The sequence below is a fragment of the Fringilla coelebs genome, assembly GCF_963513975.1.
Source record: "Fringilla coelebs genome assembly, chromosome: 19".
NCBI classification, from domain to species: Eukaryota; Metazoa; Chordata; class Aves; order Passeriformes; family Fringillidae; genus Fringilla; species Fringilla coelebs.
This window is the reverse complement of record NC_140045.1, coordinates 8514316-8798938: the sequence shown is the minus strand read 5'-3', so window position 1 is coordinate 8798938 and position 284623 is coordinate 8514316. Positions and strand designations below refer to the sequence as shown.

General features: G+C 45.7%; 6 protein-coding genes across 11 annotated transcripts; 4 read left to right on the top strand and 2 right to left on the bottom strand.

The window, feature by feature from the left end:
- Window positions 1-48110: 48110 nt before the first annotated feature.
- Window positions 48111-145628, top strand: CACNA1G (calcium voltage-gated channel subunit alpha1 G; the record flags this gene model as incomplete). Of its 2 annotated transcripts, XM_084218306.1 has the most annotated exons (37): window positions 48111-48218; window positions 48705-48838; window positions 58381-58478; window positions 60466-60625; window positions 62419-62710; window positions 63212-63304; window positions 64898-65708; window positions 67222-67586; window positions 81847-81998; window positions 82513-82698; window positions 83781-83895; window positions 84587-84742; window positions 88922-88990; window positions 91745-91838; window positions 92402-92589; window positions 92719-93165; window positions 98652-98752; window positions 99905-100028; window positions 102898-102966; window positions 103847-104031; window positions 110327-110453; window positions 113125-113250; window positions 113841-113930; window positions 114496-114688; window positions 117165-117215; window positions 123030-123181; window positions 125533-125642; window positions 126673-126806; window positions 127988-128058; window positions 128337-128415; window positions 128494-128615; window positions 128868-129212; window positions 131478-131618; window positions 134722-134856; window positions 137983-138172; window positions 140650-140819; window positions 144774-145628. In XM_084218306.1, exons 1-37 carry the CDS (start codon window positions 48126-48128, stop codon window positions 145626-145628), a joined length of 7023 nt encoding a protein of 2340 aa, XP_084074432.1. In that variant the 5' UTR covers window positions 48111-48125. The 2 variants fall into 2 exon arrangements, with proteins under 2 accessions (XP_084074432.1, XP_084074433.1); XM_084218307.1 differs by lacking the exon at window positions 117165-117215.
- A 12376-nt stretch (window positions 145629-158004) lies between these two features.
- On the top strand, window positions 158005-206194 carry ABCC3 (ATP binding cassette subfamily C member 3). Its single transcript, XM_084218385.1, has 31 exons — window positions 158005-158087; window positions 171085-171261; window positions 172105-172230; window positions 173127-173264; window positions 174985-175110; window positions 175922-175983; window positions 177147-177278; window positions 181323-181541; window positions 183842-184019; window positions 184771-184932; window positions 185932-186024; window positions 187351-187554; window positions 188772-188918; window positions 189313-189400; window positions 190195-190261; window positions 191398-191524; window positions 191834-192010; window positions 193479-193646; window positions 194364-194547; window positions 195419-195524; window positions 196205-196358; window positions 197769-197976; window positions 198765-199075; window positions 199791-199990; window positions 200089-200215; window positions 201192-201293; window positions 202251-202397; window positions 203339-203497; window positions 203865-204031; window positions 204992-205186; window positions 205824-206194. The coding sequence occupies exons 1-31, from the start codon at window positions 158058-158060 to the stop codon at window positions 205930-205932; spliced, it is 4590 nt and encodes a 1529-aa protein (XP_084074511.1). The 5' UTR covers window positions 158005-158057; the 3' UTR covers window positions 205933-206194.
- Window positions 206195-208153: 1959 nt separating this feature from the next.
- Window positions 208154-215596, bottom strand: ANKRD40 (ankyrin repeat domain 40; the record flags this gene model as incomplete). The annotated part of the gene is made up of 5 exons (XM_084218764.1): window positions 208154-209213; window positions 210415-210596; window positions 211373-211849; window positions 212819-212967; window positions 215445-215596. The coding sequence occupies 5 exons, from the start codon at window positions 215594-215596 to the stop codon at window positions 209073-209075; spliced, it is 1101 nt and encodes a 366-aa protein (XP_084074890.1). The 3' UTR covers window positions 208154-209072.
- A 2238-nt stretch (window positions 215597-217834) lies between these two features.
- Window positions 217835-237414, top strand: LUC7L3 (LUC7 like 3 pre-mRNA splicing factor). Of its 4 annotated transcripts, none has more exons than XM_084218608.1 (12): window positions 217835-218031; window positions 224467-224533; window positions 225279-225318; window positions 225577-225721; window positions 226716-226790; window positions 226881-226985; window positions 228847-229008; window positions 229414-229697; window positions 230237-230397; window positions 235265-235405; window positions 235511-235616; window positions 236033-237414. In XM_084218608.1, the coding sequence occupies exons 1-12, from the start codon at window positions 217933-217935 to the stop codon at window positions 236055-236057; spliced, it is 1410 nt and encodes a 469-aa protein (XP_084074734.1). In that variant the 5' UTR covers window positions 217835-217932; the 3' UTR covers window positions 236058-237414. The 4 variants fall into 4 exon arrangements, with proteins under 4 accessions (XP_084074734.1, XP_084074735.1, XP_084074733.1 ...); XM_084218609.1 differs by having other exon boundaries at window positions 236937-237413; XM_084218607.1 differs by having other exon boundaries at window positions 235511-237414.
- A 1224-nt stretch (window positions 237415-238638) lies between these two features.
- LOC311161276 (ankyrin repeat domain-containing protein 40-like) lies at window positions 238639-246950 on the bottom strand. 2 transcript variants are annotated; one of them, XR_014616632.1, is made up of 6 exons: window positions 245508-246950; window positions 244815-244963; window positions 242844-243326; window positions 242175-242350; window positions 241254-241469; window positions 238639-239878 (listed from the first exon to the last, which is right to left on the bottom strand). XR_014616632.1 is itself a non-coding variant. In XM_084218714.1 (5 exons), exons 1-5 carry the CDS (start codon window positions 245639-245641, stop codon window positions 241326-241328), a joined length of 1086 nt encoding a protein of 361 aa, XP_084074840.1. In that variant the 5' UTR covers window positions 245642-246950; the 3' UTR covers window positions 238639-241325. The 2 variants fall into 2 exon arrangements, 1 of the variants encoding a protein (XP_084074840.1); XM_084218714.1 differs by having other exon boundaries at window positions 238639-241469.
- A 14743-nt stretch (window positions 246951-261693) lies between these two features.
- Window positions 261694-265553, top strand: WFIKKN2 (WAP, follistatin/kazal, immunoglobulin, kunitz and netrin domain containing 2; the record flags this gene model as incomplete). Its single annotated transcript, XM_084218640.1, has 2 exons — window positions 261694-261894; window positions 264042-265553. The coding sequence occupies 2 exons, from the start codon at window positions 261694-261696 to the stop codon at window positions 265551-265553; spliced, it is 1713 nt and encodes a 570-aa protein (XP_084074766.1).
- Between the last annotated feature and the right edge of the window lie 19070 nt (window positions 265554-284623).

The window sequence follows — 284623 nt, the reverse complement described above, 5'->3', positions numbered from 1 at the left end:
CTAATTAGAAGGCTAGGACTGTGCATGTGAGGTGACTGTGACCTCGTTAGTTCCTTAGACTGTATTGAAATTTCTACTCATTTACATCCCAAATCCTTAAATGTGCAGCTGTGATCTCTGGGGTCACTTCTTGCTGCTTTCCATCCTTCTCATCACGGCTCTGGGCTGGAGCTCTGTTCCCTGTCCCTGACAGATCACTCTGCTTCTGTCTGGAAGCTGAGCCCCCCTCAAACAAACCCCATTGTTTGAGGAAGACAAATTCCTGGTCTAGCCTGGGCACAAGGGAAGGGCTCCCTGGGGAGATGCTATGGGCTGGAGCAGTGCTGGGAAGGACTCCCACCCTGAGACAGGGGTGGGCAGATGAACATCCTGGCTGGGCTGTGCCAGGCTCTGGGTTCACATCCATCCGAGATCCACAACCAAGATCACTCTTCCCCTAGCAAGAACACCTTTTTAGTTTAGTACTAGCTTGTGCCAAACTCCTGTTAGGCTGGTGGCGCAGGCTTGATTCTCCTTCACTTTAAATATGGGCTTGACAGACTGTATATCCTCTTCCTTTTTTCCTGTCCTAGTTGAAGGGAGAATGCTATTGGAGATGGGAAGGTTTGCATCGTCTCTCCTGTGTGATGTTGGATCCCTTTATAGGGCAGGTATCTTCTAAAGCAAAATGCTTTCAATTCTCACGGTAAGCATAATTCTTGAAAATGTATGCAATAAACAAAACGAGCCAAATGTAATTAAAATGAAGACAGCATATAATCTGCTAACCCACTTAGAGGCTCAAAGCTTCAGCTTTAAAAAAATGTTTGCTCCAAATCCATTTAAATAAACAGACCGACACACAAAGGCTCTCTGTACATTATTGGGATACAAAGAGAGTCGGATCAAAAGCAGCTGTGACCAGGCTGTACATATGTAGTGAGGAAATTGCTTGATCTAAGACTGCACCTTGTACATGCAAATGTGTTTGTGGACCTTCCCGGGTACTGCATTTGTACCACAGCCGAGCTGGTGGGCCGTGCTCTGCCGGGGAGCAAGGGTTGGTGCGTGCCCCACTGTGGGAGGGAGGGCTGGCTGGGGGCTCAGGGAGCTCTTGGCGTGCTCATGTGCTTTGGCTGTGGCAGGGAGAAGCCAAAGACAGCCAAGCTCTGCCCCTTCTGTGCACACACTGCATCCAGAGGAGGGAATTGCTCAGAAACCTGTAGAAAAAATGGGAGTCCCTGTCCTTAGCACCCATGTCATGGGCTCTCCGCTCACCTGGTGTCACACATGCCACGTGCTGTCACATCAGGGTCCCTCTGGGCTTGCAGGAGGGTCTCCTGGCCCTGCACAGAGGGCTGTGGGATTTGAATCTCCTCTGCCTGGACACTGTCGCTCACAGCTCTGCAGCAGAGCCTGGCTGGCCTTGAAGTTTTGCCAATAGAAATGTGATTTGTCTCGGGTTGGACGGCACAGACTGTGAATCCAAGATCAAGTGTGCTCTCAGGCCAGCAGGATTTGGCCAAGAGAAGGCATTTTGGGTCAGACAGGAGCATCTGCCAGTTGTTCTTGCAGGTGTTTTTGGACTAGCTGGAGCTCTTGGGAAGGACATGCTCATATTTATTAAAATCCGAAGGAGCAGCTACTGTGGAAGAGTGAGAAAGTTGTTTCTAAAGTGGAAAAAAAGCACAGTCCTGGCTCACCCTGGGGATGTCAAAATACCGGGTGGTGGCAGAAAATCCTTTACTCGGGTCCCGCTGAAGGAAGGTCTGACTCGGCAATGGCCGGGAGTGCCCAGCGGGCCGTGCCCCTCGTTGGGGGCCGCGTGTCCCCCGCCTGTCCCCCGGGGCGCTGGTGGCGTAGTCCCCCGTCGTCGGGGCCAGCTCCCGCCGCTGCCGGGACTCGCACCGGCAGAGGGAGCTCCGGCCGCGTCCTCCGAGCAGGGGGGCCGGGGGACCGGCTGCTCCCATGGTTGGGGGGTGACGTGTCCCCCTCCCCTCCTCGGGGCCGAGCCTCTCTGCGAGCTGATGGCCGGGCTCGTGTACCCAGTCAGCCCGGGGGCGACCGGCTCGGGACGGGGGGACCACTCTCGAGCAGCCGGAGACTGGGAAGGTGGGGAAGACCGGGCTGTGACCCACATGCACCGAGCCCAGTAGCACGGCCTCCGCTCTCAGGCGGCAGGAAAGGGGCAGGAGGCAATCCCTGGGGACCCGCAGCAGGGCGAGGATCTCGTGCAAGGCTCAGGCAGCCCTCGGGAAGGCTCCGTACCGGCTCCTGCAGTCCTCTCGGCACTTTGGCCCTGCCGGCCTTGCTCTCCTGGCGCTCTTCTCTCCCGCAGGAGAGACCGGGCGGGGCGGTCTATTCCCGCCGCATCTCTCCCTCTTGCCTCCCCCCGGCACCCCCTCTCCCCGCGCTGCAGTGTCCCACCGGGGGTTGCCTCCGCCTAACGCGGCGTGCGGTTTTCTCGCTCTTCCCTGCCCCCAGCGCTCGGCGCTTCGTCTCCCCGTTGTCCCCCCGCCCCCCCGCAGGGCAGGGGCTGCCCGGCCCCGGTGCCCGGGCGGGTGCGCCCCGTCCAGCCCCGCCGGGGACCGCGCTGCCCGTCCAGCTGTGCCCCCGGACGGACACGCGCGGCAGCCAATGGGGAGGCGCTGGGGGGCCGCGGGCGAGCCCCCATTGGCGGCGGGGGGAGGAGGAGCCGGGACTTGAAGTTGGAGTGAGGGATCCAGCTGTGCGGAGCGCTCGGCTCGGCGCGGCCGCCGCGGGAGCATCCTCCGCCGCCGCCCGTCCCCGGCGCGCCGGGCAGCATCCCATCGCCCCGGGCAGATGTTGGGGAGAAGAGGGGACAGGCAGAGCCGCTAAGGGCGGGCCGCCCCCCGGGTGGGGGCCAGCACCGGCAGCGGGGGCCGCCCCGCCGCCGCCTCCCTGCCCGCGGCTCGGGCGGCTCGGGCCCCCGAAGGCACGGCGAGGAGGAGCTACGGAGCCCGCAGACAGCAGGGCAGGACGAGGGGGGCGGCCTGGCCCCGGCGCGGGGAGAGGCAGCGGCTCGCCCGGCCATGCCACCCCGGCGCTGAAGCTGCCCCGCCGCATCCCCCAGCCCCCCTACCCCGCCATGGCCGCGCCACTCTAGGCGTCCCACCGGCTCGCCCCGCGTCGCCCCGGCTCCCCCGGGGCCGCCGGCCGGAGGATGGACGAAGATGGACCGCGAGCGGCCGAGGAGGATCCGGAGCCGGGCAGAGCCAAGACTTTCATCCGCCTTAATGACCTGTCCGGAGCCGGGGGCCACCCGGGGCCGGGGGACAGGGAGGCGGGCAGCGGCGACTCGGAGGCGGAGGCGCTGCCCTACCCGGCGCTGGCCCCCGTCGTCTTTTTCTACCTGAGCCAGGAGAGCCGGCCGCGGAGCTGGTGCCTCCGGTTGGTCTGTAACCCGTATCCTTTGCAGGTGTTCGGCGGCGAGGTAAGCCCCACGGGGCCCCCACGCCCCCGGAGCGGCCGGCAGGGCGGGGAACACCTCCTGTCTGGAGCCCGCCGGATGATGGGGAAGGAGCCGGGGTTTGGGAGGATCCGTCACCCGCCGTCCCCGGGGTAGCGGGCGGCACCCGGCGACGCTCCCCCCCTCCCCGTTGCTCGCCCGGGAACTTTTCCGGGCTGTTGCAGGGGCTCCCCGGTCCTTGTCGTGGCGCGGGGCTCCCCTCCTGTGGGGCTCCCCTCCCTCGGCCGCTCCGCCGCGATGCCGCGGCTCCCGCGGGCTTCGGCGCTCCGTTCCACAGGGACTCGGAGTGGGAGCTGCTGGGGACCATCTCCTCCGGCGGTCGACTGTCTCTGGTCCAGCTCTCCTGACACACTGAGGGACCCTAACCCCGGTGTCTTCCCTTGTGTATCGGTTTTTCCTTCTTGACCCCGTTTCTTGCCCATTTTAGGCTCCCTGGTCCTTTCCCTGAGGTTTTGCGAGACGGGTGCAGTCTGGAGGGAGGCGTAGGTTTTGGGGGGTTGGTTTGCTGCCCAGGTCTAGGGTCCCTAAATAATTCAGGGAAATAATTCAGGGTGCTTGAGGCCCGTCGAAGGGCCCATTCTCGGCAGTCCCCCGGGGGATGCTCCTTGCTTGGACGGGTTGGGGCAGGGTGGGGGTCATGGTCCCGGGCGGGCATTGGCCAAGGACAGCTGTTTGTCACATCCTAGGGTGAGCCACGACCCCCCAAAGGCTTCTGATCTCCTTCCAAGCTCCCTGTCTGCTCTGGAACAGGCCGAGCCGCTTTAGTCAAGTTTAAGCTTTCAAAGCGGGGAGGGGGGGAAGAAACAGAGGAGACAATAGCAAAATTTCTTTTTCCAGTCTTGGTCTTTAAAGCTTCCTTTTGGAGTTGAGTTGCAACCAGCACATGGCTTCTGCATGGCTTCTAGCATTCTGAGTATTTTACCATCCCCAAATTCCAATTTAATTTATTATATGTAGAAACAAAACCCCCAAATGAAATCAAGTGAAGCGATGTGGCTTCCAGCCGGGGCTGGTGCAGGAGAGGCAGCCGCGTCCCGGGAAGTCCCCGTGTCCGTGCTGGGCTGCCGGCGCAAGAGGCAGGCGAGTAGCCTGGGCAGCAGCCCCACATCTGGAGGGGGAGAGGCTGTGCAGCATCGCGGAGGACATGTTACATGGTACAGAGGACCCTGTACCAGTCCTTCTCCACTCCTGGTATGCAGGAACTGTTAAGGATTACATCTCAGCTGAGGTTGGTGTGCTTGGTGAGGGTCTGCTGGAGTTGTGAATATTGTTTTACTTGAGCTTCAGCAAAGATTTCTCTGATAAACAGGCTGCCTTCTCTCCTAAAATGTCCCCCAGGAGAGAAAAATCCAAGATTTCTCTTCCCAGTCATGAATACTCTCAGCAGCTTCTCGACAGATCTCTTTCAGACCAGCTAAGCAGTTCAAACTGCCTTTATTTAAACATCTTAGGAAATCTCACAACTTTGTGAAGCCTTCTGTTTTGGAAAGAAATATTAACGACAGGCTGCAAGGCTGTGTTCTTGTTGCCTACTATGACTAATAATATTTATGATTGCTGGTTTAAATATGTTTCCAAGTATTTATGGGGTTTTAAAAATTTAAAAAAAAAATTTAATTTTTGACATGAAATTTTGAATCTGATGTTAACACCTGCATGTTTTAGTGTTTTCAGTAAAGTCCCCCACCCCAGTAATGGCTTAAAATGTGTTTTCTCCTCTGTGGCTGCAAAAACAAGCTGATTAACTTTCGTCCTTGGAAAATCAGTGGTATTGTGGGCACCTGCAAACACCACTGTGAGTCAGGGATGAGCATTAAGTGCAGTCCCACTAGCTGGGATTTTGGTCACCAATTTTTCACTTGTTACTGACAGAGAAAGGATCTTGCTGGGAGTCCTGGGGCCAGAAGGGTGATGCTGTGGATCTTTGAGTCATGTGGCTGCATGCAGCTGTTTGTTTTCAGGGTCACTGACCCAGAACTGGGGGAGTTTATTTTAAAACAACACACACACACACGAAAAAAAAAAAAAAAAGCAGTTCAGAGTTCAAGTTCAGCCTTCAGATGAGAGGAACACAGTAGCTACTTTGGTACCTGCACTGTGTCCCATCACTCACTGTGTTGTTCTGCAGAGCATTGCCTTGCTCATCCCTTTGCCTTTCTGCCACTCCAGTGCTGGAGCTGAGCTTTGCTCTTGTTTATATTTATTACTTTTATTCTTTTTTTCTTTAGTGTGGTGGCCCTTCTCAGGCTGTAACCTTCTAGGAATTGTGCCTTAGTGTTAAAACCATGTAATCATATTGCTGGAAAGTCTTTGTTGCCACCAGCTGCCCTGCAGAGGAGTGACAGTGCTTTGGCTGAGTGGGTGGTGAATCCTGCCCCGGCTCTGGGGAATTTGGAGCTTTCACTGCCTTCTGCCACTCTCTCAGGTGGATTTTACCTTTCTGCATTGGCTCCTGCAGAAACAGGATGGGAGGACTCCGGTTTGAGCTGTGCTTGTGGAGATGCAGAGCCTGGGGCTTTTCCAGGCAGATTTGTGGTGTTCTAATCTGACTGATAAAATTTACTGTTGATGGGGCATCAGGAGGAGGTGCAGGACCCACTCTTGCCCAGGAAGGACAGTTTGTACCCCCGAAGTGCATCTGGAACTCCTGGGATTCTGCTCTATAGCCCTGTCCAGGCAGTTAGTGTGACTGTGGTACCTGAGGCCGGGTTAGGGGAGGGTGATGGTTGAGGTGCTGAGTATCCAGCAGGGATGCAAAGTCCTGTTGATGTGGTTTTTGGGGGTTTTCTGCCATGTTTCTGTCTAGAGCATTCTCTGCTTGGACCAGGAAGTTTTTCTCTTGCTGTCTGGAGCATAGATGTGGGGTACTGTGTTGCTCTCCCGCTCCTCCTCTCCCTTAGGGCTACAAAGAGGTCATGAAGTTTGTCCTGATCCAGAAATTTTCTAGAGCCTGAAACCTTGGGATTTTTACCTCTAAACATGTACCAGATGGCCAACCTGTCTTCTCCTCCACTGCATTGTAGTCTTTGAGTGAAAACCTCTTGGGAATCATGAGGACCTGAGGGGTCCAGCCTGGATGATAGCCTGCAAATTCCTGGTGGCTCCGGGGTGGAAGGTTCTTCCCTGGGTGAGAACTGCCTGGGTCAACAAGGAAGAAGCAGCAGGAACAACTTCAGTGGTCACAGTGCTGGACCCACAGGCTCAGAGACGGGAAGGGCTCTGGCACATGCAGGGTGTCCTGGTGTGTGTGCTGGCAAGGCTGTGAGAGGAGAAGCAGGAGTCTCTGAGGGGGAGAAAAAACGAGGCAAGCTGGTTACTTGACTTTCACTTGTAAAATGAAAGCACCATGAATGATGGGAAGATGAAAGGCTGTATCAGGGTCTGTGCCAGGCTGCTCCTCTGATCAGAGACAAGAAACGAGGCTATTTCTTGAGAGTTGAGGAGTGATTGAAGAGCGGGGATGGAGAAAGTGGGGAGGATGCTACCACTTGGCATTAAGAGCTCTGAATAGAGAAATAACAGTGTAACTGAAAGGGCCTGTGATATCTATTGTAGTACTGGAAACTGCCTCATCCCCCACGCCTGCCTGCCTGCAGAGCGCTGCTGCCTGGAAAGCAGCATGCAGCAATGGGGCGCTGCAAAAACCTGCTGGAAGGTGCCACGCCTGGGGAGACATACCCACATTGGCTGAAATCCTGGTTTTGTCCTCCTGGTTTGGAGGGTGAAGGGCAGCTCTGCAAATTCCCTCCCAGGGAAAGGGAGGTTTGGTGGCACCAGGAGGAGTGCTCCCATCCTGCCTGGCTGCTCTGCGGCACAGTCCCTGGGACGTGGGGTTTGGGAATGGCTTTGGCAGAGAAACATATCTTGATCCGGTCACAGAAACCAGCCCTGCCTTCTGTCAGCAATAAAACAGAGAGGACTCTTCCAGCAGCTGCCTCACATGGCTCTGCTCACTCCCCAATAGGAAGAGGTGACCAAAGCTGGGTCCTGGGGAGGACTGATTGTCCCCAGCTCCTGTTGGAAGTTGCAGATACCCAGACACTTCCAGGAATGGGTCTGGAATCCCCATGGCTTCATGCCAAGGTGTAGGTGAGATCTGCACCAGGCTGGCTCACAGGATGGCTGGAGCTGCTGTGCTAGAGCTCGGTTCTCCATGGAAGGCAGCGCTGGCCCCATTGAGAGCACAGTCAGCCCCTGCTGAGCTCGCCCTGTGCCCTGGTCTGTGCTGGAACCGCTTTGTGCTGGTCTGGCTGGATCCAGCTCTTCAGGGAGGGACATGCCTGTGTGTCCGACTGCGCCAGAGCCAGGACCCTCCTGCCTGGTGGGGGTGAGACCTGAGGCTGCTCAGCTGTGCTGTGGTTTGGGCTCCCCAGCCCCAGCAGTGCCCCCCAGTACCCCTTCTCATGGGAATGCCTGTGGTGAGGGCAGTGGGCAAGTGGAGCCCCTGTCACATTGTGGGAGATTGGGGTGTCCTCACTCCCTCCTCAGCCATGTCAGCTCATGGGGAGAGCCAGACACTGCTTATGCTGCTCTTTGAAGAGATCAGTGTGATGCAGGGCTAAATTAATTTTTTTTTTGTTGTTATCAAAAGGGTGTGTTTTTTGGGGCAAGTGCGCGTGGTGTCCTTACACTTCTATACATCTGTTCCAGCCTTGCTTCTGAGTTTAACAAAGCAAAATGCTTTCATTTGTCAGGTCAGACCTGAAATGGATCTTGTTTTCATTTAAAAACCCCACAAAGGAACAAGAACCCATTTGCTTCATCTCTGTCTGATCCATCCCAGGGCACCTGAGCTTGTTTCTCTCCCCTGACCCAGTTCAGCCGCTGATGCCTCCCACCCCTCCCTAGACAGATGGAATTTTCCCCACTGTTGCTGAGCCTCTACTCTCTCTGTGCCCCTTCCTTGGCTCCTGGGGAGAAGAGAAACCTGGCTTGTCTGGCTGATGCCCGACCAAGGGGTCTCCCACAGCCCCTTGGCCCTCCTGGCTGGGACGGAGCCTCCTGGTGCTACCAGGGCAGGTGCTGGTGCCTCCCTGGGCTCATTCCAGCTCCTGTGTGATGATCTCAACCCATCACCTTTTAGCAAGGGCAGCACAGAGGTGCTGTGGTTATTTCCCTCCTCCCAGGAGACAAATAACTGCAAATCCTCTTCCCTGCTGTTCACAAACCTTTTGGAAGCTCAGCGGGAGCAGCAGGCGGTGTTCACTTCCCAGAGCTGGGTGCAGTGGCCAGCGTTCCTCTAATCCCTGCCTCCCTGGAAGAGCCAGGAGCAGTTTGATCCTAATCTAGGTGACACCTCATCTCACCAGCGATCTCTGGACCCGTCCATCGCCCAGCTGTGCCGGCAGCCAGGCGCTTCCTTTGCTCCCTGCGTGTGTGTATGTTTTTTAAGGAGATTCTTCTGCGAATTCCCCCTTCCAGGCTGTTGTGTCACATCTGGAAGTTTGTGTAGGAGTTTATCCAAGTGCTGGAGTACAGTGCAGCTTTTTCTCATTTAAAAATCATAGGCTGGCATTTTGAAGCGGGCTGGGGTGGGGTGGGGGGGAGGGAAGGGGAGAGGGAAGTTGTCTGCCAAAAAGGAGACTGGAGCAGAGGAATCGTAATGACTTCCAGAAGTTTTCTTTCTTCCTTTCTTGCTTCCCCTCCCTCTCTCCCGGCTCACAGACAAAAGGCTCGGCCTCATGCAGTTCGTGGTTATGTCATCCCGGCGCGGGGAGCCCCGGCCGGGAGGGGTGGCCCCATCCTGCCTGGGGACCCCGCGTGCTCGGGGACAGCTCCGCTTCGGCTCCTTGTAGGAAATCCGGAACGCTTGCTCCCCTGTGGGGTGGGGGAGCGTCTCTGGAGACTTGCTTGGGATCAGTTCACAGAATATTCTGAGCTGGAAGGACACGCAGGGATCATCGAGTCCAGCTCTTAAGTGAATGGCCCGTATGGGGTTGCTTTTCATCTGGGGCCAGGAGCCGGGGCAGGGTGGCTGGGAGGAGATCGCAGCTCTCCCCCAGCCCCCCATGCCCAGGACAGGAGGGGCAGACATGGGGTTGGACCACCCCAGCCGCCGCTCATCCTTGGGGCTGACGTGTCTCCTATGACTCCCTGCTCTCAATTTGATCGGCTTTTGTGTTCTCTGCTCTGTTCAGTAATGCAGGCTGTTGGAGCCAGTCTGCAAATGCCCAGGATTTTATGATACACAGAAAATTTTCTGCTTTCTTCTCCCTCTGCACCCCCTGCAGAAGCTTTGGCATTGTGCTGAAAAATTCTGCTTTCTCATTTTTTATTTTAAACTCTCTTTCATTCCCCCCGTCCCCCGCCCCCCCCCCCCCCCATTCTGAAAAGACCAAGTTTCAGATTACCCCAAGTTCCTTGCCCAGGTTTTACTCAACTCTCCTTTTTTTTTCTACTGTTTTGCTGGAAGGGAGCAAAACCTTAGGCCAAAATGAACCTCCCTGATGGCTTTTTCACTTGGATCATGAAATCATTTTCCCTTGGCAGAGGACCCATGGGGAGCCTTTGCCCCCGGCAGCTTTGCTGGGTGGGAGTAAAGTATGAGGGAACGGGGCCGTCCATGGGGGAGTGCGGAAGGAGCATCCAGAGTCAGGTTAGGAGGGCTTTGAAGCTTCACTGTGGTTTGGAGACAGTTGAATTTCCTAGTTAACTAGGAGGCTTAAGTGTTTCTGGGTTTGTTACGAGGCCAGATCATGGCTTTCCCTTCCTCTGTGCCTTGGCCCTCTGCTGAGCAACCTAGACGTGAAATGTTCTCTTTGGATGGTGAGGCATGCCGAGGTTTCCCCCAACCCGGGTTCATTTGGCTTTGGCTTTCTTCAGCCTTGGCCTCTCACCAGAGAATCTGCCCTGGTGCTAAGAAATAAAACAAAAAAACCAAACCAAAACAACAACAAAAAAGCTCCAGAAAACCAACCAACCAACCAACCAACCAACCAACCCAAAAAACCCAAAACAACACACACACCACACACAAAAAAAACCAAAAACAAACCAAAACCCAAAAAAACAAAAAAAAGGAGGAAATTCACATGGTTTTATATAACAGAGTGAGTAACGACTGGTCGTGCTTTGGGATGCTCTCACATCTGCTTCCTACCAAAGCCTCAGCTAAGAAGCTTCGAGCAGATGGAAAAAACACATTTTTCAGCCTGAATATTTGCTGAGAGAAGCTTTGAGGCTTGCTCTCTGTGCTGGCTGCGGTGGTGCTGGTTAGTGCCTTACGGGAAAGGGGCTCTTGGGGTGCCAGGAACAGCATCCCGAGCCTGAGGTGCGGCACAGCCGGGCAGGTCCTGGCGGGCGCTGCAGCCGTGCACACGTGCGTGGGACTGGGATGTGCCCGTGACTCAGCCCCAAACCGTGACTTGGTTTAGTCACAAGTGGATGGAAATTGTCCATTGGTTTGGCTTCTGAGCCTGAAATGTTGTTTTGGTTGGGATTTTTAGCATGTTTCCTAGGCGCAAGGCACTGGCGGCTGTTTGGTGTTGGGGTTTTCTTGTCACTCGTGTCATTCCAGTTTTCTCTCTCTCCCTGCCAGGATGCAAAATCCAAGAGTGAGAGCAGAAGAGGGCTGAAAATGGGAACAAAATGCTAAACAGGTGATGATTGAGAGCTGGGAGCTTGGCACAGACTAGCCTATAAAGAAAAGGGGATTTATTCACTGTAATCCAGGTGCTAGCCCCACACTTACTGGGTTTCTAGCGCAAAGCATCCTTACATTTATCTCTAATTTGGTTCTTTTCCAAGGGGTTTCTCCCAGTGCATCCGCTGAACCAGCTTCGAGATGCTCCCTAACCTTGGGGGCTGAAGGCAAACCCACAGCCAGCAGCAGTGGAGCTGGGCAATCTCACAGAGATTCACCCACTTGGCTGTCCAACCACCCCCGGGGGGTTTTATGCCTCCAGGATTTCCTGTGATTCATACCTTAATCAGGTCAGGTTTCAAAGTCCCTCCTCCTGCATTATTGATGGCCTCTGTGCTCCCTCTGGAGATGCTGGTGGCCAGAGCAGCCCAGCCCTCCCCTGCCCAGATGGCGAAGAGAGCTTGTTGATGATTTGTTAATTCAAATAGAGAGTGCTTGTTAACCCGTGGCGAGGCTGAAGCTGTCTTCTGGAGGGCAGGGCTCACCCCCATGCCTGTGACTCCTGCTACCAAAACATTTATTTGGTGTTAAGTTGCCAGCCATGCTATGAAAGTGAAGATGTTAATCATGAGTGAGGTTCATTTTTAACTCTGAGTTGAGACTAGTCTTGGGAAGAGCCCTACTCTGGGAAGGGGAGAAGGTGGTGGGAGCTATGCTGTGGGTGGATGTGCAACTCCCAGGGTCAGGTTGTATGGATCCTGCGGAAGGGAGAAAATGTCTCTGCTCCTTCTTGGCTACAGGGTCTGTAGGAATCAAATGTTCCTTCTGCTGTGGGTGAATGAGGCTTCTAATTGTGTTTGATGGGCTGCTCTTTAACCAGTCTCCTCCACATCAGTGCTAGCTGCTAATAACATGAATCCCAGATCTGGGCTGGTAGTCCCTGTGCCTGTTTGGATGCAAAATGTCTTTAATTTGGGAACCATCATGTCTAGATAGCCTGGCTGTAGCAATTCTACCTTAATGGGAGAAAAGAATCTCCAGTAAGAATGATAAATAAAGGAGCCCTCTGATGCTTCATTGAATTAATGTTTATCCAGGCAGATAGGGAGGAAAGGAATTAAATTAATATCTGACTTGTAACTGCTACTGTATGTGATTATTGACTTATCTTGCTTTGGAGGGCCATAAATATGTCTCAGGATATACCCCTGAGACCATAATCTGCTCAGGATGACTGTGTAGGTCTGTCTCTGATGTTCCTTCAGAGATTCACCCTGACTTCTAGGGTCAAAAATCCAAATTCCTCTGACAAAGGACCTAGCCATGTGCAGAGGAGAATGTGTTTGCACTATATGGGAAGCATACAGCATAATTCTTGAAGGTTTCTGCCTTGTATAGTTTGCTTTATTGTTTGTGATCCATGGCTGGCTCAGCATTGGAGGGTGTGGAGCCTGATTCAACTCAGAGGAGGGGTGCAGGTGAAGCTTCTTGGCTCTGGAATTGCGATGGATCACAGCTGGAGTCTCATACTCTTATCCACTGCCTTTCCCCCTGTCCCTCTGTCCCCTTAGGCAGTTGTTTGGGGATTAAGGATAGCTTGGGGAGATAAGATGGCCCTCTCAGCCTGCCCCCCAGTAGCCCTGGCCCAGGGCTTTGGGTATCCATGAGCCTGGGGAGAGGGTGAGCTCTTCCCTTTCAGCCCTCGATGCTGCGTGGATGCTTCTGTTGATGATCCACTGGATGTGAGCTGACCCCAGGCACCCGAAACCATGCTGGCCATGGGGGTGGCACAGGGCAATTCACAGCTCAGTGTGCTCAGTGTCCTGGGGCTTTGTATGCACCTGTGCACCCATACATGTGTGGTGCACACAGGGCCAGCAGCTTGGGAAACAGATGGACGGTGGCAGCATGGGCCAAGCTGACCTGTTATGTTCCCCTCGTGAAGCTGAGCTGGAGCATCCCTGTGTGGCTGGGCTGTGGCAGGATGTCCTTCCTCTAGCTGAGGTGGGTGTTTCCACCTCTTGGGCTCTGTTTTATGTAGGGGATAACTCTCTGCCTGTGTGAGTCCCCTTTCAGCAGTGTGTGTTCACCCCATTCTCTGGCACAGCCAGTGTTAGTGCAGGAGTCTCCAAGCTGTGAATGGTGCTCTGAGCCCCCAAATCTCCTCTTCTTCCCACCCATTGCCTCAGGCCCTGCTGCCTGGTGGTGAGGGTATTTTTCAGGATGCTTCTGTTTTTTCCTTCCATCCTGTCCCTTAGGATGGTGCACATCCTGCCCCACAGCAACCCTGTCCATACATCAACATGCTGTTCCCATGGGAGCAATTTCACCTGCTGCAGGCAAATCACAGCCCCTTCCTCAGAAACTGCTCATGGCAGCAGTACAGGGGAATCCGGTCTTTTTCCAGGAAAAGAAGAGCAGAGGAGCCCAAGGCCAGCACGGGGCATGCACAGTGAGGGTGGAGACACCTCAGCCTTCATCTCAGTAAATGGGCTGTGGCTCCTCCAGCAGCGGATGTTCAGCTGGGCTCTGGGCTTGGCTTTGTGCTGGGCTTTGTTTTCTCTTGTCTTGTAGCCCCATGAATTTGGGCTGTCTCAGCTCTGGGAGCTCAGAGGGTTGAGCCAGTGGGGGTCAATCTACAGATCTTGTGGTGAACCAGGGGGTGAAAGGAAAGTGCTTTGCAGTGCCTCCCCCCTGCCTCCTTTTCCTCGGTCTCCCTCTCATCTACCAAACACCTTGATTTTTTCACCTCTGGTTTGGGTGGTTTTTTTACTATTTCCTGGAATTTGCATGGAGGGCAGGCTGGAGGTTGGGGGTGTGTGTGTGTGCACTAAATCTGTTCAAGGAGTTGTGATCTCTGCATTTCATTTTGCAGTTCAGCTGGAAAGATCTCGTTTCCAAATACACCCACACACAGGCACAGCAAGAGAGGAGAGCGCAGGGGAGGGAGGGAGCTACTCAAGGGGGATGGGGCAGCATGGGCAGGGCTGGGGGCCATGGCATGGGCACTGGGAGCCTTGGCAAATCTGACTAGGAATGGTCCATAGCCTTTATCTGAGGGCAGGAAATGCCTCTGCCCTGTATCTCAAGGCCATGCAGAGGCTCAGTGGCCCTGTGGATGCCTGGCTGCTTTAGCCCAGAGCAAAAAGGGGCTGAGAGGAGCAAAGGTCCCTGAGCATAGCTTCTGCCCGAGCCTGGCAGTGGCTTTAGTCCAGAGCTGCTGCTTTAGTCCAGAGTAAAAAGGGGCTGAGAGGAGCAAAGGTCCCTGAGCATAGCTTCTGCCCGAGCCTGGCAGTGGCCCTGAGAGCATCTGGGGGGGCTCCAGGGCAGTTTTAGAATTGCCCACAGTGTGTGTGTGGGTACATACACGTCCCCACCACGGGCTGAGCAGAGCCCAGGACATGGCTGCACCATGGTGAGACCTGCTTTTGCAATGGAAGAAGAGCAAAGGCACAGAAAGAAGTCACAAAGCTCCTTTCCCAGTGACCTTCAAGCCAAAATGATCTTGTTTCCAAAGATGAGCCAGTGCTGGAGTGATTCCTTTAGTCTGTAACTCCCCATCCACACTATCTCCCGCCAGGGCCCTCCTTGCCAGCTGGGTCCTGACTCCAGCTCTTGGGCTTTGGAGGAGCTGGTGGGAGATGCATCCTGCATCTCCCGGTGCTGTTAGGGATGGGGTTAGTGGAAAGCAAATGAACCTTCATCCTGGTGGGCATCTAAATGTGCAGCAGAGGGTAAAAGTGAGGAGCTGAACAGACTTGGTTTTGGTAGAAGGTTTTGGAGAGACACCTCAGTCTGCCTAAGCTGGAAGCTGACAGTAACCTTGCCTCTATGTCAGCATGCCAGGGCAACATGGGGACAGTTACCTGAGCCCCCAAGTCTGGGTCCTTCCCTGACTTCAGGGCTTTGGAGCAGCTTGGGGTGCTGGGACGTTGCCACAGGTACCTGCACTCCCACCCAGTTTCCCCTCAGGCCCCTTGGGTGGATGCTGGTGGCATGTCTCAAGCTCAGCCCCCGCACACTGAGTCCTTCCATCACCCCTTCAGGTCAGTGTGTGATTTTTTCCGTCGCTCTGAAGCGGCTGAGCTCATACAACAATATTCCCTGGGCCAACACCGCTCCTTTTTGAAGTTCCTTGTTTTGGTGTTCCTCAAGCTCTGTTTCCTCAGGCATGAAATACAACACCCCTTGGCACTGGAGGCTTTCCCCGATGCTGTGGCTTTGGTTATCCCCCACATCCTGCTGCCAGGTGAAACCACTGCCCTGTCCCTGAGCTGCTGCTGGTGGATGCCATCACCTCCCTAACTCATCCCAAGGCTTAAAAGGTGGTAAAATGAGATCCTCTGGCCACCCTGGCATGCCGCAGCGTGCTGCCAGTGGAAAGGCAGCCACTGGAGTGTGCTTGGGGCCATGTTTGTTTTAGCCAGGGGCCACAACTGGAGCCAGGGCTCTGCCAAGCAGTGAAAATGCCAGAGCAGTGAGTTTATCCCACGATGTTTGATTTGTGGTCACGGTGGAAGCTGGGTCAGGAGTGACAGTGGAGGATGCAGCAGAAAAGAGCAGTTTCAAGACAGTCGCAAAAACATTTCATGCTGCTTAAAGTCGGGATTTTCTCCTTTGTTTTTCCTCCCCTGCTGCTGGCGCGCTGGCGGTGAGGTGAAGTTTATGGGAGAAATAGCGCGGTTCTGGGAAATATTTTGCATCGCTTGTATTGTTGAATTTTTCTTTTTCTGGCAGCAGATGAAGGAAATGGGAACACAAACAGTTTTGCTGGTGGGGTATTGGTCCAGAATCAGCCTGGGCAGCAGGAGGCTGCTTTGCTGGGGACAGAAGATACTCGAAAGCGGACGGGGTTTTCATTGTTTTCATTCCTCTCCCTTTCTGTCCCTGTGCTCAGCTGGCTCTTAGGATGCTGCTAAACGAGGGGTGAACACATCTTGCTGTTAAGGCAAGGATGTGCGTTGATGCTCTTGGCCTCCCGTGTGTTTTCACTGATTAAAATCTTAAATTCTTCCATTTTTTAACAAGATTTTGGGTTTCTGTGCCAAGCTGGAGAGTCTCTATGGCAACTGCTACAGGCAACTTTTTTCTGTAACCCTTTTTGGATTTTTTTGGAAGACGGGGGGAAGAGGATGAGTGTCTGGTGCTGAAGCACCAATACCTACTTGAATACCCCAAATATTTGGGGTGGTGAGTGCTGGGAGAGCAATGGAATAGAAATAACAGAATTGCTTCATGCCCAGGAAGCCAAGTACCTGGGCCCTCACTGGACCCCTCACCCCTCTGCTAATTATAGTGGTTTTTGACTGTGGGGAGTGCAGAGTCCCATCCACCCCCACCTCCATCCCACCCCAAGGCCAGGGGCTTCCCACTTGGGCCTGTCATTTCTGGAGGCATTTAGAGCCATTCTTGGAGTGTGATTGCAGCAACATTTCAAGGCACAATTAAAACCTGAGCCTTTTAGGAAAAGTTGCAGCATATAATAGAAAGGAAACCAGCTGGGCTAGATTAAAGCATAATAGGTTTTGGGAGTAATTTTTAGAATCCTATACTGTAGGCCTTTCTAGAAAGATACTATACAATTTAATAACATGTTATATTCCTATATGTGATATTTAAATCATCCTATAGTATTGTGTAGGAGGAATCTAATTTTCCACTACAGGGTAATATACCTTTCTATAGGTTTTTGGCTGTGGGGTTTTTTTTGGGTTTTTTTTTTTTTTTGGTCCATTGGAGTTAAATGAAAAAATTACATCCTTCCTAGAAAAATCAAACAGAATGATGAGAAAATAATACCCTTAATTTATTTAATAGAGCATGTGAGTATTTTCTATAAGGGTTTATATAGCTGAATAAAAACCCATTTAAGGCCTGTTGGGGAGGTGATTTGAGGTAGGATGGAGATGTGTTCAGATGCTGTCCTGGTCAAGCAGTGTGAGGGCTTTGAAATGGAGCCTCTGGGACTGTCTAAATGGGGAAAAATTAAAAATAAATAAAACCTAGGACTTTTTTGCATCTCTATTTCCACTCCTGTGATGCAGTTATAGAGATGATGGTGTGGCGGGTGCTGGGCGGTGGCATGAACTGCTGGAGCAGGGTGAGACTGAGGGCTGGATCTTGTGTCAGGGCTGGAGAAAGGAGCAAGGAGCTCTCCAAGCTTGGAATAATGGGCTTTGGAAATAGCATGCAGGGGCTATGCCACCCTGTGTGGCTGCTTGCAGCAGGCTGAGGGAGGCAGGAGGGTGGTCCACAGCAGGGCAGACAATGCTCTTGTCTGCATTTTGCAGCACTGCCTTGTCTGTAAGGGCTGAGTTCTGTGGTGGTTTTGCCTGGTGACACATGGATTTGGCCATACCAAATCCACCATACAAAGTGGGGCAAAGATTCTCTGTGCTGTGCTGGTGGGCAGGTGTGACAGGCGTGACAGGGTTCAGTGGGCAGATGGCAACTGGGCCCTTCTGTGTGCTCACCCTGCTTTGTGGGGTCTTTGTCAGCTGGAAACACACCAGTAAAAGCCTGTGCTGGGATGCTCTGCTCACTTATGGAGAAGACACCCCATGAGCTGGGGCACATGTGGTTCTCCATGGAAAAGTGCAGGACTGGGCTCCCTCTTCAGCTTAGCTTGGAGCTGCCCATCGCTGTGGTATCAGAGACCTGACCCCACTGGGATCCTAGGGATGGCTGCTGCCATCCCAGGGAGAGAGAGAAGGGAAAGGTGGTAGCCTTGGTCCTTCCAGATCCCCAGAGGACAAGTGCCTTTTAATAGCCATAGCAACTAATAAGCCCTGCGTGGTGACAGCCCTGCTGTCTCCATGGAAACGGACCGAGTATCACATAGCAACATGTGCCTCATGTACCCATAGAAACGGCCCAGTAGCTTTTTAGCATCCTCTGTTAGATCTCTGCTCTGAGAGAGCAGAGTGGTGGGGGGGTTTATCCCGAGGTGAACCCACTGCTGCAGGGAGGTGGGGCTGGGGTGCAGCTGGGGAGGAGGGTCCCAGGGGCTGCAGGAAACCAGGGGCTGTATGGGAATCAGGCACGTAAGGTGCCCTGTCAGCAGGCCAGTAGGGTGCTCCCAGGCTGATGCAGATTTAGAAGGTGTTTGCTACCCAGTTTTTACCTTCCTCATGACAGCAGCGGGACTCGGGGGGAGGGGAGGGTGGTGTGCAAAATAATTTGAATTTGAATCTGTTGGGCTTTGCTTTACTGAAGGAGAAGAAATATAACAAATGCTCAGGGCCGGAGGGCTGGAAACACCACAGGCAGAATGATGTCACAGTAGGATACTCTCAGCTGGGTTTTCTTTGTGGTTTCTGGAGTCACCTCAGCCTCAAGCTGGGGTTTTCCAAGCCACCAAAATGAGGTGTAGAGGTTGGGAGTGCCCCTCCTCTGTGGGCAGCACTCAGCAAGGGGGAGGCAGCAGGACACACACTGTCTCTACATGCAGCCTCTGCCATTTCTTGCTCAGCAGCTCATTAACCAGCCTGAGGTGTTACAGGTTAATTAGGATTTGTAGCTGGAGAGTGTGAAGGGTTTGCTGTGGTCACACCGTGCTAAGGTTCATGTAAAACACTGTGGATGTCAAGTTGCCTACACATGCTGGGTGCAGCAATTGCTCTGAAGCGCTGTAGCAAATGCAGCCTTCCCCAAATTTATCCACTAAGGGGCTGAAAATTTTAGGACTTCATTTATTTGGAGCTGTTGGAGCATTTCTTGCAAATGCATTTCTTCCCCCATTGTCGCAATGTGTTTTTAATGGGAAGTCTGCATGGACCCTTAGGAGTATCCCTGGTTTCTGTAAACATTCATGTAAATAAATGTGATGGGTTTGTGGCTTTGAGAAGGTTGACAGGTTTGGTGTTTTTAAGGCTGTGAGCTGTTTAATTTTTTCTTTTTTTTTTTCTTTTTTTTTTCTTTTTTTTTCTTTTTTTTTTTTTTTTGGTTAACTTTCAGACCTACCTATTGTCTCTTATTTATTTTTTTTTCTCACAGCTTTTGTTTGGTCTGTGGGGGCCTGAGAGACACCTTTAGGTAACACCTGCAGCAGTGTCCAAATCCCACTGTTCTTTTGGGGAATGGGAGCTCTGACTTTGCTCAAGTGTGTTTTGAGTGGGACTAGGGAACTTGGAAACTTTTGGAATTTACCCTGTGGTTTGTGTGGTATGGGAAGATAAATGTGAGTCAAGAGCAGGTGCTGTGGGGGAGGTATTTGCTGTGGCAAAATGTGGGATTGTGGGTCCATCCTGGTCAAACATGAAACTGATGCCATGATGGATGAACATTAAAACTGGAAAATCTGTGCTGAGGCTCTTCTGACTGTTGGGTCTGGCAGCAAATAGACACCTCTGTGGTTGTGCTGTGCCCTGATTGATCTCGGGCCTCCATTCAAGCAGCAGAAAGCTGGTTGAATAAACAAATAAACAGGGAATTGCAATAAAGTTTGCCACTATAGGGCTTCTTACCCCAACAAGTATTAGTTTCTGGGATGGGAGTTACCCCTGGGTTCAGCAGGTACCCCCCTGCCAGCACTGGGCAGGAGTTGCCCCCTCTGGCTCGCTGGTGCTCGTCCTGCTGCGTGCCGGAGGCTCAGTGATAACGGCATCAGCGCTGCCCTCAGAGGAAGGTTGCAGCCTGCTCAGCAAGGTTTAATTAAATCTGAAATCCCGGCTGTTTTCTCCTGGGCTTTGGCTTGGGATGCCACGGGTAGGGAATCAGTGAAAGGAAATAAAGATAATTAGAGCAACTTCAAGGGCTGTTGCACTCCCGGTGAGTGGGGGGCTGCAGGCTGGGTGGGCTGCAGAGAGACTGAGCTGTGGGGCTCCTCTGAGACATGCATGGCATGGATGGGATCATTCCCAGGGAAAGACTGAGCTACCCCTCCAGCTGAGAGCTGTCCAAATCAGGGATTTCTTCAAACCCAGAGCTCAGAGTTGGCGGTGGCATCTCCAAAACCCCCTAAATGACTGGGCAGCTCTGAGCCAGCAGCAAACATCCCCTGCAGTAGGTGCCTTCCCCCCCCCCCCCCCCCTTTTTTTTGAGGACCTGCTTATTAAAGCTGTGAAGAGCCTGGCTATAAATGAGATACAAATGTACACTTAACACCACATCTCCCTGAGGCCAGTGTAGATATTCTGGTATTTAAACTAGCAGAGCCAAGGGGAAGGAGACAGCAAAGGCGAAAAAAAAGAGGAAAAAAGGAAAAGTACCTCTATTTGAGGTCAGTATTTGAACAGTGAAGATCAATTAATTCTCCTGAATCAATAGGTCTGGGTGACTGAAATAACACATCCCCACCAAGGGCTGGTACAGGCTGAGAGCTGGCCTGGAGTGAGCTGCTGCTGTGGTGGAGGTTTCAGTGTTGGCAGAGACTTTGCTGTTGACAGAGGTTTTGGTGTTGGCACAGTTGTTGCTGTTGGCAGCCCTGAAGGATGCTGAAGCTGGTGGTTGGCTGTCGAGGGCATTGGTGGGCAGCTTCCTCTGCCTTCAGAACCTGTGAAAATCTACTTATATCCCCAAGCCATGGTCCCTTACCCACTACACTTCCATAACCAATTCTTCAGGCTAGAGTAGATTAAACTGAGGAGGTGGGGAAGATTCTCAGCCAGGAAAGGTGGGGTGCAGCCAAGGTGCTAAGCAGTGCTTTCCCTCTAGGTCCCCATCAGGATGGATGGGAACTGTAGACATCCCTCCCCTCACTATTTGGCCAGGTGAGCCTCTCCAGGGTGGTGGCTCAGCAAATGTCCAGCATTCCCAGACGCACATTTTTATTCTCCTTTATTGCTCTTCCAAGAAAACCCGTTCCCTTTTTTTTTTTTTTTTTTTTTTTTAAATGTGTGTGTGTGTAGAGGAGATTATCACGTTAGCGTTAAATACCCTGAGGGAAGGTGGGGAGGGCGGGTTGCTTTTCCTAGTCTATCTCCCGAGGACAGCCGGGCTGAGCAGCAGCACGTGCTTGTGGAATGTGGCACCCATGGGTGCAGCCGTGCTGGGCAACACAGTGTGGAGGCAGCCAATGCCTTCCCGGGGAGTCTGCACCCCCAGCAGGCAGGAGAGCACAGCAGGGAGGGGGAAAAAAAATCCGTGTTGTTATATTTTATACACGAATTTTATACACTGAACTGATGCATATGGCAGATGAGATGATTTGCCTCCAGGCACACAGGAAAAGCGACATGAGGCAGGATCTTTTTGGCAATCCTGCATCTTAAACGTGAGATGAAATCTTCTGGGATGGGAAGGCACTGGAGAAGCTGTGGTTTGGGTCCTCTTGAGGCCACACTGTCCCTGTACCACGAAGCTTGGTGAGGCTGCAGCTCGCCCTAACAGTGCTGCTTTCTTCCCCCATCCTTTCAGAGGAGGGGAGAAAGTCGCTGCTATTCCGACTGTCTCGCTCCGTTTTCAGGTTAGGAATCCAGGACGCTCTCAGGTTTGCCGGAGGAAGGTGAGGGAAAGGCTGCAAAACCTGGTTGTGCTCAGGAGATTATTTATGGCCGGGTTCGGTGCCACGTTTGATGCTTTTTGCTGCCTCGTTCCCACCTCCCACGGCCCCTCTCTGCAGCTGGGCTGGAGGAGGGGGAAGGGGAAAATGCCTTTGTCAGCCCCCAGGGGGTTTGATCCTGCTTGGCCAGAGGGGGAGATGAGAACGTCAGGTCTCTGCAGGTGCTGAAACAGCGGGTCTCACCAGGCATCTCACCTGGCCTGGCTGGAGGAGCACAAGGCACAAGAGGCTGGTGTTAGTGTCCCCGTGCCAGCTTCCTGCAAGGTGACACAGATCCTGGGGACCCCCCAGCCCCTCCCGCTGTCGCCGCCGAGAACGCGTGGGCAGACGGGATGAATGAGCGGTGCCTTCGGAGACGCTTGCGGCAGGTGCTAACGAGCGTGGCTTGAAATACCTCATCACCTTTAAATAGGTGGGGTTTACTGTGTGTATGAAACGGTAGAAAAACTGCCTGTTTGCTGGCCGAGCGTGTCAGTGGGAGCTTCCTCCTCTTCCTTCTGCCGTGTCGCCGCCTGCAGTGCCCTGTGAGCAGCACGAGGCTGAGGATGCTGCAGGTTGCGAGGCCATCGGACACCAGGGCGGGTGCAGGATGCATCCATCCCCTGGACCGCTCCGGGTGCAGCAGCACGGGCAGGCTGCGGGGCTGGAGGGGTTCAGGGCTGCAGTGCTGGTGTAATTGTGCTCCAGCTGTGTCCCTGGGAGTCAAACAGAGCTCCTGGAAGTGCCCGTCTCCGAGCCGCTGTCCTTGGCTGTTCTTTCCCTTCATGCTGGTAGGGAGTCAGTGAAACCAGCACCGACACAACGAATTTAGAATGGGCACAAGCAGCACCTTTTTTTTTTTTGCCTCCAGCGGCATCCATCCTGAGCTGCAGATGAAGAGTGTGATTTGTTTTCAAGCTTTTCTAGCAATTTCTGGTGTGTTCCCACGACTCCAGCTGCCGGGACAGCCGGGGAAGCAGCTGGCTGGGCGAGCTGGCAACGCCGGGCGCTCCTCGCTCCTCGTGGCTGGCCCACGCCTGCCCAAATAAAAGCTGGGGAGAACACGGAGCTTGCAGGCTGCTGCTGGAGGTGCAGAGAGTGCTTTAGCAAACTGGCATGATCTAAAATCACCGAGGCAGGCTCCCTGCTGGGAAAGCTGCTCGCAGGGTGCTGTGTGCCCCATTTCCTCAGCAGCTCCTTGCTGCTGGAGAGGCTGATGGCACGGCATTTACCATGGATGGAGGGGCACCAGCGTTGGGTCGGGGCAGCTGTCACTGGGTGGGCTGTGGAGACCCCCCGCACGCATGTTTTTGGAGAGTGCAGAGTGAATACTGTCATTTTGCATTATGTCCCAGCATGCTGCCGCACAGGCGCTGCCGACGCTGCCTTGCACCCACTGCCGGCAACCTGAGCCCGGAGCAGGCGCCGGCCAAACCCGAGCGGCTTCGCCAGCCGCACTCTGTGGAGCAGCTCCTTTGAATAAGAAATTGTTGCGTAACCTCTAACGAGCCTCCTCTCTTGTTTGCAGCCACTTGCCTCTCTCCCCTCTTCATTAAGCTGGCGCGCAATTCCCACTGGGTTTGCTTTCCAAGGAGGGCTGCTGAGTGGATAACGGGGCTGGGGCTGCTGCTCAGCATGTCGTCTGCCCCGGCTTTGAGTGGTTTTTTAGCGCTGGGTCAGTCGTGGGGCTGGGGACAGGAACACCTGAGAATGAGCCCAAGGCATCGTGAGCGTCACTGCTGCCCTGGGTGCGGGATGAGGCGGCTGCTGCTCCAGCACTGCCGGCCTGAGCTGCTGCTCACCCACTGAAAATACGCAGAGGCGCTGCTGCCTGGAATGAGGAAAAAGCTGAAATATTTTTCTTGGAGAGAGGAGGGAACCAGGACGGGAGGGCAGGGAGGCACTGCAGCATGCCGGCAGCAGCCAGAGGGGACGGCTTCTCTCTGCCGTGACCCCCAGGGCCGGGCACGGTCCTGTTGGCTGGAGCTCGCTCTTGCTGACACACACCATTGGCAGCAGCCGCCTGAACTGGTTATGCTGTGGGGAAACCCGAGAGGCTTTGGCTTTGCTGGAAATGAAATGAGGAGAGGGCAGGGGGCCCCGTTGGCAGGGAGGGTCTGGCTTTCCTGCTTGGGGCTGAGGGAACAAAAGAGGAACCCGCAGTGACATTTCAAGTGTTGCACAACTTGGCACAATTGACAGTCGGTCGGTTTTCTCATGCTGTTCCCTCTGTGCATGGCCTTCTTCTTCCCTAGCCCTAGCTCTCCCCTTCCTCTCTAGGGGAGCAGCTGGTGCTGGAAGCTCCTCCCGGATGATGGCTCCAGGGAGGATGTGCCTTATGAGTCCCTTTGCCACCCAGGGAGGGGAAGACGTGTGATGGAAACTCCTGACAAGGAGGCTGATGTTCCTGCTTTGCCTCCTGGGGGTTACAGAGGGACAGTGCTGAGCCCCATGGGGTGCTTGCTCCTGCCTGGAGGTGGTAGCAGGGAGAGTGGGACATCCCTGGGGTGGTCCCTTTGGGATAGAGCCAGCCCTGTGATCCCACTTCTGTGGGGTGGATATTGGGTGGCTCTGTGTCCCCCATGCTGCTGTCATGGTCCTCCCAAAGGTCCCTGCAGCTCAGCTGGGGGAGCCCCATGAAAGCAGCCCTGCCGTGGGTGGGTGGCTCTGCTAGCTTGTCCCTCTGTTGCAGTCCTGCTGGAATGCCTCCCTGCCTACAAGCAGCATAAGGGGTTGGGATCTCATGGGATCCAGCTCTGTACTGGCAAATCCTGGGGACTTGGGATTACAGGGGGCTCAGGAAGTCCTGAAGTCTGTCCTATCCCCATCAGCAATGTGGAAATTGCAGGGAGAGTGTCATTCCGAACCAGTGAAGTGGAATGAGTGTTTGGGAACTGGCAGCTTTCTGGCTTTTCTCCCACCACTCACAACCTTTCTCTTGCTCACACAGACAATTTTTGTATTTTACTTCTTAAAATACATATACATGTATATAAATACTGTATCTTGGCAGCTGCTGTTGCTCAGCACCTGCTATTTCCCCGGGAAAATGGGGATTTGGTAATGGTACAGCCTCCCTGGTCCCTGGGGCCTTGTAAACCTGGCAGTTGTTTATGGCACCACGCAGCAGCATTCTCGCTGCTGCTCTGCTCTCCACCTCTGAGCATCTCCCTGGTTGGACCCTGCTACAGAGGGATGGGTTCCTCAGGGGTCACCTTCCCCTGCTCCCAACTTGGAGTTTGCTGGGGGCTCTTTGTGGTGGTTGGGTTGTTTGAAGATGCAGGGCAGAGCTGGTCCTGGCTCAGTCCTGGAGCATCCCCTTCCTGAGTTTACCCCAGTATGTGCCTGAGAATGGAGCTGCAGCTTTGGGTTTAGATTTTAATGACTTGCTGGTTTCTAATAAAAATGACCTGGGTGGACTCATGGTCTGTCCACTGACTGACCAAGGGCACTGCTCTGGGTTTCAGTAATGGTGGGGCAAAGGCGTTGTGTGGCCCTTCACAGGGGTTTTGCAGTTTGTCCCCACACCATCCATGCTCAACCTTTTGCTTTGGAATGGGAACCCTCATCCTCCTGCCAGCACCTGTGGAGCTGGGGCAGCCTCTGCCACGGCCATGTGTCTCTTTGCTGCTGTGGTGGAGACACAAAACATCACCATCTTCCTCCTCTTCCTCTTCATCACTGCTGGAGTGAAAGGCTCATGGGGATGCTGGACCCTGATGATGAGATCCTGCCCTTTACTCCCTGCTGCTGGATTCCCATCATGGCCCCACAGAGGGAAAACCTAGCCTGGGGAGGGGATGTCTGTGGGGTTTTATAACCCTGAGAATGAGTCCCAGAGCCGTCCCTGCCTCCCTGGGGAGCAGGGTCATGTCATTGCTCAGGAAACCACTCCCTGGGAGCGACAGCTTGTTAAAGAGGGAAAGAAACCCAAGGGGGCTGGGTTGGCATGGGGCTGGGAGTTGGTGCACAGGAAGGCTGGTAGTGGATGTGCTTCCTGCGCGCTCCCCGCTGCTCTCAACACACGCTCAAGGTTTTTCCCCAGGTGTTCAGGTGTGGGACCACAGTGTTTAGGGGGATTTCATTGCTCATGGGGGACAGCAAACCTGCTCTGTACCTGCAGAGTCTTGGGCGGGCGCAGTCACATTGTTCACTCACACGTGGGGTGGCTTTGGTTTGACGGACTCTGAAAAGTGATGAGTGTGGGTTGATGGGCTGATCCAGGAGAGGACAGACTGTGGGGTGATGGGGGATGTGAGACCCAGATTCCACTGACTCCCCTTGAACAAGGCTGGAGGTTAAGGTCTGAAGGGTACCTTGGGGGATATACAGTAAATTGATTCTGCGCGTCACCAGTGGGCATGACCCCACTTTTGAGGGAACAGAGACAGGCAGTGTGACAGCAGGTATGGCCCTGGGGGCTGAGTGCAGAGGCAGAGTGCTCTGCCCACCCTGGCCATCCCTTCACTGACACTACACTGCCAGTCATCCAAACTAGCTGTGCCCTTAGCTGTCACCCATCATGAGAACATGTGTGTGGTCCCCAGCACTTGCCGCATCTCCCGGCATGACATCCCAGCCTCTGTTGTTTCCCACTCACTTCCCACCAGGGTGAAAACTGTCCAAATACGGGCCCTGCCTGGAAGCATTTAGCAGCAAATGCCTCACCTGGGTCCCGGTGTCCTGCTGGGGTCCCTGCCTCTTGCCCGGTCCCTGCTGCAAGCTCAGCACCTACTCAGGGGAAGGAAAACCAGGCGAATAATTCACCCTGAATTATTCAGCTCGGTAATTTATTAGCTGGACAGACGTCACTGCATTCCTTCCCTGGGCTGCCCACCAGCAGATCCCAACCTTCTGAAAGCGGAGAGCATTCCTTCCCCTGCCGTTTCCGCTGGCTCGCTCTGTTTATTTGCAAATCGCCCATTTGCGTGTGTTACTTGGATCCCTCTGATTGCGGCTGCCTTTGATTTGGGCACGTAGCTCGCTCCGGGGGTGGCTGACCCCCGGCAGGGTGGGATGCTGCTCTGAGAACCGGGGCTTTGCCATGAGCAGCTGCAATCTTTTTTAGTTCATCATTTTTTTTCTGCAGCCGATCCCTGATTTTTCTCACCGCTGCTGCTCCCGCAGATGGGAGGATCCCGTGGGAAGCAAGGGAAGAGCAGGCAGAAGTGGAAAAAGGGAAGAATGGAGTGCAGGCTTCTGTCTGGCTCTCCCTGCCTGGTTTTAGTAGTGGTTGCTGCTCTCCTGTTCTCAGTGCTGTGGGATCGGGCAGGCAGTGCTGGAGGTGCGCTTTTCCAGACTGAGTGCTCTACAAACCTCCCTCTCGGTCCAGCTGTGCTGCCCTGGGGTGCAAACCACCCCAGGGACCCCATTGTTGATTCCTTTTCCCAGCCTTGAGTTCAGGTCCATCCTCTCCAGTGCCTGGGGGATTTGCTCAAGTGACTTCCTAGAGAAAGACCAAGGCCAGCTGGGGTCCTGTTCCGCTTTGCCCCACTTGGGTACAATACCTGGGAAGTGCACAGATTCTGGACCTGTCCTCTGAGTTTTTTTGGGCTGCATTGTAGGGCAGAGTCCCTGATGCAAATCTGGTGTGCAAGACAGGGGCTGCAGACTGAGAAGGGGGGTCCAGCAGAAGCAATAACCCAGGAGGATGCTGCATCCCAGCCCTCAGGATTGAGGCCATCTTTAAAAATCCCTTCTCAGAGCACAGGTGTTTGTAGAGAGGAGCAGCCTCTTCCACCCCGTGGGAAGTGCAAGCTGTCCTGACACCTCCAAAGGCATCCCTGGGAACAGAGTGTGGAAGGAAAAGGTGCCAGAGGGAGGGAAAACCCCCATGAAAGCTGGGAGTGAAGCAGTCAAGCTACTTCCTGAGCCCTGGCATGGGGCACTACCCTGTGGCAGGGAAGGAAGGGCTGGAAGAGAATGTGATCACTGAGGGGGTTGTTATCCAACAGCACCTCATCTGACTCTCATCTTCTCTGTGCAAGAAAACATCTGGAAGGAATGGGAGATTGTTCCCCCTGCCAGGATGGCTCTGGGATATGCATCTGGGATTGGCAGTGGGAGTCTGTCTTCCATAAGCATTTCCCTGGAAGCTCTTAGCATTAGCCATCACCCTGGTGCAAAGAGGAGGTGCAGGGCAGAGCCCTTGGTCCCTGTAGGGTTTTAGGGCAGGTGTCCCTGGGCAGAGGGTCCTGGTGTGACTGTGCTGGGCTTTGGCAAGTGAATGGCAATGGCTCTAATTGTGCCTGAATTCCTCTGAACCACAAGTGAAATCTGCAGAAATACAGAAAGTAAACAGCTCGGGGCCGAAATTCCCAGTGCTTTAGGGAACCTTCCAGTAGGAAAAGTTTCTGAGCTGCTAACAAAAGGTCTGCCTCTCCTCCAGCCGGCCTGTGTGAAGACCCCCTGGAATGGGAGGGATGCAGCCGCAGTGCCATGGGGACTGTGCTGAGGGCTGGACTGACTTAATGCCTTGGAGCAGCTTGAATATTTTCTTCTTGTTGTTGGATTTTTGTTGTTGTTGTTTTGGTTTGCTGTGGTTTTTTTTTTTTTTTTCTTTTTTATTATTCCTTTGCTGCTTGTGTCTGCCAAACAGGGAGGTTTTAATCTCCTTCTTGCAGACTGCGAGAGCAATTGCCAGGATGCCGGAGTGACCTTTGTTGCACAAATAGGAAAGATGGCAGTGGGAACCAGCCCCTCATTGCAGCCTCCCTGGCCTACCCTGCCCTGGGGAGCTCTGCTCTTCCCCAGCTGCAGGTGCTAGAGGGGCAAGAGGCTCTGGCAAGGAGGTGAGTAGCCCTTGCCTATCCCTCCCTGCATGCTGGCAGAAAGACTCGGTGCCCTAAGTGTGTCCCCTGGAGTGGGTGGGGCTGTCCCCAGGGGTGAGCATCTCTCACGGTCCCCCCATCCTCCCTTCTCACTGGTCTGGTGCTCAGTCCCTGGGTCACACTGACCCTGAGGAGTTCTGGTCAGGGCTGTGACAGTGACATGGAGACCTGTGAATCTCAGGGGCTTTACTGCACCCAAACAGCTCCATGTCAGCTCCATCCCCATGGAGCTGGGTGGCTGACTGGATGCTGGACCTGAAAAGGTGGTAAATTTGGAGGAGAAAAACCAAGTTTTGCACATGAGTCCATTGAGAGGTTTTTGGGATGCTCTCCATGGGAGAAGCCTGACTTCCCTGGGAAACATCCCCTCACTGGACCCACTCTCCAACCCACCCACAGATAATTCCCAGTGACACCTTCCCCTCCTGCTAGGGATGGTCTCAGCTCCTCCTGACCCTGCAGCTCCATGGGGCAGCTCTGGTTCCCTTGGCCTCTCCCTGCAGGTCAGGCCTTTCTCTGGCTCTCCTCCAAGCCTTTGGATCAGCTCTTGGAAAACTAAAGCCATAAAGTTTGCCCCAGCTGGAGTAGGAACCCACAGCGGCTGGCCTGGGAGGCAAGCACTGGACCCGGTGGTTATTTATAATGCAGCAGTGAGGTTAAAAATAACAGAAATTTGAGCTCAGGAAGTTGTTTTGGAGGATAAGAAACTTTTACTTTGGTATTCAGATGCCATGTCTAGTGTTGGCCATCCTCTGTCCCTGATGTCTCCATGCTGTGTCCCTTGGGGGTCTGCAGTCCCTTCCTTCTTCCCAATGCATAGAGTCCTGTTTTGTGTCTTCAGGAATCATCTCTATTCCCAAAGCCAGTGGGGGCACTGTGGGAAGCCCCAAAACTGTGCTGTGCCAAGTGGTGGTACAGGGGTGAGCTGCCTGGGGCATCCTGCTCAGGGGTCCTGGTGGCTGTGGGGAGAGGACAGTGTGTGGTCACAGCTCCTGTACGTCTCCCCTGGTCATGGTTATTGTCACTTCAGCTGTTTATTCCCCTGGGGTCAGAGGGGTTCCCACCCCCTGCTCCCAACCTCTCCACTGCCAGCTAGGCTCATCTTGAGCCACTGGCTGCCCCATTCCGGGCAGTTGGAGCCCTTTCAAAGCCTTCCTAGGGGTCTTCTCTGGCATTCCTAGCTCATGTCACTGCCAGTCATGGATAGGATGCAGGCTGGGAGTCAGATACTCCCCTTCATGTTCCTGGCATCCTTGCACAAGGAGAGCCAAAGGGTTTTGCCACCTAAAGCCTGAAGCTGGTTGGTGACACACTGTCGCCCATGACCCCCCTTCCAGCCCACTTCTGGCTGAGACACCAAACCTTCCCAAACCCCTGTGCAGTCACATTTCTTGGCAGTGATGTTTTATTTTGCTTCAGCTCAAACCTTTTCCCTGTTGACACAGTGCCAGTTTTGCTCCAGATTGCTGGGCTGAGCAGGGGTGACCTTTCCCATGTTTGCTGTCTGGGCTTAGGATCCATCTGTGCTCTGCTGCCCCAGTGCAACCAGTGGGCCATGGGGAGCACCCGGCAGGAGTAGCTCCCTGGCAGGGCCAGTGCCACTTCCCCTTTTCATGTCTGTGCTCCTTGGACCCAGCTGTGTCTTGTTTTCCTGATGCAGAGCCGTGTGGGGAGCAAGGCTCCCCCTGTACCTGTGCCTCAGAGCCGAGGAGTGTGTCCCCAACCAGACTCTCGATAGGGGGGGAATTTCCCAGTGAAGGACTAGATGTAAAGGGCTGATCTATCCCATCTCTGCATCACTACCAGCAATACAACCCTTTATTAGCAGGGGAAAAAAACCCCTTTTCTGCAGGAGGGAACTTCAAAAGTTAATCTCAGGATCACATCCTCTGTGGGAGGGTGCCTGTCCCCAGCCTCGGACCCAGGGTATGAGGGTACACCCAGTCCTGCCCACCTGAGTGAGGAGAGTATCCTCTCTCTGGCCTGGGACCTACCACAGGTTATTTCATCAGGGTGCACATTTTGGGGACTGGAGCCAGCAGCCACACAGCCACTTTGGCAGCATTTCTAGCTGAGAAGAACAAGGCAGGGATGGAAACTGGAGATGAGCTGGAGGCTCCATTTGTGACAGCAGTTCCTGTGGGATTCATGTGGACTCGCCTGTCTGGTTCTGGATAGCAGAAGCAATGTGTTAAACCCTGTGGGGCTGTCCCAGAGCATCACCAGCCCCTTTCTTCCCACTAAGTCCAAACAGCACACGAGGCCAAACTTTGCCATTTGTGATTTGTGAGGAAGAGAACTCACTAATGTTACTTTTTGGCAAAGTCTTGCTGAGAACTCCTCGAGGGTGAAATGAAACGGGGTCACAGAAGGGTTTAATTCAGTACGTTGTCCTTCAAGGGAAGGAAAAGTCAGACAAGAAGTTTTAAACATTTTATAAAAATATCCACATGTGCTCAGCACAAAACTCACCGTCTTTACCTAATTTAGAAAATGACTTTATATGGAGAAAGATTTAACACTGCTCCACGGAGGGGAAGAATAATGAATACGTCTGCACCAAATCGCGCTGTCATCTGAAGATCTCCAAGTGCTTTTGAAAGGGTTGGAGAGAAATAATTGTTCTTCTCTTCCCTGGTTTTAGAAACTGAGGCATGGGATGAGAAAGCCTGAAAAGTGCAACTTTCCTGGCTGATTTTAGCTATTTGAAGTCCAGACCTAAGTACCTAAATAAATGACCTGATTTTAATAGACAGCTGGTCAAGTCTCCAGGGTGAAACCTGGAACGAGTCAGGCTCCATAGGTCTGCAAAGGGGGCCTGGGTCTGGAAAGGGAGCCTCCCCCCCTTAATTTCACACTGTCACCACAAGCCTTGCTCAGATTTAGGATAAGATGAAGGTAATGAGAAGGAATCTATCTGATTTCTTTGAACTTAAGAGAAAAATAGAGAATTTCTGTTTGGAGGAGCCTTGTTGTAGCCATGTGAGTTCAGATCCCTCGGTGTCTCTTGGGGACAGAGTCTGGATCCCTCTGGGTCTGAGAAACAAAAGCAATCCATGCTTTTCAGCCCTGTTATCACACCCCAACCTCTGAAATTTATTTAGTAATAAATAGTGCAGATATTGAAGGAAAAGAAGGAACTGAGTGAAGGACCTGCACTACCCTGAGCAGCTGAACTGCTCCTGGTGTGGGGTGTTGGATAGGGATGCAGTGTATAGACCATTTTCCACCTCTGCAGTGGTGGTGGGGCCAAGGCTGCTGGTCTCAGCTCCAATCCTGCTCCCGCTGCCCAAATATAACCCAAAATCCCTTGAAAGGAAATGTGATCTCTCTTTCCCAGCTGAGCAGTCTGCTGGGTCTCCAGGGTCAATCTCACCAGGAATGAGCAGCGAAATTCTTGCAGAAGTGGAGCTTTGAATTAGGTGGGCTTAGCTGGGATTCTAAAGCTGAGCAAATTGAACCTAAGGACAAATGGGGGCTGGTGAGTTGTGCTGGGATGTGCAACCGGTTCCCAAAATGCCTGTCCAAGCTGGGAAGATGCTTCCCATGGCTTGTCCTGCAGGGACAGTGGAGATCCTTGGGGAGATGCTGGCTGGGTGGTGATGTGAGAAGAGGGCAAAATTCCTGTCTTTGTGTTTTGCGTCCTTGGACAGCCTTGACCTCACTTGTGTGCAAGACCAAATTATAATTTAATTATGTGTGTACAACACCAATTTGTTCTGTGTTGATCAAGGTCTTGTCTTCTGAGTGAGAATTGTAATAAATATTTCCTGTGACCAAGGGCTGGTCCCAGTCCCAGCATCTTCATCTTGTCCTCTGCATGCTACAGCTTGCTTTATTTTCATTCTGTCCTCCTGCAAAATCACCTCTCTCTGAAGAGGGATAGCTGGGTTGGTCATGTTCAGAACTGTCAGGTGCCCCTGAGATTCCTCCATCCCAAATCTGCATTGCCTCAGGATGGAGCTCACAGTGTGACAGGCAGGGCCTAAGCAAGAATCTGGCTCCTCTGGTCATTGCTGGTGCTGGCAGATTCCTGCCTGATTGCCCCTGCCAGAGCCCTGGGGACCCATGATGCAAGAATATCTTCCCTCAGCAGGAGCAAGGCATTGGGCACCCAGCAGCACTGGCAGGGGAAAGGCACATAGACTTTGGCATTTTGCTTTCTACTTGCTCTCTGATGGCCCCATGCCTGATTTTTTGCTCCCTCCCCATTTTGTTCAGTCTGGACATGATCCTTTGGGCTGCAGGACTGTGGGCATTGCCAGCAGGGCTGCCTGGCTCTCTTGGTGCTCAGTGAGAAGCAACTCCACTTACAGGTGGCCACTCTTGTGGGAAACCCACCTGCCTTTGCTTTCTTGTAATTTAGAGATATCTCCCACTCAGAGTGCCTGAAATGCACCTCCTGGCCTGCTGGCACTGAGGGCAGGAGGAACTGTGGCTGTGGCCCAGATGAAATGGGAAAGACCAGATCAGGGAAAAATGAATTAGTACATACAGAAGTCCCCTTGATCGGGACAGTAGCCTCTAATCCGGCTCAGTTCTCCTTATTTACAGTTGCCGAGAGGGAAGGCAGGAGAAAAGCAGCCTGGCAAGATACACAGAGCTGATCTCCTTCCCCCCAGCTGCTGTGCTCTCACTAATGTATTTGCTGGCAGCGCTCGCTGTCCCCGAAGCATTTTGGGCTTGGTCAGAACAACTGTTCACAGCCAAAACAGAAGTGTCAGAGCAGGCACAGGACTGGGAACGGCTGGGAGTTGATTGGAGCCCCCAGCCCCTCCAGACAGGATGCCTGGGGGGAAATGAAGTGCTGAACCCTTCTGTGTCCTCTCCTCAGCTAGCAAAGATGGAGATGCAGCAGGAAAACCTCGCAACCCCTGACTGCAGCAGAGACCCTCAGCACCTACAGGGTGTTTCTGCTGAGGGAAGGGATTGGGCACTGGGGCAGTTCTCCCAGGCCGTACTGCTTGAAAATACTCCCTGAGAAGCCCCAGGGCTGCTTTTCTTTAGCTCAGGACTCAGTAAGATGAGTAGAGACATCTGAGAGCGCTGCCCTGTACCGGGACACGAAGGACAGAGTCCTGAGGGAATCGATTTGGTTGCACTTTGCAGTGTCGCAGAGGAGATCAAAATCTCCTCCAAAATCTCTTACACTGTAAAATGAGGCATTTGATACTCCAGGCTGCAAGCACGTGCTTCTCTCCTGAGCACCTCTGGACCACAGCTGCGCTGGGACAGCAGCATTCCAGTGCCCGCTGCGGAACATTCCAGTATTTTTAGGATGGCCTGGTGTGATCACTGCGCTTGTTACAGGCAAAAACAATGAGAATTTTATGAGGTGTAAATGTATTGTGCCTGAAAGCATCCCTGTCCTGCTCAGCTCCATACATGCACATACTTCTTCTGCACCTCCTCTCCTCAGCCAAAGTATCTTGTCTCCTTGCAGGCTCAGAGGAAAGATAAATATTAGCACTTCTACATGCTCTGATGTGAGTTTCTGTCTGTGTTGCTGTTGTTGTGGTTAAAAAACACTTTTTCTGGCTGCAAAATTCATCAGGGTCCAGTCTCCAGGGTTCAGAGGGAAACCAGAGCAGCTGTTAATGAGGGAGCAGTAATATCTAGAGCTCATTTCAAAGCAATAATGGGATTAGAAAGGAGACAAACATACATTGGTCCCGTGCTTGATGGCTTTATTTTCAGCTTTTTTGTGCCTTTTCACTTTATTTGTTGGAACATCCATTTTGCATTAGACAGCAGATGATGAAATCACATGGGATCACAGAGAGGTACCAGCAATGGGCCGAGATGGGGAAGTTTGAGCTTTCTTGGCCATTTCAGAGAGTTTTCACCGCACAGAGCAGGAGTTAGAAGTGCACAGGGAGCAGGAGCCGACAATGAGGCTGTGATGGAGAGGGAGATAGGACAGCAAAGGGCAGGAGCTGGAGACTGCAGCCCCTTTAGTGAGGCTTGTAATATCTTATTAATGGAAGAGAAACTGCAATTTTTATTTTGTGGAAATTCTTTTGTTCCACATTAAATTTTAAAGCACTTTGCTCCCATTATAGTGTCCTGCCAGAGCATGCTGCTGGCTGGGAGGAGCTGCCCTTTGAAAGGTTTTGGGAGAGCCCATGTTTGTGTCCAGGCTGGGGGAGCAGGGCCGGGGTACAGGGTCCTTTCCTGGGGCTGTCACCCCAAACCCAACCCTCCTGTCACACCCGCTGAGTGTCATCCAGAGTCTGGGGTGGGGTGTGGAAGGTGCCAGGGGTGGGCTGTGGTGAGCTGTGTGCCCTTGGTAGGCGCAGGGGCTGGAGGAGGGCTTGCCTACACCCCGAGCTCTTTTTCATTAACTCCATGTGCAGGGACATGCGGATCCTGGAATGGGAACAAGGCACCCTTATTTCCCAATAAGCTTGTCCACACATGGAGTAAATCAATAGCAGCTCATCAGGAGCTTTGTGCTGGCTGGAGATGCTACCTAAGGATGAGTCACATCCAGAGAAGGGGGCAATATAAAAAGAAAAGTGAAAAGAAACCTGAGGTTTGAGTCCAGACCTGGACTCAGGAATGCCCATTGCGTTGCTGGTGTGCCAAACCAAAGGGCCAGCTTTGTACTGTGTCCTCCCCCCTGCCTGCTAATCCTTGTAGGGGGGTGGAACAGAATTTTTCACCTTGATCTCATGATTATATGCTGGGCTGTGAGTGCCTGAATATCAGGACTCTTTGTGGCTTTTAGCTGGTTATGGGTCAGTCCCCACTGAGCTCCAAAGCAAGTGGTGCTGGCCTTGGGCTCCCAGTGAGAAGGCAATTGAATGGACTGGGACTGAACAGCTCCAAGGATATTTTGAAACCATAGCTCATCCTTGTTGCTTTTCCTCAGTCAAAGTGAGCAAGGCTTGGATGATGTGCAGGAGATTGGGAACCTGTGGAGTTGTGTACATTTTTCATGAAGCTTTTTGGGGATCAAAAGCATTAGAAATCATTTGGTTTAAGGTTCCTGAAGTGACCAAATGCCTTGAGTGAGGCTTATCCAGAGCAGCCTGAGGCTGTTCCAGGACACAGCAGTGTGCAGGGCCAGATCCAGCTGCAGAAGTAGGGTCTAGTAAAGGTTTTGGAAAGGAAAGGATGAATTGCTTCTTACTGGGAGCTGAGTGCCAAGAATGTTTCTCACCTCTGTCCCAGCCCAGCAGTTGCTGATGGTGAGGGTCAGGACATCTGCACCAAAGGTGCCCAGTCCCCCTTGGCAGGATAAAGACCCCAAAGTGACAATTTCCACCCAAACGTTCTCAAACCAACCTCGCTCCCAGTTATCTCAGTGAAGATGAGCTGTGGAAGAGATGTTGTAATGGAGCCTTTGCAGCTGCCAGGGTCTCTCCACCTGATTTCTCTCCAACGTCAAGAAGCTCTCAGGGCAGTGGGCACCCAGCAGGTGCCAGAGCTTATTCTTCAGGAATGAATGAATGGAATAAATCAATTTTAAATGCCAGGTTTTGATACAGGTGACAGGCTTTAGGAGGTGGCAGTGGTGCAGTCCCTGGTCTCCCTTTGTAGAGGTTTGACTCTGTCACAGCACACTGTCAGGGCTGTCAGCACAGGAGGAGCCATTGGGGTCAGAACTGGTCCCTGGCTGCTGCCAGAGCCCTTTCAAGGCATTACATATCATGTGCCATCCTCTTGCTGAGCTCCCTGGCTATTGTTAGCTGCTGTTGAAGCTGACACTAATTAAAGAGGGTATTTTGTGTTTAATAAATTCCTACTTGAGTCATGCCAGCAGGAGGGCACTGGCCAGATACCTGCCAGTGTCACTGCGGGGTAGCAGCCCTGGAATGGTTCTCCCTTAGAGTCTCCTGCACCCCTCAGCCCTGTGGGTGCTACCCCACAGGGGTGCATATCCTTGCACCCTGGCAGGCTTGTCTACCTGATCTTTGGGAAGAAAAGTCCCCTCCCTGTGGTAGCATCACCTTGGAATACCCAGAGGGGTCTTCAAATCCTGGGAGCAGGATGAGCGTCCCTGGTGCTATGTCCCATCTTGCCCCCTTTCCTGCCACCCCAGGCAGCCAGCCCTGTGCTCACCCTGCTCCCTGTCTGTTCCCACTTCCCATCTTTGCAAGGAGACACCAACGCGCTGTCAGGAAGCATCAAACTGCTGCAATGCCCCAAACCCCCGGGAAGCTCTGGAGCACTGCCTGCGTTTGATTGCTGGGAAGGTGGGAAGCTGCCCCCGCTGCCAGCCAGGTTTCATCCTTCTCCTTCGCTTTCCTTGCCTGGAGGGGAGGTTGGAGTGGTCTGTTTCCCCTGGGAATACCAGAATCACCCTTGGAATACCACTAGCAGCAAGCAGGATGGAATTGCAGGAGTAGAGGACATGGTTGACTCTGTGCCCCTCTCTAGCAGCTGTCCTTGCCTGGGCAGAGGAAACCAGGGGCAGTGCCATCCCTGCAAGCAGATTCCATAGGACATACCTTAACTTTTGCAAAATAGCCGCTTTTGTAATTTTTCTAAGACTTCAGATATTTCATTTAACATCCATCATGCAAACCCTGCAGTGGAGCCCCTGCTGCTTTTCGTGCACCATCCCTCCACATCTACCTTTGTTTTTTGGGCAGTGGGGTGTGCCATGTATAGGACATCACATCTGAGTGCAGGCCAAGGTTTGGGCTGGAGCAGGTGGGGTGAATCCTGCTTTTAAGCTGGTCTTGTCCTGTCTGCCTTGGCTGCAGCTGTGTGAGTGCATGAGACTGGGAGGTGTTTTGGGGTGGCCTCCCCTTTGTCCACACAAGTGCCACAGCAGAGCTTGGCTCCCGTACTGAGCACCATCCCAATCCTATTCTCCTGTTTCTTCCTTCCTCTACTACCTCCCTCCTTCTTCTCTGCAAGCAAGATGCTAATCCATGAGTTCCTGCCATGGATTTGCCTGCAGGGTTCAGTTAGACCAAACACCCAACTCTGCTGAGCCCCTGCTCCAGCTCCTGCTGCCACAGTGGCTCAGCCCTGGGGAGAGCAGCTTCCTGCTCCTGCTTGTTCCACATAAATCTGGGATGGATTTTAGTCACTGTGGGACTTTGACATGCTGTCAAGGATTTTTCCGTTCCCGCAGGCAAGTGTTCCTTGTAGACACCTCAAAAACTGAGTCAGGTGCACCAGCATCTCCCAGTGAAGTCACAGCCTGGCTGCAGCCTCTTCCATGCAGGGACAAGGCAGGGATTGTGGGCTGGGGTAGCCTTGACCTCCACTTCCCCACCTGCAGAATTCCCTCCTTGCTACTCTGTTGTGAAAGCTCTGTGTTGCTTTCACTGGAAACAGATTTTTTTTTTTTTTATTGATTGTAGACTTCAAAACCCAAAGTGTGTAAGATGGTTCCAGTCTAATTAGTACTTAACCTGCAACAAAATATTGTATTTTACATTGATTTTTTTTTTTAAGAAAGGAAACATTGGCTCAGTTTCTAAATGAAACACTTTAGCAGGCCATTTGGAAAATCATCATCATGTTCAGACTTTGTAAACATAATTTCTTCAATATTCTTTTTCCCACAACTTGCAGCCGGGTAAGAAAAGATACACAGAAATTGGTGGGTGGTTTGAGTCGCCCCAAAGCTGTATTTCTCCAGCAACACTCTGAATGGAAAGTTGTACCCGGCACTGGCTAATGCCAACCAGTCAGCGGGAAGGGCTTGGTTCTCCCCTGGTCGTGCACAGCTCCCAGAGCAAGGTTCCCTCGAAGGACGCTCTCCCTCAGCCACCCCTCCAATCCCAGCAAGTCAGGCCCTGCCCTCAGAAACTCCTGGAGACCCCCAGGCCAGTGTCCCCCGATCAGGGCAGCAGTGAAGGGGAAAGGAGAAGGTGTGGGGACATGGGCTCTGTGTCCCCAGCTCTGCTTTAAGCCATTTGGACCCTTCAGAAGTGATAAGGGGCCCTCCAGCCCTTCTGCCCTGGCTTGTTCATAGGCTTAAAATGATTCTGGGTTTGTCCTTGGATTTGTCCTCTGAGCTTTTTGTAAGGCTTGGCCAGGTTTCCTTAGGGACTTTGAGCTTGTACCCTTTTGCAATCAAAATACTGTGCTGGGGACATGGAGGGCACAGCTGCAGCAGATGTGGCCAAGAGCTGGATGCTTTTGGCTTCTCTTGGAGCCGCTGCAGCCAGGACTCTGCCTCTCCTCCTGTCTCCTGTTTTCCTCCCTCAAGCCTATTTGGGGAGTGCAAATGGACAAACCCCAAAGCCTGAGCTTCAATAGGGGCCTTGGAAGATGTTTGCCTCAGTGCAGTGGACACGTTTCTCTCCTTGGTGAAAGAGGATGGGTGGAAGGTGCTGTGGAATGTCCTCATTCCTATTTGTCTTTTGGGACTTGGCGATGACTCTGTGGGTCTGGCAGTGTGGGGTTTTCTGGTGAGGGCTGTGCTGTGCTTCAGATGCTCTGCCTCTCTAGGAGGGCTCCCTCCTGGGATCCTGCCCTGTGCCATGGTTTCCCTGTCTGTCACAGTCTGTGCATGAGCACCCCTTGCCCAGTGTCTCTGGATGAATGGGAATGGGCTGAGTGGAAGGCCAGGGCAGGGTAGAAACAGGTCATGCATCTGGGATGGAAATGGGGTTGTTTGTTTAGCTTGCTCACTAAGAGCTCTTCCTCTGAAGTTTCCCCTGGCCCTCAGTCAGTAGAGGGAATTCCCTTTCCCTCTGCCCAAGATCCAGCTGATATTGCTGCAGGGAACATGCAGACCAGCTATAATTGCTGTCTCTCCCCATGTTCACCAGGTTTTGTGGTCCTCACTTGGTGCCATCCTCCTTTCCACTTGTCTGGTTGACTAGGGATGTGCTGGATTATCATCAGAGGTGGTGGTGATCCTGCAGACCTGTCCCATCTTCTGCGCTGCCCCAATGACATTCTCTGCCCTGGATGAATCTTTCATGCACTTACTTTGTGTATATTTAATAGCCTGGGATTTGGTCTCAGCTCATGTGGGAGTTTGGTGGCTCAGAGGGCTGCATCCTCCGGTGGGATGTGGGTGGGGGTGGAAGAGTGGTCCCCAGGGGAGAGGTCTGTGGAGGGAGGCAGAGAGCCTGTTTCACCTGTGATAGGCGGGGTGCCAATCTTCACAGGGAATACTTTGATTTCACAAGGAATATTTTGGCTCTGCAGGTGTGGGCACGCACAGAGTTTTCCTGGCCAAAGAGGGTTGGTGGGAGCAGACAGTGAGCTTGTCAGGGATGGTGAGGGAAGCAGAGGAGCTGCCAGGACAATTAGCACAGGCTTGTTCTCCCCAGCACATCCCTGCGATGTAATCAGCCTGTCAGTTCCCTGGCTTTATTAATACATTGATATTTGGAGGTCTTGGCTTTGTGCAGTGTGGTGCCTGCCAGCCAAGCCTCTGCGGGAAGTGGGGGTTCAAGGTGGCATGTCTCTGGGCATGGCAATGCCTCATTCTGGAACCCATTCAGGTTTCTTCCTTGGGGACTGATGGCAGAGGAGGAGGAGGAGGAGGAGAGACATTCCCTCCATCTGTGCGCTGCCCTAGGAAGGGATTTAAATCACAGGTTTGCAAAAAAGAGGAAATGTGCCTATTTGCTCAGGCTTTGAAGCCTGCAGGAGTCTCCTGACAATGATGCCCTTCCAGCTTCAGGCAGGTCTGGCTCGGAGGGGGTCTCCTTCCCTGGCCATGGAGCCAGGCACTGTCAGCTAGGGCCTCCATCCTGGGGCTGGGGCAGCAGCAAGGATCAGGCTGTGCTTTGGCAGCTCCCAGTGAGTGCAGGCAGGAGAGTTTCTGTTCCCAGGGTCAGCACCCTGGATCTCATCTAACCTCTGTGCCAGCAGCAGAGAGTGAGAGATGCTCTTGAAGGAAATACATCCATATTAAAATATAAATAATAAACATAGATTAAAAAAAATATATATATATGCTTAGGTCTAGTTTATCCTCATCCATCTTTCCATGAGTCTAGGAACTCCTCTTCCCTGTCCTGTCATTCCTTCCCCCTCCAGCATGAACTTGTCTGACCACCACAACCTCCTCGGCACGGCAGCCCTGATGCCACATGTGTGGCCATGCAGAGCCATCCCTTCAATTCCTTCATTTCACCAACTGTTACATAAATCTGCTTTTATACTGAACTTGTGGACGTCACTGGAGCTCTGTCCATACCCATAACATCACTGTTTCCATGGGAACCAGCGTACTTCCAAGGGGGAAAAAGTGGAAGGAGACTAAAAAAGGACAAAAAAGGAACAAAATAAGACAAATATGTGACATATCCCAACTATGTGTCGGTGTAGGATGTTACAAAGATTTCACTGCAACTTGTTTAGGCAGCCTTGCATAACAGTTTTTGTCTTGAGTGTAGCAGCAAGCAGAATCAGGGATGGCAGAAACTTTGTAGTATCCCAAATATCCAGGTCCACTAGTGAGGAAGAGATGCCTCTGGCAGCTCTGCATGAGGTGCTGCTCTGTGTAAGCAGCAGGAGAAGATGCATCTGCACGTGCTGCAGCATTTCCCTGGGTTTCCATGGGTTTTCCTCTGTCCTGGAGTGTGGCTGGGGCTGTGCATTTTGAGGAGGTGGCACTGCTGGGTGTTGTGGATGTGTCCTGGAGAGCAACTGGCGCCACCGAGATTTAGGGGCAGGTGCTATTAAGAGACATTTACAGTGAGTGAGTTAAAATATATATATCTGGGGGTTTAGTGTCCATCCACTGTGCACTTTATAAGGCATGGTGGGGGAAAAGGTCTTAAATAAATTATTGAGCCTCAGCAATAGCATTAGCATATTGAGAGTATTTTAACTGGTAGCCCCTGACTCCCTGTGGAAGACCTGGCCATTAGGAAGGATTTTACTGTTCATGACAACATCTTTGTTAATGCCATATGTGAGCTGCTGGGAGGGAGCTCATCCCCTGGCTCTGTCACAGGAGGTGATGGCTGGAGCAGAGGCTGAGCTGGGAGCTGGGAGGGACAGGTCTGGGTAGAGGATGGGGACGTGCTCCCACCTCTGCAGCCCCATTCTGGTGAGATGAATGGGAGGAGTGCCTGTCCCTGAGCCACCCAAATGTTAGCTGAAGGTGCCAAACTGACGAGAGGGGGAGTTTGGGGGGAAGTTGAAGCTTCTGTGGAGCTTGGTTTGGGCAAGCGAGGCCTCACCTTCTTCTCTTCTGCCCTTCTCTCCTGGAGATGCAGGGCACTGGGAGTTGGGGTATCAGCATATGGCTTTGGCTGGTGAACTCCATGGGGCTCCCACCTGACCCATCCTGCTGGACCAGGGCTGGGGCCATGCACTGACCCTTTGCACCAGTTCCTTTTGGGCTGTTTTGGTCACTGATCTTGGTGCTGAGGTAGGCATGAGGAGGATGGAAGGACTGGGATGAGAAGCCAGAATAAATCTAGCCTAAAGTGTTCCTGCTTGATATTTTATTACTATATCTTATATCTTATATTATACATATAAATATATATAATATAAAATGTACAATATATAATATATATTATATATGATATATTTTATTATATTATATTTATTTCACTAAAGCACCCATCCTTGCAGATGCTGGTCCCAGAGCCAGGCTGCCAGCAGCCGAGCCCTCCCAGCTCAGGAGTTAATTGCAACTGGTATGTAGGGCTTTTCTTAAAAGCTCCAGCTCCTGAAGTTTGGTGATTATGCAAGTCACTCAGCTTGCAGGATTTTTTTTATCTTCTTTTTTTTTTTTTCTCTCTTTAAGCAATTAGATTTTAAACCCTTCTGGTTGCTGGAAAAAAAGCCCTTAGAGTAGAAATCTAAAAGGTTACCAGGAAACAATACCGAAACTGTAAGACAAATAAGAACCTCATCAGGGTTTCAAATTTTTATTTTTTTTTTACCAAACAACCTTTTTTGTCACTCCTCATCCCCTCTAAATATGGCATCATTCTTTGCCTCATCACTCGGGTGGCTGAACAGGGCTTCCCCACACTGCTGAGCAAATCCTACCTCTTCCTTCAGAGGTGGCTGCATCTCACAGGCAGAGGAGCGCATCTCTGCCTGCAGCTGACAGTGCTGATTCTAAGCCCTTGGGAGAAGAATGATGATTGCTCCCTGAAATCCCCCTTTTCCTCCACTTTTGGGCTTTACAGTCTCTTTTATGTGTCACGGGGCCACTGGGAACTCTGTAGTCTCACCAGGATGGGAGCAGAGTGCTGCCTTTCATGGCAGAGGGAAGCAGCCAGCAGTGCATCCCTTTGAACATGTGCAAGCTGAAATGAATTAGAGATGACATTTCCAAAAACACTGCCATGAATAATCACCCTGTTTTGGTTTCCCAGGTTTAATGGTGAAGCTGCATGAATTAAAAGAACCTCCTGTGTCTGTCTGCACTGGGAGGGAAAAGGTTTTGAAGAGCTGCAGAGCAGTGATGAGGCAGGGATGCTCCTGCCTGGCTTTTTCCCAGCTCAGAGCCTGTGGATGGGGGTATGCCAGGCTCAGTGGGGTCATGCCAGCTCCTGGCAGTGTGTCCTCAGCCTGCCAGCTGCAGTGACCCGGGATGGGGCAGACTGCCACACGGTGGAAACGGAAACACTCTCTGAGCAGTGCTTGAACTTTTAAACCCCTTTGTGCAGCCCCACTGGAGGAGCCTCATAGCTTTGCTTTCCAGGAATGCCCTGGCGATGGGACTTGCCTGGCACAAATCCCTGCAGACCACAGAGCAGAAGGCAAGTGCTCCATCACACGTGTGCCATGAGCATGCCGGGGCTGCCTTGCCTGCAGTGGCTTTTCCATCCTGCCAGGGAAAAGTAGGCCTACTGCTGCTGTGGTGCTGTGATGCTGCAGGAAAGGCTCTAAGCCCTGCAGCATCTTCCCTGCTTCAGCCTGAGTGACAGGTGGGAGCAAGCCTGGAAAAGCATCTGGGAGGGCAAAGCTGTAGGGTAGAGACCACATTACAATGACACTGGGAGCAGATCCCTGCTGGTGCTTGGCTGCAGGTCCGGGAAGTGGATTCACTGGGTAGAGATACTTTGAGAGCACCCCTGGCTGCATCCGCAGAAGTGGAAACGCTTTCTGCAAATGCTAAAAGCAAAATACAGAGGCTGGTCTTGCTTTGGAAGGAATGTGGTAGGAAAAAGAAAAATCTAATTAAATGTCCAGCACTGTGATGGGAATCCTATAACCTTTAACTGGGCATGACATGAAGAGCCTTTTCCTGTTGGCTTGGTGCAGTGAGAGGCAAAGCTAGGAAGGGGTTATTATTTCCATCTGTGAGGCAGATTAATTCTGAGAACTTTTAACTTCCCTTGCAAACGGCCTAAATTAATGTTTTAGGATTTTAGTCCCTGCCTTCTCCCACCCCCCCAAAGGCCAGGCCCTGGAAGTGCCATTATGCTTCTGTCAAAGGGGCTATTTCTGGAATTGATGATATGAATGAAGCCTAAAACTCCACTCTCATTAACGTCTGCAGCTTATCCCGGTGTCACTCCTAAGCTGGTGGGACTTGGTGACACTGCAGGGGAAGGCTGTCATTTCAACCCAATTTTCATATCACATTTGCACAAAAATTTCCAGGCCTTGCCAGCGCTTTCCACACATTTGTCAAATCCCAGCCGCTGTCCCAGTGAGTGAGGGCTTCTCCTGGCACAGAAATGATGGCTGTGGGTGCTGATGGAAGACTTGGTCCTGGATGTGATCTCTGTGTCAAAACAACGACTCCTTGCCCTAAAAAACCGACAGCAAAGAGAGCCCAGTGTCACCTGTCTGGATCCAGGGGGTTTTATGCATTGCTGTGGTTGAGTTTCATTGCGTGGTACAAACCTGCAGCCCCCCTTGCCCACGGAGCCCTGCTCCCATCACACTGCTTGTTCTTGGGGTGGGGGGCTGAGGGCTGTCCCACCCCCTTCTCAGAAATGGCAGCACATGTCCTTGGAGCTGCTGCTTCGCTGGAGAGTGGGAAGATGGGTCAGGAAGGGAGAGAGAGGGTTGCAGGGAAGGAGGAGAGGGGGAATGGTGGGAGCTACCTGGGAATAGCAAAGCATCAAGGGAAGAAATAAACATTAATCCCACAGAAGAGTGTGTCCCTGTAGAGCATCACCAAATGCTCCCCTCTGTACTTGGCTCAGTCAGTGGCACTTCCCCAGGGAAAGGGAGCCCAATCTCTGGGCACAGAGGTGCCTGCTCTCCTCACCCTCAAGCCAAAGATCCCACCAGGACCAGTGGAAGTGCTCCAGCTCCTTGGAAAGACTCCAGGATGCAGCTGGACAGATGCTCCAGCTCCTTGGAAAGACTCCAGGATGCAGCTGGACAGAGCATCTCACCTGGTTACTGCTGCCCTTGGATAACAGATGCCGATTTAATTCACTCACTGGTGAATTTGATCCAAACTTCTGCAACCAAATCATAGCAAGCATAATGCAATATCTGTCTCTTTTAATTCTATTAGGCTGGGTAGTGTTGGCTAATTGAATCTGGGACTCTTGCCTCTTAATTACAAAAGGTCAGATGCTGTGAATCGTGGGCAGGTGGCACTGGGAGCACCGGTGGTTGGAAGGGGCTCAGGGCTCTTGCTCTGTGAAAGGGCTCCTTTGGTAACAAGTGAGTGACTTCTGGACATTTTCCTTCTTTTTTTCTTTTGTTCTCTCTATCTTATGAATTTTAAGAGTCAGGTTACAACAGAAGTGTTACTGCAAATTTCTGTGTGTCAGAAACAGATTTTTTTTTAGTTGAAAAGAATCTGTGAGGATTTTGGCTGCCTGCCTTGAGCACGCTGATGGTAAAAATGTGGATTTTTAAGAATACGCTGGGATGAGCAAGTGGCCCTTAAAAGTGGTGACTTTCTGACACCCGTCGGGTGGGGTGGATGGGCTGATCACCTGGTGTGTGGTCATGAACCCCATTATTAATCCTTTTTCTTTTAAATATCAGCTCTGCTTGGTGTGAGGAGGGGGCAGGACCCTGAAGGCCGGCTCTGTTCCCAGTAAATATTTACCTCATGCAGCGAGGGCTGTGGGCTCAGCGCGACACTGGGTGGTGGCAATGCCACCTCTGCCCCTGCTTTCAAGTATTCTCCTCCTCACCTGAACTGCTGGCTAGGCACCAACACTGTCTCTGATGCTTCCCCAAAGCTGCTTTGCCCCTTTCCTGCCTGCCCTGCAGCAGTGAAAGGCATTCAAAAAAGCACCTTCTGCTTTTGCTAATTGAAGAGTTTCCCTTTGTCAGCCTCTCGGCTCAAAGAGGGTCGGTACAAAGCCATAGCCAGCAGCACTTTGTGTGCCTCTGAAAATCCCATTAGCAGAAGAAAGAGTTTGAATTTTCATTCAGCTGGAAAAAAAAGAGGGTGAAAAAATAACACCCCCCCCAACCTTCTGATCTATCAGCTGCACATTAACATACTGCCCTCGGCACTGCTGGGGTGCCTGTCCCGGGAATATTTAATCAGGGTGAAGTGTTATATTGGACTGAAATGCATGTGCTCCAGGGAGAAATGTGCTGATCAATGGTCTGCAGTTAAATTTGGGGTAAAAAACTCTGCCCTCAGCAAATAAACGCCCTCAGCAAATAAACACCCCTCCCACTCCCTGGGTCCCCCTCCCTCTCCAGGCTGTTTTCCTGCCTGCAGATGTTTGTTCCTGCAAGACAAGTTGGGGTGTGGGGAGGGCAACCCTGAGAGGGGAGGACAGGATAGGATGGGGGGACCTTCACCATAGCCATGGTGGGCAGCATGGGGAAGGCCATGGCTGTGCCTGGGGCAGCATGTCTTTGGGCAGGTAGGGGCTGCTGCCTGTACTGTGGGGACCCTCTTGGGGGTACAGATGTGGTGCTGGTCCCCAAATCTCCCTGCTGGCCACAGCTGGTGACCTATGTGAGGCAGGTTGTGGCAATTTGAGGGGCTGCACTCTCCTGGCTTCCCTCCACCTGCAATCAGTCACTGGTACCAGTGCCAGCACTCTAGTGAGTATTGAGGGGCTTCAGAGGCATGATGCAGACTGTGGCATGCCAGGAAAGGACAGGGTCTTTGGTGCCATCCAGTGCTCTTCCATTTTAGCCTTTGCTCATCCCTTTGTGCCAGACATGGGGCTGTGGTGGGCTTGGCTCTGCTCAGCTGCCCTGGGTGAGCATTAGGGCTGTGCTGGGTCTTGGACAGGGAGAAGGTGGGATCAGAGTGGCTCCAAGCTGATGCGCACCATAGTTGTGTGCCTGTCTCTGCTTGCCCAGGAGTTTGCAGTCCCCAGCCAGCATCAGCAGCTGCCTACTGGGGCAAAAGCACCCCCAGCTGGGATGGAGTGTATGGAGGAGATCCACATCCAGCTCTTGTCCACTGCCACGGAAGAATTTGAATGGATCTTTGACTGTCCAGGGACTTTTCCATCTGTCTCTGCAGGTTCTGACACAACCAACCCAGCTGTCCTGGGTCATCCTCGCTTCCCTGCTGCGTATCTTCACAGTCTATGTGCTGACATTCCTTCTGTCACCCCTTTGGGATCATACAGGGTGTTTTTTAATTCTTTATGTTCCCAAGGGCTTTGCAGCTCCTTGGTGGCAGAGCCCTGGACATGGCTGGCTCTGCTGGGGGATCTTCCCACCCCCCCAAGCTGGGGATTCCCTTCAGTAGCTGCCCCTTCTTCTGGCTGCCCTCCATGCCTGCCCCCACAGGAATATATTTAGGCTAAATATCCTAGCCCATAGCCCCACCCTGACAGTTGGAATGTCTATCCCAATATCCTGTAAACATTTCTCCCGATTAAAAGATCCAGATTGTTGACAACCAAACTGTGACTCACCCCATGTGGTTTTCCAGGAATTCGCCCAGGATGGGTGGCGGGAGCTGCCAGCCCCAGGCCTGTGTGCCCGGTGGAGAGGCACCTGCTGATTCATCCTCACCTTCCACTTCCCCAGGCAGATAACGCTACAGCACGGGCTCCTCAACACCACCCGCTGCTGTGTCGCAGTGAAAACTCCCGTCTGACAAGGGCCATGCTTATTTTCCTGGAGCAGAGAAGCTGCTGCTGGCACTCAGGCAGGAGCATGGCCCTGCTGTCTGTGGGTTCTGGCAGTCGAGAGGGTGTTTTTCATGCTAGGCTGGGATAACCCCAGCACCACACTGAACCAGTGCCTGGATTTCCCATCTCTGTGCTCCTGGAAATGCCCCCAGAAGTATGCAGGAATTGGTGCCAGGTTTGAACCATCCCTATGGGGATGTGCTGCAGCAGCACACTCTATTCTGCCCCAAAAGTGCATCCAACATCTGTCCCAGCAGCTCAGGTCCTTAAAAATTGCCCTGAGAGGCAGGAGACAGGATAGGGAATGGGCTCTGCTGGCCGTCACTTAAAGGCTTTTACGCTGTTCATTAATGGTTTTGGCAGTCTTGATTTGGACTGGGAATGAAAGTTTAAGCAGTGGCTTTGAGGAAACACCCCTGGGGTAAGCTGAGACATGGTTAATAGAAATTGTAATGTTAAAGTGCTTTTCTGTAAAACGCTAGGAGAGGAAATTAATGGTGTGGGGAGTTTTAGTTTTTTTCTAAAAGTTGATTTCACTCATTTAATTAAATGTTTTAATCCATCACATCAGCACTCAGCACTCTTGCCATGCAACTTCCATTTTAGAGTGGTTTTCACGTCAGCTGTAGCCACTGATGGCATCATGGGGAGAACACATGCAGGTATCTCAACATGTAAACTCAGAGAGCACCTAATGTAGGGAAGCTGGTCTGCTCCTGGCCTTAAAGACCAGGAAAAGCTTTCCAATTCAGATGTTGCCTCTCCTGGATGCACCTCTGGGTCTGTTGCCTCCTTGACGAGTGTGTGCAGATGGTTTGAGAGGGTCAGCATGCTGGTGATTCTGCTCAACTGTGTGACGCTGGGCATGTTCCACCCCTGCGAGGATATCGCCTGCGACTCGCCCCGCTGCAGGATCCTCCAGGTACAGCCCCAGCGCTGCTGGAAGCTCAACAGCAGCCTCAGGTTGATGTGGAGAGGGAAGGACTGAGCTGGCTCCAGCCACAGTGGCGTGGTTTCCCAGGATGTCAGGTCCTGCCCGCACTGTCCATCCTGTGAGCACTTGGAAAATGCTGGTTTTGGTGCTCGGAGAACATGCAGTGCCATCAGGCAAAGCCCCTGCCAGCCCCAGTCTAGCTAAGCCTTTCTTGGAGTGCTTGGGGAAGGCCAACCATCTAGTGGTCAGTGAAAGCAGAGCCCAAAATACACTTGTCCCATTATCCCGGCACTATGGGTGCTGCTGGACCACCCGAGCTGGGCCCTGGACCACAGGGCTGCTCTCAGCACAGCTTCTTCCCAGGGATTTAGCTTTTAGAGACGCAAGAGGAGACCTTGCTGGACTCAGGCTTCTAATTCCCTCCCTTGGTGCAAGTGTGCAAGAGCATCCCTCCTCCCTTCCTTTCTTTTGCAGAGCTTTGATGACTTCATCTTTGCCTTCTTTGCTGTGGAAATGATCATCAAAATGATCGCACTGGGGATTTTTGGGAAGAAATGCTACCTGGGAGACACATGGAACCGCCTGGACTTCTTCATCGTCATTGCAGGGTAGGTCTGGGGAGGCAGGTCCCCTTCTTCCTGTTGTTATTTATAGCTCTGCTCAGCAAGCACTGGATTTGGGGGAGCAGCTGGTTTGCAGCAGTGAAGGCTGGGGGCTGGCTGGTTGTCCATCCCAGTTTCCCAGCAGGGATCACTCCTGAGCTGCAGCTGCCTCTCTGGTGCTCTCAGTAGCTTGAGGGAGAGCTGATGCTCAGTACACAGGCAGAATGGGGCAGGGTGACAAAAGTTGTTTGTGGTGGATTTTGGCTAGCCTGGGGCTCCTTTGCTGGGTACTGTGCTTGGCTCTCCTCCCTCCAGCCCACCAAAGGTTTCAGTTTCCGTGGTTAGAGTGGGCAGCCAGGAGCATGGAGGGCTGTGCCAGGAAGGATCATTCACTGAAATGTGCACGATTGTCCTCGTTATTATACCTTTTTTTCTTGAGGGAAAGTGATGAAGTTCGCCTATCTGAGGGTTTTCCTTTCAGAGGCACCTGGTTTGAATTAAAGGCTCTTCCAGCATCTGGGAGTCTCCTGGCAGAGGCTGGAAATACACATGGAAAGTCCTTGGCCACTGGCCACTGAGCTGAGTTTCTTTGATACACAAATTTCTTGCTGGCCCTCTCCTCCCCTCCCTGCCCCAAGACCCCCAAGACTTTTGGGAAAACTGTTGGGTTTTGCCTCTTTTGATAGAACCAGGGATCAAATTTACTAGATTTTGGAAAGAAGCAGAGGCCCCTCCCAGCTTGTTTGCCTGGCATGGGTTTGTGTCCCAAAGAAGGGGCAACAGCCCCTTCCTGTTTGGTCCAAGAAGGGACAACACCTTAATGAGTTTTGCTTTTGGTCCATTGCTGACCTCACAGGGACATGGCCCATGCCTCTGCTCGTCAGCTGAGAGAAGTAAAATGGAGGTGCCAGTCTCTTAGTTCATCTTTGGCTTAAAGAATTCCTTGTTGCAGAGGTGAAAAGGTTCAGTGAGCTTCAGACTCAAGAGCTGTATTTGTCCCCAAAAACCTGTCTTCTGCAAGAAGCCACAATCTCCTACTTTCCAGCCCCACCAGCCTCTGGCTGCTCAGTTTAGGAGAAGACTCAGAGTTTCCTTCTGAAATGTCTGAGCAATGTTAGGGACAGCAGTGATGGGATGTTGGACAAGAGGGAACCACAGGTCCAATCAGGTCTGGTAAGGTTGTGGACATCAGCAGCACATCCAAGGGCTGGAGCTTGCTAAGCCACCTTTATTTCTTCTCGTTTATTATGTCTTATAGTGGAATTAATTGTGAGGAAGAGCCCAACTCAAGTAAGGCCTGACATCCCATCCTGGGAAGCATGGTCACAGATGCTGGGCTGCTCCCAACCCCACTGTGCCAGAGTACTGCCACCTTGCCCTCCCAGCCTGGTCCTGCCTTTGCCTGTTGATCTTGCAAAACCTTTGGAGCCAGACTTATCCCTGATGTCATTCTGTGGGGACCCACCATGATGGGACCTCACTCTAAAGGGACACCACCTGGAAGCATTCTTATTCATATGCCAAAATATCCCACTTCTCTTTGCTTAAGCAAAGAACTCTCTGCATAGCTGCTGCACCTGGCCAGGTGTTTGGGTGTGTGAGAGTTATCTCCTTCCTGGGCAGAGCTGCATCATGGCACAGATCCCCCCCTGCAGCAGCTGCTCCCCCATCCCCGTCATGCAGAGACATTTTTTTGCTGCAGAGGTTTTTGCAGCATGGTAGCCTGACCCTCTCGTGCCTTCTGCCAGGTCAGCTTTGCTTCTCACTAAGTGATGGCTCTTTCCTCCGTGTGCATGAACTGTTCCCATCTGGGCCCCGTCAAAACCAATTCAGCTGGCAAAGGATCTAACTGGATTTAAATACAAAGCAGAGCCTCTCCTCCTTCAGCACTGGCTTTGTCTGCTCCCTTTTGTGCTCCCTTGCTCTCTTCCAATCCTAGCCCATCCATCTTGGAGTGCTGCATCCTACTCAGAGCATTGCTGCAATCCTGGGGATCCTGCTGAGGGCCAGGGAAAGCTAAAGGGGCTGCAGGAATGAGATGCTGCTGAAGCAGAGAAAAAAATTAAGGACTCAAGCCCTTGGTAGACCTAAGGTATAGGTAAAAAACACTGTAAGTGCTACAGGGTCAAATCCCAACCAGACAGAAGGAAATTCCTCGGGTAGCCCTTAGTGCAACTCTTTGGTTCCCAGATGGGGCAAACTGCCCCAATGAGCACCCAGCCCATGGTGCTCACAGCAGAGCACAGGAGAAAGGGATGAGCCAAGCTCTGCATGGAGGAGTCCTGCATCTGAGCAGGTGTCAGGAAAGAGTCCAGAGCCAAACTGGGGCCCTGGAGAGTGTGTGCCAGGGCAATCAATCCTCAAAACCCATCTGGGTTTGCTTAGATACCAGATAAAGCAAGTCATGTTTTTTATGGAGGTCTCACATAAGGGCCTCAACCAGGTTCCCCAGTGAAATGCCAGGGGAGGAGACTGAGGTTTTCCTGTGGTCCCGGTGACCACAGTGAAGCAATTCTCTTTCTGCTTTCACATTTTTTCTCTGCCCTTTATGTGCAAGACATGGGAGGAGGGAAGCAGCAGCGCAGTGTGAGTTCCCCAGCACCTAGCAGGACCCTGAGCTCCAGCTCTCCTGCTTTCCTAGCCACTTCCTTTCTAATGGGCTGCAGAAAGGGATGTCAGGGGAGAAGAGCAGCAGTGAACTATATCTGTGGGGCCTCGGGTGGGGAAAGCACGTAATACTGGGGCTGTACCCTCCCACGGGCACAGCATCCATAGAAATCCTTCCCAGCCACCGCCAGCTTGGAACAGGCTTCAACCCACACTGCCCTCCCCCACCGCCCCCCTCCCCGCCAAAAGTCCCAACTTATAGCATCTCAGCTTACCCATTCTCTAAGAACTTTCTAGATCTGACAGACATCATTGGGGAGAAGCTTTTTTGTGCATTTTTGCTCCGAATCTCCCTCCCTCTTGCAGTTCTGGGAGAGCCTCTTGGATGGTGTCCTTGCTCCTGCTGGCCACTTCTGTGGGATGCCGTTAAGTGCTTCTCATCTCTGTTAAACTGTCCAGACCAATCTCATGAACTCATGGAGTGTAAATGACTTCTTTGTGACAATGTAATGCAATTAGTGCTAATTATAGAGTGTGTAATGTCTGCAACACATCTCTGTAATTACAGTAAAACTTGCCGGAGATGAGAATAGTGCTGTATTATCAAAACTCTGCTTAGGGAAACATGGCTTTGGCTGGAGGTTACAGAGTTGCGTCGGGAAAAAGGGGAGGGGAAAAAAAGTGATGAATGGCATAATTATGTTGCATTATTTTTAGAGGAGGGCATTTGGGGAGTTTGCTTGTGAGAGAACACTTATTTGAAGGTTAACAGGCATTGCAAGCAGCTCTTGCCCTCTAAAGATGATTCAATATCATTCTGACCTCTCCCAGCATAAGACACAGATGTACCGAGGATGGATGCTTGTTTGCAGCCCAAAATATGCAGAAGTGGTTTCGGTTTAATGCTGACTGGGGCTTGGGCTGATAAGCCAGAACTGTGGGATGGAGATGTGCCCTGACTTGGTATTTTCCTGGTCACTGTAGGACCCAGCATGTACTATCCTCCCAACAGGGCACAGGAGCCCCTTCTCTGCTCAGCCTGTGAGAAGAGGGTAGCCGCAGACTGAGGTCTCCCTTCTGCTCAGCTGGAGCCAGCCCTAGCTCCACACTTTGCTGCAGTCCCAGCAGCTTGCAGGAACACAGCTTGCTCTGGCTTTGCTCAGATAAGGACTTCCATGACCTCTGCATTCGTGTAGATCGAAATGGATTTTAAGCCATCCTCATCAAAAAACCCCATGGTGTGATTTTGGAGTTATCCTGTGCAGGGCCAGGAGCTAGGCTTTGATCTTTGTGGTTCCCTTCCAGCTCAGGAGATTTTATGATACTATTCTCTGATTTTAACGCCAAAACAACAAAAATCCCTAATGGTTTATTGTTTTCTTGTGAGAGAGCTTTACAGCAGGGGATAATTTGGAGCTCATGGGACTCCTCTCTGCCTTCCTGTGCCCACATTCTGCTCCCCACTGAGCAGGGCTGTGCATCATCCCCTGTTTGAGCTGTGTGTGTCTGTGGTTACTCCAGGCTCAGTCAGTTGTTTGGCCAAGGCTGAGGAGCCCTGTTTGTGCTTTGCTCATTGTAATGGTAACAAGCCTCTTTAAAGACTTTGTAGGAAAGTTAAACACTTCTGGAATATTTTGCTTATGATTGAAGAGGAGCTGGGGCTGGAGGTGGTTGGTAGGCTGCTTAATTCAGGAACAGACACCACTTCTTTCGCTCTTTGCTTCCTGAACATTTCTAATGTTTGTTATTATATTTTTTTCTCTCTCTGTGGAAGGCTGTATTAAACAGTGAGCTTCACTGAAGCCTTCATAAACAACTTTAAGGATGTCATTCTCCCTCCTGGTTTTAAGCATTGAATTTCAGGGATGAAATAGGCTGCAGGAAGCCCTGTTGTGTTCATAGGTGACAGGAGAGAAAGGGATGGCACAGCCCCCACTCCATCCCTGCTCCACTTAAAACTGGATGGGGTCTGAAAAGCTCTTTAGCTCAGAAATTGGAAGGAGGGCTATGGTGCCTGCAGGGAGCTGTGGTCCCATGGCTGCCGCAGCCAGAGCAAGATTCCTGCTGGGTGCTCTTGGTGAAGCTTCCAGCATGTTGCCTTCATCCCACAGCGCCAGATTGCTCCACATGCAGGCAGGGATCCTCTAAAGGGCATTTTAGCTGTACAAGGATGATCAAGGGGCTGTTTTAGCTCCTTGGTTCAGACATGGGGAAGAGCGAGCTGGTGTGGGACTGCCTACAGGAGCCCCTGCTGCAGCCTCCTACTGCAAAGGCTGATTTTCCCCATGTATTAGTCTTTCATCCCTTGAAAACAAAACTCACAGGGAGGCAGGATGAATGTTGCTTTTTCATTCCCTCTGCCTCTGTTGAGCTGTCTGACCTGAGGAGCAGCACATGAGGACGTGGCAGCAGTGCCCTCTGTGCCGCCTGAGCACCCCGAGCGAGCACTGGGGTGTAATTGCCCGTGGATGAGGCTGATTTGCACACACAATTACCCAATGTGCAGCCACTGCCACAGCCCCTCTGGGCCACAGGGAAAGCTGCATCAAACCTTCTCCCAGGAGCCTGGCCCTCTCCTGGGCTTTCCAGGATGGATATGAGTGTCCTGGAAACTGGGAGGCTCCTCCACAGCCTCACTGTGACCTGACTAATCCCAAATTAGGTGCTTTGTGCTCTGAACAGAAGTGCCAGAACATCAAGCCAATACTCGTCATCGTGAGCCTCCAGGACTTCGATATCTGGGGCTGAGCTGTGGAATTTAACGTTTTAAGTTACTTTTGGGTGGATAAAGGGTAGCCAAGACCTGGGCACAGACGAAATCCATTGGCTGTGGATGCTCCGTGCTGCCTTCCCACAACCTTTGGAGCAAAGCATCCTGAACAAACTGCATCCCTGACTCACAGAAACCTGCTGGGTAAAAGAAAGCCCTCAGCAGTCTCCCTCGCAGCTGAGCTGACTCAAATCCACCTGTGAAAAGCCTGAAGGTTTTTTTTAAGTGTTAGGACTTTAAAAAAGGTAATTCTTTCGTTTCTTTCAGTTCTTCAGCTGAACTTGCTGCCACTTCAAAAGCCTCATTAGTCAAGTGTCCTGGCTGGGACACATGGTGCAGCCAGATCCAGCAGGCTGCAGGGTTCATGCTCTCTGTGTGCTATTCTTTTTCTTCTGTTCAGCTTGATTGAAATGAGTATTTTTAAAATTAAGCAACACCCACGAATGCAGTGAGACTCGCAAGGCTCCAAACGCAGCCGCTGAGTGAAAGCAGAGCACAGCTAAGCGGGCGAGAGCTGGGCGAAATTTCATTCCAGCTTTCTGAAGATACACCACCTAAATAATTTCCCCTTGTCTTTTCCAGCACTGATGGCTTAATATCACCCACATCAGTGATATTGTGCTGTGTTTTGTAGATAAAGGGTGGAAGCTTTTGGAAGCTTTGAAAGCAGTTTTGGAAGCTTTTTAACGCTGAATAAATCTCAGCCTATCTCTCCCCAGCAGTGCAGGGCTCTGAGTGTGTAGGGGCGGGCAGCTCTCAGGGGTGGCCCTGCCTGCAGCCACCGGTTCCTTGTTTGACCTTGGTCACATCCCCTGGTTGTGCAGCCCCCCCAGCACCCAGCTGTGAAAGGGGAGAGTTCAAGCTTTCCTTGGAAAGCGCCCCCAGCAGAAACTCTCTGTGTGACCCTGCAGGGTTTTCACAACATCTTCTACTTCCTGAGCAGGATTGATCCTGGAGATGGGAGCAGAGTCAGAGCTGAGAGCAGGGTGCTTCAGAGATGCAGTGCTGGCTAGGTGTGGGAAGGACTTAGCTGGAATTTCTGTGCTCTGTTAGGGACTCTTTGGGTAAGCAGAGCCCCTTGAACCCTTTCTGTGATGCCCTAAGCATCACTTTTGAAAGTCCTTTGCCTCAGGGTTGCTGCCTGGCATTGCACTCGGGTAATCCTTCCTGGCACATTGGGTTTTACACAAGAGAAACCCCAGCATGATCCAACTCACTGTTTCCAGGTGGAATAGGAATGAATTTCTCCTGCCTGGTCCATCTTGAGCCATCCTTGCTGCCTGTCAGCTGAGCTCTGGGAGTTTTCCTGCTTGGAGAAGCATTTGCCAAAGGTTTGCATCAGCTCCCTCTCTGCCTCCCACTAGCAGCCCGTTGTATGTCTGGCTTTGCAGATGCTCCACTTTTATTCTTAGAAAGTCCTAAATATTTCCGCTTTCCTTCTGAATAACTCCAGTGATCGGGGGTTGCTAATCACCCTGACGAGCTGTGAATCCATCCTATTTAATGCTGAGTTTCTCTCTGAGCCTTTAACTTGGCTGGGCACCAGGTTGGTGGCAGCAGTGCTGACAGGCATCGAGCTTTCCCCTCTGAGCAGAGATGACATTTGAATTGAAGCTTCATCAGGAGCATTTTACACTGCAGATTTCCAATGCATAAATGCTATATAGGCTGGTAAATGTACCTATCACCTCACCAGCTGGTGACATCCTGACATTTGCTCTCCCTGAGTATCTTCCCTTGCCAGGGATGTGGATTGATTCTTCCCATGTTTCCCCTTGCCTTGGGAAGTGACCTTAGAGCTAGGGACTGGTGGTGTTCTCACTGGACTTGCTCTTTAGTGACTGAGCTTTACTGACGTTCTTTTGTCTAATTCTGACTTCTCTCAAGGCACTTGAGCTGTTGGTTACCAGCAAGGTGTGGAGCCTGTAGTCTGTGTCTGGGGCTGAGCTTAGCAGTGCTGTAACACCAGTTCTGGTAGCAGTGCCCAGCAGCATAGGCAGGAGACCACCTTCTTGCTCTTGGTCTTGGTGTTCAAGTGTTTGCTTAAGCCTCTGGGTTGTTGTTTGGCTTGTTCCTTTAAATTTGGCACTATAATTGTTCTTTAATAAGTTAAATCAAAATGCATTTTACAGCACATCCTTTGCAGCTTACAAGCACTCACATCTCTGGAAGTGCATCTGGAGCTGTCATTAATCAGAAAATGATTTGTCTTGGTGCATTTAACCACGTGCTGCTCTGAATTTTGCTGGCAGCCTCTATTTTAATAATGGATGAAGGAAAAGCTGTATGTTTGATATGGGCTTTTTACCTGAATATTGCCAACCACTCAGAAATCTTTTTGAACAGCGAGTGAAATTTGACAGCAGTGAAAGCCAGGGAAACCACTGCCCCTCTCCTCACCTTAGCCAAAGCTTGCCCAGTGCAGGGAGTCCTGTGCACTGAGGGAGGGGCTGGTTTTCTACTCCCAGGTCAGGTGGGATTTTGTGAATACACTGCATTCCTTTCTGGTCAGGGGCTGAGAACAAATTCCTAGTATCCATATGTGCATATCCAACCTCCATCTCCTGGGACTGTCCCATTGCTGTGGGGGTCAGCCAAGCAGAGAGGAATATGTTGAGGTTATTTTAAACGTAGCTTTGGTTTGATCATCAACATCATCATTTTCATTAGAGCCTATCAGGTAAAGTCTCACTGCACTGAACATGGAGTTGTTTATATGGGGCTGGAAGGGGAGCCTTCTCAACCCTGGAGTTTCCCTCACCTGTTGAGGGCCAGGGCGGAGGAGAGGGGGTTTGGCTGATCACAGCAAGAACAGAAACCTCCAGCGTGCTGCAGCCATGGCAAACCCGACACAGCATGGATGGATCCTGTGGGATTTCCAGCAGGGAGGAAAGGGACAGCACTGATGCCTTGGTGCAAGGACCAAAACCTCTTCCAGAAACTTGATGCCTAATCAGGTGAGATTAATTTAGACCAGGGCAAGTGTGGAGGAAGGTTGTGACGGAGAAACAGAGAGCCTGTCTGTGAGATGGGGCTGGAAGAACTTGATTTGTTTGACTTTGCAGAATCAAGGCTTAGAGAAGATGTGCTTTGTTCTCCGTAAATACATGGGTGAGTAAACACCAGGGACAAATAACAGCTAGAGAAGCTACTTTAAAGACAGTGCTGCTGTAAGAACAAATAGATATGAGCTTGTCCCGAATAAATTCAGGCCGGAAGTTAGGCTTCTAGCCATTAGAGTCGGAGGGAGGGAACCACCCAGCTTGTTTGGAGATGGAATTTTTCTAAGAGATTAATATGCTGTGGTTGCCTATGGTAGTGGGAGCCTGACTGTCCAGGGAGCCTCAGGGTTGTCTTTCTTACCTTTGCCTGGCTCTGCCTCTTCAAGAATATTCTGGGCAGAGCTCTTGGATCTTCCCACAGTCAGAGAACAAAGTCCTGGAGGTTTTGTGACTGATGACTCTGTTGTGCTTGAACAAAGGTGCCATGAGAGGAATGAGAGGTACTGGGACACCCCAGGAACTTGCAGCCATCCAGGTGCATCCTTAGACTAAGTCCTGTGAATGTTGCTCCCCTATCTCCTGAGCTGGGAAATAACCCTGTCAGACAGTGGGAGCACTGGAAGGTTCCTAGGTTCATGCTGGCCCCATTTTTTTATCTGCAAGTGTCACCAGTTTTGGTCCCGCCTGCCAAGGGTGTCTGCTGAGCAGAGACAGCCGAGCTCAGTGTCCTGTGCTGATCATCTCCTGTGTCCCACAGAGGGGTCTTCACCATCCTTTCAGCACAACAAACTCAGATATATTACAGTATCTGTAAAATTGATAAAAGCAGGGCTATGCCTGGAAATTTTCTCTCTGGAGTGTGCAGGGACTTTCAGAAGCTTCTGCCTGGCCCTGTGCAAAAACAGGAACCAAAGTGGAAGAGAGAGAGAGAGAGAGAGAGATATCCGTGGCTGCATGAGCTGGTGTATCACATTCCCCCTCATTGACTTTTTCCTGACATGCAAACAATCCTTAATTAATTCCTCGGGCAAACTTTCCTGATGGGAGAGATGCAGTAACAAGTCCCTCTGTGAGTGGTTGGCATTTAATGTTTGCTTTATAATGTTTGATAATCTAACATTTCTCCACTGGATCCATGACACTCCTCCATGGTTTTGTGTCTTTCTCAGGATGCTGGAGTATTCCCTGGACCTGCAGAATGTCAGCTTCTCAGCCGTCCGCACCGTTCGAGTCCTGCGGCCACTCAGGGCCATTAACAGGGTCCCCAGTAAGTCAGATCTTATTCCTCACTGTTAGGGCCAGCTGTCTGGATCCATGCCCCAAGGATGAGAGGGCAAACCCAGATGCTTTGATCTTACATCATAGCTCAAATGTTTGCCCACGCCTTGCACTGCTGGGTCCTACAACCACCGGGTTCTTTTTGACACCTGTGGCATCAGAGATGAGTCAATAAGTTATCTAGAGCTGTCTTCAGACACCTTCCTTTCTCATCTGGAGAGGGTCTGAGGAGGCTGCTAAAGGGCTACAGGTGATAGGGATTGACTGAGCCTTTGCCAGACAGTACAGGCAGTGGGGTCTGAGCCATGCTGGTCTCACCCTCCCTGGGATACTCCATCCTTCCCTGGAGAAATTGGGGTGAGGAAGTCTTGTTGTGCCTGGAGATAGCCCCCTGGGAGGTGCTGAAGACCTCAGAGCTGGTCCTTACAGCCCAAACCCCCAGCATCTCCAAAGCAGACCTGGGTGGGATGGGCAGTGACTCTTCAGTCATGGTGTATCAGGTCATGGACAAGGGTCTCAGCCCTGCTTCAAGCAGCTGTGGGTGGCATTGCCTGCTGCTGTATGACAGCCCAGCCCCACATGGACTGCCCATCACAAACCCTCCCACTGCCCCATGCTGGGCAAATCCCAGTGCTCCATGAGAGCCACTGAGCACAGTCCCTCTCAGATGGGTCAGGTATGGTATGGTATAAGTACCTGGTATCAGGTATGGTAAGTATAAGTACAACTGCATCAGAAGCATCCTTTTCCTGGTCCAACAATCCTGGTCATCAAATCCAGTACTGTTTTAGCCAAATTAAATCCAAGTCTGCACTCCCCTATCTGAACTGGCCCAATGCGTTGATGAGAACTAATCAACTTCAGTTCTCTATGCTGATGCTGGAAGTGCCTGGGATCTATTTATTTTCCTGCTCCTGACTCTTGAACTTAATCTGGCTGTGCTGCTGATGTTTCAATCACTACAGAAGCTTCAAAATCCTGTTTGCAGTGCTTGGTTGTTTTTTGGTTTTTTTTTATCCCCACTGCTGAACTGGTGGACAGCTGAATTTATCCACCACTGTCTAACTAGGGATGTAATTCCCTTAATGTGTTTTGAAATCCTGGGTAATTTATCTTGTCTTCTCTGCAATGTAGTTACAGTGGGATAGAAATGCACGGTAGGAAAAATAAAAAATGAGCTTTGTTTGATGATCAATGCAATAACCACAGAAAGTAATTTTAGTTAATTAGGAGTTGATGCAAGGTGGTTGTTCCCAGTAAAGGAGTAGAAGAAAAGCCCTGAGAGAGGAGGTGACAGCATCAGGATAAGAGAAAAAAGTCTTCCTGAAGTATCAAAGTAAAGGGTGCAACAGTAAAGCTTTCTTTAAATAAAAGCCAATATAAGCAAGTGAAAGAGTGCAGAACATAGGGAAAGAAAGAGAGTGAGAGATGAGCAGAATATTACACAGATGTCAGATGAAATAAATTTTTTGTGTGTAAATGTCAAGTTGATGTCACCATTAATTTGTCCTTGTTACAGAACTGGCTGTTCCTGAACTTGTGAGAATTAACTGCCAGAGAGAGTCCTGTATTTTAAGGAAGAGAGAGCATTTAGGGTAGATGAGGGGAAATAAGGAGGGAAGGGAATTTTGAAATATACTGAGTGGAGAAAGAAATACAATTGTACAAAAGAGAACATCAGAATTTAAGGAAACATAATTGCTAGAAAACTTCAGAGAAGAGGACTTGAGGAGCAGGGAAGGTAGGTCTGGTGTCCAGGAGCAAGGCATGAATGAAAGGGGTTGTTCCAGAGGCTTTGGGGGGCAGCTGAAGGGGATGGGAAGCTGTGACTGTTCACAAGCCACATGTAGGTGATGAGGATAGCAGGAAAATAATAGAAGGAAGTACAGGTGTAAAAGTATCAGTGGAAAGGAAAAGGTCAGGAGGACATAGCTGGAGCAAGAAAATTCAATGTAAAGTTTTCCCCTTTGCCTCAGGTATGCGCATCCTGGTGACACTGCTTTTGGACACGCTGCCCATGCTGGGGAACGTCCTCCTCCTCTGCTTCTTCGTCTTCTTCATCTTCGGCATCGTGGGAGTCCAGCTGTGGGCAGGTTTGCTCAGGAACCGCTGCTTCCTCCCTGAGAACTTCAGCATGTGAGTCTGTGTGGGCAGCACCAGCGTCTCTCCAGCTTGAGGGAGGCTGTCCCTCCAGGATCTCCTCTGTAAAAAAGCCCTTCTCTTCTGTAAATGCTCCCTGCTCCTAAATGCCACCATCACTCCTGCTTGGGCACACAAGGCGGGTACAGAGCAAGCTGTGACAATTTGCCATTTGCATTTGCAGGCTGTCCTTAACTCTCAGGTGGCACTTGGGAACCTTTCTGATTCCTAAAAGCCTCCAAAAAACTCCTCTGAGAATGGGAGTTCAGGCTTTCTAAATTCAGCATATCATTAATGGGTGACCTTTTCTGTGTGAAGATGCCCAGGTTTGAATCCCCTCCAGTGGCTGGTGGTGTTTGTTGCCACAACATTTGTAGTCCCATCTAAACCCCAGGAAAAGCTAATGGCACTACTGTGCATTTTTGATGCTAGATAATTTTCAGCCTGAGAGCAAGAGATAGTCCTCATCCCAAAGTATTCATTTTTACAGATCCCTGAAGTTTAAGGCTAAAAGAATTGTTGTGATCAGTTTGCTGGCCTGATGTAGCACTGTTTGCACAGTGGTTGAAATACCTGGTAGCTGACAGCCTCTTTCAGGGTTTCCATGCCTGTTCTACCTACCTACTTTTTTCTACCACCTCCATCCCTTCAAATGCTTGGAGAAAGGCAGGTGACTGCAAACTCTTGATGGCTCTGCCAAGTTCTGCCATGCTGGTTACCTTTCAGTGGATTGCTGACTCCCCAGGGATCTGGCTGGAATCCCACCTGGATGGAGGAATCTTACAAGCTCAAAGCCTCTTTTGTGTACACAGCAGGACCATATTGCTGCTGCTGCTGTAGACAGGCTGGCACAAGGCGCCTTCCAACCTCTCCCACCCACCTCCTAATCAACTCCCACCCCTCTTGCAGGTCATGCCCTCAAAGGGTGGCTGGAAGTGGCATTACCAGGACATGTCCCTGTTAAGTAGATGTCAGCTGAGCAGGGGGACAGCCTCACCACTGAGTAAATCCAATAGTGCCACACGTTTGGGTGCTGTTTAATTGAGCCAGAATTCCAGGGCTTTAGATAGGCTTTGAAGGGTATTACAGGCAATTCTGCAGGAATTAACCAGGCTGAACTAGGCTTAAAAATATCTTTGCAAGCTTTAGTGGGAGTCCTGGCAGCATTAAAGAGATAGTGTGTGCAGAGCAAGGAGCCAGTTTCTGACTGGCCATGGGTTGTTTCATCTCCATGAAGAATATTTTTGCTTGGGTTGCTGTGGTAAGGCCACCCTCAGAGGGAATTTAGACCTTACCTGTGGGCTGAACTGACACAGTGAAATGCAGATGAAGTCCCTGTCTCTGATTTTTAGGAATCTTGGGAGGTCCTTGTACATAGAGTCTACCTAGATGATTCTCAGCATCTCCAGAAGGACAGGACATACAGGAGCTTAAACTGACTGATTTCTATCTTACTGCAGCAAAGGTATTTCAGAGAAACCCTGTCATGCTGAATCCTTCTCTTAGTCTCCTTAAGTCAAAGCCAGAGTGCTTCCAGAGGGAGTAACTTTTAATAATGCCATCAAAGGGATTGCCAAGGGGCTGAGTGCCCTGCCTCAGTTTCTCAAAACCCAGTTAAGGACATCAGTTCACTCTGTGGAAATGCAGTAAGTCCAAGGGAATTCCTTCTTTAAAAAATAGCTTTAAGATCCGGAAAAGCAGATGTCAGACTTCTGTGCTGTTACAGCTGTCTCTTTGCCAGATTGCTTGCAATCAGTGTGCAAATGCCAGCCTTATCTGGACTCTTTCAGCCCCTACACGGTTGATTTGGAACGGTACTACCAGACAGAGAACGAAGATGAAAATCCCTTCATCTGCTCCCAGCCCCGGGAGAATGGGATGCGCTACTGTCGGAGTATCCCAACACGGAGGGAAGAGGGTCTGGAGTGCACTCTGGATTATTATTCCTACAATGACACCACCAACACGTCTTGTGTGAACTGGAACCAGTACTACACCAACTGCTCTGCTGGGGAGCACAACCCCTTCAAGGGAGCCATCAACTTTGATAACATTGGTTATGCCTGGATTGCAATATTTCAGGTGAGCCCTGTCTGCCAGTTGTCACAAGGTGGGCAAACAGGAGGTCCTGCCCCCAAAATGTTCCCAGGGGCTGTGTAATTGCACTCCTGGGGGCTGTTTTGTACTAGTGAGCACCTACATAGTAGCGCACAGGTGCTCAAAGTGTAGGGATACAATATGATGCCTGTTTTGAGAATGTCTCCACCTCGCATGCATGGACAAAACCCTGTGGGTGTCCAGTCTGATGATGTTGGTGTGGGGCAGAGCCTAGAGACTGCTCTTCTTTCTGCAAAATGCACTAGTGGCCCTTAAGTCCAGATGGAAAAGGGCTAGATTCAGCCTGAATAACTGGTAACATGGCTGTTGGCATTGGGAGGAGCAGGAGTTGGTTCCTCAGCATCTTGTACTGCACCAAGACCTGCTATGGGGTGTCAGACATGACCCAGCCAGAAGAAACATTGCTTGTGCACTTTGTTGTAACTAAGCCTTCAGGAGTTTGCTTTCCCTTCCTGTCTCCACCAGGTCATCACGTTGGAAGGCTGGGTGGACATCATGTACTTTGTCATGGATGCACACTCCTTCTACAACTTCATCTACTTCATCCTCCTGATCATTGTGAGTGGCCTTAGGGGAGCAGGGGGCATCCTCCTGGCATTTGGAGAGAGCAGAGTGGAATCACCCAGAGGAACAGGGCAGAGGATACAGTAAATATAAAAGCTGAAGTAGCAACCAGCCTGCTGGGAGAAGCACAGCTTCCCTATGGAATTGTGCTGCAGCTGCATTTAGATGCAAACATGAGGAAGGAAAGAGATGTGCTCAAGAGGTGGTAGATACACTTCTATTGTTGCTGCTGCTTCTACTACTTCTCTCCTCGTGCTCCAGGCTTCTCTCTCTTGCTTACCCCCTTGAATTAAGATTTAAAGTAGGCAAATTTCACCTGGCCAGTTTTTGAGTGCTAGAAAGCGAAAAGGCTGCCCAAAAATTCCCCCACATTGCAGAACCCATCTGGCTGGGTCCTTAGTGCCATGGGGATGTTACAGGAAAACAGTCCCAAACTTCAGAGAGCATGTTAAGAAAGGAGGGAAGAGATTACTGCCCACAGCCCACCCACACTTCACAGCATCATCTGAGACCACCCACAAAGGAGCCAACAAAGAGTGGGGTGGGCTCCATGATGGGCTTCATCTATGCAAGCAGAATTGTCTACAGTGACTGGCTGAGCTCGTTGTCTAGACTCCCTTTATCATCAAGGGAGAAAAATAGGTGCTTTAAGGGGGTGATTCATCTCCTCTGAAGGTAGACATCCAAAATAAATTAGATGCATTGCAGACTTGATGCGCCTATTTCTCTCTTGACTCTAAAGGATCATTAGGTGCCTCACTCAGATGTAGCTAAGTGAGATGAGTTCTTGTCTTGCTACACAATTGGTCTAAGTCCAGAAAAATAGCTGCACATTGTTAGTTAGGTCATTGTGGGGATTTCTGCTCCTCATCAAACCAGGACTCAAACCGGGACAAGAAAGTAGACAGTTGTTTAGTCCATTATGCCATTTTTTTTCTGTTAGCTTCCCCAAGAGAGAAACAAACCCTTGCTCTCAGCCTCCTGAAGATGACGAAGAGGAAGAGCAAGCAGTACTTTTACAGATGCCGTGCAAGTAACATTAGCAGTTTGTGATAGCCCGTTAGCATGTCAGTAATTCCCTGTGACCCAGGCTGGGCTCTGCAGAAGTCAGAACCTCATGAAACCCTGGTTGGAAAGAAAATCTCCAAGCTGTGGGTACAGGCTGCTGATGCCCTTGTGTAACAGTCACCCGCAAATCCCATTAGCGGGGGAAAGGGATCTGCTCGCAAGCTGCCCACACACTGGCAGAAAAACGCTCCTATCAGGAAGGCGCAGCGCATTCATCATAATGTCACTAATTGTGATAATTACAACTGCTGTCTGTGGAGAGAGAAAAACACCATCTTAAAAGAGCAAGAGATTTTTGTCAAAATAATCTTCTCTTGTCTTTGATCTCTGACGTCCTCCATGGAGGGCTGGTGTGGGAGTCCCTGCAGCAGGAGCCTGGGGGGTGAGTCAGCCCAGCCAGTGGTCCCTGCTGGCTGACACGGGGGGTGGGGTTGGCTGGGGTGTGCCACTCTTTGTCCCCAGCGGATCTGTGGGGTGCCATGGCCGCACTGAGGTGCCTGATGTCCCCTGTCCCCTTAGGTGGGCTCCTTCTTCATGATCAACCTGTGCCTGGTGGTGATAGCGACACAGTTCTCTGAGACGAAGCAGCGCGAGAGCCAGCTGATGAAGGAGCAGCGCGTGCGCTACCTGTCCAACGCCAGCACCCTTGCCAGTTTCTCAGAGCCAGGAAGCTGCTATGATGAGCTCCTCAAGTACCTGGTTTACATTGCCCGGAAGGGCAGCAAGCAGCTGGTGAAGGCCTACAGGGCAGCAGGTGTGAAGATGGGCTTCCTCAGCAGCCCCACAAGCAAGGCGAGGGCGGAGCGGCACACCAGGAAGCGCCGGAGCAGGAAGAGATCCTCTGTGCACCACCTCATCCACCACCACCATCATCACCACCACCACTACCACCTAGGCAACGGAAACCTGCGAGCGCCCCGTGCCAGCCCGGAGATCAGCGATGTGGAGACTAGCTCACTGCACAATGGGACCAACCGGCTGATGCTCCCTCCCTCAGCGCCCAATTCCCTGGGGGCCCCCAGTGCCTCTCCCAGCAACACTGAGTCCGTGCACAGCATCTACCATGCCGACTGTCACTTTGAGCCGGTGCGCTGCCGGTCATCCCTGACACAGCCAAGCCTCGGCTTGCCAAGCCAAGAAGGGATCCCCAAGAACATAGTGGGCAGCAAGGTGTACCCCACAGTGCACTCCAGCACCTCCCATGAGATGCTGAAAGAGAAGAACCTGGGAGAGGCGGCGGTGGGTGCTGGGAGTAGCACCTTGACAAGCCTCAACATCCCGCCCGGGCCGTACAGCACCATGCACAAGCTGCTGGAGACACAGAGCACAGGTGAGCTGGGGTTGGATCTACATCTGGGGCTGCTTTCCAGAAATACAATTTTTGTCCTAATTTTTTTCTCTCTCTGAATTTTTGCAGGGTTCTTCTCAGTCCATGTTACAGAGAAAGGCGATGGCTTTCCAGGTGGGATGAATAGGAATATTATGACCTACCTAATGCCTCTTGTAGCCAAATTTAGGAGGGAGGTTTCAACATCCCAGACTTCATATCTACAATAATCCAAGGCATATGAGGGTTTTCAGTGAATCCATTTTCTTTGCAATCCCCATCTTATAGATTAGAAGAAGAGTACAAGAGAACTGGAGAGGGACTTTGACAAGGACATGTAGTGACAGGAAGGAGGGAATGGCTTTAAACTTTGCAGAGGGTGGATTTAGATTAAATGTTAGGACAAAATTCCATTATTTCCCTCCACTCCTAAACCATTTACAGGGAGCACTTCCCAAATCCTGTACTCCCAAAATCAGCTAGAGCTTGCAGCTGGACACCCTCCAGATCTGGGTCCTATCACGCGCCTGAGTACTGTGTAGCTCTGCTCCTGTGGGACACAAGGCTCGTGGAGATTGAGTGTCTGCTTTGTGTGAGTGCTCAAGGACAATCACAGATGCCGAGTATTAAAAATCTGTGATGTGCTCAGGAAGCCTGTAAGAGTCAGACACTGAATGCATCTTTCTTGGATCAGGGATTTCATATCTTCAGTCCAAGAAAGTTAAGATATTTTTCTTTTCCCCTCTACATCCTGAAGTTTGGGAGTTCAGGCCCGTCTAGTCCAAACACTCTCAGCCTTCAAGAAGTGTTTCTGGCCAAGATTTCCCAGGCAGTCAGTGCCTTTTCCACCCCACTGCAATGGCATTGACCTTTCCAGCCAGGAGCTGTGCAGGAAAGAGATCAAATCCTGACCCCAGCCCAGTGCTGCCCAGGGACTGAACACACAGAACTGGGCTCTGAGTTGGTTTAGCGCAGGGTTCGCACTCTCACTGCTGGCTGCTGCCATGCAGGAGTCAGGTGCATGCATTGCCTTTCTCCCCGCAGCCAGCTGGTGGGCATTTTGGGGAATATCCCACTGGTATTTCACCCAGGATACACCTGGCCGCGGCCACCAAGGCCAGCGTGTGGAGAGGGAAGCTCGTGGTTTTGGAGCATCAGCAGAGGGAACAGGAAAGAAGGCTGCTAATAGTCCTCCCAATAATTACAGCCAGGAGCCTGCCAGGACCGGGGGAATGGATTGCTTCCTCCTTCCTATAATGGCTAGAGATGTAATGAGGTGCACTCAGGGTCCATGGCTGGGGTGGTTTCTGTCTGGGGGCAGCAAAGAGAGCTTCATAAACAGAGAAAAAGCACTTGGGGAGCCCAGGTTTTAACCCAGCAGAAGCCCTTTTCCCATTAGGAAATGCCTGTCATGTCAGAGGCAAAGGCTTGGTGCTAACAGGGAGTGGGGGTTGCTTCCTGCAGCCCCCAGTCCCAGCTGATGAGTTGCCCTTTCCCTGCTCTGCTGGCATTTCAGGTCCCTGCCAAAGCTCTTGCAAGATCTCCAGCCCCTGCACCAAGCTGGATGGTGGCTCCTGCAGCCCCGAGAGCTGCCCTTACTGCCTGACGGCGCTGGCGGGCGAGGCCGAGCTGTCGGACAATGAGACGGCCGACTCAGACAGTGAGGGGGTCTACGAGTTCACACAGGATGCGCAATACAGCGACCAGCGGGACCCACAAAGGGGCAGAGCCCGGGCCAGGAGAGCCCATCTGGTGCTGGCCTTCTGGCACGTGGTGTGTGAGACTTTCCAGAAGATCGTGGACAGCAAATATTTCGGCCGTGGGATCATGGTGGCCATTCTCATTAACACACTCAGCATGGGGATCGAGTACCATGAGCAGGTGAGTGCTGTCCTGGAAGCTCCTGGTGCAGAGGGGTTGCAGGTGGAGTTATAAGTCGGAATTCAGCTGCTGGTGAGATGGTTTGTGGTGAGAGGCATTAAAATGCGCTGGGAAGGGTCCCAGAATGGAATAAGACAGGCTTTTTCCTCTGAGCGTGCTTCCAGACTGCAGCAATCACCTTGACCGGTACCTGGCTATCTGAGCTCCTGCATCCTAGCCCTACCAGGGATGGCCAGCACCATGCTGAGACCACTGCCCCCTGGGCAGCACCAGGTGGTGCTGGGGTCTGTGGTGAGGGAACCAGGGAGATGAGGCAGTCCTTTGCCACCAGGTCACTGTGAGCCTGGCAGTGCTTGAGGTGCTGTGGGGCTCTGTAGGCTCTGGGGTAAGTGCAGTTGCAGGCAGGGAATTCTATTGCATTTGCACTCCTTGGAGAGGAGGTAAAAAATGGCTTTGCCTCCTCAGTGAACACTTCAGCAGCAGCACAATGAGTCCAAAATAGACTCATCACTGGCTATTCCTTTGCTCAATTATCTGAGTCCTTGCAGGCAAGAGAGTGCCTGTGCTCCAGCCTCTCACTGCTTGTCACCTAGCAGAGCTTTCCCTATATATAATCATTAAGAAAAGGAGTTGCCATGTTCTTCTTGAAACATCTCCATGATGTTCCATGACAAGAACTCTGCGTTCAGAGGCTTTGCCTGCTGTGGCCTTGCATGAGTTTTTTGGCTGCTGCTAGGGCCCGCCTGGCATGGTGCCCTTGATGCTGCCTCAAGCACGTGTCTTGGGGCTGCAGGTGCATACTTCCTTTGGGGTGAAGAATTTAAGCGTGGGGATGCAGGGACGCTGCAAAACCTCGTTATAAACCCCTCCCATTCTTGAGAGTTCCGAGCATGTTGTTTCTCCTGGGATGTCAGAGCTCTGTGCTCCCAGAAGGACACAGCCACCCCTGTGCCAGCATCAGTCTTGGCTGAGAAGCTCGTTGCATCTCATGTCGTGACTCCCCTTTTCTCCCTTCCTGGCATGTTTCATGTTTGCTGGGTTGCACGCAGAGGTGTTTCCAGTGGAAGCAGTGGTGGCTGTGGATCAACTCCCAATTCCCCTGTCACCCTGTGGCAATAATGCCTCAGTGACCAAGTGCCAGGGAGACGTGGCTGTGCTCAATGTGTCCCTTCCAGCCAGCACCTTTCCCCTGATGCCCTGATGCAGTCTAGCTGGCTAGGTGTTGTTTTTAGTACATGATAAACAGTGGTGCACTCCAAAGCCCTGCTGGTTTCACCTTCATTTGCTGCCCTTGGTGGGAGCTCTGCAGGGAAGCTTGAGTGATTCTACCTTTATGTAATAATCTTGGGAAGATTATCCCAAAGAAGCTGGGAGGAGGTGGTTCACAAAAACCAATAAACACTTTTATTCCTCCCTTGGCTGAAGGGTGAAAGCAGATCTATGGTGTCTTTGCTGTGACTGCCCAAGGGGCAGATTGTCAAAGCTTGTTCCTCTTTACCAGGAGCATTTTTGGGAGATGCTGGTGTGGTCTCCCATGGGGGGGGACCCCCTCGCTGGGGATGGCTGGCTGAGTAAGATCCCATCGTCAAACACCTTAAGTGCAACACAACTCCTTAATTCTTTGCCTTGGGAAAAGCGGGGAGGGAGGTTTCTGGTTTGTGCCCTGGCCAGTGGTGAGTCCCAGCAAACATCTGGACGACAAGAGGCAGATTTTTGCGTGGTTTTCGGGTAACAAGGGTGAAGGGAGCTGATAAGCGTGGGTGGACTCCAGACACTGTGGGTAGTTGCTTTCTTTAATGGTATGTTGAAGTTACTACTGTTCCAGATTCCTTTCTCCCAGGCATTTGGAGGGAATAGCAGAGCTTGTTTTTATTAGTTCATCTTCTCGAAGTGGCAGCAGAGAACAGAGAGGTGTTTCTTTGTAACCTCGTAAGGCTTAGAGTTGGCAATTTCATAATCTGACAGTTCTGAGAGCAGGAATTAGAGGGGGAAAATGCTGGACCAGGCCTTCCTGCAGAGATTATAAACACTGAAACATGATTTTTTTCTTTTGGAAGAGCCCTTTCTTAAAGTGTGAGTGATCAACCATGTCAAATTTATCTTTACTGACTGATGTTTGCAAAGATGTGAGGGCACTTGAAGAGTGCTTGATTCCTGACTTTCTATATTAAGCTCTCTGCTTATTTAGACACTATTTACCTCTTGGGCTTTCCACATGCTGCCCTGGGTACAGTGGGCTATATTAGGGTAAATATTTTAAGGGCCTATTTTAAGGTGTCACGTTAAAACTTTGTGTTGTTTAGAGGGCCCTTGGCAGAGGGGCTGCTCCTCTCTGAGAGGAAGGACAGGCTGGAGGTTACTCAAAAAGGAAGAAGGAAGATGCCCACCCATCTGCCCCCAGCAATGCTGGGTGGGATTCAGCAGCTCTGGGACCACCAGACCATCCTGGACTTCAAGACAGGAGCTGGTGAGCTGAGCTCCTCATAACAGCCAGGGAGAGAAGTTTGCTCCTCTGGAGGTTTGACACGTCACCTTGGGACAGGCAGCCTGGAGGGACCTGAAAAAATCTTTTAGTCCCTTGTTTAACAGACAAGGCAACCAGAGTAGGCCTGGTTGGGATATTTAAGATGACAGTGGTTCTCTGAAGGCACATACAAATTAGTGGCAATTGGGAGTGTGTTGAAAACACTGGCCCCCACCTCTTGCTGTTTATTTGTATTCGCCCATCAGTCAACCTGGCCAGACTGAGCACCTGTGGCCAGGGCTGCTGGATGAACCTCCTCTTCCACCCAAAGTTCTTTTCCATAGGCCACCTTCCACAGTAAATTGTCAACACACATTTTGCCATCACATGGCTGGGGCTTCAAGAGATGGGTTTCCTCTAGGCTCCTTCTGACATGTGCTGACTGACTTTCTCACTCAACACCAGGTTGTTTCCACATAGTTCCTGCACATGCCTGAGCTGTAGGTACACCTGACTGGTTGTAATTCTGTATTTCCTCCACACCCCACCCATCCAAAAGCAGCTCCTGCTGTTCTTGTGACTCTAGGTGCAGTGGGAGGGAGGCAGCGCGGTGTGAGGTGCTCACAGCACTTGCCACGTTGCGGCTGCTGGGCAGCAGTGTGAAATTTTCCATCAGGGAAACGACAACCAGATTGCCACAGATTATTAATGTGGCTGCTAAATAGCTTGTTTTTCTACAGAGATGAAGCAAAATGCAGGTAGAAACTATTAGCTTTGGGTAGAGGAATATAAATGTGATTTAAAGGTAGACTGAGGGGGATTTTAAATACACTGTTGAACCAATTGACTGATTCGCCTTAAGGAAGCTGAGCCTCTGCAGCACTGTGGGTTCAAACAGCTGCGGCTTAGCAAAAGATTGTTCTGCCATAGAGCAGGAGTAAAATGTGCTGCTAAACCAGAGGGTTTCTGTGCTGCTTTCCCCCCAGCCCTGGCTGTAAGCCAGGCTCTGTTCCATAATGTGCTGCTTTTATTTTCCTTTTTTTCCTCCAACTCCTTTCTTGGAGTGAAAAGCAAAGGCTTTAGTATGAGGCGTGATGTTGGACTCCTCAGTAGGGGAAAGAATTCGGCAAGGGCTTCCTTGAGGAAGGGCTTTGGGGGTTTTGTTTTTGTTTTTAAAATCTGGTTCACATTGAGCTTCCTGGCGGTTCTGAGTTTCCTTGTCTGAACTCGCATTGTATGAACTATACCCTACATATTCTTTTGTTTAAATAGCACTTGAATTTCAGCCGCCGTCTCTGCAGTGTTTTGCCATTGTTAACATAACAAGAAAGAGACTGGAGAGTCCTTCACTGGCCTCCCCAAAGCTGCAATGGGTTCAAATCCCTGCCTGGGTCTTGTGTGGACTTGGATCTAGATTAGTCCAAAACTCTGGTGTCTCTGAAAGGAAAAAAGAATTGGTTCAGACCTGTGGGGAGCCTTTTGTTGATTTTTAAGATCAAATTGGAGAGGTGACAAGGATGAATGACTCTCTGGGACAACACCCAAGGAGAAAAGCTCATTATCCATGGGAGGCAGTTCTTCAAGGAAGTGGGATGAGGCGATGCCTGACATGTTCCCAGCATGAGTGCAGCCATTGGAGGACCCCCCGCTACAGCAGCGTGTTGTAGGGATCCACAAAGCCACAGTGCCCAAAGCCAAGGTGGGCAAACTCCTTCTGCAGGAGACAGGAGCAGCCTAAGCCCATGGCAGCATCTCAAGCTGAATTCCTGGTACATTCTGCTGCAGGGGAGAGAGCTGGGTACAGATGATATAGAGTTGTCACTGGTAACATTACGATCTAATAGCTGCTGCAGCATGGAAATGTCAACCATCTGCGCCAAGGAGTCAAAGGAAACCTTGCTGGCAAAATGCATTAAAGTATCTATTTATGCAAACAGTCAAGGCTTGAGAACAAGAGGGTTGTCTTAATCAGCATCATAGAACATTAAATTTTTAGATATCCAGTATGATGGGGAGGGGAGGTGAATGGTTAGAAAACCTGCCAGCATGGAGCAACCATTAGGCTGCAGGTTCAAGTATTAATAATAGTCACCCAAATGGTATTTATGTACTTCTGCGTCTGCCTGAATTCAATGTGCAGGGAAGAAGGTAAATGGAAATTATTAGCTATCATAACAGCCACTGATTGATTTCTCCATGTGGGAGGAAAATTGGATTGTTCCATGGAGGAAAGGTGTAAGTGAACTGGGAAGTGGGGGTGTGACAGGTTGGTGCCCCAGGTCTCAGGGTGCTTGTGTGTCCAAAATTCTGGGCAGATTGGAGAGTAGCAGGTCTGGATCCCTGTATGAGCACTGTCTCAAAAGATAAGGGCATATTTGGGACGAGAAGTACTTTGCTCCCAGGACTTGGTGGTCAAGAGCATCTCAATCCCCACCAGTTTCAAGCCCAGTTGAACACTTTGCTGCTGGTAGATGGCAGCTGCAGATTTGTCAGATGTGTGGAGGCTGCTTCTTTGACCATCCCTATGTCCTAAAATGAGGTCTTGCCCGGTGCTCGTTCACCTCCTGAGGAGGCTGTGGGAGATCTGGGGACTGGTTACAGCTCACCCTTGTCTAGCTGCATAGGGCAGCCGTGGACAGCACTGTGTGCCTTCCAGCCTCTGTGACTCCATGCCAGGTCAATCCAGGGCACGTAGATTTTATCTTCTGTGATGTGCATGGATTTGTGTCAGGTCCCCAGGTCAGGAAGGAAGGGAATCCTTTTGTTTTGTAAAATATTTTTGTTATTTCTTGCATCTCTTCTGAGTTGTTTCCTGTGAGTGCAGGGACTCAAAGACCTGCCCCATGTCCATGTCCCACACGGTGCTGCACGAGGGGCTCTCTGCATCACACACTGATGCAAACTGGTGCTGTACTCCTTAACCCTGTACCCTGGCTGTGTCACTCCAACTGAATGGTACAGACCAGCTTTGTGGTGAAATTTCTCATTTGATACTTCCCTGTATGAGTCTGATTCATTAGGCTTTATTTTAGAAGGGCACTTACACAGGTGTGTGCATCCCTGAATCAATGAAACAGCCTTTCCTTGGAAAACCTCCATCTTCCCAGGGCTCTTCCCAGGAGTTCACAAGGCCTCATGTTCATGCACTGCCTTCTCTTCCTATAGAGGTATCTCCACTTCCACTGAGGTGCACATCCCACATCTCTATTTAACTCCATTACACATCTCTCCAGCCCTGTGCCAGCTGCTCTTAGCCAAGCAATCAAAGCCTTGGCAGCTCAGCGAGGCTTTTCCCTCCCTCAGTGCCTGCTGGCTTTGCCCAATGTAGGGCTTGGAGCTACCATCAACTTAATTCCTCGACACTCCAGCTGCAAGGGGCACCCCCACGGCAGGCAAATGCGGTGCCCTGTGGGTTTGCACGTGCTGTATTCAATTAGCTCCTGGTTATGCAGAAATTACTCTTATTAATGGCTTGTTGTTGGAGACTGGAGGAGACAACCCCAATGGAAGTCATCAGAGCTGTTAATCGCTAGGATTACCAACTTCAAAACCAGTTTTCTATTTATTAGTGGGGGTAATTCTTTTTATGGACCTTGGGCATTCTTCTGCTTCTCGAGGATTGGAAGGGTTTCTGAGGTCTTGTAGAAACTCACATGTTTTAATTGACCCAATTGTGAAGATCTTCCAGGGATAAAAAATGCCATGGTCCTCTTAGTCGTTAAAAAATGGGCTGTGCCTACAAAGCAGACCTTATCCTGGTTCTGGAGACTGAAATATTTGAAAATTAAATGGGATTTCATGCAACTGGAAAGGTTATTATTTTTTATCAGATAAATCAGTTCTCTCTATGCTTTAGGGATGAGCCTATATAGATTCCTTGACACCTGCTAAAGTTTTCTTCAGCTTCCTGTTGGGGAACCATAAGTGTCAGTCCTTTCCTGTTAATTTAGTTCAGAGGCTGAAAATACTTGGGCTACCTTAGATCTCATCATTACAGCTGTTGTTTCAGCTGTCATCCATACTCTCATGTTATCTCTGCACGGGCAGCATTGAGAAGAGACTCCAGCTAGGTGAAATGGAAAAATGATGTGCACTTTAAAAACTTGCTTCATCCCTGTATGGATGAAAAATTGCTGCTGTATGCAGATAGCCAGGCATTTCTTTCTATTACTTCTTTGATTATTGTGGTTGTTTCCCTTGGGTGGGATGCAGGAAATTCAGCTAGAGCATCTGGAACACCCTCAATTTGCACCACAAACCCTTTCATCTGTAAGCACTTCTGGTTGTTGGTGTTTTCCCAGGGATCAGTCCATATTTTTTCTTAGTTCTCCTGGTAGAGGTTTGTCCCAATGCTGTTGGCCCCTGCGACTCTGCCCTGCTGACACTCATGTCCTCACAGAGCCCATTCCCATCCTGCTCAGCCCCCAGCAGGAATGGGGGCAGGAGCTGAGTGTTTTTTCCCTCATCTCTGCTGGATTACAGCTCTTTGTTATAATTGGTTTTTTGCTGATGTTAGGAAATGAGCGGCTTCTCCCCCATGGATGTCTGTCAGCATTAGAGATAGTGTTACCAGCATCAGAAATCCAGGTTCAGCAGAACTGTGCAGGAGCTCTACAGTGACAGCATTTTTCTTTCCCTCTTTTTATTTCCTCCCTCCCCTGGTCCCTTCTCAAGTCCTAATGGGGAGATAAGTTTCAAACTTGGTTTAGATTAACCAGAAATAGAGGGCTTTAAATCCTAAGTACTTACAAGGTGTGACCAAGTAGAAATGCAGCTTTTGTTCAGCTTAAGCTTCTGTGAAACCTGGGCAGAGGGATGAGCTGGTTCCTGTTTTTCTTGCATTTTCTGAAATAATACACATCCAGAAATCTCAAGCAGAGAGAGATAAGGAGTCCAGGCAAGAATATATGCTGTCCCTCCTGAGAGTGATAAAGAGAACCCAGCTGCAGGACTTGGTGCAGGAGGGTGTCATCTGCAGGTCCTGTTTATGGGTCTGGGCAGCCATGGTTCATGGAAGGTCCCTTCAGGGTGGGTCAATGAAATTCTCTATCAAATCTGGGGCTCATTCCCTCATTTGCACCCCACTCTCAAGGTAAACAGGTGGGGGCTGGGGACTCAGCCCTATATGGGCAATCGAGGCCAGGGAATTCAGTTTTTTTGCCTCAACAAAGATGTGTTGGAGAGGAAGGTCTTGCACCAGGAGGTTCCATGTCCACAGGACTCAGCTCCTTCTCTCTGCAGATGTGGTCTGGGAAGGGACACTTGTTGATTGGAATGGGGAAGGCTGAGTGGAAGACAAGGAGATTAGCAGAAGGGATGGAAGGGGAATCCCTCCTGTGCACACGGCTCTGATTTCTCTGAAATGAAAGCTGCTTTCCTCCCTTTCTTACAGCATTACTTGCTGTGGCATGAAATATTCAGCCTCCATTCAGCCTGTAAGAAAATCCTTCCTTCCCATGCAGTGAAGGGATGTAGCTGGACTTGTTAACTTGTCTGAAAAGTCATTTCCTTATAATAAATGCCCATAAATCCTGAACATCCCAGCAGTCCTTCTCCAGCCCACTGAGCAGTGAGCACGCTGTCCTTTTCCATGTCTCCAGCCCCAGGAGGAGCAGAGCAAAACCTGCTGCAATCCTGCTATTTTCTGAATTGTTTTCCTTAACCAAGTTGGCAAAGGACAAGTAAAGAAAGTCTATCATACCCCGATTAAGCATGGCTCAGGTTTGCTCTGCTGGACACAGGACAGTAGTTAAAGCCTGATACCTTTTAAGAAGCCCCAAAGAGAATGACTGTCACTTCTGAAAATATGTGTGGTTTGAGTTTCTATTTATAAAGTCACAAGCAACTCCCAAGCCAACAGGAGCTGTATTTACTGAAGGGAACTGAAGTGGTATTTTGGATGGTCGTGGCTCGGTGGGTGCACTGATGCAGGGGGTTAATGTGGATGCGATAGGGGCAGTGCATGGAGAAGGCTTGTGGGTTGAATGAGGACACAGCCATGAGCTATCAGTCATGGGGAACTGAGCGTGGGAGAGGGCAAAGACAGGGCACCTCATTTTGTTAATTAAGAGCTGCTTCTGTTCGTGAGAATTTCTTGCATTTTGCCCCAGGACGTGTGGTCTGGCTTCTGTTCTGGGGTGGACCTGGTGTGTGTCTGCACCCACATGGAGGGTGGAGAGGATCTTAACAGACCAGCATCAAGTTGAAAATCCTATCTTTGTGTGACCCATTTGATTTTCTTTCTTATGTATATATATTAGAAATCTGCAAGTGATGAGTCAGTAAAATGTTGTTGGTGTTTCCTGTGAAATAGCTGAGGTCGCTATTTTCTTTCTGTGTTATTTTTCCTAGTTGCCATGGTAATGATTTCAGAAAGGTCTTATTCTTGCAGCAGTTTGAATGGGTTAGAAGTTTTCATGGTCTTCTGGATACGCTCACAGAAGCAGAGCGATATCTCAAAGATATCCCTTGGGATCAGGAGGGATCTGCCTCCTGGCTGCGCATCCCGCCCCTTGCTCTGCACTGTGGTGAGACAGAGTGGGTTTTTCTGTTTTACTGTTAGCAAGATAGGGAGGAAAGACCCCAGGGTGCTTCTGTTCTTTTGTGTTGGCATCCCAGGAGCAGGGGCTGGACAAGGTCAGGCTTGCCTGCATCCTAGAGCTCATTGTCTGGACAAGGGGAGTGTGGGATGGATGGATGGATATGTGCCAGCCATACCCACGGCACTGGGTGCAGGTCTGATGATGATGGTGAAGACCCTGTGCCCTAAATGGGTCACAGCTGGAGAAAGGCAGGAGTTGGAAGCCTTGTAGGCTCTGGGCACTGTCTGCCAGGGCACTTGGTTGCACTTCATACTGCAGCAGGGCTTGTTTTTCAGAAATTGGGGAGCACAGGCCCTGGGGCTTGCGTGGCCCCAGCTCCTGTCCTCACCTTCTTCCCTACTCAGTGCCCACAGCCTCACTTGCTTAGCAGACACCTTGGACCCCTGTGTGCAGGGAGAAGAGGCATGTGCCCACATAGAAATGGAGTATGTCCCTTCTGCCATTGAGCTTCTACTCAACTTTAAAAACAGGGGGGGGGGAAAAGAGAAAGAAATGCATTACAGCCTATTTTGGAATGCCAGAAAAGGGCAAGGTGCTGGTCCAGCTTTGAGATACCTCTTGATGCACTCTGGGAACATCTTCCCTTGCTTCCTCCCATCCCCCCTGGCAGTGCCCTGCTTGGTGCCAGATAGCCCTGCCTGAATCCTTGAGACAGGGTGCAGAGAACATGCCCTCCTGGCTGCCACTCTTGCCCCCTGCCAGGCAGGATCAGCTCTGGGTGGGTGCCAGCCCAGCCCTCCTGCTGCCCCAGTGATGCTCTGTGTTTTTTGAGCAGCACTGCCCTGTCTGCTCTGATTTCTTGTGCTGCCACAACTTGTCAATGTGCTGTTTGGTACATCAACAAATCGACACTACACAAACAGAAGACTAACAGGGAATGATTTATCCAGGACAACATATCTGTGTGTCCAGCAAGGCAAGATGTCCTGTAAACAAAATTCAGTATTTACTGAGGGCTCATCGGCAGAGCTGGTGTTTTGTACCACACTTGAATTACACTTGGATCTCGCTCTTTCTGAGTGTTGCTTGTTTAATCATAGGATGTTTTCCTTTTAATTAGGCACTGCAGCTACTGATGAGAGAATTAGCAGACTCTTCTTTTAATGGAGAAGCTGAGGCTGTGGCAGCTGTGCTGTAATGGGGGTGGTGGGCAGAGGCTTTGTGCTGCATAGAAACCCCAGGCTCTGCACCTCAGTTTCTGCTTCCTGAAAAATGTCTTTTTAGGGTGGTCCTGGAAGGTTTTTTTTTCCCCCCTCAATATATCACTTAATCAAAGGAAGGATGTTACTTCCCCCAGCTGCTGTGTTGCGGCCCTCAGAGAGAAAATCTGAGTGATTTTGCCGGCTGTTTTCCTCCCAGCACTGTGAGGATCCATGGAGCTGGTTGTGTGCCAGGAGTCAGTGAGTCTCTCAGGTACATCATGTCTAGAGCTGGTCGATAGTGTTTTGATTAGACAGTTATTGTCAGAAAATGGCAGTTTATCACATTTGAAGCTGTTTGTGGGAGAGGAGCAGTTTCAGTGGACTGGCCTCAAAAACCCCCCAACTTTATTGGAATATGTTGTCTGAAGTGTTTGAAATGTCCAGTTGGGGGGTTAGCTCCCTAATGGTTCCCATTGGTTCCCCAATGACAGCTGGGGAACAAAATGTTCCATATTCTTCTTCAAGCCAATTTTTATTTATGTTTTTTTAATTTTGGTTGATTTGCAGTACAGAGCAAAGGGATAAAGGAATGGGGACTGAAACAGAGGGAAGAACCTCCAAGATTTTGTGCATTGTGTCTTAGTTTCCCAAGTCTGAAATTTTGAATTCTTGTTTGGGATGGGATGATAATTTCAATTCCCATGGGAGAGAAAATCATGTTTCTGCTGTACTATAATGATGTCTCAGGAAAGAGGTCTCAAACATATTTGTGATTTCTCTAGAGTAGAGGCATCTTATAAAAAAATCTTATTTTATACATCTGTGGCTGAATGAAAATCCCATAGTTGGCATTCTTAGAAGGGTCTGAATCCCCACTGCCTGGCTGAGATTCCCTGGGGCAGGATCATGATCACAGCCCCCCTCTCTTGGTACAAATAAATCCCAGTGGTGTCATGGCAGGGGTCCCCCATGGACCAGCTGCAGCTCTGTGTCCCTTGAAAGGGATGATGAGCTGCTTCAGGGGACTCATGAGCTGCCCTGGGGACCCCTGAATGGGACTGAGGGTCTTGAGGGGATGCCCTGCTTCACAGATGGCTGTGAAATCCCCCAAGTAATTTGCATCGCCCCATCTCAACTGTTTAGGGATGTGTAGTTTCCCAAGGCAAAATAACTCAGCTGATTCAGCCAGGTCAGAGTGGGGTGTGCTTCCAGTAGATGCTCAACTGACCCACCCCAGCAGAGCTCCAGGCTGCTCTGGATCTTCATTATTCCTGGATGGGTGACATGGATGTTTTCCCTTTCTCTTTCAATCCAGTTTGACCAATTAGTTTTTTGAATATTAATTCTCACCTCTGGTTCAGGAGTTCCTGCTCTTCATTTTTATTATGTCTGCCCAGTGTCTCAGATATTGAAAACTGTTTCCTGCAAGAGAAGTGGAAAAGAGTGTGTGGAGGAGGAGTGGGAGGGCAGGCAGCTTTTTTGGAGTGAAGTAATGGGAGGCAGGTAGATTTTTTTGCTGCTGTGTCAGCACAGGTTGACCCATAGCCCTCACAAGCCAGTGCCAAGACTATTTGGGTGTTGGATATCTCCTGAGTTGGATGGTCTGGGAGGGAAATTTCATGGGCCAGAGGGGTCACAGCCCCTCCAATGTGTGCTGAGGATCCTGGGAGAGTTCCAATGTAAGTTCTGCTCCCTCTCTGCCTCCCCACATCGCCCAGCTATGCCCTGCCAGCACCTCCCATCTGGATTTGCACATTCCAACAACATCTCTGCCCATGAAGTCCAAAGTTTCAGTAATCCATGCTAATAACATGTCATCCCTTTCCAGAGCTGTTGGATTTTCCATGTCAGCCCCCACGAGGAAGGGATGTTGTGACTGTGAGAGATGTTGGGTGAGGGGTTTAACTGGGTTGTGCCTCCAGCTGCATTTCACTCTACCACTGCAGAGGGGGAACAGAGGGTGGAAGTCAGCCTTTAGGGTCCAGGTTAGTGGTGCTGATGGATGAGAAGGAAAGCTTCCAGGAACACATCTCCTTTCCAGCTGTATCACTGCGGTACTAATAAAGCACAGCCTGCCTTAGCACTGAGGCACTCATGAATGAGTTGGCATTTTTTTTTGTGAGCGATGTAGAATTGTAGCTATTTCAAATTGTCCTGAGGTGCAGCTTGACATATAAGTTCTTGGCCTATTTATTACCCTGTGTCTGAGTGTTCCCATAGGTATTACAGCATTAAACCATGGCTGAATTTAATATTGGGAGCTGCGGTGTTTGTATTTTAGCTGTAGATCAGTGGCAGGTGATTTGGGCTGTGGGCATGGTGTGTTTGGCAAGCTCTAGCCAAGGGATCTGTTCTTCAGCAAGGATGTTTGAGATATAAGTTGTGTTCAACGCCTTATTTTTTTTACTTTTTTATTACATTTTCTTTTAAATGCTGCTGTTTCCTCCTTTGCTATCCTGTGTCATCACAAGCTCCTGCCAATATCCGTGCAGGGATATTATCTGTGCAAGTCCTCAGGGATTCACTACTATGTTGAGACAACATCACACCAATTTGGGTCCCCATCTACCCTCAAGCTGGGTTGGAGCAACTTGAGCTGCAAAGGCTGGGCCTGGGTAGTTTAACCCTTGGAAACAAATATTTGAATGCCTCCATGGATTTATTTGTGGTTTTTGCCAGCATGTATTTATGAACCCCTTGGTCACTGTCGTTTTTTGAGGCTCTAGAGCATGGTTGACCAAGCGCTGATCCTGCCCCTGAGGTCTCTATTCTTGTGGTTGCCATCATGTCAGGGTTGGGTCATCTGAAGTCAAACCCTACAGCCTGTGGCGTGGTGTGGCAGCTCCTGGTCTGTCACAGGAAGTTTTTGGCCAGTCATGAGTGTCTTTCATGTAAGTGGAAGGTGCAGCCAACTGCATGTGTTGCACATTGTCTTCTGCTCGGAGTGTGGCTGCTGTAGGCTGCACATCTGGCCATAACCCACCATGGTTATGGTTCAGGCATCTAAAGCCACAAGTTAGACCAGCCAGTGCCAAACTACCCCAGGGGAGCCTAGCAGCCACCGTGTGTGAGGTGTTTGGTGAGCTGCGCCAGCCCACTGCCACACACCACCTCAGCGCTGCTGATGTGACCCCACCACCATCTGCCAGCAGGATGTTAGCTCCTGATTTTAATGAAGCCTTTCAGCAGAAACAAGCAGCTGCAACAGTGTCTTGGGGTCAAACGGGGAGAAGTGATCTTGTATGTGGATTCTGTCTTTGCCACTGACTGATCCCCCACAGACTGCACCACCGGGTTTTGTCTTCTGCCATATGTTTTCCAATAATGCCGGCCCACCTGTTGGGGAAAGTGAAGCACTGGGCATCTGCAGGCATTGTTGGGAACCCTCTGTGAAACATGCTAAAAAAACATAAAAGGTATTAATTTAGGTCTAAGACTACCAGGAGTCTGTTTGTTAAGTTTCTGTGGTTTTTTCATACCTCTATTTTCAGATTGCCTGTCGGGAATGCCAGCATTGAGCCTTTCCTCAGTTGCAGATTTGGGGCCACCTGATAATGAGATTTCTTTTGAGTAATGAGATTTTTTTTTGCACCATTCAGGTTATATCACCTCAGATCTCTGCTTTTGAAAAATCTTAGCTCAAATCTTTTGATGAGATACTAAATAAAAAGACAGGCACTAAAGGGATATTTATGTGGGAAAATGGCCTGACTTTCCCTTCTGCATAAGAAGAATCAGTGTGGCGATGTCAAAGCATTAAGCCTCAATACATGCCACTTCTGCCTAAACCTCCTGAGGTGGTACTAAAGCCCTGATTAACGTGAAGTCCATGTCCAGATTTACCAGCTGAATTTACAATGGAATTCTAAACCTTAAACACTCTGAAAGTATTTTCCTTCCATCTCCTGGGCTTTGAGTGAGCTATTACCATTTTCTCACCACATCATTAGCATCAGTATTCTCGCACTTGCAGTATTGGGGCTTGCCGCGTGTGATTTTTGGATATGGAGCTGGCTGTTTGTTTTTTCAATTTCCTCCTCTTCTTTCCCCAGCCGGAGGAACTTACCAATGCCCTGGAGATCAGCAACATCGTCTTCACAAGCCTCTTTGCCCTGGAGATGCTGTTGAAAGTCCTTGTTTATGGTCCTTTTGGCTACATTAAGAATCCATACAACATCTTTGATGGGATCATTGTGGTGATTAGGTACAAACCTTGAGCTTTCTTTATGTGTGCTTCTCCTCATTTGGGTGTTTAATTAAACAGAAAGTAATGGAGAGTTGGCATAAATACCTTCCTGTGACACTTTACACTTCTCTCTGTAATTAATGCACTTAGGCATGATTGCTAATACATATCTTGGGATTATTTTATGGTCATTTTAGAGAGAGGCTCTAGCAGAAAGCTATCAGTCCCGATGTCCTGGGACAGTCTGGGATCCAAATGGCACAATTAAGTATCTCTGTTTTTTTGGCACATGCAAAGGCTATAATTGCCCCTGCAGCTGCAGTCGCTGATTTCCAGGCGTATTTTTGACACTCAAGTAGGGCTCTGCTCTTTGCAAGCCTGGACAGAGTCCAGATCACTGCGGGCATTGGCATCACATCTCTGCCCACTTTCCTTCTCTCTGAATTTCACCTTCCCTTCACTGCCCCTCCTCTCGGCCTTTACAATTAGGCTTTGTCTGTCAGCTTACATTGGCATTTTTTGTCCTCCTCAGTGTGTGGGAGATTGTGGGCCAGCAGGGCGGGGGGCTCTCGGTCCTGCGCACCTTCCGTCTCATGCGGGTGTTGAAGCTGGTCCGCTTCATGCCAGCGCTGCAACGCCAGCTCGTCGTCCTCATGAAGACCATGGACAATGTGGCCACCTTCTGCATGTTGCTGATGCTCTTCATCTTCATCTTTAGGTGAGTGTTTCCAAGTCCCTGTCCTGAGCCTGCTCTGGGTTTTTAGATGAGATCCCATGGTGGGATGAGGAGGTGACAGAGTCTGTACCAGAACATGGCTGAGCTGAACGGTCCCAGGAGCAGCATTGCTGGCTGTGGTTTGCTGCCCTAAATTCTCTCAGCCAGATGAGACTTCTTTGCAAAATGTTTTACAAAGAAGATCTTTCAGGCTGGATGATTCCAAGACAGCAATCCCATTACTTACCAACTATCAGAAAGCTTGGTGATAAAAATATTGCCAAGAAGAGGATGATGTTCCGAAAGGAATGCCATGGTGGTGCTTGTGCTTTTTCATGGCATTGTCTTCAGACAGGTAGAAATGTTAGAAACCGGGTTGCCATAGCCCTGTATTTTTAGATTTTGGTCTAGATTTTGAGAAGAGTCTTTCTCTTTCTACAGCCAGCTGTGGTGTTTGAGCAATGCAGGCACTGGGAAGGCTGAGGAGAGACAGTCTCTTCCAGGGCATAATGTCCCTTCTTCCTGTGAGACTCCAAAACTGCCATTTGCAGGCATGGTGCTCAGTAGAGCTGTAAATAATTTGATTATTCAGGTTACTAGCAGAGAGCAGGGAAAAGCAGATTATTCTTTTAGAATCTATCCATAATGAAAGGTATTCTGTTCTTCTGTCAAAATTGAAAAAGCTGTTTCAAGTCCCCTGATATGTCTTATTCAGGCATTTCACAGAAACCCTTTTTGTCTTCCTAATTCAGTTGAAGCATATTTTGCTAAAAATGTGTCATTGCAAAACAGAAAGTCAAAACATTTTGTTTAGAAAATGTTGAAAGACAATGTTTTGACTTATAAAAAATGAAGCAGAAGAAAAATAAGGAGCAGACATACTTTTTGGTTGAAACTCCTTGACAGATTTGACCTAAATTTGCGTGATCTCAAGGCATGTTTTTCAGCGAGCAAAGGATCCATCTTTTTTAAAAAAGCATAAAAAGGAATTGCTCAGGTGAAATCAGGAGACAGTCACCCTGCTGTATGATTACTGATTTGTGTGGTGGTCCTATTGTCGAGCTCCTGCTTCCTGTCATTTGCAGCATCCTGGGCATGCACCTCTTTGGCTGTAAGTTTGCTTCAGAGCGGGATGGTGACACTCTGCCCGACAGGAAGAACTTTGACTCCTTGCTCTGGGCCATCGTCACTGTTTTCCAGGTACAAAATGGAAAATACAACAACTGATGGGCATTTTGAGACTGCAAGGACTGGGGTTGTTTTCCAATACATCCGAGACAGCTTAGTGAAGCTCCGTGCCATGGAAAGATGATGACCCAAAATCACAAGTACTGGTTTATGGGGGCTTTCAGACTGTTTTCCAGACTGAATCAGAACCCTGGTGAGGAGGGGCTGTCAAGTCAGGAGGCTCTTGTGTTTGCAGGATATGGACTGGGTAGTGAAAGTAAACATAGAGGGAAGGGATGGAAAGGAGGTGAAAGTAAATGTAGAGGGAAGGGATGGAAAGGAGGAGATCACGACCATTTGTAGTGGTATTTTGACAAATAATGGAATCTGGTTTAAAGCTGATATGTGTAAGTTTTTGTTCTAGCAGCTCTAGGCTGCTTTAAGTCATTCTGGCTGACCTAAGGAAAGGTCTGACCAGTGTGATGCTACCCTCCCTTATGGCTGTCCCTGGATATGGGGGACAGGGCAGTTTGCACGAGGTCCTTGCTGGTGGTTGGGAATCTCTGGTTCTCTCTCTTCTCTGGCTCAGAAGGGATTTATCCTCTTGTGGTACAGCTACAGTGGAAACCCTAAAAGCAGGATGCTTGTCTGGCCTATCCAGAGCGTGGATATCCAGCATGCTATCCTCCAGTATCTCCATAGTCCTGATACTCTTCCTCTGCAGATTTTGACGCAGGAAGACTGGAACAAGGTCCTTTATAATGGCATGGCCTCCACCTCGTCCTGGGCTGCTCTCTACTTCATCGCTCTCATGACATTTGGGAATTACGTTCTCTTTAATCTGCTGGTGGCCATCCTGGTAGAAGGTTTCCAGACAGAGGTAATGTCCTCATGTTTGTGCCTTTACTTTCTTTTCTAGTTTTAGGACCTCCAGATCCTGGAATCTGATTTCTGAGGTGGACAGCAATACCTTGACAGAAGTGGTATGGGAAAAAAGTAGGGTAAAATTTAAGGTGTTCTTATTTTTTTACTTTTTTTGTTTCTGTATCCGTGGTGCAATTTAATACAGCAAACCGTCTAAATGAAGGGCTTAAATGAAAAGCATTGTTAGCTTTAATGCAGGAGTGGGAAATGAGGTGTGAGTCAGGCACTGCGGATGGGATCACTGCTATGACAGTCTCTTTGAAACAGTTTTCACCGTGTTTGTCATCCAGATTAAAGGCCCCTCCTGAAAATTTACACAGGCTGGTAAGAGATTAGTGACATGATTATCTTTTTTCATGGTATGCATTCACGGAGCTCTTCCAGTTTCCAGCCCTGCAATGCTCTGCGTATTTTAAAGTACATGATTTCTGGTCTCTGCCATCTGCTTCATCGCAATGGGAGCTTCCATGAGACATCCTGCATTGCTGGAGGCTTGGAGGGGGCATGTAGGCTTGAGCTCAACCTTTTTTTCCATCCTACTGCCAATCCAACTGTCCAGCTCGGTGTAGGTGTGCATGTCACCCAGTACCCCTCAGAGTGGGGAAACTGTGATGCTCACCTGCTCCTTGCAGTTTTCCAGCTGTTCAAGAACACCCATTAGGAGAGGGGACCCTTATACCCTGTCCAGGGCATTGGTTGCACAGGTAAATACAACCTAAAACTCCTCACTAGGTCTGCTTATATGGGCTGTACTTCTACACACTATCTCTGATTTTTTAAAGCATTCTGGGGTGAATAAATATTATTTGAGTTTTGTTGCATGTGTATTATAATATCCTGCAACCCTACGAACAGAACAGTTTTTATTATCATTACTATTTTTGAAGTTAAATTAATGGAGTCATACCAGGACATAGCAAGAAGCAATTCTTTTTGTATCATTTCTCTCTCTCCATGATGGTACTTTTCTTTTTTAATTGTTATTGTTGTAGCTGTTTCTGTCTGTAAATGTCCCCCACCATTCAGTCAAAGGGACAATCACTGCTGGGTTGTCTCAAAGGGCAAAATGTTCCTTTGCTCAGTCTTTCAAATACCAAAAATGTTCCCTTGCCCGAGTGAGAAAAGGTACAAAGCTCCTTGTCTGTTCCTGGTGACAGCTTCGAAACCCAAACTTTGTTCAATCTGGCAAATTGATCTTTGAAGGTCACCAGCACAGGAGATCACCTAGATCTCTGCACCAACTACGCAGAGAAAAGGATACAGCCTTTAAATGCAGCAGCCCATTTGCCAGCCCCTGGCCCTTAAGGGAGGCTGACTCCTCTGCTCCTTGGCTCAGTCTGGTTTACCATGCAGGAGCATGCTCCTGCTTCACCACTGCAGCATGCTTCTTCCTGGGCAGCAAATTATCCCTTGCCTTGTGGCCAGCTGTGCCATGGTGCAACTCCCTGTAAAGTCATGTCCTGGCTTAATGTGTTGTGGTTTTATTCCAGTAATGATGTCCTTGAGGATATGGCTCCCCTGGAGTCAGGGAAGTGCCTGCAGCACTCCTAAAATTTGCTCTTGGCTGTTTTCTGTGGCAGGGCTGCCCCATTAACTGCCCCTATGTCTCCTCTGCCAGAGCAGCGCTGGGCTGGTCCAAGCCAGCTCCAGGATATCTGTGTAAGCTGAAATGTGCTTTAAGTGCTGTGTAAATCAGAGAGGAACCTTGGATTTGGGACAGCACTGGGACAGCCTGAAGCCAGTGATGCTCATGCCAGTATTGAGGGACCAGGAACCAGTGCAGCCCCCAAAGACCAAACCTGGGTTGTCAGTCCTGAACAGCCCTGACAATTTTAACAAACACACACCATATTTCTATAATTTGTGACTCTGATTACATTGCTATTTTATATCTCAGGCTTTGATGATAGCTTTTTCATAATAATCTTCCTTCCACAACCTCGTTATTCTGAGTTTTCTATATTCGTCCAGTAAGGTGCAATGGCACCAAGAGAGCCCTTGGCTCAACACATGTTTCCTGCAGCAGACTGGGAGCAAATGTCTCTGGAGGTCAGGCCCCAGGTCTTGCCTTGCTGGTTTATGCTTATTCAGCTTTGCTGGTGAGTAGCTTTGTGAACAGATCACATTCTGGTTTTTGCAAGCCAGCACAGAGAGGATCCTCTCCTAAGCAGAATTAATAGAGAGATCATCTCTCGCTGTAAACAAACCCCAGAGTCTACTGCCTGTGTCTGCACTTGACTCTTCTGAGTTGAGTTTGTTGGGGTTTTTTTTCCATTCTCCTTCAGATTTCTGGGCTGAAACACAATCCTGGGGCTGCTGCCTTTATCTCCCTGGTCCTTGAGTACCTTTCTTCAATCCACAAGCACGTCGTTAATTTTAGTGCATGGCTTTGCAGCCCCAGTTGCCAGGCAGCAGATGACTATAAGCAGCTGAAAAACTAAAAGGGCCTCTTCCAAACTTTAAATACAGAGCAATATATTTTGCAGGATTGAGGTGGAGGGTTTTTTTCCCCATTTTTTCCTTTAATTTGGAATTAATTCCTTTAATTTGGAATGTGTCCTTTAACCAGCTTCTCTCATGCAAAAGGCACAGGCAGGACTTTTTGCCATGTGGTTAATTTTGCACATTCCCTGATTGAATTGGACCCTGGTGTTGGTGCAGGGAAGGTGAGCAGGGGACTCCGTTGATTGAGCTGCTAACTGGAAATTGCTGCGTGACCACTCCGGTGCCTGCCTTGGAGACTTCTCTCTAAAGCAAGGAATGTCTCCTCTTAGTCAGGAGGGAATTCTCCCGAGGAAATTCCTAATAGTGTTATCTCCAAGGTGTATTCTTCCATTGGTAATCCTCCCAGTTTGTGTCCTGTTGTCCCCATCTGTCCTCACTTGTGGGTTTGATCCTTTCTGTCCTTTGTCCCTCCCTGGCACCCCAGGTCCTCCAGCCTCTCCATCCTTTTCTCTGCAGGACGCTACTTGCTCTCTAGAGGTAGCATCCTTGGGGAAATACAGATGTTCAACTTCTTCTGGGCTTTCACCAAAGGGAACAGTCCTGCTCCAGGAGGGGAGATTTTGGATGGTGTTTTTCTTGCACCCCTTGCCTATTGCATTCCTGTCGGCTTCAGTGGGATTTTCCTTGTGAAAGGAAAATTTCCATCTTTTCCCTTTCAATGGCTTTTCCATGTCTCTATTACAAGCAAAGACTTTAAGTTAAGTGTCCATTACATTGCAGGCAAGTACTTAAACTCTTCATCCCAGCCTAGGCTGGGATGAGTTTTGTAACTATTTAGCAACCAGAGGAAAGATCCATTGCCCTGTATGCAAGAATTCAGCTGGTAGGATAAACTGTGCCCAACTGCTTCAGCAGGGAACCTCTTGTTGCCCCATGGGACAGGACCAGGCACTGCCAAACTGCTGAAATATGCTGAGGAATAGTGGAAGAGCCACACCTGAGCAAGGGGAAACACAACAAGGTGAAAAATTATGTCTGATTTCCAAATGGGCAGAAAAGGCTGGCTTCTGGTGCTGTGAAATGTTGGGGTCATGGGTGTGGCAAAATTTCCCAGGATGGGGCTGTGCCCCTCTGGCTGCAGACCCCTGATTTAAACTGCTGATTCAAATGGGTGTTTCCCCTAACAGGACTGAGCACCGATCTGAACTCACAGCAGACTGTGTCTCTCCTGAAATTAGGTATTTCACCTGCAAGAGCACTGATAGTATGTTAATCAAACATTCATTAAAAGCCTCCATTGCTGCTTAATGAAGGCATAATAAATAAAGATGCTATTATACAGCTGCAAAAAAAAAATGTTTTCAATAATTAGCTGGTGTTTCATTAGCACAATTATCACTTAAGAGCTGAAGCAAGCTCTGTTCAAAACACTTAATTTAAAGGGTGTAAGGCTGGTCCCTTCAAAGGGCTTCTTTCTACCTGAAATCCCACTCTGTCCCTGTGCTGAGTGGAATGGATCCAGTGCCTGCCTCTCCATTGTAGCCACACACTGCCCTCCTCCCCCTTCCCCTCTGCTTCCCTGCCTCTTCTCCTGTGTTTTTTGATTCTCCACTCAGTCCTGCTGTTGAAACTGAAAATTGAACCCCACCTTCCCCTTCCTCCCTCTTCCTTCCCCCCGTTTCTCCTTCAGGAGATCTCCAAGCGAGAAGAAGCGAGTGGGCAGTTAAGCTGTATTCAGCTGCCTGTCGACTCGTCGGGGGTACGTACAGCACATCCCACCGCCACTGTGCTTGTCTCTCTCGTGGTGCCTGGTCACACACTGTGGTGCTGTTCTCATCATAGTAGCTGTCATTCTTTTGGGGTCTATTTGAGTATTTTGGAAGTGGTTTTTTGGTTTTTTGTTCCTTTTTGTCACCCTCATTGTTGAGTCAGCCCTGATTTTAAGTCCCTTCCTTCTCTGAGGGACCCAGGTAAATTAAGGTGGGTGCTTTGAAGGGGCTGATGTGGCTCCGGCCAACAGCTCTCACTGACCCCTTTCTGGATGCCTGCCCTGGGGAAGGCTCCCCAAGAGACTGTCACAGCCTCTCCATGGCACAGTCACATCCCAGGGACCTCCCTGGGGATGTGGACGGTGACGCTGATTGCAGGGCATGCGTGCCGAGGCTCCCTCATGCAGGTGGGGAAGGATGTCTAGGAATGAAGGGACCTGGAATCAAACCTGTTTTGATAGGTGTGTGTGTGTGTTGATGTGTGTGTGGGAGTCCTGTGCTCTGCAGGACAGGGTAAGACAGCAGCAGTTGCACTGTGGAAATGCTGAGATTGCCAGGGCAATGCCACATTACAGGATGTGAAATGGTCCTGTTCGGCTCCGAGGAAGCTGTGGATCTCCGAAGCACAGCACACCACAAACCTCACCCTTCTGCCAAACTCATCTCTCTTTTTACCACTCACTTCCCTTTCTGTCCTTTCTAAGAAGCCTGGCTTTTTCCTCAGCCCAAAAGCCCTTTCCCCTTCTATCCCAGTGTGTCAGTCCCTTTTGGTACAGGCTGGTTTAGTTGTTGTACTGCCTGGTCCAGCTTGACATACCCTCATTTCCCAAAAGGATTTTAACTCCCTGTTCTCTCATAACCCCTTTTCTATCCAGAAAGGCAAGCTGGGAGTGCAAGAACAGGTAACGGGCAGCAGCACCAGCTGCAAGATGTTTGCCTGCACCATCCCGAGTCTGGCACGTGTTGTTTGGGAGGGGATGCTCACTGCCCTCCAGACATGGGGTTTGGTGCTGGGGAAGGGGGTGGGAAATCCCCACATAGCTCTGCTTTTCCCTCTTGACACACATCTCATTGTGCCCCCTTAAAACTTTCCTTAGGGTTGTTGAGGAGCACTCCAAGAATAAAAATCATGTAAAATTCTTCCCAGTATTTATTTCTTTTTAATAACCCATCAGGGAGAATGAGTAATTCCTGGCAGGCCTGCTGACAGGCTGAGCTGGGAGCCTCTGTGGGGAGCATACCTGGAGCCAGCTGGAGCCCCTGCTCACACAGAGACTGGATCTGACTCCAGCAAAGCTCAAGCCAGGCTGACTTTACTGCTCCCTCTTGCAAGGTGCATTCCTGACCTTCCCAGACTGCATCCTGCAGGAGGAGCTTTCCTGAAACGCACAGAAGTCCTGAATCCTCAGGGGATTTTTAAGCCAACACTTCATATCACAGTCTTTTGCCTTAAAAATATCTTTGAGTGTCCAGCCTGCCTGGAAAAAATATCTTTAATAGTTCAGTGAGCCCACACTAAATAGGGGGGAGTATTGGGGCTCATCCCTCTGGGGTTTGGCTTAACAATGAGGTATGGGGCACTGACCTGTGTTGGATTCATCTCTTCCTTCTGTCCCAGGCTGGGGTCCTTCTGAGATTTTACAGTCAATGGGTACCCTAGCACCAAACCTCAGCAGTGCTGGCCAGGGCTCCTGTGGACGCAGCTTAGCCTTGGTGGGGTTTTCTGGGGCTCCTGGGCTCTCACTGCTGAAGTGAGGATCTGCTTGGCTTCTCCCATCCCAGCATCTTCCCCCACCTTCCCACCTCTTCTCCATTGTGTCAGGGCTTGGTGCCCTTTGCCAGAGCAGTGGTTTCAGCCATGAATCCTCCTCTTTTTGGATGGGTATCAGTCATTCTGGCGAGCACCTCTGCCCCCCTTAGGTGTATCCCAACTATACCACACCCTAAGTGCCTTTCTGCAGTGCCAATGGACAGAATCAGGGTCTGTGCCACAGGACGGAGCAAGAACCCAGGCACCACACAGAGAACAATGATCAACATCATCTTCCTCTACCTGAGGATGGGTACCTGTCAGAGGAGGCAGGCCTTGCTCAACCACCAACATTTGAAATGATACAGCAGAATTTAAACCTCCCAAATGATCCAGCATAAATCCCCAAAAGTCCTGCTCCCCTTGTGTGTGGCAGCTGGGAGGGAAAGGGTCCCTCGTGGCAGTCGGGTTCTGCCACCTGGATCCTCTTTGTGCTGATGGGGCATCTGTGGACACGTCACATTTTTCATGTTGGAAGTTTGGGGTCTGTTGTGCCCTTGGTGAACCCTGGATTGCTTCACCAAAGCATCACTAGAAAGAGCCACACCCAGAGAGTTTTAGGTGTATAAATTCAGAGGGATCAGTAGGATCATCTTTTGTCCTCAAATTGTTCACCAATATTGGTCCTTCCCTAACATTTGCCACATATGCAATTCCAGCAGCAAAAATTAAGCAATAGTTTGGTTTTTCTCCTGATCCCTTTCTGGGACTGTGCTCGGAGCCAGAGGCAATCCGTCTTCCTGATAGGAGGTTAATTAGTCTGTGGTATAAACCTGTGCATGCATCATTTTGTGGAAGGTGATGTTGCATCGTGGTACCAAGTTCAGTGGATCTGTAAGGTGTGGTGTTGGACACGGGAATCCATATTTGCAGAGGGCTGTCCGTGCACTGTGGCCCCTCAGCCTCCTTGCTGAAGCCTTCTGTTTTGCTCCAGGGTGATGCTTCCAAGTCTGATTCCGAGGGGGATCTCTTCCCCCACAGCCTGGAAGAGGAGGGAGAACTTAAGAAAAACTTGTCAAATCCAGCCTGTGAGTAATAACCCTGGAAGGACAGGCCCTTCCACAGAAACCTTGCTTTGCTGTGAAAACAGTGTGTCCGAAAGGAAAAAACCCCTCCTAGAGGGAATGCTGTAGTCCGAGTTGTGTCATGCTTAACTTTGCAGCAGGCTCGGGGTGGGACTGCAGGATGCAGGCAGGGAGAGACATGATTGCATTTGAGCTGTTAATTTCCCCATCAAGCCCGAGGTCTGGGCTTGTGGGGTGTCTCTGCTGGAGGAGTTTGGAGAAAGAGGATGGAGGGGGTGGGCAGGAAGTTCCCAGGGCTGGAGCTGGTGGGTGTTAATTGGAGTTTGAGGGGGCAGCAGGTGACATTTTGGGTGTGCTGTCCTCTACCATTGATACCCGATCCCATTCCTGTTTGACATCCCCCTGCTGGGCTGAACGGCGCAATTCTCCAGAAGGGCTTTTTGGCCCACGTCCCCCTGATGCTCAGAGCAGAGCCTTCCCTGCGCAGCAGCTTTGCCAGCCCACGAGCAGGCTGTAAGTGTTCCCCTTGGAGGTGTGACGCCTAAAAACCCGCTTGTGTCTTCCAGTGATGGCCCTGAGCGACCACCCGGAGCTGAAGAAGAGCCTGACCCCGCCGCTCATCATCCACACGGCCGCCACGCCCATGCCCATGCCCAAGAGCGCCGTGTTCGGGGACGCGGCGCAGGGTTACGAGTCCCGCCGCGCCAGCGGCGTCTCCACGGATCCCGTTGCCGCCCACGAACTCAAGTCCCCGGTACTCGCATCACCTCCCCCTGCGGGTGTTCAGTGCGTCCGTGGGGCTGTCCGTCCATCCAGCCGCCCCCGCCGGCCTGGGGCAGGTGGCACAGATCTGATGCGCTCCCTGTCGCTGTCCTTCCCACAGCCCAGCACCCGCAGCTCCCCGCACAGTCCCTGGCGCGCCAGCAGCTCCTGGAACAGCCGCCGCTCCAGCTGGAACAGCATCGGCCGGGCCCCCAGCCTCAAGCGCCGGGGGCAGAGCGGCGAGCGCAGGTCCCTCCTGTCCGGGGAGGGGAAGGAGAGCTCCGAGGAAGGGGACAGCTCTGATGAGGAGCACTCCAGCCGGGCCGGCAGTTTCAATGGCTCTTTGCCTCACCGCATGGAGTCGCTGGAAACGAAAGGGTCCTTTGACCTCCAGGATACTCTGCAGGTGCCTTCCCTGTATCGGACCAGCAGTATGCACAGCACCAGAACGTCTGTCTCCGAGCACCAGGACTGCAATGGGAGGACCTCTCCAGGTCTGCTGCTGCACCAGCTCCACCTGGATGAGCCCCACCAGGATGGTGATGATGGCGATGATGAAGGTAGCATGGTAAGGAAGTGCCACGTGCTCATTTTGGGTCTTATGACTTGTCAAAACAAAGCTTGTCACTGTCTCAGGGGCGCACAAGTGGGGGCAAAAGATATTAGGTGCCACCATCACCACCAGATCAGACAAGAGTCACCCAGAAGGTCTCTGGGCAGTGGATGATCTCAGAGACGGGATTGGTATCCTAGGAAGTACTGCATATAGTATCAGATGGCTCATGATGGAGACATCAGGGCAAAAAGGTCCAGATTCCACTAAATCATGGAGAGTGAAGGCTATCTGAAATTTATGCTTTTATGGGTTAATTTTTGGTTTTCTTTTTTGTTTTTGTTTTTTTTAAAACAAACCAGGTGAGTCTCCCTGCTTTCTAAGTATTATTCAGTTTTCTGCCCCCACACCAGCAGAAGAAAACTTCTATAGGCAAAGAAAGAGCGTGGCTTGGTCCTCCATTCCTGTGGCAGCATTAGTGCCATGGAGATGGTGGTAATTTCAGAGGCCCTGCATTGATTTCCATCTGAAGAGGCATTTCACTGAAAAGTGTCTCTTTCACAGGCCTGAAAATTGTCATTTAGGAAATATAAGCTAAAAAGACTGCAAGTGCAGGGAAGGGATGAGGGTTCCTTGTCCTTTTTTCAGATGGGTGTTGGTATCTTAAATGGAAAAAAGGGGAATCTGACTGCTTTTACAAAGTTGTTTGCCTGACTGGCAGAATGGGGTTTGAGTTGGGCACAAGGGTGTCACAGTTCTGGCTATCATGTGTGCATTGGGGCCGGTTTTGGAGTGTTTTCTGCTTGTCCCAGGTTATCTCTTTGTTTGATTATACCTTGTTCCCAGATTTAAAAGTGTGATGGTCTGATGTGTCATGCCCAGGGGTGACTGTTTCTTTTGGGGGAGTAGATGGGGTTTGGGTAGAGACATGTGATGGTAGCAGGGGCTGTTCTGAGAACAGGAAAGCTGCATTTGGACATGATTTTACTCTTTTCCCCTGACTTTATTGAATGAAAATGGAATTGGGGTCATGTGAAGGGATGTGAAAGGTGGCATTGACTCCAGAGTCCTCTGTTCCTTACAGGAGGAGAAGGAGAGTTAGTGCTGGCAGAATGGAGTCACTCAGCTGTGAACCGCCTTTGCAAAAAGCCATTATCCCATTACATCTCCAGCATGGATCCTCAGCCTGGGATTTTTACTCATTTTCTTAACCTGCTTTTTAACTTCCATAAAATAAATTGAATTTTTAAGAAAAGGAGCAGTAATTATTTTTGGAAAATTCCCCACTATTAGAAGTGTTGAAGAGACCATGCTCTTTATTGCTTGCTAGGGATTTTTTTTCTCATGCTCCAACATCTGCTACTTTTCCAGCTCACCTGGCCCAATCATCCCACCAGTCTCTTCCTTTTTCCCCCTCAGGATCAAAAGCCAGCCTTCCCCCTTGTGCTGGGCATGGTGTGATGAGATGAGTCTCTTCCAGCCAGTGCTGACAATGAACTGTTGAATAAGATTTTTAATTTTTATCATCTGCTTTTAGCATAAACCAAACATCATCCTCTGCGTACTGAGGTCTGGCCATGGAGGGTATAATCCCCTTAATACCCTTCCATGTAATGGTCAGAGCAAATGCCAAGGGGAAGAAGTGACAGAATAAGGGAAATAAATTGTATTCTAGCCTGTGGGATAGCCACAACTGGGATACCTGCAGCTAGCTGGTGCCTTTCCTATGCTCTGAAATATGTCTTCCCTGCAAATCAGTAAACCAGATGGATAAGAAGATATTGCTTAGATTAGAAAAATTAGTCCCCAGGTTGCAGGGCTTCCCTCCTGACATTTGGGGGGGAAACTCTGCTCCTAAATTAGCCTTGACAAGTTGGGGGGTGGGGAAATTGCATTTTAAATTGAAAAAATGAAATACAAAACTACCCATGAACAAAAGAAGAGAAGAACTTGACTATTACTCAGATCAAAGTAATCCTAAATATGCCCTTCTACATCAAAGCTTTGCATCCCTCCTTGCTGCCTGGATTTGATTGTCTCTGTGCAGAAATTAAAGGAAGAACAAAGACTTCATCTGGATTTCCCAGGCTACCCCTATATAACTGCAGCTCTGCTGCCTTCAATGAATTTCTTTATTTCTTCAATGATTTTCTTTACTCTGAATTTCCATCCCTCTGAGGGGCCAGAATCGGGCCCCTGACAGCTTCTTTCCCCAGAACTAGGAAACCAGGGGGCTGTTCTTTATTACATCACTTCAGAAAAGAAGTCTCTCACAGAGAGAGTAATCCAGAGCTTTCTTGGGTTCACATGGCTGTGACCAGGATCAGGGATCTGCTGCCAAGTCTTTGTTGTTTCCAACTGCTGGATTTTAGACGCTTTTGAGTGCTTTCTACCCAAATTGCTCAGTGCTCCCACCAGAAAGTAGAGGAAAATATTGAATATGCAACCATTGTGTCCCCTCCTCTCCAAAACCTCACTGCATTTTACTATTGCAGCTCCTTTTCCTTTGCCTATTCCACTTTTTTCTCTGTGGCGTATGGTCCAGCCACTCCCAAACCCTCTCAGCCTGTCCCTGTTGCATATTAAAATTAAATAATCAGGTCTCAAGCGTCTCTGTGCAGCTTCCAGCTTGCCTGGAGGTCCTCTGCTGCTCACAGAGCATTTTTCAGCAGTTCCCCCATCCTTATAATAAATCTTTTATAAATCTAAGCCTCTCCCTTACTCCGAGGAGTGCATCAGTCATCTTTTATTGCCAACTGCTTTCATCCTAGCCTCAGAAGTGCATTAATATCTGAAATTCCTAAAAATAATAATAATTTTAAAAGCAGCTATTTATCAGCAGCTCTCATTGCTGTAGGATTGAGGGGCTTCATTCCCACTGCTGCCTGTTAGCACCCAGCATTTTACCACATCCTGGCTCCTGCTGCCTCTGGTAAGGGATTTGGGTGGGCTTCCCCAGGGAGATTTTGTCCAAGTCACTGGCAACTGAATTAAAGGTTAGTTTTCTTCTCCCCCCCCATCTTTGTTCATCCTGTCCAGGTGTGGTTTATGAACAAATAGATGTGATTTAAGCCACATAATTGATATCTTACTTTGAGCATAATGCAGGCTTGAACAGCAGTCAGCCCCGTTGTCAGCACTTGGAGCCTGCCTCAACCTCTCTGGGAAAGCCTTGGAAGGGGCTGAGGCTGGAAACACTCTGGGTTTATTTCACAAATACCTTACTTTTGGCTCAAGTTAACTAACCTGCAGTGTTCCACTGGTGGAAATATGGAGTAATTCCTCTGAGTTTAGGTTTCTGGGGATGTACTTCACCCTGCTTAGAGCAGCTGGGCTGCAGCCCCAGTTGAGTCCTGGTGCTCACCCTTACTGTAACCCACTGAATAGAGAGACATGATGGGAGATCACTTTTTGCCTTTGTTATCTGATTTAGCCCATTAACTGCAAGTTACAACAATTAGCCAAACCCCAAAATATCTTTGGCATTAAAATTGGACACAAAGAATATAAAGAATCATTCTGTGCTGCTGACGCATTACCATTCACTACAAATCCCCTTGATAAATACCAGAACTGCTTTGAATAATAGATACTTCTGGAAACCTTCCAGCTCACAAAATGAACTGGACTGAGTCGTAGCTATTACTCCATGTCCAGAGGCTAGGGTAGCAATCGCTGCTCTCACCACAGCTTTGAGCAGACACCTGATTTTTATCCATTTATTTACCTTTGTTAAATCTATGGATAATTAGACTAACCAGGCTGCTTAAAGGGATAACACAACCCCAAGGATGCATGCTCTATTAAATACAGTTTAGAGACAAGGGAGCAGTTCTGGCTCTTTGCCTGAAGCTGGAAAAGGGATGTGAGAACATCCAAGACAACCAAAACCCCACTGGTGTGTGTGTGTAGAAGTTGAGGGAAGGATGGATGGCTGAAGGAGCAGGGTAGAAAGCTCTAACTTTTTGTTATTAAAACTTTTCTTCTTATTTGCCAAGGTGATTTTCATTTTCTGAAGGGTTCAGTTGGTCATCAAGGCACTACACCAATTATTGTCCATCACTAATGAGGCTCCAGTCTGGGTGTCTGTAGGAAGAGAAAGCACTTCCTCCACTCCTTTCAATTACTCTAACAAATCCCATTTTTACACTCCAGAGTACTTCAAGTGCCAACAGTTTGCCTCAAAATGAATCCTCCCTCCCTGTTTCCTAGATGAAATAAATAAAACTGCCTTAGTCCTGGAGTGGAGGTGCTCCTGGGTTGAGGGTGATTCCTGCGCTGTCCTTCACCCCTCTCTGTGGCCTCACAGCCCTGAAATCTCTAGAAGAAGCTTCAAAGAGCTCATGCAGTCATATTCCCAGGTCTGCCCATCCAAGCCCAGGTGGTAGCAGAGAAATAAGGCTTATGAAAGAGCAAGAATTGTTTTTTATTTATCTGCAAAGCACTCTGGTGACAGCACACACACTTGTCTGTGCATTTATCTTCTGGTGCTTTGACGTGGAAGGGCTGGGGAAGCCCTGGTGTGGTGAAGAAGATGTTGGCCTGGCTTTTAATGGTTGTCTGCACAGGGTGCTAACACTGCTTTGCCAGTGGGATTAAAGATCTTGGTTTTCCTTTGGAGGTCTATGGATGAGAGGGTGATAAAGTTAAATCAGTTGTTGCAGCCAGGATGAGGCTTTCCCTTGACATCAAATTTTTTATGTCTTTGGTTGACTTGTTGGCTCAGGCTTTTGCAGTCCACCCTCCTGACCTGAAATGACCTTGCAGACAGCCTACATGCATGGCTGAGGATGTGCTGTGGTTTCAAGTAGGAATTAATTTGCATGAATTGGATGGTCCATGTTCATGCAGGTCAGGCTGACCATGGTGTTCCCTTCTGGCTTTATAATCTCCTATCTAATCTGTTAATGCTGAATGAGAGGCAGATGATCACCGTTCTGTTCCTGGACCAAAACTTGGGCCTCAAATGATTTCTTCAGCTTTACAGTGGTGCATGGACACAGGGCTTGGCCAGCAAGCAGCAGGAATCTCTCCCTCTGCTCTCTTTATAACCTCTGACATAAGCATTCTATATTATTTTTAAAAAACCAAACAAAAAATACCCCACAAAAATTCCACAAGGTACCTTAGAAGATTCAGGCAAGCACCTGATGAGTATTTGGAGGCACTGAGTGGGTTATCGTTCCTTTGGGCAAGGGTTTTATGTATCATGTTTCTCCTCTTGGATAACTGTGTGTCAGATGCAGTTACAGTGCAGAGAAAGAAGCAAGACCGAGCACTGTGAGCTCACCTGGCTGGCACAGCCCTCATCTAGCTGCCAGAGCTCTTTCTCCTGCCCAACAGGGTCTTGTCTGGGGACATTATTTTATTTCAGCTTTACTGAGCACTTGAAGATAAGTTTTTAGTGAAAAGCTGCCCCAAGTCCTTCACGTGGAAGTTTTGGGGGGTTGTTGTTTTAAGAGTTCTGTATTTTCCTCCTGCTCCGTACATTTTCCCTCCAGAGCAAAAGGGACCGCATGAAGGCCTGGCTACGGGCACGGCTCCCCACCTGCTGCAAAGAGAGGGACTCCTGGTCCATCTACATCTTCGCCCCTCACTCCAGGTAAGGCAGGGCACTCGGGCAGTGCTGGTGTGGTAGGATGGATGGGAACAATGCATGCCCTCATTACAATGGCTCATCTGCCTGTTTATCCCAGATGGGTCCCTGTATGTCCCTGTATGTCAGTCCACAAAACTCCTAGCCCTTCCTCTGCCCCAGCATGACATCAGGGTTGAATAGCAAACAGTCACTGGCTGCAGAGGGCACAGGAGTGTCCAGTCAAGACCCATAGCCCAGGGCATGCAGCTTCATCAGGTTCCTCATTTCCTTTGGCAGTGATACCAGTGCTCTGCAAGTTTTTCACTTGGTGGTGTGAGCTTGGAGCAAGGGGGAGAGGTGCAGCATTAAGCAGAAAAATCTGAATTTGCCCCACCACACACTTAGAGCACAGCAAAGGACTCCCTGATCTTCTCAGCCTGCCTCTCAGCCGAACATCTCTGTCCTCCCCCTTCCCTTTCTCTCAGAGAACACCCTCTCCTTGCTTGAAGGCCCCCAGCTCTGCCCTTGCCCAAGCCTGGCCGTGGGGAGCCCGCTGAGCGCTGTGCTGTTCAGCGCGTTCCTCCAGACTGCACCCGCGCGCCCGAGGGTTTCCCGTGTTGGAGCTGAGGGCCCTGGACAGCGTTCAGGTTCATTCATACAAAGATTAGAGAGATTTTCAGAAACAGACTTTGGGAAATGTAATACGGTATTATAAATCCTGGGTCAGTGTACAGCCATCTGTCACAATAAATAGCTTCTGTCTCTTGGTTTCATGTGTGCTCAACCCTTATGGGCTCACTGGGAGTATTTCTTCCTTTATTTAAGCTAAACCTGAGCACCAGGAAGCAGGTAGAGGGGCAGATCCAAACCTGGCTGTGTGTCTGAGTCATGGAAGCAGCTGCCCCATTCCAAGTAACCAAAGCCCTCTGGGAACATTCCCAGGGCTTGAAATGTGTGGCTCAGTTCCATAGATCAGATCCCTTTCTGTTCATAACCCAATCTGCCCTCAGTGTGTAGCTCTGCCAGGGAGAGGATTGGGAGATTGGAGCTCATCTGCTTTGCAAGCAGAGTGCTCAATTCCCCTGCTATGCGTTGAGCTGCTGTGTGTCTCCTCAGCCAGTTGAGCATTAATAGTTAGTCTGTGTCTACTCTTTTTTTTTTTCCCTCTCTCAACAGATTCCGTCTGATGTGCAATAAAATCATCACTCACAAGATGTTCGATCACGTCGTCTTGGTGATCATTTTCCTGAACTGCATTACCATTGCCATGGAACGACCCAAAATTGAGCCTCACAGCGCTGTGAGTTTCTAAGGTTTTCCTGTGCTCCTCGTGGAGCAAACACGTGGGGCTTGGACCCCACTGCTGTGCACTTGGTCTTTTTTAATTTCTCTTTTTAAAATGGGAAGGTGCCGACACCCCCTGAGTATCCTTTGAATTAGGTGTAGCAACTCTCCTGGCCCTTATCCAGTCTCCTTTTAAAGCACAAGTGCACAGATCATGGCCTGCAATATATCCAATATCTCATTTCTGGAAGCACGATCAAGGTTTTAACACATGACATAGCATGACATCTGTCTCAGTTTCCTTCCCTGAGAAACCTTCTAACACTTTTCCTCTCTCAACACAATGTTCACTTCTTCCATCTGTTCCCCACAGGCACGTATGTGTGGTGCAAATGGAATGGGGGAAACTGTTCATTTCATACTCTTCTCTCTCCTTTGTGTAGCAGCTTTGTTGTGACACCAGAAAAACTGAATTGATGCAGGCACTGCAATGCCAATTCTTAGAACCTCTTTGTTCTAATACGCTATGTAAGAATTCCTAAAACTAGACCCTCACAGCACCAGCATCCAGCAATCAAAGGGGCAGAATCATCCTATTTCTCTTTTATTTTACCATAGATTGGGGCTGAGATGGGCTGGGCTCTTGTTGATTTATCACTCAAGACTGCTCATATCACAATTGTATAGAATCCTGTTTTGTTTATGTAGGCGTGTTAGGCTGTTCATTTTTGTGGGTTTTCAATGTAAGGCCTTAAAATTGGAGTCTAGGCTGGTCTCTGCCTATTTTAAGCATCCCCTAGTAGTCCTTCTTACTGTAACAGTTTGCCCAGCAATCCTTTCCCTAAATCCATTTTTTTTTCAGTTCCCTTGCAGTTGTGCACCAATTCACAGCTGCAAGAAGAGAGCAGGGCTCCCTGCCAGCTGATGTAGCAGGAGGAGATCACCCTACTTATCCCCAAATAGGGCACCCTGAAAACCTCCCTTAAAATACTAAATGCTTCCTTTGAGCCCCTTGCTATGTCCTCTGAGAGTTTCCACTCCCCAAGACTGGCTCCAAAAGGAGCTGCAGGTACACACAGAAGGGAAATGGGATGACATGTGTGAGTTGGAGTCCACAGCAAAGAGCTGTAGCACACAAACCTAATATTTCATATAGGAGAGGAGGAACTGTGATGTCCCCTGGCATTGGGAGAGTGCTAAGAGGAAAGGAGACAGGGCCTGGGGTGAGGTTCCTCACCATTAGGTTATAACAAGGGAGCTGGACCATGGCCTATGAGCTGCAGAGGAGAAGAGGAATGCTGAGCAGTGGGGTAGGGGATCCAGGAGAAGTGCATGGGCCCTGCCTGTGCAGATGGATCTTTCATCTGGAAACCAAGAGAGTTAGTTTAGGTTGAATCGTTTAAAATAATTGTTCTTTGCTTCCCTGAGCTGTGGATTTTCTAACTGCTTCAAGTGAGTTCTCTGTCCCTGTCCCAGTTTCAGCTGGCTTATCAGAACAGGGGCTGCTGTTGCAAGCCAGCATGTGGTCTCCACTGCAGAGTGCACGACATGGACCGGGGAGATTATCTTTCAAAATAGCCACATCCATGCCAGGGAGGAATGCAATGTCCTCAGTCTCACCTCCATGCTATTGCTGTTTTATCTCCAGCTGCACAAGCAGGTCCCTATCCTCTCCCTCCTGGCAAGCACCTGCCCCTTACAGCAGCCTTCTGTGTGGCAGTCAGCTAACAATGGGATTGTTTCATGTCACAGCTCATGCAATCACAGTACAGGTCTAGGACCTAATTAATTATGGACCATGTATGGAAACAAGCTACTCTGTGGTTCCTGAGTCACTTCCAGTAAATCATGATCAGGCAAGTGAGAAAGTTGCCAAGGTGTTTTGTCATGTTTAAATTGCTTCTCATTTTGAGTGAGAAATCTGCATATCTTATGGGACAGCTCTGTAGGGACAGGCAGAAATAAGTCCAAAACTGTTAAAAGCAGGACTGGGGCCAATTGTATGTGCTCATACATGTATGCACATGCATCATCGTTCTTCCAGCATCCGCCTTCTGCTGTCTGTTTCTCAGTGCAGGGAATCAGAAGCCGTCTAGGGGTTAGGGTAAAGTGTAATTTATTTAATAATCACCATTAAAACGAAAGGTTTCTGGTAACTATGGATAGGGAACCAGTCCATGGGCTCATGTGTAATCACTAGCTGCTCTTGCTGAGTGGTGGCGCTGAGGAGGGCATGGTCTAGTGGATAGTGCAGGGACTGGGAAATGAGGCTGTTGGGCTTCGCTCCAGGTCTAGACTGTGGCTTTGGGCAACAGAATTGACCTTTTGGGGGCAAGTCTCAGCTGACATAAAGCCCCAGAGCTTTGCTGGCTTTGCAGGAGCTGTAATAATTCATGCCAGCTGTGCTTCAGTGTCCCACAAGTCCTGCTGCCTCACAGCTCTGTCGCTCTAATATTGACTTAATTTCTAGGAGAATTGGGAGCTCAGTGATATTTACACAATGCAGTGATTTCTGCAGGTGAGAGGCAGGTAGAGATTTGTCAAGCACGTTTCAAGGAGGGAACATCTCCCTGTTTCCGCTATGAGGGGGAGGATGACTTGCGGGAAATTAGGGAGGATTTGGAGGCAAATGGAGGTTTGGGGGGGAGGTGCTGGCCATTGTCCCTGTCCATGGTGCTGACAAAGAGCCGGCTACTGGCGGGGCTGAACCGTGCAGTGTTATTGTCTAAATATTTGGATTTTCTCCTCTTTGCAAGCAAACAGTCCAAGGCTTGTTTCAGCACAGAATTAGAAGAACAATTTTCAACCACCCAAATATGCACGGGGGGATGCACACCTGCTGAGAGCAGGCTATAAAACATTGTCTCTCCTTTTCTTTTTCATAGGAACGGATTTTCCTAACACTCTCCAACTACATCTTTACAGTCATCTTCCTGACTGAGATGACAGTTAAGGTAAATGCAGGTGGAGGATAAGCATGCCTGTATTATATTAGTTGTTTTTAATTATGGTGAACTCACAAAACCCTTAGGTCCACCAGCTGCAAGTTTGGTGTATATTTTCCTCTTCTGAATCATACTTAGAATGCCCACCATATGCCTTATTCCAAGCACGTTTTACATCAGAACAATTTCACTGAAGTTGCTCTTGATTTACACCATTATAGGAGCAATGGGATCCTTGAATTCAGCAATCCTGTCCTATTCAGCAAAGCTCTTGAGCACATGCTTAACTTCAACCATGCATGTAAGTCCCATTGTCTTCAACAACCAGTTGTCCTCAACAACCTAAGCTGCTGTGTGCTTTCCTGAGGACGGAGAGACTTAAGCACATTGAAACACTTTGCTGGATTTGAGGCAGAAGGCTCAGAAACCCATGGCTATAAATCTCTCTTGAGTAATTCATAATCATCTCACTGAACAATTGCTCTTTCTTTTGAAAGTTTTTCTAGTTTCTTTATTTGCAAAGCTTGTACATGATTGCTTGGGTCAGCCACTCTGCACCTTTTCTCCTGCAATCTATAGGAATAAAATAGGATAGAATTTTTTTTTTATGCCAGAGCTAAAAATGTTAGGAACAGTTTTGTGCAGGTAGGTTTATCTGCATTAAAAGTACATCAGCTGTAAGGGACAACCTGGGATGTTTCTGCAGAGGTATTTTCATAATTCTTTCAGTAGAACACTTTGCTGGTTTGTCTAATTAGGCTTCTGTACTGGGAAGCAAATAGACTCACAGACTGGTGTCTGTAAATAATATGTTCTCAGCATGTTGCTAACTGCAACAAACACGCTGGTTGCTACAGTCATAATTTGTTGCAACTTGGTGTCTGGGCAGGTGGTGGCACTAGGCTTGTGTTTTGGGGAGAAAGCCTACTTGAAGAGCAGCTGGAATGTGCTGGATGGGGTGCTGGTGCTCATCTCCGTCATCGACATCCTGGTCTCGATGGTGTCAGACAGCGGCACAAAAATCCTGGGGATGCTGCGGGTTCTGAGGCTACTGAGGACACTGCGGCCCTTGAGGTAAGTAGAAGCAGGGGAAGATCTAAGGATGTGTGTGCCAAAGGTAGGGCTGAGCACTCATGCAAGGGAAGGGGCAGATGAAACAAGTGCACAGCATCTGTAACTGCTGGAGGCTGGGTGTCATCCCAGCCTCCAGCAGCTCTGCCGGCAATGGCAGTCTGCAGGTCCTGCTGGACTGCGAGAGCTCTGGCCCCTTGCTGTGTTTTGGGACCAGCCCCAAATGCAATAGGAAACTGATCAATGCCTCTTTTGCTCATTAAAACACACATCCCCTGCTATTATGTTCTCATTTGCTCTGTGTAAAGTGCAGCTTAGCAGCTTCTTCTCCCCCTTTCCTTTAGGCAGTCAATGGCTTTCATAACAAAGAAGGAAATTAGTAGCAGGTGGTAGATCATTTTTAAGGAAGCAGACTCAACTGTTGCTTAACCTAGAATGCAAAGAAGCTTTTTTCCCCAGCTCCCCATTTATTTTAGAGAGACATTTACTTTGAAAATGACCCAGACAAGATGAAAACAATTGTTCTACTAACTTGGCCCCCCAACTCTGCCAGCAGGAAATATCCCATGCTCCAGGGACAGGCTCCACTCCACTAAGAACCTGCCCAAGGACCAACCTCATATAAAAAGGCATCTGTTTGTGACCTGTGCCCCAAGGCATGAAGGTTTCTCTTCATGCTAAATGCAGTTCTTCTTTAATACCATTGTTGCTGCTCCTGTTATGCAGCAGCTAATAAACCTTCCTGCTCAAAGCATCTTTGTGTGCCTGTCATATCTTACTGCTGCTTCCTCCATAAAAAGGTTCACTTTGAATCAGGATTTTTCTCTTTCAGAACAGAAAAATAGGACCCTGCTTCTGATAGAAGATGTTGTTTTACTACCCCTGTGTGAATAATAAGTCTAAATAACAATGGCCATGCCTATACATATCTTTCAAATATTCTCAACAGCTATAAAGGACATTCTGTTCAATTGGTCTGTGTATGTGTATTGTACCTGGTGAGTTTTAGGACATGAGCTGCTTTTAATCATTTTTATCTGGACAGCTGGCACCACTGGGGTAGTTCAGCTCCCTCACCATGTAAGTAGACTGTATTCCTATGTGACTCCAATTCAGGCTCTTCTCTCTTTGTGTGTCCCCTGGTATTTCATGACAGCTGCAGTTTCTAGGGTAGTTTCTGCCCAGTTGCTGGTTGGGTTGATTTGCTCTGCTCCTCTGTTTCTGCTGATTTTTGACCCATATTAAGAAAACCTATAAAATAGTCGAGATGGCTCAGGGTAAAAGAAGGATTGATTTCTATTCTCTGAACTGTAGAATGCAAGTTTCTCCTCTGATGTTCCATAGTTAGATCAGATTTAAAGAGAGACATTTGCGTTGTGCTGGTCTCTGCTGGAATCACCTGTCTGACCTGGTCAAAGCCCTGTATTCTTCTTTATAGATCTGTAGGACTGTCTGGCCAGGACTTGGGTCTTTTTTAACTGGAGCCTTCCTCTGTAGTCACCTATGTGCATGAATAATTTGCAGTTATGGGGAAACTTCCTTCACTCAGTACCTGCTGACTGAAGGAAGACCGGCCATTTGAAGTATGGGTGAGATTAGGCTCTTCCATTGCTATTGCATTTCTATTGGCATTTGATTTGTTTTCTCAAGAGATTAAGTGCATGTTTTCAGCCAACATGCTGCTTTCTACTACAAAGGAAACATAAAAAAAGACAGCAGCAAGCCCATTCCCTAAATATGTTCAGGATCAGTTCTATTCTCCCATTATAAGATTTGTAGGAAAAGAAAAAGCAGCCATCAAACTGGGGGCTTTTCAGTAAGTCATAAATCTCTGCCTGTGGAAGCCCATCTGCCTCTGTGCCGCACATCTGGGCTGCCTGAGCAGCCTCTGCCCACGCTGCCTCTGCCGCAGGCTCGGCGCACGGCTCAGGGATCACATCCCCACTGCACAGCCTGGGATGTGCAGCTGCATCAACGTGGGGTGACAGCTGGGACAGGTGACCTGAGGTCTTTGCACACTGTGGCATCAGTTATCATGTCTGGGTGAAGTGTCTCGTGGAGGCTGAGCCAGTTTTTCTTCAGGAAGGAATAAGGCAGAGACCAAAGCAACTTTCCACTCGCACCACTGAGGAGCAAACCTGGCTCCTTCTGTCCTCCCTTTCTGGGGGCACTCCAGGACAGGAGTGCAGGAGGACACCCTCGGTGAGCAGCCCAGCCACAGCTGTGTGTGTCACACTCAGCTCGAGGGCAGAGACAACCCTCGTGCTCTGTGTTGGCTTTCCCACTGGATGGCCTGGAAGAGAGATACTTTCAAAAGATCTCCCTTATTCTGTCTCATATTTTCTCCTGTGGAAACCACCCCATTGATTTATGCAGCACACAAAACCCCACACAGTTCTGCCCTTTGTCCAGACATTAAAAAACCTGTATGCCAATCGCAGGGTTTTGATTGCATGATTGATTATCAGCCTCCAGATTGAATCCATGAAGTTTCAAGCCCAGCTTTATGACCAAAAATTCCAAAAATAAATTCACAGAGGAATGACATTTAAAGATGTTTCCATGACCCTCTGATGTTTCAGCCAGTAAAGGGATTGCTTATACAATAACATTCCTTCCTAATGCGTTCAATCTGCTATTGTTGGGATCAAGTGTTATAGCTTAAGATACGAGAGAAATCAAAATTGAAAATGTATTCAGATTTAATGTGGGTGGACTTCAGGGCTGTTTTACTCTCTACAGAGCCCAGGCTTTGACTTCTAAAGCACACAGATAAATTACTCACTTTTATACTATCCTAGTCTAATAGTCATTTCATAACTCTTTTCTATCTATCATATTATCATCTTTGCTAATATTCTTTTAATCTGTGGAGGAAGATCTTCATTAATGTTGATCTGTTGCCTCATCTAAGTGCTGCTACTTCTTCTGAGAGTTCTCATCAGGAAGGTTTAATGTTAGTAAGGATCCAATTGGGATGAGTCTGGCAGTGGGTTTGGAGCATCTCACACCAGGGGTTCAACAGCATTGGGAATCCTTAGACCAGAAGAACCAGGGGGAATTAGAAGGATTAACGTTTCTTCGCACCAAAATAAAGAAAAAGAATGTCTCATTTCAATTTCCCTGTTTGTCATATGCCTAATTCAGACTGGAATTGTGCTGTCAGGTCTCCTTTTCTTGCGCAGCTGCAGGGCTCCAAATCAGCTTCATGCTTCAGCCATAAATTGCAGAGGTAGGGGTCAGATAATAAAATTTTACAAGCCTGATAGCAGCAGGACCTTGGCAATACTGATGAGGTGTGGGGATGCTGTATGTTGACATATTGTAGGTAGTACTAATAATCTGGAAAAGCTGAGAATTTCATTGACACCCCTTAGAGAATTGTCAGACTCTTAGGAGAATATCAGGAATCTTCTCACAGGCTTGCCTCAGTGTTGGATCAGGCCCTTAGTCTGAGGCAGCTCCAAGGTCTGAAGGTTTCCATTAGCAAGACTTATTATTTTTCAAAATCTTTTCAGTCTTTTCTCCCTGTAGTGCTGAAAACAGCCCTGGCATGGAGCTAAACTGGTGGCAGCTTTTACCCTAATGCATTCTAATTTGAGGAATTCCCTGGTTGATCAAAATGCTTAAAGCAGCCAAATGCTGCTGGTTTTCAGCCCTTTATTCCTTTACATGCACATGACTTTGCAAATTCAGATAAGTAGCCTCCTATTTTCCCTCTCAGCTGGATACGAAATAGTACCTCACAGGGGAAATCACTTTATTATTTCTAGAACAGCATTTCTTAATAACTATTGGAGAAAATGATCAGCTTTAAACTCTGGAGACTAAATTCCTTCCTTGTTCCCCAAAATTTAAGGATGCTTCAGTAGTTCAGACCATAGACCTTCAGTTTAGTAGACTTGACTTTGGTTCCATCCTGCATGACAGTGGACAGAAGTCTATGATCCCTAAAGTCAGGATCTCTAAAGGCACCAAAGGACCTAATTTACACTGAAATTATTGGAATTGAGTTGCCTTCCTACCTCTGAGAATGTGGCTTCCCTCCTCCTGTGCCTCAGTTTCCCAACTGTAGTTTGGCAGGCCGTTGTATTTCACCCAGCACTGTGCAAGGAATGTGAGGCATGTGAAGGTTTTTAGTCCATCTAAGGAGCTGAAAGAGATGTTCAGCCTCAGCCTGTCCAGCCCAGGGCTTGCTTTGTGCACTCAGACATGGCCTGTTAGGCTGCATTATCTGGCTCATTGAGTTGGGCACACTGAGCTGCTCTTCAGCCTCAGTTTGCTGGGCTGGGCTCAGCTCTCAGCCCCATGGCAGCAGCAGCAAGGTCTCCAGGCTGGGCTAACCCCTGTGGGCAGCTCTGGCAGCCTACATTCACTAGTCCTCATACTGCTCATGGGCTGTGCAGCCTTCTGCTCCTTCAGCCATCTCACCCTCCAGCTTCTTCCTTCCCTAAAATACCCAGATCTGAGTGTCAGGAAAGCTGAGGCATCTGAAATAGGGAGCCACAGCACCCAACTGGCAGAGATGCTCAGTGTGAGGAATAGCAGCATCTGCTCTTTGTGTTTCACTGGTAAGAGAGGAGATAAAAATACCACCATCTGCTTCTTTTTGAAAGTGATAACTGATGAGTTACCCTTGACATTTTGAGTAAATATTTAACCAGGAAAAAAAAAAAAGGAAATAAGCTTTAGCTTTTCAGGATATGGTTTAAACCCAACAGTTTTGGTAAGAGCTGGTGGCTGTGCATTAAGCACTGCAGATCACTCAACTTGCAGGCCCTAGGGCAGGAGAGGAATGGTGCAGGTTGGCTGTGGTCCCAGATGAGGCCACACATGATCAGTGTGAATGTGTCAATGGGGATCTCTGCCATGAGCACCCTGCCTGGGAGAGGGAGTGGAGGAGAACTTGGGCCCTGTCCAGGCAGCAAAACTCCAACAGTGCTTCAGGTGGTGGAGCCAGATTTGGGGAGAAATGGGAGAGGTGGTGAGAGGACTCCCATGGCAAAAGAGAGACCCAGGCAGAAACTAGAACATGGGGAAGTTTGGGACACATTTGAGAGCCAAGTGTTCAAAGGAGTCACCAGCAGCACCCACAAACACACAGTCACTTCCCTCCTCTGACTTTCACAGCATTTAACTGCTTCTGAGTCATGAAAGCAGTTTCAATGGCATCAGTACAAACTGATTTACTGAGCTAGTGAAATGCTTAATTCCAGTTGGCATCAAGAGGAGGGAGGCATGTAACCTCTTCAAATGCAATTCCTGGTCCCCACCTTCAGGTCGGTGAGGCTGTGTATCTCGTTCATCTTTCCCAGCCTACCGAGATGGCTTCTCTAAATCACACAAGACTTGTCATTTCTTTGCAGCACTAACCTTGAGAGTATAGTACAGTTTCTTTTTTTTACTTTTTTTTTTTCTCCAGTCATGAAGTCCACATTATACTTCTCCAACTTTCTGATATAATCTAACCTTATGTTATGAAATTCTGTGTGATACCAGACAGAGAGGAGCAACAGAAATTAGGTTAGATGCTTCCAGTCCTGCCGGTAAAGTTTCACCTGGAGGAGAGCACTGTTTTAGAGCTGAGGCTGTACAATGGGTATAAAGCAGAAATTGTGATGGTCTGAGGGGTAGCTCGGGTCCCTGTACGCAGCAGCACTATAAGGACACAACAGATTATTTTTTAAGATGAGAGTGCTGAAAACACTGATACAGGTTGCCCAGAGAGGTGATTGATGCCCCATCCCTGGAAATATCATGAGCTCTGAGCAACCTGATATAGTAGTAGGAGGTATCCCTGCTACTACTAATCCTGCAGGGGGTTGGATTTGATGACCTTTAAAGATCCCTTCCAACCCAAACTGTAATTGTTACAGATGTGCAGGCAGATGTTTAAGAGTGGTAGCTCTATTTCATGGACTGAGACAGGGAAATCAGGTATCTTGCCTAAATCTGTATAGGAAAGGACAGTGGAAGACCCTCTCTTTGTAGTCCTAGACAGGCTACAGGCATGAATTGTGTCCGTAGATGGCCCAAGCAAAACAGCTAAATTTTCTGGTCTGGCTCCTTGTATGTTTTTTCCTCATCCTCTTTATTTATGCTAAGCTGACCCTTCCCTCCAAGACCTCCGTACTTTACAGGTCAATCTTCCAGAAGTGCTTTTTCCATCATGATTTTTGAGTAACTTGTCATTGTAAAAAATTTTCTAATGCTATGTTCTTCATATCTTCTATCTTGATAGGAGGCAAAACTGGGCAGGAGCAGGACTAACAGCTTTTGTAACTACTTGCCCCTACAGAGTCATTAGTCGAGCCCAAGGACTGAAGCTGGTGGTGGAGACTCTCATGTCATCCTTAAAACCCATTGGGAACATTGTGGTCATCTGCTGTGCCTTTTTCATAATCTTTGGGATCTTGGGAGTTCAGGTGAGTCTTCTGTAAGCCTCAGCACTTAACTTCAAAGTGTAACAAGCCTCAAATTGCCCCAGGTCAGGGTATCTGTACGCATGGCACAGCGTAAGGCTTTCTGAACTCGAACAGATGTCAGGATGGATGGGGTGTCTGTGCTCACTGCAGGGAGCTGGACTAGGTGACCTATAAAGGACCCTTTCAATCCAACCCATTCCATGATTCCATGATCTCTCCTCTACCGTTTTTCTAGTTACAAACTGATAGGGAAATGGAAACTCAAAGCTGCAATCATTGGCTTGTAAACTCCAGAGAGTTGAACTGGAGATTCATTCAGATTCTGACAGTTTGTGTAACAGAAAGCTTGCAGAAACAAAGATTTCTGAGTCTGTTTCCTGCCGGCTCTGTTGGCAATATTCTCAGTCCCAGGAGTGCAGGAACCCAGGGGGAAAGTGGCAGTTTCCAATGCAATTGGTTTCTCATTACCTGGGAAGAAGAGATTGCTTCATATAAATATTCTGACATAACACTTACTTCTTTCTGAAGTTTATCTGATCTGTCACAGCTGTCTCTTGGAAAGAAACTCTATTTGGCTTTGTTTTGGGAAGGTATCTTATATAATATTTTTCTTTATCATGCTGCTTAAATAATAAATACAGCATTGAAAATAAACAGGGAAGAAAATCATGCCATCCATAACCACCTCAGCAGCTAGATTAGTTTAGCATTACAGCATAACAACATCCATCCATTATACTGAAGAGATTCATAAAGCTAAGCATATCCCATAAAACAATCTAACACTCATGAGAAAATTTATGCCAGAAAACAAAACTTACAGTATGCTGTTTGAATTTCATCCCTGTTAATTGTGATGCTTTGCCTGGTGACTTGCAGCTTTATGTTAAATTGTCATGACTATTGATGTGATTCAGTAGTAGATGCAAGCAAGACTTATCCTGTATTCAGGATGCAAAATTTTCAGTTAATATTTATGTCTAATTAGATGTAAGATGAGGCCAGAGTTATTTTCTATAAAAAGATGATCTCTCAAACTTACAGTTAGTTTTTCCATTTAAATGTAAACTGGGGATCAGACTAGAGGTTTTTAATCTATTAAAATTCAGACATCAAAGTTTCTAACAGTGTGTCCTCTCAGCAAAACTGTTTTGGTTGTAGAGCTGCCCATGTGCGAATAGTCATTAATAAGATAGAAGAAATAGGTGGATAAAGCAAGTCCAGTAAGAAACACTGGGTCTTTTCCTTTCAGAAGTGCCAGACTGTGAAGTACTGACAGGGATCAGTGTTTCTACAAATTGGGCTTTGTATTTCCAAACCCTGTCAGGAGCACTGTTACTGCTCCCACCTGAGTGGCATTACAGTCCAGCTCCTGGAGAAGTTATGTTTACAGACAATATACTAAAACCACTTATTTACCTTCCTTCTTAATTAAATTTTTTCTCTGTGAGGAGTATATCTCCCCAGTCTGCCTCACCACTGATAGTGTTTCTCCATGGAAAGATCAGGGAATACTTTTTACATCCAAAAATTTTATGATTGCATTGAGCAGTGATTAATTTTGCATGCCTAGAGACCATCTTCCTGCTGTTGATTTCTGGAGGAAACCCATGGAGTAGTGTGTGAATTTATCTTGTTCACTATTATTTCTACTGGTATTTGTCTAGAACAATGGATGAAACCCCATCAGTGTCTCTTCTCGGTATACCCAGGTGGTGTTTTAAGGAGCCTGGAGAGCAGGTTGTCATTTCCCCCCACTTCCCAACAATAATGTCAATAGCTTCTGTCAGCAAATAAAAGTAGATTTGTTGGCAGTCTCCTGGGATTTGATACCATCCATCCTGCTGGCATCAATCACCCTGTCTGAAGCAGTAATCAACACCTGCCACTTTCTGTTCCATGCATGAGAAGCACCAGGTCTAGAATTAAGCACGTGGAGGCTCCTGTTCCTCATGCAGGTATAAATCAGGAGCTGACTCTCCAGGAATTGCATCTCCTTAAGCTTAAAGTGAAGGAGATAAGCTCAGGATCAGATACCCAACACCGTCTGGGCTTGGCTCCTTAAGCTGTGCACGAGGAATAATTTCAGTGACCCTGCAGACTGCAGAGCTTTATGACAGCAAGGGCACCCAGAATCAGAGAGTAGAGCAGGACTGACAGCAGTCTTGATTCAACACGAATGTCACCCCCAGGGGCTCGTCTCCCCTTGGAAGCGTCCCCTTGTGACCTCGGTGAGCAGAGATTAGTCCCTCACTGGGTCTCTTTGCTGCCACCTTTTCTCTGCTGACAGAGGGCCCCTGTTAGACTTCATTTGTTGTTAACTGGGCTGAGAGTCACCAGGGTTGTTCCACAAGCTGGTCTGGGCTATTGGTTGGAGCTACACTTGAGCTAACAAGTGTAGGAGCAAAGGCCTTTAGGCGAGTCTCAGATGACTGAACCAGACAGCTTAATGCATGAGGTGGGTGTCCTAAACGATGTGAAATCATGCATTTTCTCATTAGGTGTGTATTATTCAGGCTGCTCAGTCTTAATAACCTGTATGAATGAGGTCAGTTCCCTCAACAGCTCTGGTTAGTGTGCGCTGTGTGAGAACCCTGAAGAAATGCCCATCATCTGCATGGAAATCTTGTGGACTGAACCCTGACACTTCCTCTCCTTGCGTGTTTTGCAGCTTTTCAAAGGCAAGTTTTTTGTGTGCCAGGGGGAGGACACCAGGAACATCACAAATAAATCAGATTGCACAGAAGCAAGCTACAAATGGGTCCGGCACAAGTATAATTTTGATAATCTCGGCCAGGTATTAATAGAACGGTAATCTTCTTCTTTGCTCCTTTACCTCCTTGACTTAAAACCTGCGGCTTATTATCCCATGGGATTTTCTTACAGGGCACTGCCAGCCACAGTAAATATTCAGTTCACATACACAGCATTCTGTCTCTGTAAATCCCAAAGGCAGTGTTTCCAAGCAGGCATACACTTCTTTTCGGAACAGAACAAGCACATGTGGCTTCATGAAGCACTTAATTGCTTCACTGCTACATAACAAACCAAATATATCTTGCAGAAGGGCTTGTCTAATAGAGCTGGCCATTTTCAGCCATCTCTGCAACGCAGCCTTTTTATAGCAGAATGGTAAGAACTAATTAGTTGGGAGCAGTAGAGACCTGGAGGGTGGAAATGAAGCTGCTTTTGTCTTCAGCACTGTGGTTTCCAAATTACTGTTCGTTGCTGAACCAGACATTGGCATTGATAGGTTTTGCTGCCAAGAGAAATCTTGGTCATCAAAGCGTCCCATTATCAGGCAGAAAAGGGCACGGAGGAGTAAGATAGTACAAGTAAAAGAGGTTTAGTGCAACTGTGCCTAACCATTTCTCCCTGCATTTCTAGGCCCTGATGTCTCTCTTTGTCCTGGCCTCCAAGGACGGGTGGGTGGATATCATGTATGATGGCTTGGATGCTGTGGGAGTCGACCAGCAGGTACAGGCTGCAACAGAGCTGTAACAAATGACTTGTCAATGGTCACATATTTTAGCTCTTGTTTTGCAAAGTACTGTGGGCTTCCACAGTCAAATGGGGTTATGGGATTAGGATCCAGGGTGGTATTTAATCCAAATTGTGAGATGTGATGAATTAGTAAAAAATCTGGATTTGTACTCAACACTTCCCCTACAGATTTTGCATCATGACTGGTGCAACTCCTGTTAGGAGAAGTGAACCTATCAAAGGATGGTTTGACTTTTTAGGCAGTTTGGTCATTTTAGGAGAAAGGAAGTGCTTTTAGAGATAGAAGTTTGGAGTGAGGGACTTACAGTAGCTGCAAAGGATGCTGCTGTCCTTTTTGCAGAAGATAGGTGGTGCTTCTGTCCTCAACACACATTTTAGGAGCATTCAGTTAAAATGTCTCAGCAAACTCTAATTTTCAGGCAGAGCAGAGCAGCTTGCCTGAAAGGGCTGTGAGTTCTGTGGATGGCACAGCTGTATCAATTTGTTCCCATTCTTCTTTTTGAGATTCAGTTGAAATTTGCCTTCCTCCACTTTGCAGCCAGTCATGAACTACAATCCCTGGATGCTCCTCTACTTCATTTCCTTCTTGCTGATTGTGGCCTTCTTCGTCCTCAACATGTTTGTGGGGGTGGTGGTGGAGAATTTCCACAAGTGTCGGCAGCACCAGGAGGAGGAAGAAGCCAAGAGGCGGGAGGAAAAAAGGCTTCGCCGGCTGGAGAAAAAGAGAAGGAGTAAGGAGAAACAGATGGCTGGTCGGTAGTCTTTCCACATCTTTCTGAGTCCTGCTTGACCTTCCACATAATCCCCTCCTCCCTCCCCTCCCTGCCTCGCGTCTGGTGATAATTCTTCTCCCAAAAGCATGTCCAGCTATAAAATTTGCATGAAGGAAATAGTGTCATTTTAGGCTGAACAGGGAGCCAAGGAAACCTTTTTTAATGGCTGCATGATTTGCAATGACCTTTCCATTGGGGGTTATTTAAATTAAAAAATAATAATAATCAGGCTTGGAGCTTCTTGGATAGCAGAGCTCAGCGTTGCACAAATAGTGACAACTGCAAAGATCAGTAGTGCTGGATGGCATAATAAATCTCAGTCATGAGCACTGCTGCTGATGACTGGATTCACTATTTGGTTTATTACAGTCTTGTAATGGCACAGTGATGTTACCTGTCCCATTTATCAAGCAGGTTTATTTATTGGCACAGTAGCACCACTGCTGTTCAAGAATGTAATAAAATAATAGAGCCATCTCATTCTAGTAATGCTTTAAAACTCCATAGAGAAACATATCATTGCATTTGCTTGAGAAATACAGATTAGAAGGAAAAAAACCAACCAGGCAAGGAGAGTAACTAACTACACAAAATTGTGCTGGTGCAAATTGAACCCAGCTCCCAACTGGATGCGCAAGTGTGCAGCCCTGCCTAGAGGACGCTCTACAGGTGAAATGAGGAAAGACCCCACTCTGCCAAAAGTCTCCAAACTGGCATTTGTCTCTTAGTTTCTTTTCACTTTAATGTAGTTGAATAAATCAGAAATAAGTTAGCCAGAGGCCACAGGTTGGAGGTGCTCTTCTTCTTGCATGCTCTCTCTTCTGACTGAACTTTCTCTATTGCCCTTCCTGTCCACGGCCTTGCACATTCTCTCCCTGGTCAGTCCGCCTCCTGCTCTCTCCCTGTCCCCTTTCACTCCTCTATCTTTGACAGACTTCAGGACTGTTTAAGAGGCTATCTGATTAGATGCTTGTTCCCAAAAGTGGTGGTATTTTCTTGTTGGTTTTTTTTTTTTTTTAATAGCCTAAGAGGTGTTTATTAGTTGTTGCAGGCTTAATCACAGAACCACGTTACCACGGTGTTGCCTCAGCCTCTCTCAGTTCAGCATTTCCCCAACCATTTCCTTTGGTCACATCTTTTAGTCCCACGAGCTTCACACGTTACAAGACGTTACAAAACAGTCTAAGTCACACCAGCCCCTGGCTATCAAACTTAGGTTTATGCTGAGAACCTGCTTCCCTCACTGATCAGTGTAAAATAGGAGGATTCCCTCAAGAGCACTGGAGGACACATTGGGCTGTTCTCTGTTAGGTGGGATACAGATGGAAAGAGGTTTTTTTGTTTCAGGTTTTTCTGGGTTTTCTTTTTCCCCCTCAAGAAAATGCCTAGAAAGCTCTTTTGCCTAGCTCAAGTTCCCAAGCACAGTTTAAACTGATGAGTTAGAAAAGGATTTTAAAGGTTGGATAGAACAATTGCTATTTAAAGTTGCAATTTTGGAATGCCAGTATTTCTGTAGAAGAAAAATAGATGTTTAGGTATTATTAATTACTATATTTATAATGCTAGAGGAACTAGATGAAGAAAAGATGTAAGTCTGGGCAATTTCCCACAGGGAAGGAATCATGAACCATCCTTGGAGATACAGTTATTCATTCAGTGCTATGAAATACCTAATTAAAGAGGCAATAAACAGATACTTCACTGAGGATCAAATATTGCTGAATATTCAATTGCCATAAAAACCTTTCAAGAGTAAAGTATGAAGTCCTCCAAATCACTTGAGAACAGTTTTCCCAATCCATGCTCAGCGAAACATTAGTTTTAATTGACTGTGTCCAGCTTTCCCCTCAGAGACAGCAGATGTCATGGCTTAACTTTGTTCTGCACAGTGGGAACTTGCAGACGAAACCATGACTAGGGCTGGAATTGTGCCAGCAACTGCATGGGGGTTCCTTTCATCTGGGCTTCCTGAGTGACCCCAGATGGCCAAACCAGCCTAGGGCTGTCAATACAGACAGACATTGACATCTGACTGGTGGCATGGTCATTTTTGGTTGTAGACTCTTCCAATGCAATTATCCAATCAGGGGTCTGAAAAGTGGGGAAGTGTGTGAGATCTGAGATGTGGGCAGGTGCAGGAGTGGTCACTGTGAGGTATTGCTGTCCCAGCAGGAAGTGTCCCAGATCGTCCTTCAGCAGTGTCTTCATCATCGACTGAGGGGGTCCTTGGGGATGTCTTGGCCTTCCACAAGAGGGAGAAGCACAAGAGCTCTTCCTTTTTCACATATACCTGAGCCCACCCTCCACAAGGCACAAGGATCCCACAAGGAAACACTCCTGGCAGAGGCAACGGAGAGGCACAGGAACCTCCAGAGGGGCTGGGGAGTCTTGCTGTGTGTCCTGCTGGGTGATTAATGCCGTTTCATTCTTTTAGATCTAATGCTGGATGATGTATTAATGGAGAGCTCAGCCAGTGCAGTGCAAGGTACTGGGAAGCTGGCACGTCTCGTCCCTCTGAATGGCAGTGCTGTGTCACTAACAGTTGGCCACTGCGGCTGAGGCATCCCACTAAACCATGTGTGTGGTGCAAAGCTCGTTTGCTTCCTTCATGGCCCACGCATCTCATCCTGAGGGCAGGTCTGCAGACCTGCCTCAGCACTGACACTTGCAAACCCTTAATTTACTCCTCGATCATCTTACGTTATTCAGTATTTTTTTCCCTCTGGTTTTCATTAAGACACTGTCCAACTTTTCATGGCTTTTTTTTTTTTTTGTTGTTGTTTTGGTTTTTTTTTTGTTCTTTTAGCTTTTTTTTCTGAAGAGAATAATGACTGGACTGTGAAAATGGGTCCTCTACTGTTGACTTTAGCTTTCCAACCACCAGCTTAGGAGTCTAAATAATTTTCAGGTGTGTGCCTTTGGAAAGCTTAGGGAGGATATTTCATTATGTCTTCAGCCCTTGCTTATTGCTCCACAAACTGTACTCCAGGGAGAGGTTTTTTTCAGCAGGGTAAAATTCAGTACAGGGCAGAGCCTCAGTGCTTCAACAGGGAACTCAACCCCACACCAGCCCCCACTATGGACACAGGATTTAGTCATTGTGCTGCCCAGTGTGTAAATTCTGTGCATTGATTAAGAGTTGCTCAATCCATGAATCATCGTGTAAATTAAAAGAAATAAAGATACACCTCAAAGCCTTTCCTGGTGCTGATGGAGATGGACCAGCTGGACTCAACACTAATGAGGTCTGAGCTGTCCCTTTTGACCCACAGCTTGCTCACACTTCCCTTTCCCAGCCCCCTTCTCAGGATGATGCTCAGGGCTGCAAATCCATCCCTTGCTCTTTTTATTTTTAGGAGAAGCTTTGATCTGGAAAGCATTTTGTTTAATTCATAACTTAAGAATATTAGCCTGAATATTTAAAGAGGCACCAACATAGAAACAAATATAGCTGTAATTTTCGACAAAAATAATACACTACAAAAATTGTGCCATTAAAACTCTCACCTGTGCACAGGCTGCCACTGCTGGCAGCCTGTGAGAGATGGGTGCAGGGCTCCATCCATCTCTCTTAGATTGCAGGGAGCTTTGATTAAATAAAAATTGGCTTTCACTGCAGAGATAACTCAAGGAGACAGAGGTTCTACCTTGTATTTCTAAGGCCTTGTTGGAAGTTATCACAACATGCTTTAATAAATCCTGAATCTCCTTCCCATTGCCATTCCTAATATTTATATTTCTTTGCTGTCTTTCTTGCTGCTCTTGCTGGGCCTCTTGGCCTCTCCTGTGAAATGGGGGCAGCATGAGGGAGGGGCTCTCACTGGGTTTGGTGATCTGGTTATTTTTTCTTCTTTTTGCTTGATTGTGACTCCTCTCCTGGTCCTACAGAGTTGCATCAAGGCTGTCTTATTTTATGTTATTTTAAGACACTGAACTCATTCCAAACCCCTCCATTATCCCTTGCAGGCTCAGAAAGTCTCTTAGCATTTGCCCTTAAGATGTGTACAATTGTCAGGTCTGTGCTGTGTGTTTCTTTTTGCTGTCTTTTCTTTGGATCCAGTGGTAGTGAATGTGCAATGCTGCTCTGCATGCACCAACATGAGGAAATACAAGGGTTTTATTTCTGAACCTGACTGTTGAGGATTTAGGGAATGAGTCCCCAGGTGCAGCAGATGAACTTCCTGTGCTTCAGTTAGGAATCTGGAGTTGTGACCTAAAGCTTGCCCACATCTCAGCACTTTCAGAGGCGTCTTTTCTCTTTCTGTGAAGACAAGATGATATTGTGTGTGTGCGTGTGTGCGTGTGTGCTGGTGCCTGGTGCTTAGTGAAATATTTTATAATTTTCTTTTTCCTTTATTTTTTTCTCGAAGTCTACATTCTATCTCAACTGGAATCTTCGCAGTAGAAATAATTTATCATTTTCCATTTCACTTTTTTTTTAATAAATCCATTCAGTACAATAAAAGCCAAGTAAAACTCTGTGTTTAAATCAAACAAGTTCCTTCAGTGCAAACTACTTTTTAACCTAATAATATTCTTGATACATTTTGTAAATCCAGCTGCGTCATGGGCTCAATTGTTCACTGGTTTGCCGCTGTCCTCCAGATACTCAAACCTGCAAAGCTGTTAATTCCCTTATTATAGGAGAAGGAAGAAGCTGAAGGAGACAGTAATGGAATTGTCCCACTCTTGTGAATTCCAATTTCCCGTGCCCACGCATCTCCAGCTCGAAGTCACCTCAGGGAAAGTGGCAATTTCTCTCTTGACAGGGCTATATTAGGAGGCAGATGCTCCTCTGAGATATTTTGGACCTGCGTGCTCAGCTTGATTCCCCCCCCAAAAATGCAGTTAATGGAAAGAAAGTGGCCCCAGTCCCACTCCCTGCTGTACTGGCAGAGACTGGCTGAGCCCTGGGAGATTCTGAGAGTGGCACTGCCCAGCAAAAACAGGAATGCCCCAGTGCTGCTCCTCTGGGCACTGGTGATGTTTCACAGGTGACATACCACCGCCATCAGACAAATGCAGTACAGGGTTTGGTGCCCCAAACCCAGTCTGGGATCACTGAACCCCAAGGGCACCTGGCCTGGGAAAAGTTAGATAGGGATTAGGAATGGGAAATATTTATCCTGCAACAGCAATGGTCATTTCCTTTCCAACCAAACAGGAGGGAACAGTGGTGAGTTCCCAGACCATGTCAAGGGGATCAATTATAATCCTACAGCTTGATGCCAAGAGTTGGGTACAGAAGCTTGGGATACAACCTAAGTTGAGAGCCCATAGAAGTGATGAGCTAAAGCCAAGTGCACCCCACTCAAGGCACTGCTTCCCATGCCAGCACGGTCGGTACCCTTGGACCACCATCACCCCCAGGAGGAAGGGTTGGGTGGGACTTGCTCAGACCATCTCCCAGCTGGCTCCAACATCCCCTTCCTACCTGGGTTAGGAGGAGATCTCTCAGGATCCATGGTCTGAGCCAAGTTTATCCTGTGTGATGATTTCCAGATTTGACCCACTTCTCCCTCTGCCTTGGCCCCCAGCCCTGGTGAAGCAGCTTGATTTACACCTGGTTTACCAGCCTGATGTCTCGTAGTGGGCTTTTGCTGTATTTCCTCATTTTTTCTCATTATGCCAATTCCTCTTTGTTGGTTTGCTCTCTGCCTTTCTTTAACACCACATGTGCCTGGAAGCCACATTAACCTTTCCAGTAATAACCAAGACTAACCCAGAGCTCTTGTTGTTCTTGACACAGTGTATTGTAACGGTACAGTAATGTGGTGTTGTGTTAGTTGTGAAGTTCACCGCCCGGAGTTTAACAGATGTCTGTATTTCCCAAGATGTTGGTATTGTTAAGCTCTTTATTGCAATAATTACAAATGGCACTGTGTAATAGGAGGCACGGGCTTTGCACAGGAGGAATTATACAAGATCTATCCCCAAATTGTCTGCAGAACTCTGCAGGGTCAGGTTAAAGACATATTTTCACATTGGTAAAAACTGGTTTATCTGTTCAGAAAGTTCCCTGCCCACCTAGACACAGTGGGGATTTATCCCCAGCACTCAGGCAGCATGTTAGCCTGTGTGTGGGAGCATCCGTGTGGCACCAAGATGCATGGCTGGCATGGGGACGCTGGGGTAGTGAGTGGTGACATGATATGTAAGCATGGGTTGCCAAATCCCCTCAAAACAAAGTTAATGGAGAAGGATGGAACATTTATCACTGGGAATTTTCAAAGGCTGCAAGAGCATCTGTGAGAACAGCATCCAGAGAGAGTTGGCTGTGGAGACCTGGGTGCTGGGCAAGGTGAACAGGAGATACGGTGGGAGAGGGGAAAAGCCTTTGCAGATATCTGAACAATTAGCAACCCTGCTTATAAGGTCATGCACTGGCTAATCCAGGTGCAGGAGCCCTGCACAGGGAACATTTACAACCTCTCTCTAAATCCTCTCTCTGTTCTAACAGCATTGGTGCTATTCTGTAGGATTTGGAATTACCTGTCAGTCAAAGCTGAGAAAAAAAATTAAATTCCAGTGTCATTATTCATAAGCAAATTCATTGCAGGAAAAGGTAGAAACGTTGACATTTTTCTTTTTGAATGTGAATTATACATAAATGTAGAAGAAGTAAGTGATCCAATTACGATGGTGTTTCTTTCCGAGATGATAAGCTGGTTCATAAAAATAGGTCCTATTCCTAACCTAATTGTATTCAAACATTTTAGTTAATTTGCTACTCATAATTTAGCATAATGTGATCGAGATATCTTGACTTTATGGAGATTTATGCAGATTCTGAGATATCTGACAAAGTCTTATGAGTGAGTCAGTAGCTACTAGTCTGCTTTTTTTCATAAGCACTCAATAGATTCAGCATGAAAATTAATTTCATAGACCTTTTCATCAATAATGTGCTTTAGCACTCAGGTGCTGATCACCTAAAGCCCACTGCAGATCAGAAAGTGAATATTAATACTGCCTTTCATTTGATGACACTGAAACAGAATTTTGGGCCTTCCAAACGCCTACAGAATAAAACTGCTGAGTGTTTCTTCCCTTTGGTCCCTGGGCTGGTAGGGAAAGGTCTGTCTCTATGGAAAAAAACAAAACTGATTTTTCAGGATCCTGCTATGAAGCAGGGAGTACATGTAACCATTAAATCTATGAATTTGGTTGCAGTGTCATTGGCTATTGACAAAGTGAGCTCTATTTCCAGGCAAAATACAGTCTTCTAAAATTATTTTTCCTCTAGGGCAACCTGAACCTGTGCTTCCTGGCATCATTTTTGCCCAAATTTTTCTTGGACTACCAAACTGTACATTTGCTCTGGAGCAGTGTACATTTGCTCTGGAGCAGTGTACATTTGCTCTGGAGCATTAAATATCAACTGTGCAATTCTTACAGCTCAATAATTTTCATAACCAGTTGATCATCCAATTATGAGGGTAATATTATACTCTGACATTTTCAAGACAGCCCTTTCCATATCAATCTGCATTATAATGCCTTCTTGAAAATTGTACTGAATTATATACTCAGCCTTGGCATTTCCTCATTAGATACTAGGTGAGTAAATGAGTTTTTCCCTCGGAACATGTGGGTTCTAAAGTCCATGTGTCATCCCCGAGGCAGCCAAACATGGGACACAGTTGGACAGTGAAATCTGTGTTTTGATAATCTTGTCTAAATGGAGGATTGTTATTTTCTGATCACTAAGGCTCATTGATCAGTTTTCCTTGGTATTTTTATGGACCATTTTTCTGACAGCCAAGGTGTTGAGTTCTGTTGTCTCTACAGTTTATTGCAAAGAACATAATATGTTTGCACTCTTTCTCTTTCAAAGACCACCACATACTCAATGGCCTGTGTTTTTAGGCAATGGTTAGTAAAATCTGTCCCCAGCATCTGACCATTACTTGGGTTTTCTAATACTTTGGGGACTTTTAAGATCAACAGAAACAAAAATTATCATTTTAATTTAAATTCAACTTAAATTTCCCTACAGAGAAAAATTATTTTTAGCACCGCACTAGTCCCAGCTCACCTCATCCCTGATCCCTGATACAAGGCTGAGTATAGAGCATGTCCCACTGAAAATATTTAATGGATATAAGATGACGGGAGCCCTGCTGTGTATTAAAAATGGCAACATGCCAGCAAGGAAAAAAGGAAATAAAAAAGTCAGTATGTTGCTGTGATTGGTCTAGAATTTATCATCCCTGGAGTTGGAGAGTGAGGGTGCATTGACTTGAGAAAGGTGCAGAGAAATCCCTTGATTTGCCTCTCACTCTCCTCCCCACTGCAGAAGCTCAGTGTAAGCCCTACTACTCGGATTATTCCCGTTTCCGCCTCCTGATTCACCAGATGTGCACCAGCCACTACTTGGATCTGTTCATCACCGGTGTCATCGGCCTCAACGTCATCACCATGGCCATGGAGCACTACCAGCAGCCAAAGGTACTGGGACAGCCCAGGGGGACAGATGGGGGGACGTGCAGAGCTGTGCTGGGATGAGCTCTTGGGCAGGGTTAAGGCCAGGTTTGCTGTCAGATGTCCACCTTTGCCAGTGGGGTGTAGCCATCCTACAAATGGCCCCCAGCTCAATCCAGGGCTTTCGTTACAAGGATCCCATTGCACCTCTCCCTTCTAGTTAAGTGCAAGCTGACTGCTTTGAAAATGGGACTGGGAGTGGGTTTGCTTCCTTTTCTAGATTTGATCATCATTGATATCTTCCATTTTACTTTGGTTTTGTACCCACCCTCTCCCCCCCACACCAAAAAAAAAAAAAAAAGAGAAAAAGGAAAAAGAATAGAAGAATTTGGGAAATGGGGTTTTTTTTGCAAAGTTTCTTGTAAATCCCCAGTGTCCCATAGAACCTAGTTTTCACAGGAATTGGATTCCATGCTGGTCTTTAACATGCATTTTAATATGTTAGTGTGCCTAATTCCTGGGTCTTTGTCATACTGTGAAAATAAAAACAGCCTGTCCTGAGATGTCAAGTCTTTTGCGCATAAGAATGAAATGGAAATAGTTGCCTTTACCACATAACTTGTACTTACTTTTATTAGTTACTTTTGGAATAAATAAACACAACACACAATTGGAGGAAATATTCATTAAAATTAGACAGGACGTGAATACTCAATATAAAAAAAAAACCTAAACAACAAAAAGATGCAAACGACAGGGACAGGGGGAAATATTCTCCAGTCTATCATAAGCCAAAAGTTAAAGGGAGCAAGCCCAATTTATTTTTTCTGTCCAGGTCACCTTTAAATACTCTGGAAGGCTCATTGCATTTCAGTCATTAGATGATGAAAAAGGTTGTTGGCGAAGGAGCCTGGGCTGGAGTCATTCTAGAGCACGCGTCTTACTGCAGTCGCTTTGCAGCTACATTTTCTCCTGTATTATAGAAATGTTGGGCAAGCTTTTGGTTTCCTTTTTCTTTAGAAAAATAACATTTTGTCTCTAAGCCTCTGGTACGCAGCGTCTGGCTAATAAGTCCAAGCTTGGGTTGTGCTGGGATGACAGTGTGGTTAGAGTCATACACATGCTTGAGTCCTGCTGAATTGGGGCATGGAAATCCCTCTGGTCTGGGTAATGGATGGCTGGGCTCCTGAAGATATTTGAAGGCCAAATGTACCAAAGAGATTTATATCCAAAACAGCGATTTCTTGGTGCTGAAAGGGGTTGGTTTTTGGATATAGCAGGATGCCCTGGGGATGAGACCCCAGATGGAGATGGTGCAGCTCCTGGAGAGGAGGGAATGCTGCAGTGTGCAGAGAGGTGGCTTGAATAAAGAGCTGCTGAGCAAAATCTGCTTCTGCCAGCTAAATGTGTTCATTTGCTGCGGAGCCCAAGTGCCCTCCAGTATGGCAGGGAGGCTTGCTCAGAGCCACACCTTCCTTCAGCAGCTGGACTTGTGCTTCTTGGTCAGATGAGGTGATTTTTGTCCATGGATGCTTGAAGTTAAACTGTAGCACGAAGGCAGACCACATGACTTAAACTCCTTCTGCTATAATTTCTCCCACTCAGGGATAGGTAAATGTTGGGTTTGGTCTGTGGGCACATCTCCCCTGTTCCCTAACACTGCCCTGGACATTGTTATTGCCATCCTGTTTGCCAGCAGAGAGAAATTCAATGCACATTACTTAAGAGGCCATGAAGGATGCTGCTACCACAGTGTTCCTTCATGAGTGAGGCTTTTGGGGATGAAATCACTTCTGACGTAGCTTAATGCCTGACTGTGCAAGAATTGTCCCAGCCAGGATGCACTTGGATTAAAGACCAGACTGACTTCTGCAGAGGGAAGGGGGGCAGAGGAAAATGCAACGCACTTGCTTCCTCTGGCATGTCATCCCTCTGTTGCGCTCCTTGCCAGAAGCTCAAGGTGAGGAGTAATGGCAGGCTGTCACCAAGGAGCCATTTGGCCAGCACTTGCACAAATGAACAAGTGGGATGAAATTCAGCTCTCTGACAAAAGCGCAAGAGGTCTTGTGCTGCTGAGATCAGCAAATGCAGCAGCTCTTTCTGCACACCAGCAATCCCACCTGGGGCTGTGCTGCTGCTAGGGGGCTGAGTTGTACCTTGGGCCTGTGTCAGTCCCTCCTGGGATTTTATCACCAGGCAGCAAGTGCACTCCATGACTCCCTGGGACTTTTCCCTGGGACAATTTTCATCAGAGAGAGCCCGTGTTTGCAGACTTTTGACTGTAATGGGTAAGTGATGACACAAGAGTCAGGTTTGGAGGCGGCAAAAGCACCTCTGCAGAACTAACATCTAACCCCAGTCCTGTGTCCATATCCCAGGTTCTTGATGAAGCCCTGAAGATTTGCAACTACATCTTCACCGTTATCTTTGTCATGGAATCTGTTTTCAAGCTTATTGCCTTTGGGTTTCGCCGCTTCTTCCAAGACAGGTAACAAAAGATCCTTTGTGGTCACGAGGTCAGCAGCAGGCTCTGCGGAGAACTGCCCACATTCCGTGTCCTGAATTCCCATGCTCTGGCCTATACTGTGAGTCTGATATGTATGAAGACTTTTTGGAGTGACTGGTTGAAGGCTGGGTAGGTGGAGACGTGGGATGTAAGCTGGAGGATGGATTGTGCAGGCCAAGGAGTGGGATTGCACCGTTTTGGCCCTTGGGAGCAGATGAAGCAGGGACAGATCTCCACCAAGCAGCCAGTTCTCTTCTCATGCCAGTTGCATGTCCATATAATCAAGTGAACCTGCTGAAGTGACAAAATTTATGTAAGAGAAAGAATCTATCCCTGAGTAAACACGAAAGAAAGAAAGGACCTCTCTTTAATGCAGATGAGGCGCAATGGATGACATTGTGTCTTTATCTAGATTTTAACTCTCTTACCACACAAATACAAATTTTATGTACTTGGTGGATTTTTCCCCATTTTTGTCTTCTTCAATGTTAATACCAAAACCAGGGCACTAAGCAGGCCTTCACATGAGCCCTTCAGCATCCAGTGGATGGTTCCATCCCTATCCCCACATTTTGTGTGTTCATGCTGGAATTACCACTTTCCCCAGCCTGGCACAAATCCTTGAGGCCTTTCTTTCACCAACACAACTTTTTTCTAAGGACTGGACATGGGGTCCTGTTCTCTCTGGGGCAGATCTCACATTGCAGTCCACAAGTGTCATGTCTAGAAGTGGCTAGACAGACAACACAGTGTCTCTCCTGAGGTTTGGAGTCTCTTTTGTTCCTCTTTCCCCTCAGTCAAGGATATCTTTGGAATTGGCTGGTTTTCTAATGAGATGCATTAGTTATAATGATTTCATAACATCACTGCTTTTGTATAATACCCTCAGAAAAATACTGCAAATTCATTTGAGTTCTCAAACCATTGAAATGACTGGAATTTGTGTGAAACAGGCTGCGTCCCATTGCCAGCTTCTTAGTAGATGTTAAACTTCACTTTGTGTTGTCTCCAGATGGAACCAATTAGATCTGGCAATTGTGCTGCTGTCTATCATGGGCATCACTTTGGAAGAGATCGAGGTGAATGCTTCACTACCAATTAACCCCACAATTATCCGGATCATGAGGGTTCTCAGAATCGCCCGAGGTGAGAGGGATAAAGCAGAAGTGACTTGTGTTTTAGGTACATGGTTGGCACCAGGAGAGAGTTAAGCATTGAGAAACAGTCCTGGGGCACATCCCCATCATGATGTGCATAGTTCTGGCATCCACAGGCTGTAAACAAATGAAAGAACAATGGGGGAAAATACTTGCAAGGAGCCAAAAAGCTGAGCCAACTGACCATGTGTTTCTGCCTTAAGAGATCTTGAAGTCTGAGAGCTTAGAAATGAAGGAGAAGTAGCTGTGGCAGTAACTCCCAGAGATGTACCTGCGAAAATTGCTGCAGTCAAATCAAAGTCATCTCTAACAGGGATTAGAGAACACAAGCTTGAGTACATTGGCTTTAAAAGATGAGCATCTAATAAATTTAAATTCCCATGAGTCTTTACATCACACCGCTTGGTGACAAAGCATGCCTTGTCACACTGTATCCATCTGTCCCCTCAGACACGTTCCCAAGTCAGGGAGCCAACTTCTTCAGGGATTGAAGAAGTTGATTTTTCAAAACAGGGAGGTGTCAGGGCCAAATGCTGAAGATGTAAAATGTGAGTGCTCAGCCCCTTAATGAAGTACTTCCAGGCCCTCCTGAAGGGTATTGTGCTCTGAGGAAGAATTGTTTTGATTACAGCCCTCATCTAAGCAGAGAAGGCGCTGGAGGAGAAATTAAATGCTGCTGTGTCTCAAGATGGGGGAAAAATGGGTTTTCTGTGCATTGGATCCCTTTCAGAATTAAAAATACATGCAGCTTCCAATTGGAAATGCAGCCTTCTGGAAGAGATGTGTAAATCATTCCTCAGTGAATCATGTACAAAAGTGGGTAGCCTATGGAAGTGGGAAAGTAGCCCCAGGGCTGGGAAAGGAACTGCTCATGATAACCAGAGGAAGGAGATGAGTCCAACACAGATAAAGTGGGGAAGGAAGAGCCAGGCAGAGTGATAACGTTTTCTCCAAGTCTCAGAGTAGGTGATGCTGCTATTCATGTGATTTTGATAGTATCCAGGCAACAAGGAATGATGTAAAAAGGCCAAGGACTGTAGCAGCTAATGGAGAACACTTGACAAGATTTCATGTGTCTCTTCCTATAATCTGTGGCTCCTGGGAGAGGGACTGAGTTTGTGCCTCAGTGCTAATGCTGCCGTTACCATACTGTGAATGTGTTTTCCACAGTGCTGAAGTTGCTGAAGATGGCTGTGGGGATGAGGGCCCTCCTGGACACCGTGATGCAAGCACTACCGCAGGTAACCCACTGCCATATCAAACCAGAGCTCCTCTGGCCCACAGCTCATTTCCTATTGCAGAGGAATGCTAATAATTTTATCTTTGCTGTCATTAGAGAATCACATTTCCCTCCCGAAGCACTGAGATACAGTCCCCACATTGAGGTCATTTTTGCCCTGAAGCAATTTAAGTTTTGGAATAAAGAATACAGCAAGAAACAGGTCTGGAACAAAAAAAAAATCAATGAATGTTCTTTTTTTTGTGTGTTTTTTCCCCCCATTTTTTTTTCTCTTTTCAGGTGGGGAATCTGGGCCTTCTCTTCATGTTGTTGTTTTTCATATTTGCAGCTCTTGGAGTGGAGCTGTTTGGAGACCTTGGTGAGTCTTCCCATGCCAATGGGAGGGGTGGGAATGGTGTTGGAGTGGGGGGTCTCACAGCTGTGCTTGGTCTTACAGAGTGTGATGACACACACCCCTGCGAGGGGCTGGGACGGCATGCCACATTCAGGAACTTTGGGATGGCCTTCCTGACCCTCTTCCGAGTATCCACAGGAGACAACTGGAATGGGATAATGAAGGTAAGTGTTAAGGTTTTGTCAGCAAGTGTATTGCTGTTCTAGACGTGAAATTTGCCAAATCTTCTCAGTTTTCTTCATGAAAGGAGAGCCCATTGCCGATTGTGGTTCATGCTGCAATCTCTTCACATCCCTCCATCTCTTAGTGTCGTGGTTTAGTTGATAAGTTGGTGTTAGGTGATAGGTTGTACTTGGCGATCTCCAAGGTCTTTTCCAGCCTGGTTGATCCTGTGATCATTCCCCCGCTGTTTCCAGGACACACTGCGTGACTGTGACCAGGAGTCCACCTGTTACAACACCGTCATTTCCCCCATCTACTTCGTCTCCTTTGTGCTGACAGCCCAGTTTGTCCTGGTGAATGTGGTGATCGCGGTGCTCATGAAGCACTTGGAGGAGAGCAACAAGGAGGCGAAGGAGGAGGCAGAACTTGAAGCAGAACTGGAGATGGAGATGAAGACCATCAGCCCTGGCCAGCACAGCCCCTCGGACATCTTTGCATGGACAGCCACCACCAGTGGAGAGAGACCCGAGAGCCCCCACGGATTTACCAATCCCATGCAAATCAAGGTGGATTCTCAGCTCTCACTAGCTTATCATATGGTGAGAATCTCTGGTGGAGGGTGAGGAGGGCTTGACCTGCATTTTTGTTGGGGAAGACTTGCACGAGTTGGTAGTGAAAGAGGCATGTACCAGATGTTCTGGGCTTGTATTCCCTGCTGTCTGCTGCTGACTCTTGTGTGGTTTGGGAGGCAATGCTGCAGGGAAGAGACACCAGGCAGGTCTCCAGCCCACCTTGATGCATCTGTTCAGAGGGAGAGAGTTTTGCAATTTACTCTGGAGGTCAGCTCAAGATACAGAGTTCAGAGCTAGCGACAAATTTACTCTAATTCAGAGTTTTGACTGGTCCTTTGTGATAGCAAAATCATGAGCGTAATGTGTTTGCTTTTCTAATACAGACCATGAACCCCAGCATAAAAAAGGAATAAAACTTGGCTAATCTTTGCTTCAGTATTAAATTTGTTTTATGTAACCTCAATTTAATATCCATCCCCCCAGTCAGGCTTGTAAGAAAAGATTCTCTTAGCGACAGAATAATCCAGAGGAGACTCAAACCTGAGCTCACCAGAGCTGGTGGCAGAAGTCCCACTAGCAGAAGCATGGGTGTAATGTGGGAGCTGCTACGAGCTACACCACATCTCCCTAAAGCACAGTTTTTGGATGAAGACTCAGTTTGAGGAATGAGAGGTGAGATCAAGCCCCAGACAAGTTATTTGGGAGGTCACTGAGCTGAAATTACTCAGGAAGTATAGTCCTGCCTTTTTTAGTCTTAGCTGATTGCAAATTGGGTTAAACTCTATGCAGACCTCATTAACTTTTATTACATCATGATTTCACAACAGCAGGTCTTGGCCGCAGCCTGGGGTGGACTAATGCATATTCTAATGCATAAAAAACTCATTTATGATTTTTAGTCCAAGGGTGAAAGAGAGTAAATCCCCGCTTAATCTTTGTTTCATTTCCTAAGCTACTGGAAATCTCTGGTGCCTTTAGAATCTCTGATGTCTGAGATAGAGTCCAAAGCTGCTCTTTGGCTCAGGAAAAAGGAGTTGAGGGCCCTATGGGGAAATCCAGATTTACTATGTCCTCTAGGAAGAAACAACACGTCCCAACTGGTGCTGTATGTGTTGAGCAGAGTACTAGAAAACTCTCCTCAGCCCTGTTGTCCTGCACCAGCACTGAAACTGGCAAAAAAGAGAAATTGCAAAATTGTGATACAAATCAGTTGGAATGATACCCTCACTCTGCAGTCTGTTAAACCTGCCTTCTCTGAAGGTGGCCTGGGAAAGGGTTTATTCCAGTAATAACCTTCAGACTGTGCTTCTTGCTCTTTCCCTCAAACAGAAGCCTCAAAACCTCCAGAAGATCTTATTCTATTTTTTTTCCCAAACAAAATCTCCAGGACAAATCTGATGCTTAAGCTTGATAGCAGAGGAACACAATTCCCAGGACACAACCCTGCCACGACAGCATGCTCTTTTGCTTGCCTCATTCCTGGGATTTTTGCACTGTGTGCTGTTTGACTGTAGCGCTGATCCTCATCTCATTGTATGCGTTGGGCATTCCCTACATGGAAGGTGCACCCTGAAATCACTCCCCTGCTGCCTGCAAAAGCCAGACCCTGCTCTGTACAACCCCAGTGCTGTGGCCAGCTGGTTTGACATTGGCCAGAGCAGCAGGGGCACCTCAGCCCATGTCTGGCACATGAATTTGTAACCTGACACGTGTCCATCCTGCTCAGCTGCAGCTTCCATGGACAGGACACTCAGCTTCTCTTCAGTCAGGTTATTTTAATTTCTGTGCTGCCTGGCTATGGATTTAGGTGTCAAGTATTAGGTCCTGCAGCTCAAAAACATGGACCATGTGTGTAGAAGTCTTGCAGCAAGTAGTGTCCTGTTGAAGTTGACAGCACCAATGGAAAAATGCTGCTCAGCCCCCAGAAATGACTGGCCATGTTTGATGAGAGGGAGATAGTCCCCAGGAAGGGCCCCGGGTGGGAGCAGCAATGGTCTTGGGGCAGCTGCTGTCTCCCCATCTCTTGTAATGGCTGGGAAAGCTGTCTCTGCTCACCGTGATATTACTGCACTGTTCTCTCTCCTTTTCTCCTGTCCCATTGTTCCTGTTACTGCTGTTCTCCTTGAACATTTCCACCCTTTTTTTCCCCCCTTCTATATTTTTTTCCTCATTTTGTTTGTTGGGTTTGATATGCTGTCCTTTTTTTCTCTCTGTCTTTATCCCTCGCCTTTTTCCTCCTCTCTTTTTGGCTTGCTCTCTCTCTCTCTGTATGCTATACACCACCCTTCCTAGGAAAGGCACTTGTTTGATACCATATCACTGCTGATCCAGGAATCTCTGGAAGGAGAGCTGAAGCTGATGGACAACCTGTCAGGCTCTGTGTGCCATCATTATGCCCTCCCAGCTCCCGAATATTACAACTCTGAGAACCAGGTTAATATTCCTAATTTCCTGCAAAGTCTCCATCCAAACTCAATTTGACTGAGACCTTTAATAGCAAGTTAAAGTTCTTTATGTAATGCAGTCACAGAGATTTGGAAGCATAAGTCACTTTGGCTTTTTCTGTGGGAGTAGATGATGTTGTGTATCAATGCAAGAGGAAGAGAACATGCTTGGACTTTCCCTTGTCAACACAGTAAGAAGTTTTTCATTGGGATTTACAGTTCATGGGTGTTAGAGGGGAAAAGTGCAAAATTCCATCTCCATCCTTCAGAGGGGTTCTTATATTTGGCTTCCTGCTCCTAAGCAGGGCTCCACAGCAATGTCAGGGCATGTCTGCAGAGCCTGCAGTGTGAGGTTTTCTCAGAGCAGAGCCTGAGCTGCTGGGTTGATCAAATGATCTCTGTGGTCTGTGCTTAATTGTACTGCATAAAAATCCAGTTTTGAAGGGTTTTCCTAAAGAGCCTTCTTGCAAATGGGTCACTGTAAACTAGATCTTCATCTCTGATCTAGTGAATTTAGGAAGGGGAGGCAGCCCTTAATGATGCACAGAAGTAACTGTGTGCTCCAGTGCTTTCTCAAGCAGACAGTGCTTGTTTAAAATTAGTCCATTTACTTCCTAGAATAAAATACCTACTTTTTAAAGTGCACTATTCTTTAGAGCAAATATTTTCCCTAAAAGACAGCAGTGACCATAGTAACAATTCGAGCACACCTATTTTTTGCTGCAGTTGCAATTGAGCAAATTCCATATGTCTTGGTCTATTCCCTGCCCCCCTCCCCAACCCCGGCTAAAAATAGCAGAAGTCTTCTTGTTAAATCAGTGTGCTTGTTTATGAGCTCACTGACACACTAAATTACCCAACTTTTGATGGTTCATTAGAGGAAAGGAACAAGCTTAGGTAAAATGAAATCCTACTGCAGATCTTTATATAGCAGGATTACATGTCTCCCTCTGATTGCTCCATATTGCATCCTAGGGTCTATTAAGCTATAGGAAGTGGTTGTCTCTAATAATTGCCAGAGGAATAGAGACAGTACCTTTGGCAGGGAAGACAGAGGGTCAGTAGGAAACTCAGTGAGAGCTGGTTTAAAATTTTTTGTCACAACATTTTTCACCAGAAAGTGCTGCTGAAGCAAAAAAAAGGGTTTGTTTTGACATTTCTGTAATGAAAAAATATAGCATTCCAGTTTGCAATGGCTTTTTCTTTTAAAAATTTAAGTCCATCCGTTCCCCCCCCCCCCCGCCCCCCATCTATAATTAAAACTGGTCTAAATCAGTTAGGAGTTTCCAACAAAATGTTTTGACGACTTCAAACTCAATTTTGGGTTTGGGAAGGCTGAAGTGGGGTGATGTTTTGTTTACATTTTGGCTTTTCTGTTCACACCATTTGTCATGTTCTCAGGCAACTCAGGAATTTAGAGCAGTACTGGGACTTGCTGAAAGCAGCATGATTAATAGCAGCTCCCAGCAGGGCAGCTCCAGTAAGCAGGAGCTGCTGGAGTCCACCATGCTCCTGCACAGCTTTTTCCTGGCTCTGGTTGGTGGGTCCCTCCTAGGGATTCCTGTCCTTAGGCTGGCAGCCTTCACAGTGATGCCTTTTAGGGGAGCCTCATATTAAATCAGGGACTTCAAATCATCTCTCTTATCCATTGCCAGCAGATAAGTGTGCTAGAAGAGATATCAAAGCCGAGGTTAGATGAGAAGAGTCCGACCCTCTTACTTATCTCAGCTGAATGTTGAGCCTCTCCAGGCTCACTCATCGCTGGGTTTGTTCCATCCTGCGGCTGCCATTTCTAAGAGTGAGAAAACCCAGAGATCTGGGCTTCTCTGTTTTCTCTTGGAAGATTTATTGCTGCTGAAAGACTTTTCAAGCACAGAGGATGGCAAAAAATGCACAGTGAGAAATGAAAAGGAAGCACCTGGGACTTGCCTAGAGCAGGCAGCCCCTGCGAGCATGAGCTGGGTTTGGATGTTACCTGGTGAAATGCCATTCCTGGTGTCATAAGAAGTGTATCCAGGGAGGGGATCTGTGGAGAATTGAGCCTGCTGCAGGGTAGGCACCTCCTCTTACAGTGCCTGGCAGCAGACCTGCTGCTCTGGGGAGATGCTGCTGTCCTCTTTTTCCTCCAAAATCTGAAGTGACATTTTCACATTTCTTCTAAAAAGACCTCTGTGTCTAGGGAGAGAGCTTCATCAATGATTTGATGAGGCCATTCACAGATTGTTTGAATGTCTTCAGCAGTGATCCATTTGCGCAAGATGCATGAGAACAGGAGCGCGGCTGTGTAGAGCCAATTCCCAAGTCAGGATTTCTCAATGCCAGAGGAGACAGCAGGGCCAGGCTGAGGGGCATTTGGGGGCTAAAAAACACAGTTGGCTGTTTTAGTAGATCAGTTATTGGTGTCACTGGAGGCTCTATATCCAGCCAAAATCAGCTGAAAGCACCAGGAAGGTGTTTGCTGACCAAAACAAAGTTTTGAGTTTCTCCCTGAGCCCTTTTATCTGTGAGGAAATTAATTATGGTCCCACCTGCCTCTTGCGGGTGAAGAGTTGGGGGGTGAGTGGTCCCTGCAGCCTTCCTGGGCACAGGGAAAGGCACACTCCATACCCCACCTGAAAATATTGTTTTGTTGTCAGGGAATCTTTGGAGACTCAACAAGTTTATCTTAGAAACCATGATGGCTATTGGGGGAACAACTCAGAGAAATCAGATCTTGAAACCTCTTGTATTTGATCACAGCCCAGAGGATTAATCTCTCTATTATGAGAGCAGTGTTACTTTTGCTTCTTCATGTAGACAGAAGAACAGCAAAATCCAATGCTAGTATTAGTGTATGGTTTTAAACCCCCTCCTGGATCCCTGGTAAGCACTTAAGTATGAATGTCCCACTCCTTTTTTAATTTCTTCATTATATTTAATTTCTTTAATGTTCTGTCCCTGGTAACAATGTGTATGATGTAGCTCTCCCACTGCAGGGATATTGCTTTAGTGTCTACAAGTATTTAGATGATGATATTTTTTTTCTTTTTTTAATTTTCTTTTCCAAAAGATTTGTGTCCTGGTTTCTTATGTTTAATCATTTCTCCCTTTAGATCCCTCTAGCTGAGATGGAGGCTCTATCTCTGACGTCAGATATTCTCTCTGAAAAGTCCTGGTCCTTAGCTCTGACGGATGACTCTTTTCCTGATGACATTAACACACACTTACTTAATGCTCTGGAAAACAATGTATATACACTGGTCACTGTGTAGTCTGATGTTTACAGGGTTCGAAATACTGCTCCCATCTCTCTGCACCTGCCTAATGGCATTTCCAGTTCCAGCCCCTTCCCAAATAGTACCAACCTCTTCCCTGAAAAGGATGGTGTCCTTAATGCCATTAGGTCCTGGGTTTTGTCACTCTTGTCCACAATCTTGGCTCCTTGCAAGGAATGAGTGGTTATTTCAATTTTTCTTTTGGTGTCCTATGTATAAACAATGTGTTTTCTACAAGTAATATAAGTAGTAAAATAAAGAGGCTTTGGAAAGCATCAAGGTTGAAATTTCCTCCCCATCTGAAACAAATCAGTGATGCTGAGTGAAGAGACATCTGTGAGCTAATGATCCATGTCCTCTGCTGGAGGGTCAGCCCCAACACTTTGATTTGGAATGGATTTTTGTCTTTATGAACACAGGCACCACAAGGCTTTTTGCATGACTGGTGCCAGACTGTTTCTTTTACAAGTATCGAATGGGGATCTCTCCAAGATGATACTTGTTTTGCAAATTCTTTCTAGGAGCCACTATGCTGGAAAAAAAAAAAAAAAAAAGACTATTCAGTGTTTTTTTGACTGACATAACCAGTATTTTGAACCCTGCCTTCACCATCTCCTCTTTGAAACATTAGACATTTTTAGCTGTGTAGCAGTCAAGTGCTTTTTTTCTGCTGTACAACAGACATAACTCCTTTCCCAAAATTTTAGATCATTCTCGTTTTCTTTGTTGTTGTTCATGTACCTACCTTTGGATGTTTGTGTTGTTCATAAATTTTCTGCCATATTAGTTGACTGTCATCCTAATTAGCACTTATTTGAGACAAATCTCTTAAACCGTGACAATATTTCCCATCATGCTTCATGGCATCCTGTGCAAAAGATTTTGTAAACTCTGTTTTACTTCTTGTACGAGGCTTTTTGTTTCAAAATTAGTATCAGGAGTTGGACAGGGGAGAAACCCTCCTAGTTTTGAATCAGATTAGACAACCTTGTTTGACAGCGCTGCAAAGTCTCAAAGGTACAGCCAGGAAAGATGTTTTTTCTCCCCTCTCCAAAAAAAAAGCAAAACTGTGTTGAACAAAGGGTTTTGTGAATATTTATCCATACCAAAAAGTTTTTGGCCCCAACAGTTGCCCAAACCCCTGAAAAACTGCAAGCTTTCATTGAAATCTTTTCTAAATGCAATATTTTTAAACTTCTAAACTTCATTTAGATGTGGCTTTAGTTGTAAAATATTTGGATTGGGGGTTTTTTTGTTTGTTTGGTTGGTTGGTTGGTTTGGTTTTTGGTTTTGTATTGTTCTTGGGGTGGGTTTTTTTGTGTTTGTTTGGGGGTTTTTTGTGGGGTTGTTTTGTTTTTTTTTTTTTTTTTTTTGGGGGGGGGGGGGGGTTGGTTCAAGGAAAACTTGGATTTGATTTTCAGTCAAGCCAAAACAACATGTTTTTCAAAAGTACCACTGAACCAAAAAGTCATGTGCTCCCACTACTCTGTAGCCTGACCTGGGAAGATCATTTTGCAGCCATTTTCAATGGTTTTCATGAATTTCACTCATGCAATTTCCCCCAGGATGATCCAAAAGTGGAAATAACAGATATTGGATCCAGTCGATGAACTTAAAGGTTTACTGAAGTTTGGATTTGGATGGGGTCTCAAATCCAAGTTCTCACATTCAGATTCAAATGAGTCTGAGTTTGACATCTTGGGTTTCAGGCCACCTTTTCTGCTGTAAACTCAGTAGTATGACAGCAAAACAGCATGAAGTGGGTAAAAGGGGAAGGCAGGGAGGGACAGAGAGGCTCCCAAATCCAAACTCTCAGCTTTACCAGCACAGGTTTTGCTGTCCTTCCCCCAGCTGCATCAGGAGATTGCAGTCTCCCTTATCTAGTCTGTGTCCAAGCTCTGTCCAAATCAGCAGTTTCCCAAGGACTGAAACAAATGCTGCGTGGCAGTGCAGACCTGTTTTGTTCATTAAATTTGAAATGGTGATCTCCTTTTCTTTTTTATCTTCCCCATATTTTCTACTTTTTTTCCCTCTTTTTTTTTTTTTTTTTGCAAATTCCTTTTTAATCTCATCCTGTTTCTTGTGCAAATAAATGCCATAGTGAAATTTTGTTTTTATGACTGAAGGATAAAATTGGGATCAAAAAAATCTGCGTTGATTCCAGAAAACCTGTAATGCACTGAGTAAAAGGAAAATTTTTCAGAAAATAAGAGCTAAAGTTTTCCAAAAATGATCAGCCAAATACTGTACTAGACTACAGCGGCACAAACTTATTCCTGTGTTTTTCACTTGAGACATTTTAACAATTAAATAATTGTTTCATTAGAAATACACTGGAAAGATGACTTTGTTTCCATTTTTGCTAATGCTCTCCAAGACAATAACACCCAAGAACATTTCTGGGATGGAGATATTTCCTTATGAAATCAGACCTGAATCCACTCAATATTGCCTCTGGGGCTGCCCATTCCAAGAGTCTCTTTGGCTGTAAAAATTCCACAGTCAACATATATACAAGAACCCTTGCTTGCATTAGATCCCTTCTAATTAGAGAATGGCTTTCACCCTGAAGCAGTAGGTTTAGATATCCTTTTCAATAAAATAGGTTTAGTTATTCATTATGTGAGAAGAAAATCCAATAAAATTGTGCTGTGAGCCAGAACAGAAAATATTTTTTATAAACTAGTTTTTGCATTTGGGTTGGGGTTCTTTTGTTTGTTTTTCTTTCTTTTATTGTTAAAAGAGGAAACTACTCACCTTTGCAAAAGCCTGTCTTGCCGATGAGGGCACCTAGAGAGGGTCAAAGTTCTGCCAAGCATGTGACCTTTGCTGACCTTGAGGCATGATGCCTTCTTTGCATATCTCTGAAATAGTCATGGTTTATTCCTACGTTGTGGCTTCCTGTTTCTGTGGTCCATTGTGTGAGAGTTTATTGACAACCCCGACAAAAGGGGATGGCTCCCTGATAGATCCATTCGTGCACCCTGCGCATGCCCATCGTGCCATCCTGGTTGCAATGGCTGTCACTCACCTTTCTGGGTACTTCTCCTCTTTCCCACCCTTCCACACCTGTCTTCCTCACATTTTTCTTCCCCTCAGGCTGATGTCCGCTCCAAGGACGACACGCTGACCCTGTCCCCCAGCAAGGACCTGCTGAGCGTGAGGAAGCCCTCAGTGGGACGCACCCACTCCTTGCCAAACGACAGCTACATGTTCCAGCCGCCCTACTCCAGCCCCTGCCCTGCCTCCCTGGGTGACAGGAAACCGGCACATCACAAGTCCCAGTCAGGTACACCTCTCTCAGCTGGGACAAGAGTAGGATTTTCCATTAGAGCAACAGTTGTGGTTTCCCAAACTCTTCAGCAGGAAGGAGAAAATTGGCGCTGGTTTCCAGTCATGTGTTTAGACCTGTGGAATGGCTGTGAAAAGACCCTCCACAACTTGCAAAGACCCTCCACAATTTACAAAGCCCTGTTTAAGATAGCTCCTTTCCTCAGCATTTTTTGACAATGTGGCAGTGGCCTGGCTCAACACTGATTTTTCCTGCCTGGTTCTCTAATGTTACAGTCCCTACAGCTTGGGCTCCACCTGTCCCACCGGGCCCCAGAGGAGAAATCCCAGTAGAGAAATATTTCCTCCTGTCTGTTTTTTGCAGCAGTACCTGTTCAGAAGCTCTGTCTGGGAACATCTATGAAAGATGGGAAGAAGGTGTCTCTAAATGCCTGTAAAATGAACATAAATGTGCTGAATTGAGAGACATGTTGGTGTGACATGAATGGGAAAATGAGAGAGTGTGGAATTGTTCTTCCCAGTCTGCATGGTTGGGATAAACAGCTTGGAGCTAAATTCAGACATATTCTTAGGTACAGGGAGGGCCCTCCCTGCCTGCACCTCTGTCCCTGTGCTTGCAGTTGCCTCCCAGGGCTTGTCCCTGTGCCCCCAGTTCTCCTGCCTGCCAGCCCTGGGGCTGGGAAGTGAATGGAGCCACCTTTAATTTGTCTGTACATGCCATCATTTTAGAAATTTGTCACCAATAAGACAGGGAAGTTTTTACAAGCATTGCCATTTGAAAGCCTCTAAGCAAAGCATAATTTCAGCAATGTTCAGAATGGTAGGAGATTTGAACAGATTAGAAATAAGATGTTGAAATTTGCATAGTAATAAGAATCTGGATGAATAGCTACTGTTGAACAGAAGCAAAAAAAATATGTGGGCATGAGGAAGGAAGATGAATCTGGTGTTGTGAGAAATCTCTGCCACAATACACAATTTTCAAGATCAAGAGTGGTGTCTTGAAGGACCTGTTTGCACATAATGCTAATGGTGCAGCTAAAATCCCATTGAAAGCAATAGCAAATCTCCCATTACCTTCAATTGAGCTAGAATTTATGGGTCTCTGTAACAGTCAAGAAATTCCTGACCACACAAAAGAATCATGTTTGCTGCAGAGGGAATTTCCAGTTCTTCATTGTTGACCTTTAATTGGGATGTATTTGCACTGTCTTGAACAAAAACTACATCTGCAAGGGACTGGGTAATTTGTGAGTCCCTTCTTTTTCAAAATTTCACTTCCCAGTTTCAGTTTGGAGAACCTGAATAACCCTATCTGACAGAAAAGCCCTGGCTTTCTGGGGACAGGCATTGCACCCTTGAAAATCCACAGGAACAACTGTTCCACTGAGGTGTAGCAGAAATACTTTGGAGAGGTAAAGCTGATGTCTTATGACCACAATAAGCAATTAAACCTTTTGTATTTTAGTCCTGCTGGTGAAATTCCAAGGATCTTAAGCAGGCCAGAGTGCTGGGAGGTGTGTAAGGTCCCCAAATTCTGATGTATCACTGTCCTCTTCCACCTACAATGTCACTGCTTTTCAGAGGGGGGGAAGTCACCACCACCTGTTTACAGTTTGTAATATTATAGAGTGCAGTGAAGACAGCAAGAGGTGCCAGGCGCCTCTAATAAATCACCACAACCAAGCCATAATATTTCAAGCTGAGAAGGTTTTGTTGTCAGAAATACTGGCACTTGCAGGAAGCATTTGTTTGAATACTCCTTGGTAATGGGGCTGTTGCTCTGGGAAAGATTCCAGGACAAATGAGATTCTCTGGGATGCGGTCCAGATTAAATGAATTGTTTTGAAAAACATTGAGCCTGTGTGTGAGGAGAGCACACAGACTTTCAAACCTTTTAGAAGTAGTAGCCAGCAACCATGAAGGGTCAGGAAGAGGCTGGAGAGTGTGTGTTTCCTTCTTCTGGGAGGCTTTGTAAAACCAGCCTTGAGAGCTGCCAGGTGCTGTTCCCTTTCACTTCATTTCCAGTGTGTGCATGCTGATTTGGCGATCCCAGCAGTTGGTCTCCATGCGGGTTCAGGCGTGGGGACACCTTCCAGAGCCTTCAAAGTCAGATGTTTGCTGAGCTCAGAAGTGAGGCTGCCTGCGTAGTTATTGGCCCAAAAGCAGAGATGCAGGAATTGCCAGTTCAGATGAACTTGTAGTTCCTTGTCTTCTGTTCTCAACAGGAGCTAATCCTGGTTGTATTAGGGGAATATGCCAAGAAAAATGAAATAATAGACAATGCTGGAGTAATTTATTAGTAGATGGGAGGTTTTTTCCCAGTTCTGGAGAGCCAGTTGCTGAATTCAGTGGTTTCACTCTGCGTGTCCGATCCAAGGTGCAGCAGAGCAGTTTTCCCTGGGAGGTCACCGAGTTTGGGACACAACCCTTGAAAGAACACGTCCCATTCCTGCCTCTTCTCCCCCTTGCAAGGTTCAAAGGCATCGGTGCAGTCGCAGCCGGCAGACACCAGCTCCCTCCTGCAAATCCCAAAGGACCATTTCCACCACGTAAGAGCTCATGACCATTTGGTGGGGGAGAGCAAGCCACAGGTCTCCCAGCAGGCACACTCCCCTTCTGCTGAAAGGCTGCTCCGCAGACAGGTAAGCAGAGCTATGATCATAAACCTGCCGGGCTTTTATATTGATGCATTTCCTGGTTAACCATGCTTTAAATTCAAGGAGGGATTCACAGAGAAACCTCCAGAGAACTGTAATTCTCCTACAGAAATAACAAAATGGTTGGTGGTTTTTGATCTGAAAGCCATCCAGGAGTCTCCAAAGAACATGCATGATGAGTATCATGTCCTTTGGCAACATGCCTAAATGTTCTCCACATTGTTAGTGCTTTATTTTTTTTTAATCTTTTTCATAAATGGAGCCAAATGCTCCTCAGGGGCTCATTGGGGTTGAGGAACTCATTCTTAACTGCTGTGATTTTTTTGGTGCTTGAAAGGACGCAAGGATTGCAGGCTCCATCCCAGGCCACCCCTCCTCTGACTCCTCTGGTTTTTCCAAAAGAGAATTGTTTCATGGAAATTGGTTATCTCATGTGCAAAACCATCATAAGACGCATACTGGTTTTACAGTGAGAATTGAAAATTAAAATATTTTTTCATCAACTGTGAGCTTTTAAAAAGTTTGACTTTATGCACAGCAGAACATGTTTTATTTTGCAGCCAGTTTTATCTCTGTTTTTTGCCTGGCATTGATTTAAATCCTGATTCAATCAAAGATCTAAGGGATCTAATCAAAGATTCCAGTCTGGTTGATTGGAAGCATAAGTTTAGACTTATCTTTTTTTAGTAAAATACTTAAACTTGTGCTTCACTCCCACATTTTTAAGCATATTTCAATGATTGTGCAGCTGGACCGGGACCAGAAGCACATCTGATTCAAAAACTCTGCTTTATTCAGTATTTCCATGCCTGATTTTACATACACAAAGGGGATCAGTTCTATTTTTCAAAGGCAATTTCTTTCCCATATAAAAATATTCCCATTTTTTTCATCTTTTAATCAACATTGACAAATTAGACAGTTGATTCATTAAGCTCTAAAAATGGATGTGAAGTACCAAGGTTAACAATTACATTAGTCTGTAATACTAAATTGACATAAGAAATTCCTTGCATGTATTCATTTGCATGGGGTTGGCCAGCTATCCCAATCACCACTAATGGGGAAACTAATTGATGTCATGATTCCAGTTCATAGCCACTCTCTATTGCTTTCTAATGAATGACAGACCCATCCTTTTGAAGTGATCTAGCCAGAATGAATTACCATGTTAGCCATCTTCTCCGGTCTAATTTTGTTCACATCTTTGATGGCTACTTTTTGTAGACCTTTTCATATGTTTAAGTCAATTTATAGCCCTCCTTTCCTCCCTCTCCCTGCTCATGCAGTGACATGAACACGCTCGTGGAGTGACAGGTCAGAGAGCAGAGAGTTTTGTGGCAGTGAGCATATCCAGACCATGGGCAAACCCATGAGGGGTTACCTTGGGCAGGCTCCTGAGCAGCAAGGAGCTGCCAGTCTGGCTAATGGGAGTGGTGAGGTTGTTCTGGTGATATTGCTATTACTGTTAATTGCAATCTAGGTGGCCAGACACTGGGAAACTTGGTCCTTTAAAAGGCAAAATTCCCTTTACAGACGCAGCACTTCTGCATGCTCAAGTGCTCTCTACTTGACTCTTTTTTATTGTTACCACTAGTTATGTCACTAGCACATCAAATAGCCCAAACTGGCAAAGCAGTTTGGTTTTCAGTACCCATTTATCCTTATCTTTACATATACTGCATGCAATTCTGATTTGGCTTTTTTTTTTCCTTTTTCCTTTTTCCTTTTTCCTTTTCCTTTTCCTTTTCCTTTTCCTTTTCCTTTTCCTTTTCCTTTTCCTTTTCCTTTTCCTTTTCCTTTTCCTTTTCCTTTTCCTTTTCCTTTTCCTTTTCCTTTTCCTTTTCCTTTCCCTTTCCCTTTCCCTTTTCCTTTTCCTTTCCCTTTTCCTTTTCCTTTTCCTTTTCCTTTCCCTTTCCCTTTCCCTTTCCCTTTCCCTTTTCCTTTTCCTTTTCCTTTTCCTTTTCCTTCCCCTTCCCCTACCCTTCCCCTCATGCCCTCTCCTCTCCTGAATCCATTACAGATAAATCTTGTCCATCACATACCTGGTCCTTGCACTTTCCCTGAGCATTAAATCCTGTGTGTTTAACCTCCCTTTCCCTCCAGAGTGCTGGAGAGCAAGCACAGCCCCCACAGTAACGTCCAGTTTAGACTCCGGGATGTTTGACAATTAGCGATGCACTTGCAGAGGAAGATGAGTGGATCGGATGCTTTGGGAAAACAATCGCGCTGAGGATTGTGCTCCTCGGCAGTGCATGGCACAAAGGCTTTTCTCCAGAGGAATTCTACCTGAAATTAAACCTATATTGATTTTGTAGTTCCAGGACTCTGTATCAAAGGTGTAGCCCACACCAAGCTGTGGCTGCTACAGGTGTGCACCCCTCTGAGATGGCAGAGGGTCCTTTTATTTTTCAAACAAACCATTAAAACCAGTAAAACATTTGTACTGTTACTACTAACAACAACCACAGATGCCTGTATCATAGAGAAAGAAAGAGCTGGTGGTGACTAATACTGTCGTGGTGTGCAACACAGGTTGGTGTGCAAGCAAAAGTAATGACAACAATTACTTTTTGCTTCTGTATTCAACTTCCATGTGGTCTGTGTCTCTTTTCAGGATATGAACATGATTTCTGCTCACAAATACTCATTAAAACTACTGGTGCTGAGGAGAACAGAATAACTTCACTCCTGACTGATTAGTTGCCAGCATTATGCTGTGAAATTTTAACTAGAAAGGATTCACCAGCACTGGATGAAATTGTTTGCCATATTAAATATTCTCTGAGTTGTCCCCATTGAGAAAGGGAGCACAATGTGCAGATGCTGCAATAGACAATGGTTTCTGTGTTTCTGTGCACACATGGACGCACTGCAGCTGATGAGGGCTTTGCTGGATAGAGATTATTTGCCTCAAATGATCCTTGTGGGACAATATTTATATAAAGTGTATGATCATTTTGGGGTGATTTGTCACAAAAGTATTCCTTAGCATGAGGAATTTCATCATTTCATCTCCTTACAGTTTTCTAAAGGACTGGTACCAGGTGTATGTGTTTCTTTTAAATTTCCCTGTGAAGATTTTTATCTTTAAGATCATTTAAAAGTTTTCTCAAACGGATACTCTGCCTTTAAGGGCCAGTTAATGTTGCTGATTTATAAAGCCTTTTGACACGGCCTTTTGACAAGTGAAAAGGCAAAGCCTTCAAAACATGCCCAAGGTTCCCTCTGGCAGCAGGCACTGATGCTGAGTAAGGCTCCAGACAGCCAAGGCAAAATGTGCCTTAGGATGCCTGAACTTAAGCATCAGAATGCATTGAAATAATTATGGATTATTATTATTATTATTATTAGTCCAGCTTTGGACTCCAGTGTTTCCAGCTCCTGCCATAAGATGGTGCAGAGTTGTGGCTCCAGCCTAGGGACCAAAGCCAGGGACAGGTTGTTGCCGTGATGCTGGCACACAGCAAAGTTACTCTGGTGTTGCTGGCTCTGGGGATCCTATTCCAGGCCCTCAGCATCACCTGAGCTAGAGAAGGAAATACAGAGGCTCACTTGCACATCTTTCTCTCCTGCTCACACCTGCGCTACTGAAATTATCGAGGGCTTTGCTGTAGACCTTCATCATTTGCATAACAAGAACATGAGTAAGTTTGGGTGGGGGCATTCTGGTTTTGCAGCCCTCCATCCCTAGAGGAGAAAGCTAAAGGGCAACCATTTAGGAAGAGTGAAGGGCTGTAACACAGGGACAAACCCACAGATCCCTGACCATGGGAATTGTCACAGGTTGCTATAGGAGTCAATGCATTTGTGCTGAGAGATCTCAGCAGAGCTGAGTGCCCAGTAAATGCTGTGCCTTGCCTGTACTAACCTTTATTTGGTCTGTCTCTCTCACCTGGCAACTCCCCTCCTCCCCAACCCCTCTGCGCTCTGATACAGATGGCTATAAGGAACGACTCTCTGGATAGCAAGGAGAATCTCCACACCGAGGTGAGTGAACTCTCTGACCCAAATGTTCCCGCTGTGCCCAAGGAGGAGTCACCAGTGGCTCTGATGCCCTCAGAAGTGAATGAGTTGGCTGCCTGGAGTTGGGCGAGCATCCATATGCAGCAGCATTCCCACAATCAGTATAATATTTCAAAGCAGGCACCAGCATCCTGTGCTTGTGCAGACTCGTATCAGGAGACCCCTGAAGATTCAGTGGACCAAGAAGTATCTGAAATAAACAGCTCCTCTGAGCCTTTCACTTCAGAAACTTGCACAGCCTCGAGTGCCTGTTCGGAGGGTCAGCCTCTCACACCTAAGAGGAACATGGGCAATACTGGCAACGTGATACTGAAGGACCTGAAGAAATATCACAGTGTAGACACCCAGGGTCTGCTAAAAAAACCACCCTCTTGGTTAGATGATCAAAGGAGACATTCAATAGAGATTTGTTCCATACAAAACAGCCCTCAGCACCATTCCACATCCAGCTCCTCTGGCTTTATAAGTCAGGTGGTCAGTGAAATGGAATGCTTGCAAGGTACGCGGCAGAAGAAGAAACTGAGCCCTCCCTGTATATCTATAGATCCACCTGATGGGCAGAGTTTGGTACCTAGGGGACCCCACAGCATCTCTCCTGCCAGTGGAGACGTTTGCTTGAGGAGGCGTGCTCCATCCTGTGAGTCCAAGGATTCGGTGGATATAGGGGATTCACTGCTTCCAGACAGTATGTCAACATCTCCTACCCCAAAGAAAGACTTGTTGACACTTCCTAGCTTTTCCTTTGATCAAACAGAAATGGACCCCTGAGTTACTTTTCTGTTGGTGCCAAATGTCTTCTTCCTTTCATGTAATAGAAAAAAAAATTTTAAAAACTCTGTACTCCAAAATGGCACTGGGTAAAAAATTTCCAAAGAAAGATTAAAGAACCAGCTGGTTAAAAGAGTGGTTAACCTATATCACGCTTACTTAAGCATATGTTCTGCTTAGGTAAAAGCAATACAATGTGCAGAATCTATATGTATATTATATTTTATTAAATTAATTGAATCTAGTATCACGGGATGTAGTACATTTTGTGACTAAAGACTCATTTAATTTTCTTCTATTTTATGTATCTTGGAATATTTCTGAGATAAAGTTGGTTTTTATGAATATTTTAACCTTAAAAGTATATATTTAATCCCTTCTCTTTTTTTTTTGTTTTGTTTTGTTTTGTTTTGTTTGGGTTTCATTTTGTTTTGCAAAGCACAAAATGTAGCCAATTAGTGCATTACAGAGGAAATGTATCCCACAGTCAGCAGCAAATAAGGATTATTTAATGTAATATATTTTTCCCCTTGAACTTCAATGATATTCTGGCAAAACAATTGTTTGCGTGGTACAGAAACGCAGTTGCAATTTTTAAACAAAATATTCCGATCTTGCATAAAATTGACATTCAGAGTATGAAAGCAAGTGCTCAGACACAGGAAGGTACAACATGCTGATGTCTGAAGATGGTGAAGGTAGAGCCATTTAACAGTACAAGATAGTGAATTATGAAAGGTTCATAGTGGATGTTATAGATCATCCACTGGCAACTCACAAAATCATGTCAATGGTTAATTTTCATGCATTCCCAGAAAACAACAGAGGCCTGTGGTTACGTCTGAGATGTTTTTGCAGTGTGTCTAGGATGGACTTTTTATTTTGCTGAGTTTTACACCTCCCTCATCCCTCTGTTTTCAGTGGAGCTCCTCCTCTCTGCACTCTGTGGAAAGGAGAGTGAGATCAAATTTAAGACTTGCAGTGGCTGAAATCAGGGCAGACATGGCACAACAATGGGCTTAAGTACATGCCTAAAGTTAAACTCTCACCTAGAATGCCTGGAGGTTGATCATATTAAAGTAATTCTTGAAAATTAAAATCATATGCTCACGTTCTACTGAATCAAGGCACTTCTGCAAGTTATTTTACAGAAAGTCTGCAGGTGCTGAAATGACTGCTGATTTTCAGTAAAATAGCCAGGTATTTTGCTATCACTTCTAGAGTTAATTTACATGACCCCAACTTCAATTTTATTTCCGATCTATCAATAGCCTTAAGCAGCAACAAGATGATACAAAGTGAATAAACCCAGAATTCATGTCCTTACTTTATAACGTCAATCATCTCAAAAATTACCTGTTTACTTCTGTGCTAAAGTCCTCTGCCAAAAGCAATCTGTAAAACTGTACAGCACAGCCTGAAAACCACTCGAGGTTGGTCCCATTCGACACCTCATGACTGATGGAAGCCAGACATTAACTCCACTCCACTTCCATGAAATCACATTAAGATGTAAGCTAAATTAGACTGCAGGCATGCTTTGAAGTGTGCCAATAGTCAGAGGCTTGAATCCGAGTCCACAGATCATGCCAGCACAGGCAGGAGGAGGATTTGTGCTAATTCTCTCAGTCGGGAGTTTGTAACTTTTTGAGAACTACCAATCTTTGTAAATCACTACAACATGCTGATGCACAGCCTTTTATCCATTCAGAAATTAGGCTCTTTCCACCACGTGTATCTGCATCAGCTTGGAGTGTACACACAAAGAGAAGATGCTGTTTGTACCCCACAGCCTATGTGAGGTCCTAAGCCCCTTTACTTTCACTTGAGGATGTTTACTCCATAAACAATCCCTACTGATTTACATGTCCAGGAGAAATGTAAGGGCTTTCAGCAGGAAGTCAGGCAATCAGTGTATTTGAAGTAGGAGGATTAACATTCTGTACTATTTAGTGCAGTTAGATTAATTCTTGGCTGGGACATTTTTCCCCTCTTCACCACAGGCCCATACAGAGCCCGCTCTCTTTGATATGCCAGCCCAAATCCAGAGTTAAGCCTGTCTAAAGCAATGATTTCAAACAAACCTTTCATCAGTTCTTACCCCAGATCATATTAAAGGAAATAATAAAATTACAGTGCATTAAGCCTGAGAAATATTCTTATTCCCTTTTTGATTTTACACCCATAATGAGCCCTAGCTTTCCCTTTTACATGTGCTAAATAGTTTGAGAAACTATCTAGGTCACTAAAATTGCCATCCCTGGTAACTCAATGATTAGGATTGTGTTCAAATAGCTGGAATGATACTACTTTTCAGATCCTCCCTTACCAAAAACCCACTGAACATTTCACGGCAAAAACAAATCATGGCACAAAACAGTGATGTGACGTCAATCCAAATACTCAACTTCAAATGTAACAGAAAGCCTAAAGGCTCTTCTATTTTAATGCTTGGGGTTTTGCCTACTGACAAGGTTTGTGGAAGTAACAAAAATGTTTACATCATACATGAATATTCAGTAAAGACTAGCCGATAAAAGATACTCTATGATGATGCTTTCAGGAAAAGAAATACATGTAAAATAGATTGTTTTCTACACCAGATAAGTTTTTTCTAGATGCCCTTTTGAAAGACAAATACAAATGTACTGCAGTGTGTGCAATAATACTCAAATCATTTTAAATACCTTCGGGAGGGTTTTATAGAATTTGACTTTTTTAAACAAAATGTACAAAATCCACAGGAATTCTGTAGAATGGTTATGTTGATAGAATTTTTTATATTTTTGTAGAAATCTATAGAGATACTGTTAAAAGTCTGTGCAGCATCTTGGCAACAGAAGCAGCTCTTATCTTCAAGTTTCTTTCCATAAACCTGGAGCCAGGCCTGCTCTGTTACAACACATAGAGCGTAGTTTCATAGCCTGCATCCAGGTTGTGTTCGGGAGTCAGCAGCTAAGCAGAAGTTCCACAATATTGCAGTGCTATTGCTGTCCAAGAACTGTACCCACATACCCTCATAAAACACACACACCCCCCCTCCCCCCAAAGCTCAGCCCCTGTCCATGGTGAAGTAGTTGCATGGCTCTCCAGTTCATTCAAGCACACCAGCACTTTACTACTGTGGATTTACTGTATGCAGATGGGGAAGGATATTTTGTTATTGCCAATCTGACACAATGGGGGAAAAGAGACTGCAGACCTGTCGGAAAGATGTAAATTCTGTTCTTGCAGGCCCTTGCACATAGAAGTGATTTTTTAAAACTTGGTTAGAGGTTTGTACTGTAGATATTTTGGAGAAGGACAAAGAACACTGTTTTTGACTTCTGTGGATTGCACTCAGCACTAGGTGTATTCAAGGAGAAAATAAAAAAATGAGAAAAAAAAAAGCATTACCATTGTAAATTAGGCTATGCCCAGTCTCTCCTTTTCTGCCCCTTTGGCTATAATAACCCATGTACACTATTACACAAGGTGAGTAGAGTAGGTGCAGTACCATAGCAATGTCCATAACAACCTAGTATATATGACAGAACTTTGTATTTAATAGTTAATATATTGTTATACTGTATCAGGTATATAGGCCAGAACAAGGTCTTTTGGTTGGAGCAACAAAAGGTGATACTCATGGAGAAAATCTGATTTAGATTTGAAAATTGGAAAAAGGACAGGATCTTTTTTTTTTTTAAAGAAAAAAAAAGAAGAAAAAAAAGTGTAAATCTTTACAACTGACAAAAACAAATGTGTCCTATTAAAAGCTTTTGAAAAGAAAAACAACTGTGCATTTCCCTTTTTTTGTTGTTGTTGTGGATGACAATCTGTATCACTCCAGGCAGTCAAGTCTTCAGTCATGTTTAAATTGTGAACCATTGGAGAAGGTATCAGCAGCAGTGGCCAGGAGGCTGGAAGGAGGATTGGGAAATGCTGGCCCTTTGTGGAGCAGTTTAATGTGTCTGCAAGCAAATCTGCCCTGGACACTGCCCAGGGTGTGCAGAGTGACCAGCAAGATCATCGGCTGTGCCCTTGTAGATCCCTCTGCTCTAGCAGGAAGAGCCCTGTGCAAGGCTTGAGGATGTCAGGACTGCAGAGAGAGAGATGCAGCTAATGGGGAGAAAGGACGGAGGAGAAGGGACAGATCTGGTCTGTCTGTGAAGAGGAAGATGCTGGACTTTTCCACTCATTCACAACTTAGGGATTTCCAGCCTGAAATCCAGCAGCGTCTCCTGCTGTCATTTAACTCCTTGCAAAGCAGGAGTTGGTGGGCATGGCACTGCCTGGGGGCTGAAGGGCAGCAGGGGCTCAGAGCTCAGGTACTGCTTAGGTATCACCAGAAGCATTTCATTGAATGGTTTGAGTTGGGAGGGACCTAAAGCTCATCCAGTCCCATCCCCTGCCATGGGCAATGACATCCTCCACTATCCCAGGCTGCTCCAAGCCCTGTCCAACCTAGCCTTGGACACTTCCAGGGATGGGGCAGCCGCAGCTTCTCTGGGTAACCTGTGCCAGGTCCTCCCCACCCTCACAAGGAATAATTTCTCCCTACTGTCTAACCTAAACCTGTCTTCCTTCTGTTTGAAGCCATTCCCCCTTTTGTCCTGACCTTACAGGACCTTGTTAAAAGGCTCTTCAGGGGTTTTTAGTGAATGACATGTGTAGGTCCTAACATGAAATCTCCTCTCCCCTGGGGAGCAGCCACTGGAGGAAGGAGCAGACACTAGGCACTCTGCAGCCCTGGTCCTCACTGCCTGGAATGATCTGATTTCTCTGCAGCAGGAGAGACCCTAAATTGACATCCAGACCAGTTTTGCTGTTTAGACAATGTTTTGATAAATAATCTCTCAGTAGAAAACAGCAGGAACGATACTAGTCCTTAAACAGAGGGAAAATGTGGATCTGTTCAAAGTCCTGTGCAAATCCACTTCAGGTGAGCTCTGTGATACGTCTGTGCTGTCCACGCTGCGGGGCCAACCACACCAGGCTGGAACCACTGAAATGCCTTCCCAGCCCTCTGGTCCTGGAGGATCCACAGGGCATTAAGGTAAGCTGGGCTGAGGCAGGGAAGCAGAGCCTCTTACAGGCTCAAGCACTTCACACCCCTCTCTGCTCTCAGGTGAGTTCAGTTCCTTAGGGGAACAACAAATCCCTTCCTTTCCAACATCAGGGTTCGGAGGAGCTTGTGAGAGGGCTTGTTTCTCTTCTCTGTTTCATGAGTGTTCCTGTATGAAGCTCTTCTGCTGAGTTTTGCTGTGGTTTTTCAAAGGCTCCAACCCAGGCTGGCTGCTCATGGGTGTGCTCTCAATTTCCTGAGCTTGGGCATGGCACTTTGTTATTCCATTTCTTAAGTAACTGGGATGACACATGGAACCAGGTTGCTTTCTGTGTAATGGCAACCATGCCTAGGGAAGCAGCAGTTTGAACTTAATTTATTTCTTAGTTCAGACAGGTGACCATGTCCTGCTTCAGCAGAGCATTGTCCCACTGTGTGCACACCACATCCCTCACCCAGAGCTCTTCTAAGCCCTTCAAGATGAGAAATAGGAAAGGCTTGTTTGTATATTCTGTATTTCAGGCGTTCCAGAGATACAAACTGAGACACAGAAACATGTCTAAAATGTGACCTGCACTAGAATGCCCCCAAAAGAAAGTAGGAAAAAAACAATTTAAAGAGATGGCTCCCCTTATCACCACCAGCACCATGTAAGGGACCCGCTGTGACGAGCTGACAGAAGTGAGGATCCTGCAGATCAAAGAGCTAAGGCCAGGGAAGTGCTGGGGGGACCAAACCCCACTGCCCGGAGGTGGGCGAGCGTCCAGCGCCGGCGATGTCCCACAGGCACGGCGGCAGCGCCGGGCGCGCTCCAAGCGCGGCGTTTTGCTCCCACCTAGCGGGCGTGGGGCGAGGGTCGGGCGAGCTGCCCCCCTTACCCGGGCTGGGACCGTCTGTCACCGGGGAGAAGGCTCAGCAGGACCTTCTGCCCTTCTGCCGCCGGTCAGGTGCTGTGTTCCCGGCTCGATGCTGCAGAAACAGCGCAGGATCGGTATGTCTGTGTTTGGCACCACAGAACCGTTCAGGTTGGAAAAACCCTCTAACATCACTGACTTAACCTGACACTGTCAATGCCACCACTAAACCACGTCCCCAGGTGCCACATCTACTTGCTTCTCCTGTTCCAGTGCCTTAGCACCCTTTCAGTGACGATATCTTACCTAAGATCTAATCTAAACCTCCCTGGCACAAGTTGAGGCTATTTCCTCGTTCTTTTGCTTGTTACCAGGAGAAGGACCCCAACCAGGCTGCACCCTCCTGTCAGGGAGTGCAGAGAGTGACCCCAGAATTTGAGGTGTGGCCTCACCAGCACTCAGTACAGGGGTATGGTCACTGCCATGATTCTGCTGGCCACTCTATTGCTCACACTATAGCTAGGCTCAGATGTTACCTTCTTGGCCAAATAGTTTCTTATTCTGAGGAGATTTTCAGTCACTGAATTTATAAAAATACCAATTATGGGAAGAGGAGAGGAAGGGTTTCTCTCACTGTGGCAGAGCCCCATGTGCTCAGCACTGTGCAAGCTGCTCAAAGCCACCATGCCCCTCACATCCATCACCACTGCTGCTCCCTGGCTGCTTGTGCAAAACCCAGGGAGGCAACGACCCATCCTGGGGCTCTCTGGAATCTCAGAGGCTGTGGCAGTACCTGAGAGGTATGCTTGTGCCTTCACCATCCTTTTAAACACATGCACAACACAGTGCAGGGTCCCCCGTGGGGCTGTGCACTCACAGCAGCTCTGATTCATCCACAGACTGTGAGATCTAGGGGGCTGTTTAACCTCTGCTCGGCCCAGTGTGGGAGGAGGGGGAGGATCGATCCAGCCCTGTGCCATGGCACAGGGTTTAGGGCTTGGCCGGGCTCAGGCTGAGTGCCTGTCACTAGATGGCAACGCCACGAAGTGGGAAGTCCCGCCGGCAGATTTGTGAGCACCAGCCCAGGCTGCACGTGAGGTCTCTGAAACTTGCAGTTCCTGTTTGCTTTGGTGTGGTCATCAGCGAAAGCCTCACCGGCATTTTCACAACTGAGGGATCTTAAGCTCGTTTTCATATGTTGTATTCAATGCTTAGTTACATTTAAAACACACTATTATAATCCTGCAGCATCCTCTGGTGTTTTCCATTACTGCTTGAGTCCCTGGATGCCATAATTGGCAAGTTTTCAGAGGTCATGAATAGATTGTCTTTCCTTATCTATTAAATACTTTAAATAATGCAGCCAAAGACCCTGACAGCTCCAGCTGGGAGCTGGAAAGGATGGTTAAACCACTTAATTGCTTACTGTGCTAACAGTTATTTTGTGGAAACAGAAAGCAGAATACAGCTGTTTTGGGGAAAACCAGGAAGAAGTGAGCATAGGAGTCATTCTACAAAGAATATACACTGAAGTGGACAGCATGTGCCATGCTGGCACCTCAATGGCAGCATGGAACTGCACTGCCACATGCCACCAGCTCAGTGTGGCTAAGGGCTGGTGACAACTCCATGTTTGTTCAAACAAAGCAGGACCAGGTGCTTGCATTTATGCAGCCACTGTGTGCCCATTTTTTGGTGAAATCCTGAAAAGCTTCAGCCCATTAAAAGTAGGAGGAGTTTGTGCAGTGGCCAAGTTGGCAAGGGAGAGGATAAGCTGTGACAATTGTGTCAAGGGCTAAAGTAGGATAGTTTGGGCCTTAGCTCCAGAAGGCCCAAGTGCTGTTTGTCCATCATTCTGAGCTCCACCTGCAGCCAAGCCACTCACAAGCCAGGGCGTGTTACATCTGCCATGGCTTCTGCCAACCTCTATAGGCACCTGAAACCATGTCTGTGGGATTATCTAGCAGGTGAGACAGATGCCCAGCGCATTTAGAGTTCAGCTACTCACAGCTGGAGCAGCTCCAGGATCACTTAGGGGTGATTTTGGCAGTACTCAGCATGTCTAAATTCTCCTGCTCATTGCTCTCAGTATGAAGTGCAGGAGCACTCATGCAATGGGGCAGGTTGGTATTACACACAGTGTCCTGGAGGAGTCATACAAACACCATTTTCTCCTTTCACAAAGACTTGATGAATTACGTGGACCCCACCTCGCCCTGTAGCATGAATGGCCTTACAGTGCAGCTACAGGCCAAATGGAGTGTGGACCCAAGTTCCCTGTGCTGGCTCCCCAGGGAACTGCCACCTCTGTACTTCCAGTCAGGGAATCTTGCCTTCCACTCCTACAAAGCCATGTAGCTGATATGCGCCCAAAAGCAGTGGAGTGAATAAAAACTGGGGCTGCAAATTCCCAGCCCACTACCTCATCTGTTTTATCATGGGATTTCTAAACGGCTCATTGCATGTTCCAGAAATGAGGAAATTAAATCCTTTTGTGCAAGAAGGTGTCGGAACTCAGGCCATCCCTTTGGGAGTCTGGAGTTGCCGGGACCCCTGCCGGGGGGCTCAGAGACCCTGGCACACAGCCCAGAACACCAGTGGGTTCAATTATGAACCATGGAACAAATTGCCAGCTTTGCATGAAGATCTAAAAGCCACAGCAACCTCAATAGTGTAATAATAAATTTATCACAGGTGTAAATGTATGTTTTGGGATTTTTAGTATAAAGGTTATAGGGACAAGATGGAGGGCTTTGGGCGTGTCTAGCCTTTCTTCTTCTTCTTCTCTACCTCCATCTTCAGTGGTGATGTTGGCACTTTTAGATTGGTTTAGAGTAGAAGCTCACTGTCTAATAAAGGTGATAGGTATTAGAAAATAATTGTAAACATGTTATATGTAGTTTTTAGTATATAAAGATAACACCACCATGGGGGCAGGCAGAGTGCCTGGAACTGTCCTGCTGAGAGGACCTCGGCAGGACAGGAGAAACAATTTTATAGATAAGATTTAATAAACAACTCCAAGACCAAAAATTGAAGAGCTTTGACTCATCCTTTGAACGCTGAAACAGAGACTTTTAGCACATCTCGGGGTCGCAGGCTCAGCGACATCCAAGAAGAAGGGAGATGCACATATTTGCAACAGCACTGAGAAGAAGAAAGCCCAAATCTGCTGCTACTCATTCAATGTTAACTTTAAGCAGAGTTTGTTAGAAGTTCCCATCTTATGTCTGTTAAAACAAGATGTCTCCCCCTTTTTTATGAATTAAATGTATAGGGCCTTGCTGTAAATGCACCCTCTTTGGCAGGCATTTTTTTCTTACCATCTGTAAAATGTGACACCTCTGTGGGTCTTGGAAAGGAAGCTGAGCCTCTGCTGTTCCAAGCAGAGAAAGAAGGTGATATTTATAGTCAACTAGCCCTAAAACTGTGACTTTCAGAGCTGCACATGCTCAAGACATCCCCAGCCCTCAGCTCTGAATGTACTTCTTTATACAGATCTCTTCAGGAGTTGACCACACTTCATCCTGCTGTTAATGCTTTGAGAATTGGCATGAGGCGTGACATGGCAAGCAGCCTGCCTCATACCTGGCACTGTGCTTACACAAACAGCTTCTCCCTCACGTTACCTCTTGTCCTGCCCCAGTCAATCTCTCCAGTTGATATCTAGGTGCTCCTGTGTGGCCTGGGTGTGCCTGGAGGTGCTTCCTGATTGCTCTGGCTTCACCCGCTCAAGGTGTTAGCAGGTGAAAAGTCCCTTACTGTGCACCTGGCATGAAAAAGAATTTTCAAATGCATTATTGCTGAATGGATCCAGATCAGATCTTGCCACTCCCTGGAAAGAGAATAAATGTCCGGTTAGAGGCGGTGAGTTCATGACTCCCTGACATTTGCCCCAAAGGTGCCATTTCATTTTCCTGCAGAGCCAGCCTGCATTTGAGAGAACATCACAGGAGTAATGACATGTTCTAGGTACCTCCATCTCCATTCCCACCATTGAAAGGAAGCAGGACCAAAGTGAGCTGTCCATGATAGTGCTTCAGGCTTTGCTTTGCACCAGTGTCAGCAGAATCCTTTACCACGGCCCTTCCCAGGAGCTTTTAAGCTTCCCCCTCCATCTTGTCTGTCTGAGAAGTTAATACTTCCTTAATTCCTGCCTTTGATTTTTCCCTCTCTGCTTGTCTGCCTTGCCAGACAGCACATGGAAGTCACTGCAAAGCCTGTGCAAGTCACAGTGTCTACTGTGAGGTCCAGGCTGCCCGATGGCTCCCCTCAAGGTCAGAAGGAATGCAGGGGGAGCCAGCATCCAAGCTGGCCCCTACTCATCACTACATCCCTCTTTAATGGCATTAACTGCTACTGACAGCAGAAGCTGCCCTCCATTAATTAGGAATATGAAACAAGTGGCAGCATTATTTAGGGCTCCCTATTTAGAGTCTTGTGAGACCAAGGGAAATATCCTAGTTCAGGACCCTCCTCTATGGATACAGCAGCAAAAATATGAGGTTCAACAGGATCACCAAAGTCAATAATTTAATCAGGAATTAATTCACACGTCAATTGGACTGTACTGCTCATTGATAGAGTAAACCTCTCCCTTCCTGTACACACAGCCTACAGTAGCTGTTTGTGAGGTGCCTCTGTACCTGACCCATCTCATAATATCAGAGGTTGTCTTAATTTTGAGCAAGAATGAGCAATTTTGCACATTCTCAAACTGTACCAAATCCTGCCCTTGGTGCAAGAAGCCCAGTGGAGCATGTCCATGTGTCAGGAGACATGAAATTCTCAGCACTTCTCTCAGAGCAGCTTCTCTCAGAGATTGTTGCAGGAGAGGAGATTTAAAGAGCCATAAAGGAGTAATTCCCAGATATTTCTGTGTTTTCTTACAACTTTTATTGCAGTGCAATTCCACTGAACATAAGTTTTGCAGTAAGACTTGCAAGGCCAACCCACTGTGTTCTCAGAAGATCTCATTCACCCAGCTAGGGCTACTCTAGTGTTTCCTCCCGAGGGCTGCAATGTGACGGCATTGATTACCCTGGCTCAGTCTGACATTTCAGATCTTGTAGGCAATCACCTGAGAACCTTATCTTGGGCAAGAGCTTATCTTTCCACACTAACGAGAACAGCACACCATTAGCCAGGTTATAGCAAATGTCTAAAGCAAATTCTTAGCAGTGGTCATGGCTTTCTCTGATAGTACTTTGGGTGGGAAACAATTCCAGTATCTCCGTAAAAGATTAGCAGAATATTTTTTCTTTAGGGATGACATATTTTTGGGACACAGCAGCACTGACCTTCTCTGAGGTACTGGAACATGTTGCTCAGAGAAGCAGAAGATGGATGCCCCATCCCTGGAAGTGTTCAAGACCAGGGGCCCTTCCTTCCAACTCAAACCGTTCTGTGATTCTGTGATTTATGATTCTATTCTACTCCTTTTTGTTCTGGTGAACATTTTTGACCACATCCTTCTACCTGAGAGTTCCACATGTTACAGAAAGGAAAGAAACTCAGACTCTTAAAATATTGACGTAGATTTGTGGCAGCAGGGTTACTTTGTGAGAGATGATGTTAATTGAACCAGATGCTGCAGCAAGTGGGTAAACAAGCAGCAAGTGTTGGACGGTCAATAATACTGTAGGAGTCCTAATAAAGAGGAAAGCAAACAGTGCTTCTGCATCACGGGGAGGTGAAATCCAGATTGTGTCCAAGGTGCTACTCTGCAAAACCTATTAGCTACATATAATCATGAAAATATATTGACTGAAGGCTTTTGAAAATGGATCCATGTCACGGGTTTAATCACACGTCTACAGCAGAAGCAATCAGCATCAAGAAAGAGGCTTAGCATGAATGGAGAAGTGATGTGATGCTCACTTAAGTCTTGCTGGTGAAATCACACTCCACAGGGGAGACAAGAAGGCTCTCCATGGTGTTAACATTTGCCTGAGTGGTCTGGATGGATGGACGCAGTCAGCCCAAAGCCAGCAAGTGGCCCAGCTTTGTGCACTCCTCAGCACACACTTCGCTTGAATCATAGAATGATGTGGGTTGGAAAGGGCCTTAAAATCATGTCGTTCCAACCCTCTGCCACGAGCAGAGATGCCACTCACTAGACCAAGTTGCTCAGGGCCCTGTCCAACCTAGCTTCAAACACTTCCAGGCATGGGAGTTTCCACAGCTTCTTCTTGACACGTGGGTACCACCAAAGCCCCTCCATGATCAGGGATGTGGCTGTCCCAGTAAGTCACACTGAGCTGGGATGTCACCCACGGCATGAGGTGCCCGGGCTCAGGAGGAGAGCAACTGCAGCCCATCATCGGAGCCAGCCCCGCCACCGCCCAGAACAGACCTCGGCCCGCCTGCCGGGCTCCTCCCGCCGCCCGCGGGGAGGGTGGGATGGGGCGCGCCGGCCCCACCGCCCCCGCCCCCGGCCCCGGCCCGCCCAGCAGGGAAAGAACCGGCTCCTACCTCCGCCCGGTGCCTGCTGTGCGCTGGCAGTAGCTCCGCGCCCTTGCCGCGGCCATGGAGGCTTTCTGCGGGTCCCGCTTCTGGGTAAGCTTCTCCTTCCCCTTCCCGCCTCGCGGAGGAGCCGGGGCAGCGCCGCGCCCGCTCCGCCCGGGCATTCCCGCGTGTCCCCGGGCCGGGCCGGAGCGTGCACGGGCAGCCCGGTCCTGCGGCTGCCGAGGGGCTGGGCGGCGCCGGCCCTCGCTCCTGGGGCCGTCCCAGAGCCGGCGGTGCGGTGCCTCCGCTCGGGCAGGAGCAGCAGAAGGGCCTCTCCGTTCTGTTCGTCCTTCAGCATCTCCACGCTAGAGTCAGGACCCCATCACAAAGCATCCCACGGGGGATGCGGCTTTCCCAGCATTGTCCGCCTCTGGACCTCACACTGATGAACCCGGGGCTCTTCCTTTCTGTTTTAGCGCGTATTCTGCTCTTCGGAGTCACTTCCATGACTTGGCAAACTGCTCCCCGTTCAGTGCTTTGTTACTGGTAGAAGAGGGGTGGGTTCGTGGCAGCCGACGGTGGTCACCAGCCCCGGAGGATTATGGTGACTTCTGTCAGTACTCGGACCCCTCAGCCCTTTGGAAAGCTGATTGCAGCGGGCGCTGGGTTTGTAAGCGCAAAAGTTTGGAAATTGCTGCCGTGGTCGGTTCTGATGGTTAGAGTGCCTAAGTCCTGTTTCCCCGAGGTACAGCGTGGTGTTTGCCTCTCTCCTGTGTAGGCAGACACTCAGACCATGAGAAGCCATGGGGATTTGGGCTCGTATGCTGAATCTGGAACTGCCCCCCAATGAATAAGTTTTTGTGTGTCCCTTTTTCTTACACTTTAGCTCAAGGAAGATTTTTTTTTCTAATGAGGAACCAAAATGAAAAGGAATGTCTGAAGTTGCATCACTGCTGCAAAGCTACTACAGGACAGCACAAGCAGTTGACTCTGAGCACTTAATGCTGAATTCTATCATCAGATAACTAATTACCTTTCAATATCTGTCATATTATTACTATTTAAAAGAGGAGTTTGGCTCCTTGGCCCCTTGGTTACATTTCTTTGTTTGTATTTCATTTTCAAGTGCTCTGCACTCTCTCTGCCACAACAGCTGGCAGATAAGCTTGCTCAAACAAGTATTTTTGTGTATTATTTCTACCATCAACATGCTAGAACAAGAACAAGCACAAACAGATTGACCCTGCTCCCTGATCTATTGGCTGCCTCCAGAAGCAGGTCTTACCTTCTCAAGGAAGGCTGGTAGAGCAACAGCTCTTGTAGCAGTTTATTGATATGTTAATGTAAATAGCCAGACAGATTTCCTGGATTGAAGTATGAAGTAAGTGTATCATTCTGTACTTTATGCTGTAGTGTTGCACTCCAGCACCAGCATGGTGCCCTCTATGTTGCTTTCTGGGGTCTGTGCTCTCTGTGGACCTATTTTCTTTTTTCTTCCACAGGTGCTTGGGGTCAGAACAACTTTCAGTCTGTTTAATTGCTTTAAACAACTCTGAGAAATTTAACACTGGGACTCCATGACCAGCAGGTTGAACTCAGTGGTTACCCTATTTTTTGGTAGTATTTTCTGTTAGCAGGAGTGCACACAGTGCACTGATTTTATAGGATTTTTTAAGTGATGACCAGGTAGATGACAGCCACCTTGAAATGACTTGCTGTGCAAATATGTTGTTCTATAAGAAAATGAAGTAGAGGCTTCTATCTGAAATCTGCCCACAAAAGCTGGCGTTTCTGTGCACCAAACTAATGAATGGTGTCCAGCTTTGCAGTTCAAAACAAGAACTTGATCAAATATGAACCAGTATTAATGTTCACTTTTTCATTAGCTGATGAACTTAGACTGTCTATTTTTTGTCAAAGAAAATCTAGACATTTTTGGAAGCTGAATGTCATACTGGTGTCAGTTTTAAAACTCTTTAGAGTGAAAGGAAACATGCTGCTCCAGTTAAAGCAGTTATTTGTTTTGGAGTTTAAATCAACTACAATACTCTTCTGTTAAAAGGGGATGAGAATAAAACCAAAATAGTTCAGAATTAACTCATGAAAATGTTTATCTTTAAGTAAATCAACTTAAATAGATTATTGATTTATGTTGGATTTTTTTGGCTTGTTGGAAGTTTTAAAGTTTCAACTCCTCACCCTGATTCAGGGTGGGGAATTTTGCTGGAAATTTTGCTGATGGCATTTTTTGTGGGTTTTTTTTTGCAGAGGCAAAATGATTTCCTGTTCAACCCATTTCAGAAATAAGAAATGAAAGGGAACGCTGTAGATCACATTAGAAATCTATAAAAGCTTTTTGGCTTCCAGCTACTGCTTTACCTGTTGAACATGGAATCAGCAAATTGCTAATACAAATGTAGGTTATTTATACATAAAAGAGGAACAACTGGAATATTATGTTTTTATAATGCATTATGAACAATCTCTGCATCTGAACACTTGGAGTCATACTGTCTACTTCAGCTGGTAGTATCTCCTAGGAGTGTTCCCATGCTAAATGCCTTTAGGGAGGAGATGAATGTGATAGCACATACCCACACAAGGCAGGCCTTAGGTGTGTTCTTCACCAGTGACCATAATTACCTCCTTTTTTTTGTGTCACATATTTGCTGTGTGATAGTAAGAGTGCTAAACAGGTGTGCCAATTAACGTGATCCACACTGTCCATTTTGAGAAGCAGATACTGGTGAATTGCCACTTTTTTGTTGCTTGTGTCCTCCACTGTAGTAAAACATGAGCGGCTTCTCTTGAGTGGAGAGCCAGGTGATCTCCTGGAGAGTGTTTGCTGCACAAGTGTTTCGGCCTAGTGATGATTAAAGAGCACAGATTTGGAAAAAAGGGAATTCTGTTCCAGTGGAGAGAAATCTTGTCTTTCTGCAGCTCAGCCTCTCTGGGTACAAAATGGCACAGTGGCTGCTGTGAGATTTCGTTAAGTGCTCAGCGCTGGTGTTGAGTAATGTTGGGATGAGGGGCAAAGAATCGCCTTGGTCTGCAGACAGTCAAAGTGCCTGGGCTTTAACCAGTAGCTTGTATTTTGGGTGGTGTGTTCTTTTTAACAGCATAAGTGGGAAATGAAAGAACACGTGATAGAACATTTCGAAGGGGAGACCACAATTTCTCAGTTCCTTTTGGTACTGCTCAGCTGACAGCTCAGTTTTCTTGTTCTCCCTGTGTCTTGGTATCATGACAGATGTCTTGTTTTTCCCCAGCCCATGTGGACTGCTGGCTCCTTCTTCCTCCAGAAGCTCTTGAGTAATCCAGCAGGAAATTGCAGCAATTCTCAAGAGTAAACAATACTTCAGTCTTGGCTTTGTGATAGTCCCATACAAAGCACCCCTTTAACCTTTAGGTTTGTGGGTATTCCTTCACCTTGAGTCAGTGTGTCAAATTTTGGTAGATTTGGGCTAAAAGTCATGCTGCTCTCTGAACCAGCAGAGCAGGAAAATGGATTTCCAAAGTGCCATAAGTTTCCCTTCTGCATATCTTCTTCTTTTGCTGCATGTTGTTTCATTTATTTGCAGTTGAAGATGACTCAGGATGGCTGTAGTAAGGCAGAAATATTTCTTTCAAGGAACATGACAAATAGTGTGTACTTGTAGCATGTGCACCAGTCTATTTAAACCCCCCCCACAACATAGGAGGTTTGGCTCTAAATTAGTAATAAAACATTTAATTTTAACAATTCCATTATATTTTCAGCTAAATCAGTTCCAGCAGAGGATGAGCAAAGCAGAAGGTGATAAGAAATTACTGCCAAGGAAGGATCCTGCAGTTGGGTGGTATGATCCAGACTGGCTATTGTTTATATTTTAGCTTCCCATTCTGCCACCCTGTGCTAAACACAGAATGTTCCTTGTTTATAGATATTTAACATGATATAGATCTCCATATAATTTTTATTAACTGCATCCAACTTCAGCTGAATCCCACTCCTATAAATCTCTTCTCAAATAACTGCATGAGGTACCTGTGTTCTTTCTCATGTTAGGTGGGAAATCAAACTAGTTGACTTTAACAGTCTCTTCAGCCATCACATCTGTGAAGTTATGCTCTCTCAAAAGGGTAGCTAGGTTGGCAACATCCTGAACTTAAAATCAATTAAATACTCAAGCTCCAACTCTCCAAGATTTTCAGATTTTTGACATGAGTTGGATGGAAGCTGCTCCTAATTGATTTGTGTCAGAGAATCTCAACGTCAGGAGCAAGATAAATATAACTATTTAGCACTGAATTTGGAGTATTAACCAGGACCTAATACCATTCATCTGTGTGTAAATGGCAAGACTGTATAGTCAAATAGCCTGGATTTGACCCTCTTTGGGAAAGAAAAAGTATGGATGTTAGAGCTGTGAGCAAAACTTGATATCACTGAAAGCTGCCAGTATCAAGTGAGTCCTTGGGTGGCGTTGTCAATTAATGAAACCATCAGCTTTCAACTGTTCCTCCCTGGACCGTTTTAGCTTATGTGACAGAGCTGGTAGCTGTGATGTTTGGGACTTTGGAATGCTATACAGTTTGCCTCCTGAAAAGAAATTATATGGGAACTAAATCCGAGTCACCTGAGGAGCCCCTTAAAATGTAGCTAAAATTTAATTGCTGTACTTAGGAATATAAAGCATTTTGAGATGGGCCTCACATACCTGGTAGGCAAATTGCTGTGTCATGGCAGAGATAATCCTTTCCTTTCAACGTGTGCAAATTTGCAATGTATTAAAATAAGGAGACTATTAGTGTTTAAATTTAATTTTTTTATTTTTAAAAAATTCTTTTGAAAAACATTTTAAATGAAGTCATTAATTTTTCCCAGTAAGCTCCTGCTTGATTTGTCTCCTGATCCCCCGTTGATTGCGACGGGCCATTATCCACTTGCAAATTCCTTGGCTAAGCTTGTGGAGAGCGGGGTGGCCATGAGACAGAAATCTTCCTGGGAGTGTGCCCAGGCTTTTGAACAACCAACAGCCCTGATTGCATGCTGGGCCTATGTGAGTTGGCATCTTGTCCCTGTGCTAATCTCGTGGTAGCGTGAGAGGTGAAGTCAATGCAATAAAATATAGATAATTTACATTAATGTCACATGCCAGTGTCATAAAGCCCTAATTAGAACAAAATGAAAAATGAAGGAGATTGAGAAGAGAAACTGTTTCATAGGAGTTGCTTCAAAAGTCAAAAATCAGTTTCAGAAATAATAATTTCTATTTTCTCTCTGAAACAGATAATGCATTTGACATTTTTGCAATTAAAAGAAAAATTCTCTCCTTTCCCCCCCAGTTAAATGATTTTTTATTCTAGAATATCTTCCAACTGCTCTCAGAGCAGCACTGATGGCAATTTTTCTGTATCAATCCTTTTAATTAGTAGTACACATCAGCCCAACTGGATGGGGTAGCTTAAAATGGCATTACAGTGGGACTGTGTCATTCACAGCTGTTTATGCTTTTCCTGTCTCTTTAACTGAGCTACATTTATGATGATCCTTAAATGAACTGAATTCCTTTAACTGAAAGGAGATGGGATGGCTTAAATCAAGGCTATTCCCTGGCAGTCATGATCACAGTGGTCTGCACAGCACACCCCACTCCTTTATTGATGCTTGCACAAGGCCATAGGAAAAGCCATCAGTGATGCCAGTAACAGGAAGTTTCCTCTTCAACAGTATATAGCTGTGGTCAATTTTAAAAGACAGTTGGAAACTTCCTTGTGTAGGAACAATCCTGTTTCATTTTCTTCTGAATGCTGTTTTTGATTCTAGAGCGTTTTTACCTGAATGATTGCACCATGCCCTCCCCTCCACAAGTAAAAAACGTCCCTCTGTCCAAGCAAGAGGACTGAGTGTTACTGAAACAGCTGAAATAGATGGATTTTACTTTTACTTTAGGTGTATGTTGTGTTAGATCCCTATATATAGTGTGGTCTCCTTCTCTATCTCCCTGAGGCTACAGGTGCTTTTCTGAAAAGAAAAGCCCATTACCTGGCTTCCATGGCTGTGGGGAATATGAACCTGCCCTTTTTTACCATCTAGTACTGCTGTCTAGTCCTCAAGTACATGGCGTGGTTGTTAGCATTTGTGTCATAAAACTTCACCTTGAGCAAAAACCTGTGACGAGTTACTCCACAATCATAAACTAACTCCTACAGGCTCTGGCCTTCTGCCAGGCCTATTTGATCCCTTAAAATAAGCCACTAAAGATCCTTTTATTGCTAGAAAAGAAAGTTCAGCTTCCTGCCCAGTGTCCTTCACTAATGTAGAGAACTGGTGCGGTGTGCTCTGTAAAACAGGAGGATACCATTTCTGGTTGTTAGCTGTGTGGCTCATGCAGAACTGTAAGTGCTTATGTCCCTCAAACCCGCCTTCTTTCTGAGCAGTGTTGCTGCAGTGAAGAATGTTGTTACCTCTTGCCCCTTACCAGGTAGGGGAAAGGTTGTTCTGTAATCATGAGAAAGAATTGGGTTGTGCAGCAGCCACTCAGAATTAATGAAGCATCCAACTCCTTGTGTAAGGGTGGCGCCGTTCCTTTGGAAATGTAAATGGGAGATGGTGCTCTGAAAAGCCCATTTGAAACTGGCACTCTTCTGGAGGCCTGGAGCTGTACTCGCTGGCATTTATGCTCTAAAATTACTATTAGAGTTGGTCCTAAAGAATTTATTAACAGGGACCTAGCAGAGGAGGTGGACAACAGGTAGAAATGGGAGGTGAGCCATGGAGAGGCTGAGATGAAGCTTGTTCTGTAGCTAAGACTGAGCCCTGGTAGTTTTAGTGTTGCAGTTCAGATCCACTCTCGTTCCCGGGAGAAGGCAATGTGGTAGAGCCAAGAGAAAGACATCCTTCTTATTTCTTTCCTTTCCTTTTGATTTTTTTTCCTTTATTTTTTCCCCCCAGGCTATGCAAATGAAAGTCTGTGGCAGGGTATTGACCAGACCTAAGGGCAGAAGGGCAGGGAGAGTCTGCTTTGCATTTTAATTCCCACTAACAGTTTGTTCTACATTAGAAACCATTCCCGTGTTCATGTACTACAGGAGGCATTGTTACTTTGAGTTATTCACTTCCCTATCTTCCACGCTGCATGTGTACCTTCCTGGCCAGCTTTCCAGTTTGACTGTTAATCTTCTGTAACATGCAAACTAGCGATGCCTGACACGGAGTCACTGATAGGGTTTGTGTTAGCCTTGGGTAAAGTGTGAATGACTTCAGCCCAATGGCCTTCACCTTCCAGCAGATAAAGGTTGGGTTTGTGTTTCCTGTGCTTTTCACCAGTCTTTTGGAGCTGTAGAAATTTAGAGAGAAGCATGTATTAATGTATCCATTTAAAGGAGAGAACTGCTTGACGCTGCTGAGATGCTGTAAGTCTTCCCCAGGGTTTGGATGCTCTCTATTACTGTTTGAGGAACATTACTTCAAGATTTTAGCTTTTATATTTTTCAGATCCTGTACTGCATTAGTATATAACTCTGAACTCTGTATAGCGTGTGAATAAGCTCTCTTCACATTTTGGTCAGACAAAACAATCCTTCCACACCTGAGATCCAAGGACATACTCTGGCTCAGCCCCTGAAAAGTATAAACAAAAGTGAATGGGGGGGAAAAGGGGGGTGTTGGGGGCAGAGCAAACTGGGGGAATATGACTTCATTACCTGAAGCTGTTATTGGAGGATTAACCCCTGATATGCAGATAAACCAAACTTATAATTGTCTGAAGAACTTGTGACCCTTGTCCATCTTGAGTGTGGCCTCTGCAAGGCTTCTGCATTGCCCAAGGTGTACCTGTTGAAGGCCTTTAGCAAATACCTACTTTATTCTCTTAACTCTATCTAGCCTCTGTTCTAGATAGCCACTCCATGGCATCATAAGTAATTATTTTTACTGCTGGGTAAAGCCAATGTGAGGCAGCTTTATTTTAAGCTCCTGTATTAGAGTAGGAGTTGATTTAGGCTTAAACTCAAGACCAAAACTCCAGATGGTCTTTTTCAGCAGGCTTCTTTAACATCATCTGGGGATTTTGGGAAAGGCACAGACAAGAATTTCCCTGTCTCTGTTTTGCAGCTGAGTTCTAGACTTTCTGTTTGTTCTTTAAATGCTGTAATGGATGATGTGCAGGAAGCCCAAGATACTGGCACTGAACTTTTGTTTCTTTTAAAGGCATTATCAGTTTCAAGGATGGCTTTTTCAATAGCAATTTTCTTTTCCAGAAGGGAGAACGTATAGAAAGTATGAAGTATTAGAGAAGATTTAATGCTGCTCAGAGTCTCCCCTGTTGAATACCTTTCTGTAATGAAAGATCATGTATTTAAAACTAGTCATTTAAATGCAAGTCCTATGACCCAGATTGTCCTTAATACAAAAATTCTATTTATCTAAAGACAGTCTGGGTGTGAAGGGTGTGAGTGAAAGCTGTGGCAAGGGCCCCTGTCGATGATATCCTTAGCTGATCAGGAGAAAGTCCCACTAATTTGTAAATTTTAAACTCCAAGAGACCCCTTTTCTTCTGTGAAGCTGTTACAAGCATCTCTAATCTTTTCTCATGGGTCTTCCCATTGTATTTTAGTACTAGAGGATTAAGTAAATCGTGTGCCCAGGGAGTTCAGTATAGTTGTGTGGTGAGTTCTGCAGTACTGTATCTCACCAACAGAGCCTCCAGCATCCAAGCATCCAAGGGAATGCTGCTGCATTTGGCAGTCAGGAGAAGCCGCAGAGCACAGTGAGCCTGGATTAGTAATAGGTCGCAGGTTGTTGTCCTCAGCACTTGCTTGTGGGTCAGTGGGATGACAGCAGTGCTGACTGGGATGCATATGCTGGCTCTTGTGGTTTCCTTGGAATGAGTTTTGTGGAGAAAATTGTGTTTGCCAACATTTGCTGCTGAGTACTTCCCCTTGTGAGGGAAATGTCCCTGTTGCTGGGTCACCACAGCCCTGGTTTGCAGAGCTGCCTGCCGTGGGCTGCACTGAAGGGCAGAACTGTGATGTCCAGAGGAAGGTGAGCAGCTCTCAGGACAGCACAGAGCCACGAGCCGAGGAACAGGGGAGCTCTCCAACATCAGTGTGTTAGACCTCTTTCAGCAGCAAATCCAAGGAAAACCCTCACACCCAGACAGTCCGAGGTGGGTATTTTCACCCTCAACCAGAACAGGACACAAGAAACATTACAACTTGCTCTGTTTCCCAGGACAGAATTCAGAAAGACAAAGCCAAATAAAGCCAGAGCCTTGAGGGCAGGAGGCCAAGAGCTGGTGTCTCCCTTCAGCCATTGCTTCTTGTGCTTGTTCTCCAGCGTGGAGTTCAGTAACTTTACTGCTGTATGGAATATGTAACAAAGTTGGCTTGCTCAGGAGAGATTGTATTGAACCTTGGTGTCATATTCTGACTCAAAATGAGTTGTTTGGAGTTGGAGTGGATGTTGGAATATGCACTGTCAGTGTAGTGATTTATAAAGCCGATAAGTGGAACTTCCAGCTCCATGAAGACAGATCCTGCTTGATAAAAAACACAACTTGAAGACTCCCTGACTTAAAAGTAATAATAATAATTCATTGTAGAGTCCCTGTTACATGAAACATACATGGTTTAACCCCAGCCACTTCACTAACCCTTTCCACTTCCTGCTGGGATGGGAGAAGACTTAGGAAAAAAGTAAATCCCATGGGTTGAGAAAAGAACAGTTTAATAATTGAAATAAAAAATAATAATAATAATTACATAATTGTAATGCAAAGAGTGACAACCAAAAAAGAGAGGAACAGAACAATGTATCAGCTACCAGGGAGAAAATAAATGAAAGTATATTTAAAAAACTAAATACTTACGAACTCTGTCCCAGGACGCATGGTAACATTAGTCCACTCCAGACTGGTCTCAGGGAGAGCAAGTTACTTGTACAGAATTCAATTACTTAAGTACTTTAGGCACTGTGTCTTCTAATAGGGACCCCTCTCCTATTCAGGATGAGAACAGTCTGCTCTCAGAGCAGGAGCAGATCCTTACAGAAACAGATCTTTTCCAGGAAAGCTTACTTTTCTGATCCAGGATAGAATAAGACCTGGAAAAACATCACCAAGAAGCCAGTAGTCAGTCCTGTTATCTTGGCCACAGGTCTCTCCTTCAGCCCACATCCCTGTTCCCATGTGCTGTGCAGTAGTAGGTTCTTAGGTTCGTGTTGGCCATCACATGGATACTGCTTCCTGTAGTTTCACATAATTTTGGAAAGGTTCCACTTTTATTCTCAGGGATAATTCTACAAAATCTCAAAATCTAATGTGGTTTTGTTTTGTTTTGTTTTTTACAGAATTTTTGTTTTCTGGCCAGCCACATTTTTTACGTTCAGAAGTGCAAACCCTTTGCCTTGTTTAAATAAGAGTAAATGAAAACCTTCCAATGGCTTGGCAGCCCTGCAGTCTGTGTCTTGGATACAATAGGCAGCTTGTGTTCAGTTCAGAAGTTAATGGACATCTGGGGCAGTTTCTAGGTTGCTGTCAGACAGAAAGCTATTCATGACATTTTGGTCCTATAGGAAAGGTTTAAATTAAAAAGTGGGGGGAAGGTCCTGTGAATATCTTTTCCATTAAACAAAGTCTTTTTTTTATTCTGAGCTTCAGCTATTGCTATTCTTTGTCTGCTTTCCTTTTTTACAGTAAGCAAAAGGAGCACAGTTGCAAACATGCTCAAGACATTGCTAAACCACATGTAATTTAAAGAGGAAATTAGTATTTTGTTGAATAAATGAGAGTAGATAAGCTCCTACTTGGGAACTAAAGAGCTCAAAGCTTCTACAGGACATCTCCTGCCCCAGGCAGGGTAGCTGCCAGAGGAGCTTATTACGTTAGAGATGCTGAAATGTTTTGATGATGAGCCAAAAGATGGGTGCTCTTTAAATGTTTTCATCCATTCTAGTGCCAGAGATCTGTTGGCTGGAGGTAAACACAAAAATAGTTTGAATGTGGGGCTGGAGTTTTGTTTTGTTTTGATCTTGTGTTTGAATTGCTGTGTAATTGCCCCTGTGTTGTTGATTTGTGGCTGAAGGTTGCCTGAGGTCTGAACAAACCTGTTGAGAAAATTTGGGCTGGTTTTATTCTGCTGACCCATGCTGGATGCCTGACTGCCTCCAAAAAAAGCCATTTCTTGGCTGGAGAGGCACCAGCTGTGTGAAGGGTGCAGTTCAGTTATGGAGCTGGAGGATTTGTGCCAGCCTTCACCATTGCCAAAGCTGAAGCACTGAATGACAAATGTGTCGTGGTTCAGCCAAACTGTCCTGCAGCCAGCCAAGGCTTTGTAGTCTCATTACACTTAACAAGCTCGTTCATGTGTTTGTGGACAGGTTCAGAGATGCACATGCCTTCTGACACATCATCAATTGTAGCAGATGCTGAGATGGCCAGAGCCCCATGGCGTGTGGAGGCTTAGAGAGAAGGGAATGCTAAGTCATAGTAGCTATGCCTGAAATCTTCATCCCTGTCCTCCTGACCTAGCTTATCTCTCTGTGACCCCATAGGCCATTCTCCCTAACCCTTACAATTGGTCAGTTCCTGAGCCCCCCTAACCCTGTATAAGAGGCCACCTTAGCCCATTCTGGTAGAAGAGCTGCTGTCAGAACCCTTCTCAAACCCTCCAAATAAACCATCGTGGAACCATCGGGGCTGCCTTCTCTCTCTCTCCATCTGCTTCTGTGGAAGCCACTGCTGGCCGAGCACCTCAGCAAGCTAAGAGCTGAAACTATAAAAGAGCTGAAAATCACTAAGAGCTGATGATCACTGAGCTTGCTAAGATAGCCAAGGCTGCAGGGCACTTAGGGCTCAGACACTCGGCCTGTGGAAGGCTGAGCTGCCTGGCCCAAGACTGCTCGCCCGAGGCGCCTGGATCCTGCACCGATCTCGCTATCCAGCTAGAAGCAGCCCAGTGGCATTTCACAATCAATGAAATGGAAAGATTCTCTGCAGGTTGTGGCTCTTCAGTTCTCCTAAAATCAACCACTACTTTCAGCATTCAGTCTCTTTTGCAAACAACAGCAGGACTGAAAATACTTTGAGAAATTGATTCTCAGAGCAGTCTGTCACAAGGGATGAGAATTGGCTCCGTGTAACTGAAACACTTCAGAGAGCTCACGCCCAAAAATGATTAAGTAAATTGCTGTAGTGCAGAGATAAGGTATATTTGAACCAGGGATATCTTAGTTTTATCATCATCTTGTTAATGACAGTACAACAAAGTCATTTTGCATTCCCTGCGAGTAGGTATTTATCTACCACAAGATAAGATGTTTCATGAGGTGACAAAATCCAAGTTGTGAATTTCCAGGAGGTTTGATTAAAACCAAATTCCCCTTCACTGTACTGAAAGTTCTGTTTTAGTCTGAACTCATGTAACTGTGTTTGCATGCAGTACATTCAAATCTTTAGGTACAAGTGCTTATGTGGCTTGTGGTGTTCAGGATCACAGCTGCAAAGCATTACTTGAAATGTTTCCAAGAAAACCTGATTCCTACCTGCATGTTCAGTACATTCCTTTTGCCTTTGTTTAGAACAGGGAAGTAATTAAAGTTGGAAGCATATGAGTAAGAAGGACAAAGTGTTAGTCAGAAACGGAGGGAATTTTTCCAGGTCAGCATAAGATTGGTCTAAATCTGATCATTTTGTCCAGTCCTGGACAAGACATTCTTGGTGGATTAATTCTCAGATGGAGATTTTTTCCTCAGGAGCTTTATTTAGCAGAAGCACTCCAGGCTGGGAATGCCTGAGGAACATGGTGTTGTCAGCACCTGTAACTAAGCCTTGGCAAAGACAGAATCAAAAGGGGATTGTCTACTATAAAATGTATGTCCAGCTCTGAAATACAGTAGGTAAAAATCATTCTCTTTTAGATTTTGCCCTCTTTATAGCTGTAGATACTTAGTCCTTTCACTAGAGGAGATTAACCAAAAGTGCTTGGGGTAAGTATTTTGGGAAAGCTCTTACTCAGGCCATGTGCTAACTGCGTCAGGATCTGAACACAACTTCGTTCAAGCAGATATGCCAATTGGCAGCACTTCTGCCTCTCTCTTAAGAAATGTGTCTCATCCTTCTTCCAGGATTCCAACCTTACGATACACACGGATAACCCAGACCTAACGCCATGTTTCCAGAACACCATCCTGGCTTGGATCCCCAGCATCTACCTCTGGAGTGCCTTACCTTTTTACCTTCTCTACCTGAAGCACAACAAACGAGGGTACATCGTGCTGTCCATGCTGAGCAGGTTCAAGACGGTGAGAGCTCTTTGCAGTGCCCCACACACCACGTAGACTTCATTTTTATTAGCTCAGCATCCAAGGAATTGCTGCAGTAGGGTTTAAACCAGTTTCCCCCTGATTTATCATGTTGAAGAGCTTGCTCATAGGAACAGTTTGCATACACATCTCTGAGGAAGGAAGTCCACCTTTCTCAGTCGAGGGAAGAATTGATTGCTGTACCTTGAACAGTCCCCCTTTGTGAGCCAAAACTGTGCTGCTTCACCCTTAAGTAATGTTTAAACCACTGAAAGCTGCAGACAAAGATGTTAAGGTAGGTCTTGTGGGAATTGTATCTTTTTTGTGCAATTACTTTCATGAGAAGGGTTTTTTCAAGCCGCTCTCCCCATGAAATAGCAACATGATTTCATCTGCACCTTGTGCTAAAAGGTTTTTCTGGTGTCAGCAGCCCCTCAGGTCTGTGAGTGGTTGGGTCTAATAAAAGCAAGAAAGTTGCTTTCCATAGGCGTTTAAATAACTTGGGTTATTTCTGGAGAAAAACACCAGGCTTCTGCTTCAGGGCATGTCTGCCTCTACTCTGGATGCTGCCTGTGTTTCCAGTAAAAAATAAATAGGGGAAGAAATCCAGGCAAATACAATAATCTTTCTACTGGTTGTGATTGGAAATCCCTCAGAAAACAGTTGAGATGAGATCCTTGGATTGAGTGCGGCGGGACAGTTCAGCTGAGCAGTGCTGTGATTGTGTTTACACAGGTTTGTTTTGCTGGGAATCTGGGAATCAGAATGGGTTGGTTTTTTTAGCTCTCTGACCACCCCTGTAGAGGAGTTTACCAAATGTCGTTTCTGTTTGCCTCCTCTCAGCTGTTTGGTGTCCTGCTGTGGTGTGTGAGCTGGGCAGATCTCTTCTACTCCTTCCACGAGCTCCTGCAAAACAGAACCCCTCCACCAGTCTATTTTGTAACTCCACTAGTCGTTGGCATCACTGTGGTTCGTAGCTGTTTCTGTTCACTATGACCAGTATGAATAACTTTTTCTTAGACAGATGAAGGAGCCCCTTTGCCTTCATTGCCTTATCTGGACCTCTTTTAACTGCATTATTAGTATTTGTATCACTGAATCAAGTTTTTCTACTGAAAAGGCTGGATTACAGATCTCTCTCTCTCAAGTATAATCAGCTTTGTAAATTAAAATATTTGTAATGGAGAGATTGTTCTGCCTTCCAGCCTGCTTTCACCTGTTTATCCGGGCTTGTGATCCAGGACTGGAGAGAATTTGAGTAGGACTTTGCCTAAATAGAGAGATACAAATAGAGCATGGTTTGTGCATTGTTTAATATAGTATTGGACTTTGTAAAGCTGCATCTGTTATCTGGTGGTTGTTCCTCCGTTAAGCAAAACAAGTTGGCTTTGGCTAGGATGACAAACAGGCTTGTGGCTGTTGTATGAAAAATAAAGCAGTAAAATTTGCCCATTAAGTTTTTTAATTCCCTTGGTTAATTTTTTTAAAAAATATCATTTTCTAGACAAGTCATGATGGTCTGTCTGGATCGGAGAAGTGGCAGCTCCTGCATTTGTTTAAAATATTTGTAGCTAATATTTAATTGTTCCCAGCCCTATGTGCAAAGGTTTAAAAATTGAATTCTGAAGCTGAGGCTCTGAAAACACGAAAACAAATTATTTCAGTGTTATTTGCTCCTCTCCTTACATGATAGAGGTTTTGCCATTGATTTCTGTGAAGTCATGATGGGGCTTATTTCAGAAAGGTCCTGCTGTTCTGCTGTCCTTCCAGTCAATGGTGGCTCTAAGAACTGCCAACTGAGAGTGCAAAGAAGGGTAGCACTGGGATGGGGTTGTGTTCATGTGTTCCTGTATTTACTTTTACAGCTCTTAGCCACACTGCTTATCCAGTACGAAAGGCTGAGAGGAATTCAGTCCTCTGGAGTGCTCATTATCTTCTGGTTTTTGTCTGTGCTTTGTGCCGTGGGGCCCTTCCGGTCAAAGATCATGACTACAACAGCACAGGTAACAAGCTATCCTTGTTAGCACTTGGAGAGTAGGAAATGTAGCATCCACATCTGTGTGAAAAGAATGAATTACCTGAGTTTGGAGTCAGATCTGAGCCCAGGTTTTGCGAGAGAGAGAAAGAGAGAGAGAGAGAGAGAGAGAGAGGAGTTTGGTTTTGTTGTTTTGGCTCAGACTTGTGTAACTAGAAGGGAACTGGATGTCTCAGACAATGTCAAAAAGCAGATTTTTCTTAGCCCAGGGCTATACTGGTAACCTGATGGACAGAAGAGAGCAATACCAACACTGTGTATAAAGAGGAAATTAGTATATGTGAACACATTCCTGTCTTTTTTTGACTCTTTCCCTTTTGCAGCCTTTTCCTTAAATGGGCAAGGGTATTAATCTGAGAGGACACATTTTAATATGTTAGGTTCCTTTTTTACTTAAGCAGCTTGGCCACATTAGACAGCTCCATGGGCTTCCTTGTGTCAGTGCCTGATGTGCTGAGGACAGCGTTTTGACTCCACTGGGGCTGGAAATAGAGAGAAAGTTGGGGGGAGAGGAAAGAAATCTGGGCTGTTAAGATTCCTGTTTGAAAACATAGCAGGTTCTCCCAATGTAAGAAACTTGTTGAGTTTTTCACAGAAACATGTTTCACTAAGTAGGACAAGGCAGATTGCTCCAGTGATTAAATCATCAAAGCCTGGGAGAGAAAAAAGAGTGCTTGGAAAACATTAAGATGATCACTTCTCCTCAGTGAAATCAGTGTTGATTCTGTTTGGTAATTTCTTGGTTTTATTCTTGCTTCTTTGTAATATTAGCAGCATTATCCTGTTAGCAAGGATTTTCTTGTAGCAGGCTGTTGTAAATATTCCAGCAGAGATTGAATTAAACCTTAACTGAGAGCCTGGTAGAACTTTGTCAGATAATAGCTGCAATCTGGTGAGACTGTTTCAAACACCATTTAGAGGCAGCTTTAATAAGTGAAAATATTGGACTATCAATGTTGAATCCATAATCATCTTGAAATTTTGGGTGCAGAGCCTTAGAACAAGTAGGGGTAACGTTTCTCCTCCTCTGACTGCCCAGAACCAAATATTCCTTCTCTTGCACTTAAGGTTTGAACATTTTAAGTGAACAGTGGGACTGTTCAGAACGGTATTAGGGCATAAAGGAGCTGTATAAAGGACATATCCTTGCAGCAAGAAGTTTTAAGTAAACTGCAGACTCATGATTAGGAAAGGAAATCTCTCTAGAGCAGATGGAACTCCTATTATGCAATGCAGTGGGTTTTCTGCAGCTTCTTCTGAAAGTATTTGGCACTCACTGCTTTGTCAGTGACAAGATATTGAAGTAAAAGGATGTTCTCTGTTCTGGGTTGACAGTTCCTATGCTTAAGACACAATCGTGCGAGAACCCCCAGAGGTAATTCAAAAGGATATTATGTAGACCTGATTCCAGAGGGTGTCTGCATGCAGTGAGGATGTATAAGCACTTTGAACTTGACATGATTTAATGAAAAGCTTGGAGATAAGCATGTTCTTAGGCACTTGTCAGGGTATGAGCATACTTTTGTGACATAATTCCTGCTAGGAGCTGCTTTACTGTATTTAACTGTAAAGGAAGAAAGGAATTGCCAAAAGAAGCAGTGGAAAAGGAGAGAGAGAGAGAGAGAGAGAGTATGGGGAACTTGGAAGTGCGATAAAACAATCATTCACAGTGTTTCTTTTTCCTCTAGGGCCATGTAAATGAAAGGTTCAGGTTTACCACATTTTACATCTACTTTGCTTTGATAATCATTGAGTTGATACTTTCATGTTTTAAAGAGAAGCCTCCATTTTTTTCCCCTGTTAATATAAATGCTGTAAGTATTTTTTCACTTTGCTTTATTTGGATTTTACAGACTATATGGTGTTTTGAGGATTCCACTGAGAGTACTTGTCATTGAAAGCAGCTTTGGATTGTTATAGAGATGGCAGTACTTAGTGACCCTCTTAAAAAGCACTGGGTATGAAGACTAGTGTTGGGGTTTGGAGTCTTTTTCCATTATCTGTGTCATCAGAAATGGCTTGAAGCTGTGTAGTGAAAGCAGCTCTCCTGCTTGCTGCTTCACAGCAGTGTAAATTATATTTATGAGCACTGAAGTGTAATAATAATTATTTCAGGAGGGTTTTTTGAGGATATGGTGCTCTACTTGCTTAACATTCATCTCGAGCTAGCAAAAGTCTATGAAGTTTGTCTTAATAATGAGTTCTATATGTGTTGAGAACAGATATGGAAAAACATTAATAACAAAAGATATTAGTAGTGTCACAGGTTAAATTTCCTCTCCAATTCAAAAATAGTCCCTATAATTGGATTTATGTTTGAACCAAGCTGAGAGAGAAGTTGAGCTCATGCCCTAAAATGAACATCTCTGAAACTGTAGAATGACATTTCACTTCATAGGTGTCATTTAAAGGCAGCGTATGAAGCAATTTTTAGGTATAAAAGGAGTTCAGGGTGGGAAATGGGAAATGAAAGAAATCAATTTTATGTCTCATTAGGACATAGGTATGTACATGTAATATACCATACAATATGCCAAAAATTATCAAAATAGACTGGTGTCATGTTAAATAGTAAATGTCTTGCTTTATTTATTTTCATTTTTCCCCCCCATAAATTCATTATAGAATCCATGTCCAGAGTTAAATTCAGGCTTCCTGTCACGATTGACATTTTGGTGGTTTACCAGGTGAGTTTTTTCTTCAAGCTGTTGGACAGCTGACAAACCCAAAACCTGCTTGTGATCTGTGTTGCACAAAGTGAGCAGCACAGAGATTTTCCTTCTGTGAGTAGTTGATGTTGGATGCTCTTTCATCCACAATAGCATCAGCACTTTGAGAGTTTGCCTTTTTAGAAACACAGAGCCCAAACTTTTTCTCTGCAAGCTACGGCAGCAACAGTATAAAGACAAATAGGATATGCAGCCTGGCTGTGCTCAACACATGCAGGAATATAATTTAAACCAAGATGTAGCTCTGTGCTCCACAAGATAAATTGTGGCAGCCTTTCACCCAGCTGAGGGTGCATTTTTTTTCCTGCTGAGGTTCACGGGTGAGTACTTTTTTATAAGGACATTTTCTGTGCAAAAGGGAAGGTAAACTGGGTTATGTGTATAAATTATTGCTGCCAATTAAGGTCCCAGACAAAAGGTATGTGTATCAAAGATGCAAATTTGAGATTGGGCCTGCTACTCCATGATAAAGAAGTGGAACAGCTACCAAAGGTCATGTTAAGACCCTGTTTTTCCACAGTGGTTGAGATCTTCATTCTTCCACCCATGCAATTTTATTGTCCTGGTAACAGCCCTGTAAAGTTTTTTTTAGTGAGGGGATGAGAACTTTCTAAACTTCCAGAATGTTCAGCTTCCCACTGAGGTTCTTGGTAGCTAGGATATTTTTATCCCTTGACAAAATTCCCTTTACAGTTGAGGAACTGCAGTTTTCAGAAAAATCTGATTTTCCTTTTACTCCAGTGAGCTCCACTTTTGCATTTTATTCACCTCTGACAGTTATTCCAGATCAACTTTATTATTTTCACTTCTAAAGCTTCACTGTTTCCATTTAATGGCACAATTTCATCCAAATGCTTCTGTTAGTTGGTTTTTGTTGTCCTTTTTTTTCCTGAAGTAGTGTTTTCAATAAAATACATGTAATTAGAAATACATCATGTCCTTTTCTTAATTGCAAACATCAATAAAAGGAACAAAGGGTGATAATTATTCTCCAGTCTCCCTTTCTGTGGAGTATCTTCTTGCTTTTGTTACCTTAATAGTCTTAGAGTTAGTGGCAATGCTTTAAAACTGAAAATTCAGTTTTCCAAACTGAATTGGACTGTTTTTCTCGATATGTGCAGCATGGCAATTCATGGGTACAAAAGGCCTCTGGAAGAGAAAGATTTGTGGTCACTGAATGAGGATGACACTTCAAAAACTATCGTGCAACAGCTGAGTAAAGAGTGGGACAGAGAAAAAGCAGAGTGCGAACAGTAAGTACACGAACAAGTCTGCAAAGTTGAGAGATTGGTCTGAGTCCTTTCAACACTCTTAAGTTGCTCATCCGTGAAAAAGAGCCAACTAAAAATGCACCTGCCACTTCAGCCTTTCTGTTTTTCACCCATTAATAGGTAAACTTTCTTTTTTAAATATGTCTAGGCAGAGGCAAACAGGAGCCCTGTGGGGCTTGTGTGCCACCAACACACTCTTTAGGTGCTTAAAATCTCCATGGGCAGGTGGTGCAACTTCCCATGTGGAGAAGGGCTGAAGATGTGTGGGAACAAGCTGTTGAGTTGGGTTGTAGAAAATGAACAGCTTTTCACCACTGAGCTGGTAGTTGTCCAACTGCATAATTGCATCCCTCCCAGGTGTGTTGGAGTACAGCTTCTGGGCACAGAAAACAAAAAGAATTTCTCATCGTCTCCATCATGAGTTTTTTGGCCTGGCAGTATTTTTAGCCTTAAGGCTCTCAGCAGTGAGCAAGTCTTCACTTCCCAGCAGTAAAGATAAGAAACTCAAAACATGTGAAAGGCAGGAGGGGAAGAGACATCCCACTTTATTGCTGAGACCTACTGCTGTTGCCTAGAAAAGTAGCAGCAAAATTGTCCTCGTATCTGATGGAAATGGGTTATGGGTGAGAACTTGTATACAGTTATACCCCTGCTTGAGAGTATTTCCTTCTTATTGCATGTTCTGTCCTAATCCAATCTTAAAAAATTATCTATTGTGCAACTCTATTTTCTTCTCCCACTGTTTGGTGTCCAAAATGTTTCCAAGCAAATAGATGTGATAATAGTGTGTTTCAAATGAAAAATGTCAATAAGGAGAAGGCCTGTGCTTCCATTTCCTTTCATTGTGGAGATTTCTTTTCCATGTGGAAGCTTTCCTCTTTTCTCTTTTGTGCATGTCCTTGCCAAATTGTAAAGACCCTATTATTTGATAATATTAGGAGAGACTTGTAATTTTCTTGGCAAGGCTAAATATGATGTGGAGAGTTCCATTTTGCAGCTAAAATTTGAAATATTTCCAGCAGTTCACCAGCAGCTGTCCACTAACGCTATGCATGGATATGTTATAGTTCTACTTCAGGGTTTATTTTCAGGGGTTTTTTTCATTGTCTTAATGTCTCTATTTTTCTGGTGTTGAATAATGTGCATAGTCTGGGTTCTGGTCTTTTTGCACAGACATAAATCTTACTCCTCAGGCTGTTTTATGGTAAGAGCACAGCCATCATGCAGGAGTGCATGGGGTCCAGGAAAACTTTTACTAGGAAACCAGAAACTGTGCCTGGAGTTTTCTCTGGGGATTCATTGCATTTTGGAAACTATTCATATAAACTGTGGCCAATTGGCAGTAAATTTAGCCATAAATTATGAGTCATATTTAGCTCAGGTAAAATTTTGTGGCAACTGTATTAATGATTCTAAGATGGGGAAAAGAGCAAAAACAAAGCAAATCACTGTACTCCAAATTGCTGTGCTTCATGGAACTCTAAAAGCTATGCTTATTCTTCAGTTATAAGTAGATATTCTCTATTACTTCCTGTCAAATAACATTAGTGGTAGTTGCTTGAGAGATATTATAAATACTTCTTTTTTTCCTTTCAACTCTCATTAAATCTGCTCTGAGCAAGCTTTTATGACATTAAAAATGCTGTGTCAATTTGTACACGTTGAAAATGTGATGAAAAGTATTTGTAGTGTACATAGTAGTAATTTATTTTAAAAAACTTAATCAGTTGCAGCTCTGACATAGCTAAAGCTTTAAACTTGTTTTGTGGTAATGGTTATCACATTTCTGTTGCTCCCAAACCTTTTTTTGCTTCACTCCTGTCTTGTGAGTTACTGTTAAATAATTGCTAAAAATTCATTTGTTTCTAGTAAGTTACAGGAGACACCAGCATGGATTTAAAATGTTACTATAGATAATAAAACACACAAAAAGTATTTTTCCTTTCTTTTGCTCTCTTTGCTTATATGGCTGAAGTTTCTACTCACTTGCTTTACTGATAAGTGCAGTTTCTTCTGAGAAAGTTAGAGCTATGCTGGATGGAGAAGAGAGAGCTGGAATGCATTTTCCCTCATTTTTAGTTAGCTTTTGATTTTAGAGACTGTCCTTATGAAGACATATTGAAGATGCAGGGCCGTATCAGCACCAGTGAGAAACTGTGTGTTTTCCCATGAGATAAATCAGCACCTATTATCTGCCCTGCTGTAAATAATGGCAACCAGACACATGCTCTTTGCTTTGATTAAAAGCTGGGTGTGAGCAGTCCCACACACTGCTGCAAACCTGACCTCACCTAACTGCAGGTAGTAAACACTAAAAGTGCATTTTCTCTCTTTGGGACTCTTAGCTGCAAGAGAACCATTTGCTATTAGCTCAGTGTAATAAACATTTTTAATAGCACAAAGTCAGGGGCAAGTAATCTTGTTTCTTCAAATCCTTCAATGAGTTTAACAGTCTGGTTGCCAGAAAAACAAGGCTTTTCTCATAAACTCTCCAGGTTTGATCTGGAAGACAAAGACAACACTGTTTGTTCTTGTCTGGGGAGAAAAAAATAAATTGACTGGTTTAGGTTCTCCCCCTGCCCTCTAGCTTTATTGCAAAGATGTTGGGATTTGCAAATGGCTTTTTCTGAAAGATGTGGGCAAGTTTATACATGTGGACTGTTAGCCTCAGTGATCACAGTGAATGCTTGCAAGCTGTTGGAATGATTGGACTCTGCAGTTGGCCAGCTCCAAAAAATCTGCACAGTCTTTATAAAAAATCATAAATTCAACCTCACTTGGTAGTACTTACAAATTATTTTTCAAATGCCTTGTGGTAAATATTCTAGGGTGTCTTTTCCATCTGTTTTTTCTTGTAGAGCTTATGTGCCTCAGATTAATTTCCTTCTCCTTGTTCCACCTGGACTTAACTTTCCTGTCAGACATTCAGGAAATTTTTTGCTAGTCCCATAGCCCCCAGGAAACAACAGGAATTTGATATTTTCTGGTAGAAGAGTTGCCAGGCTGATGTTTGAGAGCAATTCATGGAGGAAATAATTTCCCAGAGTTGATGGGCAACAGAAGTCCCTTTGCTGATGGGCAACAGAAGTCAGGCCCCTAAACCCCAAAGGGTCTTCTTCAAAACCCGCCTGGAGCCCTCGAGAGCAGTTTGGGCATGTTGGGCCCATTTTTCATCAGTCTAAAAAAGTACTCGTGGAAGAGTCGCTTTTGTTAGCTTATTTGGCAGTGGGAGAGAGGCAAAAAGTACAAAAGGAATCCCAGAATCCTGGAATCATTAAGATTGGAAAAATCCCTATGATTATTGAGTCCAATGGTTAATAAAATGGTTGTAGATAAACAATATTAAATGCCTTAATTGTCAACTGAGTAAAATTTAGGTGCCTAAACCCAAGGTTTCTCTTCTGGAAGAATCTGAACAGCTGTGGTCCAGATCTTGGGGATGGCCCAGCTTTGAAGGTGCTGTGATTTCTACTCAATTTCAAGTTTCCAGAAATGCAAAAGTTTGTATTTTGAGAGTGCTGTGCCTGCTGCAATGCCTGTCACCACAGGGGGATTAATTCTGCTTCTGTGTGATCAATATGGGTACAGGTTTAGCACAACTGCTGATTGAACAATGAACACAGGCTCAGAAGGAGCAGGTGAGGGTGCCTTGTGTGGGATGTCGATAGCACTTCTTTGAGGATTCCTATACAAGAAATTGGAGATCCAAAGTAAATTCTGTCCTCTAAGGAAGTCCAGCCTTCCTCTCCTCCTCCTTTGGGCCTCATTCTCATCTCATGGTGATTGATTTTGTGGCCTGTGGATTGCACCCCTTAAGTACTGCAGAAAAAAAGAAAATAAAACAAGACTCAATTGCACAAGAGTGGCTGATCCTGAGCACACGTTGACGGTGTTGGAAGTCTTGCTGTTGGTCAGTAGCAAAGCAGAGGAGGGTGCAGAATTTGGGGTGCTCCCACAGGGCTGTTCACACAGGACAGAGCCATTCTCATTGTCACTTGTCTCCTGTAATTTGTTTTGTTTCCCTAGGAAAGAGGATGTGTCATACATGAGGAAATTGAACCATGTGCAGAATCATGCTGGTGGCAGCCCAGAGGAAGCAGAAGTCCTGATCAGAGGCAAAAAGCACAAAAGGAAACCTTCCTTTCTCAAGGCTTTGTTGAGGACCTTTGGGCCATACTTCTTAATTGGCTCCTTCTTCAAGCTGATGCAAGACCTGCTCTCTTTCGTCAACCCTCAGCTTTTAAGGTCGGTTTACTCTGTGAGTAGTTTCTATGTGTGATCCCTTTGGATGCTTGGCTTTGGCACAGGGCAATTGTTTTTGAAATAAAGAGTTAGTTTCCCTCACAGTGCCACATGTGTATTCTCCCTCACCTTCCCCCTGCAATGCCATGAGACATGAGTTCTTTGTTGTGGACTCAGCTGTAAATTGGACAAGCTTCACTGGAGTTCGTAAACCTCCCATTGCTGTGGGCAGCTTTCACTTACAAATTACCTGTTGCTCTGTGATTCAGTCCAACGCAATTTTCCCCAATTTCTAAAGGATTAGCTGTGAAATCAAAGTGAAGTATTGCTGGCTGGATCCAGTGGTCTCTGAATATCTGATATCCTCATGTGTGGATGGTGGTTGCAGCTGTGGTGTCACTTGAAGTGCAGATGTTGTCTGATGCTCCAGTATGCGGTGCTCTGGCCACGCTGCTGTCATCTGGGCATCTGGGAAAGGTTTTGGGCCATTTAGATGAGTTCATGTGCTCTTAGTTGTGTTCAGCAATGAGAATGTGAGAGGCACAGTTGCAGTGAATTTCCGTGTGAAAGAAAATTATAGTTCTATTTTAAAAAAAAAGAAAAACAGACAGAGGAAGAGGTCATGAGAGAAGTGGTCTGTCCTCAAATTCTCTTTGTGCGAGGAACACCTCTACCTCCCATCTCCAGAGGGGCCAGTTGCTCAGCCTGATCCATAAAGGAATTTGCACAATCCCCACATTTTTTTTCTTTATTAGTATTTTTCTTAAAGTGAGGAATTCACCAGATAATCATTAGCTAGGAAGAAAGCAATAGTGGAATTACCAGCATTTCTACCTAACAATTATTAATAGAAAAGCACATAGTCCTTTAATGCATGAGGGAGGAATGGAACTTGGGTGGAGGTTACAGGTGGATGTAGAGATAGGAGAAAAGAAGGCTCTGCTCCTATTTGAGTATTTCTTAAAAATAACCGTTGTTCTGAGATCATGTTGTTCTGTGGGTGGTTTGTGATATACCCAGAAATTTGCTAAAAAGAGGGTATGACCAAGTATGGTGACATTTAATAGCTGACAGTCTGTCTTCTCCCAGAGCCCCTGCTGAAGAGGAGGCTGCTGGCTGCCTCCTGAGAACACATTAAGTGTAACCCATTCTGAGAATTTCTCAAATTTGCATGAATTCCTGAATACATTTCAGTGATATCTCAAGGCATATTATGGTGAATTTCTTCTCATGTCTAAATTCCTGCAGTCTGGGAAAATGCCCTCCTGATAGTAAGGGAAGATGAAAAAGCCATGGCTGTCTGGCAGACTGCATGTAAGATAGTTTCATGTTTCTAAAAAGACTGGTGAATCCCTGGGACTACCTGGAAGAGGTTTTCCTGAAGCTGTTCCCTTTTGCAGAATGAATGAATGGAGCAGTGCAGAAATAAAATTTCTCTGGACTGGAAGAAGAAAGATGTAGCAACCTCATGCTTCTACTAGAAGGCTTTGGTTGCCTGATTTGTAGTTTCCAGGTCCATTTTTCTCCTGCTGATTGTTTGAACCATGGAGCCAAATCTCTTTTTCTCCTATATTTTGACAGTTCAGTATTCTGGTCAGTAGGCTGAAATCACAAATGTGATTATTGAGAGGACTGGACGTTGCCATGTGTCACTCTGCTTGTTTGCTGTGTGTCCGTGTGCAGCTCTGGCAGTGAGAGCAGCTGTGAGGAGTAAAAAAGGACTTCTCAATAAAAGCTGCTGTAGCCATCTTAATGGTACCATTTTACAAAAAAAGAGTAGGAGTGAAGGACTCTTTATGCATCCATCCACAAGGATGTCTTTTAATTTAGAGCTTTTTTTGTGGGAAAACACCCCAGGCAGAAGCACTCAGGCTGCTTGAAGAAGATTTGGGTAAGAAGCTGGTTTTGCCTGCCTTGCTGCACTGCCTTACTCTGTCCTATCATTCACCTCTTGCCCTGGGGGCCTGCCTAACAGAGCTCAGACAGTGCGCCATGTGATTAAACCCTGAATCTCAGGGGAAACCAAGAGTTTCTCTTCATATTTCATTTTCAGGCTCATTTACAAATGGACTTTGTCACTGGCAGAGCTGCAGGTTTTGCTGTTGGATCTTTGCAATGTTGTTCGACTGAAATCATAACTCAGCCTTATGTCCTGGAGAGCTGTTTGCTCTTTGTGGTTAGGGAGAGGATGTGGCAGGATGCTGTAGTTGGGAGAAGCTGTGTTATATCCCATTAAATTTGATGCATGGTTTTTAAATTTTTGTTTCTTTTCCCTTTTCCTTCCCTATTCTGCTGACAAACAGTGTTTTAATCGGCTTCATTAAGAACAAAGATGCCCCAGCCTGGTGGGGATTTTTGATTGCAGCTCTGATGTTTATCTGTGCTGTGCTGCAGACACTCATCCTTCACCAGCACTTCCAGTACTGCTTTGTAACTGGGATGAGGATAAGGACTGGGATCACTGGGGTGATATACCGAAAGGTAAGGCTGGAAGCATTCTGTGGGCTGGAACACCAGCCAGGAAAGTGTGCTCAGTTCTCACATATTTTGGGAAGGTTAGGCATGTTGGAGAGGAGTAGCCTCCTGGACTATAAAAGATTGGAGGTTTGGTGAGTTTTTAGGAGTACCTCTTTAATACTTCACAGAATTTTCCCATGAGCAGTAGTGTAATATGGGTGTTCTGGTAGGTTACTAGACATACCAATACTGGCTCACTTCAAATGCAGAAAGAAGAGAGACTTAGATTAGATGTAAGGAAGAAATTTTTTCATGTGAGGGTGGGGAGGACCTGGCACAGGGTGCCCAGAGGAGCTATGGCTGCCCCATTCCTGGAAGTGTCTAAGGCCAGGTTGGATGGGGCTTGGAGCAACCTGGGATAGTGGAAGTTGGCCCTGCCCATCGAAGAGGGGTTGGAACTTTAAATTTCCTTTCCACCCAAATAATTCCACAGTTTGGAAGAGGGATCTAGGAGAAGAACATGTTTATGCTATGAGTGGATCAGACCCAATGAGGTTTTCTTCAGATTGCTATGCACTGCTTGAGCTGGAGATGCTCATAAGCAAAACCATTTCATGAGTGATTGTTCCTTGGCGATCAGGAATGGATGTAGGTGAATTATTTTATACTTTTTGGAGAAGCACATTCTTGGACAGTGTCATTTTGCTAATAATTGAGGATTTGTTCTCCGTGTGTATCAAGATTGTGAATGCATTGACGCTCTCTCCCTTGTCAGTCCTTAGTGATCACAAACTCAGCAAAGCGCTCATCTACTGTTGGAGAAATTGTCAACCTGATGTCAGTGGATGCCCAACGTTTCATGGACCTGATGAATTTCCTGAACATGGTGTGGTCTGCACCACTCCAGATATTTCTAGCTTTGTATTTCCTCTGGCAGGTACAGACATTGTCACAATTTTATTCACAATTCATCTAAATAATGTGCAGGCTTTTTCTTTTTCCTTTTTTTTTTTTTTTTTTTTTGGTGACTTTGACCTGCCACTGTGTTTTTTACCAACTGTAAGTGTTCTGTCCTGTAGTAAAAGGGTGCTGTACACCCTCACGTAATGTCTTAATTATTTTGTTCCGCTGATAGGCCAGATGGGCATTTGAAACACAATGTTCCCTTTGGCTTTCCTCTGTCCTTACTGCAGTTTGATGGGCTCAGTCTTGGACTCTTGTTCCCAGTAGTTGATACAAATGAGAGCTTGAGGGAAGTGGTTTAGAGACCAAACAAAAACCTGGACATAGGAAATACCATGTGTAGAGATTATGTCCTGCTACATAAAGAAGTTTTGTGCAAGTCAATGTCAGACAAATCTCACCTGGAAAAACCATAATTTTTCATTTGCTACATTGTGACATTGTTTAAGGTTTAGTCCAGGTTCAGTTTGAGCACTGGCTTTCAGGCTTGTTTCTGTGCAATTAATGTCTTTTGCTGCATAAAAGAGTAGCACCAACTTAACCATATTGATTTCAACTCAAAAGCCATTAAATTGCAGCAGCTCTGAGTTACTGCTCTCCTGGAAGCTGAGCTCTGGTTGCCAGCAATTTGTATGCTTGTACTCACACTGAGGGTACTGGGGTAATTCCGTAATTACAGTTCCCTTGGTCAGAGAAAAACACAGAGAAAAATTCCTATCACCGATACAACAATAGTTATTGTTGTTGTTGTTATTCTTATTCTTATTCTTATTCCCATTATTCTCATTATTCTTCAAAGTGGTCCCTTATTTTTCTGTCTCCTTGTCACAGTTCCTCTGTGGAATCACAACACTTCACTGGGATAGGTTCAAATTGTCAACATTGATTTCTGTTTCTATCACTTATTGTTCGTTTAGTGCTGACTGTAGGGAACACTTGGGTACAACAACTTACTCTATCTTTTTAAATCAAGACTTTAGGGCCTTCTGTGCTGGCTGGAGTTGCTGTGATGGTCTTACTTATCCCATTTAATTCTGCAATAGCAATAAAAACCAGAGCATTCCAGGTAAGATAGCAGCAAAGAAGGTAATGTTACATGAGTTGGCAGCTGTGCTATGAGAAATGAAGACATCTGGGGTTGTTAATAAGATGCCATTTGCAACAATTTACTTATGAATAAGAATGTACTGATATATTTAATATCTGTATCATATTAGACACTTTTTCCATAGTGAAATGAATGCAATTTAAGTGAAAAAAGCCTTCTGTCATTGAGCCAGTGGCTTCTTCATACCTCTGGAGCAAGCAGTTTATGGGATTAGCAAGAGGTTTCTTAGTCTCCACATCCCTTCACCTGGTATCTTCCTCTAGGAGTATCTAGAGAAAGACAAATAAGCGCTGTTCTTTAAGCTGCAAATGAATGTTTTTAGAGGTGGCAGCTAAAACCTGACAGTTTGAGTTTTATGCTAAAAACCAGTGTTGATGGTCACTGCTACTTAGCTGGGGCAAATTTCACTTTTTATCTTAGGGGGAAATGATCCTTTATTCCTTTCTTTGTAGTCTTAGTTCTTTCTAGTCATGGAAAGCTGAAAAAATACCAATATAACAGTGCCCTCTGGCTTTGTGCTAGAAAAAATCTAATAAGTGGCTTGTGCTATGCAGCCTATCAGACTGTTTAGAAGATTAAAGAAGAAATTGAAAGTCAATCAGAAATTAAAAGTCAATCTTTTGGTGTAAAAAAGGTAAGGACATAAATTAGGACTTTTAAGCACAGCTTTAGTAACGGAGTGATATAATAATATGCCTTAAAGAGACATACAGGCTTTTTAAGTCTCTTGAATGCTGACATGTTAGTAGTAACACTCCTTTTCTCCCTTGCCCATATAAGATGCATAAATTGCTGTGCATATGTGTGTAAATTTTGTCTATAAACTTGAGCAGGGATGTTTTTATTTTAGTAACTGAATGAAACACTGTCTTTTAATACATATGAAAAAAAACCCTAGAAATAGCCACAATTTTCAAGGGATAAGAAATAAAATGTGCAAACAAGGAAGAAAAAAATCTGAAGAAATCAAAGGAAATGATAGGATAGTATTTTTGTGAAGTGGCTGAATCTTTCTTTAAGATGGTTTAAAAATGTAGCTCTTAAGAGTTAAAATGAGTGGAAAGCTTTTGTACTCTGCTTTCCAGGCATTTCCTTTGATTTCTCATGTCTCTGGAGGTAGACTTTAACTTGCACAATAAGCTGATAACAGTCTGGCTTTCTGTAATTACCTTTTACACCCTCTTCAGAAATAGCCTGAGGGCCACCACAGCTGTGATACATATGTTGAAAACTCCCCTGTAGTCTGGGCTGTGACTCTGTCTCCTGTGTTTACCAATAACCCAGGTGGAACAAATGCGATACAAAGACTCCCGCATTAAATTAATGAACGAGATCCTGGGTGGCATCAAGGTGCTGAAGCTCTATGCTTGGGAACCATCCTTTTCAGAAAAGGTCCTGGAGATACGGAAGAATGAACTGAAAATTTTGAAAAAATCTGCTTATCTCAACTCTTTGTCCACCTTTGCCTGGATCAGCGCTCCCTTCCTGGTAAATTAAATTTGCATGCCTCTCTAAGCTGTACAAGTGTACCCTTGAAGGATAAGCCTGAGGCTTTCTGCTTGCTAATGTACATAGACATAAAATGTAAAGTTTTTGAAGAAATTATTCACATGCTTTGATACAGAGTTCCCTGTTCTCGAGAGCCCTTTTGTTAATCAGTATTAAAGTGTTTTGTGATAAAGCCTGCCAGTGAAAGCTGGGAATAGCTGTCACAGGAGAATTTCCAACCACTTCAAAGTATTTCCCATAACAAATTAAAACTAGAATTTGAAACCTCAGAGAGAACTGTGAATAGCAAAATAGCAAAAGAATCTTTAATTGAGTCAGTCAGGACAACGTCTGTCTTTAGCTCTCATTTCTACCTTCATGTTGCAGTGCTCTGCTTGTTTTAGTGAAAGAGGGAGTTGTTAAATTATTCTACAGCTCAAAAAAGATTTAATGTGAAAACTGAAGCCCAAATGATAATGTTACCAAATCTGAAATGCATTTTCCTCAATTTTGTCTTTTCCTCTATTTTCTACTTCAGTGGACTGTGATCCCTTTTGCAGAAAGGGTTTTGGTGAATAAAACCATTCAGATAAATCCATGGTCAATACTATTCCCAGCCAACTTTTCTTGAAATCTAAGGCCCAGCCCTGCAGGAATGATCTGATCAGCCTGAAGGTTCTGTCCCTTTCATAGTTCCTTAAAGTCATTGCATTTCCTTCAGTGCACATTCCTGTTCTTGCTCAGTGTGAGTTTGCTGCACAGGATGAATCTTCCACAGTGGATGGTCCCTGTTATACAGCAAACCAGCAAATAACTTGGATTTCACTTCCTTCTCTACTGATTAGTGAATCTCGTTTGCTTGGCCTGCAGTTTACAATGGGAAAATTTGCTTGGGTGGAGCTGGAGAAACCACAACCCGATAACAGCTGTTCCTTTTTATTTACCCAAGTCCTGTAGTTCACCTCTTGAAACTCTCAGTTCAACAGAATGTAGCCACTAGAAACCTGACAAGTCTTTCATTTTGTGAGCTCTTTTTCTGTACCTACTTGTCCATAGGACTTGACATTTTTAAAGCATCTTGGAAAGGTCAGAAACAAGGAATTTTCCCAGTTTTGTGCTTGGTACTTTTACTTCCAAGATGCCTATCAGGATTGAGTACTTTAAAAATGTCAGAATATACCAGACATCTTGCAGTAAACTCCCTTTCTGGCTTTCAGGTAGCATTGACAACATTTGCTGTGTATGTCTCTGTGGATGAGAAGAACATCCTGGATGCAGAAAAGGCTTTTGTCTCACTGTCCTTGTTCAATCTCTTGAAGTTTCCCCTCAGTATGCTTCCACAAGTCATTAGCAACATTGCACAGGTACGGAGTTCCCCGAGCGCAGGTTGCTCTGAAAAACTTGAACTGAAAGAACATATCCTTGATTTCTGGAATGCAGAGATCCCTTGCATCTGCCTGTTAGCTGCTTTTCCTTTTAATATCCTTTCCTGCTGTTCTGCATTGGAAAGCCTGACATCTTCTGAGTGAGCCTGTGTGACTTTTGCTTTTCTCTGATAAACTCAGCTTGGTGTGAGAAATTTCACAGTTAAAATCTTGAATCTCAGCATAAGACTCATTGCATGGGAAGAATGACTCACTGTTCAGGAAGCCCATGGGGGGAAGCTCAAGGCATTATGCATATGCTTTCTTTTTCAGTAGTAAGAGTGTTAAGACCTCATTAAAAGAATGATGAAATAATGCCACATTCTTTTCCTAGACAAGCGTTTCCCTAAAGAGAATTCAGCAGTTTCTGAGTCATGATGAACTTAATCCAAATTGTGTGGAAACAAAAGTGATTGCACCAGGTAAAGATGCTGATATTTTTCTTAACTATGCAAATGCAGCAGACTTACCTCTCTTGGGCTGGTTGAGCTATGAAAAAAGCAAAAAAGAAAATAACAGTGGTAATCTTGGCTTTAAAAAAAGGGAAGAATCTGCTGCTCTGAAAAGTGTTTGGTGTTCAGGCTGTGTGGAAATCAGAAAAGTTTCTGGCCATATTTCTGAGCTGGTTGGGCCTGAGTTTGCATCTGCAGTGTACCAGATGCTAACAGCACTGAACATGGAGTGCATCTGCTGACTATGGACAGCAAGACTTGTTCAAACCTTTCACACTGCACAAATGCTCAAGAACTTTGGGAACACTTTTGATTACTTCTGTTCAAAACAGAAGTAGCCCCAAAAAGTTGAGCAAGCTAGGTGTGGCAAGCAAAAAGCTGCGGAGTGTCAAAGTTAATCTGATAAATCAAAGTAAACAGCATGCAGTGATCTCCTACTGATTTGAAAAGAGTTTCTGAAGTAAAGTTGCGGTTATGCTGAGCAGCACATGTTGGGAGCAGCCCCACCAGGGCAGGGTGAAGCAGGGCATCTTTTCAGCTCCTTAGAGCTGTCAGGTCACAGTCTATAGCTGAAATGACAGTCAGTTATTTTCATGATGAAGAAACCTGTGCTTCCCATGTGCATGAGACTGTGCTTCCCATGCCAGCAGAAAAGGGAAGTGCTGTGTGTGTAAATAAAGATCCCTCTGTCAGCCTGTTCTCAGTTGTGCTGTTGTGAGTAACACATTTCCTGCCCCTCTTGTTGTTGTGTTTTTGCCACACAGGCAATGCCATCAGTGTAAGAAATGCGACGTTCAGCTGGGGAAAGGAGCTTAAGCCAACACTGAAAGAGTAAGATTTCTTTGTGCAGTTGCACTACAATACCTACCTGGTCTCTGGCTCTTGAGAGGTCTGTTTGAAAGGTGGCTAGTAAAAACTATGCATCACATGTCAGCATCTCTTTGCCTTTAACATGGAGCTTGTGCCTCATAGTCTTTAAGCTTTATAGAACAGAGCTGTAAGGCTTTAACTCCACAGGAACCAGCATAAAATAGTTACCTATGAAAGACAGGCTCCATAAATTCCTTAAATAGGCTTTTTTAACTGAAGCATTGTATAAATTAGATTGAGCTGATGGTTTTTGAAGGCAGTTAGGATGTCTGTGTTTGGACCTAGGTGTCCAAGCAGTGATCTGTTCCTTGAAAGGCTTGTGGCAGATTCATCTCTGTGGCAGTAGAAAGGCCATCTTCAGACTGTGGGGGTGAATGTTTTGTGCATTTGCCTACTTGAATGAACAGAAACAAAATTTGCCTGGAAGCATATATACCTTCTGTTATGCATCAGGATATATGTAAATAGAAGTTTGGCTTGATTTCACTAGTGAAAAGCACTTTGGCAGCAAAGAGACTGTCTCTTTGTCGGTCATTTTTTTATCAGTTCACCTTCAGGGCCTAAAGTAGTACCTTTAAGAGCACAGTGGGGAAAACAGTAAAGGATTTTAACTGGGAAAGTCCTATTTTTCTTGTGTCATTGTGCATCCTATTTACCAGTACAAAAGATACAGTTCTGAAGTGAACATTTTGAACGTTTTTAGATGGGACGTATTCACTCACTACTTTTGTACATTTGCTTTTGCTTTTAAAATCAAACCCCAAAATACTTATGGAAGATTGTCTGTTTTCAAAATGCTTATTAACTCAATTTGACTTGCTGATGGATTGATACAACATAGCAAAGAGTCTTAGAAGGCTTGTTAACAATCCTACTGCTTTAGCAACCAGCAAGATAAATTATGCTGGGTTTTCATTTGCTCCTCAAGTTCTGGTTACAGTTGATTGTATGGAAGAAGGGGAGGAGAAAACCAGTGTCCAAGCTTTGCTTATTATATCCAGTCAGGCTGTGACTGTGTATTTCAGCCCTGGTTTAAAGACCCCTGATGTCTTTAGTAAACTAATGTTCAATTAATTTCTAGCTTATTTCCTCCACAGTATAAATATGTTGATCCCCAGTGGTTCTTTGGTTGCCATTGTTGGCCATGTTGGCTGTGGGAAGTCTTCTCTGGTGTCTGCTCTCCTGGGTGAGATGGAAAAGCTGGAAGGAGAAGTGGCTGTGAAGGTTGGTGGTTTTTTATGAAACCATTTAATGATAGTAGGGAAATGTGCTGCTTATGCCTGCCCTTGCTTAGAATGCACCTCAGGCTCCAGAGGGAATTCTAGTTGCTCCTCTGGTAGCTTGTCTGCATGTTTGAGTTTTGTCCAGTTTTATATGAAGTTAGTTTCCTGATTTGATCAATGATACATGAGCAGTTAGCACACATATACATATAATGTGAATGGATAGGAACCATATACATGCTGAAGATCTTACTCAGAGCGTGAATTCCTGCTTGTTATGAGTCAGAGATTTTTTCTCTCCTTTTTCTAGGGTTCTGTTGCTTATGTGCCTCAACAAGCCTGGATCCAGAATGCCACGCTGAAAGATAACATTTTGTTTGGCCAAGCTCCTAATGAGGAAAAATACCAAGATGCCCTGGAGGCCTGTGCTTTAAAAACTGATCTAGAAGTGCTGCCAGGAGGAGATCAAACTGAGATAGGAGAGAAGGTAATTTTTTTAGGTAGATATTTTTTTCAAGTCAGCCCTGCCTGATGATTCCTGCTCTAGCTAAGGAGAGAATACTGTAAAGTCAGCACTTCATTTGATTTGATCTTCACAATGGCATCCCTGCTACAATAAACACCAAAACATGCAGGGCAGTTGTCAGGAAAGCACCTGACTTCATCGTTTTCTTAACTTCAGGCTTGTGTGTGTATTTTGGTGCAGAATTATACATCCAGCCCTGGAAAATCAGAGTGCCCTCTATTTGTTACGAATTGTAAAGGTGCCTATATCCAGAATCACTGAAGGCCTTCCTTTTCCTGTAGGGATAAAAAGGGAGGGAACAGATGGTTGTGCTTCAAGTGAAAAAAAAAATATGATCATCACTTAACACATTTTAATAAGAGACATTTTTCATCTGTGTTTACCAACAAAGATATTCTTTTTTCATAGGCTACTGAGTTTGAGCTAGATTACATGAAATGGTGTGGAGATGGGGATTTGTGTGTAAAAGGAAATATGTGGAAGATATTCCATGTGCCACAGTCCTGCTTTGAAATTTGCATTTTACATCCTGGTTGACAGTTTTGCTTTTTATAGTTTTGTGTTTTAACAGCTCCCTTTAGGAGCTTATTAAAAAGAGACTTACTGCATCTCCAGTTTTCTGGGTGAGCAGAAAGTTTGGCAATGAACAGGCAGATCTAGAGGCTTTCTGTGCCTGTCTCTGGGTGGGTTATTCTCTTCAGCGTTTCATGTTTCAATTTAGCACCCAGGTGTCCGGGCTGGCTGTTGTCTGTCTCTGCCCAGACAAGGGTGAGATGGGTTCGCTCCTATCGGGCTTCAAAGGACAAGGCTGGACTCTCAGGTTCGGTCTTCAAGGTTGTTTATTATTTCTTATCTATTAAGTGTTTCTTTTGCCCAGCCGGGGTCTGACCAGCAAGGCAGCCAAAGGCACTCTGACTGCCCACAGGGCGGTTGCATCCTTTTATAACAAAGACTATGTAAACTATATTTATCTTTTGTCCCCAATACTTATCATTTTTATTACCAAGTGTACCTTCACTAAGAACCTATCAAAAATATCTGCGTCACACAGAAAATGGAAGACATGAAGAAGGAAGAAGAGCCACGTGGCAGGCCCCAACTCCCTCCATCTTGTCTTTACAACCCCCCTGTACCAAAATCTTAAAATCTGTGGTTTGCCCAGTAATTATACTATTTCTATACCCTTTAAACCCCAGTGATTCTCTTATCCCCATATACAGGTGGTACATCTCTCGAAGGGTCAAAATCAAGCCACCAGGTACTTTTGGCAACATTCCAAGGCTCCCGAGCCCCCCAAGGATTCTCTTGGTAGCTCTGGACGTCAGGAGCGATGTGCTGAGTTCCCACACCCAAGTGCCGGGCTGGGTGGGAACCATGAGAAGTCAGAGCTTTTGTGTGACTAGTTTTGTTCTCTCCTGTCTCCCTCCAGGGCATCAACCTGTCAGGGGGGCAGCGGCAGCGTGTGAGCCTGGCCCGTGCTGTGTACAGCAGCTCAGATATTTTCCTGCTGGATGATCCCCTGTCCGCTGTGGACTCGCACGTGGCCAAGCACATCTTCGACAAAGTCATTGGCCCTGATGGGGTCCTGAAGGGAAAAGTAAGCTGGGGTTTAGATCCTCTTAAAAAGGCACACACACTCAGAAACACAGAAGCTGTTTCACCACCCAGGCCTGAGTGACAGCTCCTTCCTGAAATTCTGTGTGTAGCTGGCAGCCTTTCCTCACAGCCCAGGCTGTGGCGAAACACTGCTCACACGTGTCCAGGAATGCTGTGGTCTGACCAGAACATGTACAGGCAGAGACCTGCCCTGTCTTTTAAACTGCCTCCTCTACGAGATCTCAAGAAAACAAGGGATGAGCTGGAACGTGCACAGGCTGGTGGTGTTAATTGTTGTTTCTTGGGGGCAGCGCAGCCAGGAAACTGCAGCAAATACAGATGTTACAGAGGATTTTAGCAGCAACAGCCCAAACTGCAGTGGTTTTGCTGCACCTTCCACTCCTGCTGCTATCTTCTCAGATCATCTTGAAGCTCAAAAGGGAAGGGCAGCAAAGAAAATCATCATAAGGGAAGGAGGGAATGATAATTCAGTGTGTTTACTTTCCTCTCTGGTTTTGTCAGCAGTAGGAGCAAAGTGAGTTCATGTACATCATGCCAAGCTGATTTGCCTAATGTGGACAGTGTTATTTCACTGGACATTTCAGCTTGACACAATGATTCATTCCCTGTCCCAAAAATGTATTTGTCTTGCTGAGTACTGTCAGTCCCCACAGTGCAAATGAAGAATATATAGTTTTTTTTCCTTTTCCCTATCCAGACCCGAATCCTGGTAACCCATGGCATTAGCTTCCTACCTCAGGTAGACCATATATTTGTCCTGGTAGATGGCAAAATCTCTGAAACGGGATCTTACCAAGAGCTTCTGAAACAAAACAAGGCCTTTGCAGAATTCCTCCGGAATTATGCACTGGATGAAGACATTGAAGAGGATGAACCAACAAGTACAGTATTATTTTTTCTTAAAACAAGATTACAGATATTTTCTCTGTGAAGTGTCCCCTGGTTTTTCATGGTATTTGCCTTTTTGTACTACCATGAAAATTATTGTCTGTGGCCAGATCTGTATTACTGAGAAATCTTTTCACGAATTTCTTTCAAAATTTCATGTGGCTTGTCCTAGAAGAAAGCAATCTTGTCTTAGAAATTATTTTAAACTTGGGAATTTATTTTACAATTAAAAATGTCAAGCTCAGCAAGACACATTAGCCAAGAATAAACTGGGCTTGCTATGAAAGGGGCTACCTAGAGTCTGGTGTGTTTTCTCTTTATATGTGATTGGGGTATTTTTCACGTAGCAAAGTCCAAATGAAATTTTAATCTTGGGTTGCTTTTCACCTTGGTTTGATTCTGACAAAATGATGCCAGATAAAAGCATTCTGGTGGATGTTTTCCCCGGGTGATAGTGTTCTCACGCTCTGTTAATCCAGCACTGCTGCTCTCCATGCATGGCGCCTTCCAGCCACAGCAGAGGCTTGCAGGACTCCTGATATGACTCCCCCAGCCCAGGCTCATGCCTAGAATGTGCCCAATAAGTGAATTTAGCTGGAACCAACTCTTAACACAGGCAATAGCCTGGCATTCTGATGGGTTAAAGGAATGTGATATAAATGCATTTGGCAGCCAACCTACATCACAAGATCTTTGCAATTTCGTTAGAAGTGATGCTCAGAAGGGATATACACAAAGCTGGGGGGAGCTTAGGCACAATAATTTTCCTGAGGGGGATTTTGTTTTCATAGCCCTTCCTTTTTATATCCACCTTTCTCTGTGCTTTCCTATGACAGAAAATTGAGGTGTGATCTTGTCTTGCAGTGCTGGAGGAGGAAGAAGTGCTGCTGGCTGAAGACACCCTGAGCATCCACACAGACCTGGCCGATAACGAGCCTGTGACAAACGAGGTCCGCAAACAGTTTCTTAGGTAAACATGAGGTCCTTGCTTTTCTAGTCTGTGTCTAGGGTAAAAAACATCTTTCAGATGTCAATCACATTCTGCTTCTCCATCTGGGCTTCAGTTTCCTCAATTTCCTCTCATAAATAAATTGGTTTAGTATCCTTTTAAAAATAAATGTGAACACACAAGATCAAACATCTATTCCTTCAGTATTCTTTTCAGTCTGGACTGAACTAATTTCTAAAAGCAGCTCTCTGGTTCTCAGGTAACACCACTGTGTGTATTTACCCACACAGTGATGAACTGCTGCCGGATGTGTGAAAAATAAACTCCTTGCATTGCACCTTTCCATTGGGAGCCTTGGAAATCTTTGAAGGTTTTTATAATCATACTCATAGGTGCTGTCCAGCTACTGCTGATATGAAAACACAGAAGCTCAGGGTGTAGTTTGAAATGTCTGTCTTGCCATGAAGCCTCTAAAAGCCTTTCCTAAAGAACTCAGGCTCTGCCACAGCCTTTCTTAGATCCTGTATTTCTGGCATCCCTGAACATGCAGAGAGGTGGAAGAAGCACCCACAGCTGTGAGTGAGGCTGGCATGGGAACTTAGTGGAATAGCTAGGCATAAATCCAATTCACTACATCCCAGCCTTGCCTTAGCACTGCCAGAATATGCCCTTTTTCTCCTAATGACTCTTGTTTTAACTAGGCAACTTAGTGTAGTGTCTTCTGAGGGAGGAGAATGTCCCAACAAAATGTCAACAAAACGAAGAGTCTGTGAGAAGAAGCCAGCAGAACCTCCTCTTCCAAAAAAAGGTGCTAATGAGAAACTTATTCAGGCTGAAACCACTGAAACAGGCACGGTATGGTTTGATTCCCCCCTCCCCTTTTCTACCTTTTTTTTTTCCTGTTTGAAAAAAAAAAATCCCCTTTATTTTAACATTAGATCCAGTTCTGTTAAATATGTGTATAAATCACAACTGCAGGCTTTAGGCGGGGGCCACTGATCATTCAGTTTAGGGATTTTGGCAGAGATTTTGGCACCTAGGTAGCCCTATATACTTAGGAGAAAAAAAAAAAAAAGGAAAAAATAATCTCTTCCAGTTCCCTCCACAGTCACCCAATACTGCAGAGCCCTGCATTCCATCAGCCCTGCCTTTGTCTCACAGAGCTTTCAGCACTGCTGGTTTTTAAACTTTTGCTGCTGAGTCCAGCTGCAGTACTGGGTTACACAAACCAGCTGCCTCTGGGTGCCAGTGAGGCTGTTCTGCCTAAATACCTGCCAACCCAAGTACAGAGCACTTTGTGCTTGTAGGTACAAAGGGGCTGTATTCCTCCTGGGCCAGGGAGAGAAATGGGAACAAGAAAAAAGAGAAGATGGGAACACAAAAGTCAAAGAAAGAAACAGAAAGGAGCAGCAAATGGAAGAGGAGCAGGGAGGTTTGATTAAAAAAAAAGGCCCTTCCCTACACTTCAGAAGGCTCAGTGTGTCCTGTTTAGTCTGATGTGCATGGTCCATGGCATAGACCTGCTTTTTCTGTGGATTATTTTAGCCTTCAAAGTCACTAATCAACAACACTTGTTCTTTTAATTATTCCTCCTTTTGCTTTTTTCTAAGCACTGAGTTTTGTCCTGAGTCTCTGTCTCTTTTTGCTTCTCTGCCTTTCTCTGCCTTTTTGCACTACCTTAGAGACAGCACCTTTACTTCTTGCCATAAACATAATCTGTTTATGTTCTGGTTGGATTGCATTAGCATTTGGTACCTCATTTAAGTTGCTGTGAAGACACAGAGTGGAGGCATGTTCAACACTTTTCCTTAAATAGGCCATTTAAAGTTGTCTTGAGTATGATACTCCTGCCAAGTTGCTTCTACTTCCTGAAAATCTTGGCTCATATTCTTATTATCCATCTTTTGCTGCTATTTGATCTGGCTTCTTTCTTTCCTTTTTTTTTTTCCTGCCCCCTCTGGCATAGTCTTAAAAACTAAAACCCCACAAAAGTAATGAAATACCAATCCTCAACATGGAGGAGAAGAGTATTTCAGAGAGGTTTCTGACTTGTTTTGAAAGCCATCATCCTGACATGGAGCTCAGGCAGATGAACCTTTCTCTGTGGTGTTTAGGAGTTGGGGCAGTTTTGAGTTAGGCTGGTGTCAGAGCGTGTTAAAGTTTTGTCAGCAGTTCCTCTCACAAAGAATGTTTCTATCTTGTAATTCTCTCTAAACTCCTCCTTGTGTGGGTTGTGCAAATCAGCTTTAGTGTGTGATTTTGCAGGTAAAGCTAGCGGTGTTCTGGCAGTACATGAAAGCTGTCAGCCCTGTCATTTCTTTGGTGATCTGCTTCCTGTATTGCTGTCAAAATGCTGCTGCCATCGGGGCCAACGTGTGGCTCAGTGACTGGACCAATGAACCTGTAGTAAATGGGACTCAGCACAACACAGCCATGAGAATTGGGGTCTACGCTGCCCTGGGCCTCTTGCAAGGTGAGGTCAGGTAAAACCATCATGCCACGATGTTTTGGAATGAGGTATTAGGTCAGAAAGTCATGGCACGAGTTGCTAGTGGTCCAAAAAAATGGTAAATTTAGATTACATGTTAGGAAGAAATTATTTATTGTGCTGGCAGTGAGGACCTGGCACAGGGTGCCCAGAGAAGAAGCTGCCCCATCCCTGGAAGTATCCCAAGGCCAGGTTGGATGGAGCTCTGAGCAGCCTGGGATAGTGGTGATGGGGTTGGAACTGGGTGATCTTAAAGGCCCCTTCCAACCCAAACCATTCTGTGATTCTGTGATTCTATGTTTCTATGAAAATTGCCCCACAGCTCCTATCCTAAGCAAGGGAGCTCATGTAACCTGTAGCTACACAGTCTGAGCTCAGCCCAACACTTTTAATTTTGTTGTGAAGCCCTTGGGGGGGTTGAACAGGTGATGTGATAGCTTGAGAGAGGCAAGTTGGAAAGAAAACATGAAAACTTCAGTGCAGAAGGGGATGAAGGGTTGGGATGGAGTTGTAGCATTAGGACATCTTATAGGATTGTGGAAAACAGCAAGAAGATGGTTGTGTGTGTTTTCCATAGAGAGGATGGTGAATCCTGTGGATGTGCCTGTGCCTTAGGCAACAGTGGATGCAGTGCTGATGTGCACAGGAAGAGCGGGTGGGCAGGGAATAAAGTGAAGTAAAACAAGCTTGGAGCACAACAGGAACTGCCAAGGGTCAGGGAAGGTGTGAATCGTAGACATCATGGGATAACGCATCTGCTCCTCACCTGCCAGGGCTCATAGTGCTGATCTGCTCCTTCACCCTGGCCATGGGGGGCATAAATGCTGCCCGGATCCTCCATGCTGCACTGCTGGAGAACAAATTACGCAGCCCACAGTCCTTCTATGACACCACCCCGACTGGGCGCATCATCAACCGTTTCTCCAAGGACATCTACGTCATCGATGAGGTCATCCCGCCCACCATCCTCATGTTCCTGGGGACATTCTTCACCTCCTTGTCCACCATGATCGTTATAATAGCAAGCACTCCACTCTTCACTGTGGTTATAGTCCCACTGGCAATTCTCTACTTCTTTGTTCAGGTAACTGGAAAAATGTGTGACAACTATTGCAATTATTCCATTCCTTTTCTTTTTTAGGGAAAACAACATTGATTTGGGGGTAAAATGGAAATTTCTGGAGTAGCTATGTGTTTATATAAACAAAACATTATTTATTTTTTTTCAGAAAAAGAAATGTTCTGCAGGACATAGACATAAACTTTTTTGGCTTTTAAGTAATAAAAAGTAAGCTTACTGTTAGAGCCAGCACTGCAGTGCATGTCAATACATTAAAGTGTGGATATATTTGACATACTGATAAGTTTTCAAGGTGGTGAAGAATTAAAATGTTGAAAATAGAAAGCATCAATTTTATTGATTTCTGAGCCATAATCAAGCTTATCTGACAGACTGTAAATAGAGACTTGATAAAGGAGGTGCAAATGCACAATTTGTTTTCTTGGAAAACGAGGCTCCTACAAATGAATTCATTCTGCTTGATTATATTAACTAAATTTAAAGGGACATAGATAAATTCAACTTTTAGTCTATAGAAATTGCAATTACCCAATACTCTTTTGTGGAATGATGTAAAGGTAACTTTCTTGATACTCTTCTTAATTTTGGACAGTATTTTAGAGGGTTGAAGTGCATTAGTAGAAATCCTCTTTAAATCCTTAACCTAAGAAATTCTTCATTGTTAATTAAAAAAGTGAAAGTATTTCATGAACTTTCAATTTCCTGTGAAAAATGGCAGCGATTCTATGTCGCAACCTCCCGCCAGCTGAAGCGCCTGGAGTCTGTGAGCAGATCCCCTATCTACTCCCACTTCTCAGAGACTGTGTCAGGGGCCAGTGTCATCAGAGCCTACAGGAGAGTGAAGGCCTTTGTGGACATCAATGATCTGAAGGTAGATGAAAATCAGAAGAGTTATTATCCTGGCATAGTGTCAAACAGGTAAAATATAATTTCTTGTTTTCACTTAGATAACCCTGTTTGCAAAATTGGTCCCAGGCAACCTTTTCCCATCCTACTTACTCCTGCATTCTTCCCAGGTGGCTGGGCATCCGAGTTGAGTTTGTGGGGAACTGCATTGTCCTTTTTGCTGCCCTTTTTGCTGTGATTGGTAGGAACAGCCTGAATGCTGGCCTGGTGGGACTGTCAGTGTCCTATGCATTACAGGTACATGTTACAGCTTTATTGGGGGGTGTACATTTTTGTAGATGATATATCATATGTGTGTGTGTGTGTGGATATATTAGCAATAATCTAAGTACATGTTAAAGCTGGAGTTAATAAGGAAATAATTAAAATGAGTAGTGGGATGTTTGGAAAAGAGAGATTCACAGTGGATGCTGAAATCATCAGCAAGCTCACATGAAGGAGGATCTCAGGGAACTTTGGGAGCATCAAGGCTGTGCTGCACCCCAGTACCCTCAGGGGTGGCGCATGGGAGACCTAGAAAGTGCCAGAACATCAAGAACAGCCCGTTTGAGCAGCGTGGCTTGATGTGTTGTGCATCAATCCTGCTGCATAGCACATTGGTGTGTCCAGGTAATTACAGGCGGATCAGAAGGATTTACAATTAGACAAGGCAGACTGTAGTGACCCAGGCTGTGGAGAATGTAGCAGATTTAATGGCCTCACTCTTGTCAGAAGCATTTTAGATACCCTGAGCGTGCAAAGTTGCTGTTATTTTCCAGTGAAACACATCATTTGGGGAATGACTTCCTTCCAGCTTTTTTTGAGAGGGGCAAATGTTAAATCAGCAAGAAGCATCATCATAATCTTCACATAAGCACTTGACAATCTGTATATTTCTTGTCCCAGTAACTGTATTAACTTTAATGCAAAGGTAATTATCTCATTTGTAGCATTAATGTGAATCCATGTCTAAATAGCAGTGTCTGCTGTTGTTGGGGGTTTTGGGGTTAGGTTTTCTGTGGCTTTTTTGGGGGGGGTTTTGATGTTTTGTTCATTCCGGGGTTTTGTTTGTTTTGGGGGGGGTTGTTGTTTTGGGGGGAGTTGTTTTGGTTTTGTTGGGGGGTTGTTTGTTTTGAAGCTTTGTTTTGTTTTGTTTTGTTTGTTTTGGTTGTGTGGTTTTTATTATATGGGTTTTTCCTCTGTGGGTGATATTTTGTTCCTTGTCTTCCCCAAGGTGACCTTGTCTCTGAATTGGATGGTCCGAATGACTTCTGAACTTGAAACCAATATCGTGGCTGTGGAAAGAATAAAAGAGTATTCAGAAACTGAAACAGAGGTCAGCTACCATGAGTCCAGCATGCTCAGCAACAAGATGAAAATTTTAATGCACACATTTACATGGTCTTTCTTGAGGCTCTTGAGAGATGGTTACTGCTCTGAGAGTTATCATTTAACCTGAACAAATGTCATGCTCTGAACTGTAATTTATTCTATCACTGCTCCAAATTATTATTGCTTTCATGCAGCCTGTGCTTAGCATCTCATTTTCTGCTGTTGTGAATGGCTATAGCACAGAAGATGTGTTTCACATATGCTCTTGATCCCTTTGTGTTTGAAGTGTTTGATGCACAGTCTCACCTGCGTGGCTGGTGCCATGGTCCTGCTCATAAGCAGAGCTGCAGTACAATTATCAGATCTTACACATGTTTTCAATAGTACTTCTATTTAATCAATTTAATCAGTTCTCACCTCCCATGAGAAATCATCTTTAGGAGCACTGCACTCCTAATCCAGGATATCATCCAATCACCTACCTTTGCTGCCAAAGACTTCTGAAGCTGGCAGATGGAGCTGTTCCAGGAAAGTTGCTCTCTGGACACACTGGTTTGTTAGTCCTATGTGCACGCTAAGAATTAAGAAATGGAGGAGAGCTGCAGTAAACAGTTCTGGAGATCAAATATTTAACCTGGAACAAAAAAGGTAGCTGGACAAGATGTGTGATGTGTTATAAACCATAGCTTGAGCTGGCAGAAAATTGTCAGTGTTCTGTTTAAGTTAATGGGAAAATATTCATATCCATTGAGGATTCATCCTTCTGTGCTCAAAGTTTTTTCCTGTTAACTTCACAACAAAGATAAATGGGTGGATACTTAGGATCTCATGTTTTTTTCCCCATAATTATAAATTTATTTGATGATGGAGATTTCATTTATTAGATAAAATGCTTTTATCTGAGCATGAATTATTTTTTCTCAAACCTATGTGAGGCATTTCTGACTTCTGTTTTCCTCAGGCTCCCTGGATCATTGAGGGCAAGAGTCCCCCAGAAAGCTGGCCATCCAAGGGAGACCTGGAGTTTGTGAATTATTCAGTGAGGTACAGGAAGGGCCTAGATCTGGTGCTGAAGGATCTAAACCTCCAAGTGCATGGTGGGGAAAAGGTGAGTTACCTTTCTATCAGACCTGAGGTATGTCTGATACAACTTTGCTCTGGGCCTCCAGTGACAACTGTGGAGTAGAGGAGAGGGTCTAGAGGAACACTGATGCCAGTGCAGGAGCCAGCAGTGACACCTGTGCTGTCCATGTGCCAGCCTCCTCCTGGCTGGAAAGCAGTAGAATGAATTGCATGGGACTTTCTGGACTTTCCAGTTCATTTAGCAGCAGGCTCCCATATGCCATGTAGGAGGCACCAACACAAGTGACAAAAATTCAGTGACAAGAATGCTTTTCTGAAGCAGTGCAGATGGGAAAAGGAATTCCAGTCTTTTCTTCTTTTTGACTTCCCCGGTGAAATTCTTGGCATGGAAGGAAATGACATTCTTTGCTTCCTTAATCAGGAAATTGCTTTTATTCTGGGACATTCATTTCTTCATGCTTTGATGGAAAGTTCTGAGGTTTGCCTGCTGGAGACAGGATAATTAGCATGGGAAAGTCCTTTCCTGAACAGGCTGTTGCTAAAAAATAGAATTGCCCTTATTCTAAGCAGACAGGATGACAGCATCCTTCTGGCATGGAAATACACGTGCTTACCATGAAGTAGGAATTACCCCTAGAGAGACTTTATTTCTTGTCCTTGAGTGACTGGACCTACCATGGGTGTCTCAAATCACCCAGAGTTATGTAGGATGGCTCTAGGCCTGTGTTATTCATTATATTCATGACATGTGGTATTTATATGGAATATCATTCCAATTACAGGAATGGCAATAAGTACATCACAGTGTACCCAGGATTTGTAGGGAAGGATGGGACATTCTTTCTTAGATTTAGATCTTCAGTCAAACCTCTTAGAAGAATCTTGGGGGGTCGTTTGGGAGTTTTTTGTTGGGCGTTGTTTTTTCTAAACTGTGTGCTCTGTTGTTTAACCTGCAATTTGTTGTAGATTGGAATTGTTGGCAGAACTGGTGCAGGGAAGTCCTCCATGACACTCTGCCTCTTTAGGATCCTGGAAGCTGTAAAAGGGGAAATTAAAATTGATGGCGTGAAAATTTCAGAAATTGGTCTCCATGACCTTCGATCAAGGCTAACAATTATTCCTCAGGTACTGTTTCTGTGTGTCACAATGAAGGACTGTTTTCTAGCAGCTTAACAAACCATAAATAATGGTTTATCCAAAGAGGAAAATGTTTTGTTACACTCAGAAAATTGTTTCAGAAAAACAAACTATTTATACTTTAACTGGTCCCATCCTGCCACCTTATAAGCTGGGTGATAAAAAAGGATTAAGGATAAACCATCTTTATAGCTGAAAGATGAGTTGAACTGTATGATGTAAAGTATTTTCAGAGAGGATGGGATTGGGAGGTAGCCTACCTACAATGCAATGGATACCCCGAAGCAGCAGCCTATAGTATCTGTACTTAAAACAGCTAAAGCACTTGTCTAATGAAAATATGTTTTATATCCAGGATCCTGTCCTCTTTTCTGGAACACTGAGGATGAACCTGGATCCATTTAATAAGTATTCAGATGAAGAAATATGGACAGCACTTGAACTGTCTCATTTGAAGAGGTTTGTCAGCAGTCAGCCATCCATGCTGGACTATGAGTGCTCGGAGGGTGGAGAGAATCTTAGGTAAGGAATGTCTTGACTAGAACGTACACTGAGCTGTCATTCAGCTGTGACAGGGGCCAGCACCTGAGCACAGGCTGACATTGGTCTGTCATATCTGAAATGATTTGGGCACCTGTTTCTGTTCCAAGAAAGCCACCAATGTTCAAACATTTGCCTCCTCTTCTGCCTCTGCCGCAAATGATCTGATTCTTTTCCAAAACCCGAATCCCATCTTGTCAGAAAGAAATTTTAGGATGGCAGGATGTTAGGGACAGGCAGCCCCTTAAACACAGTTTGGTAGAAAGGAAATGCCATGATAACATTACTGCTGTGCTGAGTAAGAGTTCTCTGCCTGACACTTCAGCAATGTTTATTTTCCATTACTATTTGAAAGGCCCATGAAGACAAGACTGAGGATGATAAAATGCCATATTCTGATATGCTTCATTGCATTCTGAGGCTGTGGTGTCACCAGATTGCCTGTGATGAATGTTCGGCTCCTTCCTCATGCTGCAGACACTCAGAGACTGAGTCTGGGCTATGTTTGTGGCAGGGAATGAAGTCTGGGTTGCTCAGATATATGTATATATTTTATTTTTTACGGTAGAAAGGACTTCCAGCCTCATAACATTTTCTTTTTTTTTTTGTTTTTCCTAAGTTTGCACATGCTCAGTGTTATCAGAACTTTGAGTGTTTCTGAAAGCTTGGGCAGAAATGTTGTCATTAGCTACCCTGGCTTTTGTCACAGTGATAAAAGGGACATTTGGTGGCTCTGCCAGCACAGGGCCAGGCAGTAAGTGATGCTATCACTGTTAGTGTAGGCATGCTGCAGCCTGCATGTGTGAGCTATAGGGCTGACAGAACAGACAGCTTGCAAAATATTTCAGGGGTTTTCGTGTAACACTATGAGTGACGTGCTGAGCACAAGTGGCTGTGAGCAGTGGGGAGCTGGGGACAGTGAAAGGCTGTCTGTGCTTGCAGTGTTGGCCAGAGGCAGCTCGTGTGCCTGGCCAGAGCTCTCCTGCGCAAAACCAGGATCCTGATCCTGGATGAAGCCACGGCCGCCATTGACCTGGAGACAGATGACCTCATCCAGATGACCATTCGGACACAGTTTGTGGACTGCACAGTGCTGACCATTGCACACAGGCTGAACACAATCATGGATTACACCAGGTGAGATCTCTGAGTAGCGCGTGGTGGGTTCATGGGATTGCTGGGGATGTGAAGCAGCACTTCAAGGGGTCTGGTTTGTCTCTAGACATGAACACTGGTTCTCTTGTCAGGAAGTGTGTAAGCAATGATGTGCTATATCATCCCAGAATTTCCAGCCCTGACTTTGCCTCTCTTGGCATAGGAAATAGGTTCTATATTCAGAAACCAGAGCTGTGCAGGGGACACTGCCCAGGGACACTCCTGAGACTGTCTGGAAGCTTATGGAACCTTTTTAAACCAGCAGCTGCTGTAACTTCTTCACTAACAGCATGCCAATTTAATTACTTGAAAATATATTAGTATTCTTCATGAGCTTTTATCTCCTTGGCTTTCTGGAACTATAGTTTCAGTTCCAGATGCTTTTTTCCCCTCTACTTGCACCTAGGAGACAGTGACTGTCCTGTAACTTTTTAGTCAAGCAGCAGCTCAGAGAGAATGTTTATCAGCTGTTGTGTTTTAACATGTGAAAATAATTGAAGAAAACAAAAGCAAGGCAAAGATCTGAGAAGTTTGCTTTGTGACACAAACAGGTGCCACATTCCTTGTGAGGAATTTTCTGACACATCTTTCCCCCCACACCATCTTTTGTTTTGTACAGGATTCTTGTTCTCGACAACGGGACCATAGCTGAATTTGACAAACCTGCAAACCTTATAGCAGCAAAGGGTATTTTCTACAGTATGGCCAAAGATGCTGGACTGGCATGAAGAGAAGACCCCTTGGGTTTTGGTTTGGTGTTTTTTTTTAATATTACTGACTTGTCACAAAAGTGACTTGTGAATGTACTGTAATTTACAAAACAAGTTTTGTAGTAGACTCAACTTGTGATATGTGAACAAAGAATTTTACAATTATAAGGACCAGGAAGTGAACTTTACATTTTAAAATATTTTCTATATACATAAAGTATTTTATTACATGCTTTTTTCCCGAAGAATGACAAATATTCTGCCAAGAAAATGTGTGTACCACAGCACAATTATGTACTGCATTCAGGTTTGTAATTAGTAAATTATATTAATGGTACAAAATACACCTGAGTTGTGTGTTTTCTGCATAAGGATTCATAGGATTTGAAGTGAAAAGACAGCTCTAGTTAAGCTGACTCAGCTGAGTAACAGTGAAATGCTGTGTAATCTCTGAGTGCTTCCAACCTGTTCCTTTCAATATTTCCCCCAGGACAAGGGAGTCCTTGGGACCTTTAGGATCCCTGTCGAGGGCAACTTCGGCATTATAAAATTCCTCTTCAGCCTACAGAGCAACATGTATTTAAAGCTAAACCTACAAATAGCTTCATATAAAACATTAACTACACAGATTTTTTCCAATTCAGTAGACCCCACACAAGCTCACAGGGACATGATTGGACCAGAGGTATCAGAAGTTTGCTGTATGTCTTTGGGTAGGAAGTCACTAAGAGTGTCTTCACTTAACCTGAACATGCATGCTGAGACAGGTGTGTATTTAATCTTGTTCAACACTTAAACATCTGAAATAATGGGTGATTTGTTTTGCAGAAATAATTACCTATTTTGTATTGATAATTAGGCCTCTTGAGATTAAAGGAGGCCTGTGTCCAAACAGCATTTGGTGCTAGAATCTGCTAGAACCTCTTTCACTTTAGTTGTTTGTGTCTTAGATTAAGCACTCCAGAAAACCACCCAGAAAGAAAAAGTTCCTATGTTTTACCAGAAGGAAAGCGCAGAAAAATTTTGAGAAGACAAAAATAATTTGTTAATTCTTACAAATTATACTTCTTAAATAGAAAACCAAATCTGCAGCCAAGCATTTATTAAACATTAATATTTCATATAGCAGAGCACAAAGTAATGAATTATTTATCACACACAGAATGTAATGGTTATACACTGATGGGATTGGGGAGTGTTAATAGTATCTTCCTGGTATAAACTGCAAAAGGTATAAAAATATTCCTGTGAATGCACAGATAGGGATCAGCACCTGTGCAAGGTTGCTGCCCCAACAGCTGAGCTTTCCTTTAGGGGGGATCCTACTGGTTAACCCTGAGTCCTTCTGAATTCAGCCAGTGCTTGAACCATCCTGTGCTGGGGAGAAGGCAGCAGCCAGGGTGACACGAGAAATGACAATTTTATTATTCCATTACAGAGAACTTAATATTCCACCAACAATCTGGAATAAAACCAGATATTGTCAATGATTGGGACTATGTTTGACCTCTGGCACTTTGCAGAAAAGGCTTTTTCAGTGTGACAAAATCTTCTGTATTCACCTGGGGAGACTGAGCTTCAGTGAGAATCCAGGCGTTAGCAGGGATCTGTGCTGGCACCTGAGCCCCGGGCTGGTGCCTGACGGCAGGCTGGGAGCTCCCTCTGCTGTGCTCAGTCCCTGTGCTCCAAGCGCTTCCCCGAGCTGAGAGCAGCGAGCCTTGGGGGGCGCTCTGGGGACAGCTCCCGCTGGACTGGCGGTGACACAGGCGGCTGCTGTCCCTTACCTGCCGCAGCCCCCAGGACCGGTGGAGGCTGTGCTGGGTCCCCAGCTCCAGGCACAGGGACTCAGCCCCCAGCAGCTGCATGGACACTGCACAGCCTGCTCAGGCTCTGAACTCTGAGACAAGACAAAAGATAAATTCCTTTGGCAGCTGTAGTTTCCAAAGAAACTGGGGGGAAGGTGAAGAAACAGGAAAACTCAGACCAGTTTGGTACATTCTGTTTGCCTGTTATACTTTAGTTTATTTATCTAATCCACAGCACCTGCTTTTCATGTGGCCTAGCAGAGTAGAACTCTTCCTGAAATTCATGACTAAATACTAAAATCCTTTAAAAATCAGATAAAAATTCAGCTCTTAAAAACTTTTCAATTTCTTTATTCAAGAATTTCACAGCAAAGCAGTCAAATTCTGAATTTTAAGTAATTGTGATTTTCTTTTCAGTAAACTGCATGGGTAAACACAAGTCACAGTGAAAAAAATAAAATACATTGCATAGGAACATCAAGTTTGACTATTAGCCCACAAAACCCTGGGTACTTCACTAGTTTCTTTTTACACAGGTAACTTTATAGGTTCAAGATGCAATTTTTCTCAGGAATGTAGAGGTCAAAGGAAAATAAAATTACATTTTATGTGCTTTTAAAAGGGGAAATTAAAGCAGCATTGAAGAAATGTCAACACAGTAAAAAAAAAGAGTATATTAAATTGCACATGTCATTACATGTCAGTTGCTCATGTATATATTAACAGACAACACTAAAAGGGATTTTGGTTGAGAGCATATTTATTATTTGGATAATTACTGTCACTTTTATTTTCAACCTGAGAAATAGGGAAAAGTGTAAACAGGGACTAAGAAATCACTACAAGTCACTTGATAGAATTTAAACTTGACATAGTTTTGTGCTTCCACAGATGTAAACCCTTCTGGTTTTTTTCCCTCTAAATAAGATAGGATTTAATAAACATGATCTAAAAAGAGAATATTGATGGTAATGGACTCAGTAGAAATATTAAATCAGCTTCATGGCAGGTTCTTTAGCTTGCGTACCTCTGCTATTTTATAGCAAACAAATTATTAGAACAGCTTTAGGTAAGCCTTTCCCTGAGAGCTGCTAACTCTGCAGTATTTAATCATCTTTTTGTAAGGAAGTGTTGCATTAACAGATAGTTCTACCAATACTTCCTGTGCACTGAGCTACTTTTATACCAGACTCACTGCTCTTAGAGTAACTAGAAGCTTTAAATGTGCATAACCACTTCAGTTTATTTCACAGTTAACAAAATAGATTTTTTCACATCATTAGCCCTTATAGGTACTGTTTTTCAAACATAATTGTAAAATGAAAGATAAAAATATTTTGTTTTATTCCTTTATTAGTACGTAAGTTCTGATGCCTTCTTGTTATACCCACTTTGTTCAGAAAGTGTTGGGACTCTGAAAAAGGAGTTTTTGTCGCCTACTGTTAGAACAAGCTCCAGTTCTTGGAAATCCTGTAGCCTTGCAACATCCTTGTCCTTTAAGCAAAAACAATAAGGAGTTAGGTGATAGTGTCTGTTAATTTTACAGAGGTAAGCTAAAATAATAAGCTCATACTAACACAAGGTATGTATTTATTCGTAACTCTGACAGTTCTTTACAGTGAACTGGAAAGCAAATATCCTGTTGCATCTTGTATTTACTCTGGGGTCTTACTCAACTATTCCGTCTATTTTTAGAAGGAATGCAAGACTGACAGTGAGTGCAAGTGATGAGTGGGATTATACTTGCGTGGCACCCAAATCCTCTTTTTTTTCCCCCTTCCTAATTCTTAGAAGCTAATGAATTGATGCTTGCATCTACCCAAGGAGGTCCTGCATGTAGACTTTCATGGCTTGCATGGCTTCCTTCAGAGCTACCCAGCAAGGCCGCTCTGAGCCCCTGCAGCTGTTCTCTGCTGCCAACAGCAGTACATGGAGTCAGGTTTGTGTCACTGCAGGAACAGTAGGGGTCGTGAAGTCCTGCCTGAGAGCCTGAAGTGATTAGAGATGAAAATAAAAAGTTCTTTCAACAATAAGTTGGAAAGCGACAGAATTGCTTGTGTCTTTTTTTTTCCCTCCACTTTTTGACTAAAACAGAGTAAGACATCCTATAGTCAGTGAAGGTGCAGCAGAGTGAAGTCTGTTAATCTATTCCTAATCACATTTGCCCTACACAGTGACGCCAACAATACTCTATAAGGATTTGAAAGAAGGGTCCGTGGTGAGTTGTCAAACAGGTCAACAAGTCCCTTCTCTGTTGGCTACAGGGTAAATGTCACTGAAGGAAAGACAGTTATGTTCAGAGTAACCCTGAAAAACACCTCTGTGCAAGGACTGCAGCCAGGCCTTGCTGAACTCCCAGAGCTTGGTTGAGCTCTGCAGGCCTTTTAAATGCTGTTGGCAGCTCACAGTGGTGTTGCGTTGTACTGAATTTTACAATGGAGACATAAAATCAGATATTAAATGGGTCCAGGACCAAATGGTTATGAAAGGAGGTGAGCAAGAAATCTGAGAACCTTTTTACTGAAGAAATCCCAAACAAGAGCTGAGTGTTGCAAGTTGAGCAAAGATTTTTCATTTTTGGTTGTTTTTTTTTTAAATATGGGCCCATGCAGGTGACCAAAAAATTATTCCTTTGTACCAGTAACCTAAAAATCTCTTTTCTAAGTTGCTGCACTTCAAAACATAGAGCTCTTACCTTTCTTAATATTGTATTTGGTAATTTTCTGATCTTCTGGACATGCTCAGGGTTCACACCCAGCTCACGGCAACTCACTTGGAGCAGCTCCTTGTAGGTCAGTTCTTGTCTGTCCAGTTCAATTTCAATGAAGTCATTTTCTCTAAGATTCGGGGTTTGTATTCTCACTTTAAGCACCAGTTCTATTAGAAATAAAAAGTCACATTAATAGGCAGAGGTATAAAGGAATTGGAAACAATGTCTCTATAACAACTTCCAGGTATTTCTATGTTCCATTAATATCATTTGTATCAATGGTAAGAATACATGAATTTGATTTTCATCAAACTATATGAAAAAAATCATAGCAAATCTAATGCAATATACGTGTGCATGTCTGAACCATTACATGAATACTCTTTAATTGATTTAAGCTGATTTAACAGCAGCTTATACTGGTTATCAATTTCCTCAGCAATCCAAGATTGCTTTTATTAGTATTTATTGTTCTCAGTTCACTTTGCATTGCTTCCCCATGGTATGAGATTGCCTTTTACTTGAAGAACAAAATTATTAATGGTTAACTGGAATTCCAGGTTTCCCTCTCTGGGTAGGCAAAGTTTCCTTGCAGAACAAGCAGATCCAAGAACAGCTCAGTGCAGACTGAGCTATGTGAGGTTCTCTTCAGCTCACTGGCTTCTTGCTCATGATCTGTATTTGCAGCTTGGACTATGCTATTTAAAGAATTAGATTACCCCAGTGTCTGTATGCTTTTGTAGCAATTGAGACAGCAAATGTTTACATCAAGATTTAATAACAGTTCTAGCAGAAACAGCATATCTGCCTACTTCATTGCCTTCAAATGTTTCCTGAATGCCTGAGCATGGCAATCTGAAAGTCTCTGGAAACACATGAGTAGTCTGCACTGCCCAAGGTGTCAGAAGATCAACACAAAGCTAGAAGAGATTTTTGGTGTTACCTTGCATGTTGAGTGGAAAAGCTCCTGTGAAGAAAACAGGCTGAAAGGCTGGCACAGGTCCCATGCAGGAGCTGTTCCCTTGCTGGGGTAGGGACTGGTTGGATCCTGCTGGCAAAGAGGTACTTCTGCCCCAAGACACTGACCCCTGGTAAACAGGAGCTCTCTGGAGGACAGGATTTGGGTGTGATGGCCCAGCAGACCCTTGAGGCAGGGGTGGGATGTCCCTGTTGGGAGGCGCCTCAGGAGCAGGGTTCCCAGGCTGCAATGGTGCTCGTGCTCGTCTGTGGGTGTCCAAGTCAGGTACAGATGGAGAGTTGGTGTCTTGTGCTTCCAAGTGTGAGAGATTCCCATTCAGGGTAGGATCTGGAATGCTGGTACTCAAGGTGTTGTAAACATATGGGAAAGGTGGGTTAGCCAGATAATTGGGGATGATTGGCAGATCTGAATCTTGCTTTAAGTCTGGGAGTTCATCTTCCACTGTAAAACAAACCAAACAACATTCTCCAAGACTGATTTTCCGTTCCTTTTTTTGGGGGAATGCAGTGTTAAAAGCATCACAGGTTAATAGATGCATCAGGAAGCACCATGTCTTTTTTCTCTACAATTAACAGAACGCTCAGGTGTTGCCATCCAAACATAAAAGCTGAGTCTGATTCTAATAATTCTGGGGGTGCTAATTCCTTCTAAACACTGCAGTACTTCTGTTTTGGCTTGTTTTAATCTGTACAGAATATTGTAACATGGTCTCTGGTGGAATAATGCTGTCATCTTCATAATGTAGCAGTCAATGAAAAACAAAGGGTCATATGTTGTTTCATATTAAGGTAGAGTATAAAGGGAACATGCAGTACTGGGAGAGCTGCAGGATTACCCATTCAACAGTTGGGAGAGACAACAATGAAAACAAAACCAGACATGGGAGTACACCGGAGAGACAAGACGTTGTTAATCAGCCGCATTTCAAATTACTCATCACCTCCAGCAGCAAAACCTGCTCTGTTCCAGCAGTTACAAAGCATGATAGAGATGCTCTACCGATATCTTTTAATGAGCCATTTATCTGGGCTGCTAATTTTTGATTTATCCAACATAGAACATGAGGAAAATCAGGTGTTGCTCATAGAAGACCTTCCTACAGATATTTTTCTCCGTCCTTCTGAAAACTGGAAACTGCATCTACCTGGCACACAGCATTTCTCAAAACACAGTTTTTCTAAATTTCCAGTGTTTTGAAAAAAGTTTGGCTAGCTGGGTATGGAATTTATTGGTAATCCCCTTTACTTAAAACTTTGTCTTCTTACCTTGTAAACACTCTAGAAAGCCAAGTCCTAATACTAAAATCCAAACACAATATCTTCACATGCAAAACAAAGATTGGAGCACACATGCTTTGAACACCCTTTTACCAATCTTTGATGATCATATGGCACAGTCACTGTAGGTTACCTCCCAGCATCTTCCTGATCTCTCTCTTGGATGTTAACTGGGCTGGCCTCTCCCCTTTCTTTGTCAGGATGTCCTTGTCAGCCCCAGCATGCAGCAGATAAGCCACGACCGCCACATGGTTCCGCTTGCAGGCCCAGTGCAAACAGGTCCTGCACATGGAAAATATGAACGCTGTGTCAAATCCTGAGTTATGGCAGTTTGTTTCCACTCATTCTTGCTGCCTATGAGAAGAACACTCTATGTACATGTAAAATAGGAGTTGCTAACTTCATTGGAAATTTGCCCTGGACTGGGAGTCTGCAATGGCACCTGCTGATGTCATTTTCTCTTTGCTCCAATGTTCTTTACTGCAGTAGTATTCTCAAAGTTCAGGATCTTTTCAATTTATCATTTCTTAGGCTACAGTCTTTAGGCTACTGGAAAAATAAGTATGAAAGTAAGGTTTGTGTATGATATTTTAATCTTTGAAAGAATCAGCTGTACTTAGAATACTTGTATTTGTGTATATGTGATCTATTACTGGTATCTCCCTAGGATATGTACTCTTTAATTAATGCTGCCAGCACGACTACTTGCACTTTCTGGCAAGTAAATTACATTTAAAATATTGTAAGCATCATTTCTCAGAACAGTTCTTTGCTCAGTTGCCATTTGCTGCACCAGTAATTACTTGGCTTAGATCTACAGACAACTAATTTTCTGCAATCTGTAAGCGATGAACAGAATTAATCCCTTTTCTGCATTTTCAAATTATTATTTGTAGTTTCTGACTAGAGAAACATATTATGGAAACATAAAAACTGCTTAGTGCTCAGATCTTATTTGGTGTATTAAGTACTTATAGACTCACACATTAACTTGCTATAGAGTTGTACCATTCTTTCCTACCCCATGTTCTACTGATATTTGATACTTCGCTAGCTTTTATATTTTAATTCAGCTCTAGCTGAAGGAAATTCTTCAGGAAAATTAACATGCTCAACCCCTCTCCAAATTTGTTTATTTATTTTTAAGTATAAAATAAAGCAGAGATAAATACACATAGAAGGGGAAAAAACTTTCAGTTGAAAGTCCAGCTTCAAAAAGCTTTTCCCAGTTCAGGTGGTTTGGTTTGGTTTAATTTGGTTTTTTTACAGAAAGAGACTGCAAAGTCAGAGAGGGTGGTATTTGCACTGAGAACAAAATTTGCTGGTTTAGTTTTTAGAGAAGATACGTAAAGCTCAACAGCACAGCCTCATTTTGGGATTCATCCTGGCCATTCCATATGGCCTGTGCAGAGAGGAACCATCTACCCACGGACTTGATACTCACCAAAATATAAGTATTCAGCACCTCTAAGAATCACACATACTAAGAAGCTCACTGCAAAAATTTTAATTGTACAAACTTAAACAACAATAAAGATCCATTTATTACCATGGTAAAAAACTACCAGATCATTATTTTTAAAAATAACTAATTTTATTACAAGACTTATTTCATCAATTCCAGTTTTAGACACAAACTCATTGTGATGACAGGCTGGATTTTGTCACTCATTAAGATAATTCAGCATCCTTTGAATCAGTTTTACAAGCTTTAATCACAGTTTAAAGCTCAAGTTGTTAAGTGTTCCATGCTTCTCAAAACTGCTGATTAACTTTCATCTTTAAAAGTCTTGCTCCTTTCCTAATTTTATTTTTCCTATTTTTAATTAAAATGTCATAGAATCCTAGAATGGTTTGAGTTGTAAGGGACCTTAAAGTTCATCTCATTCCACCCCCTGCAGGGGCAGGGACACTTTCCACTCTCCCAGGTTGCTCCAAGCCCTGTCCAACCCAGCCTTGAATATTTCCAGGACAGGAACAGCCAGTTTCTCTGGGCAACCTGTGCCATGACTTCCCCACCTTCACAGGGAAGAACTTCTTCCTTACATCTAAGCCTCTCCTCTTTCAATTTAAAACTGTTCCCCCTTGTCTTACAACAATCTGTCCATGAAAAAAAGTTGTTCCCCCTTTTTTTATAATTTCAAGCACGAAACAGCACAGTAAATACAGGCTGAATTGAACCTGCAAAAAACAGTCTCTAAAAATTCCTGAGCATTTCCTCTAAAATCTTCCTTCAAATAAAATTATGTGTGTGTGTATGTCTACTTGTAGCAGTGTGTATTACAGAACAGCCTTCTCTTTAATGTCCTCAGGTGGATCTAAACGAGATGCCAAATCCCAAGTGTTTGTATACACCGCTGGAACAAGTTCCCTGCTTGGAAGAGAAAGTAATTTTCAAACTTGAGTTAATAATAAATATTTCTGCTTAGGCAAGAGCATGTAAAGCTGAGGTTTGTGTTCTGACAGACCACACCGTCTCAGGCTGGGGAAAAAACACTACAAAGTAAGTCCACAGAGACCTGGAGAAGGGGCAAACAGGGCAGAAGGTGGAGTGGGTACGGGTGTCTGTGGCCCTGGTTATCCTTTCTGGAATAGGGACAGCTCCATAGCAGAGTATTCGGAGGCGGATCGACCTTTTCCTTCCTCCTCAATCCACCCCGCCTCGCCTTTCACGTGCGGAGCGAATCGGCAGCAGCCTCCGCACGGGACCGCCCGGGCCGAGCTCCCCGAGAGCCTGGGTTCGGGGGGGGCGCCCTTACCATCCGTTGACTTCGTTCTGGGAGTTGAGGCCGACCCCCAGCTCCACGAGCCGCCGCACCTCCTCCGCGTCGCCGAGCGCCGCCGCCTCCCTTAGCCGCTCCTGCCGCTCCCGCTCCGCCATCTCCCCGCAGCCGCCACCCGCCTCCCGCATCGCCTTCCGCACCCCCGCGGCCGCGCCGCGCCTCCGCCGCTGCCCCCGCTGCTCCCCCCGCCGTGCTCCGGCGCGGGGGACACTATTGCCGGTGACAACCCGGCCCCGACAGCCGGTTCCGGGGCGCGGCCGCTGCCCGGGGACGGGCCAGACGGGGCAGTCCCGGGTGAATGTTGTTTAATTGACATACAAATGCATCGTACGTGCTGACTCTTGCTCTGCTGATTGTTTTTGCGCGCTCTCGATTTATCATAGAGTGAATTATGGAATCATCGAGTGTTGAGTGTTGGGAGGGACCTTAAAGATCATCTCGTTCCATCCCCACCCCCCCTGCCACGGGCATGGGCACTTTTCCCTACTCCGGGTTATTTAGAGGCCCCATCCAGCCTGGTATGGGACACTTCCAGGGGTGGGCCATATTTCTGGCTCACTGTCTGTGGTAATTTAATTAAGATTAATTTTATACAGTGGTTTTACTCAAGGAAAGAAGAACTTTATGATAACTACCATTGTGCAAAAACTTCCTGCTAAAGAGGCTAAATAGAGGGATTCAGAAAAACCTTCTGCTAGACCAGGTTGCTCCGAGGCCCATCCAGCCTGGCCTTGAACATTTCCAGAGATGGGGCATCCTCTTGTCCTGCATAGGAAACTCTTATCATCTTTGTGCATTCTCAGCAGAGTCAAAGAATCCTTAAAAAAACGTAAATAAAATAAAGATCACTGTCTGCAAAGATTATAGGTTATTCCTGCCATTTGCATGGTTTGGTTTGAAAAGCTGCTTTTTGTTGTCGTGGATTTGTCCTAATACAAGTTACAGAGCAGTCAGTAAAAACCTTACCACTATAAAAACTCAAAATAATAATTTCAAACTTCACTCAGACTTTTGTATTCCATGTTGCTCTATGCAGCCATGGCAGCATGCGAAGGAATTCTGAGTAGATGGTCTCAAGTGTACCTGTTTGCTTCCTTGATGCAATCAGAATATTACAAAGAAACTGAAACAGCCCAAGTTCTGCCCCAGTTCCCAGCATTAGCACCTCACCTTCCCTCCCATCCCCAAACCCAGACTGCAGGATATTGACTGAAAATTCATACCATAACTTGTGCTATGTTGATTTCAATCACACTGTTTCAACCATTCCATTGGGTTGTTAAATCATTTCAAGCTGCAAAGCTTGAAAGAAGTTTATGGTGCCTTACAGTGCTGCATTAGGGGAACATTTCCAAAAGGAAACTCCTCAGGTAACAACTGGTGCTTGCATGAAGACCTCAGTGCTGCTGAACAAAGTTGCTGTCAGTCTAAACAGGTTTTACAGGATCAGCATGAACATTGGCTTCAAGCTTTTCAAACAATATGATATAATTAAAATTATAATTAATTGTATGTACTTAGGACATTCAAAATTATGTTGAGCAATTGGAAAATAGTTGACAATTGCTATGTGAAATTCAGTATACATCGAGTACAAATTCACATCTAGAAAAGGAAACAAAATGGGCTGCTTCCAAAGTCAAAGATTAAGATTTTTGTTACGTATGCAGGACTTTTATTGTCCCTCAACCTGTCAAGCATGGGACAGGCTTTCCAGAGAAGCGGTGGTCATCATCCCTCGAAGCATTTGAAAAACGTGGATATGGCACATGAGGACATGGTTTATTAGTGAGTGTGGTGATGGTTGGACTGCATGACCTTAGAGGCCTTTTCCAACCATAACGATCCTACAATTCCCCGAATTCCTCTGTGACCATGCACAGCTGGAGACACTCAGGACAGGGACTCAGAAGAAGCGCATCAGGAGCGGTTTGGCTGACTTTCTCCTGCCGGGATGGAGAGGGGACTATGACACTGCTTCAGCTGTGCTCAGGCCCGTGTCTTTAGCCTCCAGCCATGACCAGCTGGGCCACTAGCACTGTGTCTCTGTGCTGGGTCCCTGCGTTCGGACCCCGCACTGGGCTGGACACTCTGTCGTGACAGCTTACCGTTTGCAGTGATACCACGCGGAGCTGGACATTATTTGTCATGACACCTCACTGGGCAGGACACCGCCTGTGTAGCACCCGCTGCCCCTCACGCGGAGCCACACGCGACTGTGGTGGTTCCGCGTTCCGATATCTGTCCGGACTCCCCGTTCTTGCCTGCGCGCCACACGGCTGCTCGGGCTAGGCAGCACGGAGGCGCCGTGAGGGAGCGGAGCAAGGCGGGCTCGGCCCGCGCGGTGCATTGTGGGCAGGGCCAGCCACTGCCGCCATTTTGTCTCCGTCAGGCGCGGCGCGGGTTGTCGGGGCGAGGCGGCCGAGCTGGTGTCTGGCGAGGGGGATTCGGCCTGCAGCTCACGATGATATCGGCCGCCCAGCTCCTCGATGAGCTCATGGGCCGGGACAGGAACCTGGCCCCGGATGAAAAGCGCAGCAACGTGCGGTGGGACCACGAGAGCGTGAGTGTAGCGGGGCCGCCTCTCTCCTCCCTCCTTCGCTGCTCTTGCACACTGCGCGGAGCCGGGGCTTTGTCGGAGCGACATGGGCCGCTTCTCTTGTTCGGGGACAACTGCGGGAAGGGGGGAGAAGGGAGGAAGAGGGAAGGGGTGACGTGCCGGCCAGAGCTGGGGTTCCGCGTGAGTTGTCGGGGCGCGGGTTGGGCCCTCCGTGTTGGGCCCTGCGTGGCGGCCTGGGCCTGGCTGTGCGCGGGACCAGGGCCGAGTCTCGCCGAGGAGGTGGAAGATCCCGACACAGCCGGGGTGTTGTTGGGCTACAGGAGGGACAGCCCCGGTGTTTGGGTGTCTGCGGGGGAAGGCTGTGCCCCCCAGCGCCGCCGTTAACGGGAACGAGGGTTTCCACAGAGCTGCTGGTGGCAGAGGTCTCCCGTAGCCGTAGAGAAACACAAAAAAAAAGGCGGCGGGGCGGTTAAAGGAATTCAACACTTCTGAGTGGAAGCTGCTGACTTACACGAAGGGGGATGAGATAGATGTTCTAGTTTGGGAGATAAATGTATCTGGATCTCTTCCTGAGGGTGGTGTTGGGGGAGGAAAAAGAAGGGCACGCGCTTACCGACTTTAATGTCTGGAGCTTGTAATGCAAGGAAAAACCATAAGACTTTTGGTTAAGAAAAGCTTGATTCTTTATTTCCTCACTTAGAGGAATCTGCTTGGAAGGGGGGGACGGACACTATCCTAAACAAGACTGTCGTTTAGGAGTACTCAACGTACTTTTGTTAATAGGGTGTTCATTCATTTTCTGCAATAAGTAGCCCAAACAAGACAACGTTGTTGTTGTTATTATTATTGTTGTTATTGTTATTAATTGGGGTTTCTCCAATTGGTTGAGCTTTAATGAATAATGATTTCGTTTTGGCTATCATAGTTGAATTGTAAGTTGTTTTAAGAAAACTCAGTGGTACCTACAGAGGTCCTATAGCTGCTGCTTTAGGAGAGGTGAACAGTGATGAATTTTTAAATTTTATTTTCATGATACCTTTTTTTCGTTATGACCTGTGTGAAAAGAAAGTGTCACAGTTATAATGTGTGTTATCACTTAAATGATAGGAATTTCTGTGGTTAAAGCTGCAAAGCAGTTAGCTCCTCCCCCCTTAGTATTTGCTTGGGATGTTGTTTATTTGGGAGGACGGAGAAATGCTTGCATTTGGCTGTTCTAAATTGTATCTTAATCTTAATTTCATGTTTTTATGTGGGATTTAGGTCATTATAAAGGAGGAAAATACTTGAATTTGTTTGGAGTGGTTGAATTTGTATGATCTAAGGACTAATATCTATCTTACTTTAGATTTTTCAAGTGTGAGGAACCATTCCTTCCCTTGAAAAATGCTGCTCTGTAGATAAGCAGTGCACGTCAGGAAGAAATCGTGAGTTCAGGAAGTTTTCATGACCTTGTTTATGTGTTTCTGGACTTACTTTGTTAAGAAAATAATTCAGTTGGGTGTTCAGTTAGATATTTTCCTTTGACTGTGAATTTAAAATAAGGAGGAGTTAGATGAATTACATGGAATACAGGGTCAATGGCTTCAGCCATGTTGGCCCAGGTAGAACAGATAAGGTGATTGGTTTGGTTTATTCATTAAGGTGAGAAAGACTTCTTTTCTTGGTTGGTTTTTTGCTTTCCCCATCATTCACTTTTAGTAAGTTCAGATTACCTTCTTCATTTTCAACTGAACAAATCACAGAGTATTTTCAGTTTTTCTTTTCACTTAGAGCTTTAGGTTGAAGAGTTTGACTATAACCAAAGGACTCAGTCTCTAAGCTGTTCATTTTGTTGTTTTAGAAACAGGGCCTTGTCTCTCCTTCCCAGTCCTCTAACAGTTCAGAAAGTGAGCGCTGTCCTATGTCTGAGAGCAGTGGGAAAGTTACAGGCTTAGGGTTGAGCCTTCAGTCCTGCAGGATCTGCTGCTGTTTGCTCTGTTTCTGCTTTTATTTATGATTAAATATAACCTTTCTGCAAGGAATGTTTTCCTAGATTCCTTTAGTCAACTGATGACTTCATAAACCCTAGCAATTACTGCTGTTAAGCACGTGTCTCAGTTTGACTTTCTTTGTCGCCTAAAGATTAAATTTGCAATGCTGACATGTTTCAAAAGACAGGAAATACAGATAAGGTTCAAATGGTAGCATTAATTCCTCTGCCTGCTGTCCTGCTTTTCAGGTGAAATACATCTGCTAATGTAATTTCTTTTGAGATTAGACATTGATCAACATGCAACCTGCTCAATGCCAGCATATTGTATTGATCCCAAAGTGTAGGATTTTGTGTCACATTTCATCAGTTTTGAACGTGGAAGATTTCCACAAGGAGCTCATCTGTATTTTGCTTATTCTTTGGAGGTTGCATCCATGTGGCTATCAGAAACTGGAAGGTGCAGTGAAATACGAGGTAGAAGTGGAAAGTGTGGTAGCAGAGGGTGTGATAGCTCAGTGTGTGATTTATTTGCAGTGCCAATGAAACATGTAGATCATATATTATAAAAGCTTTTGTAGAGCTTAAGTTCTTACTATAAAACTTTGACATGATTAAAGCCTTTAATCTTTAAAAATTGGAGTTCCACTTGTGGTGTATTTCAGTATGATGGCATGTCTTTAGGTGATCAGTCCTGGTTTTGGCAAAAAGGCTTTGTATGCAGGAAGGAATTACTAGTGTCATGTATTTTAGTCTTTCTGCTTGTTATCATATCTGTAGACAAAGTATATTTCTTTATTGATTCACACCTTCCTGCTTTAATATGCCACCTGCTTGCACAAAGTTCTTACAGAAATAGTGGTTGCATAAGAATTCTGAGGCTGTTCTGTGGTACACGACGCACAGCATGGGCTGTCCATGCTCCTGTAAGGTTTGAAATTTTGATGCTTCTTCAAGGCAAAGTCAGGGTTTTCAGAAAGTGGAGAGGGATGAAGAGCTGTTAGAGACAAATGACTGTGAGCAGTCGCCTCTGATCATGCAGTTTCTCAAAATTTGCCTTGTATTCAGAGTATGATGGGATGATTTTAGCTATTTATGATGTGTTGTGCTTTTACTTTTTTAATGCCAGCAACCTAAATTGCTTTGTATCTAGGTAGAATTTAAGGACTTAATCCTCCAGGGGACGGAGGGAGAGGACTTAACCTTTCATTACTGATACACTTCCTACAACAAATAACACCTATCTTTAAGAGTGGATTCTGGAGAAGGGCTGATTGTTTGTTTGGATTTGGGTGGGCAGGCATTGCTCCTAAAATGTCTGCTGCATGTGTGCTTTAATGGATTCAAAGAACTCAACTATGAGAAGGAATTTACTAGTTTTTGATGTGTAAGCCATAGTCTGCTGGATTTCATTCTCAGCTTTTTTACTAGGAATTGCTTCTCTAAAGGAATTTGCTTTCTTAATTGTTTATTACTGTTAGGGAGCTACTTCCCCATCAGTAAATAAATTTCTTGCAGAAGAGAAACATGTTAATGTAGAAGCATTAACAATATAGAGCTGTAAATAGCTTCTTTATATGGGAGAGCATTGAACTGCTTCCCAAACTCCAATTGAGCTTGCAATTCTTGCTGTTAACTTTGTGGACTTGGATGTAAAGGATACTGCTTTCCCACCTCCTAGAGATATCAGGGATTAGTGAATTTGTGATGAAGAAGTGGAAAGTTCCAAGCATCCCTGTTTGTTGTAGTGTTGTAGTGTCGTACCAAAGTGTGAGCACTCAGGGGCTTTGAGACCCAGGCTGTCTCATAGGCTTATCCTGCAGCAGCAGTTTGACACTGACACTTGTCTGTTGCACCTTCTCGCAAGCAGAGTTGGCAGAATAACTCAGCAAAAAGGCGTAAATGCTTGTTACCAGCAGTGGTAGTTATGCCTATCAAACTGCCTGTTATGGAACGTGTTTTCATATTACTTGTGATTAGTGCGGTGGCCTGATAAACTGTGGATGAGTGATGCCAGTTGAAGCTTATCCGTCCCCTCTGTTTCAGTCCTTTAATGGTTCCGTGGTGCTTAAACCATTCCTTGGCCCTTACTGTTCCCACTCACCATTGATTACTTGATTGAAAGTGCAGTTGATGTTCAGCCTGGGAAGGCAGATGTTGGATTCAGTGAAGCTGAGCTGGAATGATACCTGCAAGATTCTGCAGAATTCCAGCAAGTTGTATTTTCCTGTGGAAGCAAATACACTTGAAGAGCATAATGAAATGGGGATGAGAGGGGAAGAAAATTGCTTCAGCCACGGTGGTCTGAACCACTCTGAAGTGAGTATTTCTCTGCAGGCTGCTTCCTAGGGGAGAATATAATACACTGAGTGCCATCCTAGTGCTAGAGTGGCAGCATCTAGAGCTGGTAGAAGAAAGTTATGGTGGCTTTTTGTTCTGTATGTGGGTTTTGTCATTATTTTGGGTTTGAGTTTTTTGTTGTTGTTTGATATGGCTTGTGTTTGGTTTGGGTTTTTAATATGTAAATCATTAATACAGTGTATGGCATGTTTAAACCTCGTATTTTAGTACTGGTTACTCCAACTTTCAGCTTAATCAGTTCATAAAAAGAGGATTTTCCTAGTTATGCTGTTTTGTAAGAATTGTAATTCTTTCTGCTTTTATTGAGGATGGGTGTTTTGTTTTATTCATCATACTTCTATTTTTTCCTTTGCTGCTTTTGGTACTACTACTTTCTAAGCTGTTACAGGCCAGTTTGCCTAATTTTTTGGTTGAAAGAAGATATTCTACAACCCTTTTAACTGTATGGTCTGGTCAGATTGTCATTACTGTGCTCTCTATGTCTTAGGAAATTGTTTAATCCTCTGAAATTTTTTGGGAAGTGTGTTTCCACTAACCCTTATACCTGGATGTGAGTATGAGAAAATGGAAGAGGAGAATATAGAGAAATTACATTTCTGTGAACTAGTACAGAAATCATCCCAGAAACTGCTCCTTTGAAGTAACTCTGTAGTAAAACAAGGGATATTGCAGCTTTCAGAGAAGAGCAGATTCTGAGATCAGATTTTGTCCAGTAAAGCAGTCAGTAGAGTTTTAACTTCCGTAGGCTGATTTGCAGTCCGGCAGTTAGCTTGGAGAAATGAATCAGGCTGATCTAATTTGATCAACGGGTATCATCGGCTTTTTACTGAGGTGATGGTGTTGGGGGCCTCAGTCCTTCCCCCGTTTCTTCAGATACTTCAGTCCGTGTCTTGGGAGATAAGATACTGCAAGTCTTTCTCCACAGGATATGTGAGAGAATTAGAACTAGGCTCTAATGCATTCACAGTTACCAGATTGCAAAAAGTTAAAGTGGTGTAACGTAAAGGAGGTGCTGGAAGAACATCCAGGCTAGTTTTGGATTTACACCTTAATTAATGGCAGTCACATCTGTGGGGAGGGTCTAGTGAAGAGTTAATTATTTAAGATTATTTATGAAGTTAGGGATGAAAGTATTTCTGATTCTACCCTTATGGCTGTTCTAATTGATAGACAGGAGATATTTCTGTGTCACGAACTTCAGGAACTGACCAACTTGACTAGCTAAGCCCATGCTCATGGGTGAGGTTGAATAATCTTTTTAACAAAAGCTGGTTTTATCCATCATATGTTAAGTATTTATTGACTAGAGCAACAGGTTTGTGGGTTTTTGAAATTTCTGGTGATCTTTTTTTGTTATCAGAAAAAGAACCTGATTCAATAATGTAAAACCAGACTGTGCAGAAGCAAACCAAACCCTTTCTATTTGGTAGGAAACCAGATTAACATGAATGCCTTTTCTGCCTGAAGAGCTATATAACGTCTTGTTGACTGTCATTCTTAAAGTAGGGAATTGTAAAAGCTTTGGAGTGGGAAAGCTTCTGGATAATTCTGGTTTTTAATTGCCATCAAAGTCCTTGGGACAGTATCAAATGTTTTAGTACAGATGGCTCTGGTTCTCCAGGCCTCTAGCTCTGAGGAAGTGAAGGCTGAACACAGAGTAGCCCCAGGCAAGCAGAGAAAGCCTGTTCCATGCTTCCATGGCAATTGTTCTCACCTCTTGTGGCTTTTCGCAGTTAAGAATTTCACTGAAACTTAGTAAATAGTCCATTCTGATCTCATTCCTTTTCTTTGGAAGTATTAAATATTTATTTTCTCTACAATATTTATAAATTGATGACACTTTCCTCTAATCTTAAATATTTAGTGGTAGAATTAGGAACTGTTACTATTGCAAGGAAAAGTAAGATTTTTCATGTTTTGTCATCGAAGTGCATCTTGTAGCACTTACTGCTGCCAAGAAATATAAAGGGTGTGTAAAACTTCTAGAAATTTTACTATGTTCAAAGGAAACTTTGACACTAAAACTTTGTGTTTTAGTAAAAAAAGCGATTACATAAAATTTTCAATTCAAGAGGCAAAAAATGATGCCTGTTTCTTTCTTCTGTCAGGTTTGCAAATACTATCTTTGTGGCTTTTGCCCAGCTGAATTATTTACAAATACCCGTTCTGATTTAGGTAAGTTTATAAGTCATGACATTTTTATTCACAGAAAAGTAATTAAAGTTGAGCTTTTGTTTGCAGACTATGTTTTTATTGTTAATTGCTTTGTCAAAACACTTGGATTTTTTTTTTTTTTTTCGTTTCAGGGGTTGCCAGTGATACAGTATGCTAAAAGTAATGTTTATTCCAGATCCTACTTTGCTTAAGTGACTTTTTGTCTTAGTGTTAGTTTCTAAGTCTGTTGAAAAGTTTGAGAGTCTGGGGAAGGTGAGGAATTTTAAGACAGTCACCTTCATGAGCTCAGGGCACATACCTCCTAATTTACTCTGAAGATCTGTTTTGAGTAGCCAGTGTGTTGCAGAGAAGCCTGGAAATTTCCCTTCCCATGAAAGTCCCTGATGAAATTTCCCTTCCCATGAAATTTTTCTTTTTTTTGTTCTTTTTTTTTTTAATCCCCAGGTGTTTAGGATATTACATAGTTTGTTTGTATTTACTGATGTAAAACTTGATCTGGAAATTCTGTTTTTCATCATGGCTTCGTATGTCGAGTCTCTTTTTTATAACTACCTAATGATGTTGGCATTCTTTTTCTTCAGTGTGTCTTTCAAGCTCCAGGCAAAGGAAGCAGAAAGGCAGAAGCATAAAAATCTTTGTGAAATATTTATAGCTCTGTTCTGTCATGATGCATAAACAAATGTTGGTGGAGTATGAATACAGCATTTAGGAATGCAAACTTAATCTTTTTCTGTTGTCTGTCTAGGTCCTTGTGAAAAAATTCATGATGAAAATCTACGCAAACAGTAAGTTTGTTGAAAGTTTCTGGTATCTTTGCAATATGTTAATAGCAGCCCAAACATTACAAATTACTTGCTCTTTTTATTTGCAAAAGTTTATTTAAATTTTTATTATTTAAATTTTTATTTAAATAAAAATGTACTTATTTGAATATGTAATATTCTCTTACTGTGAGCAAGAATTTATAATACTGTGTGTCTTGTTACTTAGTTTTCATCTATTACAGATTGATGTGAACTCTCATTTTTAAATTCTTTTCTCAGGTATGAGAAGAGCTCTCGGTTTATGAAGGTGGGCTATGAGAGAGACTTCCTGCGCTATTTGCAGAGCCTGCTTGCCGAGGTGGAGCGCAGGATCCGGAGGGGCCATGCTCGTTTGGCTCTCTCACAGAACCAACAGTCTTCTGGGGTGAGTTTGCAGTAGTCATTGAGGCAGCTTTTCCTGTAGATAGCATCTTCAGGGTCTTATCTATTCAGGTGAAACCTACTGTTATCCAGAAGATTCTTGATGAATCAGATTTTTTGTCTGTTAGCCAGCAGATTGCATCCAGCATTAATAGACAAGCCAAGTGACTCCAGTCACCAAGAGCCCTCTCTGTTCTCACCGTCTCTTGTTTCCTCAGAATGAGTATCTGTTCTCTACCTATCAGGTGTTGTCTTTACCCTGAGAACCTCAGTTTACGTTCTCTCCACTAGTTGCACATTCCTCCCTCCCTGCACTAGCAAGCTGTGTCTTTCCCCGTGATGGATTTGGAGCAGTGTCTGTGGCCTGTGCTCTCTGAGTTTTGTGACTACCAGGACAGCCTAGTTCTTTCTGCTGCCCCACCTCACTGTTCTGTACAAAGTCCAGTTGCTTCAGAAGGAGCTGTGGACAGTATCAAGTTGTGAGATGCCATTTGTGGAGCAGAGGAGGGAGTGCGGCAATAAGTCTATTCTAGCAGCCTGCTGATAGCACGCTACTAACAAATACATCTTTGAAGTGAGATTCTTTTTGCATTTTACACTCAGAGTTTGAAATTTAAAGCCTACAGAACCTGTAAGTCATAATTGAATGTCTGCAAAGATACGTAATAGCTGCATGGGAGTGTCAGAGTTTAAAGTTAGGACTTTGAATACAGTTTTCTTACTTTTAATGGGCCAGTATCTTGAACATTTTTATTGATTTGGGAGGAATTAGTGTGACTAGACTTATCAAGGGTGGAGTAAGTTGTGTCGAGGAGTGTTTTATATTAGACTAGACTACTATTAGTAGCTTCTCATGGGAGAAGAGGCTGGGGGAGGTTATTGCCAACGTGGCTCTGGAATATGAGAAGACATACATTTGTGTGTTTAAGCTATTTTAACAAAAGAAAAAAAAAACAACAAAGAAAAAAAGCCACAATTTACTCTTGTACTTTTTACAGGGAGCAGGACCTACCGGTAAAAATGAGGAGAAGATTCAGGTGTTAACTGACAAAATTGATGTACTGCTTCAACAGGTGAGGGGTTTTTAAGCCCCATGAGAGAGATCTCTTGCTTTTGTTACTTGATCAAAAAAATAAACTTTTAATGTTTTTATTGCTTTTTAGATTGAAGAACTAGGTTCAGAAGGAAAGGTGGAAGAAGCACAAGGAATGATGAAACTCGTTGAACAGTTAAAGGAAGAGAGAGAACTGCTGAGGTCTACGACTTCAGTAAGTCATATGTTCATAGTTCTGTGAGACATATCAAAGTTTGGTGCCCAGTACATTCTAAATAACCATGTCCTTCCACTGAAGGCATGCAAGGTCTGTGCAGAATTCATTACATAGTAACAGGACATTTGGCTGTGTTAATCCAGTGTATTGATTAGGCACTCTATCTTGGGAGAGGGCTAGCTGCACACAAATTATGAAATTACTCACCCAGCAGTCCTGGAGGAGAGCTTGCACCTTCCTCTAGTTGAGGTCTCAGTTAAACTTTGCCCTGTGACCTCTGCAGTATAATATAATTCTGCTGAACTACCAATGTAATTTACAGAAAGCCCTTGAGTCAGGACTGTGACAGGCATCTGTCTGACTCTGAGAGCTACAGAAGCCAGAGGGAATGTTTTAAGTATTAAGTTCTTGTTAATAAAAAGGAGCTGAAATTTAAAGATTTTATTTTGGTGTTTAATGAAATGCTCAAATTGAGATTCTTGTTTTAAGAATTCAATTTGAATTTTGTCTATACCATATTTTAAGAGCTCTTGTTGCTGTGCACAACATTTATGGGCTCTTTGTTACAATTTATTGAAACAACAGCTGGAAGGATTGAAAGTTTGAAAATTTTGTTGTTGGTTTTGTTTATAATTAAGAGATCTTGGTTTTGTTCAGAAAACTGATAATTAAAATTATTAATTTAATTTATTTTAATTAATTTTAATTTATTTAAAATTATTTAAAAGGTGTAATAGTTTTGAGGAGATTAATTTGAACTTTCTCTTGTTAATATGTTCTTGGGTGTGATATGGTTTGATTGGGACTCAATTTTTGTACTTGTACAGATAGAAGCATACTTTTTGCTTTAAGTGATTAATTCGGAAAGGACTTAATTTTTTTTGGTGTAAGGTTTTTTATTAAAATAGGGATATTTTCTTTTAGTTTTGCTTGTGTGTTATTTGAAACATGCTTAAAATTGGTGGATTGGGTTTTGTAACAGTTGTTTAAGAAATTAAAAGCATATAAAGCTTTGTTTGACTTTATTTGTGGTATGATTTTTATTCTTTTGTTGGCTAAGAATGTGTTTTAATGTTTGATGTGTTCTCTTAACAATTGTTTGGTTTGTGGGAGAATGAAGCATATTAAAGATGTGATGAATACTTTAATTTTTTTAAAATGTGGTTAGTTTTTGAGATCTGTATGTGGGACTATTGTTAGTTTTTACTTTTTGGGGTATACTTAATGAAGTAAAAGCTTGTAAAAATGTTGATAGGCCTGATTACTTGGCTTTTTTAAGAGCTCTTAAATGTTGCACACAGCATGTTTATGTCCATGCTGTATGATTCACGAACCTGGGTTTATGTTGAAATTTCAGTGTACTTCTCAAAGGTCTGTTGAAACAGTGGTTTAATTTGACCACCATACTTCTAAATAGAAGCCAGTATTTATTTTTGTTTTTCTTGATGTTGTATTCTAGCCTTTTGATTCCTTGAGGTATATTCCATGGTAGTTCTGCAGCTCCTGACATTTCAGTTGATGCAAAAGAAATCTTTAAACTGGAAAAAAAAAATTAAAAGAAAAACTTAAAACGTTAATTTTTCTGATATTGCAAGGAAGCTGCAGATATGACTGTGTACATGTTAATGCAGTGGGTAATGGTTCTGTGGTTTTTCATGGGCTCCTTCCATGTGGGAATGGGCATAGGGTGGCCTCTTCTCTCCCTCTTTATTGTGATGGGGTGCAGTGCACCAAAGATAAAGCAGGCAGATGTTATTTCAGCTTTCAGTAGAGCTTGGGATTTGACAACAGTAGCATAGAGTTATAAACCTTTTCACTGACTAAAACTTCTTTTGCCATATCAAATTTTTTTTTTCAGACAATTGAGAGCTTTGCAGCCCAGGAAAAACAAATGGAAGTTTGTGAAGTTTGTGGAGCCTTTTTAATTGTAGGAGATGCACAGTCCAGGGTAGATGACCACTTAATGGGAAAGCAGCACATGGGTTATGCCAAAATAAAAGCTACTGTAGAAGATTTAAAAGTAAGTATTTCCTCCAGTTACTGAAATGAAAAATGCTTGGAGGTTTCCTAACTTACATAAAAGGCTGTCCAGTGAATTTTCTGAAGAAGGTGAAGCACTCCCAAGAAATGGAATCCTGCACTGTGCTTTCACTGATGTAATTTGTTGTGACATTAGATACAAGCAAGGATGTTGGTTCAGGTTGGAATTTTTATGGCCTTTTTAAGCCTGTGTTGTAAGAGTGACAAGCAAAAAAAGGTTCTTCAAGACAAAGGATTTTTCTTTCAGAGATCTTAGGAAGCACTGTCCTTTGTTTGGAAGATAAAATGGAACTGTTTTAAAAGTTTAGGCTTTTACATCCTCAGCATCTGTAAGCTTAAGTGTCTTGAGTAATCTTCATTTCTTCCTGTGAACTTCTTTATTAAGGAAAAGTTACGAAAAAGAACAGAAGAGCCTGACCGTGATGAAAGGTTGAAAAAAGAGAAGCTAGAACGGGAAGAGAGGGAGAAAGAGAGGGAGCGAGAAAGAGAAGAGCGGGAAAGAAAGAGACGACGTGAAGAGGAAGAAAAGGAGAAAGAGAGGGCTCGTGACAGAGAGAGACGTAAAAGGAGCCGCTCGCGGAGCAGGCATTCAAGCAGGACATCTGACAGGAGGTGCAGCCGCTCACGAGACCACAAAAGGTCAAGAAGCAGAGAAAGAAGACGAAGCAGGTACCTCTGTGTGTGTCTGTGTCTCTCTTAATTATTTTCAGGTGAATTTCCAAAAGGATAAAAATCTTGTTGGGACTTATCTGTCAGCCTGAGTCACTTCACTAATTTGTTCACTTCACTTAGGTCTTTCTTCTTAAGTGAAGACACACCTTATGGGTTCTAAGGATAACCAAGTTTTTGCTGAGTGTCACTGTCTTCTCTCCATTTTTGGAAAATGAAACCATAGTAGTGGACGCGGCTTTATGAGGGAGCTTTCAGCAAACAAAGACTGCTCCCAAAAAATATGGTTTCTTGTTTCTTCCTTCAGCTGGTCTTTATTTCATGGTGGTAGATACTTTTAAACTATGTAGTTAAGTGTTTCAGTAAATGAAGAGGGCATATTTCTTACATACTGGGAAATATTTCTCTACAATATATTAATATTTGGTTTCTGCAGGTAATCACTGTATTTAAAAGTGCTACTGTTTTACTGTTGTATATTCTGAGACAGAAAATAGCAGCTGAGATTTACATTTTTGAAATTCTCTCTGAATGTTAAGGAGTCGTGATCGGAAGAGAAGCAGAAGTCATGATAGATCAGAAAGGAAACACAGGTCTCGTAGTAGGGACAGGAGACGGTCTAAAAGCCGGGATCGAAAATCCTACAAGCACAGAAGCAAAAGCAGAGAGAGAGAACAAGACAGGAAGTCAAAAGAAAAAGGTATGTTTGTTTAGGACTGAGTTCTTAGCAAGTTCTGAAACGAATGTTTTGGTAGAGTCTCAAAAGCTGTTAGCTTTTCAGTGAGTGCCTGAAAGTGCTTAGTAACAAATCAGACCTCGCTCTGAGAGGTGTGTGTGTTGCTGTAAGCAATTTGAAGCATTTTGTTCTTTCCAGTTACTGTCACTACATGTGTGTGCATACCTACACCCCAGTGTCCTTCTCTTACGTGTTGCAGTTTGCCTGCAGATGAAGTGTGCAAGGATTTTTATATATTTTAAGACCTGTTTACCATTAGAAAAATGTACGCCTGTAATGATAATTTTCTAAGAGTGAATGTCTTATATTCCTTCTCCTAGTGGATATTTGCAGTTACCCTTTGCAGGTACATGTTTTGTGGGAGGCTGGTACCTTGCTTCTCACCTGTACCACCTATTTGTTCTCAACACTATCATGCTATCACGTTTCCTTTATTATTCTTTTAATAGTGCTTTTAAGTTTTTTTCCCGATCTATAAATGCAGTTCAAGATAAATACTGCAGAATCCCTGTGATTCTCTAAATGACAGTTTATGCCTTCTCCCCAGTCTCTTGCTCTTCCCCCTCTCCCCCCCCCACCTTTCTCCTTTCTTTTTTCTTTTTTTTAATTTTTTTTTGTTTTGTTTTTTTATTTGTTGTTCAAACAAAGCGAGTCTTGCTTTGTCAGTATTCAGGTGAGTCTGAACAGAAAGCTGTGTTAGTCTTCGGAAGAGTTTTGTAGTTTTGTAGCTGTACGTGCCATGTACCACAGCATTCATGGTGACTCACTGTTTCACCAGAGGCTGAAGCTCAGAAATTTTAAGTAGGATTACAAAGAGCTACAGTGAGAACACTGTACATTCACATTCTGTGAGAAGATACTAATTCACTGTTACTGCTAAATTTCCCCCTTTAAAAGTCTTCTGGAACTTCTGTAGGAACGTAATACTTCTGGCTCTGGTGGGGAGCTGACTAATGGCCAGTCCGAAACAGCCACCCCACTTCATGGGCTGATCATCAGTAATGGATGAAACAATTGTGTTTCTAAGGTACTTTTGAGGTGCTCTGGAATGAAAGGTGCTCTGTGCATGTGTCTGGGTTGCATAGGCCTGTCTGCTTGACCCTCTTCTGTATTTATCCAGTGGGTTGGTTGCCAAAATGTTGGTAATGCTTCATGTATTTCTCTTCCCCAAATTCCTTGGACTGTTTGAATTATTCTGGTTTATAGTGTGGGGCACCTTTAGTATTGATTCTTCTCTCATTTTCCTTTGCCATGTAAGAGAGTGGGTTTTGTTGCTTGCTCATTGGCAGTGGAAATGATGTGCAGGCTTTAAACTATTCAGTGTCGTAGCCTATATTTGTCCATTTGTTACTATTCTTACCTGATTTTTTGCCTGCTTTATGAACAGATTTCTGGTACTTGGTGAAGAATGTCCTGTTCTCCTGAATGTGTGTTATCTATGCATATAAATAACTGTTTTCTTTTTTTATTCAAATTTGGTCTGGTTTTGAGCTTTTCAGTTCTTTCATTAATCGTCCCATAAATAGAGGAGCTAGTGAACTCTCTTCAACATCTCAAGTATTTTTAGTTTTAACTTGACTGATTTCCTTGCTGGCTGTTTTATTTTCTGCTTGCTACTTTCTTCGACCAGAAATGAGAACAGTGAGGTGATGCTATGAGCTGTGATGAAAATCCCACCTGGGAAAATCAATTACTTTTTTTGACTACCATCCCAACATTTGTAAAAGCACAAATAAGCCTTAGAGCAGGACTGTAATGCTGAAGAAGTTTGTGATTTTTCCCTTTGTTGGGAAAGTCTTTTAACTGAAAAAAAATATAAAAGAGGAGGGAAGGAAGGAGGAAAAAACCAAACCCAGTAGTAATTACTAAGGCAACAAAATGTTAATTTCTTTACTGAAGCTGTAAGCACCATTGCATTGTCATATTTGCGATGTGGCACTGTGGATAGGTAGTTAAGAATAAAGCTTTTGGAGATTCATATGTTTGAAGTGTGTGGCTTTTGCACAATAGTAACTTCAAAGTTAAGATTTAACTTACTACATTGGGAATCTTGTCTCCAGAATCTACTTGTCTTCATAGCCACCACTGATCTGCAATTGTAAAAGTAAGCAGCAAAGGCTCTAACTATTCATGGTAGTAGTGCCTTTCATGTGGAAATCTCAGACTGCTTTATAAACATGAATATTAATTCGAAAAAACCCCAAGAAGCAGTTTACCAAGACTTGTGTACAGTTGCACATTAAATTAATCCCATGCTTTGAAAATTCAGAAGTCCTGGTTTCTTGTTCACTAAGATACTGTAGAAGACGGCAACCAAGGTTATAAGAAAAAAGTATGTGTAAAAATGGGGGCACTTGCTTTGTGACACAGATTTCAGGGTCGGAGATACCTTTGCTAAAGAAAGGAGCCACCAGCCATAAATACCAGCTGAGCATTAGTTTAATATAAACCAGTAGAATGTTCAAATTAACAAACTTCAGAGCAGATGCAATAAATAGGGGGTTTTAATAAAACAAAAATTATTTTCGAAGTACCTTCATTTTATGAAGGGTTAATACTGGAATGGGCCTCTAGACCACTTTGGTTTGGCTTTCTGTCTTCCCTAATCTAGATTCTTATACTTGAATTAAAAAAAATTATGGTCATGTTTTAATGTTAGTGATTAAACCTCAGCAAATACTGCTAGAACGCTTCAGTAATACTGGATATTATGTTTGATTTTCTGAACAGTAAAGTGATTCACTTTGCCATGGTAAGAATTCTCACAAAACACATCTCAGTTGCCCACACAAACTCAGAAAAATGTGCATGTGTTTAATCAGGAAGCAAAATCAATATTAATGTGATTATACCTAATAGATCACAGCTGAAATAATACACCCAGTTCCAACAGCAAACTAATTTTATATGCTTTCTCTCTTACTGATTAAAAATACAGTGGAGGAGTTTAACTTCTTGCAGATACTCTAGGGGTTGAAAAGTTACTGGGCTATTTGTTGAATACACTTTTTCAGTTCTGCTTGGCAAACTGGAGGTTTGTTATGGTATACCTATTTTAATACTAAAATTTTTAGAAGAGTTTGATCTTTCATACCACAGTTTATTAGTTTTTTTTAGCCTTAAACAAAACTATCCTTCTTGACCACATTCAAGACACAAACAAGACAGAACAAAACCGTGCACACTGCACATCCATAGGGCTATTAAGATCTACCATATCTACATAGGACAGAAGATAAGATTATTGGACTGACTACTAGTCCTCTGCGGGGAAACAAGACTACTATTCCTCAGTGGATCCACGTGTGCACCGGAGATACCTTTAAGACACAAAAAGAAGACTTTTTAACAAGGTTAGTTAGAGTGCAATCTACCTGCGGAGTTGCCAAATTGAGGGCAGACAGACCCAAACTGACTTAGTCCTTCAGTGAGCTGGGTGACGTTGCCGTGTGCTTTCTCCAAGCACCCTGCACTGGATGTGCTGCTGCAGGTGAATCCTCACTACTGGTGGTCATTAGGCAGTTGCCCTCATTTCTCTGTGAGGGCTTTACCCTATTCTTTGGTAGTTTGTTATAAAACAAAGAAGTTGGAATGTTGCTGCTCTCATAAAGTTAATTTCTTGCTTTGTATCCTGGAATATAAAAGTGTGTTATGCCAGTCTAGGTGATAATGTTATTTAAAATAGCTTTTTCAGAGTGTTCGATCTGTGTGCTCCTGTGTCAGGGATATATCTATCGATTTATATTATTTATTTTGATTGCCCATATAGCAGGGAATAATCAGAAAAAAGAGCATGAATGTTGTTCTGTATGATGACATCTGAGAGGTTGGTTTTTTGGATTTTTTTTTTCTCTCCAGAGTGTCTTTACTGAGCAAAAACTGAATATTGTGGTGTGAAATAATACAGCAGAAATTGGTATTTTTATTAAATTTGCAAATACTGAATTTACAGATGAGGCACGCAGCTCTAATACTGAATGTTTTTCTTCCCATGGAAATATTTTTACTTCTGGCTTCCTTCCTTCTTTGAAGATTGAGGTTTTAGTGTAGCAAATGCTTCAGTAAGCTTCCCAGTTGATGATCAAATTGTGGGCTCCTTCCCCCACAGCTTGCTGTTTCTTTGCCTTTGAAAAAAAATAGCTTTTTATATATCTTCCAAGATGTCTCCCCAAGTCCTTTTAATGAGTTGGTTATAAATGACTGCTGTTTTTATAAAATTGAGAATTAGCAATGCTGACAAATGTGCAGCTTCAAATTTAATTTTGGTTGTCACTGATCTCCACCTTCAAAGCTGTCAGTGCTTAATATTGTTTCCCAAAGTATTTGATAGTTTGAGATTTCTAGTTTTTAATTGGCAGGTATCAATTTCTTTGATTATGCAGTCAAACATTGTCCACAATTCTTTTCTGATTCTCTTTCAAGAACTATAATTAATGAAAATTTTAAACCAAAGCAAACCATATAGAATCAGAAATCAAAGCTTGGGGACCAGAAGAGTCCCATAATAAGTAAGGAAGCCATGCACCATAATTACACATCTGCCTAACCTCTTTACCCCCAGTTTGTTCATTTTGACAGAGAGCTGAGTATCTGCCTCTGTTAGGAGGTCGGACCTTTCTCATCTTCCCCCACCCTATACTGTCTCCTTCTACCTTTATTTTGTCCCCTCTCCATTCCAGCATGGTAGTCTGAAGCCTATTTCTGTAACTCTTTGAGTATTACTGTTATTGCTATAGAAAGTAATTGTCCCATGTTTATGCAGTATATATCTCACATGTGCAATGTTTGTTTTTACTTTGAAATCCATGGTCAATGTCTTCTTTCATGGCAGAAAAGAGGGGATCTGATGATAAAAAAAGTAGTATGAAGTCCAGTAGTCGAGAAAAACAGAGTGAAGACACAAATACAGACTCGAAGGAGAGTGAGACTAAGAATGAGGTCAATGGGACCAATGAAGACATTAAATCTGAAGGTGACACTCAGTCCAATTAAAACTGATCTGATATGACCTCAGATCAGACAGAGGTAAGTGCATTATTTCAAACTTTGATTAGGGCTTTTTGTTACTGTTTAACAGTGCAGCGTAAGTATGCACAGATGAAGATGGAACTAAGTCAAGTAAGAAGACAAACTAAAGCACCTTCTGAAGGAAATGACAGTGTAGTCCTGCAAAACGTTTTGAGGTACATTATTTTGTCTCAGCTATTTTGTAGCAGACTCGTGCCCCCGTTAGTGTGCCTCTTTGGGACATAATTGTAATATAGTCACGATAGAAAAATTAATTATCCTTTTTTTATTTTTAGGGATTTTGTTATCGTTCTTTTAAAAAAAGTTGAACTGGTTTTATATTTAAGTCCATATTGTGTTGGTACATCAGCAGAAACTTTTGCTTAAATACTTAATATTTGAGGCACATGTTGGACTACTTTGTTTTCATATAAACTGCTAGTATTTCTTTGTCAAGGATGTTTCTAGTTTTTTTGCTTTATTGCCTTGCATTCTAATGCAGTTTGTTCTGTAACTCGAGAGCCAGTAGCATTGGATTGATGGAAGTGTAGGGTTTATGAATTATTGCAGCTGACTACCATACCTCACACAGCGTTGGTGTTGTGAGCGGCCCATGAAAAGCCAAATTAAAAATCAAGGATTCAGTCAAACTAAGCAGGTACTCATGCCAGGTACTCCTTTCTCTACCCACATCCATGTTTGAATGCTGTTGCCTGTAATCTTTAAGCTTACTGTTGTGTTTTTGATTTTGAAGCTAGTGAAAAGGACTTTTTGTGTATTGTGTGAATACTGTAAATCTGATGTTAACAGAATGGAATTTTCTTTCAACTGTGTGTAGGGATGCAGTGCTGCCCAGAATTAGATATCTTTAAAGAGTTTAAAATCCAATAAACACTACATAATATTCGCCTTGTTACTTTCAATGCAATTCAAGTCTTTAAGAGGTATGTGCTTAATATTTCCTACTGTGTAGGAGACTTTGCAGTCAGCCATAGCACAGAAGAGTGGAATGGCTGGTAACAGGCTTTTAAGGCAGATGTAAATGCAGAGACAGATGCCACCAAATTATGGCAGTGTTGATGGCAGGAATATATGCTGGAAACTGTTTGTGGGACGTGAAGCAGCTAAGCAGTAGGCAATTATGTATTGAAAGGACAACTTGAAGTTTTTTCCCCACTCTTGACATAGCTTTCTTACAGAAGGTCTTTAGTTGTATTCCTGAAATAAGGAACTAACAGTGAAGGTGACAGCTGATAAATGAGCTTCTTGCAATTTGTTACTGTAGTTGCATTATGTATGCTAGGAACTCTTAAACATTTAATGTTGATATTAAACCATTAATGCTACATCATTGCTTCTAATGCCAGTCATGTTCAATGGTGATGTTTTTGTAGAGTTAAGATGACAGCTAACAACTGGGCGAGTGTATAGGAATGGTAAACAAAATGCTCCTAATGCTGTCTAATCGTCTGTTCTCCCAAAATTTTGCGTTATAGGACTACTATGTGAAGAGTCTGCGAAGACAGCGGAAGACAGCTTAAACTGAAGATCTGCTTTTAAATGAGGTGAAAGAAAGCTGTAGTGGCATAGAAAAATATAAAGTTGAGTTAGATTTTTTTTTTAAATAAAATTTAATTCAGGACTGGTGTTTCCTCCCAGAGTTCAAAAAGATGTGTTGATAATAGCACATATGCTACTGAGAATATAAGTCCTGTATCCTTCTTTTTCTTTAAGAATTTTTAAGATAAGAAACCAACATAACCTGAACACATGGCTTGCTCAGTGTTTAATTGCAAGTTTTCATTCTTGGACTTTAAAACACAAGAATAAATGTTTAGTATTTGTGTGAATTGAACTAAAATGAATCCCATTTTTACAACTAAGCAATTCCTAGCTTCTTGATATATGAGAAATGGAAATAAAGTATCTTTGAATTTCTGTTACAAATTTGATTGTCTCTGTCATTGAACATTTAATATTAAATAAGCTTCTTTCCTAATAAATTTCTCATGTCTTCAAGCTTAGTTCATTAATTTGGATGGTTAGTTATTCTGTGCTGTTTGTGGGTTTGGGTTTTTTTTGGTTCCATCAGGATTTAATTTCAGGCTTACTTTTGCAGCATTTAGATGCTCTTGGGTTCACCGTCTCCCCAAAAAGCGCCTTTTGCTGCAGTATTACAGAAATCTTGTAATAAAAATTGCAGTATTAATTCTTTATAAAGCAGTTCAACTTGAAAAGCATGCCTTAGAGAGATACCAGTGCTGAGACTGGCATTCAGACTGCTTCATATTTGCATTGCAGTATTGGTTTGGGTTATTAACAGTCCTGTGCAGTTGGTCAGAACAGACACACAGGCAGAGAGATGTGCTTCATGCTTCCCTGTGAAGCTGTCATGCAAGCAAGAGTGGTTCTTGTTGGAAAAGAACTGCAGTGTGTACTAGTCAGTGCTGTGGCTGTAAGGCGATGAATTTACGTTCCTTAAAAAGAGCATTATCTTTTCTGTTAGTATTCAGGCCTTGACTGTATATGTAACCAAAGTCAGACATGGACAGAACACCATTGTAACTTGTGCTGATTTATTTGGCCTGTGTGTGGAAGTGCACTTGAGAGGAATCTGCTGCATCTTGGTTCCTCTGGTCAGTAGTGCTGGGTTTTGCTACCACATGCAGACAGCCATGTTCCTTTTTTGACTTTTATTGTTCTAAACCAGACACAGGGGCACAGGGGATGGAGACTGGGTGTGATGGTTTTGGGAGAAAATAAAGTGGGCCCAAGTGAAATCATAACTAAATTATAACTGGAGAAATTGGATAAACACCTCCTCCTTTTGAAACTTGCAAGACAGGATTCAGCCTCTTCCTAGATGCGTTACTTCTTTCAGCGGTGAAAATGTTTGTCTTGTACTTCCCACTGCGCTTATTTGCGTTTCCCCTTACTTTGCAAAAGTAAAAATCATAAAATGAGGAACCTTGTCGTAGATTAGCCTGGGATTCAGATTCTCACACGTCTCATAGGGGAGTCTATAATGGTTTGAAGATGAAGGAAAATTCTGTTTTGCAGAGCATAGGAAACAGAGTACCTTTCTGCCTCCAGATCTGACTGTACAGACACTTCCACAGAGATTCATCTTTGTGAGAAGTATCTTCAGAGCTTAAGCCCAGGATAAATACTATCCCAGATATTTTAGGAATGCTAGGCAAAAGTAGCTGATTGCAGTAAGCACCTCTGACATGCTTTCTCCGTACTGGTTTTGACAGCCTGACAGTCTTTATTAGGTGTTAAATACAGCGTGACAGTCTTTATTAGGTGTTAAAAGTGTACTGGCCTATGATTGCATTAAAATTGTGAGTGTCTGTCCACTCTAGAGTGATCCTCTTCACATCCTTCTACCCTCTATCCTGAAAAAGGAAGAGATCAAAGTACTTGAAATGACTGATACTTTATAATAAATGAAGAGTAGCAATGTCAGTTCAGTCCCAATTTGTAGTGCAAACAAAAGGCGTTTTTGGAAAAACAGTAAGGTTTGTAAATTTAATCTCGGTTGTCATTCCAACACTTCATTGTTAAAGAAAAAGTCCAACAAAAAACAGCTAACATAACTAGTGTCCCTTAGAGTTTATCAAACTGCATAAAACATACAAAAATACTTCTCTGAATGCATAGATACACTGTTATTACAGTCAGATTATGAGTTTAAGTCTTAACACATTAGCTGTTACTCTTGGTGGAAACTAGACAAATAAAGCTTTTTAAACCAGCTGCCTTCTAGCAGAACATTTATTAATTAGTGGAGACAGTCCTTACACTGACTTCCTAAATAAAGGAACTAGAAACAAATTAGATACTCTTACTAATTTTGAACCATTTAACTCCTACTGTTTTTCACACTGTTATTGCACATAATCTAAGCTAGCCTCCAAACTATGCTGGAGAGATAAATACACAATTGTTAAAATAGAACTTTCTTTCCTGTCTTAAAAGAACAACATTAGTTAAGTTTTACTTCATACTGTGTCAGAGTCTTAGGCTTCCCAGGAGTTAATCTGGCATTAAAGTAGCTCAGCTCCTGGCTAGAGAAAAACCAGGATTGAGAATGGGAAATTAGCAGGGTTGAGGTGATGGGTGTGGAGCACAGAGGAAAGGATGATAATTATTTTGATTGAAATAAGTAAGAATTTTAAGCTTAAGTTATTTGGTGAAATCCTGAGCCCAGAGTCAAGTATCTCCTCTGCTGGAAGAAGGGGTTTCTGTCTTCTCTTGGTGTGCAGCAGCTTGAGGGAGTCTTCCAAGGTAAAGCAGGACGCAGGGAGGGTGGCAGCCATGCTGCATCTACTCGAACATGGTGCTGTACTATTTATAGTTTGACTGTCAACATTGCAGTCCAGATCAACAACAAACACAGCATCCATCAGCTGTGCAGAAATTCTGCCCAGTGAAGCTTCATAAAGCAGAGATGGAAGGAAAATCAGTAGTTTGGGGTGGGGGGGGAGGAGGAGGAAACAGAGGGGAGAAAAAGCAACTTATGCAGAAAAAGCAAATCCCTGAGCCCTCCACCCACCTCAGGACCCATTTAAGGGTTTTAGTGCAAAGGTCAGCATTGTATTTTTTGGTAAAAAAGAAAACAGCTTCCAAAAGTGTAACTTTCCAGGTTGCCATGTTAATAAAGAAAAGCTTCAGGCTGTTTTAATACTCCAGCAATGCCGTGACTTAAGTATTTTAACCCACAGGTGAATTTTTTCATTACTGACTTGCTTGAATGCAAGTTAAACTGTCTGTAGCTTAACCAGATCTGTGTTTTTTTCACTCCCCACAAAGAAGAGGGGGGGAAAAAAAAGATGAAAGCGCCCTGGAGGCATTCAGCCCTTTCAGTACTCACCTGGCTAAAACAAGGCTATGTAACAGTGGCAGTAGACTGTGCAGGATGTAAAGTTACAAGTTAGTTACTTGCTTGTGGTGTATTTCCCATCTAATGGCTCATAAAAGCATTCTATGTGCCTTGTCACTGTGATCTCTCATTAGGACACTGCTATGCTTCTCACACAGAAGAAACAATCATCCCCCTTGGAACTGGTGTACAAGGGAGGGCCACAGAGAGCTTTCCTGTCTTGACAGTACTGACGCCTGGTATGAGTAATGCACAGGCTCACATCAGTGAGAAAGTAAATAAAACCATGGACACAGATTGGGGGTCCCTCCCCATCTGAAACAAGGCCTTTCTCTTGAAAGGGCACATCAACTCAATAGGAACAATTACGAGAGGCTTTCATATTTTTTGGTGGAGGTACAATATTCTCACAGGGGAAATAAACATTTAAATACTGACATGCTTATTCCAGTTATTTTAAGCCCAGTAAAAGGGTTTCTCCTGCTACTTCTGAGAATTAGGTATCTCTAGACAACCCATCTTGGAGTGTTTGTGAGGAGCAAGAGATTAAGGACTTGCACATTCACATTTTCAGAGAGCAACTATCCATTGTGTGTCTCTTTCATTTAATTTAAGGTGGAAGTACACACAGAGATATACAATTTCCTGAATCTTTCCATGAGTCTTACTTGGTCAGAGTCTTACTTGGTCAGAGTGGGTGTACTTAACAAAATTTTCATATCAATAATTATGTCTTTTGTGCCCCCCACTGCCAGATACAACCAATAAACTTCCATCAAATACACTGGAAACCTGTGATTTTACTGGAAAAATGAGGTATCCCTTTCCTGAACACAGTATCAAGTAAAAAAATAAAAGCAAACAGGGTATTAAATATAAAATAGTAGTTAAAAAAGTAACCCTAAAAATAACTTAAGGTTTTACACACATTTAAGTTGCTGCCTTCCAAAGGGCAGCACGTCACTGCCAGGTGTTCACATTGCGGATGCAGCTCCCAGGGTCAGTAGGTTAGCTTGGATGCTCTGCTGTTGTAGCATGGCTGCTCCATCAGCACAGCCGCAGTGTTCAGGAAAGGAGAGCTGTCACTTCTCATAAGGACCAACTCCAGCTCTTGGAAGTCCTGGAGTCTGGCAACATCCTTGTCCTTGTAAGGAACAGAGAGAACAACATTATTACTCCTATTATTACTAGCTGGTTGTTATTATTTATAAAATTAGCTAAAATTCCAGGGACATCATCCCCAATAAAAGCAATTAATAATTAAAAAATAAATCCTACCAACATAGACTCATTAAAAGTGTAGCAGGTTTGCTTGTTTGGTTTTTCTCCTCAAACTTTTTTGTCTCCTTTAATCTCATTACAATTTGGCTGTATTTGTGCACGTCACTTAACCAAGACTTGTGACCACTTTCATCTACAGACCTCTGGAATATACATTTTTGGAACAGAAGAGCAGTTTCATTTGTTAACAGCATATCCTTAAGTTGTTCATATGCCAGTTTGTGGAGGTTTTTCCCCTTACTGTTCATTCTTTTTAGGTAAGCAGACAGTGAAGTAGTACTTGGCAATTACGTCCTCTTAAAGCACCCTAAATGCACTGTTTCTGATACATTTTTTAAAAGTCAAGCTGTAATAGTTCCATATGCTTTAGGAGCTAAAATATTTTACCTATTTTGACAAGACTATTTTTAAACGAGTTATGATGAAGTTTTAAGAAAGATCCAGTGTTCCTTTGAATCTGTCAGTTTTTATTTAACAAAAGTGACATTTTCGCAATCTTTTTGCAAAAATACGTTCTCTGAGGTCTGCAAAGTGAAAAGTCAAGTTGATCTCTCATTTCTATTCTTACCTTTCTTAGAAGTGTATTGGGTAGTTTTCTGATCTTCTCTACTTGCTCTGGATTAACACCCAGTTCACAGCAGCTCACTCTGAGCAGATCTTGATAGGTCAATTCTTGTCTGTCCAGTTCAATCTCAATGAAGTCATTGTCTCTCAGGTTCTGGACTCTGACCTTGAGTACAATTTCTGACAGAGAAACAATTAAAAGGTTAACAACAGAAAAGACAAAAATCTCAAACCTAACATTTACAGTATTTACCATTATCTTCTGAATTCAGGTTTTTTACAATCCCTATGATCTGAGAAATACTATGCAGTTAACAGAAGCTTCCAGCAAAAATACACAGGAGAACCATATTAACGCTGTTGAAACTGATCCATCTAGTCACAAAGTTGAGTTGTTACCAAACTACTAGAGCTGCATTTGATGCAAATGTAGTGCAAAATTTAAATGTTCATGTTACATGGACTGATCTTTCCATTGTTTTGCAAAGTATTACCATGGTTAAAATACAGTATAACAGACATTTTATGGAAATGAGCAGAAGACAGTTCAGGGCAGTTTCGGCCACTGAATTCAACATCTCTGCCTCCATTCTACTAGAGGCTAAAGTGAAATGATAACTTCATTTTTCACCCAGTAACTGTAACAGAACTATAAGACACAGCACCTCTTTACCTTGCATGTTATGTGGGAATGTTCCAGTGAAGAAGAAGGGCTGGAAGGTGGGTGTGGGGCTGCTGGGGGAGGTGTGAGGCTGCAGAGGCAAGGCCTGGCCAGATACTCCTGGGGAGCAGAGCCCCAGGCTGGGGGTCGTGGCCAGGGGGCAGCTGGGGCCGTAGGGCACCCGTGGGCTGGCACACGCTGCGGCTGCAGAGACCGTGGGCATAGGGGGTGGCCTGGCTGCTGCATCCGGTGCTGGGAAAGTCTCGCCACTGCTGCATGAGATGGGTATGCAGATCCTTTCAGCCTGAGTTGTTGATGGACAAGGGCTAGTTTCACTCTGGGAAGCAGAAGAGATGGAAGCACTTTCATTCTGGGATTCTGCCAAGCTGCCTGGAATGCTTTCTTCGGTGTAAATGTTAGGGAATGGGTTGGCCAAGTAGTTCGCAACAATGGATAAATTTAAATCCTTGACTCCTTCACATTCAGTTTGTTCCTCTATTGATGAAGTTCAAAAATGAGGGGTAGGGGATGGAGAGAGAAAAAAATCCATCATGTTACTGGACAGATCTTTCTCATTTTCAATACCATTAGTTTTCCTATTGTGTCTTGAAACTACATCACATTCCAAGGTCATCAAAGAATGACACTAATGTTCCAGAAGCATGTAACACTTGGAGGCCAGTAGCTGTAAAGTGAAAGAAAAACCTATAAATGTCTTCAGTATATTCTGGTTTTTAATAACAAAGTGAGGGGGGAAAATAACCTTTGAAAGACACATCATTTCCAGCAGTGTTGTTCCAGCGCTTTCAAATGAACTGGATGACCAGCAGTCCTTTGTTGAATCTAATTTTAAAATGCTCTTAATAGCACTGCTGTAAATAGTTTATTATGACCTAGGCCAGCAAATTTAACCCATTATTTCTTCAAGGAAGTGACTACTTGCTGTAATACCCAAACAAACTCAACTCTCGGATAAAAGCACTGCAGTGACATTCCTGCCTAAGGATTACCAAACATAAATAGTGATGTCAAAGCAGTTCATAAAGATCTGCTAAATGATACCTCACTCCCAGAATTAAACCTAGGAGAAAAGGTAAGTGATATGTATTTATTCCCCAGGAAACAAATGAAAGCTTAACAGACAGAAAAATAAAACTACTATGAAGAGAGTTCATCTATGTGTGCTTAACAGTTTAGATGTTAAAAACAGGTGAGTTGTTTGCCACAAACTAAGCCAACACCTCACCCAAAAGAAAGCAAAAGCATCGTGTAAGAACATGCCATTCCTTCAGGCTTAACTGCTGGAACCTGAGTCATGATTTAGCTGCAACCTTGTGAAGGATAACCCTCCCCTGTTGTTGTAAGAGCAGATCACTGCAGAGAGCAATTTAAGTTCAATTGCAGAAAACAGCACATTTCCAAAGGTAAAGCACCTTAGAATTTTAATCTGGAGCACAGTACCTAGATGCTATTCAGGAGTGTCACACACATCTAACTGGGTTTGCTATGCATATGAAAACTGTAAGATCGCAAAAATTACTCAAAAATTAACCATACCAGCAAGTCACACTATAACAAGGTGCCCAGAAGGCATAACTTCCTGAGTGATAAAACTGTTTTGAGGGGATTTGTAGTATTGATCATGGTCAGACAACAGCAAACTGTACAATTGTGAAAGCCCCCATTTGCAGCTTGCATGCCAGCTTTAGCTTAATGACAGCAAACAGGAGTGCAGCAGCACACTTCCCCAAGCATACAGCTCTTCCACTTCTTGGTGACACAGCTCAGAACACAAGGCCTTCCTACCTGAAATCTCCACATCTATTTGCCCAAATATGAATTCCAGTTATAAATCAGAGCTATCTAATGAGATACAATAGACCTAGCCAAGGTTTTGCCAATTAGTGCTTCGGATAAAAGCACTAAAAATGTTTTAGTGTTTAGACCAAGAATTCTAGATGACTTTTAAAATGGGAACGGTACCTCCCAAAATCTTGCGGATGTCTGGTTTTGACGTTAGCTGTGCCGCCAGCTCTCCCTTAGCAGTGAGGATCTGCTTGTCTGCACCAGCCTCCAGCAGGCAGGACACCACTTGGGCATGGTTCCGCTTACAGGCCCAGTGCAGGCAGGTCCTGCAGGAAGGAAGCAGAGGGGTTGGGATTCATCGGCCTGGCTCTTCCTCACCAACCCTGTCCTACCTCATCCAAGTTATGCATAAAGTGATAACTGGGAATAAAGTGTCCTTCATTGCGGCATTTTCTGAAGTTCTGAATCTATGAGTTACGCAGGGTAGGGCCCTCCTTTGCCTTGCAGAGTGACTCCCACTACTACCCCACTCAAGCGACTGGACGGGGACCTTGAGCAAACACGCAGTGACAGGTGAAAGGAGGGCGCCCTGCTTTTATCGGGATCATCTTTAGCAGTAAATCTCCTAGCCTCCCGAGATTAGCTTTTCTGTATTTGCAAATGGGAAAACTAAGAAACACAAGAGCTGCGTTCCCAGAGCAACTCCCTCACCCCGCGCCTGATGATGGGTTGGGGGGAGCCCCGAGCCCAAGAACCCCGAACACCGCCGCTGAGAAGGGCAGCGGGGAAAGAGCCGGGCCACGCAGCGACCCCGGCCCGCCCCTCGTCCCCCGCAGCGCCGGGACCCCGCGCGACGCCGCTGCCCCTCACCAGCCGTTGATCTCGTTGCGGGAGTCGATGTCCGCCCCCGCGCCCAGCAGCCGCCGCACCTCCGCCACGTCCCCCAGGGCCGCCGCCTCTCGCAGCCGCTCTTCGAGCTCCCGCGCCTCCGCTGTTCGGCTCATGGCCGGGCCCGGCTGCGGCCCCTCCCCGCCCCTCTGGAGCCCGTCGGGAGGGGCCGGGCGGCCTCAGTGCGGAGGAGCTGGGCCCTTCCTGCTCCGCGGCCCCGTTCCGGCCCTCGCGGCTGCCGCCATCTTGAGAGAGGGGTGGGCGGCGAGCGGCGGCGCTGCCCCGGGCACGGAGCGGTTCTTTTCTGGAGGTCTGTGTCCGGTTCTGGGCTCTTCAGCGCAGGAACCACGAGGAGCTGCTGGAGAAGGTCCAGCGAAGGCCACAAAGATCATGAGGGGTCTGGAGCATATCTCTGATTCAGACATTGCGAGAGCTGGGCCTGTTTGGTCTGGAGAAGACTGAGAGGGGATCTCATCAGTGCATTTAAATATATCCTAGGAGTGTCAGAGGATGCTGTCAGACTCTTTTCCTTGGTGTCCAGCGACAGGACGAGGGGCAGTGACCATAAACTAAAACACAAAATGTTTCACCTCAACACTAGGAAGAACTCCTTTGCATTAAGGGCATAAGAGCTCTGGAACAGCTGCCCGGGGAGGCTACTTAGTCTTGTGACTAAAGCTGTGTTCCGTGTCAGGTACATACAGGCTATGTGTGTATTTGTGATTGCGATATGTGTGGGAATCGACCATGGGACAGTGATAAAGACGAATTCTAATAATAACTGAGAAAAGTAAAGCATGGAAGAAGGCCTTTGAACCTATCCTTTGTTTGCAATTAACCTAAGTCTTAAGGTGATTTAGGAACATTTGAATTAAAGCTTTAAGGATGTTGTTTTTTTTGACAGGAACTTCTGCTTGTAGTTAAGCCTTAAAGAGTTTTGCAATAACAACCTTTTGAAGTATAATTTTAGAATATTGGTTGTAGTAAGGATCTTTTGAAACTATAGGTTTAGAATATATAAAAAGGAAACATGCAGCTTGAGAAAGGAAGATGAACATCAACTCAATGATTAATAGTTTCGACCAAAGGAAGATGGACATCACTGTAATGAGATTTATAGTCCTTGCAATCAAAAGGTGGACCCACGTTTGGAGATTGGACCTCGCCATCTGGGAGACTTCTTCCTTCTTTTGGAAACCGGACCATCACCATCTGAGGGTTACTCCTTTTTCTGGGATATATCCTGAGAAAAACTAAATCACAATAGTGTATAGAAATGTAACATAAAAATTGGGAATAGAAACTGCTGATGAGTAAAAATTGGGAATAGAAACTGCTGAGAAAGCTTATGAGTACCCCTATAAATACCTGTAGGCCTCAACTATTGGTGTGCAGTTGGAGGAAAAACTTCCCCCACTGTACCCAGCGCTGTATTGCTCATACTTTACCATATTAATTAATAAATTGATTGTTGCTTGAATGTTGGCCTAGTCAAGCTTCTCATTTATAACAGTCTCCTTCTCTGGAGACATTCCAAATCCACCTGGATACATTCCTGTGTCACCTGGTCCAGATGAACCTGCCATAGCAGGGGGTTGGACTGGATGATCTCCAGAGGTCCTTTCCTACTCCAATGATTCTGTGATTCTCTGTCGTCCCCCCCCCACCTCAGGCACTGAGATGGGGGTCTGGACAGGGTGAAAATCCAAGACTGGAGTCTTTCCTCTGATGGGTTCATCCTACTCTCACCTGACATCCTGAGCCCTGTGTGGGGGTTTGAGGGGAGAGAGCTCTTAAGAAGAGATGAAAAGCTGCAGGTAAAAACTGCCTGCAGGCAAAAGCACCTTATAGAATTATTTAGGTTGGAAAAGACCTCCAAGGTCTTTGAGTCCAACCCAACATCTATCACAGTGGCCTTGCCCTTTTTGGGGTGTTTTTTAGCCAGCAGCCTGGCTTCTGCCTTCGAGCTGTGAGGCTGCCATGGCCTGGGAAAGAACCACAAGGATGGGTTTAAATCTACAGCTTTCCCCATACACTTCCAGCCCTGGCACCCCCAGTTTCCAGTCCTCCTCTCTCCAGTGTGTTGCTCACACTCTTAAGTAAATCAGTGCAGCATGTCTCGGGGAGCTCATTTAACTCCATGCTTTCTGTTTTGGCATCAGTGTCTGCCACCAAGGAGCAATTTTCACTAAGATTTTTTTTTCATTGCCTCTCTTTTGTTGCTTACTTTTCTTACTAGTGATATTATTTTAACCTACCATTTAATTTAGGGTTTGGGTTGCTGTTGCTTTGCTCCGCTGTTCCTTCTCTGGTAGTTATGGCCATTAGGTGAAGATGATGCCTGCAGCTTTATCATCCAAACAGTTCCTGAATATCTCTCCATATAAATGAAGTTTCAAAGCACAAATACTCATCTTCCTTTTAATCAGTCAGGAGAGGCAGAGGCCCACAGGCCAAATGTTTCTCTAAGAGAGATGCAGCCCTGCAAACTACCCTCATGAAAGCAGGAGGGAGAAGTAAGCAGTGACACTTTTAACTACTGGGGCAAAGGTTACACAGTGACTCAGTGGCAAGTTTTTCACACCAGATCGCAAGCTTTTGATCCCATGCAAGAGATTGAACAAAAACTTTGCCCCGCTGCTACCAAAAGACTCAACAAACGGTACGAAAATCAACTGGAATTGGAGAATGTTTTGCAAACAAGATTTATCTGATGACAACTGCAAATTCAAACCTTAGAGACCTGGAAGACCAGCCCTCAACTGCACAGTGCTGTGACCTGAATATTTGCATTTTAATTCATTTGCTTGTTCAGTAAAGGCATCTTAAATGATCACTCATTAACCCATCATCTCTTTTGTCTTTTTTCAGTGTCTGTGCCATAAAACTGTAAAACAAAGACAAGGTACACACAAGTGGAGACCTAGTGATACATTCTAGGAAGCACACCGTGAAAGCTTTAAATCCCGATTTTTTTACATCTGTAAAAATCCCATAGGATTAGTGGCAAAAGAGTTTTTTCCAGAATAATACGAGACAACTCTCAGATGGATGGGGAAAAGCTACTCAGGAGGTGAGTGCAGGGACGGCCTAAAACAAGGAACACCATTCCTGTTCTATTCTCCAGTGCCACTGCCACTAGATGTCACAGTGGAACAGCAAGAGGATCCTGGAGAGTGGCTTTGTGCTTCTTGCTGTAATTGTGAAATGCCTTTAAATTTGTCTTGGCACATCCATAGTGTCTCCATACAGCTTTGATCCTGCAGATTTCAAAGCTCTGTGTGGTGCAAAGGGACATTATGCAACATTTCCACACAAGTGCAAGGATACCCAGTGCAGGGAGCTGCTTTCTGGGAGGTTATGGGCTTTTTACTTTTTCTTCTCTTTTTTTTCTCCCTTCTACTTGAGCTCCTCTCCCAAAACCACACTGGGCTTTTAAGGACTCTAAGCCGGCGGGTGATGCACTGAGATGCTCTCTCTCACGCTCTCTTGGGGTGAGTATCCTACTCTGTTGCACCTGTGCCAAGCCTTGTTAAATGGAGCTTAGGTTCACCATTGCTTAGTTACACAATGTACTTCTCCCTGGAGTCATGAGATCTCCTCCTGCAAGGAAGGCTGTGTGCAAGAGGATTAGCAGTGAGTTCACTTGACTCAAACCTCCCCACTGCCGCCATGAACCTCCTGCTCTTGCCCCACACATGGAGCCTCAGACTGCCTTGCACTCATGTGTCCCCTCTGCATTTATTGGCATGGTGTCACACTTACCAGCTCCCAACAAAGCCAAGAACTTGTCCTTTCTCTGCTCCTTCCCCATATGATAGCTGGGTTTGTGCATATACCTATGCAGGGCATACATGCACACACACCTCCCTGCCAAGAGCAGCAGGGCCTGCAGGATCTGCAGGATCTGCAGGTGTGGGACAGGTGCCAGCTGAGTGCTGATCGTCACCTTTGGAAGCTGCTGGGAATTGCACATGGTGCTCATGGCTGGAGCAGCCGCTTTGCCTCCCAAATGTTAAATGACCTTGGCTTTCAGTGGGAACACCCTGAGCTCTGAGCCTGTGCCTGGAGCCCAGATCCATGATGTTTTGTTTTCTTTGTGATTTACAGGTGCTCAGTGCTCCCTGTTCACCGGCCTTGGGTACAGCCCTGAGCCCGTGGCTTAACCTGGCAGCGCCAGCACCTCGCTATCACAGCCTTGTAGTAACTACAGGGGAGGCTTGGGCCAGTCTTTGTTCCCACAGCAAGTTTTCCAAATTTTGTTGGTTATGTTAATATATGTCTTTATGCAAGCTTCTGACTGTGCCTGATCCTCCAGATTAGTTTTTTTCTGCTTTTTTGGAGAAACCATGGTCTGTCTGTTTGCTATTTGCTCCTGGGTTTTTTAAGGCTTATGAAAATTTTATTCCCTTTGCATTTCAGGTTTCATTCCCCACTCCATTCCTCCCCATTGAACCAACTTCTCAGTCACTGAAAGTTATGATTAAACATATTTTTAAAGGCTTAATTCCCAGTTACACAGTGATACTGACAGCTGTACAATCATATTTGAAACACTCGGTCCCCACCCCACCAAAATAACGAACCAACACAGCAGTTGTGGACACAACTGCAGTTGTGTGAGGAATATTATTTAGGTTCAGAAATCTTAAATATGATACTTAATGCACACACAGAGATTTAAATCTGTTACCTGATTAGGGCTCAGGGAAATAGAAGGACTGCTGGAGAATAAAGATGGAATTAAAAGTCAAGCCCAATATTCACTTAGATTTAAGGTAATTTGTGCTGCTCACATTGGACCTTTCAATGAGTTTGAAGGCAGAGGAGACAATTTCAAAGGAGGAAGTCCCATGTGGGAGAAGCAGTTTATGCTATACCAGTTTTTGTGCTCACCCCGTGGAAGCCCCCTCTGAGTGTCTGTAGGTGAATTAGATTAAATTCAAACCTCCATGTTATCAAGTCTGAGCTTCTGTCACCCAACACTCACTTCATGTTGATGGGGGGAAACATGCAGCACAGAGGCAGATGCATCTCCTCCCAGGGCAAGGGTCTAAAATAGTACAGCCAAATCATCCTCTGGAAATGCCCCTTGTGTTCTACCCCCTGCCAAAGGATCCAAAGAGAATGAGCTTTGAGGCAAAATATTTCCAGCTGCCTACTGCCAGGCAAGATGAGCGCCTGGGGCAGGGTGGATAGGGCTCTACTCAAGAATAGTTCCTCTATTTTTGATGAGATAAAAAAATACTTCCAGTGAATTCCAGAATTGCAGGGAACTCACCCATCATCTTTCTTTTGACCATAAATGACAGCTTTTTCACTAAATCACCTGGAAGGAATTGCTATACTGATAATGGTACAGAGGACTGGGATTCAAGACAGGTTTTAGCACCCTGGAGCATCCGTGAATTTCAATTCAACCAGCCATCTCATGGGTTTTCAGACTGCTGAGCATCCTGCAGGGGCTCAAAGGAAGCTGAGTGTCTAAAGAGGGACATTTAAGCAGGTGCGAGCACACACTCATACACACAGCTGCACATGCCCGCAGCATGGAGTGAAATTTGACAGGAAGGGTTTGGAAAATGGCATTTATATTTGGGGGGATGGTGATCTGCAAGGGAAAGATCAGGCATGGTGTGCGGTGATTTTTTTTTTCCCAGTTGTTAATTTAATCTTATTTCTGTTTGTAGAACAAATAAATAATTTCTGAACAAACAAATCAGGGACCTGGAACCTGAGGGGTGTGGTACATCAGCTCAGGGACTTGTGGTTGAGAAGTCCAATAGATTTTGATAACAACTGGAAATTGTTCAGTGGACTAGTACCTAAAGCCAGTTTGGCTTCCAGTAATGACAAACCTGAGCTGCAGTGTCGTGGAGCCAAATTTCTGCCCTTGAGGATGCTTGTTGCTTGTGCTGGGGTTGTGGCAGTGTCCCCAGGTGTCAGCCCAATCCCTTCTGAGCTCAGAGACATCCTAACCTGGAAAACTGTGCAGAAAAGGGACTGTCTTTTCTTTTTCTCCAGATTTTTGGCTGCATTCCTCTCTGCCCATGTCTGTAGTCCCTCCCTTTGCTCTACTAATCCATGAAACACGTTCATACTGGGGATAAGGGGCAAATATAACTAGTTGCCTGAATCCTGCATAGAGGCATATCCTGTCTAGGCATTTGGAGTCAAAAGGCATCTGTGGCTCTTGTCCCACTTCATCTCCTGCAGGAGCTGACTCCTGTGGAAAGTTTACAAGATGACAGAGATGTTTCACTTGCATGCCTGAGAAAAAAAAATTGTTTTTCTAACCAAGATAAATGTTTTATTTCTCCAGAGCTCTTTTCTTTACAAAAAGCTGGCCTCATGCAGAAGATCAGATGAAGGTATTTGGATTCTCCTTAGGCTGTGTTTTGGCCATCAAGGAGAAAGACCCCAGTGCAAATCATAACTGGTTACCCCAAGGGGCCCTGTGCATCCCTCATGAGCACAAGAAACAGCCAGTCAGTTTGGAACTCTCCATTGACTTGGCCAGGCTTTCAATCAGGCACTATACAATTCTTGAGAGTAATTAGCAAAGCTGTAACTAAAGAGGTCTCCATGGAGATTGACAGCATCGCCTCCCAACTAGTACATTCTCTGCCTCCTATTCTAAATTTGTTCTCGCTGTTTCCCTGGCTCTAATCCATAAGGTTAGTGAACTCTTCCAACATTTGTGACACATTACAGCAGTGGAAAGAGGGATAAAGGTGGCTGGAAGGGGGCTGAGAAAGAAAGAACCTGGTTGGTGCCTCAAGGAAAGCAGCAGAAACTGTTCAGACATATATAGCCAGAGTTTTGAGAATGGGATTAGGCAGAACAGCACCTCTGCCTGCCTGTCACTTGCAAATTCTTGCTAATACTTTAGCAGCTTATTGGAGGTCAGCACCAAACACCCAAACAGACTAATCTGTATTATAGACATATAATCAAAGTCACAAGGTTTTACATAATATATATCGGTGACACAAGAAGTGTTTGTTTGAATAATTTTGTCATCAAGATTAGTGGCCATGAAAGCCTCTACTGTGCACTAACCTGGTTTTTACGGCCATGGGTACACCAGATTCCTCAGACAAATCAAAAACGAGCTGAGAAAGTACACACACACACACACACACATATATATATGTCCTGAAACAATTACAGAATTGGGTTTCTGACCATGCAAAAGTTTAAAAAACAAAGTGTGTGTGGGGGTGTGCAGGTGGGTGGGTGTGTGTATGAATTAGAAAGGGCTGTGCTTAAACTTCAGTTTAAGAGATGTGAACAAATGGCTGGAGATACAATCTTTGCATTTGCCATTTTTTCCCAATGTTTTTTCATTTGCAGCAAATCACACCTCACACTCACAGATGGCTCGGAGGGAATGGCAAGAAGTTGGGGTTTCAAAGATAAATTGAGGTCACTTGACCCACTTGAGAGCTTTATACTCCTTTTCAGGGAGATGGAAGCTGTACTGCATAGAGCAACTGCTCTGGGCTCACAAAAGTCAGGGGCAAAGACAGGAATGGTTCCTGTGGAGATAACAATTCCAAACTGACAAATCTGATTGACTTCAAAAGAAAATTAGTTAATGGAAATATTTGGAAATGTTTAGAAAAGTTTGATTTTCCACTCTCATAGAGCTTTCTAAGTATGATGTTACACAAACACAAAAGAAAATGTGTAAATTTATGAAAGAAAAAACACCCCTTCCCAGGAAAAAAAAAGAGAAAAAGGAGAAAAATAATTCAAGACCATTTTCTCTGGGCTGGGAAGAGACAGAACCACAGCTCATGCTACATCATAAAGATTTGCCGGGCATTTTGACCAGCTTGTTCTCCTGGCTGATGCACAGCAAAGCCAAAGATCTTGTGACGGTACTCCACATCCTGCTGCCCTAGTGCAGGAGTTCACCCCACCAAACTGAAGTACCTCCATGGGAATCCCATTGCCCTAAACTCCCCCACAGTCAGTGAGGAGAGAGCAAGAGTGATGCCAGTCAGACATCTGCAGAAGTGGAGTCAAAACTTGGGAGGACTGAATCAGCCTCTAAATTTGCCACAATTCACATGCTGCTGCCATGTGAACCCAGGGCTAAAAGCACTCTGGCGGCTTTTCCAGGGCTCCTGAAAGCTCCTTTGTGGAAGCAGAGCTGACTGAACTGCCATTCAGGTCAAGCAAAATCAAGCACTGGATGTGATTTCCAAGAGTACTTGGCTGTAACCTCACCCTGTTCCCCTTTGAAGTCAGCAGAATATTTACATCTACTTCAACTGGAGAAAAATCAGACCATTACAGAGCATGTGAAACACTCACCACTAATGATGCTCTGGTTCTTTTGTATCCCCCAGCTCAAAGACAGTCTGCTGTGTCTGTCATTAAACACAATCCCAGCAATTGGTGATACAGAGAACTGAGCCCAATGTGCTGGCCCTAAAGGCACAGGGAAGTTGTAACGATTAAACCACATGAATCTGTTAGACCTAGGATCACTCTGCCAGCCACCATTGTGTCAGACAGGACCCATTATCTCCAAAACTGCCATGGAGAGAAAGTACTGCATCTCAGCAGATGCTGTTATGCTGTGGGCTGCAAGTGGACTTTGAAAAAAATAAAGGATCAAAATAAGAATGTATGTTGAATTAGCTGAAATCAGAAAGAGCAATGGTGAAAAAAAGCTATTAAATGCAGACAAACATCCCAGAGCCAGGGCAGGAAGTATAGGCTAGCTGCTCAAAAGATCAATGGAAGTGGGTCATCACTGGTTTGCAGAGTCACTCACACCTCCAGCCTATTGTTCAGATGTGCTGAATAAATGCCAGGAGAAGAGCACCTTTAAAAACCAGACCTGCATTCTGCGCTCCTTTGGATGCTTCCAGTAAGGGCATCAGTAGCCCCAAAGAGCTGCTCTGTCTCCTTCTGTTTGCCACTGTCTGGGTCCAACCGGTGCAGACTGGGTGATGCCTTGCATCTGATGGCAGATTGGGCAAACTAAAACAAAATAGTTCACCTCTTGGAAAGACTTTTAATGTGCCCAGCTTAGAAGGCAGGGACTGCTCCTGGCAGAGGTCACCCTCTGGGCATGGGCAGAGGATGTGCTGTGTAACAGCCAGGACTGCTAATGGCCAGCAAAGCCAAATCAGGGCAATAACTCTTCAGTTCAAAAGGAATTTTGTCTTAATTTAGATTTAAATTCCAAGAAGACAGACTTGTTGCTAAAGAGATTTCATGGTATCTGCAGAAATGGAAATAGTTCAATTTCGTGAAAATTAGCTTGTTTATAGTGAAGTTTTGGATACCAAACCCACAGAGGAGCTCTGGAACTTCCACGTTGTCTGTAGAAGCCAACACTCATTGCCTGATGAAAAGCCCAGTCACTGGGAGCTGCTCTGCATCTCCTGGAGAGGATCCCAGCCACAAGGAGGGTTCCAAACTTCTACAGATTCAGGGATTTGGTGAAGTCTCACAATGGAGCACAAAATTATGCAAATCTGCAGCAGTTTAATCTCACCTCACAAACTCTCCTCCACTGAAAGGATCATAATCTTTCTAAAAAAAGATCAGCCCCAAGTGACAAAGAGATGGTTCCTTCATGCTGAAGTTACAGGGAATTAAGGCTTGGGGCTAAATTAAATTAGTACAGCAGGTTAAAACTTTACTGTTTATACAAATTGAATCATATCACAAACAAAAGCAATATGACTTTTATATACTGAACCTGCATTTTGAGAAGGAAATGGTGCCCATAGGGCTGGCAGCAGGGTTTTCGGACTCCAACCTTTTGTGGCTGTTACTGTGTGATACTCAGCAAGTTATTTCCTCCCAGATTTAAATTCCTAAAAGTAAATATAAGGGAGGTTAAATTAGGGTCATTTGTAGACTGAAGTGAGCCTGTGCAATGGGTTCAGCTATTTCAGCTATATTCATTAGTTCTACATGGGGAACTAAATTAACTTAGGTTCCTGGAGAAACACTACTAGGTCTGGTGAAAGATGTGCTGAGCATTCAGCTTGAGCATGTGCCAGGCCTGCACCTCACTTTTATTCTGAGCTTTGCTTCAAACCGGGCTGGAACCAAGCAGAACAACTGAAAGTCATAAAGAAGAACAACAAATATACCAGTTAAATCCCGAGGATTTTATGCTATGGTTCACACAGCCACACAGCAGTGCTGCAAGCCATGGGAACATCTCCATTTGCACACCACGGGTTTGGTGCCAGTTCCTTAAAATGCTGTTATTCAAGCTTGCCATAAAACTAACTGTGAACTCCTAAAACCTGCAACAAAACAAGGTGCTCAGCCTCTGTGCTGCAGCCGTGTGTCCATGGTGTCTGTATTTGCCATGCTCAACAGGTGACAGGGTCTGGTCCAGCCTGTACATCAGGTAGCTGAAAGGTCCTAATACATAAAGTGTTGGCCCTGCACTGCTGGCATTGTGGCTGTGATTTCTATTTCTTGGTATTCCAGGTTTCATTACAGACCTCAGATTTCCCTAACTCAAAACTTAAGTGATGGAGCAGGTCTCTCTCAGCACTGACAGTGACAGACAAGAGAGCTGGAAGGAAATTTAGGAAGTGATTTAGATCATCCTGCTCTAAGGCAGGATGAACCTATTCCCAACACTTCATCTTTGCAATCTTGACAATCCAAAGATAGCAACATGACCTCTCCAAATCATCTATGGGATATCTTAGGCTTTGTCTCTGAAACAGAGACAGAAAGAGATGGGCTGATGAAAGACTAGCTTCTGAGCTCAGCTTTTCCCCTTATCTCTCTGATAACGGATATCTCATTGATTATCTTCCTTTGTATCCCTGGTGCCTCTTGCTGTGCTGTTTCAGACAGAATAAACCAAACAATAATGAACCATCATCAAACTGGCAATTGCTTCCTGCCCAGCTTACATTAGCAGAGAAAGAGAAAGCAAATGATGATTAGTCGTATGTCTGCACTCAAAGATAAAACCCCTGAGCAGAAGCCATCTGCTGAGGCATAAAATAATAATTCTGGCACTAGCCCTGTCTGAGTGCAGTGCTGTCAGCTCTTCCCAAAACACAATGCAACACAGGCCTAATGCTGAGTTCTAGCAGGTGGCCCATAACCCTGTAATAAACTCCCTGACATTATTGATTTCCCCCCCCAAACTGAGCCCTTTTGTCTAACCACATTAACTCCTGCTTACTGAGCAGCTGTGCAAGGCAGTGTGCACATCAACAGCAGCTCCTTTCAGTAAGCAATGACCATACCAAATATGCCCACTGAGCTTTCCCTGCTCTCTGGGATCTACTCAGATATGTTATTTCAGAAGTCAAAACCAGCACTTGTTAGTTCTGGATGCTTACAGGGAGATTTCTATCTTAACTTGGGTAAAACTGAAACATGCCTCTGCTGCTAATTATGCATATGAAGAGAGCCGAAATAGGACCCAGACAGGCTGTTCCCATTGTACACCTTCAGCCCAAATCTGCCTGGCGTGTGTGCATGTGCTCCCAAGGCATGTGGCCAGCACAGCAGCCTTTGCCGGCACTTTGATGTTCAGAGATGCATCTCATGCCGCCAAAAATCCTCCTTGCTCAGCCAACCATCCAGCCAGCAGATGTGTGGTCTTCTGAGGGCTGTGATAAGGCATCCAAGATGGGATCCCTGGCCATCCACTTAGCAGGTCCTGCCTAGGTTCAGAATATCACTCAAAAGGGGAAGGTTTGACTCTTTGCAGTCCAAAGCAAGATAAAGCTGAAGTCCCAAGGCATTATCTGTTTCTCCGTGGAAGCAATGTTCCTGCTTGAGACAAGCACTTGTCAGCTGCACACCAAAAGGGATCTGGCAGTGACGTTCTCTTTTAAATGCCTGGCTATCAGCTTTATGTGCAATAAGCTTTACATACAGCCTGGAACATTGTTACTGTCTAAATGAAACAGGTTTTTTTAGAGTACAGGCATCATATTTTAAGCTGTGCATGGACGAGGAGCCACCCTCAGAGGGTGCATGCTGAAGAGCATGTCGTTGGAGCAGCCTGCATGACCAGGGTCCCTGTGGACAGGGCAGATTTGGGTGTTCATTTGAAGGAAGGAGCTGATTGACACTGTGGACAGTGCAGGGAGTTGGCACCAGGCCCTGCTGTCACCAGCTGTCCTGTGAGACGAGGAGGAAGGCAGCCTCAAGGACCAGAGTCCCTTTTTTATGCTGCTCTCAGAGGCAGAGCAGGTTCAGCATCCAACCTTCATCTCTGGCCTTAATCTGCAGCATGTGCTGGGGACATCCATGGCACCGCCACTCCAGCCAGGAGCCCTTGGGTAGGCAGCAAAGTGCCACCAGCAGTGATGAGTCACAGCCTGTCTGGAGAGGGGGTAGCTCATGTTTGTGTTGGCAAACCCAGCTGCCAATGGCAGTGGGCCCAGGGAGCATGAGAGGCTGGGGCTGGAAGTCCCCCTGTGCTGAGGAAGAGATCAATGGGAGTTGGAGTTTTAACATCACAGGGTGACAGTTCCTGCCAAGAGACTTCCACAATAAAGCCAACAAATTAATCAACCCTCCGTTGAGTAACTCCAGATGAAGACTGCTGGCCTAGTAAATCTGATCAACAGTTTGCTACTCCTTTAGCAGTGGCTTGAGGAAAAATACCCAAATAAAATTATACTTTTCTGCGCACCAGAGAATCCTGTTCCTATCCTCAATTAAAAGGTATCACAGCACACACTCAGTCAACACTTGGCACAGAAGAGGAGGGCAGGAAAAAGGACAAAGAAACTATAATTTACAAAAAACCCAACAACAGTTAAGCCAGTTGTAGATTAAAACCCTAACCAGGACCTTGGGTATTTGTACTGGTTCAGGGCAGGACAAATAGGCAAACCTTCCTAGGAGGGCTTTTCAGGACTGAGGCTGGTCTCCACTGCTGGGAGCAGACCCAGGATGTTGCTCTGTGCCATCAGGGCTCAGGTTTGTCCATCTAAGATCCAGAGAAGTTCATCCAAGTTCCCCATCCAGCAGACTCATTCATTCCAGTATCTTGATCAGAAAGGGGGATTTTGGGGTAGTTAATAGGATTGCTTCTAAGACTTGATCTCTTTTGGGAAGACCTTTATCACATCAGTATCTCACATGGCTGAGGTAAGTCATAAAATCAGTTTTCGTAATGGATTTATTCATACAAATGCAGAATGGGGATTACTTTATTGCTTATATTAAAAATGCACAGTGCTTTATACATGAGGAGGAACCGAAAAACTGGGCCCAGGGACCGTGACAGAGACCCCAGTTCACAACTGGCATTAACTGGTCATGTTTTGGAGTGTCCAGTCAGATCCACTGAGGTCACTGTAGTTACATTAACTTAAAACAGGCAAGTAAACAGCCCTCAATGAAACCTAGGAGACAGTGAGTGCATTAGTCAGAGCTTGGCTGTCCATGCTAGGACAATCAGGGTCCCCGCTGTCCCTGAGCCAACCTGGGGCAGCCTGTACAGTGGTTTCCCTCCTAGATGTGCTCCTCAGGCTGGGTAACAGCATCTCTGGGATGTCCTGGCAGGAACAGGGCAGCTGTCAAGGGTTATTTGGACCCCCTCACTTCTCTTGCCTTCAGGAGCTGTCTGCCTACATTCATAGGGAGATTTATGGCAATGTTTTCCTCTTTCCTGGCTGAGCTCAAGTGGCCAAGGGACTGATTCAGGAACACAATCCCTCAGAGCTGAAAGCAGAAAACTGCAGTGGGACTTACCTGTCACTGGTGAATATCCCTGTAGGTGGAGAAGGACATAGCAAAGCAGAAGGCTGCTCTGCCTGTCTGATGCAAACCAGTATCTGATTTTTCAGAGCCCCACTCTGCTCCCCCACAGCTGAAATGTGCCTCTGGGCAAGAGATCCCTGGTCAGGGACAGTAAAAAATAAGATAGTGCTGTTTTTTCCTGTTTGGAGCACAGTTCTACCTATGGTGGCCCACATTAGTGTGTCTCTCACTCACCAAAACTAGCAAGGACATGGCTGTCTGGCACCAGGAGAGGACATGGAGACTGTAAGATCTACCTCTGGCCCAGCAGGTAAGGTGTAAAACAGCCATAAAAGATAAAAGCTGTCAGGGAAAAATCACATCCATGGCTAGCTACTCTGGCAATGCAATGGATTGAGGGAAAACTCCCTGCAAGTGCAGTGGCTGTTGAGGTCAAGACAGCTTCCCCAGCACCCTGGATACCTGCACTAGTCAAGACCCACGTACAGCTGGTTTCAAAGCTTATCTGTAGTCAGTTTTACAATATAAAGTGTCTTTGTTTAGTCAACAGAACCACTAATACATGTGATTTTGTTGTTAATAGAACTGCAAGAATTTTAAGTACCTCTTGGGAATTTGTCATTTTTGGTTGGCTTTTTTAGGCATCACGGGTGCTGAGTTTGTAAACAAGTACTGAATAAAATATTTAGCACCCAGCTGCACTTTGTACAAGTGTCATGCAGGTTTCTAAAGTTTCAGAGTGAATAAATCAACTGCTAACTGCTGCCTGGCCGTTGACTAGGCTCCTTATAAATAGCTATTTTGGACAACTTCGCTCTGCACGTCCCATGAAATTCAAACACTGTGCATATGGCTAATGCAGGCACACAAATCAGAGCTACAACAGTCCCTTTTATAAGCCTGGGCTGCTACAGAAATGCCACAGCCCAGGGCAGGTTGGCTCCAGGTTGTCCTCCCTTTCTACTGCAGGTGATCCTGGGAAACACCAGCAGGTCACTATACTCTGCTGCCTGGCCCCAGGGGAGGAGCAGGAGCCCCATGGTGACCCAGTTCACTGCTGGTTGTGCTGGTTGGCAGCCATCATTGCTCAGGGGAGATTAAGGTCCAAACTCAGCCATGAAAAACACCCCTGGATTTATAAACCCAATGGAAAAAAGTAAAGGCTGACTCTGACTGGCTTTGCTGCTCTCAGCACTGGACATGGAGTGGACGCACAACCTTTCCTCCTACCCAGGCATAGTGCCGCTGGTCCAGCCCTGCAGAACCTCCACATGGGATGCAAACTTAACTGATTGTCCCAGGAGGCTCTTAGCAACATGCAGGACCCACCCAAGCTAGCCCAAAACTCAGCCAAGAGGCCCTAATCCTGGAAGGTGCTGAGCAACTCAGACTTCTGCCACTTATCTCAGGATTTTGGCACATGTTCAGCATGAGCAGGATCAGCCCCTTGCTGTAATAATCAGGGAATGAGGAACTCAGCTTGACTGAGTTTCCCTCCCACCCCCCAATGCAAAAATGCTGTACATTCCTTTATGCAGGTTTCCATAGAGTTGAACTTCTATTTTTTGTTGTTGCTGTTAAAGAGGTCAGCAATGCACTGTACAATGGGATCTGGCTGTCAGAAAATGTGGAGGAATTCAGGGACACTTTTAACATCTTCCTGGTGGGATTGGAAGGCAGCATTAAACTTAGCATCATGGAAATCTCCCAACCAAAGAGAAGAAAAAGCCCGGAGGAGCCCCGGGAGAAGTTACGAAGATGTTCTGCTTTGTTAATCCTAAGTTTAAATAAGTTATTTCTTCCCTACTTTGTTAAAATATGATATTCTGGCTTTAATTGCTTCAATCCTATTATTTGTTTCTTTTAGCAAGTGATTGTGTAGCCCCTTGCTGTGGGGAAATCCCCTGACTGTGGTCCGTGTTACTTAGACAAGTCCCCTTTCAGAAGTAAATGCCATTCTTAGCATAGGGAAGTACTTTAGGTCTAAAGGGGTTAAGAAGGCCTCCCTGCATTCAGAAACATGCAGGGGTCCCACCATGCCAGTTCCAGCCTTTTGAACTCTTTCCAGCTTTTTTTTCTTGCAACAAATCTGTCTGACTGCCACCAGGACATAGGAAGCGTGTGCCTGTCAAAGAAATCAAGTTTACTTTTTCTGAGTTGTTAACAGAGGCAGGGTATAAATAGAGCTAACTCTGCTCGCACAAGTAACGTTTCTTTTAAAATAAGGGGATGACTTCCTAGGACCTTTAATCCAATGAGGTCCAGACCAAACTGCACTATCGACAGAGGCAGCAGAGGAGCTTGCTGAAGTTTTTACCAAAGTCAGGTGCATCTGGGTTTCTCAAAAACTTGAAGCTTACCAAAAAAAAAAAAGGTAACGCCAAGCAAAAAAGAACTACTTCCAACTTGGACACCGCCCTGGAGAAATTCTGAGATGTTGTTGGTGCTGTTCACTCGGTGGATGTGGATCTTGCTAGGGAAGAGCAGTGTCCTCTTGCTTCTGGAGGTCTCTCTGAAAGGGAGAGCCCTACCTCCAATCCGGTACTCCCACGCTGGGATATGCCCCAATGACATGAACCCCAACCTGTGGGTCGACGCGCAGAGCACTTGCAAGAGGGAGTGCGATGCTGACCTGGTGAGTGATGCACATTTTTGTGTCTCTGCGTCACGGGTGCTGCTGGGGCTGTCGGGGTGTTTGGTGGAAGCCTTCTGTCCCAGCTGCAAGGGCACTGGCACTGGGCAGGACCCAGTGCAGACAGTGCATGTATTGAATTGACCTGTGACCTATATAACATAGAAAAGGTTTGATGAATTATCAGTTAAGAGGGGAAGTGTGTGCCAGCTGTCACTCTTGCTGGTGTGGGTATAGCGCTCACTCTCTTTGATCCTTTTCCTTGTTTTCATGTCAAAAGAAATATCTGAATTTGATACTCCAGAACTCAGCATGCCCTGGGGCCAATTGTAGTATTTTAACAGTGTAATTATGCTCTTTGTTGTTGGTGGCCATCATCAATGTTTTACATTCCTGGGAGGAATCCTGTATGAAATGGTTTAATTTAACATGTAAGTCATCAGCCTTTGCTGCATTTGAAGCGCAAAGCTTACTTGGGGTGCAGAACAGGGCATGGCTAAAATGACCAGGCAGATGTTCTGTGGGATGCTCCCAGCTCAAAATGTGTTTAGCTTACCACCCTAAAATTCATTTTTCAACCTGTCAGCACTGCCAGCTCAAGCTGGCATCTGAAAATACCTGCTTGTCTTATTTCTTACATCATGTTCCATGACAAAGCTTCTGCAGCCCAAACCTGGCTGACAGAACATTTACTGTGCTGAAGTGTTTGGGTTTATGCTCTGTAGCCAGGTTGTTTCTGCAATGTTAAAAAGGGGGAAAAACTGACAAAAATTCTGGCCATAAGTAAACAAAGACATTTATTCAGATGGATCCCATGTGTTAGGAATGAAGGTGCTCTTTTTACTTTTGCTATTCACAAATAAGCTGCCTCTGTTCCAACTACCAGGTGCAGCAATGAACAGTGAAACACTTTCAAAATCCCAGCAGCAGCAGCAATAGCAGATGATGATGTTTTAATAATTTACTGGTCAAAACCTGAAAGCCAGAAGCCACTGGTTACAAATATTCATTTTGCCTAGTGGCAGCACAGAGTCCTGGGACTTTGGATGGAGTGAGTGTACTGCAGGCAACCAAGGACTCTGCCAAAACACACTCCTTAACCCCAGCTGAAAACCTCCACAATCCTGGTTTCTAGCTTTGCTTTTGAAACCTAGTAATGTGCAGCTGGAAGTGGGGAAAAAGTTTTGATATTAGGTCATCTTTTTCCCAGTAAGGAAAGGATACTGGGCTCAGGAGAAACTCTTTAGCTTGGTAGCTTAAAAATAATTTTGTTCTCACTTACAGAGAAAGCTAATGGATTTTAGGGGGCTTGTAGAGGTTTAACACACAGTGGAAGTGTGCCCTGTTGGGCACATGGGAGCAGTTTTCCTGGTCCCTTGAAATAATCTATAACCACCCAGCAACCCTGGTCACATGTATCAAATACCTTTTCTGTACAGAAGATGAAAATTCTGCTAAAATTAACCACAATTTAGAGCTGACTGTAGCCAAGATGGGATGTAATAAATCACTAGAAGAGCGATGCTGCATTTGAAAATAAGACTAAAATAGGACAGAGAAGCCATAATGAGCTGTTTGGGGTTTGTTTTTCTAAATACCATAGAAAAATTATTTTTGGAGCAAATATTACCTTACTTTTGAGATGTTCTATTATTTCCTCTACAATGTGAACAATTACAAATCCTTGGCAGTTTCACCTCCAAGAGCTGGCTGTTAGTCTCAGGGAATTCAAATAATACTTTACATACTTCTGTGGAAAATAAGAAGGATTACTGCCTACAGCCATATGATAAGACTTTCCATCTGCTCGTGTTTCTCAGGACTTGTCCTCAGGCATTTCACAGAGCATGGAAGGGGGGTGGTTAGTTCATAGTCAAGCAATCCATGTGACTCTGGGGTAAAGACTTATGAGGAGGTTTGTGCTGAAGAAACAGAAATATTTTCCTTCTCAAGAGTCTTCTCCTTAGGCACTTCAGAACCCCCTGAGAAATGCTGAGGGGATGTTTCTACTCACTGACAGCTGGGGCAATGAGCTTCAGACCATGGATATCTGTGGCAGAACTGAGTTTCTGAGCTCTCTGCTTGCTGAGTCTTCAAAAAGGCCTTTACTCTGTTCCCAGTAATGATCAGGTTATTTTCCTTCCCCATAGGAGTGCGAGACCTTCGAGAAGTGCTGCCCCAATGTCTGTGGAACCAAGAGCTGTGTGGCTGCTCGGTACATGGACGTCAAGGGGAAAAAGGGGCCTGTGGGGATGCCCAAAGAGGCAACCTGTGACCGCTTCATGTGCATCCAGCAAGGCTCAGAGTGCGACATCTGGGATGGGCAGCCCGTCTGCAAGTGCAAGGACAGATGTGAGAAGGAGCCGAGCTTTACCTGTGCCTCTGATGGGCTCACCTACTACAACAAGTGCTACATGGATGCAGAGGCCTGCATCAAAGGCATCACACTGAACGTGGTCACCTGTAGGTACCATCTCACCTGGCCAAACACCAGCCCTATACCCCCAGAAACAACAGCTCGCCCTACCACTGCCTATTCCGAGACAACAGTCGTTGATATCCTGCCACCTGCATTGGTGAACAACCCTGTCCATCAGTCCGTCTACGTAGGAGAGACCGTCAGCTTCCTCTGCGATGTTTCAGGGAGACCCAAGCCAGAAATCACATGGGAGAAGCAGGTCGATGGGAAGGACAAAGTCATCATGAAGCCAAACCACGTCAGAGGGAATGTCGTGGTCACCAACATTGCCCAGCTGGTCATCTACAACACGCAGCTGCAGGATGCAGGAATCTACACTTGCACTGCCCAGAACAGTGGTGGCCTCCTCCAGGCAGATTTCCCTTTGTCAGTCATCAGAGGAGAGCCCACATCCAAGGAAGCTTCCCAGAACAAAACACATTTTCCAACCGATGAGTGCCTGAAGCAGCCGGACAGTGAAGACTGTGGGGAAGAGCAGACCAGGTGGTACTATGACGCCAAGAAAAACAACTGCTTTACTTTCATCTATGGGAACTGCAACAGCAACCTCAACCACTTTGAGACCTATGAGAGTTGCATGCTAACGTGCATGAACGGCCCCATCAACATCTGCAACCTGCCTGCCCTTCAAGGCCACTGCAAGGCCTATGAGCCCAGGTGGGCCTACAACAGCTTGACAAAGCAGTGCCAGTCCTTTATCTACGGCGGGTGTGGAGGCAATGAGAATAACTTTGAGAGCCGGGAGGCCTGCGAGGAGATGTGCCCCTTCCCGAAGAACACTCACTGCAAGGCCTGCAAACCCCGCCAGAAGCTGGTGACCAGCTTCTGCAAAAGCGACTTTGTCATCCTGGGCCGCATCACGGAGCTGACCGAAGACCAAGACTCAGGACACGCCCTGGTGACAGTGGAGGAGATTCTCAAGGATGACAAAATGGGATTAAAGTTCCTGGGGAAGGAACCTCTAGAAATCACGCTTTTGAACATGGACTGGAGCTGCCCATGTCCCAACATGACCACAGTGGATGGCCAGCTCATCATCATGGGGGATGTCCACAATGGCATGGCCATCCTACAGCCAGACAGCTTTGTGGGCACCTCCAGCATCCGGCGTGTGCGCAAGCTCCGCGAAGTCATCCACAAGAAAACCTGTGAGCTTTTGAAAGAGTTCCTGGGATTGCATTAACCTCCCTCACATGTGTGAGCTGCCCTGATCCATTAGTAGGGCTAACAACTGCTAGGCTAGTGCCAAACTAAACACACTGTTTGAAGATACCCTGTAGGAATTATTTGGAACCCCTATTTTAGTCCATTAATGATGCTTAGCAACAATATAGTTTGGTCTTTGGCAGGCATGTAAACCAGCAGCAAAAGGCCATTAATCTTGCATTGAAATCAATTTCTCCATATAGGAGTGCCATTTAACTAGGTGACTCACTTCAGTAATTATAAAATTTTTATCTAGCTTCCATCATAAATTACAGAATTAAGAGCATTTGTTTGGCTACGCAGCTAAAAAATATATAATGTCCATTTAATCGGTCTCAGTTTCAGTCGGATTTGTTGTTGTAAGTCACACGCTTGGCTTCTTACAGCAGCATTAATATTTCAAGAGAAAAGCCTGTAAATTATTGTCTCTATTTACAATTGTGCACATTTAACCAACCTATGGATGAGTTTTCTTCTTTTAATTGCAATTTTCCTCTTTTTTTTCCTTTTAAAAACCTCATTTTTAAATGACAACTACTACCTATTCTGCAATCCTTACTGAAGGACAAAATCCCTCGATCATACGCCCAGGACAAGAGGTCCCTGTAAAAGCTGAAGGCACAATCTCACCCTGAAATGACATTTCTGTCACCAGAACAACGTCAGCAAACACCCTTGTCCCTATTTAACTGTCAATCAATATATTGTCTATCACAAAAAGTCCAAGCCAAGTCAGCAGTGTGCTGCCAGCTGTCTTGCTTTTGAAAAGCCTTTACACCTGAGCATACACAGCGATTTATTGCTTATTTTCAGTAGCAATCCTGCTTTTATAGATGAGAGAGCAAACTAAGAGGAGTCAGAACAAAATTCAACCTAGGAAAATGTGATACACAGTCTGCAAACTGCATTAGGCAGACACAAAGCTCCTGAATCTGAACTGCACAAACACAAGCAGACAAAGCAGACAATTAAAAGGCTTTTATCAATGTCACCCTTTTAGAGCCTTTTTAGAGTCTTTCAAACCTCAGAATACTCTTTCCACCAGGCCACTGTATACAGGTGTATGAATGAATTCCCTAAGACAGCCAGCACGGGCTGTGGGTGGGAGCAGGTGAGTACACAGAGGATCAATCATTTTAACATTTGTGTGTCTAAAAAATGTAACATTTGCCTGTACAAAATCCTTAAATAAAGAAAAGGCTGATCATGGAAACATCCTGCCTTGCTGAGGACTGTGATTGCAGGGAAGAGGGGCAAACATGGCATAGTGAGCCTTGTCCTTGCTTTTTGTTCTGTGGGCTCAGCCAAGTGACTGTAGCAGGGCTTAGAGCTTGCTGCCCTACACAAAGGGCCAGTTCAGGGCTGTAGAAGTGTCAAGACATGTCTGGGTGAGAAGACGGAAGGGAGGAAGAGAGGCAGGAACGTGCAGCCAGTGCTGCCCCATGGTGCCATCTAACGGGCTCGCTGCAGGGCGGCCGAGGCTGGCACTGGGTTCATGTGCTGCAGGCCTGTGTTAGGGCTAGGTAAGGGCTGGGGAAGGAGATTAAACAGGCAGATGTTGGACATCTGCACCCCCAAAAGCCTGTGGATGTTGAGTGTTTGGTTGTTGCAGGGAAGAAAACTCACAGCGAGAGAAACAGCATCAGATGTGAGCTCAGCTCTGCTTCCCCTAATTTCATACTCGGCACCAGCAGCAAAGCCATGGGTAGAGACCACTGCAGGATGGAGAACTGGGCTCCTCTCCCAGTCATTTGGGCTTGGTTTATGTCTGAAATGTTCCTGCAACAGGAACGGATCTAAATCTCCAGTTATTTGGGTAATTGCACAAGATGTGTGGGAGGGAGAGAAAGGAGTCTGGACCAGGCTTTGCTGACCAAGAAAATACCTGCTGGGTTTTTTGTTGTATCTTTCCTAAGTGTATGTGAAAAAAAAAACTCCAATTAAAGGCTCATAATATTTGTGTACGTTCTTGTGGAGACCATTTTCTGCAGATGGGAGATGCTAGCCCTGCTGTCCTCTGAAGCAGCCAGCATGTCCACCAGATCATCCCTAGCTGTGGCAGCCACCACTGACCCATGGCTCATCTGCCATTTTTTGAGCAGGAAGAAAGTGTAGGAAGTGGCATGTTCTTGCCATATTGACACAAAGGTTTTGGAGGATGAAGGTTTAATAAAGGCAGGGTTTGTATGGCTCCTTTTTTTCCTAAACTTAGGGGATTTTGTAAGTGTGGGAGTGTTGAAGTGACTTGGGAGTGTTGGAATGACTTGGGAGACATGGAGCTGGTTGTTCAGAAGAGCTGGGATGCAAATGTAGCTAGGAGCAGAAAGCAGAGGATTCATTGCTGCTCTAGCCAGCACAGTGCATTGCTGAAGCCTTGGCTTCAAAAGTGCTTTATTGGCTTTCCCTCCTGATGAAGTCCTGGTGATGCCCTGGGAAGGCATCAGGCACTTAAAAGATGCAGCATGCAAGTGCTCTGAGGCACTGAGAGCCAGGGCTGCACAAGGTGTAAAATGTCTGCCAGCCCCCTTGGGACATGCAGGCCTGGTGTGCAAGGGTTTTCTTGCACAGGGGATCCTGGGGGACACTCTGGGTCAGTTTTCCAATGTGGTGGGCTGAGACGGACACTGAACAGACCAGCCCAACTCCCTAATACAGCACAGCCACTCTCATGTAGCTCCTACCCAAACCTCCAGACATGATCCTGTGAGCCCCTTGGAGCGCCCCTGGCTGTGCCCCACTGCACAGAACCATCACAGGTACCCTGAGGCAGAAGGAGAAGTGCCACAGGCATCCCTCACCTGCTTACCAGGAAAAAAACTCGTTCCTGGCAGTGCTGGGAGCACCACACCTCCCTGTGGCATGGGACTGACCCCAACCCCAAGCCTCTCCACCTTCTGACCTTGAAGAATTCAGCTCTCCATTCAAAGCTAGTATTTTAGTTCAGCCTCTTATTAAACCCTTAAGAAGCCTAAAATTCAAGCCTGACCAGTCCAGCAGCCCGGGGATGCTCCTGCATGGGGCCAGTGTGAGGATGTTGCTCCACCTTTCAGGATTAATGTGCACGTGCATGTGGCTTCTCACCAGGAAGTCCTTTTTGTATTGCTCATGAGCTCAGGTTCCATCTTGCTCTGTGGGGTCTTTCTCTGAGGCTGTCAGAAAGCTGGAAGGAAATGCCAGTATTTAGTTTATATAAAATGTATGAGAGGAGAGAGAAAGGGAAAAGCCTCCTTGTGTCCTTTCCCTGCATGGCTGTGGGCTCAGAAGGCACACCAGTGCCTGTGTGAAGCTTCAAGGAAGATCTGGGGCATTGATGCCACCTCCAAAGCCACATGGCTGTGGCCAATGACCTGATGTCAAAGCTTTCCTTCAGATGCAGACAGGAGGGAAACAGCATTCCCCACAGACACTGGCTCAGGAAGCAACACAGAATCATAGAATCATTAAGGTTGCAAAATACCTCCTAAGATCAAGTCCAACCAAGAAGCTGGGAACAGACCCACATTGGTTGGGTCTGAGACCTGCAGAAGCTGGGTCAGACCTGTGGAAGTTCCCCAGGGATAAGGGATAGATCTGATGGATACTTGATAGCCCTGAACCAGCATGAGGTGCCCATCTCCCTCACTCCCAACCTGTAATGAGGATGAGAACTGCAACCCCCAAAACTGCAAACCCTGCAGCTGGACAGACACCATGCAGCACCTGGATCCCAACAGGAGTCAAGGGTGGTTGCGTCTCACTCTGTTAACAGGGGACAAACAGCAGCAGCAGCAAAGTGATGGCGTGTGGCTGCTGCACACAGATTGTACGTGGGGCTGGTGCCACACAGGGCTGGTGTCACTTAGCTGGCAGGGCACAAGGAGCTGCACACATGGAGATCTGGCTGGGTGATTACTCAGAGACAGATAATGCATCACACAACGCCCAGAGCTGCTGAGCTCTAAGGAAAGAGGCAATTGAGCATGTTCTTATTGCAGGGGCTACAGATGAGGTCAGGCAGAAGATTTTTTGGACAACCAGTTCCAGAACGAGGAGCAAACAGCGGTGATGACGCCACTGGAATATGATTCAGACAGCAAAGGTATTTAAAAACTGAGTTTCCACTTGTTTTAAAAGAAATTAGAGACCCGTGAAAGAATTCCCCCCTGGCCATGGCTCTCAGTTCCCGAGGGAGGTTGTTGTGATGAAGGTCATACATGGCTTCAGCCAATACCTAATGATTTCCTGAAAAAAGGAGGATCAATTCAGCTGGCACCAAATGAGCACCTTGCACCACAGGACCCACTTTCTCCACCTGAAGCACCTTGTGCTCCAGTTGGCTGCAATTTGTGCATGTGCATGTGCTGGGAAATTCTCTCTGTGGATAATTACCAGGAAAAGATCATGGCCAGGCTGGTACCTCCAATGAGGCTGGATGGAGCCAGATTTTAAAGGCACAGCCTGAGCAAGAACATCCAGTTTAGGGCCTGTTTTAATACCAAGCATTTATTGTTTTCCTCTCTGCCAGGACTGGTTACTGATTGACTGCAAGTGACCTCCAGCTGCTGTATTGATTTACAGCAGCTGTCAAAGGGCAAAAAATTAGCCCCATGCCCAAGACCTGAGAACCTCTGAATGGAGGTTGCACAACTGAATGAATGTTCTGCCAGCACTTTAAAACTTGGAAAGAAAAACACAGCTTAAGGCCCTGATCTCCAATGCAAACAGCAGTGGGATTTGAAGATAAGGTTGCAGCACTAGACAATGTATCTATTAGCCAAAAAGCAGCACAGTCTGTTTAATTCTCAGCTATTTATGGCTAGGCAAATGATATGACATTTAGGCCTCAGAGTTTAGAAAGCAAATAGAAAGTCTTCCAAGGGCTGATAGGTGGGTCAGGTTTCAGTGAGGAAACTCTCTAACTCCAGTATTTTTCTCTGTGCCCATCCCTACATTCACCTTTCTTCCCACCCCCACCAGCTGTCCTGGTGCTAGCCCAGCCAAAATGTGTTGGGGGGTCTCCTCCAAACCTCTGGCTTATTGGTGGACCGAGACCTGCATGTGCCAGAGACCAGTTGTGACAAAGGCAATGAGAGTTGACTGTCCATGTTTCAGAATTTTAAGGACACTTCAGGATGGGGACAAGCCTCCCCAGACCCCTGGTACTGTCCCCTGGGGCAGAAGACTGGTGACCATTGGGCTTGTCCCACCTGGCAATTACTAACCCCTCTCATGTGTCCCAGATATGCAGGAGGGAAGGAGAAGGCTGGACACAAGTGAAAGAGGGAAAGATTCCTCCAGAGGAGGGAGGGGGAGCATTTTTTCACCTTAAACTGGTCTTATAACGTGACAGTTGGTCTGGATTACCGGGCATAAAAAGAACTACCATAAAGGGCTTTGGGCCTTCTCTTTCTCCTTGGCTCTGCTCCTCACTCCTCTGTGCCAAGGGGGAACTGAACACATGTAAAGGACATTGCTTCCTCTACTGCTTGAAATATACAGGAAAACAACAGTAATAAATCTCCAGGATCAGATGGTTTTCACCCAAGGGTAAAAGTACTTATGTAAAACACTGCTTAACCATTAACTGAGCAGATAACCTTTGCTTCAGTGCATGGCAGGACCAGAGCAGGGAAGGTAGCAAACGGGGCTAATTTTAGAGGATGGTTCCCAATGGCTGGGTATGAAAACTCAGCAAGTCTGGTAGAAACTGTAAAAGAGGGTGGTAAATAGGATTTGAGGAGGAAGAGTATGTGTATTTCAACAGAGGGAAGTGACACTTCCTTTGAAGCAATCACAAGGACAGGGATGGTCCAGCTGAGGGAGTTGACTTGGATCAAGGCCTTAGAGCTCCAACTCTCTCACCCAAGGCTTTTAAAGTTATTTAGCTGTCCTGAGTCCAGGAGACATGTGATAGCCTCCTAAGCCAACAACTGGTTGAAACATCAGAAAGAAAGGGTAAGACCAAGAGGTCAGAGTTCAGTGTGAAGGGAAGTTATCAGCAGTGTCCCAGGGAACCTGTGGAGATGGTGAAGATGGTCTGGGAGAGGGATTGGAGAGGTAGGATATGAAGGTTGTTGTTGAGATCAATTTATTCAGGGCTGCAAAACCACAAGCTGACTGTGAGGAGCTGCAGTAACACCAAGTGACAGGATGATAAAATAGCAAATGAAATGTGATATTGATTAATATACATGGGGGAAATCAAGTCCTGGCTCCACGTTCCTATGACACAGGAACAGCAGCTTCAAGCAAGCTGCTCCCATTCCAGACCTGGATGATCCACATGGGATCAGATGATGGGTCTGACCAGGGGGTCCAGGCTGGTTCTGGTGTGCAGGCAGCCCCATGAGCAGATCCTCCACATCGCACGTCTCAAAACAGCACCAGCAGTCTGACGATCTGCAACATTCCCATTAACAGCCACAAAAGCCCACGGACATCTCAAAATCCCAGCAGCACTGGCACACGTTCAGGCTGGACAGGTTACTGCCCTGCTAAGAGAATGCTCCTTGCAATTAGGAACGTGCTCCTGAGATCACCAGGTAAATCTCAGCCACATCCCAGCCCCATAATGTCAGGTCTTGCTAAAACAGGCACCTCACTTGCATCTGCCCCCCACAAGCAGCTTGTGCTGCCGAAGGGACAACAGGCACAGACCCAAACCCAGCTCTGGAGCCCTGAGTGTCTTCAGAAGATCTCCACAATTCCTGCATCTGTGATGCTTGGAGAAGACACTAGAAATCACAAAGCTCCTTCTGGAAATGCCTCCAAGGCTGGCCTTGACTAAATCCCTCCATCCCAGAACAGAGAGCAAGATGCAACCAGGATAATCCAGGAGACCTGTGGGGCAGAGGGGGTGTCACCAGCCTCAGCAGGACTCACCATACCCTAGAAGAGTAGAATCATCAAAGGGTTTGGGTTGGAAGAGACCTTTAAAGACCTTTTCTTTCTATGCCCTGCCTGTGCAATGACACCTTCCAGCAGCTCAGGCTGCTCCAAGCCCCATCTAACCTGACCTTGAATGTTTCCAGGGATGGAGCATCCACCATCTCCCTGGGCAGGCTGCGCCAGGCAGGGCCTCTCCACCCTCACTGTACAGGCAAGGCCAGGTTCTCCATCCAACACTGCCCAAAATTTAATGACAGAGCTAGAGCCAACACCAGCCCCCAACAGTGCAACACCATCACTGCGCCCATCACGGCCTCAGAGTGACGCGAGGCCTTCCTCACACGGTCTCAGCTTCCTATTTGGGCAATATTGGAGGGCGAATTAAAAAACCAACCAACCAACCAACCAACCAACCAACCAACCAACCAAACAAACAAACCCCGCATCTCTCAGCACTGCCATGATGTCAGGTGCCTGGAAGCGGGGGCAGGAGGCTCCAGCCGCTCCCGGCGTCCGACGCGAGATGGCGCGTGGCATCGCGACACGGCGGTGACATCGGCGGGCACGGGCGGACACTCGCGTGCAGCCAATTCATCTGCGTCTGAAAGAGAAGCATCCTCCGGCTCAGGCTGGACTGACTTTGCCCTGGCTGTTTCACGGACACCTGGCTGCATAATTTGTATTATTCATTAATAAAATTATTAATTTCTCTAAGTGGGAAGCAAAACCACCCTGCCAAGCTGGGCAGCTGGGTCCAGCTTCACTGATTTCATCATTGTCTTGTTAGCAAAATAGGAGGAGAGATTTTCCGTTTATCAGAGGATAAAAAGATCTGGTAGGGAGTGTGATAAGGCAATTAAATTTATTTCCAGAGCTACAGGGAAAAGCCACAATGTATAATTTACTTGAGACTTTCTCGCTCCCTGTTTGCAAATTGGACAGTTTCTAAAGATATTGGCTCAGTTATTCAAAAGTACTCATGAATCTCTTCAGTAGATAATACTCAACCAGGAGATCATCCAAAAAGTGAGTATTGCAGTAGCACTGCAACAAAATTCTCCATTTCTGCTGTAATTTATTGTCACCAATAGATGCGGACGAATCAGGTAATTAACCCGTGATAAAATTCAAATTTGCTGTATTTGCGATTTGATTATAATATTTGGTTATAATATTTGCAATTCTCAATTTTTACTATGCTAGCCAGCTCCAAAGGTCACCTCATCAAGAGGTGGGTGAAAGCATCTGATCTCTGACATAATGGAATTGCTACTTTTATTGTGAGGTTTGGATTTTGTGATGGAGCACTCAGTGAGCACAGAGAGACAGCAGAAAATAAACAAAGATTAAAAGAAAAAAGCTAATGGCCTTTTCAGATCTACTAATCCAACAGGTGGTATCAGCAGGACTTACTCCAAAATCTCTTTATCTGTTGGGTCTCTGATGGTGCTTTTCCCCTGAAATACCAGGTGTGGCAACCAAAACCATTTAGGAATCACAAGTCACATCTCCCAGAGTCAGAAAATTTGCTTTAAATTAATGTTATTTCTTTAAAAAAAATTTAATTATTGGCATCTTTTGGGTCATTTTTAGTTTGGCTTCAGATGGCAGAACCTTCCAGCAATCATAGGTTTACACTTTGCCACCACCAGCATTAAACAGATACTCTTTTCCTCAGTTTTCTTTGTGAATGAAAGTTTAAGGTCTCTCTCAGCCACAGAATCTCCAGACCTGGGGCTGGAGCGCTCATCCAGGACAAGGCTCCCAGGAGGGTCTGGAGGAGCAGTGTTGCCACCTAGGGATTCCAGAGAGCTCAGAAAAAGTTTTCTCCAAGTTGGGATGCTCTGACGTGTTTCTGTTGGGCTGTGGCTGTTTGCCTGCTCACTGTAGGAGTCCTGGCAGGGAAGCAGGTTTTGGAGATGGTTTTTTTGGCTTAGCTTTTGTTTTCCTAAAAAATTATTAGCCCTTGTGGCTCAGCACTGTGTGCCAGCCAGAAATCCTCCACCAGCTGCCTCGTAAAGGCTGTCACAGCCCCTCCACCACAGGCTCCAGGAGCACATTCATCCCCAAGATGCACCCCTACACCTTTTTCTTATTAATCAAATTTTTCATGTTTATCTATGGAAGTTTTTCAGCAGACAAAAACCAGAGGAGGATTTGCTGCTCCCACCCTCAGAGGAAGATAAACACATGAGGAAATGATTGGTAACAAACACCGTGTAAGATAGAGGGAGCTGCTCCTCTGGTTCACGAATTACTCACAGACCACGGGCCTTAAGAAAGCTTTTACTTGCTTTGTGAAGTACACACAGATGCATTTCTTTATTATTATTTATAACCACTTTCACAGTAAAATACACTCCTGAGAGCATCTTTTGCAGAATTATTGCAGCTTACAGGTTATTTAGTTAGCAATCTGGACAGACAACAGGTTTGGTTGGTAAAGGTTTTTTTTCCTTTCCCTCTTTTTTTAGCAATTGCCTTGACCAGCAAGATTTTTGTCACAGGCTTAGTCTCTGGGCATTATAAGGTCATACAATTGAAGTTCCTGGCCTCCACTTTTCTCACCAGTCTGCTCAAGGGAGAGTATTGCCAAATCAGGCCCTGGGTTTTGCTGGGTGAGCACAGGGCTTTAAACCTGACTCTTGAGCAAATGCTCTGGCCCAGCCCTCAGTGATGGAGCTCTGCAAGTGCTCTCCAGCACCATGGAAAAAGTGCTTCTTCCAGAACTGTGTCTGGAAAAATGGGGGGTTTCTGGAGCCTCCAGAAGCTGTGAGAGATGGAAGGTAACCAGAAACAAGGACTATGGGCACCCTGAAGGGCTCAGAAAGGTGTTTCTACATTCAGCCTTGAGGTTTGCTTCCATTTCATATTTCCCATATAAAGAACCAGGTTTTTTCTTTGTGGATAAAACTTTTTTTTTTCCCTCCTTCCATAGCGAGAATTAAAATGCATTGCCATGTCCTTGACAGTGCTGTGAGTGGGGGCAGCTCCTTGATCCAGTGTTGTGATCCTTGTCCTGTGCAACATTCGCATGGAATTTGGAGTTTTCCTTCTTGGCCAGCCAGGTGAGGGAGGCACCTCCCAGCTTTGCTCTGTGGTAGAGCTGCATCCTGCAGGAGTTGTGCAATGAAATGGGCACTGCCACTCTGTGCCTCAGAAATCTAACAGCTCTTTAAAAATAAACAAATAAAAATATGTATTTTTATCCCGAAATCCAGACAGTGTCAGGTGCTAGCAAGATCACTACTCAATCCCTGCCCTCATGGCTCATATGTTCCAGATGTGAGCACATGTGTCCAAGTTCTGCATTGATTGGTGCAAATCATGTAACATATGTAAAACCTGCCAGCCTGTGAGCTGAGCAAACACACAATTGCTCTGTGAATCCATTACTGGTAGGCCCAGATGGGTTCCTGGCCTAAATGAACACATTTCAAATGCCTCTAGGTCTGCTTTCAAAACCAGCACATTGTTTATATAACACAGTGTAGCCAGGCTCTTACCCTTCTGCTCACCAAACTCTCCCTGCCTTGGAGTTCAGGTACTTTCATTTCTGCATAAAGAAAATCAGAACATGAATACATTTTTGTAAACATAATTAAGAAAAAAACCCTCTTGATTTGTAAATAAGAGTAAAGCATTATTTTCATTCAGGCACTGTTAGCTGGAAGCATCCACAGCATGTCACTCTCAGGCACAGCAAAATAGGCACAGAATAAAAATATCTCTAAAGACCTGGACCTGTAAATGCTGATTAACTTTATAGTCTGGAGCAAAAGGGCCTTGAAACATCCCTCCCTGCTGGAGCTGCACGTGGGGGATTGCCAAAGTCGGAAATAAAAAGCTGCTTTCCCTTATCCTGCAGCTGACAAAAAAAAAAAAAAAAAGTCAGTGACGTAGGGGAAAGCACATTTTTGTTTGTTTTGTAGGGGCTTGGGTGGGCACTGCTCATTCATCTGGGGGAGCCTATTTTCGACAAGACTCCGGAGCGCGCAGCTCCCCAGACAGACAGGCAGACAGCTTGTGCAGGATAGGAGGAAGAGGAGAGGAGGAGAAGGCGGCAGAGGAGCCGCTCCCGTGGCTCCTCAGCTGCCTGCGCCGCTGTCGGAGCGCCGGCAGCGGCGGCGCTGGCGCGGGGCGGCTCTCGGTGGCCACCTGCGTTGGCAGGCACGGGCAGGAGCTGACGTGGCAAGCGGCGTGTCACCTTGTCCTGTCCCCTGTGCCGGGCCTTCCGCAGCCCTCCTTCCTGATTTTTGTATTCGCTTTTAGGGCTTAGAAAGAAAACGAAACGAAGAAGAGTGCCCTGCAGGGGAGGGAGGAGGTGGAGACATTTCTCCTTCCATTGGTTTTTCCTGTTTCTTCGTTTCCTTGTTTTCCTGTTTGCAGTCTCTTCCCCGACCTCTTGAAACGTGGCTACCGCGACACGATGAGGGGAAAGCTGCAATTTTAATGTGTAAAGCCGTTGGAATTTTAAATAAATGCTTTTTAAAGAACCCCAAAACAACTCAGAGGAAGAGAGTGTGTGCCTCTCTGCTCTGCCACCTGCAGCCGCTGGCTGTCCCTGGCCCCTCTCTGCAGACACCCTCCCACCCTGGCAAAAGGCAATGTTTATACTTGTCACTTTTATTTTTAGTGCATTCTAGCCCCAGCCGTCCCCCAGCACATCCTCATGGGCCGCTTGCCACGAGGGAAGGCACCTCCCAGTAAATGTTACTTCATTTCTGGAAGGACTGAGGAAAGAACAATCACCAAGTGAATCCTGACAGGAGCTAGCTGCAGGTCCCCATTTTCACCAGTCCTTCAGGTTCTTCCAGTTCACAAGGACAAGGTGCACAGCAAAGGCATTTGCTCTGCAAGTGGCCTCCCAGCACCTGATCTCTGTGAATGCAAACAGCACTTAAAGCAGCCAAGTGCCACACGGACCCTTCACCCCAGCCTTACAGCAGCACAGAGGGACCATCAGGCTAAATCCACTGGGGTTTGGTGGCCCTTTGGGGTCTGTTTCTAAAAGGACCTAAAAGAGTTACAAGTAACGTTGACCAGTTTCCAACTTTCCTTCATTTTTGTCTCAACTGGCTTGTCCCTGTACTGCTGGGATGCCACTGAGTGTTGGACAATACTCATTAACACCCTCACTGTGGGCACAGCCCAAGTGATCCCCAAAAGAAAGGATTTGCACCCCTGTCTACAGTGCCATCACTGCTGTTTAGTCCTACTCAACATCAGCTCCCTTGAAAACACCCCATAATCAGCTGTCCCCAGTTTAAGCACATCCCGACCAAGCACAGGATCTGTAATGGATGGAAAGCAAATCATACCTTCCCTTTCCCCTGCTGTGGGGGGGGATCCTGCATTTCACAGGAGAAAAAGGCCAACCTGGTGCCAAAGTCCAGGGCTCTCCTCAGCAGGGGAAGCAATGCCACAGGGGGATTTTCTGAGGATAAAAGCGTGTGGGTGATTAGGAGGCGCTTTACAACAGCAGTGGTATCATAGCCTGGGGTCAGCCAGAGCTCTCAGGCGAGAAGGAAACTTTAGAGCTCCTCTCAAAGACACAGAAATGGAGTTACACCTCATTCTGAAGGGGAATGGGAGCCCAGAGAAACCAGAACTGCTGTTGGAAGGCAGGAATAGGAGAGCAGGTCATATGCTCCCATTCCCAGCTTTCCATGGCATGATTTATCAAATGGTTATTAAAAAACCAAAACCAAAACCAACACCAAAACAAAGAAAAACAAGTAAAGAGACAAATAACTGGATTGAGGTTGTACAGCCTGGGCTCCTCTTTGCCTTCCAGCTTGCCTTGATAATTGTCATTCTGGGAAAGGCTGGAGATCAGATACAGCCCTCAAGTTCAGGAGCTCTAACAGGGAATAAAAGAAAAGGCTCTGGATGAAGATAACTGAAGCAGTGATATGATTAATTCCAACATCTTCAGATGCTTTCACCTCTGCCTGTAAGAGTTATGTGATCCTAAACATCCTCAAGGGAAAAAAACCCATTCTGGCTAGCAGATGACTAACTGCTTGCAAATAATACAGATATATTATTATACATGACAAAAGACTAAAATATCTAAAATGACTGTGCCCCACAGGAAGGCTCAAACTGGGCACTCCAGCACTGCTCTTTCCAAAAAGCAATTGGGAGCCGTGCAGCGCGAGAGCCTGGCCACAGCCAGAATGAGCCTTTTGTTCCAGTGGGCCACTTGCCACCTAGCAGCAATGCCCCCAGCAGCAGGGTTGGGCTAGACAGCCCCAGATCTCTCTGGAAAAAAAGCAAAGTCAAAATCCTCTCTCTCTCTAACCATTCTGGCTTTTGGAGGGAGGCATTGCCAACTTGGGCTCACAGCTGATCCTCATCTCTACTTACACAGTGCTCGTTCTTCAATTCCACTAGGGAGATGTTTATATGAAGAGCCCATTTGTACAGGCAGCAAGAAGTCCAACTTACTGGAGATCCCTGGCCAAAAAGCCTTTTAAAATGCATTATTAGCCACACATTATCCCCAGCACATGTTCAGAGGGACATTTCAGTGGAAGTTTCAGTTTTCTAAAGGCAGAAATCTGTCCTGCATGCCCGAGGTTTCACCCCCAACATTTACCTCTGTGAGTAGGGTCATCCTGGTCCTCATCCATCCTCCTTTTCTGGTCCTCCCACAATGGGAGAGCCAAGCAAGTGGGACTCTTCCAAAAGCATCAGCAGAGGCCAAGAAAATCAGCCTTGGAACAGATGTTGCAGAGAAGGAAAGGGATAAAGTTAAGACACTACTCCAGCATGACTGCTTAAAAGGTTTTAGGCCTATGTTGGCATCGACAGTTAACTACAAATCAGCAGAGGAACATTGTTCTCTAACATAAGTCCTTGTATTTTTAGATAAATACATTCCACAAATGTTTTGTAAAGGACGTTTCTTTGCCTAAAAGATCTACTTCTTCCCAAGCCGCAGTGCTACGGCATAAACCATGCTACTAGTAAAAATTGTTCCTGCATTTTTTTCTGGAACATAGATCACACAACACAGTTTATTTGGGAGTGTCTGTGTACTCTTCTATTTCTGTCCTTCTTATTCAGCCTCACAGAGTAAAACAGGCAACTGTGAGTCCAGGGCAGGACACAGCCCTGCCCTAGAGAGATTACAGTCTCTATCAGGTACGCTGCAAATATATGTGGTGAGGCACAGACCCTGGACAAGCAACAAGGGAGAACAGCTTGGTTTGGGAAGGAAACTAAGAAAAGGAAGTTTTAAGGGAGACCTTGAAGGAAGACAGAAATAAAAATGAGGAGGAGGAAACCTAGAAATTTCAAGGACTAAACAAGGTAGGAGAGAGGTTGTACAGCAGAACAGTGGAAAAAAGATGGATGTATACCAGATGAGATCCAGATGCTGAATTTAACCAGATCTTCTGGTATCTTACTTTGGGCAGGTCAGAGACTCTAAGCACTGAATACTTAAAACCATAGAGACACCAAGAAAAAAATAAAGACAACTTTACTGACCTCCAAAAGTTCATCACCCCCAAATGAGTGCTGTCTAACAAAATGATCATCCAGCCAGCCTTGCTCCCAGCTCTCCATTGTCACCAGCAGCTTATCTTGCCTGTCACCAGCCCCTGCCAGGTGGCACTGGGAGACAGGTGGGATGGGTGGTGCAGACAGAACAGCTCCAGCACTTGATGACTGCACTTCCCCCTTGAACTGGGACAGTAGAGCACCTCCCATAGCAGCTCCTTGAGGTTGTGCCTTCCTTTGCCCAGCAGAAACAAGCCTGGGGGTGCAGCAGAGGCATCAGAGCGAGGACAGGGGAAGATGGAAGTGAGGCAAGGGCAGGGACAGGGGATATAATTTATTAGGTCAGTGGACACACTCAGAAAAACTACACATGATTACAGGCACATCAGGCTGCTTCAGATCTGAAATGGAAGCAATAATCTTAGAGCTAAATACAGGCTGAGAATAGTTGTTCTGTACTAAACTTCATTATATTAATTAATTAGGCAGTTTGAGAGAAAAGGTGATTAGTTCCTGTTGATGAAAGGGAGGATGCTAGCCAGAGGACAGCTGATGATGTAATTTATGGCACAAAGAGAGAGTAAGAGAGATAGGAATAATTATTGCCTAGCAATGGTGGCAAAAACCATAATGTAATATGCAGTCAATATCTATGGGATTTTCTATCCTGGAGTCAGGAATTTTAGTACTTGGATTGTCTTTTGAAGCAGTTCTGGAGACCTTCCTTGTAGGTCAGGAGTGAGAGGTTGGAGATGGAGTGGCTGATCTCTTTACTGGGGGTTTCTGTCCCTTATCAGTTTGTACAAGTTCATATGAGTTGGTTGCCTGCAGTTGTTGCCACCAGCCTGTCAAATCTGTCATGCAAAGCACACAGGCAGGAGGGTGGTAGCAGGTCTCAGTCCTTCTGTGTCACTTAGAAATCTGATTCCATTAAGCAGCTGTGGTTAATTGCTAACACTTTTGTGCTCATCACTATCCTTTCGATACTGTTTCCTGTGCAGTGACAGTTCCAGAGAAACTGCGATTTCCTAAGGACCTAAATTTTCACATAAATATGAGTTCTTAGTGAACTTGTGGAGAGAAGAAACTCTGAAATCTATTTAACTCTACACCCATAAGATAAATTAATGTGGTGTGAGGTGTATTATTATTTATGATTACCTCATAATTTCTAAAATACTCTTGGAAGACTGAATCACAATTTCTCAAGTGATTTGGTTTAGCAATGCTGAAAGGAAACTTTAAGGACAGCACTGTAACAGTCTAGAGGCCAAAGAGCAAAACATCCGTTACTCAAAACACCTGTTATTCAAAAATGAAATAGCAATTTTCTCAAGAAAAATATGAAAATATGTTTCAAAGCACTTAAAAAATAAAACATGAGATTTAATATATAGTATTCATGTACCTGCAAAGTAGGTAATTGCCCCAAGTGTTAATATTTTCAACAGTAATTGGAATTTTACACTCTTCCACTCAGTTGCAGAGGTGCTGTAGGTACCTGGTTAACCTTGGAAAACACAGACCCCTGAGCTTCAAAAACATTGTAGTTACCTACATCATCTGAGACTCAGCAGGGAGGGAAAGGCTCAAATATGGGCTTAAAAGCACCAAATGTACTCTTGCCCAGTCGATCTGTAGAAGATTCACACTCTTAGCATGGCTGTGGCAGAGCCCAGCAGCCCTGTCTCTCTGCTGGCATGTGGGATGTGTAGCATCAGAGTCTAATGAAAATCAAAGGGGAATACATTTTAGTTTGTAAAATCTGTCTGCAAATCTAATTTTGACCAGCAACAACTTCAGCTGCAAAATTTGCACATGATTTGTACTGGAGGAATATATACTTTCATATATATAGAAACATCCACAGACATTCTTTTAGAGAATCCCAATAATCAGTATGTGAGATTTCAATGCTCCAGAGGACTTCTGCTCTGATGGGGGTGAATGAGACTCTATATGCCATGAACAATGAGAACCCAGTGCCTCACTTTTGTAGGCATATCTTGGTTCAAAACACAAAGGTTACCTGATCCAGGTTAAGAGAACTGAGCAACAAAGGCACTCCAAGGCCACAGAGACTAAATGAAATAAAAGGAGAGAATGGCAGATCAGCCTCAGAGCTTGTTCCTGTGGCACAGAGAAACTGGATGAAGTTCCTTATAGCAAACAGCCAGGGAAAGTCTGACACCTACAGCAGATTCCAATGGAGACAGGGCAGAAACAACACAGAAAAGGGCAATGGCTTGCCCAGAGTCATCTCCAGTCTGTGAAGTACCTGAGCTATCATCTATGACACCATGCTTCTCTCTAACCTGCCACCTCCGTTTTCCATCAGTGTGGCTGAAAACTCCTGGACTGTTGCATTACTGAGGCTGCCCAAGCAGCAAGTTCGCCCCATTCCCTGGGATGAGAGCACCTCCTGCAACCCTTCCCTTTGTTCTGACATTCCCAAGCTCTTGACACTGCATCTTTGAAGTGAAGCCAAGCAAAGCCTGAGGCCAGAAGGTGCTGGGAGAGGGCACCTCTCTCGCTGGAGCTTTGCATGCTGTGTCTCCCCTGGCACAACAGCTGCAGCACCACGCAGTTCAGAGCTGAGATCAGGCAGAAGTGGAGTCTGGGTGAAGAGAGGAGCAGCATGAAAGCCTGGAGCAGCACAGCAAGTATCAAGAAGTGGTGAACAAAGAGAGCAACACAACTCAGTCCTACTGAGGATGCTGTGGAAGGCAGAAAAGCTATGGTTATGGGCGTAGCAGGGAATAAATATGTTCTGCCAATGAAAGAAGGTGGATTTCCAGACCTGGTTTTAAAGGCATTAGCCAGTTGATAAAAAATTCTCAGAGAAGCTCACAGAGGCACTAAACAACAATAATTAAGGCTCTACATTCCCAGAGTCCTCTTTTCTTTTATGCTCTTAGTAATCCTGAATCCAAGGGGACAAGGGAATGTAGCACAATGAGCTCCATGGCTGACAGACTGAGTAAATGTAAGAGTGAGTGTCCCAAAACTCAGAGCAAAGGAGCTGTGATTCCAAGCCTCTGAAGTGCTAAATCACCAAATGCAAACTACAGCAAGTTCCACCAAAACTGCAGCCATCAATACTACAGGTTGTTTATAACAAACCAAAGCTGGCAGAATAAAGGATGGAGGTTGAGGGATGTTTGCACTGCACGCCAAGGTTTTTCTAAAAATATTGTACATCTGCCATTTGTTCCACACACTGATGATATTTTGTCTATGACCTAGAGAACTCATAGTTCAAAAGGGGATGTGGTTTATGTTCCCGAGTCTTAATGCTTTTTCCCTTCTGTAAGGCAAAACTCCTTACTACTGTCACTAAAATGAAGCCAAGAGGACAGAAGTCACACAGGCACTGCCACGATAACAGTTTAACTGTTCCTCTCACTGATCTTTGGAAACAGTCTCTTCAGCAGGATTTTACAGCTCTGGCACTTCAATTTAGCAAACTTTTTATGCAACTCATGAGGGGAATGCAGCCAACTCTGTACACTCAATTTAAATCAACTTGCTGATGATATAAAAAAGAGTGCTGAACCATCGGTTTGCTTCATCTGCTCCAAAACTACCAACACAAACCCTGAGGTATTTATTCCTGAAATGTTAATAGAACAGTCTGGGGCATCAGATCAGTACATGAACTCTGCTTTGATCCCGTGTCAGTCCAAAGAGCTGATTTAACAAGTTGTTGTTTGGTTACTTGATAGTTCAGAATGTAGCTGGGCTTTTTGCTCCCACCAGGCTTTTGCAGGTTGGGATGCGGTGGGAGTAGACAGTGCAGCACTGGGGGATCATCTGTCCTGGCTGTGCACCAAGAGATTGTACAAGCAATGGTCAGCAGTTTTCTAATTTTGCATCATCAAAGAAGGATGATCCTTCCATGGCTTATAGAACCATAGAATGGTTTGGGTTGGAAGGGACCTTGATAGCTCACTTAGTCCAACTCCCTGCAATGAGCAGAGACAGCTTCAATTAAATCAGGGGGCTCTGAGGCCCATCCTCAATGTGTATGAATTACCTGAGCCGAAATTGAGAACTGCAGAACTCGTACTCATCGACCCGCAGTGCCAGGCCCTGTATTCAGCTCCAGGGACCCTGGAGAACAGGACACAACAAAGGAGCGCTACTCTGTGAACTCCACCCACAATTCAGGTTACCACAGCAGAAATAATGAGAGCAGTTTAATTTTGGTGGCCATTACCAGACTCCTGATCAAGAGAGAGGTCTGTTCCCTACCCACAGAATGAACACAGCACAGACTGTAGCTGTCCCCTAAACTTTCTGTGCAACCATACTGGAGCCTCTGAGCAGCTTCAGGGATCCTAGACTGCAATTTCGAAAAGTTATTGACTTGTGCTGAATTAAGTGAGCCCTACAGCCCAAAGTACCTAGAACTTGTGCTTGGGTGGGGACCTGCAGTGAGGTGATAGGAGGCACTAAGCAGCACTGAGGGGGTCACATGTTTATATTTCTACCCTTTCCGTCACTGTAAATTAAAGTCACCTTCCAAAGTTTAATTCCCACTGGCAATTCTAAGGAAGCAAACTGCATGTTCACGTAAGAAAATACAAAAGAATTCGCACACCTGAGCAAATGCTTTCTTTTCTCTGTTTTTATGTCCCTTTGATCCAAGCAAGTGCATTGACTTGA

Excerpts from the sequence above, each read along its gene's own strand:
- ABCC3 (XM_084218385.1), top strand. The coding sequence starts at position 158,058 with ATGGAGGCTTTCTGCGGGTCCCGCTTCTGG. Across the intron at positions 173,265-174,984 it reads TCATGACTACAACAGCACAG|GGCCATGTAAATGAAAGGTT; the intron begins GTAACAAGCTAT and ends TTTTTCCTCTAG. Across the intron at positions 200,216-201,191 it reads CAGTGTCCTATGCATTACAG|GTGACCTTGTCTCTGAATTG; the intron begins GTACATGTTACA and ends GTCTTCCCCAAG.
- LUC7L3 (XM_084218607.1), top strand. The coding sequence starts at position 217,933 with ATGATATCGGCCGCCCAGCTCCTCGATGAGCTCATGGGCCGGGACAGG. Across the intron at positions 224,534-225,278 it reads AAATACCCGTTCTGATTTAG|GTCCTTGTGAAAAAATTCAT; the intron begins GTAAGTTTATAA and ends TTGTCTGTCTAG. Across the intron at positions 235,406-235,510 it reads TGAAGACATTAAATCTGAAG|TGCAGCGTAAGTATGCACAG; the intron begins GTGACACTCAGT and ends ACTGTTTAACAG.
- LOC311161276 (XM_084218714.1), bottom strand. The coding sequence starts at position 245,641 with ATGAGCCGAACAGCGGAGGCGCGGGAGCTCGAAGAGCGGCTGCGAGAG. Across the intron at positions 244,964-245,507 it reads CGCAACGAGATCAACGGCTG|GACCTGCCTGCACTGGGCCT; the intron begins GTGAGGGGCAGC and ends TCCTTCCTGCAG. Across the intron at positions 242,351-242,843 it reads ATTCCCACATAACATGCAAG|AAATTGTACTCAAGGTCAGA; the intron begins GTAAAGAGGTGC and ends TTTCTCTGTCAG.